Source organism: Eublepharis macularius, chromosome 6 (assembly GCF_028583425.1).
Source record: "Eublepharis macularius isolate TG4126 chromosome 6, MPM_Emac_v1.0, whole genome shotgun sequence".
NCBI classification, from domain to species: Eukaryota; Metazoa; Chordata; class Lepidosauria; order Squamata; family Eublepharidae; genus Eublepharis; species Eublepharis macularius.
Window position 1 is genome coordinate 14,279,787 of NC_072795.1, and position 288,358 is coordinate 14,568,144.

Here is a 288,358-nt window from a genome sequence, read left to right on the forward strand (position 1 = left end):
CAGACTAACACAGCTAACTCTTCTGGATCTATATTTTGCAAAGGTATTTAAATAAAGGAAGAGCTAGATTCGGGTCTAGCAACACCTTAAAGACCAACAACTAGATTTCCAGGGTGCGAGCTTTCGAGTCTGCGCTCCCTTCGCCAGCTATCCTGGAAATCCAGCTGGTCCTTAAGGTGTTACTGGCCCCGACTCTTGCTCTTCTACAGTCCAATACGCCTACCCAGCTGAAACCAAATAAAAACACCTAACAGTCGAGAAGTGTGGGGAAGCCCCTAAGAAGGTCTACTCGGAAGTAAGCCGCATGTTATTCAATGGAGCTTGCTCCCAGGAAAGTGCCTTCTCGCAACGCAGCCAGGGAGGGGAGAATAAACTCCGCGGCGTCCAGCGGGGTCCCCTCCCAGGCAAGCACGGACTGGCTTCCAGCGCCGCCGGGGCCTCCGCCTTCTCCTCAGCGGCCCAGCCTCTCCGTAGGCCCTCCTGATAGGCCCAGGCGCCGCGGCCCAGCCTCTCTCGCCGCCGCCTCCCAGCTCCAGCGCGGCTATGGCGGCCACGGGCTTCATCCGAGCGGCTGAGTGGCGGCGCCGGGCCCTGTGGGGACTGCAAGGCCCGTGAGTGCGGCTGGGCCGCGGACAGGGGAGGCGCTGAGGGGAGGCGCGGGGAGGCCTGAAGCCGCCTCAGAGTCCCGCTGGCGGGGAGGCCCGGCTGCGGCCCGCTCCCCTTTCTCTGCGGGAAAGGGGGGAGGAGGAGGAGGCTTCCCTCAGAGCCGCGGCCAAGCAGCCTCCGAGCAGGTCTCCGTCGCTTGGGGTGGGGGGCAGCCTAGCCTACCTCACAGGTTTGTTGTTAGAGGAGACGGAGAAGGAACAAAACTTGCCTGATCGTTCTCGGCCATCATATCGCTCATTATTTTCAGGTGGCCCCCACTTTACCTCCAAGATTTTTATCCGTTTTTTCTCTCAGAAGGGTGAGGATAGGTAATTAGCGTTGGTTGCCAACCTCCAGCTGGGGCCGGGATCCCCTGGAATTACAACCGGTTTCCAGTTCCCCTGGAGAAAACGACCCAGAGGAGTCAGCCATGTTCGTCTGTAGTTGCAAAATAGTAAAGAGTCCAGTAGCACCTTTAAGACTAACCAACTTATTTGGAGCATAAGCTTTTGAGAACCAGAGCTCTCTTCGTCAGATTGCATCTGAGGAAGAGAGCTGTACATAGAGCTGTAGTTCTCGAAAGCTATGCTCCAAATAAGTTGGTTAGTCTTAAAGGTGCTACTGGACTCTTTACTATCCTGGAGAAAGCGGCTGCTTTGGAAAATGAATTCTGTGGAATTATATTCTCCAGGGAAATGGATAGAGTGCAGGAGACAGTTATAGCGCATGAAGATAGTTTTAGGTAGGTAGCTGTGTCGGTCTGCAGTAGAACAGCAGGATTTGAGTCCGGTGGCATTTTAGAGATCAGCAAGATTTTCAGGATATAAGCTTGCCAGGTGACCTTGGGCCAGACACCAACTCAGCCTAACATACTTCACACACACTCAGCCTAATATACCTTACAGGGTTGTTGTGAGGATAAAATAGAGGAGAGGAGAACAGTTTACACTGCTGTGAATCCTTACAGGGAAGAAAGGTTGGGTATAGATGAAGTAAATAAACAAATCCAGTATAATAGTGTTTCAGGTTGGTGACCATGTCAGTCTGCAGTCAAACAACAGGATTCGAGTCCAGTGGCATCTTAAAGACCAATAAGATTTCCAGGGTGCAAGCTTTCAAAACTCAAAGCTCCCATCATCAGATAGTGGATGAAGTGCATCTTTTTCATGAAAATCTGGCAGTGGCTCCCATCTAGCTTGTTTTAGCTTGTCTGCCTCCCAGGAACGCAGGGTTGTGTTGCATTTCTTCCTTCCCTGTTTAGCCTTACAACAACCCTGTGAGGTTGGTAAGGCTAAGTGAGTGATAGTGGCTCAAGAGTATCCAGTGAGTTTCAGGTGGGTAGTTGTGGTCGGTCTGCAGTAGAACAACAGGATTTTAGTCCAGAGGCACCTTAGAGACGCAAGATTTTCAGGGTATAAGCTTTTGAGAGTCAAAGCTTCCTTCATCAGATACAAGTAGGAATGGAGATCCCTGACTCTTTATATCCCAGTCAGGAGGTGGGCAGGGTGAAGCAAAGAAGAGAGTCGGATCAGGCATCTGATGAAGAGAACTTGATTCTCGAAAGCTTATGCTACAATAAAATAAAATTGGTTAGTCTTAAAGGTGCTACTGGACTCTTTTTGATTTTGCTACTACAGACTAACACGGCTAACTCCTCAGGATGTAAATATGCAATGCATCTTGATTAGAGTCTCTGAGTTCTAGCACACATGTGGCTGAGTGGTTTCAGGTTTTGAGGGGCTCCTGTCTGCGCACCATTAATCCCTCCTCATGCCTTCCTTTTCACCCCCATCTGCTTGTTTATGCATCTTTCTCCTGCTCACAAGCCCTCCCACCTCTCATGCTCAGTTGCTTGTGCCACTTGGACATACTTTTCATGGCAGAACTGGATGGTGCATGCAGCTACGAGTGCTGCTGCCTCTGCCACCGCAGTGCATCGCTCGCGTGCCTTTCCCTAATGATGCTGGGTGGCTGGGAGCATGGGTAGCTGAGTGCTTCAAGCAAACTGTAAGCAGCCTTGAACCAAAAGGAAAGGTGGGCTAAAAACATTTTAGCAAGTAAATAAATAGAAGGAGAATGGGTGGCAGGAGAGAGGAATGGGTAGGGTCAGTGGCAGTAGGCCCCGCCACAAGCCCTACCTCAGTATGCTGATGCCAGCTGTGGTTGCTCTAACCACTAAACAACACTAGCTTATCATTGTGTGTGTGTGTGTGATAACACGTCTGGGGTCCACTTGTGGGGAGGGTGGGATAGAAGTCCAACAAACACAAACAAACAAACAAAAACAAACAAACAAACACAACGGGAAAAGGCCAAGGTAGCATGGCTGAAGCATATCTAATTTGCACATTAATGGTGCAGTCTTGTGCACATTGATTGATTGATTGATTGATAGTCTGCCTTTCTCACTGAGACTCAAGGCAAATAGTTAAGTCAATACAAACACTGGCTGGGACATTCAATAAACAATTCAATAGGAGGTTTCACCTCCTCTTCCCTTGGATCTAGGAAGCCTTTGAACAAAGGCAACATTGGTGCCTTCTTGCTGGGTTCGAGGGAAACAGCAAAGTAGAGCAGATGCCCAAAGCAAGAATTGGGCAATTGTTTTCTCACTGTTTTTTGGACTTATTTAAAACGCTTATATTTTGTCTCTCCATATCTTTGTGCCAGCTTACTATACAGAAACAGTAAAAACACCAATTCAACAAAACTATAGAAGAAAACTAGAAAATGGCCGCTGAGCAAGATAAAAATGACAGCATTAAAACCGTTAAACGATCTTGAAACTGCCTAAAAACAGCATCATATAGCCTCTCAGCCTAAAACAAAGGTTAATTTTGATCATCATCTGTAGCAGCTGCAACTATTTCAATAGCCTGGTGTAAAATTACTGCAGTTGTGTTACATCTAAATGCATCTCCAGTTTTAAAAAACATTTATTTCACCTTATAATGCATTACCTGGAATGCAGGAGGGACTGACTTTATTAGACATTGCATCAAACTCTGAGATTCCTTGATTTTTTTCTAGCCTTGCCTCCTTGATATTATTTCCAGTCTCTGTATAATTGAATAATTAATTAAATGTTATAAAACAATTAACAACTGCCAGTTTAGGAATGCAAAATCGCTTGGTGGCATCAGTTCTTAATGCTTCTGTGTATTTTGCTGTTTGTCTCCAACACAGAAAATGGATTTGGACACCAAGAGCTACGAAATTCACTTCTGCAACAGGTAATTTGTTTGAATTGTTTTCTTCCCAGGAAGCTTGTTTCCAACACTTTTAATATTTTTTAGAATACTGGCATGATATAGTGGTAGGACTAGGATCTAGGAAACCCAGTTTCGAATACCCACTCGCCCATGAAAGCTTGCTAGGTAACTGTGGGCCAGTCACACATTTTCAGCCTAACCTACTTCACAGAATTGGTGTGAGAATAAAATGGAAGAGAATGGCGTAAGCCAGTTTGAGTCTCCATTGGGGAGTCCCCATTGAATCCCCCTTTGGGGAGGTATAAATGAAGTTAATTAAATTAATCTTTAAAAGGGAAATGCACCTGTTTCTATATATATAAAGACAAGTTCCTGACTGACTCATCAACGCCCAGCCCGAATCCCTGGACCATGAAATTTAGGGAGAACATTCCTTTCATGAAGTAAACACCTACTAAGAAGGGATTTTAAGAAATTTGCCCCCCAGAAGGGGTAAAAAGGGGTCAAATGTGTTTTCCCAAAGGGATACAATTTCCCTGTGTGGCTGGAAGGCTGCTGCCTGCTTGTGCTCCGCCCACTGCCAGCTCAGCCACTCTTCCCTGATTGGGCCAACCTTTCAAGGTCATTTGCATATGTGGGCTGATTGGGGCTCACAGCATTCCACACCTCATCCCACCCAGAGAGAGTTGGAACACAGAGATCATTTGCATATGCAGCCTGATTGGTCCTTGCTCCCCCCCCCATTCTAAACAGTATGTAGTTGCTATTGGAAGTCATTGAATGTGTCCTGAGGTAGAATGCACCTCCCAGTCTTCCCCTAAAAGTTCACTAGGGTAACCAAAAAATGTTACATACCTGTAAGTATTATAACTGGACTTAAAGTCGTTAAATACTGTAGCGAAGCATGAGTATCAAGCTAGTTTTTTATAGAATGGCTATTAGCACTCAAATTGCCTGTGGCTAAGTAGAATCCCACATGCGAGAATCTTGCAGGATTAGGAAATACGAGAGAACTTCTTTTTAAAATTAAGTCATTTACTATCGAAATTCCCCCTCCCTAGAACTGGAAACAGAAAACTGTTGCAAATTTCCCAGGTATTCCCTAGAGTTTTCCAGCCCTTCTATGAAATACTTTTATGTTCAGGGTTCCTCAGTCCATTCCAGAGACCTGAAAGAGACATAAAAGCGAGGTGAAACGAACTGTCACATCAGTTCAGCATAACTGGGCATAGTTTTTGGACATATATTGGTGCCTTGCTGCTCTTTGCCATCACATTGCACTGAGTGGCGATTTCTCCCTGAGCACTAACAAGGCAGTAGCAACCATGCTGTGCCAGCCTGCTGCCAGCATTGCAGCCAGGCACGTGCCAGGCATTCAGCGGGAGTGGCTTAAAGCCTGTTCTTTCCCTCCCCGGCATTGAGCAGGAGGAACCCTGATGCTTCCTGCATTTGTTTCCCACCTCTGGTAGCCAGAGAGAAAGAGTGGAAGTTTCAGGATGGATATTAACATGGTTGAAAGGATTTGGGAGATGGTTTACAAACACATTTCTTATTTTCCACTACACTTCTGGTTGAACGAGTTTTGCAAGGATTTGAAAAATATAGAAACCAGTTCAGTAGTGGCAAAAAACCAGCGAGTGTAATTGCTTCAAGTAGTGATCTTTTCTAGCCTCCTTCAGCTCTCTTAAAAAAAAAACACCCTGCCAATCTACCCACAGTGATCAACAAACTTTCAAGCAAAAATAAGGCGCATGTGACACGGAAGTTCTGTGATTTAGACCGTGAAGCATGTCACTTGACCCTTAAAAAAGCAGCTGTGTGTGTGCTTGTAAACTCTTCCTACGTGTTGTTCCCCTGGTTAAAAATTGTTTTTAAAAAGGCGCTCAAGGGCAGCTCTATTGTGTATCGTGCCAATCTTTTTGCTCTATTGGAATTTAGTCCAGGGAATCAATTTTCAATAGGGAAAATGGTATATGTGTGCATGGGAGAGTTTATCCCCCCCTTCCCTCACAACATATTGTCCCCTCTTATAGGGGTCAAGTATAGGGTTGCCAACTCTGGGTTGAGAAATTCCTGGAGGTTTGGGAGCTGAGCCTGGAAAGGGCAGGTTTTGGACAAGGAAGGACCTCAGTGGGGTATAATGCCATGAAGTTCACCCTCAGACGCTGCCATTTCCCCCAGGGGAGCTGATCTCTGTTGTTTGGAGATCAGTTGTAATTCCAGGAGCTCTGCAGGCCCTACCTGGAGGTTGGCAACCCTAACTGAATAACATGACTGACGTTGTAATCAGAGAGCTCAAACATCACATGCCAATCCCTTTTGTTTGCTATTTGGAAGCCAGATTAGAATAATCTAATAACGTTCTGCCTTGACATTCTAATCTAGGAGATATTAGCAGGAAAAATAATGGCCTGTTTCTTTTCAAAGTTATGTTTCCTATCTTTTTTTTTTAAACCAGGACAAAGCACAATTGAGAAGATCCTTATTGCAAATCGTGGTGAAATTGCATGCAGGGTTATGCGGACTGCCAGGAAGCTGGGGGTGAAATCTGTGGCAGTTTACAGCGATGCAGACAGGAACGCGATGCATGTTGCAATGGTAAAACATCTCAGTCCAACCTTTTCATGGCTAGTTTTGAGAAACGGCTGTGAAACTAAACGAAACGGTGGCATTGCTGCACAGATTTAGATGGAGTTGTTCTTGGGTTAATTTTCTGTTTCACAGAAGTGGCAGGCTTAGTTTTGATTTTTTGTAAACGATGATGCATTTTAAGGAAGGAACAGTGGAACTGTGAAGAAACAGAGAAAAGGGTTGCAGCGACGGATGCAACTAAGATTTGTGTCTTGAAACGAATGTTTCAGTATTGCTCAGATTCTACAGTGCTTTGTTCCAGTACTTTGCAGATGTTGGGAAACCAATATGTAGATTTATTCTTAATTGTACAACTGATTTAGGTTTCTTTTTTTCTTGATCTGCGAAGTTTGCGCATTTTTGTGGAAGGCTTTAATCCTGCGCATGCGTCATTGGGACCCACTGAACTCAGTGAAATTGTGTCAAATTGTAAATTTTGGCCCTACCATGTTCTGCTGTGTTTATTTGGAAAGCTCTGTGCTACTCGTCTCCACAAAGGGACTCCCGAGTGGCTTACAGAAAATCCCAAAGTGCGTTAGCTTGGATCCTATGAATGAGTTCTGGGCTCACGGAATAATCTCTGCAGCGGAACTTCCTCTTCCACCAAAATGGCTGTTTGTGCGAGATCAGTGGTTTTCAGTGGGACCTTGTGCAAATGGAAGTGCTAGAGGAAGAGTGCTTCACAGCAGAGACCAGCCCGCATGGGTCTCATTCATAGGATCCAAGCCTATGAGTGCAACCAGTTTGACCCTTTTAGTAATTTTTGGATTGGATTTCTGCTGGTTTTAAATCTTGCAAGTTTTGCATTTATATACCCTGTTGCATTGTTTATTGAAATTCCCTTGAAACTGACTATACTAACTGTGAAGTCTGCCTTGGGTCTCAGTGAGAAAGGCAGACTATAAATGACGTAAATAAATAAATATTTTGCAATGAACAGTTAGTCTGTTCTTCATTTTGCATTGTTTCCCATGAAGCGTAAATATGCCTTTTTGTTTCACTGCAGGCAGATGAAGCACATGCCATTGGCCCTGCACCTTCTCAGCAGAGCTACTTGGCCATGGAGAAGATAATGCAGGTGGCCAAAAAGTCAGCTGCACAGGTACAGATGCTGATTCTGTTTCCTACCTACCCTTGGTATGCTTGTATACAGGGGTCATTTCCTAGAAAAAGAACTGCAGGAACTCATTAGCATAACTCATTAGCATATCCCATTAGCATATGCCACACCCCCTGACATCACCAGAAGTGTGTCAGAAGGCAACATCCACCCCTCAGGCCCCTTTCTGCAAAAATCTCCAGCTATTTCCTTAAAGCAGAATGAACTCAAAGCAGCTTACCCTCCTCTGGAGAGCCAGCCCTGCTTGCACCCACACACTCTCTCTCACAAGTCACAAATGAAAATAAAGCAGCATGGATTCCAAGCAGCTTGCATTCCTTTGGAGCCCAGCCCCACTTGGCTTGCACTCGGAGGAAAAGGAATCACGTGGGCGGGGCCAAAACCCACGTGACCTCTTTTCAGATCTACTGGAACACCGTTCCTGCGCTTTCCGCCTCCAAATGAGCCCTGCTTGTATATTTTTAAATAAATGTCAACTAGATGGAAAGCCTGAAGTTTCTGTTGACCAGCGAAGCCCTTCGTGCCTCAAAATAACCCCATGTGTTAGTGCCCTGTGACAAGTAGCCAGGAGTTGGAGGCAGGCATGCTGGACCAGGGCTTTCTCCGTCCTGGTACCAACCCAGTGGAGACTTGGGCTCAGCAGGATTTGTTACCTTTCCACCTGGCCTGTAAGACAGAGATGTTCTGCCTAGGCATATGGTGGTTGAAGCGGGCGAGCCATCCAACCAGCCTCCTGCCATGGGGGCGGGGTGTATGCCCCTCTGGTTCTGCTACTTATTATCAACTGGCCATCCTGCCCCACAGGTTTGTTGATGCTGGAGGATTGTGCAATATGTGTGCTGCTGTTTTTAACAAATTGTATATTGATGTTTTTATATTGTTTATGTTACCATGTTTTTATTTTTTGTTATGGTTGTAGTCTGCTCTGAGCCTGCTTGTGGGGCGAGTGGAATATAAGTCTAAGTAAATAAAAACAGCAACAACAACAACAATACCCATCATAGCTGGTTTTGCTCAGAGGTGTCATTTCCGTTTCTCGACTCCTCCCTTGTTCAGCGGAACTAACAGTGCAGTCCTAAACAGGATTGAAGTCAAGGGACTTAGAGGGGTGCAACTTTGTTTAGGATTGGACTGTAAATGTTCTTCGTGTCTGGGAGTTTTATGGGGAGTTTTCTTTTTCTTTTTTATTTCAGCTATTTATGGTCTGCCTTTCTCGCTGAGACTCATGCAGATTGCACAGTTTAAGTCAAATACAATCAAACAGGATTCGGCATCCAACAAACAGTACAGTACAGTACAGTAACAGTACAATAGGGCTTGGTTACAGAAATCTGAAAATGAGCAGAAATCTGAAATTAGAACTGAAACAAAGCTCAAGTATTAACTTGACCCACTAAATGATGTAGAAATTACATACTAGGATTATACTTACAGCAACCAATAATATACCCATTAGTATAATCCAGTAGTCTCTTACCAAAATCTCTACATTTACCAAAGCACCTTTCTGAAACACTTCGTTTTAAAGATTTTTTATGCTTTTTTCTGAGTGTTTAGAATTCCCTTTTTTCAGTCTGTTCACTCTGCCCACATCCCTTCCCACAGGTCCATTGATTTTTAATGGATTTTTTTTAAATTGAAAAGTATATATTTTTAAAAATTCTTATTAATGGCATATCATGCATTTTACAAATGAGACACAAATGGGACACAAATCAAATAAATACATAGGTTCAGGATGCTAGCAAATAAATCAGTAGATATTAGAGAAATTTGTGTGAGGCATCGTATGCTGCAAGCCCTTAACAAAACCATGTATTCCACATTCAAGTCCATAGTGGCTCTCTTAGAAGGCAGCAGGGATCCAGTGTAACGTGGTTCATTGAAAAGTTACTATATATGGATCAAGTCCTGCACGTGAACAGTCTCCGTTGGCAGCCCCATGTGGGGCGCCGTGCAATAGGCAAGTCTCATCCAATATGTCATTGGTACTTCCTGTTCCAGGCTATTCATCCGGGCTATGGCTTCCTGTCTGAAAACACAGAATTTGCAGAACTCTGCAGTCGAGAAGGAATCATCTTTATAGGCCCTCCTTCATCTGCCATTAGAGATATGGGCATTAAGAGGTACTGAGTTTTGCCTCATGGCTAAATCTCTTAATATGGGGCAGTTTACTGGGACTGTTAATATGTTTGTATCCAGGGCTTTTTTCTGGGAAAAGAGGTGGTGGAACTCAGTGGGTTGCCCTTGGAGAAAATGGTCACATGGCTGGTGTCCCCGCCCCTGATCTCCAGACAGCTGGTGGCCCCACCCCCTGAGTGGCGCGGAGGGCAATCTCAACTCCCCTCTGTCTGGAGATCAGGGGCGGGGCCACCAGCCATGTGACCATTTTCAAGAGGTTCCGGAACTCCGTTCCACCGGGTTCCTGCTGGAAAAAGCCCTGTTTGTATCTGAATGTGGCTTCGCGCTCCCCCCTTTTTATATGCATACATTTTATTTACTTAGAATTTTTTTGTGCTTCCTTGCAATAAGAGAATTCCTGAGTTGGGTTGAAATAACTGCACAAATGTGATGAAACAGTCAGTAAGATGCACTGCATAATATCAGTAAAATGACAACAAGCAACAATTGAAAAGCAATAAACCACCACAATCACTATCAGAAGGTGGGGGTGGGAGGAGAAGAACAGCGTATCATTCACCAAATCTCCCAAACAATAAAAAAATTTGAGCTGGTGGTTAGGATGTCTCACTAAGATCTGGGATAGCCAAGTTTGGATCACAGCTCTGCTGTGGAAGTTTTCTGGATGACCTTGGGCCAGTCACAGACTCTCAACCTACCTCTCAGAGTTGTTGTGAGGATAAAATGGTGCAGTGGAAACAATGTGAGCCACTTTGGGTCCCCATTAAGGAGAAAGACAGAGTATAAATGAAGTAAATAAGTTGATTACTCCAGTGGCTGAAGTTCAAAATAGAACGTGCCAGATCTACACACATGGCACCACAACAGACAATGTCCCACCCTTCACAACTAGCCCCCTTACCTCAGTAGGTGAGATCACAAAAAATGATGTCTTTGAATTTTTGCTGCAGATCTGTGGGAGATTCATATGGGAAAAGGTGGTTCTTCGACCAGCTACACCTGCACATATTTTGTAGGTCTGGAGGTAACATGCAGATGGGACCTTCTGAAGAGATGGGCACAGTCAGGAAGAAGCTGAACAGGATGCTATAGAGTGAGGCTTGAATCAGGGATGATAGGTTGAGGCTAATAGGGCAACAGAGTGAATTACTTTCCTGCTTTCTGAATTTGGGGTTGCAAGAATCCGTATGGGAGAGGCAAGAAAATCGAGCATCACAGTATTAATCTTTGTCAAATCATAAGGCACTTTAAAAGCTAGACTAGCTATGGGGGAAGAAAATTAAACTACAAAACCCATTCAGCTTTATGTTTTATGTTGCACATATTGGGGGGAGGGCTGTAGTTGGCCAATCAGAACTTCCCAGCCTGCGTCACATGGCATGGGGAAGTGGTTTCCACGGCAGTCCTCGATTGGGTGGGAATGAAGCAAATCTTCACAGAGCTTGAACTCCACGGTAAGAAGCGTCCACTCTGTCAGTGCCACTGAGCATCGTATCACCTTCTTTTGAAGCACTTCCAAGGCCATAATGTCTGCTGCTGGGGTCCCTGTTGTGGAAGGTTACCACGGGGAAGATCAGTCCGACGGTTGCTTGAAGGAGCATGCCAGAAGAATAGGGTATCCAGTCATGATCAAAGCCGTTCGCGGTGGTGGAGGAAAGGTAAGGGACACAGGAACACACTCCTCATTCTATGTTAAGCTTTCCTGTAGCGATAGAGCAACCAAAAGATCTGCTGCTCTAGGAAAGAGATGCTTAGAATGTCACATACCTATTGCTGTGCCAGCGTGACCTCTGGTACCATGGTTTCTTACTGTAGTTATTTTCAATAATATTTAAGTTTTCTGCAGATTTTCCCCATTTTCTAGGATCAGGACTGCAAAAGTGAAGTATGTCCTTTCACGAAGCTTTCACTTAGTTCGCCTCCCAAACTAATTGATAAGAGCATGACATCTAGTGGGGCAGCATGAGATTGCAGTGGCCACATTATTAATTTATTTATAGTCTGCCTTTCTCAATAAAACTCAAGGTGGCATTACATGGTTTAAGTCAATGCAACCAATTGGATAAAACATCTAATAAGCTGTGAGATAGGACCAGGATTACAAAAGTCTTAATACTTTTCACATTGTTTTGGACTATGGAGAACATGGAATTACACAACTAGAAAAGAACGCAGGAAAACACATACAACAAACAGATAATACGTACACACAGTCTTGTTCCTTTTATAAAGTGCCATTCGGTTATAATGCAGCCCTATTACGTTTATAGAAATGACCTTTCTTTCTTCGATGCAACCATGTCAAGTACTCAGGGATGCCTACCATACTTTCTATGTGGTTTGTACTTGCACAGTAGTGACTGATTTAAAGTTAGTAAAATGCTCAGGTGATCTATCCAGGTAACATGGACATTAAACTTTAAAAGGAGATTAGACAGGTTCATGGAGGATACGTCCAACAGTGGTGACTAGCCATGGTGACTAAAGGGAACTTTCACATTCAGAGGCAATTAACCTCTGAATACCAGTTCCAGGAGGCAACTTCAGTAGAAGGCCTCATCCTCTATGCCCTGTTGTTGGCCCTCCATGCCCACTGATAGGCCACTGCGTGAGACAGAATGCTGGACTTGATGAACCACTGGTCTAATCCAGAAGGTCTGTTCTTCATGCTGTTAACGGTACTGGATGTGAGTGATGCTATTGCTTTTTTTTTTCAGTAACACTTCCTTGTCTTTCTGACAATGTGTCTGTGTTCCTTCTTAGGGCATGAGAATCGCTTTCTCAGAAAAAGAGTTTCAGGAGCAATTAGAATCAGCCCGAAGAGAAGCAAAGAAGTCTTTCAATGATGATGCTGTGTTGATAGAGAAATTTGTTGATAATCCAAGGTGACAAAATGATCTTATCTGTGTGTAAGGAATGTATAGACATGGAGGGGCAGCAAATGGGCAGAAGTCTCAGGTTGTGGATTTCAGACTTAAGAGACAAGATAAAATATGCTAAACTGTGCTAGTTTATCAAGAAGAAGCATTCATCTAACATTGTACTATCTATGTCTTACTCTGTTGTATCATTAAAGATTTGCATTAATGGATATAGTTGTGACCGTCATGATCTATTATTGATTTTGTTGTTATTTCACCAGGCATGTAGAAGTTCAGGTGTTTGGAGATCAGCATGGCAATGCTGTCTACCTGTTTGAAAGAGACTGCAGTGTACAGAGAAGACATCAGAAAATCATAGAGGAAGCTCCAGGGGTAGGTGGTCATTTTAACAACAACAACATTATTTGATTTCTATACTGCCCTTCAGGACAACTTAATGCCCACTCAGAGCGGTTTACAAAGTATGTTATTATTATCCCCACAACAAACACCCTGTGAGGTGGGTGGGGCTGAGAGAGCTCCAGACTAGCCCAAGGTCACCCAGCTGGCTTCAAATGGAGGAGCGAGGAATCAAACCCGGCTCTGCAGATTAGAGTCCTGCGCTCTCAGCCACTACACCAAACTGGCTTTTTTCTGAAAAGATGACTGAAGGAGTTGCAAATACTTTTTTTCCCTTCTCATGCTGGAATAGTTTTTGGTTGCTTTTCCCATGCTCTGCTACTGGTATATATTTTTCTTACTGAAAGTAACGCCTCTTATAGAGACCCCAAAATATGCACGAGCATTTGAACATGAAATATTTTTCTAGTTGTATGAAATTTTAAAATTATATCCCTAACCCAGTATTCTGTTTCCAGGTAGTATGTAGCATGTTTCCCCAGAAGCAACAAGCAAATCTGCCTAGCATATTCTGGGAGTCTTGGCCATTTGAGGGGGCAGCTAGTTGTTTGGGGGAGATCTGTTATTAGAAAGCAGCAGTGAGGCTGCCTTGCTTGGACAGGAGCTGTGAGGTGAGGGGGGATTTCCCAATATAAATTCCCCAGCCCTGAGTTCTCATTAGGTCTGGTAGAAAACAAGGCATCCCTCCCTCCCCATACCATAGCTAAGAGTTCAGATTCCCTTATGTCTATAAATAAAAAGGGGTGGGATAGCACTTCTCACATGTTTCAGCCCTGAGCCACGACAGAGCCCCCCACTGTTGCCCTTTTAAAGGTTGAACTACATGTCTGGAGATCCGGTTACAGAACCTCAGTGTAATGAATAGCTCTTTATTAGGGCCAGCCAAAATAACAGTAAATAGCAAGCAAGCTTTAGAGTTCCCTAAAATATATCATCGGACTCCTGAGTACAAATTTTTCTGAGGACCAACACAATTACTTGCAATCTTTGTCGTTTTGGGGAAGTGCCTAATGTACAGTGCCATCTAAGTCATAGTTACTTGAGTCTAAGCCCTTTGAAATCAGAGGGCTTAAACTGGAGTAATTCTGCCCAAGATCGCACAGTTAATTTGTCAAAGGGAAGAATTCTTCAGGTGGGGGAAGATGATCCTCAAATGGGATTTTGCTTATGGAGATGTGTACCCCCCTGTCCTGAGGTAATATTACCCATTTTGATTGACTTGTATTGACTCTTTACTTAGTACATCACTAAAACAAATCTCCAGCTTTGTTAATAGAAGGGCTACTGTTTTCTTTTGCTTTTGTTTTTTAAGAAATGCATGCATTCCAGTTAGTACTAGGGAGGTTAATTGCTGGCCAAAGATGTGGAATAGAGATGGGCACGAACGGGGAAAAAACCAGAACCATGCGGTTCGTGGTTCATTGTATTTCATGAACCACGAACTTCCATGAACCTGCCCTGGTTTGCAAACTGGTTCGTTTGGTTTGTGAAAATGTCACCCAGGTCAGCAAATCATCAATTCCGGGTCAGCAGAAAGTCACTTCCGGGCCAGCAGAAGGCCACTTCTGGGTCAGCAGAAGGTCTGCTGGAAGTCCATCCCCTGTTGCCTAGGAAACTGATTGATTGGTGTCAGGCTGTCTGCAGCGACAAACCAAAAAACAAACCAAACTAACCAGCCTAAAGTCCGTGGCGGTTTGTCAGAAATGGGCTCTGATGAACCGCTGGTTCACAACCTACGAACCGGCCTGGTTCGTCACGAACTTTGGTTCATATTTCGGTTCGTGCCCATCTCTAATGTGGAATGGGGGAAAAAAATCACAGAAAATTCAGTTTACCAGTGGTTTATTTTTCCATGGAAACTTTATCGTTTCTAAACATCAACTGTTTCATAAAATTAACAGAAATGAATCGATGCCATTGCCAATGCAATATTAGACAAGCTTGCCAGTTTCAAAGTTGTAATTAATGTTTTCCAGGTGATTATCCCTAGGAATTGTGTGAGAAGGTAGACACGGGTCTTTTTTTTGTAGTGGTACTTACCAGTACTGAATACTGGCATCTTTGCAGGGGGGCTGTCCAAGTCCTGAAAGGGGAATAGGTAGAAATCAGCGCAACCTTATATATGTGTACCCGTCAGCACTTTTTTAAAACAAAAAAAGCTCTGGATAGATGTATGTTTTATTGATTTGTAAGGGGGAGGAGGGACAGAGACATACAATAATCCATTCAATTGGGGCCATGGCATATCATGCACCATTCTTTGTGGGTGCTAAAATGACACTGCGATTCTTTACTTAATAACAATGAAGGCTTCTCCATGGTTCTGATGATATAACTGTCCAGCAACTGTGGTCTGCAGGCATGTACAGATGACCTCTTGGCCTTCAACTTTTAATTATGTATGAAAATCTTTTGTTTGCATTACAAGTTTTATTTTATTTTGACAGGGTTTGGGAATGGCCAAGTCCAGTTAGGTGACCTGTCTTGGGTACACCTTCTCTACGAGCCTTGTTTTATGTAGATGGTCCTAGGTTGAACTGTCGCTTGTAGAACTGCCTTCAAAAACTAGACATTTTAGCATCGGTTTTTTTTTCCTCTAGGAGGATAATATTGCATCAACCAGCTTGAGCCAGTCACGTAACACTGCACTGTGTAATCAGAACACTGTCTCATTCATTCCTAGCCAGGAATTGAACTTGAAGTGAGAAGAAAACTTGGAGAGGCAGCTGTCAAAGCTGCCAAAGCTGTAAACTACTTTGGGGCAGGTATTGTAAGCTTCCCTGGATTCTAGTGCTGGGTTCGGGCTCACGCTGGGGTTAGATTTTGTAGATCTGTGCCACTAATGGCGATACTTGCCTCCAGCACCTTCCGTGGACACAAGAGATGTCCATAGAAGGTTCTTTGCGTTGGTGGAAAGTGCCTGCGTTCGTGGAATGGATCCGTAGGTTACAACCCATATATCATTATTTACAGGGCTTTTTTTCCTGGGGAAAGGTGGTGGAACTCAGTGGGTTCCCCTTGGAGAAAATGGTCACATGGCTGGTGGCCCCGCCCCCTGATCTCTAGACAGAGGGGAGTTTAGATTGTCCTCCGTGCCGCCGAGTGGTGCGGAGGGCAATCTAAACTCCCCTCTGTCTGGAGATCAGGGGATGGGGCCACCAGCCATGTGACCATTTTCAAGAGGTTCTGGAACTCTGTCCCACAGCGTTCCATCTGAAAAAAAGCCCTGGTTATTTAGAATATGAGATGTGGCTACTCAAGTCAGGCTGGGGAGAATCTCTCAAAGCCATGAGATGTTGAGCAAAGAATTATTATGAAAACCCTGGAGAAATTTGGAGTCTCAAAAGTTGATGAATCAGTTTTGTGGTTTGATGATTGAGCTTTAGTGAAACCAAAAGGTCACACACAGTGTGAAAGGAACTAGTTCTGGTTTCCTAGTATGGAAAAACAGTTTTAAGGGTCAAGTTCCAAGTCATGCTAAAAAAATACCCATCCCCGCCTCCTCTGTCATAACTTATTTTAACACTGGCTTCATTTGAAAGGTTTTATTTGAAAGAAAAATACGTCACTGAGACTTGGGGTTGTTCTTCATGAAGGGTTTCTAACGTTGTTGAGATTTTTGGAGCTTTATTTATTCCATTGAAGATTAGTTCTGTGCTAGGGACAATGCTGGGCTTTGTATTATTTTGGGACTTGCCTAGAGAAAGCATTCCCACCTTGACGAAATATCTCTACCTTAAATATTCCAGGAACAGTAGAATTTATAATGGATAGTGAACACAACTTCTATTTCATGGAGATGAATACTCGGCTGCAAGTAGAGCACCCGGTTACTGAAATGATCACGGGGACTGACTTGGTAGAGTGGCAACTGAGGGTAAGAACTTTCAGATATAAAGGCAGAAAGCATCACTACAAAGGTTATGTGCCGGCAGTCCTTGTTAATCTGTGAGTGATTCCACACACGTTGGATAATGTACTTCCAGTCGTCTTTATAGATCATTTGGAACGGATTTTTTTGTGTGTGGAACAAAAAATCCACCTCAAACGATTGATAAAGTGCATTGAAAGTGCATTATCCAACGTGTGCGGAATCAGCCTGTGTATGATATCGTCCTTGGATTATCAACTTGAATTCTCACTCCTCCTGGCTGAATTGATCCTGAATTGAGCAGCGAATAAAGAGGTGCGTTGGGTCTGTTCCAAGCTGTGCCAGGACAGCTTCTCCTTCCTTCTCCTCCCCTGCTTGCTGTCAACATAGAGTAAACCCTGATATTGATTGGAGTGGTGTGTGATAAAGGATTAACTGTTTGCAGACATGATGGAGTGTCCTCCTTTGCCTGGGATGGAGTGGGGGATTCAGTTAATTGCTGGAAGTACAAAATACAGGTTGAGATGGGGAGATCTGGACCCCAGTAATCTCTTAACTGTTGGAGATGATATTTAAGCTTTAAGATTCAATTGTGTTATTTATTCAGGAGGTATTCAGACATCATGTTAAATTCTGTGTTAAACCAACATGTGCATCAACCTGGCTTGCATGCAAACCTTGCCTGTCCCTGTCTCCTATATGGAGAATCCCAAGTAGAAATTTACTACAAGTAACCATGACATTCAGATGCCTTCATCTGGCTTAACCAGGGTTAGTCCCACCTCTTTCCCTGGATCAGGATTCTGTGGGGAATACTAACTCTGGTTAACCTGTGTACCTGCATTTGTCTGTCATGGGTAGCAGTAGTTAATTCCTAACCAGAATTCTTTGTGTGAGAAGGGAGGGGAAGAGGAGCACAGCATCTGCATGCACTCTGCAACAAACCACATTTGTGCACATGCTCATTTAATGTAGGGTTTAACATGTCCATGCCATGGTAAGCCTAAAATGTGGCTCATCTAGGATGAAAATCAGAGGTGGCCACAGTAGTCGTAATTTTTCAAATCGTGGTGTGTGGATTATCCTATCTCGTCAGGGACTTTGGTTCAGTACTTAAGTTTTTATCATATTATTTATCCAGAATTCTTTGATTCAACATCTCCTCCCGCTTCCCTTTACAGGTTGCTGCAGGAGAGAAGCTCCCTTTAACTCAGGAAGAGATCTCGCTCAAGGGACATGCATTTGAAGCTCGGATCTACGCTGAGGATCCCAACAACAACTTTATGCCAGGCGCTGGACCTTTATTGCATGTGTCTGTGCCGCCCGCCGACAACTGCACTCGGATTGAAACCGGGGTAAGACAAGGTAAAACTGAAAAACCCTTGCTGGAAAGCTGTGCCAGGAAGCCTTTTTGTGCTTAAATGTCTTCTTCAGCACTTCTATTAGCATTGTTTAAAAGCATTCTACTATGAAAATCCCAGCTTCTGCTTTTGTGTAGCTTTGGAACATTATTCCAAGTTTTTCCTTGTGGATTGCACTTTATCTCTAGTGGATCCCTCCCATCTCATCTGTTGTTTCTGCTGCTTGGCAGAAAGAACATTTCTGGCATAGGATTTAAAATCTAGGACTTGAAGGTTGTCTTACAGCAACAGTGAAACTGTGGACTAAGAGGGGATGGCCTTCTCTATCACACTTGGGGATATCTTTTGTTAAGAATATTGGCCTTGACAAATCTTTGCCTGAATCCAAGAAGTCCGTTCTTAAGTTCTTATTGGTTCCACCTACAGAAGAATCCACATCCTCTAAGTCTTAATTTTTATTTTCATTTATATCCTGCTTTTTCTCCTTCATTTTTTCCCCTCACAACAACACTGTGAGGTAGCTTAGGCGAAGAGTATGTGACTAGCCCAAGTTCATCCAGCTAGCTTCCATGGCGGAGCAGGGAATCAAACCGGGGTCTTCCAGACTGTAGTTCATCACTGGCTGCTACACCACACTGGCATTCAGGCATTGCCATCAAGAAAGTTTTATGTCATAAATGGTCTCTCACAGTATCTGCTCCGTCAGATTCCACAAACTGGTTGATGTGTCTGTATACTGTGAGAGACCATTTATGACATTATGCCCCTGAGGAAGTCTACGGTACGAAGCGGGAATTGAGAATCAGCTGGCAAAAGACCCGTAGGCTGTTCATCAAGAAAGTTTAGTCTGATGGGCACTAGCACACCTTGGACAGTGTAATGTGATGCTTAGAGTGTTGGGCTAGACTTTGGGAGTCTCAGGTTTGAATTCCCAGTCTCTTGTTGACGCTTCCTAGGTGACCTTGGGCCAGTCACACTCAGCCTAGCCTACCTCAAAAGGTGGTGATTAGGATAAAATAGGCATGGGGAGAATCATGTTGTAAGCCACTTCAGGTCTCCATTGTGAAGAAAAGTGGGGTATAAATATCTAATACTGATCCTGGGCAGTATAATCACTCACACTGGCAGTGGCTCTTAAAGGAACTGCTGCATCTGTGGGTCCCTTGTGCAGATCTTCACAGACAGCTGCAGCCTCATGTTGGTTTCACAGTTCTGCCCATTGTCTGCTACAATTTCCAAGCCACCAGATGTGATATACGATCACGTCAAATAAAATGTCGCTTGCTACTGAAAGGAGGCAAGGTTTTTAGGGTGGGCTTCCTAGTTCACCTCTTCCCAAGACCACGCCTGGACTAACAGACAGGATGGTGTATAAACAGGAAATTTTCTGTTCATATTCGCTGTTTGTATTCACTTCGTCTTGCAGGAGATGAGGTTTCCATACACTATGACCCAATGATTGCTAAATTAGTTGTTTGGGGAGAGGATCGTCAAGCGGCCTTAAGGAAATTAAGGTACTGCCTTCAGCAATATAATGTAAGTATGAGAAGTCCAGCAGGATTTTAAAAGGAATTGAGTCCATCTGATAGCATCATCGCAAATGCTGTTGAAAAATTGTAAAAGTGTCTCAAGTTGTTTGCATAATTCATGCTCTTTATATGTTGACAGCCATGTAAATCCATGTACTAAATTAAGATGGGAAAGTCTGGATGTGTCTTTTCTCTCATAAGCTAAAGGGACGTTTGTTTCTCCTATCAGTAGAGATTGAGAATGACAGCATTTTCTTACAATTTAAGTAAAATTCAATGTAGCTGCATCCAGAAGTCATGATTAACGTGATTAACTTCCCATGCTTAGTGCAGCAGATGAACAAAACTAACCAGTCTTCTTGAAAATTCTGATCTTTCGGCTGCTGTTGAGATCCAACTCTAGCAGGAGTGGCTAAGCGTCATTTTTATGCCACTCTGTGCCCTGAGAGCAGTGCTACCAAACAAGCTAGGATTAAACTAGGGTTCCTGCATTTGGATGAAATGACTAACCAAAGCTACTACAAACCATGATTCATATGCTAGGATTTACCTCTGGTTAAAAATCCCCATTTCTGGCCCTCTTAATAACTAGAATTTCTGAGCTGGCCAGCACACAGTCATTATGCTAAACCTATAAACCACATCTGAATGCAACCTATATTTCATTTCATGCTCAACATTTAGTGGAACAACCCACGTCTCCTTTTCAAGTGCTGGCAGAGATTCCCATACCAGGCTGGGATCAAGCAGAGAGAGGCCCTCAGCTTCCAAAAAGTGCAAAAAAATCCAACTAGTGCAAGATGTTTAAGAAACCTCAAAATGATATTCAGATGTGAACTTGCATCATTCCATATTAAAAGACACATTTGCCTGTAGAACATGTGAGTGAAACTCTGGGCCTGATTCTTTGTTCTCATCTGTTGCTCCCTCCCCAACAGATTGTAGGGCTAAGCACCAATGTTGATTTCTTATTGAGCCTCTCGGGCCACCCAGAGTTTGAGGCTGGAAACGTTCACACCAATTTCATCCCACAACACTACGATGAACTCTTCCCACCCAAGAAGGCCATACCTAAAGAGGCCTTGTGTCAGGCTGCTTTTGGGCTCCTGCTGAGAGAGAAAATGGCAACACAGGCTTTTAGAATGCAGTCTGGAGGTAAGGTTTAGTCCTTTCAGGGGATATCATTTCTTTTATCATTGCAAAGAAGGGACCTGATATATTGTCGGGGTGAGGGACAGAGGAACATTTGAATGCAACGATTGTTTATGGGTACTGAGATTGGTGATGTTCCCATGTACCCAAATCCTTTTGCTTGCAAGAGCTTTCCTGTCCATTTCAATAAAAGAACTCCATCTGAATGTGTGCACAAGAATTGGAGAGGAGAGGCTTTGCTTGAAAGAGCACCATGTGCACTTCACAATCTGCACAGAGCTGTTACCAAATACGGGAGAGTAGAAAATAGCACACACAGAGACAGTTGCATGCTTTTAAACTAAGATTTCCTGAAAAGGTATCAACAGGGCACATTCATCAGATTTGGACAAACCAGGTAGGTGAACACACAGGCTTTGCTAGCCAACTACTCATTCAACCTATGCAGCAGGAGGGGACATCAAGCCTCTTCCCCCAGCAAGAACAACTAACCAAATTATAAAGGAAGATTCGCAACCTATTGTCGAAGGCTTTCACGGCTGGAGAACGATGGTTGTTGTGGGTTCTCCGGGCTGTATTGCCGTGGTCTTGGCATTGTAGTTCCTGACGTTTCGCCAGCAGCTGTGGCTGGCATCTTCAGAGGTGTAGCACCAAAAGACTTTTCTTTCGGTGCTACACCGAAAGAACGTCAGGAACTACAATGCCAAGACCACGGCAATACAGCCCGGAAAACCCACAACAACCATTCGCAACCTAATTTGGGATAGAATGGTATGGAACACAGTGGGTTTGTCTTGGTAGCATCTATGCCTGGTAATGGCTTTCTCCCAGGAACCTTTTCTCTTATGTCTTAGAGATGTTCTACATTGTCTCACTGGTCTCATACAACAAAACACCAGCTCCTGCCATGTTCTTCCGTCTCTCTGAGTTGGAGCGCAGCTTTGTAAGAAGGCTCTTTTTGTACCACAGAGGTTGAGGCCTGGTACAGCTGCTGCTTGCAAGCAAGATTGGCCACGGGTGATGATAGAATGCTGGATCACGATGCATATATTTGGGTTGAATGTTGCTGGGGTTTTTTTTAAGTGTTTTGTGTGTAAAGTGTAAAATTGCATTTTTTGAAAACATATTCTAGATAAGTTCTCACCATTTGCATCCAGCAGTGGCAGAAGAATAAATATACCCTATGTTAGAAACCTGATTCTTCGAGATGGTGAAAATGGTAAGTGACCTATCTGTGAATAAATTTTGAATGATAGCTTTTGTTCTGGTTTGTGTATAGGAGAGGAGGACAGAGGGGTACAAATATTCAACATGATGTTGATAACAGTGTACATTGGAAGATCTTGCAAAGATCACTTGGCGTGTCTTGATTGATGTACTGTAGCATAACTGCAGACATCCCATGTTTTTTCACTTCCATAAAAGCTCCCCCATCTTCTCTTGCAGAGGCCAGCTCTGTTTATGCTGTTAGACCGTACGCTGCTACTACTATAGGTTTTCTGTGTTCCTTCCGTTTCTGTCCCGCTTCTTAGGGTTTTTTTTAAAGGCCATTGTGTGTAATAAAATGGACTAATAAAAGAACAAATGCAATGAAAGAATGAAGCGTAAAAACAATCAGCTTCAGTAAAACAATCAAGTTATAACAACTTTCTGCAAAAGGATGGCCTTAATCTGCCTCATACATGCTCATAGCCAAGCCCTACTTGGCATGGCATTCCAGTGAGGGGGCACCGCAGTAGGTGGCAATGGAATATAGTGTTTGCTTCGAGTCCTTTTCTTCTTGCTTGGCCTCTTGCTGAAATTCTTGGTTTTTGCCCTCAAAGTCCCTTAGCTGATCTTCTGATATTATCTTGTAAGCTTGATCTTTGTAACTAAACCAGATACCTTCCGGAAATAGCCATTTATACTTTATTCCACGTTCCCTCAGAAGAGCTGCAAACCTTTTATACTTAAATCTTCTTTTCCGAACTAAAAATGGAACGTCCTTCAGTATCTTGACCTTGTTCCCCAAAAAGTCCAGATCCGCATTGTATGAGTTATATAGGATAGTGTCCCGGATCCTCTTAGATGAAAAATCAATGATGATCTCGTGAGGCAGCTGACGCTTCGTTGCATATTTTGAAGAAGCCCTACGGACCTCCAAAATGGCACTTTTTACCTCTTCTTTAGTTGCCCTCGCGGGTGTCGCCAATAATTCTGAGGCAAGATCCTTTAAATCCTCATTTTCCTCCTCTTGAAAAAATGATTCTTGGAGTCATGGGACTTGTATGATTTGATGGGTGTTTGCACTGGGAAAGGGAAAGGAGTAATATCACCTTCTCCTCCCTCTTTTGCCCTCTCAGCTCCATTGACAGGAGAGGCAGGAAGGGTGATGTTCTTCCCCTCTGCACTGCAGCTGTCTGACCTGGTTAGACCGTAAGGGCCCCATGACCCTGGGAATTAATTTTTCCGTGGTCAGATGGGACTGCCAGGGGGGGGGGAGGGACGTAGGACTGATCTGTGACTGTCAGCTCCTTTTGTTGACCAATTGCTGGATCCATCCCGCTTACTGGTGGAGGAGGAGTGGTGGAGCAGCAGCAGAATAGCCAGTAAGGTGAAGGTAAAGTGGTTCAGGAAAGGCTAGACTTAGGGGTTGGAGACGTGGGGTTGGATCCAGACTAAATTGGCAGTTTCCACCAGTTCCCCCTTCCTGCTGCATATGCCCCCCCACGCGTCGTTCCTCAGGATCCCCTGCCCCCAGGAACAGCATTTTGTGGATATCTGTGGGAGGGGAGAGGCAGGGAAGTTCCATTCTGCTATTGGAAAATTTATTCCAGAGGGTTAGATCCAGCCAACTTTTTCATTCAGTTTTGCCCAAGTCTTCTCCTTACTGTAGCCCCTACCCCACATGACTATTGTGCATGCAGGCCCAGGGACCCCCCAAGCATAGCCTTTTCCTAATGTTCCTCCTTTATCACCAGCAGAAAAGCTGCGTTGGATCCAAAGTCCATCTTCTGTTGCAGAGCTGGGTTTTTGCTTGTTTTAGGCTCCCACTTTATATTGCACTGCGCCTTGCGATTCCCTTGATACCCCAGGGGCAGGATTCCCAGGGGAAAGGTGGGGCAGGGAGATGCTGCGAGAGAAGGGAGGCGGGAAAGTTCCATTCCACAAGCAGAGAGGACCATTTATGGTACTTTGAAACCAGCCCATAGTTTTTCCCCAGATTACTGAAGGCACTTAGAATCAGAATCGGTGCTCATGTTGTGCTCATTCCTTCTCTTTTGTTCCGAATGAATCGGTTTTGTGAGTTGTATTGTTTTGTTATCTGCCTCTATGGCTACTTCTGTGCCTTCAGCCACGCTTTGCCTTCTGCCAAGAACAGCTTCCCTATCCATCATCCTGCTTCTCCTTCTTCTCCCTTCCAGAAAAAAACCCAACTTGGAACACAAACCATGTTTTTCTAGAGTGCTGTTCATTCTTTTTTATCCTACTGTCACCCTGAATTATAACAGGACCATGACACTGCAGGAGGAGTTTCCTGATCAAAATCTCATACCGCTCTCCAAAGTTGCTGTTTACTCCACTGGGAAAAAGCATGTGTTTTCCCTAGTGAAGGAAATAACTGATAAATAAATCATTATGTTGGCCCTAGAAACCTAAAAGGATTCCATGTTTGGGCCATTAGCAGAGTCTATCGTTTGGCACAGGAAGCGTGATTATAGGTGGTTGTGAGCTGGTTCTGCAGCCTGGTGTGTGTGCAGGAATGAAAATAACAAAATCATACACTTGGTTTATATTTAGAAAAGAAATAAGAGTTCTTTATTGCAGGAACTCCATACTCTGATAGGAAAGGAAGAAAGATATATACTAACTACCTATCTAGTCTAAGGATGGACATGGATGGCAGAGCAAGGCCTGCATCCATGCTGCCAAGATGGAGGGAGGAGAAGGAGAGAGGTGTTACCTGGAACAAAGCCGGGAAGAGAAGGAGTGAGAGAGAGGAAGTCAGGAGGAGGAACTCCTGAGAATAGCAATCTGCGTATTAAAGGACAGTCAGAGCAGTAAATAGTAAACAGAGTACCCTGATCTCTCTATCTTTCTAACTCTGGTTTGTCCCCCTCTGAAACCTGAGGAGAGAGACAGCGCTGGATCCTCCTCTTCCAACAATAACAGCTTAAGCACAGATTTTAAGTAGAATTGATTGGGAAATCTGATCACAACTCTGCATCTTATCTGGTGGGAGGGGGGAAGATTTAAAAGAGCCACAATATGTGTTGCTTAGATTGTTACATATATTAGATTTGTTACATGTTTTGTTGATTGTTAGTTTGTTTTAGTGATTTTTAATTGAACGTCTCAATGTCTTTTTTAAAAAAACAGATGTGAACCTAAGTATAATCTACAATCATGATGGGTCGTACCACATGCAGGTAAAAGTCTCCAAAATAACAACAACAACATTCAATTTATATACCACCCTTCAGGATGACTTAACACCCACTCAGAGCTGTTTACAAAGTATGCCATTATTATCCCCACAACAAAACACCCTGTGAGGTGGGTGGGGCTGAGAGAGCTCTGAAAGAGCTGTGATTGGCCCAAGGTCACCCAGCTGGCTTCAAGTGGAGGAGTGGGGAATCAAACCAGGTTCTCCAGATTAGAGTCCCGCGCTCTTAACCACTACACCAAACTGGCTCAATGTAATGAGAATTTCTCCGGCGGGGTGTGGTCACCTTGAGGCTTCTTTGGAACCCCTTGAGGTCTTTCTTCCCCTGTGTTGCATCAACCCAGGTGAAGTAAGTTGACTTGGCTCAAGGGATTTTGGCTGAGAGGATGATGGTGGACCCAGCCACCAAAGCACTGAATTGGTTTCTGCTCCAGAGAGAAGTGCTGATGCCGCTCTTACTCTTAGTAATGTTTGGAGAACTTGCGCAAGTCATGTGTGTTTACTTATGTGCGTGTAAAATGCATCGGCCAGGCCCAGGGGTGTCCACTAGCATTTTTTCTTTGCTGGAACTGGAAAGAGAAGAATTCTAGATAGTATAACATTCCTATGCTATATGATGTGGCAGTGCTGAAATTCCCCAGAGTTTCAAGAGGAGTTTGCTTGGGCTCAAAGGGAAGAGTGGGAGCTGCTGTTTGGAGAAATGCAAGCTGTAGATATGCAGTTCTTTGGATTCTGGTGTGCACATGAGAACGAGTACATATTAGTGCCATCCTAAATAGAATGGCATCCTTCTAAGAGCCTTGCTACAAGTGACATTTTACACGTGAAGGATAAAGGATCATTTTCGCAAGTCTTTCTGGGAACTGAAGTTCCTCTCCCCTACCCCTTTTCCTTTTGTTCCTTCCCCTCGCTGCCTGAAGAGACAGAGAAAGCCTGCGGCAACAGCAACTTTTGCAAATCGTTTCTCCAGTCACAAGCCTGCTCTCAATGATCTCAATGCAGGCAGCTGCAACTTTCTCAGCTTTCTCCGGAGCATTCCCCGCCGCCGCCGCCCCCCAAACAAGACGATTTGCAAAAGCTGATGTTGCTGTAGGCTCTCTCTGTCTCTTCAGGCAGCGAGGGGAAGGAACAGAAGGAAAAGGGGTGGGGGAGAGGAACTTCAGTTCCCAGAAAGACTTGCAGAAATGATCCTTTATCCTTCACGTGTAAAATGTCACTTGTAGCAAAGCTCTAAGTCTATTGAAGTCAGTGGTTTTAAAATGGTGTGACTGCTTTGGATCACACTGTATGTGTGTGTATGCAAAGGATATACACACTTCTGCGTGTGGATATGTATTTGCCCATGGGGGTTGAGGGGGGTGCTTTTTGGTTAAATTTCTGGCAGAGGAAGAGATGTGTTTTCACCTGCAGATCCGCTCTCCGAATGCAGCACCTTGTTCGGCCCAAGCTTGCTTGGTCAGAAGTGGTAACAAGCTGTAAACGTGTAATGTATTTCAGATCCAGGACCAGTCTTTCCATGTTTGTGGAGGCCTTTCAAGCGAGGGCAACTCGGATTACATAAGATGTTCAGTAAATGGAAATGTTCATAAATCCAAGCTGGTTATTGTGGAGGATGCCATTTACCTCTTTACGCTGGTAACGTTTCCTACTTCATTTATCAAGGGGATAGAACTCCAAGCCATGGAAATGTAGCTAAATAAATAAAAGCAATGAGCAGTGATGGGTTTAAATAAATGTTTCAATTTTTCTATAAGTAGACCATAAGCTTTTTGTAGTCCTTGATAATTTATGGCTTCAGTTACAGCAAGCTGTTTAGCCAGTATCGAACCTTTCAGGGAATAAATTGGCCATGAGAAATTAAGTCCCACATAATCTCACTTGTGCAGAGGGGAGATGGAATTTAGAAGAATATTCTAAACTGCACTCCTAGAACATGGAGCGCAAGAACGCTGCAGCGCCCTCGGGAGGTATGAGCCTGCATGCCTGGTCTTCCCACTGTGGTGGTGCCCTTCGGAGGCCGTATTGGTGACAATTCAGTTTATATCCTGGTGCGCCTTTGCAGGTGCACCAGGATAAAAAGTGAGTCATTGCTAATACGGCTTGCCTTTTATACAGAAAGATGGTTAAATATTTATATGAACTTTCCAGAAATTCGGAAATATCAATACCAGGAATTTTTTTTACAGAGGAGGATAGATTTCTAATAAATCCTATCCCAGAAGACTTATGGCAGGTGATAACCATCATAAAATCGTAGCTAGCAGAATAGAAATTCCTTGCTAAACTCACATACTTCTTCTACATTAGAGAGAAGTTGGGCATCATTTCAAGATGATCTGTTGTTTTTCATACATCATATTTTGTTGTTGTTGTTGTTGTTGTTATTACCATTTCCATTACCACAACATGGAAGTAGGTCTTTATGTAAGGTTTGGGAAATAATTTCAAATTAATATAATAAATTACCTTAGCAATTTTCTGCACTGCTTTTGCAGACCTGTTTTTACAGTGGAACGTTACTAGTGGTATTCTCAGAAAACTGTTGGCAATTTGGTGGTTGTTATTCCAGTAAATGTGATTTAAAGGGAATTAAAGTGATTCTATGATTAATGTAAAAGCTGTGTCACTAAATCATGTATTTAATAACTGTTCCATTAGCAACTTTTATTACAGAATGTGGAAAATCTTGTGTGTTGTGTCAGTTGTAAAAGTTTTGTAATGTTTACCTACACAGGGTTGATTTTGTTTTCCCTAGGAAGGCAGCGAGCAGATTGGTCTCCCAGTACCAAAATACTTATCTGGAGTGAGTGCAGCTGGCGATCAGGGTGGAGCTGTTGCCCCTATGACGGGAACAATAGAAAAGGTAATTCTGGCATTGCTGCTAAGATGGGTAGTTGTTTTTCTGTTTGCTTTTGTGCCAGAAAGCAATGCATCAAAACACTTTCCAAGGACTCTAGACACACTGTATGCTTGTGACATTGACTTTTTGATCATTTTCCATCTGTCCCTTCTTAGGTTTGGATGACAAGGTTCTTCATGATGTTCTGATGGGTAAACTGGAGGACTGTGAGCTGGACTGTAGGATGGTTAGATGAATAGGGAACTGGCTAGATAACCACACCGAAGTGTAGTTGTCAATGGCATCATGTCTGATTGGAGGGAGGTGTCCAGTGGAGTGCCAGAGGTCCTGGGCCCAATGTTTTTTGATATTGTTATACCTGGACAAGGGTGTGAAGGGATTACTCATTAAATTTGCAGATGACACCAAACTGGGAAGAGTAGCAAACACCCTTGAAGACAGGGATAAAATTCAACAAGATCTGAACACAGTAGTAAAGTGGGCAGATTTAAATAAGATGCAATTTAACATGGATAAGTGCCAGGCGCTCTGATTGGGTAACAAAAATGCAAAGCATGCATACTGGATGAGGGATACACTTCTGGGTAACAGTGTGTGTGAACAGGACTTTGAGATATGGGTGGATAGGAAGCTAAATATGAGCAGTCAGTGTGATGCAGAAGCAAAAAAGGCAAACATAGTTTGGGAGTGTAATAACAAAGACATAACATCCAAATCACAGAATGTCATCATCCCACTATATTCCATGTTGGTCAGGCCCCCCCTGGAATATTGTGTGCAGTTCTGGAAGCCTTACTTCAAAAAGAATGTGGACAAATTGGAATGGGTGCAGAGAACAAACAGGATAATCGAGGGCCTGGAGACCAGCCCTACGAGGAAAGACTGAGGAACCTGGGAATGTTCAGTTTGGAGAAGAGGAGGTTGAGGGGAGACTTGATTATTCTCTTTAAGTATTTAAAAGGTTTTCACTTAGAGGAAGGAAGGGAGCTGTTCCTGTTGGCAACAGAGGGAGGACTCAAAACAAGGGTTTTACACTACAAGAGGGAAGGTACTGGCTGGACGTTAGGAAAAACTTCTTTATGTTAAGAGTAATCCAGCAGTGGAATCGGCTGCCGAGGGATGTGGTGGGTTCCCCCTCATCGGCAGTCTTCAGGGAGCAGCTGGACAAATACCTGTTGGGGATGTTTTAGGCTGGGGATTGGACTAGATGGTCTGTAAGACTCCTTCCAGCTCTATGATTCTGTGAAATTTCCCTGTGGTTTGCCTTTAGGAGATTCTCACTTAATTTGCAACAGGCCTCTGCTTTCTAACGCCTTCCCCCAGGAACTGGCCAAGGAACCCTCTTTCTTGTCTGTCCTCAGGAGATTCTGGGGCATGCCTTAGGGCAGTTCATTGTTTATACAGGACGCTGCCCAGGCCTATTGGGTCTCACTGCTGGCACACATGAACTGAGGAGGAGATCAGCAACACATCCATTGCTCTCCTAAGTAGAAATGTGAAATTTCCAGATTTTTAATTTTAAAAAAATACGTATTGAGAAAATATCAAAATTTATACATCTCACAATATATCATTAGTCCATCATTTTCAAAACTTATACATACGTATATCAAATCATCTTCAAACATGTATATAAGGCCTATCCGTTTCATTTCCCATGCCTTCTAAGTTAAGATAAAAATTTTTCTAGCGTCCTTCAAATTTGAGACGATTCTTCTGTTTTGACTCTGTTCCAGTAATTTATAAATGGACATCATCTTTGAACAAAGAGGTCCTGTGGATGTATTTTCCCTCTTTTCAGATGTTTACAGACTATTTTCTCCATAACGATAATTAGCCAGCATTTTCTAAGCGTTTCCAGAAATTTTGAAGCCACGCGGGCGGGGGAGCTTTTTATTTCTGGTAATAATGGAAATCGGGGGGGGGGGGAGAAAATATATGGGAAACTTACTTTCTTGTCAGGCTTAGACACACTTTGCTGCTTTAACAACATAAAATGTATCGTGTATTAACTTAGGATATCGAACTGTATTAATTGGCACATTTATGGATGTTAAAAGTATAAGTGCCTTAGAGTCTCTCTACTTGAGATCCTGGGGCACGTGTCTGTCAAGTGTTGGGAGATGCAGTGTTAGCCGGGAAACATAGTTTTGAAAGACAGAGCCTGCAGAGATTGCGCCGGAGGGGATGGATTCTCTCACAGCCCTCCACCGCCTTTAGCATGCCGGACTGTCTCCCCTTCTGGAGCTTTTACGCTGCCACCCTCGCTGCTTAAAACTTTGAATTAACTGAGTCTCAGCAGGGTAAAGGCTTTGGAAGGGGAGACGCCAAAGGCAGCAGAGGACTGTAAAAAAATTTGTCCCTTCTGGAGTGATCTCTGCCGGCTCTGTCATTTAAAACTATACTTCCTGGCTAACATTGTGTTTCCAAGCACGAGAAGCACACGTTTCAAAATTATTGTGTAGAGAGACTCTTAATTTTCTCCAAGCAATTTGAATCCCTACTCTGTCATGGAAGCTAATGATGTTGGGTCAGTTATGTATTCTCGACCAAACCTACATCACAGGGTTGTTGTGAGGATAAAATAGAGGAGAAGGGAACTATGTAAGATGCTTTGGGTCTCCAGTGGGGAGAAAGGTGAGGTATAAATGAAGTAAGTAAATATATATTTTAAGTGAATAAAACTTCGTCTTAAAAAGGATTAATTAAGAGTTTTTCCCAGTGATTCCCACATTTCCCAGCTTGTACTTTATCACGTGAGTAGGCCAGTTGACACAGTCCACGAAATCCCATGGAAAACCTTTCAAGCATTGCTCCCTTTTGAGCTACAGCTAAGAAGTTGTCACATTTGAATAACCCCATGAATAAACCCCCCTGAGGAGAAATGGAGAATGGTGGCGAGAAGACTAGGCAGGTACCTTGTCCCTCTTGTTCATTTTTTGTGTCTGTTCAGACTTGCAAGTCCCAGCAATACGAAGTCCAGAAAAGCTTTACCATGCAATTTGGCTGATTTCTGCAAACCGGGTTTGCGTTTTGTTTAGCTTTTCGAACTTTAGGTGTTTTAACTTGCCTTTGCCACTGAGAGGTAAACATAGCAGGTGGTTCCTGGAATAGCAACGAATGGGACAACTTCCAGCAGCTGAAACTTTTTGCACATTACAGGACTCCTGTTGCATGTCTGTAAAGAGAAGAATCACAGCCATTCCTGTCTCCCTGGTTCCTAAAAAACTGTGAAAAGGGTTTTTTTTTTGCAAGCACTTGTGACATTTTTAGGAGTGCATTCTTTTGGGCACACCTAAAATGGTGTTGCAGTAGGGAAACCAGTTCAAAGAAGCGAACTCCGAAGTTGTCTCTGATCACCTTTGCACAAGGAATCTTTTGTCTTCCTCCTTTCTGTCTGCAGAGAAACTCAGTCCTGTATAGTAGGAATGTAACACTTTGCTTCAGTTGTCTCACTTGCTTCTCAATTCATAGGTGTTTGTGAAAGCTGGGGATAAAGTCCACGCTGGAGACCCACTCATGGTTATGATAGCTATGAAAATGGAGGTGAGTCTCGTGATATCCCTTTAATTGTTAAAGAAGACTGAGAATCCTCCAGACTCTTTCTGGCAGTGACAGACCGCAGCAGGTTTTCACATCCCAACCATGCCCCTGAAAACGCTGTTGTGTTTTCTTCTTGGTAATGCTCTTTGCACATGGCACAGAACTTTTGCGGAGTCTAGATCTGCAAGTCTGAATTGGCTTTGAGGAGTGGTGATAACCTCAAATACCACTTGCTTAGTTGGACTTACAAATCAGCACTGAATTGTATGTGGCACATTGAACTGCTGCCAGCTAGTTGTATAAATAGCAGTTGCTTTGTGCCAGGCTATGTAGTCGTCCATCTTGGTGCTAATTGAGTCTTTTCTCCTAGTACGTTGTGCTAGCTTTTGATCCAGCCAGTGGATATTTATTTTTGCATGACTCATGTTTGGTTGAAATAATTAGCCTCAGAGCACTCAACCCACCCTCTAAGGGGAGGAGAAGTTTGGCAGTGGTGGAGACTGCTGATGAAAAGCATGGTGATTGATGCTTCTGCATCCACAAGGACTTTTGGCTTGTAGCGTCGGCCATTCCAGTTGAAGTAACTAAATCCAGAAGTACTTTATACATTATAATCCATCATATAGTTCTACAGCAGTAAAGCTGTGAAAGATTGTGGACCAGTCCTCAACACTCTGCTAGTGTTGCTCCAAAGTAGCTTTATCTTGGAACTGGTCTGTTGGGGTGTAGGAGACACCTTGAGTGTCAGTATCACTTCCTCCCCAGCAGATGATGCAATCATCTGAGAAGACGAGTGGGAGGAGTCATTCCCTCACTGCTGTACAACAGATAATCTGCATTCTGTTCTCCCCCCACCTCATCTTCTGCCAATGATCATTTGTCTAGAAGCAGAACCAAGTGGTTCTGACACTGTTCAGGGAAAGGGGAGAGGCCTCGGAATCGAACTAACCAACCGCTCCCCCCCCCAGCAGAATTGATCTTTTGATGTTTTAGAGATTTACTATATTTTTGTAACAATCACCTGTTTTCTACAGATTCAGATGTTTTCTTTTGATTTTTAAAGTGCTGTTAAGCGCCCTGCCATTGCATGCACCACTCAGGAATTCTGTATATAGGTATTCTGCATATTTGTAACCCTGATCTCATGTGATATTCATTTATACATGATGTTTTACCGGGCTGGAGTTACAAGTAGATAATTTATGATTGATTTAATAAACACACAAGTTTATTTACACTATACTTTTTCCTTTGCAGCATACTATACGGGCTTCAAAAGCTGGGATAATAAAGAAGGTTCATTTCCAGGAAGGATCACAGGCCAACAGGCACGCTCCGCTGGTTGAGTTAGTGGATGAAGACTCAGAATCAAAATAATCCCCCGTGAATCAAGGTGGTCCATGTTGATTTGATTTTCTCCCCTCATGAAATCATCTTCATATTTTTATATTTATTGAACTGATGCTATAAAAGCATTTTCCTGTGCACTCTTGGATACGTTACCATCATAGCTTTGGTGAACTGCCTCAAAGTATTGAGGTTTGCAGCTCTAGAATGAAAGATACGAACAATAAAGAAGGCATGGTTTGTACAACTGGTGTACATAGCTTGATTACTCAATAGTTGATGACTCAGCTAAAAGTATAAACTACCCACTGTAAAAGCTTTGTTTGAGTTGGCATTGGAGAACAGGAAAGGTTCTGTCTGTTACGATTAATCAAGGATGGCTCAGTCACACTGCAAGTTGTTACCCGAGGCTACATGCCCATGAATAATGAACACAGATGTGAGAACTAGCATTTATGTATTTAAACATTTCTATGCTGCCTTTCCACCCAAATAGGGTCCCCAGGAAGGTGAACATTAAGGCATTAAAACCACATTTAAAATATATTTTTAAAAACATACTATTTTTAAATGATTCTCGGAGACCAAAGAACAAAATACCTTGCTAAAGTACTGGTCCTTGAAGGCTTGTGTTCAAATGAACACAAGCTGGGCATGAATTTCATAAGGTTTTTGGGGCGCAGGCTGTGCTCCTAATCTTTTCTGGGCAAGTAACGGTCTGATTGAGAGCCAGTTTGGGGTAGTGGTTAAGAGTGTGGGATTCTAATCTGGAGAGCCGGGTTTGATTCCCCACTCCTCCACTTGAAGCCAGCTGGGTGACCTGGGGTCAGTCACAGCTCTCTCAGAGCTCTCTCAGCCCCACCCACCTCACAGGGTGTTTTGTTGTGAGGATAATAATGACATACTTTGTAAACCGCTCTGAGTGGGCATTAAGTTGTCCTGAAGGGCGGAATATAAATCGAATGTTGTTGTTATTCTTATTCTTGGCAGCACAGTGGTGAGAATAAAGTGGTAAGAGATTCTAACAGAAAAGATAGTTCTGGAGACCGAGAAGATAAAGCAAGTTGCCATTGCGAACGGTCTAATGAAAGGGTCCGTGCCTTCTTCAGTAACTGGTTATAAAATGACTTGTTGCCATGTCACTCCAAATGCACAGGTCAACAGCAAATACATTGTTCATAAAAGCACCATTTGATTAATTTTTTATAATTAAAATCCATTTTATTTATGCTAGGTAGTTTGTGAATCTGAATTGAGATCCTTCCTGATGAATTTTAGTAACATTTTAATTTACCTTACAGCCATCCAATCACCCTCACACACTGACCGTTCTGTCATACTATCATCTATAACTGAGCCTTTCTCTTAAGCAGAAGAGATCTAAGGCAGCAAAAACCATGGGGGAAGGGGGGGCAGCAATATATAGTTTACACAAAGGGGGCAAACACCACAGGTAGGGTTAGCAGCAAGATTCAAAACTCCCAAAGCCAAGATGTTCCTGAGGTAAAAAAACATCCTGAGTGAAGTAGAGAACACCTGGAGCTGTGTGTGTAGGGGGAAATAAAGGAATGTTGGTTAAGTCCAGAGCCCTCCTGAGGTAAAAGTTTAAGGTAACATAAGGGAGGAGCTATAATAAAGGTCCAAGGCAGGAACTGCAAAAAGTCCACAAGCATCATAAATGCAGGCTTCTTCTCTCACGTATTCAAGTTATGTTTATCCTTCAGAGTCACTTCCCAAAGATGTGCTACACCATTTGTTGTTGTTGTTTTGACAGAATCATTAACCAGCATACAACATTTCTTATTCTTATTTTAAATATGCCTGTTTTGTCTTACTAATGACTATTTTTAAAAATCTTATATTTTAAAATACAAGTATTTCTGTCGTGTACTGTTTTAAAATGCTTTTACGCCTACCGCGAGAGAGGGTAGCTAGAAACCCAAACAAAGACGGAACTGATGGAGAGGTGGTCCCCAATGACTACGGTGGGATCTGAATGATGGTTTCCTTGGACAGCGCCCCCATGTGTGTGCCTAGCACTATGCTTGCATTTGATAACAGTGGCTGGAGAGCTGGGCTTGGACATGGGCAAAACAAATGCTTAATTGCTTAGCTCCAAAGCTCATGGGAGAGCCTTCTCAACTCACTCTGTGAGGCAACAAGCATGAAGAAGGCTCTTTGTTGATGGATGGAGAGAGGGACCGAAAGAAGAAGGCAGCCAATGAACAATCTGCAAGCGGAGGGAAATCTGGCATGAAGCGGAAAAAACTGCCAACGCTGTGATTGAAAAGAACACTCCAAAAGTGCTATTCCACAGCAGACATTGTGACTAGGAGTGATTTGGGTTGGGGCTCATTTGTGTGTTTGTTCACTTTTATCCTTGACAGCTCCTTGGTTCTGTCGTCAGTTTTAATTCCAAAGCAAACAGTGCTATCGTATCATTCACACATTTAAAACTGGCTCCCAGTCTGCCTCTCCCAGTTTGGAATAAGGTAGTACCCTTAATTTGTTATAATTCTGATTAATGCATACGAACACTTGAAGCTGCCTTATACTGAATTAGACCATGGGTCCATCAAGGTCAGTATGGTCTACTCAGATTGGCAGCGGCTCTCCAGGGTCTCGGGGAGAGATCTTTCACATCACCTACCACCTAATCCTTTTAGGTGGAGATACCGTGGATTGAAATTGGGCCCTTCAGCATGCTGGGCAGATGCTCTCTCACTGAACCATGGCCTCTTCCCAAATTGACCTTGTTGTGGGATTGCATATGAAGCTAATGCACCCTGTGCGCTCCTTTGAGGAAGGGCAGGCTACAGTTGTAATGAATACATTATTAAAAAGGGAGGGGAAAACCAACCCTGCCACTCTAACCTGGTGTTATTCAGTGACTCCACTTTATGGAATCTGCCTTTAACAGCAGGGTAATTAGGTAATAATGCCTTGAAGCAATTTAGGAAGAACTGTGTCAGGAAGCCCTGATGAAACAGAGTGAACACCCTTCACTGTGACCTACGACATCACAAATCTGAAATGTGTCCTAAGCTAAAGCAGTCATACTCTTATGAGGAAAGAGGAAACAGCAAGAAAAGGCTTGTGCCTGTCTGTTTCTGTTGTTTTTAAAGTTGTGAGCTTTGCTTGATTTAATCTTAGATTTAATTTTGTCTTATTATTAATTGGGTGGGGGGTAAGAAGCAGACCACCATGCAACTCGTATAGGTGGATGGGCTGGTATCAAATATGAAGAAGAAATTGGAAGGTAGAGATAACTTTATATAGTAGGGTGAATCACTGTTACTTTCCTTTTCAAGCATTATGAACCACAGATGACAGTACTCTGATTTATCTTTTAAATCTGGCTCTTTCACAACTGTGATGGGTCCAAAATTTATTTGTGAAGTTCTGATTGCCAAATTTCTAGAAATGACATTTCCTCTTAATGAACAAACAAAGTACAAAGGAATCCCCCCTATATAAGACTAGCTTGATACCCTTGCTTCGCTACAGTATTTAACTACTTTAAATCCAGTTATGAGTATGTAACGTTTTTTTTGGGTGTGTGTGTGTGTGTGTGTGCGTGCGTGTTTATTGTTGGTTTTGTGGTATAATAGCCTAGTGCCTGAGCTTCACAAAGGTGTTTGAATAAAGTGAAGCATATTATCCCTATTGAGGAGTCTTGTAGTATATTTCTTCAACTGTCTGCGGTTTCCTTTACCTGATTTTTACCTCAGAACACAAGAGTTCCACAGCTGACCAATTGGGGGGAGGGGTCAAGGAGGCAGGAGCTTGCCAGCCACACAGGAAAGCCAGGCCCCATAGGGAGATTGGCAACCCTAGTGAACTTTTAGGGGAAGAATGGGAGGTGCATTTTACCTCAGGACACATTCAATGACTCCCAATAACAACTGCATACTGTTTAGAATGTGGGGGGCGAGAACCAGTCAGGCCGCACACGCAAATGACCTCTGTGTTCCAACTGTCTCTGGGGAGGGGATGAAATGTGGAATATCATGAGCCCCAATCAGTCCGCATAAGCAAATGACCTTGAAAGGCTGGCCCTATCAGGTGGTTGATAGTGGTTGAGCTGGCGGTGGGCTGGGGTGCAAGCAGGCAGCAGCCTGCCAGCTAAACAGGGAAGCTGTATCCCCTTGGGAAAACACATTTTACCCCTTTATACTCCCTTAGGGGCGAATTTCTTAAAATCTCTACTTAGTGGGTGTTTACATCATGAAAGGAATGTTCTCCCCAAAATTCATTTTTTCTAGGTCCGGGGGTTTGGGCTGGGCATTGATGAGTCAGTCAGGACACTTGTCTTTATATATATATATATATATATATAGTGTGTTGGTGTAAGAACTAGGAGACCGGGTTCAAATCCCTTCTCAGCGAAGAAGCTACCTATATTTTAAGCCTACCTGGCAGAAAAACAGGATATGTATTTTTGTAAATAAAACAAGTGGTTAGTTTAAAAAAATTCTGAATGCCAAAGCACTTTAGATTTATATTGTTAGTCTCATAATATCCTCTCTGCCATAATGAAGCTAGCTTGTGTGATTTTGGGCCACTCACACTCTCTCACCTGCCTAACCTACCTCACAGGGTTCGTGTTGTGGGTAAAACATAAGACAGGTGGCCCTGAGCTCTTTGCAGGGAGGATCAGATAAAAACACAATGAAAAAAATGATCTGTGGTGCCAGGTGTATTTGGAATATTGTTCTGGTTTTTGTATCTCAAAAAGAGCGGGCGGGGGGGGGGGGGACGTGCAGATAAGGGCAACCCAGATGGCTAAGGAGTTGGAGTACCTTTCCTATGAGGAAAGGCTGGAGAGTTTGGGACTTTTTATGTTAGAAAAAAATAAGGCTAAGGTGGGGACATAATAGAGGTATACAAAATTTTGGATGGGATGGAGAAAATAGAACTTTTTCTGCCATAATACTGAATCTCAAAGTTGCCCAAAGAAATTCAAGCAGGTTAGGATGGACAAAAGGAAGGGCATCTTAACAAATAATTAAATTGTGGAATTCGCAGGGCATCTCTTAAGTCCACATTTACTCAGGTGGCAGGATACCCAGCACTGTGGAAGGCAATGACAGAGACATGGTGCACATTATTGCAGAGGTAATAATCCTAAACTCCAGTCGAAGCCCATTTATTTCAGTGGGTATAGATTGGAATAACTTGTTTTAGGATTGTGTTGCCAGACTCATAATCCTAAACAGTTACTCCAGTCTAAGTCTGTTGATTTCAATGGGCTTAGACTGGAGTCTATGGAAATGAAGGATTTCTCTATGCAGTGGATGTTGGGTGAGGGTTGCTGAGGGACCCACCAGGAGGCAGTGATTCCTGCAGGGCCAGGATTTCAAACATATATAAAAAGGATAGTAGCAGAGACTGGGGGGAATGGTCACGCAGAGCAGAACCACAAGTGACAAAAGGCACAGATTGGACACTTGTCCGCTTCCCTCAAGTTTTGATGGGAAATGTAGGCATCCTGGTCTTGCAGCTTGGCTCTCCGACTGCTGTCCAATGGACTTTTCAACTGTCACTTGTCCAACATTCCGCCAAGCTGCCTACATTTCCCATCAAAACTTGAGGGAAGTGGACAAGTGTCCAATCTGTGCCTTTTGTCACTTGTGGTTCTGCTCAGAGTCTCATTGGTTTGGGGGAATTCTGATTCTGCTGGGAGTACTGAGAAATGGGAGCGCTCATTCAGTTTGGCTTCAAGGTCATCTTTGGAGAAGGCGTACCCTGGATAGAAGCTTCCTCTCACATGTATCCCAGTTTGGATGCCAGAGATGGGACCTTTATCATCCAAGAGTGTGATATAATAAGTAATGCTGGAATTGGACCTGTGTACAACTTTCTGTGCGGCCACAAAGCTAATGGGACAACTGTGGGCTACTGCACATTGCCCCTGACCTCCAGTACAGGGTTGTTGAGAAGATAAAATAGGAGCTGCCGCCATCATGGAGGAAGAGAGGGATAAAAATGTGACCAGATTGAATGAGGTTCACCCCCCCCCCTGCCAGTTGTACCATGCAGAGGAAAAGGAGAGAGGGATACCCCACTGGGGTGAGATTTTCCCCTTCTCTCCTGTCACCCCCATGACGTTCTGAAATTCTGATACTACTGAAGTTGCTGACTTCCACCCAGACTGACTAACTTTGATAAGCAAGAGGAGAATTATGAAACATGGGATGAAATCCAGATTTCAGTTAAAATAAGGACACAACCACCCATTTCTTGGCTATGGTGTATGAGGTGAGGAGTATCATGGGAAACAAGATAATCTCGCGGGGATAAATTGCAGAGAAGTTTACCATCCTGTACTCCCCAGCATTTACCAAGTGGCAGTAGTCTGAAATAGTTGGTCAACAGTTACTCCAGTCTAAGCCCATTGAAATCAATGGATTTAGACTGGAGTAACTCTGTTTAGGATTATGAGACTGGCAACACAATCCTAAAAAGAGTTACTCCAGTCTAAATCCACTGAAATCAATGGGCTTAGACTAGGGTACCTCTGTTTAGGATTATAAATCCAGCAACACAATACAATATCAACACAATATAAACATTCCAGTTTAAACCTACTGAAATCAATGGCCTTAGACTGGGTTAGCTCTGTTTAGGATTATGAGACCGGCAACACAACCTAAACAGAGTTACTCCAGTCCAAACCCACTGAAATAAATGGGCTTAAAGGGGTAATTCTGTTTAGGATTAACTGACTAGCCATGCAATCCGTAACCAATGGGTTTAGCCTGGAATAACTGTTTAGGATTGCATGCGAGTGTCCCAAACCCTAGTCCAGTCCTTTAATCCCTCCACCAAACTGCCTCTCTATTCAAGAGCATCACAACACGGAAAAAAATGCAGGCTTTTTTCTGTGTTCTTTCATTCCCCCAACCCCTTGCTCATCAAACCTCGATACGGAATTTGTCTTTTCCTCCCCAGCAGCAGGGGTGCAAAGACTCCCCCCCCTTCCTACTCCCCTAGGCTTTGCCAACTCCGCCCTGAGAAATTCCTGGAGATGGGGGGCGTTATCTTAGGGTTGCCAGCTTCCAGGTGGTGGCTGGAGATATCCTGGAATTACTTATCTCCAGGCCAGAGATCAGCTCCCCTGGAGAAAATGGCTGCCTTGAAGGGTGGACTCTGTGGCATTATACTCTGCTCAGATCCCCCCTCTTCTCCAACTCTACCCTCTTCAGGATCCACCCCCCAAATCTCCAGGAATTTCCCAACCTGGAGCTGGCAACCCTAGCTTGGCTGCCAATAGAAGTGGGGAGCTTGAGGAGCGATAGCACCCACAGTCTCTAGCCTGCCACCGCCCCCACCCTTTGAAGCTGCCAATTTTTGAAGGGGAACTGTCCCCCGTAGCCGGGATCTCCCGGGAGAACGCCAGCCCCCACCGGGAGGTTGGCGACCCTCCCACCCCGCTCCATTTCGCGCTCCCTCAGGGGGCAGAGAGGCCCCCACCCCGAAGACACCCCCGCTCTGCAGGCTGGAGGCGCGGCCGCTCGTCTTTCCCCTCAGGCTCCCTCAGGGCGCGAGGCAACGGCCGCCTCGCCGGGCGCGCTCGGCCGGGCCCTTCTCCTCAGCCCGGGGCGGCCCGGCCGCAGTGCGCATGAGCGGGTCGGCGGCGGAAGGCAGGGCCGCGAGGAGGAGCCCCGGGAGCCGCCGCCGCCGCCACCAGCGCCTGCCTCCCTCCCTCTCTCCCTCCCGCCTTCCCTCCCTCCTCAGCGTCCGCCCGAGCCGGCCCGGGAGGGAGAGAGGCCCGCGCAGCCCCCACCATGGTGAGCGCCCGGCCGGCGGGGAGGCCTCGGCGGGCGAGGGAGGGAGGGAAGCGCCGCCATCGCCTGGCAACGCGGGCCTAGCCGGGGTGGGGGACAGGCCTGGGCCCCCAGGGGGAGGAAGCCGGGACCCGTGGAGGGGGAAGGGGGCCGGGGGGTGAGTGTGGAAATCCGCGGCCCTCGTAGCTGCAGTGTGTGTGGTGGGGAGCCGAGGGGAGTTAATACGGCCTCTTCTTTGGGTTGTGTGCAGTGGCAGGGAGTTGCGCTCCAAAAATAGGGTTGCCAACCTCCAGAGGGGGCCTGGAGATCCCCCAGAAGGACAACTGATCTCCAGCCTATAGAGATCAGTTCCCCTGGAGAAAATGGCTCAGTTGCAGAGACATTCTTCCCCACCAAATCCGGCCCTCTTTAGGCTCCTCCAGGAATTTTGCAGCCTGGAGTTGGCAGCCATATTAGAGGAGGTTTTTTAAAAAAATACTAAGCTTTTTGGAATGGGGGGAATCCGTCCTTTGCTTAGGGGCACTTGTTGGGGCTTTTATTTTGTTCTGGTAGAAGCTTTTTTATGAACCTGTGTGTCCATCCTGTAGATCTATCTGTGGGTGTAAATGTATAACGTGTTTCAGGTAGGAAGAAGCTGTGTTGGTCTGCAGTAAAACAGCAGGATTTGAGTCCAGTGGCACTTTAGAGACCAACCAGATTTTCAGGGTATAAGCTTTTGAGAGTCAAAGCTCCCTTATTCAGATACCTGAGGAAGGGAGCTTTGATTATTGAAAAGTCATACCCTAGAAATCTAGTGGTCTCTAAGGTGCCACCGGACTCAAATCCTGCTTTGTCTTTGTGTCTTTATTCCAGATAGGTGGCTGAGTTGCTCCGTTGCAGCCAAAATAACACACACCTATGGAGTTTTCTTTAAAAGACCAGTGGTGGTATCATTGGTGTCAGAAGCTTTTGTGGCCCAGGGCTGTTTTTGATGGAGGCATGAACCTTCGGTTGGCAGAAAGAAGTAGTGTTATTGTCCTGTTCTTTTTCTGAACCTGACCCATAGTTGGCATCCTAAAAGCTGCGACGCTTGTGCTGTGCAGTGAAAAAACAGACTGGTACCCTGGAGGTGCCTATGATAGGGCAGACCAAGAAGATAAAGTCAAAGAGCACCACTTGTTGGCATTGCCCTTTAGTGTTAGTCTGTAGTTGCAAAATAGTAAAGAGTCCAGTAGCATCTTTAAGACTAATCAACAGTATTGTAGCATAAGCTTTCGAGAACCACAGCTCTCCTTGTCAGGTGCATCTAGATGGTAGGCCTTCCGTGCTTGCAGATAACCTTTGGGTTGGATCTGGTGGCCCATTGCCACTGATGGCAGGGATTTTTGCCAGTGGAGCAACACTTCCTTACATCTTTCCACCTGCTGCAGCCCAAAATGTCCCCCCAAAACTGAGCTCCGGGGAATATAGGGGACTTCCAGGAACAGCACATGCAGTGAGCTACAGGTCTGCAGTGGAACGAGAGAATTGGCAGAACTCATCATCTGATATTAGCAGAAATATTCTGCTGGATCCCAGCCCTTTAATCCAGAATGGCTGTTCATTAGCAACAACAGACCACCAGGATAAGGACTAAATTATGTGACAAACCCAGTAACCAGCTTCTCAGGCAAAACTATTGCAGATTAACAACTTCTGTCATAATCAGCGTCAAGGTAGGCTCAATCACATGTTCATCCTCCAGTGTCTTAATCAGGGCTTTTTTTCAGGGGCAACGTGGGGAAACGGAGTTCCGGAACCTCTTGAAAATGGTCACATGGCTGGTGGCCCCGCCCCCTGATCTCCAGACAGAGTGGAGTTTAGATTGCCCTCCGCGCCGCTCAGCAATCTGAGCGGCAATCTGAGGGCAATCTAAACTCCCCTCTGTCTGGAGATCAGGGGGCGGGGCCACCAGCCATGTGACCATTTTCTCCGAGGGCAACCCACTGAGTTCCACCACCTCTTTCCCCAGAAAAAAAGCCCTGGTATTAATTAACATTACCCATTGGTGCCCTTCCTTAGGGTGAAAAAAGTTGGTCTACATGCGGGTGAATAAGTGGACACAAAATCTGACATAAAAATGAAAATATGCCGAAATGAGTGGGAGACCATTTGAGTCTCCTAGGATAGTTTGTTGTGTGCCTCCAAGTCGCTAGCATCAGAAAGATTTCAGGGAAGCATGATATTACTGCTTTATAATTTATCAGTAAATTTGATTCTGTCAATCTGGATTTAATCTGGAGGTGGGTTTCTTTCCCTATATGTGCATTACATTAGCTTGGCATAAGAAGTATTGTCACCAACGACGACTGTTATGAATTGGTCTCTTTGTTCTTTTGCTATACTATATGTGTGTGTGTGTGTTACACGCCCACAACAATTCCCTTGTAGTTGATGGCCTTTTGGCTCTGTTGTTTACAGTTTTTTCTCTAAACTCAGATGCACATGTTTCTGTGTAAGGAAGACATAGTATGGGTGAATGGGAGTTAAATTCTGGCAACTGAAGATAATCCTTCTGCCACACAAGTTTTATGCCACAGTATGTTCACTACTCTTCAAATGCCACAAGATTCCTCACACTTTGTTTTGTCTGTTTGTTTGACGTTAGTGAACGAAAGTGAAGCTGAAAAGCACTTTTAATTCCCATTTATTTTTTTGCTTTTAGAAATCCTTAAAAAAAAGAGAGCGAAAAAGGAATAAATTCCTACAAGTTATTTTATAGGTTGGCATCCCTGTACTATTTTTGTGTAACCTCTTTCAAATTAATGGGACAGTGCTGTACCAAGGAGCTCGAAAATTGCAATCCCAGTAATTTATTCTCAACTGCATTTATTGTATTAATGGACTTCTGAGATTTCTTCAGGTTCCTTCTGCTTACGTGATCTTGTTACTTGTTGTCTCAGCTGCATAGAACAGGCTTTAAGACATCATATATGATTTTTCAGGAAGTACAGAGAGTGTAACAAGGTTCCCGTTCTACTTAAGGTGCACTTAACTTTGGACTTGGAGAACACACCCTGGAAGTTTTATCCTAATTTGTTGTCAACATACATATTAACATCCAGCTTCCTGGGCAGAGGCTAACACAGTGGAGCATTTATCCAGGGTGCATGTAATTGCTGAGAAGGTATGTTTCTACCATAGTAGGTGTCTCAAGTAGAGCGGGGCATCTTCCTTCCATCATCTAAAGGCAGTCTAGAAAAATAACTAGGGAACAATTGGATGGGTCTTTTTTCCCTAGGCTCAACTCTGGTTATACAGTAAGATTGTAATGGTTTTGTTCCTGCTGACAGAACTTGGAAGTTACAAGATGGTTGGCCGTGTTTGTCTGTCTGTCTGTAGCAGTAGAAAAGAGCAAGAGTCCAGTAGCACCTTTTAAGTGTTAGTCCAGTAGCACCCTTTAAGAGCACCTTTAGTAGCACCCTTTAAGAGCACCTTTAAGTAGCACCTTTAAGAGTCCAGTAGTACTGTTAAGTGTTAGTCCAGTAGCACCCTTTAGTGTTAGTCTGTAGTTGCAAAATAGTAGAGTCCAGTAGCATCTTTAAGACTAATCAATGGTACCTGGTAGGGTATGAGCTTTTGTGAGCCACAGTTCACTTCTTCAGATACCAGCTGCAGAAGTGAGCTGTGGCTCACGAAAGCTCGTACCCTGCCACAAATTTTGTTAGTCTTCTAGGTGCTACTGGACTCTTTCTCTTTTTTACTGCTTGAAGTTACAGTAAATGAAAGTCAATTTGATGTGGTCTTCCCTTACAAACAGATTGTCTTGGAATCATATGCCGCATAAGTCCACTGTTGTAAAATGAATGTGTGTTCTCCCCTGGTTCATCCCCACCTCCACTTCCTTCTGCTTTCTTGCTGTTTTAGACCGTTGTTTTAGACAGTGAGCTCCTCAGAGCAGGGTCAGGGGCTGTCAGCCTCTGCTATGCAGAATCTGTGTGAGTTGATGGTGCTGTATGAATAATAAATTTTCTGGATATTCTCTCAGGATGTAAAATCGTATGGTACATTTTATGGGAACAACTGTTGGCCCAATAACAGGTTGCCAGATTGTATCTCCAGGTAGTATGTGTGCGGCTTTAAATTTCCCAGTGTGAGCAGTGGTCCTGGCTTCTCCTGATCATTATTTTCCTGGCTTTGTGTGCTGCCTCTCCTCCCCCCACCTTCTTAGGTTAGACCTGGTGGTAAGTGATGAGGAAGTGGGCGGGAGAGCCACAGCCGCCGTGTCTGCCACTGACTTTGGGAATTCAAATATATTTGTATGCTTTCGGGCTGCAGTCTGGCGTCCCCGGTAGGGCAGGGTTATATACTTAAGAGTTGTTCAGATGTCTTCCCGAGGCTTTGAAAGAGTTCTCTATCACTCATAGGCTATCTTCTTTATTTTTACCATGAGTCAAATAAAGAGTCTCTTAAAAAATAGTTTCAGGTGGGTAGCTGTGTTGAAAAGTAAGATTCAGGTCCAGTAGCACTTTATTAAAAAAAATAATGAGGGAAGGTCAGCGTGTTCTCCTCAAACTGCTGCGGGTGTTAATCTGTCTGAGACAAAAGGAACTACCTGAATTGTCAGTAACAAGTTCTCTGAAATGGTTCTTGTGGCTGGACAGCTAGCAGTTGGAAAGGCAGGCTTTCAGCAGCGGGGGTCTGCATGTGTTTGAAATGCTCCGCGGCTTGGGTCCAACCTATGCTTGCACCAGTGGAAAGGCATTTCTGTGCTCCAAAAGGGAGGAGGGTGACCTTTCAATTACCGCTTCCTTTAGTAGCTCCCCTCATGCCACAGTGTTCCCAAGGGTCCCTTATTCCTCAGGACTTTTTACAGAAAGCATGGGGGTCTTCAGTAGGAAAGGCTAGGTGGAAATGTCACCAGTGGAGCTCCATATAAAGTTTGTTGAATCCATTCCAAACCAATGTTTTTATATCATAGTGTCAGATACTTGAGATTTATGACATCACTTCGTAAGATCTAATATGAATGCCCAACTGCTTACAGAGTTGCTGTGTTTTGATAGAGGTACATATTTATACTTTTAATAACACCAGTTTGGAGGTTGCCGTTTGTACTTCAGAAATTTAAAAAGTGTTAGCTTTCAAAAGGCAAATGTGTAAACTTCATTAGCAATAACGGGGCACTTTAGGTTTGTTTGTTTGTTTATTTATTTATTTATGCCATTTATATTCTGCCTTTCTCACTGAGACTCAAGGCGGATTACATAGTGTGAGATTAGTACAATCAGCAGCAAGGACAAGGGCAGGCATTTCCATACAGTGTCAAGAACATTTCCATAAACAATGTCATAGTGTGGAATGAGTATTTTCTTACATATATCTGTCTCCATTATGGCCACCTAATGATAGTGGGGACTTATGGGATACATTGCTGACGTAGAATGTTCCAATAAGCATTTCAATAACCTTAGCTAACTTCACTTAGCATACTGGCATATTATTCATGCTTGCATATTAGAGATGGGCATGAAACGAACTATGGAACAAAACTCCGAATGGAACGGCTGGTTCGTTTTCAAAGAAATGTGTTCCGTGGGTCTGCGTTTTTACAGAACAAACGACTTTCCCTACCGTTCCATTCCATTTCTGGTTCGGGAAGCCAGACACTTTGCGCCATTCAATCCATCACCCAGGCAACGGTGGCAGTCTTTTGGTTACCTCCAATCTGAGGCCTCCACACTTGATTGGCAGCTGTCCCTACGAACTAGAGAGCTCCCACTGTGGCCCATCGAGCCAGGAAAAGGGCCAGCCCCTCAAAGTAGCTGCAAGCAGACACTCCAGTTTTTGCCACTGTGAAGAGAAAATGACAGCAAAGGGGGGGACCCATGGATCATGCCTTTCCCGGGGTTCAATTTCTCTGAAACTTGGGTCTTTAGAGGACAGTGAGGACTAGGTTACCTGCAAATTTGGTGAGTATTGGACATTGGGAAAGTCTTGTTTTGTTTGGCTGTGAGCGTGAAGGTGCCTATTCTGGGCTCCCTCGAACTGGTTCAGAACTGGCTTAAGTTTGGCTAATTCGTGGTTCATGTTCCATGAAAATGAACGAACCACGTGGTTCATTCCCCCCCCATTCCGTGCCCATGTCTATTGCATATTAATCATATGTGTGCTGACTTTTACAATAAGCATATATGCACCTATATCAAGTAGAGCCAAAGTGTATAAGCATCTGATTCTAGTTTTAAGCATGCACATTCGTATGGATCAGTCTCTCTACCCCTCACTCATACAAAGGGGTTGCTGTCAGAGACCCTTTCCAACATTGCTTTAGAACTGTTGATCTGACATTAGAAAGTCAAAGGGCTTTTGCAGTTTGGATTATAGCTATAGTTAACTGATAAAGGGGAGCTAGAAGGAGAGAGTTGCAACTTCATTTTTTTTTTAATACCTGTTCCTTTTATTTTAACACAAATTTTTACAAAGTAAACTTCCTGGTATTGTTATACAGGTTTCGGTGGCAACTTCATATTAGCAAAGCCAGCAATAGATTAGGAAAACGCTTGTTAAACCAAAACATCCTCAGTAATTCAAAATCAATTTATGGCCATGGAAGAAGACTCCCTTTTCACGCAAACAGGTTTATGATGGGTAAGCAAGTTTAATTGTTTTGAGAAGCAGATCCTCTGCCCTTGAGAAACTGACAGTCTCCCAGAGAACAGATATCAGAGGTGCCCGTAATGAGGGGAACGTTCTTTGAAACTGTAAATAATTACTACGGTGTGAAGGAACAACCCAAAGGGTTAATTGACCAATGGAATTCTGCTAGCTTATCGATACATTTAAACTTTTCAACCAATTATGTATCTTTCATTAAGAAAATTGCCAGTGAACCCAAAGGTATAAAATTTCATGCATTTGCTTCAGAAGGCAAGACGAATGGGTCTCTGGGTACCTTTTCCCCCTTGCCTGAATTCTTCTTCTGTTGCTTGTACGAACAATATACTATCTCCTTTATTAGACTTCATTCTCTGTGTGTGTATTCATTTCTTTTAATTGGCTAAGATAACCTAACACACACATTTTGGGTACAACAACAGGGTAAATGAATACAAGTTTACAAAGACAATATTAGCAAGGATCCAATATGGGGTTGAAGAATTGCTGGAACAGAACATAATCAATTCTGGGACTTACATTAAACAACTTGAAGCACAGGTAGTATATAGGAGTACATATTTAAAGCAACAGATAATATGTAAGGCAACGTAGTGGTGAAGTCTATGGTTCCTAACTCATTAGCGAAACATCTGGGACACCTTATCAATAAAAAGAGGAGGACTGTTCTTGACATAATGTGTTTCTCTGGACTTTACAATTTGTAAACTCTCAGGACCCAGAGGTGAGGACATGTTGTTCAAGAACAGGACTGTCACTAACTCCTAGTTGTGGTGTAGCTCTTGATTTCCTTGTGTTTCCTTTTCTGCATATGTATCATAAGCCCTCTGCAGAGCCAAAAGGAGGCTGGATAACCCAGCACACTGGATACTTTTCTAGGTGGACATCCTGTGCTCTTTTTTTCCTTTTGTAGAATTTCTTTAAATCAGTGTTTCTCAAACTGCAGCTCAGAGATTTGGGGGCGGGGGGGGGGGCGTTCTGTGTGAAAGCTCCATTGGTTCTATGAACTCTCACATTATGGAACAGTTGTTGTATGTTAGGAAGTCCCCCATATTTCTGTCGGTTCACAAAATGTGTAAAGCAGAATTATTCAGGAAGGCATTCTTGTACCATGTATAGAGCTGGGTCAGCTCAAGAGGTGAGCTCTATTAGAGATAATGTGTGTGTGTGGGGGGGGGTTTCTTCCAGTTTTTCAATCCAGGCCCCACAGCTTTATGTTGTTTTACTAGGAATCTCTGCTGTTAGACTCAAATGTTGTTGTATTTGTAATCCACTTGCTGATTCACTGAGTAGCTTTGTTTCAGTAAGAATCTTCGCTGTTTGATTCCAGCGTTATCACTCAAATGTTATATTTTGTAATCTGTTTACTGATTGAACTGTTCAATCATACTTGTAATCTGCTTAGAGTCCTTGTGAGAAAGGTGGATTATAAATGCAGAATAGATACAATAAATATAAGGAGAGAGGGCGAGTCCCTCTCACACGCATCTGGCTAATACAAAAATGGAGGCCACTCAGTTTTCTAGGAATGGGGAAAGGGATGGAATTGGCCTCCCTTCTTTTGAAGGGTGGGTGGGTGGGTGCTCATAGGAGCATTCTTACTTAACTTCCAGATCACCTCAGAGCACTAACCGTGCTGATTAGTTACTAGATAACAACGGCTCCTTCATAAGAAATTGAATTGTCCAAGTGACATCAAGGAACGCCAGTCTTCGTAAAGTCGTCATAGTCACTTCAGATAGAAAGTTGAATTTGTTTTCATACTGTCTTCCAGTGGCAAGGATTTCCCCATAGAGAGAACTGCTGTTCTATGTTCATAGACAATAATAGCCAATGGCTGTTTTCAACTAAATGCTGGACCTTTCAGGTTTTGTGTGATGTTCATTTTCTCTGTTTCTATGGGCTGCTTTCAGGTTTTTTCCAGGCTCCTTTCTACCCCGGTTCACCCTCTGGCTAAAAGTTATTAACCCATGACAACATTTCTTGCTGCCTCCTGCATAAAACCTCTTCCAGGAAAGGGGTTGAGTAGAACTTTGGACAGGGCCTTTTGTGTTCGGGTTCTATAGGCTCAGCTACCCTCTGAGACCTGACTTGATAGGCCCATCTAAAGACAATAGAAACATTTTTCAGAAACCTTTTTAAAAGTATAGCTGCTATGCATCTCAGTGTGTTGTTTTGAGGATATCAGAAGATGGAGGCCTCTGTGTGTATGCATGCCTTGCTATGTGCTTTAAAGGAGGAGCACGGTGAGGAGGGCTCTGAAAAAAAATTAAATCAAAATAGAGATCCTCAGGTTGCTAACGTCTGAGAACCAGTGCCTATGGCCCCTTCAGAAACTGTGACCTTTTGGCTGTTTTGCAATGAGTGTTGAAAATCTGTTTCAGCTATATGCATCTTTCTCCATTTCCTTTGGTTTACAGCCATTTAGTGTAATATAGTGCAATTTTTGGCTCGTGTATTTTGTAGGTTGCATCTTAGAACTATGCAGATCTCACCTCTGACCCAACTAAGGCTAGTGCGCTTCCTGCTCCATCACAACTAGTCTCCTGGAGAGGGAATTGCAAAATGGTTCCCAGTGCATTAATCCATCACTGGATACAAACTTCTCTGTGTTCTGCAGCCTGCCTCCAGCACATCGGTGCAGAAACTGTTGTGATTGTATCGGGGCTATGATTTGTAAAATCATGTAGTGTGGTCCTCAGCTTCACCCGCCACTCCCTCATTGTGTTATACTTGGGAGGTGATTCACCGGTACTTACAGTGATGTGGTCCCAGTGAAATCAGTTTGCGTGCACTTAAGGGCGGAACTAGTGACATGGGGTTGCTGTCCAAAACATCCATGTTGTGAGAGCATCACATTGTGCGTTCCTCTGCCAGCCAGTGGCGTGGAGTCGGGGAAGAGAAATGTACAACATGATGATGTCACATCTAAGTTACGAGCAGGAGGGGAGAGCTTGACACGGGGCTGCCGTTTTTAGTAGCATCCCTGAGTCTCTAATACGTAGCTTCACCCTAAGAGGTTTGCGCATTGCTTCCTGAGAATTTGAGTTGTCTCTGCAGTCTTAGGATCAGGAACTGTGTGAAATTGACCCCAGTGCTTTGACACTGATTGATGTTTATTGTGAATTGACTGATATTTATTGCTTTGCACTTGAAAGAGGCTGGTGAAGAAGCAATGCGAAATGGGATGTTTTAAATGCTGGCGCACCCGTTGCCAGCTGTCCAGGAGCACTACTGCTCGTCGGTTGGGACCTCCTCATCCACGACGGCTCGGTGCCTGTAAAGAACAAAAAAGATGATTGGTGGATTACTATGGACTACTCTGTATAAAATGTAGTTTGTTGTGTGAAGCTTTGGTTATATTTAAGATATTGTAGATTGGTGGTTTGCAATTGATCACTTCTGTGATAAAAGCATTAATTTGTATGTATAATTGCACTAACCATTTTGGGAATTGATAAATGTTATTATTGGTGATGAAAGATTGGTCTATATAGTTTCCTTGGACTTATTTCCCCCTCTGTACTGTTGTATATTGGAGACTATTCCCCTCTTGTTGGTTTTTTGATTGTCTTAGGATCCCCACCTTGAAAGCTTTGGATGTAGTTGGAAGCTCAGTTGAAATTGGAGGCTTCGGTTGTCAGATGTTTAGGCCTTTACCCCACAGCAAACAAATAGTTAATGCTCATTCATCTTAAAATATGTTCTTCATACAGAATAATATAGTAATGCTCGTTTTTTTCCTCAAACTGTTGGAAATTTTAAATTTGTATTTATCAGGTTAAAGTATTGTAACTTTGTATGATTTTGTTTCTAATTTATTGCAAGTGCGATCCCAGGAATAACTTGAGTAGTTCTGTGCATTCAGATGGATTTGGCCTTATGGAAGAAGGTTGACTATTAATTTGTAGTATGATGTGGCGGGGAGAATCTGCTTTTCAAAGATAATTATTTATTTTTAATATATTTATTTTATGAAAATTATATCCCGCCTTTCTTCCCTCAAAAGGACTGCCAAGGGGGCTAACAGATTAAAACATGCATCATAAAATCACATTTTAAAACCATTAAAACCAACCAAAACCAACACATTGCAAAAGCAATTAAAACCAAAGTTAAAAAGCATACAAAGACATTTTTTGAAAAACCTGAAATGTTTGAAACAATTAAAATGTTAGGCAGAGAGGAGGGATCGCTGCGTGAATGCCAGATGAAACAAAAAAGTCTTCACCCGCTGGCAGGAGATGGCAACAAATAAATTGCTTTGAGCGCTCCTTGGCCCCTGGGTACGCCTAAAGTGGCTCTTTGGATTCCAGATGATAGACCTGTATCTTACGATAAGCATGTTATCACTCCTTTCCATGTGTGAGTTGGTTTAGTAATGTGTGCTTTAAAAAAAACCTCTGTAGCCTTCCACATTTTGGATTCTCTATGGTGTTTTAAGATGGTCATTGTTGTGTTTATATCATTTTGGTGATATTTTGTGTTTTTGTGCTTTATTTGTAAACTGTTTTCTCTTAAAATACACAAAGCAATCTATTCTTTAAAAAAAAGAGATAGAAGCACATCCATTGATATTAATACCAGGATCAGTTAAAAATGAGCACCCTTAACTAAACTTTGCCTTGTAATACATTTTTTTGCCATTATAAGTTAAAGGACACGAAGAGGAACACATTCAACCAAGGTTCTGTTTATCTCATGTGTGGGTTTGTTTATCTCATGTGTGGGTCTACACTTCCTTGCTTAAAGTAGGAAAAAACAGTAACCATATAGAGGAAGAGTTAAGTGATTTCCCACTTTTATAATGTATGACACCACATTTTATCATGTGAAGACTTGCAGTGTAGTCTTAAGCAGAGTTACTCCAATGTAAGCCCATTGATTTCAGTGGACCTAGACTGGAGTAACTCTTCTTAGGATTGTTTTCTGATTTATTTTTTCCTAGTAACTGTGAAAATACCCATTAACTAGAATGCAGAATACATTGTTAGTGTACTCCCCATACCCCAGAGTACGCAACACTGGAAAGCATGCTTTATCTACAATAAATAAGATTTCAGTTAAAGTACATGTCATGATCCGTAGGGACATGGGCATGTTTCCTGCACACTTTGGAGGGTTTTTTGTTTTGTTTTGTTTTGTTTTGTTGACACCTGGTGTGGCCCCAAATAGAACAGCTCTTTAAACTTTGCTTGGTGGTTTTTGCGATTTCATGCAAGAATAGTTTAAAGGCTGCACTTAGGTTTGTTTTGGGGGTGTGGTGGGGGGAAGTTTCTCTTGAACTGCTGAATTCTCAAGCCACCTTTTGAAAGTGGGGGCGCTCTGTAGTTTCTGCAAAGGAATCTCTGTGACAAATGGAGCTGCAGACATATCCCTTTGGGTCACCCTTGTGCTGTCCCCCTCAGGTCACCTGATGTTCTTTTTGTGGAAGTTCTTGAAGATGTGTGGTATAACTATTAATGTGGTTGCTTTCCTATTCCTGTCACAAGTGAGGATGTAAATCAAAGTGCTAGGGAAGAAGAAATGTTACCCACGACAACATAAAACAAGTTTTAAATGTTTTATCTTTATTTTGTGACATGAACTTGTGTGCAGCATTGTGCAACGTAATTTGAATTTAAATCCTTAAATAGACAGAGCCTGGTCAAGATAAGGAATCTAAATCGGCATTAATTTGCCGATAAGGAATCTATATCAGCATTAATTTTGGGGTTGGTGGGGGGGAAGTTAGATGCATCTCTTTAGGCAAGCATAGGGGGAAATTCTACTATCGTGCCTTCTCCTGCTTTTTTTAGAACAAGTTGAAGTCATCACAGAAAGATAAAGTTCGTCAGTTCATGATCTTCACGCAGTCCAGTGAAAAAACCGCTGTGAATTGCCTATCTCAAAATGACTGGAAGTTAGATGTTGCAACAGATAACTTTTTCCAAAATCCTGAACTGTACGTACGAGAAAACATAAAAGGGTCGTTGGACAGGAAGAAGTTAGAACAATTATATAACAGATACAAAGGTGAGTATATTGGCAGTTTCATTTTTTAAAAAAAATGTGCAGCACTTAGCTCTAGATGCTGCCCTATCTGGAAATCAGGCTGTGGCTGGGGCAGAGTGTTTTCAGAGCAGATCGAGGGGTGTGTGTGTGGTGCATACCCCATGAATGAAATCTGACAAAGTGACCTTTGGCTCACAAAAGCATATACCTTGGGGAAAATGTCTTGGTCTATAAGGTGCTGCTGGACTTGACTTCTATTCCCCACAAGCTATAAGCCATTTTTTCTCTTTACTTTGATGCTGTTAAAATCAGTCTCAGAATCCAGTTTCTTTCCTCAAATTTGCATGATCCAAAGTAGTTAAATAATTTATTTCTTGTCCCACCCTGTTTCAAAAAGTCCAGGTGAATACATACCCTTGTGCATAAGTCAAAACGATTGTTTTGTCCTTGAGAGTTGGGAAGATTGGTCTTTGTCCTTGAGATCTGTCTTTCTGCTTGTACATGATCGCTGTCCGGGGTCTGGGTCCCAGCCCCCAGACTTGGTAGGAGGGAACAGCAGGTCAGCCGGGCTGATGGGCAAACAGAGGGGGCAGCCAGCAGACAGGTCAACTGGTCAGCCAGCTGACAGCAGGTCAACTGGTCAGCCAGCTGACAGCAGGTCAACCGGTCTGACTGGCAGGCAGAGGGGGCAGCTGGGGGACAGCAGGTCAACCCCTCCCACAGGCAAATGGAGCCAGAACCTGCCGGTGCCAGGGGCAAGGGGCAAAAGCCCAGGGCCTCAGGAGGCAGGGGGAGACAGAGAGAGGCCAGCGAGTCCCACTCCCCTAGGGAGGGAAAGGGGGCTAGGCAAGGCGGAAGGGGGCAAGGGCAGAGGGATTGGAAGCTCAGCAGTCACCCACCCAAAGACCTTACCTGAGGAGGAGAAGCAGCAGCAGCCCCAACAACCCAAAGCCACGCCCCAGCTAGAAAATAGTAGCCTGGCCCAGGAGTTGCCAAAAGCCAAGCCACTCCAGGTGGGGCTATTGGAGGCGCTCTGCAGGAAGCCCTGGGCAACCAGCCAAGGAGCCACAGCTGGACCCACCTTCAGCCATCAGCTCAGCCAGGGAGGCTGGGCTGCTAGCCAGGGGACTGCAGCTGGACATGCCTTCAGCAATCAGCCAAGGCAGGGAGGCTGGGCAGCCAGAGAACAAGGCACAGCTGGTGCTGGTCAGTGGGGCCAGATCAGCTACCCCAGCTGCAACTGCTTGGTGCAGCCAAAGGCCAGGCTGGAAGAGGGGTGGGGCAGTAGGAGGAAGCCCTATAAAAGCTGGCTGGGAAGAGCCCTGTGGTGATGGGTGTGAGTGAGGAGTGATGATGTGGAGTGAGAGCAGTAAGATGCAAGGGTGGAGGCTTGGAGGAGAGTCCTGGAAGGGGAAGATGAAGGAGGGCGCAGAGGGTAAGCAGGCCAGGTTGAGCAGGCCAGCGAGTGGACTGAGAGGGAGTCTGGGTGAGGTATACCGCCCCTCCTTCCACAGAGCAGGGTCCTGCAGATTCCCTGGCCCCCCTGTGACGTCAGGAGCAGACCGCCCAGTGCCACGCCCAGCGGCAGCGGCGGCAAGCCCTGACAATCGCAGTTTCTTTGCCCACATGCCTGCTTTATAATCCAAGCCAAACTCATTCAGAGGGATGAGTGGGATCACAGTTGTCATTCACAGTGTCTGAATTTGGAAGAAATCAAAGGACTTGTCCGTGGCCAGTAACTAGCAGCCAGGCCCATACAGTTAAAGCAGCCAACTCCTTTCCCACTGCTCAGTTCCTCGGCTTCTTTGCCTTAACTTTGCAAAGAGATGTTCAGGGGGTGATTTCCTCTGGCTGTGGGTGCCCTTATCCTCGGCGTTTTCTGCCATCTCATCCAAGAGCAGCAGGTGCAACAGTTAGAATGAACCATAGTCTCCCTAACTTGAGAATGCAGCAGTTTCGAAATGTGGCTGCTCGGCTACATTTGAAATGTGCCCAGGTCAAGCGTGATGATTCATCATTGCTTGGAAGAGTGTCTACTGATTATAGATGATAAGGCGAGAGTTTCCATCAACAGGCCTATTGGTCTGTAGCTTCAAACGGCCCACTTTTTCCTGTTGCATCTCCCTACCCTTTTCCAGCCTCTCTTCCAGTTCTTTGCAAAATCATTTTCCGGTGCCTGGAACGCAGGAAGGGCTTCCTTCCTTTTCTCCCTAGAAATTGTATCCTAATTTCTACTTATAAGGAAGAAAATCCCATCCTTCCATGAAAAGGAGTTGACCAAGTTTGGTTCACAGTGATTAGTTTCTTAATCACGGTGTGGTGTCAGAGTCTCTCTACACGAGACATCTGACACGTGAAGAACACATGTTGGGAGATGCAGAGTTAGCCGGGAAGGGTAGTTTAAAAAGACAGAGCTGGCGGCAGGCCAAAGGCTTTGCTATACACTGGAGCTGTGTGAAGGGGCTGTGAAATGCCAGAAGGGAAACTTCAGCCCATTAAAACCTCTCCAGGTCCAAGCCCGGCTCTAGAAGGCAGCTCCAGCCCATTTCCATTCCTCTGGTTGCAATCCCATAAGGTTTTAGAGAGGTGAAATTGACAGAGCCTTTTGGGAGGCGAAGATGAAATTAACAAACCCTCAGGATCGATCTCCATCAGCTCTGTCTTTTTAAACTACACTTCCCAACTAACATTGTGTCTCCCTACACATGATGAACATGCTCCAAGGCATCACGTGTAGAGGGAGTCTAACATAAGAGCATTTCTAGAGCATTTCAGTGTGTGAAAGGATAAATAGTGGCTGCTGGCCCTGTATACTTCTGGGGTGAGAGTGACATTTCTTATGCCTGTATTTTGTCCTTGAAATGGTGCCCAGCTGCATTCCTCTTAGTAGAGAGACCTTCAGAATGCTGGCGATTCTCATTTATTTTATTTCCCTTCTAGATCCCCAGGATGAGAATAAAATTGGCATAGATGGTATACAGCAATTTTGCGATGACCTAGCGCTGGACCCCGCCAGTATTAGCGTATTGATCATTGCCTGGAAGTTTAGAGCTGCAACACAGTGCGAATTCTTAAAGATGGAATTCATGGATGGGATGACAGACCTGGGGTAAGTGCCCGAGCAGCATAGGAAACTCACCCAGCCCTGAACTGTTGCTGTGCAAGCCAATTGAAGCAGAATCTACTGATACCGAAAGCTTGCTGGGTGACCTTGGGCCAGTCTCACACTCGAAGCCTAACCTACTTCTGGGGCTAAAATGGAGGTGAGGGAAATGATGTAAGCTGCTTTGAGTCCCCATTGGAGAGAAGAGCAGGCTATGAAAGAAGTAAATAAACAAACAACAGACACAGGGAAGATTTGCCTGCTTGTGAGCACAAAGGAACAACTAATATGTGTACTGTTGATTTCCTAATGCTGAGGCCAGGCAGTGTTTTATATGTTGAGTCACAGCCACGAATTCTTCTGGACGCGTGCCATGCAAAGGACTTTGGCAGCTCCCTCCCCCCACCCCCTCCTCAAGGCTCATAGTTGGGACCCATAGTAAGTCCAGCGACGCCGAAGCTGGGAACCTTCTTCCAAACCTAGGTTCTCTTCAGAATATTCTTTTTAATATAGCTGCAAACTTCTTGGTATAATTGCACGTGAGCTTTGAGGCATGCTGAGGGCATATTTCTGCATGGCCATCATTACACCCCTGTTGATACGTTTCTTTAATTCTGTGTGTGTTCCTAGAACAGAGAAACAAACCATCCACTGACTGTGTCTGAAGAAGGGAGCTCTGAGTCACTCTCGGAAGCTTACGCTCTGAAAATCTTGTTGGTGTCTGAGGTGCCCGGGATTCAAATCCTGCAAACCGTGCACTAGATCATTTGAATTTAAACAGTCACGTTGCTAAGGGTTGTGCTTTAGGTATCGGCTTGACTGTTTTTTCCTACTGTGCACCTCTGCAACCATATTGACAGTTCTGAACATAGAAAGCGTTAAGAGTCAGAAGTGGTGGTTGGTGTTTTTATTTTTGTGGAAATGGTCTTAGCTTGCTCTTTGGAACCATCCAGTTTTGGGCCGTTGATGTACATTTGTGTTGTTTGCCACTGGTTATACAAAACAAAATTTCAAGGATTTTTAGATAAATAACATGCTGGAATGCAGGGACCCATTCTACTACTGATGGTGCCTTCCAGAGGAAGTTGGGTCCACAGGATCTAACTCAGTCTTACTCTGTCCTTTATTAAAGCAACTCTTCAGTCATGAATATCGTTTTTAAAAAGCGCTTTAAAAATATGTGGCATAACATCTAACATACAGGTTTTTTCCTCCCTAAACAAATAACAGCTGTGACAGCATAGAAAAACTGAAGGCTCAGCTTCCTAAAATGGAACAAGAATTAAAAGAGCCAGGAAGATTTAAGGATTTTTATCAGTTTACTTTCAACTTCGCGAAGAATCCAGGACAGAAGGGTTTAGGTATGTATGGTCAGTTGCTGACTTTTTCCTGTACAGAAATAGGTGAGCCAAGCCATAGAAAGAAAGACAGAATCCCTGCGGGGCTGCTGCTGAAGCTGATGAGAGGAAACTCCTTCTTGGCCCTGCATCTGGTGATCAGAGTGGCATTAGCCCTCTGAACTTCCTAAGCTAATCTTTCTTTGGCCTTCCTGGAAAAGCCCGTCTCCCCTGATGTGCTCCTGCCTCAGGTGCTGTCAGCGAGCTCTGTGTTTCCAGTGGCCCTTTCAGATTTTCTGTTTGCCAAAGCAGCTTCCTTTGCCTAGTGGAAAACTCCTCCCTCAGAATTCAGAAAGTTGTCTTTGAGGGAGACTACAAGTGACAGCTTCCCTGTGTTTTAAACCCGTGTCTGCTGACACCATGTGTAATTGATTTGTAGTTTTTAAACACAGATTTGCAAGGTCCCCGTCCAGAGCAGGGGTGCAGCGGGGCAGCCCTAGTTGTGCAGGCCTCCTTTCCTCCTGCTCTTGCTTCCTGGCTGGTGAGCCCGGCCACTGTCTCCCTGCCGTTAACTATGCCCACCAAACATGTTCAAGGAGCAAGAGACTGCCTGGCTGTCCACTGTGCCTGGGGGGTGTCACTTGGCAATCCTCACGGTATACAAAAATGAAAGGTTTTGTATTTCGAGTGGCTTTGTATTTCTTTTGAAAAGCAGGGTTGGAGTGTTCCTCAGGAATAGTGCAGAGTGACTCATGAGCACGTAACTATCCTGGGAGGGCGGGTGCATTGTGAAAGTGCCCACCTGAAAGCTCAGATTCTGCTCGGCTTACAGACCCTTGCACGTGGTCCTGTGAATGCTGACAGTGATGGATTCAGAGAACTTCCTAATCTGGAAGGAGCTGGGATGGAGGAGGGCCGAAACACCTCCAGTTCCTTGTGCCTGTCGAAGCTGAGCGCCGCCTGCCCTGCCCCCCCCCCCTCTCCCTGGCCCCTTTGCAAAGAAGCAGCGCTGAAGCTGAGCCTGAGCCTTCCCCTCCCCACTTGCAGGTTCATTGCTAAGCTGGGCATGGGGAGGCGGACCAGGCAGCACACAGGTGTCGAGAGGGGCAGCCGGGTCTCAGTCTTCCTCCTGCATCTTCTTGGGCGAGCTGACGGATCAGCAAGCCAGCTTGACTAGGGCTGTCCCACTGTGCGCCTTGGGGCTCTCTGTTGAAAAACGACATGTCAGTTTTAAAAAGTATCAGCAGACACAAGCTTAAAACCCAGGGAAGCCGTCACTTGCAGTTTCCCTCTTTGTCACTGCGTGGGGACGTGGAGTGAAGCCCCAGTGCAGTCTTTAAACACTCTGGTCCGCATTAGATGTTGTCTTCAGTTGTAGCTGTGGCAGAGGGAGCAGCTTTCCAAATCTTGCAGCCTTCCATGCCTCTTGTACTGAGTTTTCCTTAGTAAGCTCCAGTTTATTGTGCTTTCCCAGCACTGCTAATATGCCAGGTGAGGTGAAGGAGAGGGGAGAGCTCACCACTCACCTGTTACTGTGCTTTCAGAACGGATGGCTTAAAAATGTCCGGTTTTGTTTGGTGTTCAGTTATCGATGCATGTTTTTTATGTTGCAGATTTAGAAATGGCCATTGCCTACTGGAATTTAGTACTTCATGGAAGATTTAAATTCCTAGACTTGTGGAACAAATTTTTATTGGTAAGCAGAAATATTGTTAGGAGCGATCAGGTTTTGCCTGGCGTTATTGCCTGGCCGTTCCAGAAGAGACCCAGATCGACCTTTGCTGTCAGTTCCCTGTCTGTGGCTGATACCTGTAAGGTGGATCTGGCCCCAAAGCTGGCTGGCTGCTGTTCTTGCCACCAAACCGTTCTTTGATTTTAAACTTGGAAGAGGAAAAATGGATGTGGAGATTACGATGAGCCAGAAACCCCAAGCGGAACGTATCCCGTGTACGATGTAAGAAGTAAATAAACAACAGACACAGGGAAGATTTGCCGTGTTCGCCATTGACTGGGCTTGCAAAAACGGATGGAGAGATCAAGTGCCACCACCTGGCAGGTTGCAGTGCAGGGCTGGCACATGGGGTTATGGGGGGAGGAGGGGCGTTCTGTGTTGGGCCAGGCCATTGGCCCATCTAGCCCAGTATTGCCAGCATTGCAGTCTCCAGGGTCTTAAGCAGAAGCTTTTCCCAACCTCTAATTCTTGAGATTCTTTTAACTGCAGAGATACCTGTAGCCCTGTGGAGACAACCAGCCTGCCTGTTGACTCACTGCATGGGGAGGGACAGTGGTCATCCGCACGGTGCAAACATACAGAATAAGCACTCACATGCACGCTTCCTCCCTGTGATCACCAGCATTCAGGAAACAGCATCACTGATCACAGGAAGGGGGCCTTTGTGCGGGCACTTCCTTTGCATGTTTGCACCAGGCAGACAACTTGGTGATGGCACAGAGGCACAGATGGTGGGGTTGAGGCGGAGGTGAGGGACACAGGGTGTTCTCTGTAGAGCTGGTCCACCACCTGTCACTTTGGGTATCTTGCACTGAGCGGGTCTTTGTGGCTTATTAAAAGCCCCTTCCAGCTCTAGGGTTCTGTCTTTGAGCTGCGGCCTCTCCCATGGGCCTGCAGAAGACTTTGTGCCCAGATCCCCCTTCTGATGACAACAGTGTGGTTTTTCTCTCCCCCAGGAACATCATAAAAGATCTATACCGAAGGACACTTGGAACCTTCTTCTAGACTTCAGTACAATGATAGCAGATGATATGTCTAATTATGACGAGGAAGGTAATGTTGCAGCCTGGCCTTGTTTGGTATCTAGAATGCTTTTGTTTGCGTGCCCCCTCTGGCAGCCCAGTCCTTTAGTGCACACCTTCTCCTTCTCTGGGATTTCACCCTGCAGTCGTTTCTCGATGTGCTTAGTCTCTGCTTGCAGAGCCTTCGGCGGCCTCTTCATGGCTTTTGCTAGTGCTGTGAGATGCTGTGTTTTAATTGGGAGGAGAGCAGCCGATGAACAAAGAGCATTGTTTGTCCATCTTCTGGAATACAAGGCCAGATACTCTGCTTCAGCTAGACAGCTTCTTGTCCAAAAGGGTGCTCTCTGTGACTCTGTGCTCTGCGATTATTATTTTTTTAAAGTCTTGGTATGTTAAAAATGAGTATTTTACCATCACTTAATCCATTTTGCGTTATTTATTTTCTTTCTTTAGAATTTTTTTAAACCTGCCTTTTGACATTTCCAAAGTGAGAGGGGGGAATGGATTTGAGCACACAACAAAAATATTTTTATTCCAATAAATAACACAGACATATGGAGATATTTTAGAAAACTATGTATCAGAGAGACTGGTTGGAGGTAGCATTTATCAGGACTGGGAGATCCATGTTCGAATCTCCATTGAGTCATGAAACTCACTGGATGGCCATAGACAAGACACTCTCTCTCTCTCAGCATAGCCTACCTTGTAAAGTTGTTGTGAGGATCTATATAGGAGAAGGGGAGAAATGTGTATGCTGCCTAGAGCTCCTTGGAGTAAAGATGGGATTAAAAATGTGATAGAAAGGAACACTGAGTGACCGGGGTGGGGTGGGCGTCGGGTCCTTGTGGCTTTTAATAGGAATCATCTTAAATGTTGATGACTGATGATATATTCTGTGGTAATGAGCGAGTGTGAGTGAAAAACTTCTCGAGTACTCCCCTGCCCCAGGTTGGTTGCTAGCCTTAGGCCAGCTGCTGTACCCCTCTCCGCATATGTGGGTTGTCATTGTTAGGCAGGTTTTAAGTTCCACTGCCTTCTGCTTTTATTGGGGAATGTTTTACCCTTGCTGATGGTTTGCACTGGTCTCGCCAGCAAACCTGTTATGAAGATACTTGAGATGATGTGTCCACGAAGCACTTGGAGTGTACTGTGTGTCGTTCCTCTTTCCTGATACTTTCCTCCTGACCTGAAGGTTTCCAGTTCTCGGTTTTGTGAAACGTTTTTTGTGAGCCGTATTAATGCGTCTGCCTTTCTCCTTCCAGGGGCATGGCCAGTTCTTATCGACGACTTTGTGGAATTTGCACGCCCTCAAATTGCCGGGATAAAAAGTACGACAGTGTAGTGCTAAACGAACCTTCTTGAATGTACATAGTCTGTACAAATAAAAATAATGAGGAAAAATTGCACAGTCAATTTCTGCTGGCTGGACTGAACAGGACTGAAGACCAATCCTCAAGAAGCAACGACGGAGGGTTGAGGCAAACCTTTTAAGGATCTACCTTGGACCATATCAGACTGCGGCTGCCTTGGGCTTCTCTCGTAGCCTGGGCCAGTCTTTGCATATTTAAAAACTCCAGCAGTGTGGATTTTTTTTTTAAATGGCGCACCCTCATCATTTCCATAAACCTTAAATTGTGTTGGGTGGTCATTCTTTTGAAATTTCTGGTTCCACGTTAAGCACACCCTGTCTTCATCAAGCAAACACCTTTGGCATAAGATTTCCACAGATCCGTATCTCATCCCATTTGTTTTTGCTTTATTTTGCGCTGTTGTTTTAAAGAAAAAGCTCTTCTGACATAACGTGCTTCTGGGCTGGCTGCAAAGACTCTGCTGTTGGAGAACGCCTTCCGAGAGTGATGTGGTTGAGGATGTTGGAGCTGGTCTCTTAGAGCCAGTGCTGTCAAAGTGAACGGTGAGGGGTTTTTGTTGTTGTTGTTGTTTGTTTAACGCAAATGTAAGGATGTCCTGACAAAAGGCTGGCTTCTTCCTTCCCCCCTTCCTCTCCATATCAGGCTAAATAGGTGCTTGACTGAAGTTTAATTGTATCCATGAAAAACACTGTTGAAAACACAGCACAGATACTGTGCACGTAACAGTGCCCCTGTTTGAATACCATAGTCAGAAACACTGGGTGCCTAATATGACAAGCCGCATCGCCCTCTGGGGGCCCTGGCCTCCAATAGCTGGATCCTAAATAACTTGTTCAGTTTCTGCCTCTTATTGCTGGCCATTGCTGGCCGTTTCCTTTTCTGTGGTTCCCAGTGGCTGCCAGTCCCCCTGCTGCCGTTGTTCTTTATAATACTGCATTAACAGTACGAAAGGGAGGCTGGCTGGAACTGAGGGTGCCTGCGGCCATCAAGGTCAGTAGGCGTACAGGACCGGTGAGGTCTCCCGAAGCTTCCAGGAGGAGACTTTGGCTTGCTGTGCAATTCGATTGTCTTAGGTCAGAGGTTGGCAGCCTCTTCAGGGAATCAGGACTCCCCCCCCGCCCCCCCCCCCCCCCGTTGGCCCTCTTGAGATTGGTTGGTTTATCCACTTTCGTTTACCTAACTCTGCTGCGTCTGTCCTTTTTCAGTGGTTGCCTCAAAATAGGCAGAGCAGGCTATGGCCCGAGCTGAAATGTTGTTTGCGACTTCTAGCGAAGGCGGCGGCAGCCAAATGAGGACTAGCCAGTTTCATCTCAAGTGCAGGTCATAAGTTGCTCACCACTGGCTCTTAAGCGTTGCCCAATAAAACTCTGTGGTATCGTGAACCTCAGCTCTTTGTCTAGACCATCTTCTCTCCCTCTCCCCCCGCTTTAAGTTCTACTGAAATGTTAAAACTTGAATACAATACTAAATGCGTACTCGAATTCCCTGTTAAAGCCAGGGAAGGGTTTTGATTGTTGGATTGGAATAATGATGAGTGCGATACAAAGCTCTTCTACAGTTAATGGGCTGAGCCACATAATACCAGTGTTGGTGACGCTAGCGGTACTGCCGTAATGGACAATGCCATTTATCGGCATTTATCAAACAAAATGCAGATCACTGGCTGCCAGATGGAGGCATTGCTGCCCTGACCCAAAGCTCCGAGGGAGCTCTAGTGCACATGTGGATCCTTCCCGGCAAGAGCAGAGCTGTTCTGGTCACATCCCTGTTGGCAACAGAGGTGAATGCACATACAGTGTTCTTGCCAGCGTTGGAGTCCCTGTTTGTGATGGGTCAGAGTGGAAGGGTACATTTTTTCCAAGCGAGTATAAACTATGTCGAGCACAATCCAGCCAAAGCGCTGAGCACTTTGAAGAGTCCAGTTTATTTCAGTGGGAGAGAGTTAAAAATGGACCTGACAGTTTAGCCGAGCTATTCGTAACTTAAAAATGTGCTTAACTTTGGCTCGATCGTGCTCTGACTTGATGCAGAACATTTCTTGGGAACCATAAGTTACGTGGACTGCCCTGTGGGCTTCTGCATATATTCCTTCTTCTCTTTTCAGCATTATCACAAGTACCATTATGTCTACCCCAAGGAGAATCTTGATTCATCGCTAGCTTTCCATCAAAGATTGAAAGCAGAATTAAGCAGAATTCAATCCAAAGATTGAAGCAGATTGAAAGCAGAATTAAGTCAGAGCTGTCTGTAGTTTTAACCCTGGAATAGATGCAGTGCTGAGAAGAGGAGAGGAGAGGGAAGCCCCAGGGGTCTCTGTATGATTCAGAGTTCAAGGTCTGTTAGATCTCTACTGGGTCTGTATATGCCCAAGTACAAGCCTGTACTTGCTCATTTTGGGGGGTTTTATTAGATAGCACTTGAAAAATGCCTTCTGCTATAATGTCATGGAACTCCGTGAGCAAAGACAAATTTCCCTTTCGAGGCGTTGAAAAATCCATTCTAATAATTAAGAATGAGATGTTCAGGCTCTGCCTATTTCATGGTGTCTCAATGTCTGACGTCTCATTTATCCTTGAAATTAAAAACGCGCTTTAATACACATACTAGAATAACTTGGGGGGGGGGGAGTAGGTATTAACTGCTTAATACTTTTTAAAAAACCCTTCTGTAAATCAAAGTGGTCGGAACGACCCCTCCCCTCTTCCCAGCAGTGCCTTTTTGGCAAAACTTAGAATTGCGTAACATTGGGAATCTCTTCTGCTGCTGGGAGTGTCAGACAAATATATTTGCTTTCCTGCTTTCAGTGTTTTTTCTCTCTCTCTTGTGTAAATATCAGTGGAGACTTGAATTATGAAAACTTTACAAGGTGTGTGTGTGTGTGTGCGCTAGTTTCTGTCTTAAGGAAATTTGGGTACAGTTTTTCCAGACCGATTCATTGATGTATGCTGTGCTATTTTTTTGTGTTGGTGTTCTTAGTATTTTTTCCCCCTTTAAATGAAACGTACTTAACTCTGCCCCTGTGCAGAAGTCGTAGAGTTGGGGCATACACGCCGTGCTGTTTTTGTTTTTTTAAAATAGATTATTTCTTTTGCAACGTTGAGGCCTTTTCAACAAAATGGATTTTGCCATCAGTTTGGTACTACACAATTTATAATTACTGTGTAATTATAAAACAGCATTTACATAAAGCATTGCTGTCTTAAATAGCAGAGAAACGAAGGTTATTTTGTGTGATTGCATCTCCGGGGAGTAAAGGTTCAGCCTGTCAGGCGCAAGCTGGCCTGCCCCTTCCCTTCCGGGGGCTGAGCACACTTGAAGCAGCGCTTAGTTGGGTTGTGCCCAGTAGCAGAAACACTTGGTTTAACGATGGTTTGTTTCTGAACCTAAATGCCTGCTTGTGTGTGTGTGTGTGTGTGTGCGCGCGCGCACGTGTGCGTGTGCATGAGAGAGATTTTTTTGTTTAAAAGTTACAAATCGTTACCTATTTGATTTTACTATTCATGAAAACAACTCAAGGGCCGTTTTCACACGTCTTACCGGCCGCTAAGAAATCGTGCAAACCGCTGGGAACGACGGCGTCTTCCTGGCACCATTTCCTATCATGACTCTGATGGGAAATTGCGCCAGGAAGACACCATCGTTGTGGAAGTTTTGCGTGATTTTGCATGGCTGGTCAGACGTATGAAAACGGCCAAGGTTTGATCTAACAGTAACTTTCCTTACATAAATAATTTTCCTTTTGCCAAATATTAGGAAATAAAGATGAGTGGATGCTTTAAAAATAAAAAAATGAATATTTTTTTTATACTAAAATGTAGATTTAGAAATATCCAGGGCATTTGGGAATCATGGTTTTAATTTCTGCCACGTGATCCGCATCATTTTGTAGGTTGAACTGTAACTTTTTACAAAACTCCCTCTTATGAACCACAGGCAATAAAGTACAAGCCCAGTTGTCCTGGTCGAACCTTGTATTGAATTATTTCAGTTAAAAGTTTTTTTTTTTAAATTCATGGCAAGGAGGCATACACGAGAGTTGTAAACTGCTAACATCATCCTTTTTCACCATGAAACAGGAAGATTGCAGTTGGACCATGTAGATATTCTTATTTCCATCCATGGCCCATTGGTCTAAAATACCTTAATATTGGCGGGTGGGAGAGGAATGTGGCATCTCCATGTTTAATGCGGCTGGTCCAAAGCTGGAGCATTATGATTCTTTTGAACGACCTGTTAAATAAAGTAACTTATTTCTTCAAAACTGTCTTATTATCTGTCTGATGAATGTTTTAAAATTTAATATAACTTAAAAAAGCTTTTTAAAAAACAACTTTAGTCATTCATCTTTTGTTTTTAAAAGCAGAGTTTGACATTTCTGTAGACTCTCTCAAGAGATGTGCAGGTCAGTTTCGGATGACTTCACACATTGCACTGAAGCAGATCTGCATTCGTCACTGATGGGTGTTCAGCTACTCGCAGCTTCATAGCAAGTGTTCCTACACGGTGCATGCATTTACTACATTCATACGTTTCATTTAAGAAGTATACTTAAAATGCATACACCTAAAAATGGAATGTGGTAGTGGTCCTTAGATTCTTGATACATGGGAAGAATAGCCAGACTTCCAAGTGGAAAAAAATGGAAAAATGAAATTAGTAGTACTGTAGATGCTTAGGTCCTGATGAAGGGAGCTGTGACTCTTGAAAGCACACACCGTAGAAATCTAGTTGGTCTCTAAGATGCTACTGGACTCAAATCTTGTTCTGCTACAGACCAACACGGCTACCCACCTGAAACTTTATTTAGATATTTAACACCCCTTTTTTCCTCAATGGGAAACCCAAGTAGCTTACCATCACTGTTCTTTCATTTTATCCTCACGACCACCACCCTGTGAGCTATGTTAGGATGAGGGTCTGTGGCTGGTCCCGGTCACTCAGTGAACTTTTGTGGCGGAGTGGGGACTTAAATTAGGGTCTCCAAGATGCTTGTCTGATACTTTGATCACGCCGACACGCTGACTCTGGTTTCCATTTCCTAAACTGCAACTGCTGTCACTAAATAGGTGACTGAAACCAATCTTTAGCAGTCGCCAGAGACAATTCTCCAGATGCGAGGATATTCCGTGGAATAATGTCAGCTTCTTCTTGGCTCCCCATGTGGGCATATCCCCAAGGTAATATGAGTAATACAACATGTAACGAAATGGTTACCAAGGGTGAAATGAGTGCTGGTGGCAGTTAATCTGTCTTAAAGGGGAAAAAAATGTTCCCCATGAGGTTTAATGGGATGTAGTGCCAGGGAGGGGCCTGCAGGAGTCTTGGTATGAGACGCCCTTCTTCCTTGACTACAGCTTCCAGCTGCCCCGGGCCAAGAAAGTGCGGGAAAAATAAGAGGTAGAGCAGCCTCCACAGAAATACCCAGCCCATCCTGAGGGGGAGTCAGTCGCCTTGGTTGGAGAAGGAGAGGCTCCCACTGCTGGGTGAAACCCGGGTGCCTAGGCCCTAAATGTGGAGGGCCTGGGAGGCAGCAGAGAGGAAAGGGGGAACCTCCCCTGAGACCCCCCACCCCCTTAAGGCAGAGTAGGGAACAGTGTGGTAGGGAAAGCAGAGGGCGGTTCTCTTCTGTTTAATTTTCTGCCCTAGGGGTTCTGAAAAGGGGGGTCTACCCCTACGTGTTATGCCTTTACCTGCTTTGTGTGCAAGTGCTCTGTATATAGTTATTAAATTATACTTTTTGAATATAAAGAACCTTGTGGTGCTCTGTCTACATAACCTCTCCCACTTGGCACGCTACAAGAAAGGAGGGAGCACAGGAGAAACTGATAAGGCTAGATCTTGGTGGGTTGCCAATTCTCCAGGGCCCAACCGAAGATTGGGTAATTCACTTCCCAGTATGGAAATTTAGCCAGAGGGGTCTCTCTGCCCCTCAGTCAGGTGGTGTACAAATCACTGAGTGGTGGCAGCGACGGAGAGTGTGAGCCACGCCCACCAGGGACGGTGGGAGGTGGATAGCGGGGCTAGCAGGCCATTGATGGCGGCTCAGTTGCCCGGACTGAGAGCCAGCGCCTGTTCCACCACACAACACAACAGTGTAATTTGCTTAGCCTGCTATATCTGTATTCCCATCCTTCTGGTATTCTGCCCTCCTATTTTATCCAAATGGTGCAAGCTATGTTTGCTGATGAATGAAAAGCACTACATGAGCCACATTCATCTACCGGGGAGCGGAGCACTGCCAGGGATTTTGTTTATACAATGATTGTTTTCCAGTGATTTATGCTAAAGTGCACTGTACAGAGGGTTGCGCTTGGCTCGGTCACAGAATAAACTTGAATGGAGGGATGTGCCTACCTCCGTTATTTTATCCAGGCTGTGTCCCCAGGTCTCTTGATGCAAGTGGCACCTCAGCCCAGAAATTGCCTAGATTAGATCTCGTTTCAGTTTTTATCCTGTCATAGGTACTGTATTATTCAAGAGGTGTCACGCCCACTTGCAAATGCCAAAAAGCACAGCTCTCCTGGAGTTTTATTACCCACCATTTGCATATGGATTCTTACAGGAAACCATAGTGTACCAGCCATGTACTCATGCACAATGAAAATACCATTTTTCTTGCCATGGAAACTGAGCTCTGCTTGGCTTTCTGTCTTCTCTTTCCGACCTAGCAAAGCCTTGGACTGGTTTCACACAACCCAAAGCTTGGCCCTGCCTATGTGAAATAGAACAAAAGTCCAGCGGCACCTTAAAGACTTAACATTTATTCCAGCCATGAACTTTTCTGAGTTGGAACTCCCTTCTTCAGATGCCATGGAGAAATAATTTTAAGTCAGTGTTGGTGTGAATCCTGTAACAAATCTTTTGGGTGTGTATGGGGGTCAGTTTTATACATGGCAGCTAGTCTGTGACAAAGCACTCACTTCATCCTGGGGTGAACTGGAGGGTGGAGATAAACTACTTGGGAGCCTGAGCCCCTGCTTGCAAGAGGGTAGTTTTAGGCGGGTAGCCGGGATTTGAGTCCAGTGGCACCTTAAGAGACCAACAGGATTTTCAGGGTATATCTGAAGAAGGGAGCTGAGACTCTTGAAAGCTCATACCTGAAAATCTTGTTGGTCTCTGAGGTGCCGCTGGACTCAAATCCTGCTGTTTGGCTGCACAAGGACTCTTTGTACCTCTGAGCACGGCCAGCAGTAAAGGATGCTCTGATCTCACTAGGCTCAGGCCTTGCAGCCATGTTTATTATTTGCCTTTGCTTCAGCTTTGTGATTGTGATTAATACCTTTATCAGCTTTCCCTTTTTGGCAATGCTTTCAGCATTGAACTGTTTGTGTGTGATGTGTGTGTCGGGGGCGGGGGGGCTGGCTACCAGTCAAGATCTGTCTGAGGAATCCCAACTTTCCAGGAAGATGGTTAGAAGCATCCCTCGGCCAGGTGAACAAGATCTGGGCAGAGCTTCTTTGATACAGGGCATGGCCACAGGCAGGAACCAAAGGATGAAACCAAAGGGGCTCTTTGCTTTTGGCTGTCAGCCTGCACTCTTGATATGAGCTGGGCCAACGGATCCAGGATCAGCTCAAGGTCTGGAGTTTTGTGTCCCTCCCCTATTTGTTTGTTTAAATTGTTTTTGTATGCTGCTTTAAGTTTCCACTGGGGAGAAAAGCAATAGAGAATTAAACATGTACCTCTTTAGAAGGTGGTCAGTTTGCCCTAACTGGGATAGCCCGGGTGAGCCTGATCTTGTCAGATCTCAGAAGCTAAGCATGATCAACCTTGGTTAGTACTTGGATGGGATTCCTCCAATAGAAGGCCAGGGTTGCAGAGCCAGGCAACGGCACCTCTGTTAATCTGTTGCCATGAAAACCCCACCAGGGGGTCGCCATAAATCAGCTATGACTTGAGGGCACTCTCCACAGTTGGCTGTGCAGGTATGATTTACCCAGAATTATTGCAGGGGAGGAATTGAGATCCTCCAATTAGTCAGGGTGTTTCTGTGGATGAAGAAGCATAGCGAATGCATGAAGAAGACAGGTCATTTCTGCATTGATTTTAATGTCAAGGCATGCAGAGAGCTCAGAGGAACTGAGGCATTTGTTATGCCGATGAGCCCACAGTGTTCTTGACAGCAGAGATTCCCCAACCTGTTCTTGGCTAATCTGTGCTCTATTGCTATTTTGAGCTGAGCATACTTCCTTGGCAATGGCCTCAGTGTGGCAAGTGGCGAAGGGCTACAGGAGGTAAAAGGCCACTTACAGTATTAGTTATTCCTAAAGATTGATTAAGATGGGTAGCCGTGTTAGACTGTCTATAGCAGTGGAAAAGAGCAAGAGTCCAGTAGCACCTATAAGACTAACAAAATTAGTGGTAGGGTATGAGCTTTCGTGAGCCACAGCTCACTTCTTCAGATACCAAAGGACATGGTATCTGAAGAAGTGAGCTGTGGCTCACGAAAGCTCATACCCTACCGCTAATTTTGTTAGTCTTATAGGTGCTACTGGACTCTTGCCGTTTTTCCTAAATCATGCTAAACTCCAGGCAGATGTAGAAAATTGGTGCACCAAATCATTTTGACAGAGGTCACTGTTGTAACAATAACAACAACACAATACCATTCAATTTATATACCACCCTTCAGGAGAACTTAACACCCACTCAAAGCGGTTTACAAGTATGTCATAATTATCCCCACAACAATCACCCTGTGATGGTGGTACCATATGAAGTAATAGACCCGAGAGCTGTTTATAATGAACAACAATGTTTAACTTATAAAGAGATAACGTCGATGGAACATAGAATATTAAAAATAAAGACACAAGAAGAGTTATCTCCTCAATATGGATGGTTTCAATATAGGCAAATCAGGGATCTTTACAACTTGGACTGTTTAAGTGGAGGAATAAGACTGAAAAACTCGGAGCTAGAAGAAGTGATTTTACAAGAAGGTAAAAAAGACATTTCGAAAATATATAAAATACTTCTAAAATGGCATACGGAAGACGAGACAGTCAAAAGTCCAGATGGTGAAATGGGCAATAAATTTTCATAAAGAAATAACAATGGAATCATGGGAATATTTGTGGAAAAATACTTTGAAGACTTCAACTTGTACCAATATTAAAGAGAATGTTTATAAAATGATGTATAGGTGGTATTTAACGCCTAAGAAGATTACGCTTGGAAATGCAAATATGTCAGACAAATGCTGGAAATGTAAAAAACACAAAGGATCGTATCATATGTGGTGGACTTGTGAGGTAGCTAAGCAATACTGGGGAGATATAATTAAAATAATTAATGAGGTGTTGCAAACCCAAATAAATAAGAACCCAGAATTGCTGCTACTGAACTTGGGAATGGAAGATGTTCCAAAACAGCATAGAACATTGTTATTTTACATGATTACAGCAGCAAGACTTGTACGCGCAGAAATGGAAAGTGCAAGAAATACCAACTATAGAAGATTGGATTTATAAATTGTTGTATATGGCAGAAATGGACAAAATGACAAGAAAACTGAAAGATCTTGATCCAGGAGAATACATTGCAGACTGGGAGAAGCTGAAACAATATCTAGAAAAAAAATGGGATGCGAAAGGAGAACTGTGGCAGTTTGAGAATTATTAATATGTGACTTTACAAAGGGGAGAGAAAAGTAACTTTACCATTAATGGGGAAATTTAGTTATTAATTAATCTAATATTAGTAATAAAAATTGTATTAAAAATAGTTGAAACAGTGAAATGTAGATTGATATATTAGAAAATTGGAGATATAGAAGAATTTGAATATGCTTAGAATAAGTGATACAATATATATAAGATTTAGAAAAATTATAGTTAAGAGTAATTTAAATAATAAGATGGGTTAGGGGTTGGAAAGCTGTTGGAAGTCAATAAGGAGGGGGGGAAAGGGTGGGGGCTGATATAATTTAGATAAGATGGGGAATTTGTGTATTTAATAATACTCTATGTACTCACCAATAAAAATTTTTTAAAAAAAACAATCACCCTGTGAGGTGGTTGGGACAGAGAGCTCCGAGAAGATGTGACTGACCTGAGGTCACTCAGCTGGCTTCAAGCAGAGGAGTGGGGTCCTCCAGATTAGAGTCCCACTGCTCTTAACCGGCTCTTGTGAAGGGTGAGGTAGTATATGTTTGTGTGGGGAGCCTAAAGTGTCCTGCTACCAAATCCTCTTCGCCATAGAAGCAAGTCCACTGCATATACTTATGCTGTTGCTTAGGAACTTGTGGGCAGTGGTGTAGTCAGCACCACTTATCAAGCCAGATTTTGTCACACAATACTCATTCTTCTGACACTTTCATGGATGTGAAACGTCGTGTTTTGGCACGTAACCTTCAACTATATACTGTATGCTCAAAATGTGAATAAGTGTGTGAGATGCACATTATATGAGTATTGTAATTTTAATCAAGCTTCAAGCAAACAGGTCAGGACAATGGTGTGTGTTTGGAGGGGGTGAACAAGCCGAGAAGCTCCTCAAAGTCACACGCAACACATCAAAGGCACATTAGCTTTGTGTGCCAGTTCACATTAATTTTTCCACAGCATGACGGACTGCATCCATGATGGTGTGAGCGTTCTTGTATGAACTGCAGTCCAAGTGTTTTGGATTGGCTTTCATTTCATATGTCACTGGCTGTCCCATCTATGTATCTGCCCATTATTTGTGCCGCACAACAGGCCCCAGCCCCTGTGTGGCACTATTTATACAGTCATGTTGCACTGTTCAACATGTAACCTGTGAAAACAGGCTGCCTTTTACATGCTCAGAGGTGGAGGTTTATTTCTCTTACATGCATCGAGTGTGCCTTGCATATCTGAGCTTCTGTCACCCAGTAAAATACCTCCCAGTCCCCCAAAAGTAGGAAGGTTCACCCTTCCATTAGGTAAGGGGTGATTGTTCTACAGGTTGTGTGCATTTTGGCACTGCAGTCTGTTGTTATTGTACATGTAATTAGTGTAACACAGAGTGCCAGACTGCTTTTAATATGCCAAAAAATAACAGAAAGTGCTCCGTTTAACCCAGCCTGGATCCTATTCTAGGTAACTGCATGCAGAGAGATAATCAGAAGGGTGGATGGGACTCATCTCTACTCTCCAATGGCTAGGGAAGTGGCTGATTGTGACATGTCCCCAAATAATCACATGTCAACAGCATTTAATGAGTTTTGCAGAGCAGGGGGAGATTACTGTGAAGGCATCTCAAAAAAATGAGTGATCATTTCTCTCTTCCCTTTGGCTTGTCTAAGTATATTTCGTCTTGAATTAAAACCGACACCTCCCTCAGCTTTTCACCTTTGGAAGTGCAAAGGTAATTTATTTGTATACCTTGAATGCAGTGAAATCATTCACATTTGTTGCAGAGAGCTGCATGGCTGCCAAGCAGCTGCCTTGTCACAGAATCAGATCAGTTGCGTAGGGACTGGCACCTGTTTCTATCTGCTTTTCAGGCAGGTGGTGTGTGCCAAACCCTGCAACTCCACTGAATACGGCAGCTGTTGAAGCGAGGCTCGTGTAACTGCACAACACCTGCTTTGACTGCTAGTGCCCTCCTTGGTTGACTCTTCTGAAGAAAAATATCTTGCCCATCATTGCTACACTGTGCTCTTAAGAGAAAGTGGAGAAGGGCTGAGGATCAGAGCAACTGTTCCAGTTAACAGGATTGGGTAGGAGGTGATGTGAACAACCTCTGCTTGAGACACTGGAGAGCGGCTGCCAGTCTAAGTAGACAAGATTGACCTTGATAGACGAAGGGTCTGTTTCAGTACAAGGCATTTTCCTGTGAAACTGAAGAGCAGGGTTTGCAAGGCAGAAGTTTAAAAGCCCAAAGCCTTAGCTAAACCAGGAAGAGCCTCCTCCTGTAACCTAAGAAGGAAGTTCTCAACGTACTGAGGGCTTTTGCTTCACACACCTGTTTTATATGTTTCAAGTGGATGTAGTCAATTTCTTCCTTTAAGACCAGTTATAAACCCGTTGAAATGCAGAAACCTGTTTGCCCCAATCCAGCTAAGGAGATCTGCAGGCATTTTGCTTGCAAACTCAAGAACTGGGACAGAAACCAGATGGTGTCTCCCAAGTGGGGTGCTATCTAGGACACAGCATTACTTTCGGTGCATGTGCTTTTGATGGAAGTGTCAATCAACTGGACCTGGGCCATTTGGCCTGCTGCGCAGACACACACACGCCTGCAAGGGCTGAACTGGATGAAGCCGGCAGAGGCATTCTCGGCTCTGCAGAAAGCTCAGGGCATGCAAAGTAAATCAGTCGTACCATTCTTAGCCAAGAAAGAACTTAAGCCAGTTAAAAGTCAAAAGTTTTATTCAATAAATATAATTTCCATAAATGTTTGTAGACATCTTATTGACAGAGCTGTACAACAAGCACGCTGTATTAAACTTCCACAGAAGATCTAAAAAGGATGTCAGAGGCGGCCACAGTGCCCGCGGTCAAGAAGTTCTTGGTATCAATTATTGCTAAGGTTTCCACTTGGCAATGCTCCTACAACACCTAACTTGCAAAGTTCTGAATTAAAACAGCTCACACAAGTCGTGTTTGGTGTCTCCCCGCAACTGTGTCATTCAGGGCCTTTTTCAGAAGGTGACTGACTGCAGCACCTCGGCCCTGCTTGGCTTCAGAAGGGGAAGATCTCCATGCTGGCTCGTGGTTTCTTTACACCAATATATAAATCAAGCACATTTTTATGAAGCACACTCTTTGGCGCTGTACGAATAATGTCTCTCGTATATCTGAAGAAATCTTCATTTGAAAAATAAAAAGTTTTCTTGGCTGCTTGAAGAATGAAGGGTGTTCATCTTTCATTCCACTAAACAAGGTCCCTCTAAGATGACGATTCCTTTTGAAAGCAATGGGTGTAAACCGCTCATAGTCTAAGCGAGGCTGCTGATTCTCTGAGAACATATTTGGCCCAATCACAGACACTTAAGTTGGGTTTCACTGAAAGGAATGGGGCATGAGTTGTGACAAACTTGTCCCATTAATTTCAGGAGGATACATATGTCGGACTAATTTTCTGGGGATCGGGGCTACAAGGAATCTCAAAAGCAATCACATTTTACTTTGTTGAACATCAACACACACACCTGTGTGGTTTTTAACCACAGATGCCTTTCTGCTCCAATATTGGTTGAAGGTTATGACAGTTCAATGCATTTACAACACACATGGTCAAAATAAAATATAGAATTTAAAAAAGAGTAAGTACTGTAAATCTACAACACTGCTGCTGTTGTGACTCCAAGCAAACCTTTACGGGCACTCCTTTAGTATGAACATCTGCTCTCCCTCTTGAAGTGAAGTCCCATGTGAAGGACAGCCTCATGAACATGTTCCACCATGCTATGGGTTCCTTTAGTATCCCATACTGGACGAAGGGGGCTAACTATGCAAGCAGATCTATCCTAATCATTTCCCATCAAGATGCTGTATACATGTTTAGCAGTAAAGCCAATGGACACAACAAAGGGGGCCAGGGCAGCTGCCTACGTACCACTCCATATGAAACGACCCCAGCCGCCCTAGGGATGCAGCCGCTTGCAGGAAGTGGTCACACCTGACGTGTCCCTGGCTACAAACTGCCTTTCACATGGCAATTACTTCCAGGGTCGCAGTGCAACTGTATTCCAGAGGAAAGGCAGGTCTCTTTCTGCATAGAATACAAACAGGTTTTTGGGTCCTACTCAAAGAGTGATCTTTGGGGGGAATTTTAAGTCTAGTTTATTTCAGTGGGGCTTTAGTACACCAAAACTCACTCGGGATTGTGCCTTGAGCAGTCTTTATGAGCAACTGTATTCTACTGTTAGAAGAGGGGGGGGGAATGCCCCTTTCCTTGCAACTTGCATCACCTACAACAAGGTATATCTTACAGAACTTGCATTCTGCTTACAGAATCTGTGAAGCACAGCGTTTGCAGCAGCAGAAGGAAATCCAAGCATGTTAGTGAAAGATACAGTAGGATCAGAAGGCGCAAAAGCCAGTATCCATATGTGATGTTCAAAGCAGCTGCCACAACGTAAGTGTGGGGCTGCCACAACATTTTGCGCAGGGATGGACAGGAAGAGCAGATTTTACCATCCAGAAAAAAAACCCCATATCCAGCTATTCAGAGACAATAAAGCCAATCCATATCGGGGCCCATTTGGATAGAAAAGATGGAGCTATTTCTCATATTACTTTTTGCAGAGGTGGGGGGGGAGTTCCTGAGCCGCTTAAACTCCCTGCCACCCAATCGAGCAGTGCTGCAATCTGAACCATGCAAGCAGACCCAGTGGGTGGTTAGAGCATCCATCTAGGACTAGGGACATGTAGGTACATTTTACTGTGATGCTCACTGGATGAGACCTTGGGCCAGTCCCCTGCGCCAGTCATGACCAACCAAACATGGTTGTGAAGATAAAATGAGGCTGTGGTAACTATGTACACCACGATGAGCTCCTTGGAAGAATGGAGCTCTCTAGTCGGAACATGCGGCTTGAGGCAACCACAGGCTTTACCACTGACAAGTTCCTTGTGTGAAATGCGCCCACAGTGATCCTGCACATTGATGAAACATCATATGCACATTAGGCTCCCCTACAGCTTTGGGCCGGGAATCCTACAGAAACTTTTGAGTGCTGTACTGCCAAATGAAACCAGGCAACTTGCCACAACTTAAATTTCTAATCAGTGTAAAAATCTCTTAGGCTTGCCTTAAGAGTGACTTATGGAATCCATCCCATCTCTGAGAAAACAGTAATGCGGGAAGCAGCAGCCCACTTCTTTTTTCTTGGCTTGGCGCAAGAGTAACCACAACTGGGCCCACTATATTATAATTCATTAATTAGGCACTGAGTTCAATTATTCCTTTTGCTCTGCCCATAATGCTGCCTATGACTGAACCTAAAACAAAACAGAGTTACCAAAGAACACATCCTTTTTTTTTTTTTGGAAAAAAGAAGAAATTATGGAAGTATTAGTAGTCCGATACAAAATATATTTGCTCAGCTTCCATTTGACCTGTGCTCTGTTTATCATATAAAGATCAACGCTACAATGAAACAAACCCTTCCATTGTATTTGATTTCTCTCAGAAAGTGATACCTGCCTCAGACGGATTCTTATATTCCTCCTGACCGTGTTTAAATGCACGCGTCTTCTGTCCCCTTACATACACTAAGGAGGGGAGGAGAGAGGGGGAGAGAGATGGGAAGTTTAAAAAAAACCGAAAAGATCAATCACCTACCAATAAGAACTGTGCATCTCTAGCACACACAAAAATTCTACTTCCTGATTCTTTTAACAAACAGTGAACACCACACACATCCCCCGATTATAAGATGTGGATTTGAACAAATGCTTGGAGCTGGGTTATTTTCCAAGCCTGGTGCTTTTCCTTGCAAGTTTGCTTGAAAAAAAAATTGAAACAAACAAACATGGCAACAATATTGACGGATGAGCGATTGATGATATGGAGAAATGGGCTTTTAGGAAAAAAAATGACATTGGAGTGGGAGGGGAGAAGCCAAGTAAGTGATGCGATGCAGCTTATATCGGACCCCCAGGGACACAACTGAGTGGGAAGTTTTCTTATGAAGCCATGAAGAGGAGCTGCCCAAGAGAGTCTGAGCATGTGCAGGAGGAATGGAAGTATTGTGCAGGGCTCAGGGTTTAAGCGAACTGAATTATTCCTTCTCCTGAAGAAAAAAAAAAGCCCTGTGAAAAACTAACTCCTTCCCAAAAGTGGCAGACTTCGCACACATGACCCAGTCCTGGAGATTCTATGATGTGCAAGTGAGCCCAGTTTGGGAAGGAATTACATGCACTGTTAGAAAAGCTGCCCTCAGAATTGGAAGGAAGGACTCTCAAATAATAGCGCTATGAGGGATGCATGGCTGCTGGAGAACGTCCAATGAAAGAAGACATGGGAAGTGATGTCATCAGGCTCCAATTTCCCTGCCCCTCGCAAACGGCAGCCCATGAAGTGGTAGGGTGGGGGCAGCCGGGAAATGGGAGGCTAGGCTGTCATGTCACGCATCTTCTTTTAACAAGCATCATCAGAGAGAGATGGGTTAAAAATAGGGAACATTTAGTGCACGTCCACAGGCAATCAGTTTTGGGTGCCCGGAAAGAGACTCTCTTGCCTGAGGGCCATATTTTGTAATCTGAACTCTTAGGCAGCTCTGAGCCACGTGGGCTTAATTTGTACACAGTTTGTGATTCATTTTTGCAATCCTGGACAAAAAACAAGGAGAGTAGCATGAGAGCGCTCACCAAAAGTCCAGTCCAGTTAAATAAATATATTCAGAAAAATAAAAGATATACAAAGATCCTTCTCCCCAAAAAAGGCCAATGCAATTTTAAAATGACACAAGCTTGGAAAGCAGGATTAGAATTAATTCAACTTGGCTTCTTGGTATTTCACTCTGATCAAAACCTCTCAGTGAAGAATATTAATTTCCTAATTCAATTCCTAATTCCCCGCAGATTTTAAGAATCCTGGTATTAATTCATCGTGATCTCGATTATCTTCACATCAGCTACTGAATATTTGGACAGCAGTGCATCTCCCTCTCTTTTTTTGGAAATCTAATACACTGTTCTTGGTTGATTTGGCCCTGGAAAAGCAAGCGCGTCCGCAGGTCTCCTGGGCTACTTCAATAAATGGCTTTTCCAAAGTTGATTGTTATGAGCTGGGGACTTTCCAATCTGCAGTTTTTGAATGGGATGCCTTGGACCTTGCCTTACAGGGACATTTCAAACAAAATGTCAGTCATCCCATTCAGGCTGTTGGCACGGCAACCCTGAGAAAATAGGCATCTAAGCATCTTCCATCTCAATCTTCTCTAAACCCTTTTGGGGAAAATGGGTTGTTTCCATTGGTTACGGTGCCCTTCTCACGTTTGCTACATTTGCCAAAAAGGGGATGTGCCTCGGAGCCTGCTCGTGAGCAAGGCCAGAGGTGTGAGCAACATGTCGTTCCCACAAGACACTGAGAAAAGTCTCAACATGTGACCGAGTCCATTGTGGATAGAGTCAAGATGCTTCGGTCGGTGGTATAGAATGGTTCCGAAGAGCTCCATGATCTAAACAACAATAAGAGAGAAGTTTTGCTGACTAAAAGCCTGTATTTTGCTGTGATAAAAGTGTTAAGAAGATTAAAAGGGGGGGGAGGGAGGGTCTGATCAAGAGCCCTCTCCTTAGTTTGATGCCCTTGATATTCCAAACACAATTCAGTGGTCTGTGGAGTACATATGCACGCAAATGTAGAGAAGGGTGACTCCAATGTAGTTTTGGGGTGCATTCGGAGCATCCATACTGCATGATCATGGCTATGTAGGTGAGACTACTTTCAGAAGGAAATTACTCTGAGATTGTTGCCGTGATCTAGAGCTCTGTATGTGCACAAGTTTCCACACAGAGCATTTCCATGGTGCTCTGAACATTTTCTTCTCATGGAAGCGTGTGCAAAAAACTCTGCTTAATGGGTTAAACATGCATGTTGGATTGTGCCAGGGATGTTTTAGGAGCAGGTTGCAAACAAGTGCAACTGGAGAACTGAGGCGAAAGCAAACGTTTGGGACCAAAACAGAAAATAAAGAATCATGGAAGGAAAGTATCTCCCTCCTTGGTCCCACCTGCCTGAAATCTGCTGAGCGCATAACAATGGACATGTATCATTAATGAAAAAATGTGACCCGACAACAACATTCTAGTGACTGATGTAATGACAAACAGTTTGATGGAAGACAAGTGAGCAACATATTTTGGCAAGTTAGAAAAGCCATGCAAGGTCTTTGGCTTGGAAATCAGAAGAACAGCCTCCTGCAAAAAGCATTTTGAGAACATAAGCAAGATTTCAAGAAGCAAATCTATCGTCCCTCTGCTCCAAGCATTTACATACCTTTTGATAAAATCAGAGTTTCCATCCAGGCCACCCCCAAGTACTGATTTTGGATACCAGTCTGCATATCTGACAGAACATTAAGGGCAGGAAATACACAGGTAGTAATACGACTTCTTAGCCCATCGCAGATGTATGCTGAAGGACTGGGCCAGAGCACTTGGCTTGTTCGACCTCAGACCTGGGGCGACTGCACTGTAGCCTTCCCCTGATCCATGTCTGTTTATACTGCAGTTGAGGCTGGGACCATGGTGGAACCATGTGGTGGAAATCGGATGCTTTCCCTAGTCATGCTATCGAAGCAAAGACCTTTTCTTCCGCACTGTCAGCAGTGAAGAGTTGGAAAATGTATTCCATATGACAACAGACACAACTTTTGTGGAGGGGTAGGCTCTTAAGTTCTCAGCCCAAATCTAACGTAACTCAACCGGATTCAAACCCTGTTGCCCTGATCCAATGATGCAACAAGCTTCTCATCCAAAATAGTTTTCTCATTTGTTTCCATGAAAGGATCCAATGAGAGTATACGCATGAGGACCTAGCATGCGCTAGAAAGAATTCTGTATGCACACCTTTGACTCTGGGTACCTGTATGTAAGTTAAATCAAAAAGAGTCCAGTAGCACCTTTAAGACTAACCAACTTTATTGTAAAATCAAAAAGAGTCCAGTAGCACCTTTAAGACTAACCGATTTTATTGTAGCATAAGCTTTCGAGAATCAAGTTCTCTTCGTCAGATGCATGGTACAGAAACTGGTCAAATATAGAAGAGGAGGGGGGAGAAGGGGAGGAGAGAGAAGATGCAGTTAAGGGGGGAGAGAGAGGGATGTAACCAAAACATTCCTTTGCTAGTAAATGTAAACATCTCCTCTTGGTATGGAGATTAATTGGCTAGTGTGAGGCTTCGTCAAATGCATCTGACAAAGAGAACTGTGATTCTCGAAAGCTTATGCTACAATAAAGTTGGTTACTCTTAAAGGTGCTACTGGACTCTTTGATTTTGCTACTACAGACTAACATAGCTAACTCCTCTGCATCTATGTATGGAAGTTGCCAGTTAAGGCCAGGATTTTACTAAGAATGGCTGGACTTTGGTTCAGTGGTGTGTTTGCAAGCCCAGGTTCCGGCTGGCACTGGTGATTCAAACACCTGCAGGCCGAGATGGGTGACCATTCTGAAGAATTGAGCTGTAGCACATGAAAGCTCAAACCTTACCAAAATTTTGTTAGTCTTATAGGTGCTACTGGACTCTTGCTCTTTCCTTCGACCTGCAGGTCAGTCTGTTCCCTAGAGGTTCGACTTCGAGAGACTGGCTCTCAGAGCTTCTATCTCCACTCCCTAGTTTTCACATGGCTGAAAACGCAAATTAGACAGTTGGACCCTGATTGGCTCTTGGTTGGTAGGGTGACAGCTGGAGTCCTGACAAGATGGCTTCCCAGCGCACCCAGTTCCCTTCTCTAACTATCATTCCTTCACCATCATGTGAGAGAGAAGCTGCAGGCTCCACATTTCTCAGCACTTCAGCATGGCATGGGAGAGGGCGCCCTGCTATGGTTAACAGCCATGATGCCTGAATGGGACCCTTCGCATTCACAGGAAGTAGACCTCTGGATGCTAGTTGCTGGGGACAGCAACGAAGAGAAGCTTGGCCCACTATGCCCCTGCTGTAGGCCTTCAAAGGCACCTGGTTGTCCCATGGGAGAGAGGATGCTGAATTAGATAGACCACTGGTCTCATCTGGCAGGCACTCCTTATATTTTTAAAGACTGCTGTGCAACTCTAAACCTTGCACATCTTTTGACAAAACTAAAGCTGGCCCCAAACCATCAGTACTCTGTCTATACCGTTAGGACAACCTTTGCTAGGTTCAGTATATGGTTTCCCTTTTTAATGAAACAAGCAATTAAGACAATCAATAAGCCTGAAAATGTTCTGCCAAATATGAGACTTCAAAAGCACATCAGACTTAAAAACGCCTCACAAAGAAAAGCCAAAGCCATCAGAACTCCAGCCAAAACTGAACATTACACAGATTATTTTACTTACCTTTTGCTATGCATAGTAGAAAAAAAAAACAGTTGTAGTCTAATCTCTTGGGGAGGGGGGGAGGAAAACAGAGGACAGAGGAGAGGAAATTGACCTGATCAAGCATATTACAGTACATTTAGGGTTGCCAACTGCAGATTGGGAAATTCCTGGAGATTTGGAGGCTGCACTCTTGAGAGGGCAGGGTTTGGGGAGGGGCCTCAGCACGATCTAATGTCACAAAGTCCACCCTTCAAAGCAACCATTTTCTCCAAGGGAACTGACCTCTGTGGCCTGGAGACCAGCTGCAATTCTCAGCTACCACCTGCAGGTTGGCAACCCTAAGTATACTAGAAGGGAAGACAGTGTGTTTTTTCCCCAAAGTCCTGACTCTCTTCCTTTCATGATTCCTTGTGGGGACCCCCCCACCCGTTTACCAAAGTCGCTTCTCAACATTCTTCCATGCTCTATCATGATCAAGAAATGGAACCCGGGGCAGGCAGACGAGATCAGACTCGGCGGTCTGCCACTGGAGTCATTGGAGGCCGAAGAGGGCGTTGGCCCCCCACTCCAATGATTCTTCAAAATGTTGTTTCTTCGCTTTCTCACACACAAGTGAGCTGCTGGCATTTGCTGCTGTGGGTAAAAGAACAACACAGCACTCGGAGGCTTTATGGGGGAAAGATCCAAACTTACCCTCCACTCCTGACACTTGGTAGCTCAACTGATACTGACAACCAGCCTGCAACACGGTGTGCGTGTGACATGCATCTCTGAACACTGTACAAGATGAACCTCCCCCCTGCAAGTACCCCTGCACTCTACGTGCCCTCCTTCCACGTGTTCTCCGCTCGTCAAAATAGAAGGCCTTTTGCTGAAAATAACCAAGAGGTGAAAATATACTTGATCGTCAATTAGTACAGCAAGGTTAGTAGTGTCAGACCAACCAAAACCATCTTCTTCTTAAAAAAAAAAAAAAAGTCTAGGAAAACTTTTATTTTAGACATCCATGCCTGCTTTTCTTTTTAAAAGACAAAATAGGGAAAAGAACCACAGAGGACAAAGTCAGCACAGAAGAGTAAAATCAGGACAGACAAGTGTCGGCACAACGGACCCAATAATTGTTTTTGATCACATAATGGATGCTGCAGCCCTTAACCTTATAATGGACAGTCTTAATCGACTGGGTTTTCCAATCCTCTGCTGGAATCCCACTGGATCGGCATCTCAGAATGAACTTTAGAATAGCGGTGTGTGCAGATACCACACCCGGCTTTGGATTCAGACACATCTGAGCTTCAGTTAGTTGAAGGGGCTCTCTTTGTTGCCCTTGTATCAGCTGAACACTTGCCCTATCCACCTGTGCTTTCAGAGCGCTGGCACAAGATGGCCAAAAAGTGTTCTTGGCAGACCTCTTGAGAGCACCTCTCAGTCCTCTGAAGAGAACGAGAAATACACAGCGTGCAGCTGTCAATCAGAGTCATTTCAGGCATAAAATGCCAAAGGCAATTTGCTTAATCACTCAAATATTTTTGGGTTTTTTTTGGCTCTCTATCACTCCCGCACCAGTCCCAGCAAGTGCGAGTATTCAGCTCTGCAGATTGTAAAATTGCCCGGGGACAACTGTACTTGTCAGAGATATTTGTCAAAGCTTTTTCGGAAGGGAGGGTTCTTTATTTATCTTTAGTTGTCTACACATAGCACTTATTTAGGAATGGCACTCAGAAATTAGCAGAAGTACAAAAGCCCTGACTTATTTTTTTTGTCAAAACTTTGAGAGGCTTTGGCTCCGTCTAGGTTTTTTTATTATTTTAAGAAAGCATATAAAAGTACTATTCTATATTCTTTTAAAAATGTTTCACACTGCCAATGAATAACAAAAAAAATCCCTCAAAGCAAAAAACCCTAAAAACTTTCCTTTTGCCAAGGGAGTTATAGTTCGGGGGAGAAAACACAACCTTTTAATGTCAGGAGCAGAAGCTCCAGCGTGAATGATTACTGCATATATATGGATCAATCAATGGCCGGTCTGTGGATATTCTTCCGATTTGTGAAGCCCAGAGAGGTTAATCAGGAGAATAAAATAGGCAGTGGTCAAATTTTAAGGAAAAGGAGGAGCTGCAAAACAGATGGAGAGAAACTTCATTTGTGTATGCACACGCAAAAAGATGTGATGTGAAGCTCCACAGGGCTGCGGCACATGCATGAAGTTGTGCGCAAGCAGAAGCTACCCATTCCAATCGTTGGCACACACGGGCCACCGGCTGATGCTGGAGAGAACAAGGGAGCCTCTGCTTGCATGAAGCTTCATGCATATGTCAAAGTCACTACCGCTGGATTAGAGAGGAGACACCACAAGAAAGCAATTAATTCAACAAGCCTTTGGGAAAAAGAAAATGCAAAACAAAACAAAACGAAGACATCTCCCTTCTTTTCTCCCCAACAAAAGCACTCTCCCAAAGCATGCATACTGATTTTTTCTTTAAGATCCCAAAAGAGCGCTATGGGTGGCACGCCATTAATTAAGCAAGACTGGCCGCCGGTTTGCTAGACATCTATAGCTGCAGGCTCGTCATGTTCCAGTTTATAGGAGAATCGTCTGCAGCAAAGGCAATTGAGAGAAATTCCACACCTGTTGACCCGTGTCGGGCTGCATCTTCCCGTTACTCCTTCCAACATTCTTCTAAGAGATGCGCACGCTGTTTCCCCATCTGAGAAGCAACACATGGAGTCCAAGCAGCTGAGACCTGTGCCTGTCTCAGTAAGCTAAGGGTGGAGGGCAGGGAAGGAAAAGAGTATGTTAGCAGGAGGCACTGGCTTTTCTCCTTTCCCCCAACAGAGCTGATGTTTGGTTGAAAAAGCAACACAAATCGCAGGAGCACTGATGCAGGATCTCCCAGCCTACATGCATCCTCCTTGCCGACTGGGCATACCTGCTGCCTTGGCCAGTTCTATTTCGTAAAGCTTACAAACGATGCTGCAGCAATGGCGAGGGAGGGGGGGGGTCAGAATCCGGCCACCTCCCCATTCACTCAAGTACCCTCTTTGGCAAAGAAGCTGAGATGCAACAACGAAATGAATGTACTAGAGGGAGCCCGAGAGGTACCGCCTTGCACGCTTTGGGAGAACGGCAGCATAAAAATGGAATCGTTTTGGGATTCAGACACAAGCCTAACTATTTCTTAGCACTATGTTAACTAGATTTACCAAGCAATCTTATGCGGTGTTATTAACTGCATAGGACTACGTCCATCTTCTCATCTGCCTAGCACAAGCCGCTCATTCATCTGACGTGTTTTCTTTCCTCCGTTTCCAGTACTTGCTCTCCAAGTCAATTGTGGCCTTGTTTAGACCACTCAATGGGTTCTGACTCACTGCTATGGCAGCATCAACGAGGAGGAAAGGCAAACAGGAAGTACAGAAGAATGTACCTGGCATCAATCCTGCATGGCCTCTGTCCAACTTCTGATGCTGCCTGAACTGTGAGACACCAAATGCCATCCATTTTTTTAAATGTAGTGACAACGTAGCGGGAGATTTCTGGGCTGGAATAGGGGAGCCCTCTTGCACATATGTGCAGTCGCAGTCGCGCAGCAAGATGGCTGCTCATCAGCGAACACTTTCCATAAACAAATTGAGAGCAGCCATCTTGATATGGATGGAAGCATCTGTATGATGGGTTGTGGTGCCTGAGCCACCCAAGCTTTGCATAACCCAATGATAGTGTTGTTGACATGCCAAAAACATAGAAATGCTCATACACATCACTGCAGATTTGAAATCTTTCTCTGTATCCATATGTGTGAGAGACAGGCCTGGCCTGGGAGATGATAGCTGTTCACTGCACATTCCCCGAGTTAGCAGGAATGACTCAAAAGTAAGGTGCAACATGGCGCTCTTTCCAAACCTGAGTTCCCTTTAGAACAATGATTTTCAACCCATTGATTGGGACCATCAGGTTGGTTGCAATCAGGGCTTTTTTTCAGCTGGAATGCAGTGGAAGGGAGTTCCGGCACCTCTTAAAAATGGTCACATGGCTGGTGGCCCCGCCCCCTGATCTCCAAACAGAGGGGAGTTTAGATTGCCCTCCGCACTGCGGCGCGGAGGGCAATCTAAACTCCCCTCTGTCTGGAGATCAGGGGGCGGGGCCACCAGCCATGTGACCATTTTCTCCGAGGGCAACCCACTGAGTTCTACCACCTCTTTTCCCAGAAAAAAAGCCCTGGTTGCAATGAATGCTTCTACGGAGCTGTCATAATTTTTTCTGGCTACTTTATATAAGGATGTGCGATTAGTGGACATCTAAAGAGAGCAAGGGTGTCGTGCCTTCAGTCTCTCTTCACATGAATGCTGACAGATGCACGACATAGTCAGTAGTGGAGAGGATTCTTCATTCATAAAATAGTAAAAAGTCCAGTAGCACCTTTAAGACTAACCAACTTTACTGTAGCATAAGCTTTCAAGAACCACAGTTCTCTTCATCAGATGCATCCGACAAAGAGAGCCGTGGCTCTCCAAAGCTTATGCTACAGTAAAGTTGGATAGTCTTAAAGGTGCTATTGGACTCTTCGATTTTGCTACTACAGGCTAACACGGCTAACTCCTCTGGATCTATGACCATGGAAAGCACCACATTCATTCATAAAGGAAGTCTCCTCTGGTTCCTGTCACATGACTGTGATGTCATGTGTCTTCCTGCCGTGAGCTGATGAAGGTTGAAGACTACTGCTTTAGAATACTGGGTCTCTTCACCACTGAACACAGTATATTGAAAAACGGACAGATTAAAAAAAAACTTTTATCAGCACCAGTACGCTATGCTAGTTAAGCTCTCTGCAGTAAGCATATAGCACAAAAAGCAATACATAGTAACTACCGTTATATTTTGCATGGAATGGCCCTAATTCCAGTGGGGAGTTTAATTAACCAAAGGCAGAGCAAGGCAAGGAAGAAGCATGTTTCTCTCTGGAAATAAGGCAGGTAAAATTAACAATATCCAATAATACCCAGGGGAGACAAACAGCAGCGGAATATTCAAAGCTGTAGTGAAGGAAAAGGAAGGTGGCTTATCAGTTAGTATGAAACTGGCTAGTACAAAGGGAAACACTTAAGGATTTTTTGTTAAGTTAGTAAGGAATAAGCAACAATTACTTGCATGCTTGAATTAGTATCTGAATGTCCTTGCACGCCTCAAATACTTGTTAGGACAGCAATGAACGTCATCGCTCTAGTACTGGAGTGCTCTTTTTCTATTACGATAAGCACTGGAAGTGCCTTTTCCACTGCAGGGATTACATTTACCAAGCAGTAGTGTGTACCTTGGTTGGTTTTCAAGCTGGAATATCCAGCCATAGTCCCAGGTGTTAGGGGAGACACGGCATAGCTACATGGATAACTCTAGCTTGCAAATAACTACCTTGGTAGTCTCCTAGACCAATAGCTGGGCAGAGCAAAAACTCTAACTTCTTGGGAGAAGTCACTATATTGGGCTGGTAGAGAGACAAGATTCTCAGGCTCAAAAAGAGGTATGGAAGGTTCCACCTTACAGGGTGGTCTCAGATTCCTGTTCCAAATGGGTGCTGCTCAACTCAAGTTACTTAGCATGTTAGTAATACACAGATTTGGAGGCTGGGCCTATGACTTCCAATACACAGTGATTTTTCTCCAGGGAGAACCACCAAGACAGGTAGTACACCCTAACAAAAACTAATAGACCATTAACATGTTTCTGTGGGTAGCCGTGTTGGTCTACAGTAGAACGGCAAGATTCGAGTCCAGTTGCGCCTTAAAGATTTCCTGGGCATCCGCTTTTGAGAGTCAAGATCCTCTCCTCAAGTGGCAAAGGGAGCTCGACTCTCGAAAGCGCATGTTCTAGACGTCTCGTTGGTCTCTGACATGCTACTGGACTCAAACCTTATGCTGGTCATCTGGCTTTGTGCCGTCTTGTTCCGATTGCCTCTCTGGGATCCTGGGCAGAGGTGATTTTTTCCCCTCCCCCTTCAACACCAACTATCCAAGATTTTTAAAGTGGCACTGCCAAGGATCGAACTTGGGCACCTCTATATGAAAAAACATCAGAGTCTGGGCAATGCCGCATTGGGTAGGTGCTAGAACAGTTCTCTGCAGGTTACACGAGGAACCTCTTCATTTTTCTCCTCCAGTGCTGAAGCGCACTGTGCGAGACAGCTCCCTCGCCAGCAGAAGACACCTTCCGCATGAGGAATGACAGACTGGCTCCAAGCCATACCTGGCCAATACCCATGCCCCGCCCCACCAGGGGACAGTGGATTAGCAGCACCCCTTTGGGTGATTTGGATTAATCAAAAGTTAACAAGAAAAGAGACAAGTGAAACTTCAAATCCGAATTTGCTGCATCAGATCGGGGCTATTCCGCAGAAGGTATCAAGGCAGGTTGTGACAAAAGAGAAAGTGAGTTTAGTGTGGAGGATTAGGCACCTTGGATTAGGATTTGGGAGACCCAGATTAAAGGGGCCGCTCTCCTGTGATGCGTTCTGGGTGACTTTGGGCTAGTCTGTCATGCTGTAACTAACCTACCTTGCAGGGGAGTTGTAAAAATAAGTGAATTTTTACATGCCTCCCCGAGCTCCACAGGAGGGATTGAAAATGCATACATAACCCAACCTCTTTAGAAAAGGGAAATCTGTTTTCTTCTTTAGGTCAGTTCTGTCTACTCTGATTGGCAGCTGCTGTGCAGGATTCTCAGGCACGGAAAAATCTTCCTGGCTCTCAGTGCTCCTTGGAGATGACCTCCTATTTAAGATTAGCCACAGTTCCTCCCACACACCATGAGCGCATCAACTGCCTCTTAGCGTTGGGATTTTAAGAACAGACCTCCTGTTTAACATTGTTATATATCCAGGATGGAGCTCCTTCTGCCTAGCATGACACCTTTTCACTGAGAGACATCATTTATGTTGCACATATATGCCATCTATTGAACGTACATCTGGCAATGCCAAATGCCATCTCCAAGAAGTTCTGAGCTGCTTTTGAAAGGAGTTGAAAATGAATGACAGGCTTGCATATATAAGGCCCAGTTGTAAATTATCAGATACATTTATATGGTCTTCTGGGAAGAGGGAATCTCTACTGATTGTCGCCGGACTTGAAAATTCATTGTTCTCGCTCCTTAGAAGTTGGTTACTCTTGTCCTCAAGAGAAGAGTCAAGAAGCACCTTTAAGACTAACCAACTTTATTATAGCATAAGCTTTCGAGAACCACAGCTGTCTTTGTCAGATGCTTTGTCTCATCTGACGAAGAGATCTGTGGTTCTCAAAAGCTTATGCTACAATAAAGCTGGTTAGTCTTAAAGGTGCTACTGGACTCTTTACTTTTCTGTGACTACAGACTCACACAGCTAACTCCTCTGGGTCCTCAAGAGAGAAACTGCATGCCTCCTGATAATTACGATGGGAGTATTTCCCCACAAAACGAGCCCAGCTGTGCCTGATGTAGGAAAATGATTATACCATGTAGGAAGTGATTATACCATTCTCAAATCTAGAGTTACCAGGGAAAAAGCAAAAAAGTACGTACAAGAGCAATGCTTTCTCGAGCCCCGTGTCATGAGTGGGGATCCAAAAAGTTCCCCCTTTTCACCTCTCCCTAAAAGCACAGGACTGCCTGGGTAGCTGCTTGTAAGGAGGCCCAGAGAAGCAGCATCTTCTTCTTTTTTTAAAGTAAGAAAACACCTTTGAAAAATCAGATTTTATTTTGGCCATCCTCCCCGGTCACTTTAGCACCACCCCTAACAGTCATTATTGACAGCCAAGTACAGCGATGCCACTGGCTGGACCAACTCCTCTGGTTTCCAAAGTGCTATGCCGTAGAAAAGACCATCAGAGAGAAGAACTTTGTTTTCCCCATAGCCAGGGGAAATGTATTAAAAGTGGGAAATGCTTCCAGCAGCGAGGACGCACCTGCTGAATTAAGGGGTCTCTGAGCTTCTGAGCTCAAGGCCAGGTACTAGGTTTTAAACGTGCAAGGAGCCTTCCTGGCCTCAGTGCACTGCCTGATTTCATGTGCTTCTCATGCCTTTGGCTTTGTCTTTACCACCCAAGTCCCTGACTAAATATACCACATTTTGACTCGAGCACTGTAAGTATACAGAATTTAAGGCACTGCCGGAATAGGTATCTTCTGCAAAGAAGCAACGGGCATTAGGGTGCCAATTCAAAGTGCTGTGTGTGATGTTATGAGCCTGGGGGGCACATGCCCAGGCATTTCATTGCCACTGCCCAATTACTCTCTGTGGTTCCAGACCACCGGAAGAGAAGGGTCAGGGTAGAAAATAACAGGCTGCTCCCACAGGAGCGTTTCTCTTGGTGTACAGGGCCTTATTAGATCTCAGGCAAGGGGGTCTCATCTTCCCACCCCCATCTTTGGGCACCTGACAGCAGAAGAGAGTCTGTTGATATCACAGTCCCTAAAGTCTAGCACACTTATAGGATACTTTTGAGAAAACATCAAAAACATTTGGGTAGCAATATGAGATCTGATATGAGGCCTTCCATGTAATGGAACTGAAAAAATAAATAAACCCAACACGAAAGAGTTAGTGATCTCGCTTGTTAACAAAGCACAAAAAAGAGGAAGCATGCCAACACGTCAAAGTACACCACAAAGGAAGTGCAGGACAGAGGGGGACCAGAGATGGATCCGTGATGGTCTAGACAATCGAGAGAGCCAGAGTACTACCTAGGGCACAGAGGCACTCCCCGGCCCCGCCTAACAGCAGCAGTCAGCAGCGACCTACTGCCCTCCCCTCTGGGCCTGCCTTCAGCAAAACGCTATGCTGAGCTGACGGAGCCCTTTTCCTCTTCCTTCTAGGGGACAGAAAAAGCAAGAGATCTCAAAAAGCACCACAATCCGCTAACACGCGAGGCTGAATCCCACTTCCCTTGAGGCACGATGCACCCACACGTTTGCATACGGAGTAGTGAAATACCAGTTTCTGAGAAAGAACTTTAATAGAGATATTTAAGTGGTTTATTTGAGAATTGTGCTGAACCACTCTGGGCATGTCCTTGAGTTTCGGACCAATTGTGGTCCTCTAATCCACTTGAGACAGTTACCGGAGAAGTGAAGCAGTGCCAATCTTTGCTCAGCGCTAATGTCATTTTTTAAAATGTTTATTTTACTTCATTTATATCCTGCTTTCCTCCCCAATGGGGATGCCAAAGCAGCTTACATCATTCTCCTCTCCTACATTTTAACTAATTAATTAAATTAATTAATGGTAGCATTATTTGACAGGGGATAAGCACATTTGTCTTACAATTTCTACAGCAGAAGACCGAAAAGAGTCCAGTAGCACCTTTAAGACTAACCAACTTTACTGTAGCATAAGCTTTCGAGAATCGCAGTTCTCTTCGTCAGATGCGTCACACATCTGTAGCTTATGCTACAGTAAAGTTGGTTAGTCTTAAAGGTGCTACTGGACTCTCTTCAATTTTGCTACTACAGACTAACACGGCTAACTCCTCTGGATCTACAACAGAAGACTATGCACACAAGGATATCTGACTAACGATGTTTGAGAGAAGAGGGGGAGAACGGGGGCCGTTTCTGAATTTGTTCAGCAGATTTTGATTTTATTTCTCATTTATAGCCCACCTTTCCTCGCTGAGATTCAAGGCAGATTATTACACTGTGTGATTTAGTACGGTCAGTTTCAAAGATTTATGTTGGCCTTCTGTTTAACACACCTAAGGCAATTTACAAATAGTAATGACACAATTAAATACATTGCCAGAGTATAAATTAAGTTCCCTTGCAAATGAAAGAAACTATAGGTACAAGCATCAAGTCCCTCCAGCCCCCAACCCTTCCGGAATGGGTAAGACTTCAAAGAGCACCAGGAGGCCTGCAATGGAGGTGCCAGTCACAGCTCCTGTGGAATCTGTGGAAAGGATCTACCGGAGTCCAGATGGAACTGCTCAAAGGCTGTAGAAGCTTGGGACTGGGGGAGTAGTCAGCGCCACACCTTGACCACGGACACCCGTGTTCAAATCCCTGCTCTTCAGAGGTAGCTCTACGGCAGTTCACTCCTAAATTTGGGATGGTTGTTCTCTTATCTACTTTACAGGAATGTTGCAAGGATAAAATGATGGTGGAGAGAAAACGCTGACTGCTACCCCGCTGAGTTTAAAGGGCTCTGCTTCCAGCTCTGAAGAAGCCAGGATTGGCCCTGCCTAGCCATTTTTTTAAATGGATGGTCCTTTAACCAGAGGGCTCTCTGAAGTACAACTGCAGCAATACTGTCAGCTTAAACAGCTGAAGAAAGCAACATAACCAACCTTAAGGCTGTTCAATTAAAACATTTTCATATACTTGAGTCTTTTTAGAGCATCTTTCTATGTAAAAAAAAGCACAAGATGTATTTTTTTTTTGCAATAGTCTTTTTAATGAGTTTGGAAATCGGTAAGGAAGAGAGGTAGGAATTTCTGACCCTGGCTAATAATTCTGAAGAAGCACCAAGCATCTTTAGCTTCTGACTCCATCACCTCATTTTCAGTCAGAAATCTATTTGCCATGAGCAGATCAAAATATCTGCACAATAAGACCGCCTAGAGATAGGATGGAAAAGTCAGATTAAAAGAAGGCCAATATAACAGAAGTTTAGAAGTGATGATGAGAGCTCATAAAACTACCTTGCAAGGTCTCAGTGGTTCCATTTTAAAACTCAGGGTGGTGGGTGGGAGAGGGATAGAAACTTGGGGAAGAGGAAGGGAAGCTTCATGAAGGTGGGAAAAATGGGAGAAAAACAGGTGGACGAAGGGGCAGAAAAAAGTCTCCCATTTGTCTTTTACTGAGAGACTCTCTACATGAGACACCTTACACAGGGATGCTCAAGTGTAGGGAGACACAATGTTATCCAGGAAGTGTAGTTTAAAAAGACAAGAGCTGATGGAGATCGCTCCTTAGAGGGTTTGTTAATTTCATCTTTGCCTTAGGAAGGCTCTGTTAATTTCACCTCCCCTTCCTGGAGGTGAAGATGAAATTAACAAACCCTCTGAGGAGTGATCTCTGCCGGCTCTGTCTTTTTGAACAACGCTTCCTGGCTAACACTGTGTTTCCCTACAGTTGAGCATCTCTGTGTAAGACGTCTCGTGTAGAGAGACTCTGATTTACCATGGCAGGTTCACAATTATAAAGGAAGAAGCTTCTCTTCAGGCTTTTATAGTACTACTTAATTTCATTCAAAAATATTAAAATACACAATTGCCTTCAAAAGCCATTTGATCCAAGTATATATATACTTTAATGAAACATTTCCATCCACTCTGGCCTTCTCTATAGTCCGTCAATAGACAACACTACTCTAGACGGGCCAGCAATCTGAAACGCAAGTTTGTTATGAATGCTCCCTTAACAGAAAGGTTTCAGCCCGTACTAGCACCTGCTTAGAATGATGGAAACAGGGACCTCGCAAACAACTGCTGAGAAGAACAGCACACCAACATCCGGAAACCCACTGTTCTAGCTTGCCGATTAGACTTTTCTTCACTTCTTTGTTAACACATTGTTGATATATCGTGAAGATGTCCGCATCCTGGGTATTCCCTGAACACATGAGAAATCAGACCATCCGCTACTAAATGTCAAAGATGATCATGTATGTCACCGGGCCGATGACGTGGGCATTCATAAGCATACCTTAGTGAAGAAACATTTTAATGGGAGATAGAGGAAATGGAGCAAGAGCCGGCCGTTTGGTAAAGGCGCACGGTAGTTCTTGGCCGTTGCTGGTCTACACCAGTTGCCTGACTTTCCCCACAAGGCTGGGAAGAACCAGTAACTGCTGATATTCACTACGACGGGTTACTGACTCAGAAATCTTGAGACGGGGTAAAAAGAGATTTGGTGCTTCCAAGATCCTCAAGATCTCAAAAACAGGGTGCATGTTGAGCAAGGCAGCCTCGGAGCCAAAATCCACACTCTCTTTCCAAGCGTCATTTGAATGCCTTAAGTTCTGAAAGGTCGTGTTGACGCTTGCTTGGCTCTAAGTGGATAGTATTCAACAGGCCAGAGAGACAGGGGCATCTGAAAACCCAGATCTCACAGACTGGAAAGAGTATGTTTACCTACAGCAAAGCTGATGGTTTGTGCAGGTTGTCTGGACTGTATACCACTCCAAATCTTCTCCTATACTAGCTTAAAGTCATAAAACCTGCTTCAAGAACCCAGGATTGGCAGACAGCGAAGGATACAAGTGGTTCAATAACAATTCAGGATTATTGAAGGGTGTGGGGACCTGAAATTAGAACAGACGTGTAGGTTGGATGCCAGCCCCTCAATCCGGCTTTCTGCATTATGTAAAGATTACCCACACGTATTCTCATTTCCTTCTGGAATTTCACCTGTTGACTTCAAGCACATTAAGTAATATGTAGAAATAGGGGCCCTGATTACAATCCATAGTAACTGCCGTTGCACATACAAAACCGCACAAAGGTACGTAGAACATTAGCAGGCACAAGAAGGTTTGTTTCCCCTCCCCCACGTACAAGTCACAATCAAATTAGCAGAAAGCAAAGTAATCAACCCACAATGGCTTCCTTTGCTGGGGCTGCTGCTGTCCGACATGCAGAAAGCGCTGTCAATGCCATGGATGGTTAAGTTAAGCAGAAGCGCTGGGGGCATGCTTGCACGTTTTAGTGGTTTTGCCTAACAGGAGCAGGGAGCAAACGTGGATTCTGTCACACGGATCCCCATGCTGGGAATCTCTCTCCCTGCCCCACCCCATTAGAACTATCCAAAAATTAAGGACACATGCTACGTTGGGGTCTGCAAACACAGAACAAAACTGGAGAGGGTGGCAGGGTGGGGGAAGCTATCAGAAAAGTAACACATTGCACCGCTGTTACTGCCCTTAAGTCCACACTAGCGCACATGCCTTTTCCTCCTTTTCTCTCTCTCTCTTTCGGAGCCGGTTAGCTGACCTTGAGCATGCATAGAAGTTGAGGAGGAACTGCCCCCTCCTACTCTACCTAATTCTGCTCAGCTGACTCGTTGCCCTGGACAATGGCTGCAGTGCGATGCATTCGTCACTTAAAGCCACTCTGCTGGAGTACATCTATAAGTGGACAAAAGGGATGGAACACACACAGGTCAGTGAGAAGCTGTTACTTTTTTCTTTTAAAGCAAGACGCAGGACAGGATCATTATAGACAAACATTGTTTAAAAACACCGGGACAAAAAATCTCATAGGCAGCACATATGCACAGGGACACTGGTTTCTGAGCACACAAGGGCGGGGATTGGACATATGCATCTGACTCCCAAGTGGCTCTCGTTTGTAAAGAGAGAAAAGTTTCTAGCCCGTACGGTTGTGGGCGGGGAGAGGCTGGTAACACTCAGTAATAGAAGGAATCTAGATGGGACTTGCAGTAGCCAATGGGAGGCAGTGTGACACTGCACAGTTTTTTGATCCCTTTGCCCTTAGAGATCCGGGGCTTATAGCCCCTTCCAAGGCTCTTGAGCTCTTCTTTTTTCTACCTCCACGTTATAATTTGCAAGACAAACAGCATCTCTCCCAGCAGAGTAAGTAATGATTTGGTACAAGTTAAATACTTGTGTTTACAGTCTAACAAATAAAGAGTGCAATCCTGAGTACAGTTACGCCAGTCTAAGCCCACTGGAATCGATGGGCTTAGACTGGAGTAACTTTGCTTAGGGATTGCACTGTAAGTACCTGCATCTGTTGTGAGGAACATGGAGCGAATTTGCAGAATGTGGCCTCCTAAGTCACAATCGTAATCATTATTATTTTTGAAACTGTGTTGAAAACCAGCGCCCCTACACATAGGAGACTAAGCAAGTCAGTCCCTAACGCTATCCATGGCATTCAGTCTTCAGAGTCACATTTTAAACCATCTTTCACCTGGATATTTAGGAGGAAGGAAGGAGGGTGGGGGAAGAACAGAAGTACCAAAACTTAAGTTGCATCTCTTCTCCAACCCTACAGTATCGTGTTCTTAAATTTTCACTGAAACTAGCATTTTTATCATGTGATTACTGGTCATTTCTTCCCATGTGAGAGAGTGCGAATCAACAGCAAGATGTTCCATGGCAACAGTGAAATCCAATCAGAACTGAGGTTTTGCTGCCCACTGGAACAAAAAATGAACATTTCACGGATGCACAAAAATATGATGAGGAATTAGGGAAATGAGGCATTTCAGAAAACATCTGGAGCACAGACTTAAAGTGGAATCCCCAACCTCAAAAATCAAAAAGGTATTTCAGTGAGTGATGACATTACGGGGTGGATCCCACAGTTCTGTTCTGTAAACTGTTGCACCTTGCACTTCCATTTATAGAATGGTTTCATCTACGGGCTTTAGCATTTGGCCAATTTGCATTTATACCTGTATGACAAACCCTGGTTAAGTAAAATGACTTACCTCTAAAGAATAATATTTGATGAGAACTGCTATAACAAAGCTACTACATAATAAAAGGCTCTTTCACATGACCCAAGGCATTCAGATAGGATAGCACCTTGGTAGTTATAGGGAGTGTTTGTTCACGTGGCTGATTTAACATCACTCGGGGAACAAGAAGACTACGTGTTTCCTCTGACAAAATGCGCTCTGATTTAAGGAAAGTTTATGATTGTTTACGGTGCAGAAGACTGACACGGCAGCCCCCTGGGATCTGTTTGTCTCAAGAGCCAAATCTGCATGGAACTGACCCATGGCTGTTCTGTCAAAAGGGATACAATCACGGACTTCATTCTCTTGTCATTTAATTAGACTTTCAGTACTCCCTGCTAAAACGAAGCTTGATTTATTTAGTCAAATAATGGTGTATTAAAATGCAGTCTTCTCTAACTCAGCATTAAAACTATGTTGGATTTTTAAAAAGCCAAGGTCTGCAATTGAGGCAACAGCCTCTCTCTGCAGGAATTCCAAGTGAATATATTTGATTTTAAGTGCCTTAGAGAATCTGTTCTTAAAAATGCAGGCCTACTCAGATTATAAGATTATAAGAGCCAGTTTGGTGTAGGTAAGAGCGTGGGACTCTAATCTGGAGAACCGGGTTTGATTCCCTTCTCCTCCGCTTGAAGCCAGCTGGGTGACCTTGGGTCAGTCACAGCTTCTAGGAGCTCTCTCAGCCCCACCCACCTCACAGGGCGTTCTGTTGTGGGGATAATAATGACATACTTTATAAACCGCTCTGAGTGGGTGTTAAGTCATCCTGAAGGGCAGTATATAAATCGAATGTTATTATTATTATAAATAACTTGTATTTGGGCTGCTATAGTTCAGGTTACTGATGCGTGGTGGGAGCACAGCATGACAGAATGCTTCATGTACAAAAGATTCCCGCTATATGAACATACAGGTCAGGAAGAAGGGTGCTAAGCCTAGCCTTCCCTCGTACTGGCCAGTTCTCTACTTGGAAGGAACTATTTTGAGTGGAGAAACATACAGTCAAGGGAAGCTGCACAGCCTAGACTGCAGGTTCACCACCTCAATGGTAACTAGGCATTACACTGGTCGTTTTATTGTACATCGCCTTGCACTAAAAAGGTAGCATTTAAAAAGGTGACATTATAGATTATAAGGATGGAATGAGCCACCGGTATCATGGATGGGGGCCAAAAACACAGCGGCCACAGGGTCTTTCTGTTGGAAACAGCCCGAAGTGCAAGAAGCTGCCTTAGACTGCATTGGACCTGGCCCACCAAAGACAGTACTGTCTGCTCAGACTTGGCAGGGGCTCTCCAGAGTCTCAGGCTGAGGTCTTTCACATCACCTACTACCTGATCCTTTTAGCTGGAGATGCTGGGGATTGAACCGGGGACCTTCTGCATGCCAGGCACATGCTCTACCACTGAGCCATGGCCCCCTTTAAAAGGAAAGTCATTGACTTTTGTCTTATAAAAGCCAGTTATATTGGAGGTGTCTCTGCAACCATGCAGAAGTAACACTAGGGAATCCATTCAAGCCCACAGAATGTAGTTGACATCCTTGTGCAAAAACAATCCCCCAAGTTACTCCAACAAGGCGTTCTTGGATGAGACCTACAAGAGAGAAATGGATTTTAAGGTGATCCTATTTATCCCCAAAAGACATGACTGAAAACCACACCAGCAGCTTAAGTAAGATGCTCATTACCGACTGACATTGCTGTGGAGTTACTAGATGACCATGAAGGCCCCGAAAGAGACAACTAGTGCAATTTGCAACACCCCCTGCTGTTTCAGCAATCTTACTGCGAACAGTATTAGGGACTGGACACTTGCAGAAAGATCCAAAATGGCCCACAAAGGCTGGTTAGGCAGCTTACCATATAAAGGAGGAGAAAACACGCACCTACACACTCCCTGAACACCAAAAGCGCAGAAACCGCTAGTGACAATTTCTCGAGGTGCAAAAGGCATAACCCCTCCACATGACTCGTTCAAGACAAGCAATGCATGAATGACTGGGCTGACACTGAAACGCTGGATGAGGGTAGTTTTAGGTGGGCAGCCATGTTGGGCTGCAGTAGAACAGCAGGATTGGAGTCCAGTGGCACCTTAGAGGCCACCAAAATGCTCAGAGTGTAAGCTTTTGAGAGTCACAGCTCACTTCTTCTGACTCAAAGGTTACACCCCGAAAAGCTTGCTGGTCTGTAAGGTGCCACTGGTCGCAAATCGTACTAGATACTAGAGCTCCTTCAGTACATGAATCTGTAACTAAAAAGGAGCATTGCAAGTAATCAGGATCAGACAACAGAACATTCTCTCTACCATTAAAGCCTCCTGTTCATTAAAAAAAGAATGTGTAAAGAATGTTGCTGAGGAGGGAAAAGGATTAATGCAGATTCCAAACAGCCCCGGGGAGTACTTCAAGGCACTGCTGCATGCTGAACATGGACTGATTCCACCGCTGCTGGGGCCCTCATTGGCCAAAGACGGGCAACTTGGCAAAAGGTTCCTGATGCCATTCACTCCGCGGGAGAACAAACTACGAGAAGAGGAAATGGCTCCACCTCACCCTCTTGGGCTGCTTGCTTGCTTGGGGATAGGTTTCCACAACATCCATTGCAGCTGCTGTCTGCTGAGTGGGGGAAATTATGCTCCAGCGTACTGTCTGAAGGAGGATGTTCACATGTGTAAGCGTGCATCAGAGCATGCACGCCCCGGCGTGTGTATGCAGAAGAGGCCTAGCTGCAGGCCAGTTTTCAAACTGTTAACAGACTCTGATGAAAATGGTTCCCTGACCTCAAACTGGAACACAGAAGAAACACTTGGGGGTTTTGTGTTTTCAGAAATGTACTATGATGCTGATGCCCTGATCCTAGGACTCTCGGTGCCGGCTGGTTCCCCTCTGCTGCTGGAGTGTCACAATTCATGGCGCTGACTGGTGAAAGGAGCAAGCCCTGACGAGCACCAGTGGCCACCAGCACAACTTCAACAAAGCAAGCCCTGCTCCCCTCCAAGCCACTGGAATACAGATGTGAAAGACAAAGCCACCATTTTCAGCTGCCCAATAGCAATAGGAAAGCTGGCACAGTGAGAAATGATGCAGCACATCTGGAAACGCCAGGTAGGTGTCGCTCTCCCCTTAATTTCAGACAGACCCCAGCCTGTTTGGGGTGCGGCCTGATCCAAAATAGACCCAATCGCCTCATTTCCCGTCAAAGTGCTCCCCAAAGCTCTTCCCGCAACACACAATTTTGGAAAAAATTAACCGAGGAAGGGAAGGTGAACAGTGAGTGAATGGAATGGCCTCCAGGTGTCAAGCAGTGGAGTGGCATTTAGGGAAGAGCGAAGCCATCGAAAAGGAGCTTCTCTTGTTACTTTTCAGTACTCCCAGGTGCTCCGGTGATTATGCTCTACAGCTAGCATCCCCATTTACTCACCCAGGGTGGAGAATTAACCAGTCCCCGGCACCAATTTCCAACCTGCCCAACCCCAAGGAATTGAGGAGCAGGAGAAAAAAAATAGCCACAGAGCGACACACTAGGAATTCCTCTTCGTATCTGTGATAAGTCCACAGAGACTACAAGAGGCAGCTTAGAGCATCACGCCCTCCCTACACTGTTCTTTTCGGGCAACACCCCCTAGATCTCTCCGCATTCACCAACGCAGTGTTGGGAACCATCCAAGGCTTTCGTTACCAGACCGTTCCCAGAGAGGAGCTGGGCTGATCTGTTCGCCACTAACAGTAGGTGGTAGCGCGGCCAGAGTGTGCTCTATGCATTCAAGTCGTTTGTGCACGTTTCTATCCCCACTAAAATTCACAAGGTCTCAATAAGGAAAGATTTATTTTTGGCTCTGAAGCTTTCATCTTTGGCAACAAGAGTATCTTCCTGTACAATGTGGTCAGAGACAGAGAAATTGCCGTTTTATCATTTTTTAAAAAGCCTGCCCTGTAAAAATATAAAGCATTTCTATTTTTATACACATAACGCCATTCTAGAAGCTTAACAACATGATTTCTGATCAACACAGACAGGAAATCTAGCAAATTTCCAGAGAGCTCTTTACTGAACTCTCCTCGGTGTGCTAAAGGTAGCGCGTGTAAGAGCACATTACCTGGGCCTTTTCTGTACTTGTGGGCTGCAGGTGTCTGTGCAGCACTTTTTTCACAACATCGAGAAACAAACACGTGACAACTATGATGATTATGGCAAACCAAGCAGACCCACTGGACAGCAGCTGGACAAAGACGAAGTACATGTCTTGGGTGTGCAAAAATGGCCTGGAAGATAGAACAAGGAAAGAGGTTAATGAACAGTAATACCTTAAAAAAAAATTAAGCTCCAGCTCCTATATTTATCTTTTGGGGATAGCTTTTTAAAAGCCGTTAGTGCGCATGTGCTTGGGTTTCAGCCTTCTCATCTGCTTCTTTAGAAATTAAACCACAGTGATGTGTGTGGATATATAATTATAATATTTGATTTATACACCGCCCTTCAGGACAACGTAATGCCCACTCAGAGTGGTTTACAAAGTATGTTATTATTATTCCTACAACAAACACCACCCTGTGAGGTGGGTGGGGCTGAAAGAGCTAGAAGCTGTGACTGACCCAAGGCCAGCCAGCTGGCTGGCTTCAAGTAGAGGAACGGGGAATCAAACCCAGTTCTCCAGATTAGAGTCTCGTGCTCTTAACCACTACACCAAACTGGCTCTCATTACACAGGCTGACTCTATTACGTATGATGCACCCCAGGGGACAGCAGTCCTTTTTCTCCCCCTATCTCATCCCCACTGCCTGTCCAGACAGTAAATGTTAAGTCCGTTAATGCATTCAACCTCTGAAAGCATAAGCAGATCCACTGTAAGATTAAACATGTCATTAAACATCTCCTCCTTTGGAGGTTTTAAAGCAGAGGCTAGATGGCCATCTGACAGCAATGCTTAGTCTGTAAACCTGGGCTGATCAAAAGAGGGAGGACAGGAAGGGTTACATCAGTGCTTGGTTCTCAGAGCCCTTTCTTACACACCCAGGGTAATGCTGATCACCACTTTGGGGTCAGGAAGCAATTTTCTCCAGGCCAGTTTGACCAGGGATCCTGGAGGTTTTTAGCCATCTTCTGGGTATGTAGCAGAGGTCACTGGGGGTGTGTGTGTGGGGGGAGGTAGTTGTGAATTTCCTGCATTATGCAAGGGGTTGGACTAGATGACCCTGCAGGTCCCTTCCAGCCCTATGATTCTAAGCCTGTTTCAATTTAAAAAGTAAAACCAATAGGGTCAGGGTACTAAACACTCTGCTTAGGACACCAGGGCAAAACATGTTATTATTGATCTTTTCAGCTGTAAGTAATGACAGGAAGAGGGCCTCAGACAATGATCCAGGGAGTGGAAACTGGTTGCTGTAACTGGACAAGAGTGTCCTCATTTTTATCTCTAAAAAGGTAGCCTGTACAAGGGAAAAAAATGAATTTAATTTAATGGGTATGAAAAACCCAAAATGGTTCTGGCATCCCACTTAGGCTGTCTTAAAGGCTATGTCTGGCTGTCCAGTCAAGCTCTGGCAACGATCCTGCGGTCAGCTTTGCCTTCCCTTGTTTAAGGACTGGGGCTTCACTTATAGCACGAGACAGAAGCATCAGCAACAGCTGCCAGGTCAGAAGGTTAAAGTCGCCAGGACGGCTTTGAACGTAAGCGCATCCCTGCCACAACCACAATGCACCTACAAAATATGCTTTCCTCTGCCCATCGAATTACACAGATTTATGGGATTTGTTGTCATGGTCAGGTATTAGGAAACTTCATTACACTGTATAACGCATACAGAAGACATGCTTACCATATAATCCCCCCATAGAACAAGGAGAATACAAAGTAAAACACAATGGAGCCCCAGGTAACAAAATGATTAATCCAAGTCCAGAAGTGCGTCTCTAATGCCATCTAAACACATACATAAAAATGAGAAATTCCATTAGCACAGCAGAGATATTTAAGTAGCGTACGTTATTTTTGCAGTACTGGAGTCCACTATGAAAATATATTAAGTCAGAGGATGCTCAGAAATTTACACATTCAATTTAACACGCATCATTTTAACCATGCTGGATGCTGCCACTTGTATACGCACTGTGTGTTCAGAAACTATTTTGTGCGTTCTGAAGCGTCTCAGAAAACCTTGAAGACTATCAGGGCTGACATTTGACCAGTTTAAGCAAAACTTATAAGCCTGGATCAAACGACGGGCCACAGCTTGGTAAAATAATAATCTTCCAGAACAGGGACAGGGCCGAAAGCTGTATATAAGGAAGCAGCTCAGTTGGACTGCAGAGCTTTCTGAGTTACACTTCACAAGCTCTTATAGGGTTGGATCCAGACTCAGTGTTCCACTAACGGAAGGCATTTCCATCAGCTGCCTCCCCTTCCCACTGGAGCCCATTAAACTCCCCAAAATACTGATTGAGGAGAACAGGTGGAAATTACATCTCCCTCACAACTGGTGGAAAATTTCGTCTGAGGCTTGAGTAGGGGAATCTTTCCTGAACTAACCCCTTTGGAATTAGGCTGAAAAGCTTCTGCCAGTAATTGGGGTCTACAGTTCTTCTAATTAACATGTTCTTTATGGGCTCTCCTGAACTTCATGGCTCCAAGGTTGGAAAAAGCCTCAAAAATACCAGATTTTCATAGGGAAAAAATATACACCCTATGCAAAAGCAGTCACTTAAACAGGAGTTTTGAGCATAAAAAAAGAAACTGACAACAGTACAGCCCAGCTGTAATTTAAGTTTGAAAATCATTCTTTCACTTGAACTAAAGTCAGACTATCACTGGGACCATTACTCTTAAGATCTTACGTCAAGAGAGCTTATTAATAAAAGGAAAGACTGGAACCAGTCATGAAGGCTTCGTTTACTGTAATTTATGACAACGCAAAGCAATGATACATAGCACAGAAGGGAACAGTATGACTATACCTTTATCGTAACAGTTATCACCATAACTGTGAAGACCAGAGTACCAAATGTCCAATTTCCATACATCTAAGAGAGGTAAAAAAGCATTGATGAGTTTACACTGGAAAAGTTTAACTGTTTAATTGCTAAGGCAAGCTAAGCTAGCTAGTGCAGCTACACTAATGAAGCTAGTGCTACTGGAAGCTCAGGAATGCGGCAGGCTCCCATGTCTGTTTAGTACAGGTCATTAAAGCAAGACAGGAAAGCAGCCGGCAAAAGACGAAACGTGGCCGTCCAAATGAGAGTGACAAAACTGACATCCCGAATGGACCAAGCGATCTTCCTCTACAGTTGAATGCACAAAACCAGAAATGGAGAAGAAGAAGTTTTAAGACCCCAGCAAAAACAAGGTTCTAGGAAAACGTTACTCAACAGCTATTTATACATAAATAGGAAGCTAATGAAGTCTGCCATATATACTCTACTGCAGCAAGAAAGCGATTAGCCTCTAATTATGGGTTGCCGTATTTTTCTTTCAATGCAGCATCATGTGTGGGCTTGGATTTTGCAAGCCCTGGACTCCGAAATTCAAAAATAATGGTGGTTTTATTTTTTTTAGAACGTTTAAGACAACGCTATTTCAAGGCTCACGGAACTGGGGTGGTGATGGTGGTAAAACTGAAATTTTTTTTCTACGAAAAAACTCCAGAGTGTACTGAGTCCAGAGAACATCTGTTCTAGTGTGTTGCTCGGACACAGCTTGCCATCTTTATTCTGCACCAGATGTTTTAATTTTTGCAGAATTTGAGATATTTTCCCCAATGCACTGCCACCTGACTATGCCTCCTTTTTCCAGCAGTGATTTCCAGGTACATGGCAGTTAAAGTTCCCCTTTAGGTTTCGAAAGAACATTTTAAGTTCTTAGGAATTCAAATGCTGCATCAACCATGCATGACTCTATGCATGCAGATCTGCAGCCAATTTTAACCTCTTTTAACCTCCCTCTCCCTCTTTTAAAGCAGATGCTTTGCATGGATCAATTAACCCCATGCACAACAAGTGGGCAGGATGGAGGGCTGGTTCACACATGCAGGCTCATCACATAATGATGTGGGTGTGTGAAATGAGCCATCGCTTCCTTACATACCACCCAGGGTGAAATGCTTTCACTGGAGGCAGTTCCCACATTTAAGCTGCCAGTCCTGAAGAAATCATGCAATGTGTATACACATCTGAGCCAACTCCAAGGTCACTACTGAGGCCTTCAGCCATTTGCAACTGGAAAGGCAAGATGGACTTTAAGATCCATTTACAACTCTTGTTAAAATTCCTGATTATTAAGCAGCAAGGAGAATGGACTTGAATGCTAATCAGGTCCCCACATACGGGCCAGCTCTAGAAACCCTAAGGCCATCTGAACGCGCCTGGATGTATCTTCCACACCCAGGTTTGTATTCCTGTAAATACACTGCAAGCCTGCCTTCCAGAAGCCACTTTGGACTGCCTGTCCCCATCTCCCAATTGACTGTCAAGCAGGACAACTGAGGATCCCTAGGGTTGACAACTAGAATGTTTAGATTCCCAATAAAGGCCGGGCATTTGGGTCCCATCCATATAATGGATAATCGACAGCTTATCTAATGCTTCAACACAGAAAATCTTTCTCTAGTAAGCTAGGAGGCACCGTTTATTGCTGCTGGTTGCTATGGTGATATTATTCCAGTACTTTACGGTGGGAAGAATTCAGAATCAGCTACAACGGAAAGCGAATGCTGCTTCTCTTAAGCAGTTCAATTCACTGCTGTGTGCTCTGTATTTCTTAACTATAAAGGAGGACCTTCTTAGCCAGATAAACTGAAGGGCACTTTAAAAATAACCTGAATAGGCTTAAGAAAAAAACAGAGGCCTATTCCAGAAAAACGAATGATAAAAGGTTGAGGCGATATGAATTATTGCGAGAGCGCACACCCCACACACCTAAAGAAATTCATCCCATACGTAAGCTATGCCACCATTTATTTTTGGAAAAAAAAAACGTTGAAGGAAGAATGGATGCTGCATTCTTCAACAGATACAAAATACTGTATCTGGCATCTTCCATGTTTGTTATTTTCAGCACAGACTCTTACCATTTGCCTGTTAGGTTTCAATATCTGACGACATGAACGGCATGAAAAGAGGGGGGAAAATTAAGACTAGAAGATAAAGTTCCAAGTACACTTTTACAGCAGTCATTGCTGTAAAGATACATTTACACACACAGCTTGTTCCTTCTTTCTTTGAATACTCCACTGGGGTAAAAATTCATGGTTAAGTGATTGTATAACTTTCTAGCCAAAATGGAGTTAGGAAGATGGAGAACCAAATTTTCTTTTCATTGGAGCTTAGAGCAGAATTTTCATGCCACCCCAGATATTTTGGACATGTGTATGGGTGCAATACCACGTGCTTTAGGGCTGAGAGGGATAACCCTGAGTGGGAGGGGATCATACTACTGTGAGCTCCTTGGAGCAAAAATCTAATAAAATCTAACAATATTCTAGGATGCTCCCGCTCCAACTCATCTACTGCAACTCTATTTCCGCATGGACGAAAGAAACAGCAATGTAGGAACTCTTCTCTAGCAGAGATGTCTGTTTCGATCCTTGACTTTCATGAACCCACAAGGCAGCGTCGGGTGCCGCTCTCTCTCAAACATCCCTCTCACTACACTCCTTTGCACTGGGAGGGTAATACTGACCTTATAGAGTGTGTTGTAAGGATCACAAGCATGCTTTATGAAGCACTCTGGACACCTTCAAACCACTGTGCAAGTCTTATTAAGCATTAACATCAATGCCCCATCAAGGCAGACACGCATGGCCATGCTGCTTCGCAGGCTGGGAAAGCTACCTGTGCTTTAATACATTTCCTAACTACTGGAAGTATCAGATGAGAAAGCCTGCCGTGGCAAGACGGCAGCCCCCATGACTTGACACAGGAAGGGTGTTTGACACATTTTCCCCACCTAAGTATTCTCCTCATTTTTGCATGGCTCAAACCTGACACTTTTGGATACTAATCTAAGGTATGTAAGCCTCAACAGCTGTTGAAGATGTCAGTTCTACTTTAACTCTGCATAAAAATCAGGTTTAGTAACTCAAAGCATTTAGAGGTTTACAACACTTCTGTCAGCAATGTTTGTTGTCTACCATGCACTGAGCAGCACGACATAACATACCATCGTGAAATGGCTACAGATGATTTCAGCATCTGCAATCTACCTTACCTGGCCGTTTCCCAGCAAAGAAGTGTCTTCGCCCATCAGAAGGTACGAGCCATAGAAGAACACAAATGCATGAGCAAATCCCAAGAACGTCCAGTAAAGGAAAGGCTTATACCCCAAGTGGGCATTTTTACTAATGTCTCTGTAGAGAGAAAAAGATAGTACGAGGTCATGAACATTCCTACATCAGAACTGTTTCTTCTTCCTTAAGTAGTTTTGCCTAGTGGTTAAGAGTAGCAGGACTCTAATCCGGATAGAGAAGTTTGATTCCCCACCCCTCTGCATCAAGCCAGCTGGGTGATCTCAGGCCAGTCGCAGCTTCTTGGAGCTCTCTCAGCCCCACCCACCTCACAGGATGATTGTCATGAAGATAACAACACACTTTGTAAACCATTCTGAGTGGGCGTTATGTTGTCCTGAAGGGCGGTACATAAATCAAACATGGTTATTATTATTACTTGCAATCACCACTGCAGCTCACAGCATCTTTTGATAAGTTTATGTGCAACCGTGCAATCACTCGTTCACCCGGTCCCTTGCGTCAAGCAAGCATCTCTTTCAGGTGCTCAGTTAAGGGAAGTGTTTGCACGGTTCCCCCCACCAATGTGTCACAAATTACTATCATCGGATCATTTAGGCAAGCCAGCCAGCCAATTGCTTGCATCCACGGGTTCGTATGGAAATAAGCGCACAGAATGTACAGCCAAAAATCATTCCACTGTATACTAGTACGTATTCCAAGGAATATGTATTTATGAGATTCACGGTGCAATCCTACTCAGAAGTACTCCAAGCTAAGACCAACAACTGCGGTGGGCTCAGAAGGGAGTAGCTCTGCATTAGATTGCACTGTCAGAGTAACAGCAGTTTCTTAGCGGATGCAAAGTTACGGGTGCACCTCTCTCTCCCAGCATGTGGTGGTGACATCCTACTATATGGAAGGCAAACCGTATTCCTGACAACTCATCTCCTACCCTGGTGTGCCTCCAGAGGGCGCTGCCGTGGAGGGAAGCCCAGATGAAGCAGAGAGTGCACCACGATGGGAAGCCCAGGCCGGGATCAGGCACAGAGCAGGTGGCAATGCCTGCCCCCCCCCGCCTTCACCCAGCAGGGATCAGGACTGGAGCAAGCAGCAATGCCTGCTCCCCCCTTTCATTGAGCTGGTATCAGGAGCAGAGCAGGTGGCAATGCCCACCCCCCCGCCTTCAGTTGGCTGGGATCAGGCACGGAGCAGGAGGCAATGCCCACTCCCCCCTTCATCTAGCCTGGATCAAGAATGGAGCAGGTGGCAATGCCTGCCCCCCACTTCACTCAGCTGGGATCAGCAGAGCAGGAGGCAATGCCTGCCCCCCCTTCACCAGGCTGGGATCAGTCACAGAGAAGGAGGCAGCAATGCCCGCCTGCCTGCCCTCCCCTCTCTAGAGCCTGTTGTATTTTTTTCCACAACGGGCTTTGTTACTAGTTGGACATAAAACCTGGGTGCAAGAGGTGAATGTTTTCATTCAAACTTTTCATCATTCCAGAGGAATTACAACCTTTTCTGGTTTTCCATTAGTTCATCTATTCATTGTCAAAGCAGGCTCGGTTTGCTTGAAACATTTGCAGACGTTAAAAAAAAAAACTTCCAACAGAGCAAGTGGCATATTTCAAGTTCTGAAACTCCTTAACCACCACAGAGGGTTTTATTTCCTTTGTGGCCTCTGTTATATCAAATTCATCCGCTCCAAATGGCAACAAGTCAGTCCCCAAGGCCTTCTCTGGGCCATATCTTAAATTAACCTAACCTTACTTCAGTTTTCATCTGCCCCCCGTCTCCCCAGTTTTCAGAGCTTAAGTGGGAACAGCTGTAACTGATACCTCTCACCACACGAGACTACTGAGGCAGCCAGCTCAACAACACAAGGCAGCAACCAAAATCCATTTTAATCTTTCGCTGTGAATCAACCCCCAGGCCCGACTAAGACCATGCTGGGTTCCGAATATTATATTTTGCCTGTTCTGTGCCTCAGCCTATGGAAGAAAGATTGCTCTATGTTCTTGGGAAGAAAAAGAGGGCCAATTTCTAATGTTCTCCAGCATGGACGCTGTGCTTGAAGCGCCGCACAAAACCGATCTTCTGAACAAATGGCTGCCTTACACAGAGCTCGACCCTTGGGGCATTTATTTTAGTCTATTTTTGCGCTGGCTGGAACCCAACACAGGATCCCTGAGGCAACAAGTATCATGAAGCATAAAAATCATTACAAAAACCAAACACAGGATACTATGAAAGACAACACAGTGCCATCAAACAGTCAAACTGAAGGCCTTCTGGAACAAGTCTGGTATTGCTTACTGAGAGCTGCTGTAGCATAGCAGTTAAGTGGTTGGGCTGCGAATCAGCACTCCGCTAATTTGAATCCTGCTCCTGCCATGAGCTCAGCAGCTAGCTTCGGGTAAACCGCTCCTCACAGCCCTGCTCTACAGCTGTACTGGGGGGATAATAATGACACTGAGAGCGGGACCACAAGTGACGCCTGACACAGGTTGGACACTTGTCAGCTTCCCTCAAGTTTTGATGGGAAATGTAGGCGTCCTGGTCTTGCAGCTTCGCTCTCTGACTGCTGTCCAATGGACTTTTCAACTGTCACTTGTCCAACATTCTGCCAAGCTGCCTACATTTCCCATCAAAACTTGAGGGAAGCTGGCAAGTGTCCAAGCTGTGTCAGGCGTCACTTGTGGTCCCGCTCTAACTTTGTTCACCACTCTGAGTGGGGCACTAATCTGTTCAGAAGAGCGGTATATAAGCACAGTTATTGTTGCTATTATATTCTGACTGCCAGAACCTCTCCAAAAAGGACTTTCCTAGTCCTATCTGTGAGGGTACCGGGGTCTTTCTGCATGCAAATGGCTATAACACTTGGTCCACCCAACACTCTGTCCAACCTCAGATTTAAAAAAAGTAAGTCAAGTGCTTATGCAGAGACAGCCATGGCAGGATAACCCTAAGGAAAGTCAACAGCAGGGCGCTTCCGAAGAAGCTCTTTTTGGAAAAATGAACAGCTATCGTTTGAGGACAGCACACACACAAAAAGCACGCTTACCGGTAGAGCGCTGGCTTGCTCTGCAGTACATGAGGGTGCACATGCTGTTCAAAAAGACTGTACATGAGGACTGGCAGGGAAGTGAAACAAATGTTGTATAAAGTCAGGTATACACTGTCATACAGAGTCTGAAATGGGAAGAAGGAGGTACATTAATAGTGTTTAGATGCCTAAGTTGAAAGGAAGGACTTCTAGTCAAAACGGTTAGTTAAAAGCAGCAAATGCATGAGTGAAATTTCATTTGTTATGGCCAAAGACCTTTACTACGCGCCAAGATTCAATCCAATAAAGCTAACACAGAATATATGTTGTATGTGATCCGAGCAACGTCAATCCAAGTATACATATTCCTTATTTTTTGGAGGCATGGACTGTGGGGGGGATAAGTATTTTTCACTGCCCAAGATTTATGAATCAATGAGCTTCTAAGGGAATAAAAGGAAAAGATGCAACCCTATGTGTTTTGCAAGTACTGAAGCCATTACGGTACACGGAAATGCAAACTACATATCCACCCATTCTAGATTAAAACACCATTGACTTCGGATGTGACAATTTTTAATTCTATAGTTTTCTGAAGCCTGAGCTTAATTTTTATTTAAAAACTCATCTATTGTTAGTATTTTTTCTCATGCTGCTGTACTCTTGCCACGTCACTTCAGGATCAGATTTATCACAAAGACAGCAAAGCGAGCACACTGAGCTTAAGGTCCTGGGACTTCAGCTTGTGGGAAAAGGTGAGGAGGCCGTTTAAGGTTCCCTCTAGCTCTTTTTACATTATACCATTTCCATAATCATGTCAATTCAAGGAACTTGGTTTGTATATAGAAAATAAGGGCCGAGATCCTACTTAGCCATCCCACATTTGGCTACACCGCTCTCAGACGCCAGCCATACTTCCAGACAGCGTATAAACTGAAGTTTAGACGTTCTTCCATACCCAGCAGGAAACACCGTATGTATCTGTCCCTGCATGGCAAACACAGTCGCAGGAGGGTCGCCCTAACCTAACCCAGCACACAGGCTGTTTGGATGGAAGGAGTGATGGAATACAAATACTCTCACTACCCATGCTGCAAATGTACTAGGAAATACAACCGGCCAGTGCGGGCAAGTGCTTGAATGCAAGTAACCGCTGAGACGGCTCAGAGCAGGAAAACTCGTATCAAACAGCCTAAAGAGTTCCAGAGCTGTTAATACGATCCGGAAGAATATTCCTTTCTAAGCATAAATGTGGTATTGGGGCCCCAGAGAAAAAAAGATACACACGTCCCCTAGAAAATCTACCCCTTCTCTCATTTCTAACTGTGCCCAGTGCCTTGGAGGAAGGGAAAAACAGTGATGCCTAAACGAGTGGATCCAAAGATAGGTATCACTTTCGCCCACTCAGCAGGGCCAAGTCCTTAAATGACCTCTGAGGTTATTTTCACCTCCAATCCCATGAAAATGAAACGCTTTCCCATAAAAAACAGACTAGGTCTGTCAAACATAACAGCTTTAAAAGATAAATCATGGGGGGAGGAATCTATCACAATCTACTGGTCTTTAATATTTCAAAATAAAAAAGGGGGGAGGGGAAGGAAGTGACTTACTAAGAATATTACTGCTGCTGGAATACAGTATTTAATGGCAACCAATAGCTGCCATTAAATTTCAGTTACAATATATTCCAATAGCACGTCTTTTATTGTTTTTTTGTGGGTTGCACCTTCTCTAGGGAGTTCATTTATTTATTTTTTCCTTTCATAACCCACCTATAACTGTGTGGTAGGGGAGGGGGAAAAATAAGTCAACTAAATACGTACTTGTTGTGAAAACAAACAATAGAATTGATATAAAAATTGTGGTGTAATAAAGCACACATTCTGGAAAACAAAAAGGGAGAATGCAAGTTAGTGACAAAATACATTCAGTTCAGGAAAAAAAAGATCTCTACATTTACATTATTACAAACCAACACATAACCTGAAAAGAAATTACAGGGGGAAAAGCAATAATCCTTCACACACATATTTTGAGTGCTGTCACATCCAGAATGTGAGCAGTAAGATACAATGTATCTGTTAAAGAATATTTGCTGAATTTAAATTAAGATACACTTTGAAGGCTTGGGCGGTGATGTAAGATGCAGCAAAATAAAATGCTGCCATAACCAGTTGAAGAATTTTAGGTAACCGAAGCTTTTGTGTAGTGTACGAAACACAAATGCTTTGTGGAAACCACAATGCAGATCAGGAATATGTTCTTCTTCCCACCCCGCCTCTAGAACTTCATGTTACCCTTTGTGTTAACTATGTTTTCCGATCACGAGAACCAACCAACCCGCAGTTTTCACTTAAATCAGTGAGTGAAACTAGGGAGTCAAACAGGTATTTCAAATGGGTCTGCAAACCACGAGTCACGTAAGATCATGGTTTGCTCCAGTACACAACAGGGAAGGTAGTTGTCCCAGAGCAGAACAAGAGTATGAGAATTCCCTGCACTGCCCTGAACTCTCAGCCACCGAGAAGAGATATAGGAAGTTACATATAAGTCTTCCTGGGAAATGGGGTTGCTCCAGCTGGCAAAGACTCATGCTATGTTAAAAATTGCATATAACAGCGCTCAAATGCAGACACCATCTTGGACAGCCAGAGGCAACTTTGGAAGGGGAAAATCAGGAGTTTCATACCAGACCATGTGCTTCTTTCTATCATGTGGCAGTTCATTCTGAAGATTTAGTATTAAAGCCAAACACCAGGAGCTAAAAGGGGTCTCCCGGGACAATCCAAAGAAACTTACCTTATAAAAAAAGTACTGTACAAGGGTTGCTATTCTAATATAATAAAGATGGCCATGGGCAAAAAGTAGCTTGGAAAGGAATTTAAATCTTGCTATTGCATAGTCACTGTTTCTTACAGCTTGTCTTCCTTCTTTGCCCATGATTCCTGTAATATATATAGAAAGATAAAATAAGAATACTTTTAAATACTCCTGGTATGTCAAAGTTATTAACCCTGCATTCTTGAGAATGGAAAAAATGAACTCAGTCTGGAATGTATTTATTTGTTTAATTTATAACCCGACTTTCTTGCGGAGTCTCAAAGTGGCTCGTGCAATATAAACAAAGTAATTGGTTTATGTAATGGAATTACACAATGAAGGTTTCCAAATAGCCATTTGCCTGGTTAGCAGAGATAAGAAGGGGCGACCTTCCAAACTAGCTTTAAAAAAAAATTAAGGTCACAAATGATTACCAAGTAGGCCAACACTTACTGTGTTACTTTCATGGATTTCAATGCAGGTCAGAGGTGGTAATTTATCTTTGAAAAAAGTTCTACAGCCACTTTGTCCAAAGTTTATGCATGATACTACAGGTATTGCCATCCGACACAAAGTCCGATGGGGCTAGAACATGCCTGGGATTTCATCAAAATGCACGACAGTGCCTTATACTGAATCAGACCATTGGCCCATCAGGACAAGTATGGTCTACTGAGGCTGGCGATGGCTCTTCAGGGCCTTAGGTAAAGGTAAAGGTAGTCCCCTGTGCAAACACTGAGTCATTACTGACCCATGGGGGGACGTCGCATCATGACGTTTTCTGGGCAGACTTTTTGTTACGGGGTGGTTTGCCATTGCCTTCCCCAGTCATCTACACTTGACCCCCAGGAAACTGGGTACTCATTTTACCGACCTCAGAAGGATGGAAGGCTGAGTCACCCTTGAGCCGGCTACCTGAACCCAGCTTCCGCCAGGATTGAACTCAGGTCATGAGCAGAGCTTGGACTGCAGTACTGCAGCTTACCACTCTGCGCCAGGGTCTTAGGCAGAAGGATTTCACAGCATCAGCTGCCTGATCCTTTTAACTGGAGACATCGTGGTCTGAACCAGGACATCCTGCAAGCTAAGCAGATGCTCTATCACTGAGCGACGGCCTCTCCCCAAGAAGCCAACAATGCCCATTCTGGAACCCCACATACAATACAGCGCTCTATTTAACCTCTTCGGTGTGAAGGAAGTACTTTGCGTGCGCACGGTCATTTACCAACACTCATCCAATGACTTTCTTTGTTACTGTAACAGGGGGAAGCAGCTGCATACCAGTGCCTGGGGTTTCCCGCCCAAGCCTCTCCTAGATGCAACAGACACCCATCTGCTGGTCTGTTTAAAATTCAGCCAGAACTAGAAGCTCGCTATGCCATATCGATGCAGATGGCAAAGGCGACTTGAAGTCCCTCACCTATGCCCACGTGGGCTTCTTGTATCATGCTCACGTCATTAGCCCCGTCACCAACAGCTAATGTGATTGGTTTCTCTGGAGATGTTTTTAGTAGTCGCACGACCTGTAAAAGAAACACACTTTTTAAAATCAAATCAAAACAAACCCAACCCAAGAAGCCCGGTCACTTAAATTCTGAGCTACTCAAGCTTCTCTCTCCTTTTCAAATCCTAACCGTTATCCAAGTCGGCAGAGAAAATTAAGCTGGTGTTTCACATACCCTCTGGTGTCCTAAAATGCACCAAGATCAGCTCACCTAGCCAAGCTGCTGTTTCCCCCTAAAAAGAGAAGAGACTCCACAGAAGGGGGTGCAGCTGACTCCATGAAGCTCCCTTGGACTGATTCAGACCGCTGGTCTATCAAGTCGGTTCTATCTACTCCGATGGGCAGCCGCTCTCCAGGGTCCCAGGAGGAGGTCTTTCACATCACCTCTGAGCCGATTCTTTTAATGAGAGATGATGGGGATTGTTCTCTGGACCTGGTGCATGCAAGGCAGATGCTTGACCACTAAGTCCCACTCCCACCCAAGTTATCAAAGTGCTGCTTGCTTCAAGGCTCTTACATGTGTCTAGTCACCCCTTTATAGAATTCATGCTAGGTATAATTGCTCCGGAGAACTCTTGCCAGAAATTGATAAATAGTAAAGAGTCCAGTAGGACCTTTAAGACTAACCAACTTTATTGGAGCATAAGCTTTCGAGAGCCACAGCTCTCTTTGTCAGAAATTGATAGAATAATCTTTCTGGAAGATTAACTGCTTTGCAACCAGCTCCAACAGTTTTATTCCATTCCAGCCAAGGGCACTGGCTCAAAAGTCAGCACGACTTTTGCATTTATTTTTCATAAATGAACTTTGCGACTGCGTCCTAAGGAATTTAACTCTTCCCTAGCCCCATAGTCAGTAATACTAATTAGGATCTCATGAGGCACATGTTCTCCATTTACACTGGGTGGCTGAGTCCTCAAAGGCCTTAGTATTGTATCAGACCAGTGCACCTATTATGAAACACACCTGAGGGATTTCCCGGCACGCAAGTTGTAACGAAATGGTTGCCAAGGGTGAAATGAGTGCTGCTAGCAGTTAATCTGTCTTAAAAGGAAAAAAAAAGTTCCCCGTGAGGTTTAATGGGCTGTAGGGCCAGGGAGGGGCCTGCAGGAGTCTTGGTGTGGGACGCCCTTCTTCCTGGACTACAATCCAGACTTCCATCTCCCGAAAGTTGGGAACAGGCATATACCTGTGCTTCTGTATGCTGATGACGCAGTCATACTCTCCAGGACTCCTATAGGTCTGAGGAGAGCTTTGCGCTCATTTATGCAGTATTGCCGGGATAACACTCTAGAGCTCAACTATGCTAAAACAAAGATAATGGTCTTTGCCCAGAGACCCAGAACTTATTCATGGAACCTGAACTCAGTCCGCATAGAGCAAGTACGATGCTTTAAGTATTTGGGTGTGGTCTTCCAGGTGACTGGGTCGTGCAATGCAAATATTGCCCATGTTGCCTTGAGTGCTCAAAAGTCTGCTGGAGCAATTCAAACATTCTTTTGGACCAAGGGAGGTAGATGCCTGACAGCTGCGCTCAAGTTATTCTCTGCAAAATCATTAGCTCAATTAACGTATGGAGCTCTGCTTAGTATTAAATCCAACTGTACCCCGATGGAAATAACACAGTCAAAATTTCTGAGAGGTATTTTTCAGGTCCCCCCTTGTACTATAAATGCTGCAATCCGACTGGACACAGGCCTGATAACAGTAGAGGTCAGATTATGGATCGCAGCAATTCTTCACTGGTTAAAGTTAACCTTTTTCCCTACAGGACTTGTAAATCTAATGCTAACTGATCATTGTACACCATTGGACTAGCAAGATAGATAGTAAACTAGCCTCCTATGGCTTATCACAGCAATTATTGCTCAGTATGGGTTATAATCAAGCCAAAAAGGCCATTAAGCAGAGAATAACAGAGGTCGAGAGACAACACGACTTAAACAGATTCAAGGAGTTACTGTTGATCCTGACCCCATGGTTAGGCTAACCCCCATGCCTTATCTTTTCAATCTTGCCAGTCATGAACACAGGAGAACCTTTACGCTAATGCGTTGGGATGCTCTTCCATCAGCTGTACTGGAAGGCAGATACAAAAGAATGCCGCTGGAAGAACGCCTGTGTCCATGTGGTGATGGGAAAATAGAATCACTAGAACATGTCATATTTGACTGTAAAATACACATGCAAGTACGAGAAGTTTACATAAGGCCTATACTTTCTGCCCATCCAGGTAGACATAGAGCTTTTCTACTTTCAAAAATGCTCTCGGATAGAACCCAGGACATAACACATAAGGTTGCTAAGTTTGGCTGGATGGCAATAAAGGAGTTCGTTCACTACCCACTAAAGACAGTTTTGTCTTATGGCTTTATGGTACCTGGTTCTTATGCTGAAATTTAAATTTTAAGTATTTTAAAATTTTTTAATATTTTAAATATTTTAAGGCAATGCAAGGCAATGCAATCTATTATGTTACTGAGGTATCTTTTAATCTGTATTCTCTAGTTTATCTTTGTAACACTGATCGTTCCTGTAATTCTTTTGCTGGTCTAGGACCATAATAATAAATTTGATTTGATTCCTGGACTACAACTCCCAGCTGCCCCGGGGCCAAGAAAGTGCGGGAAAAATAAGGGGTGGAGCCTAAATAGCCGATCCTGAGGGGAAGTGAGTCACCTTCTTGGTTGAAGGAGGAGAGGCTCCCGCTGCTGGGTGAAACCCGGGTGCCTAGGCCCTAAATGTGGAGGGCCTGGAAGGCAGCAGAGAGGAAAGGAAGGGGGAACCTCCCCTGAGACCCCCCACCCCCTTAAGGCAGAGTAGGGAACAGTGTGGTAGGGAAAGCAGAGGGCGGTTCTCTTCTGTTTAATTTTCTGCCCCAGGGGTTCTGAAAAGGGGGGTCTACCCCTATGTGTTGTGCCTTTACCTGTTTTGTATATAGTGCTCTGAATATAGTTATTAAATTATACTTTTTTGGAATATAAAGGACCTTGTGGTGCTCTGACTACGTAAGCTCCCCCACTTGGCACGCTACAGGAAGGGAGGGAGCCCAGGAGAAGCTGATCAGGCCAGACCTTGGTGGGTTGCCAATTCTCCAGGGCTCACCCAAAGATTGGGGAATTCACTTCCCAGTAGGGAAATTCAGCCAGAGGGGTCTCACTGCCCCTCAGTCAGGCGGTGTACAAATCAGTGAGTGGTGGCAGCGACGAAGAGTGTGAGCCACGCCCACCAGGGACGGTGGGAGGCGGATAGCGGGGCTAGCAGCCCATTGACGGCGGCTCAGTTGCCCGGACTGAGAGCCAGCGCCCGTTCCGCCACACAAGTCAATGCTGAAAAAAATCCCCCCAAAGCAGGAAATGTAAAAGTCACGGGGGCAGATGACAGCAGCAAAATTCCCCCGTCGATATCACTGGAGAAACTCTAGAACAAGTTACCTTTGCCTTCTGCAGAGGTGCCATGCGGCAGCACAGCACTGCTGAGCATTTTCGACAGACCTCCATGAAGAGCTTCTCGTGTTGCCGGAGTGCAAGGGAGAGACTGGTCCCATCCACCACCAGCCCGTGCTGGATTACGTGGTCATCCTTTATTCTGGTAAGGAAGGGAAGAGGGGTCATTTCTGGGAATGAATTACAATTTTGGAAAGTCCATACAATACTTAACAAAAACAGAGCAGTCAAATGTTTTATTTACTTCATGCCCTTCTCCTCAATGGGGACTCAAAACAGCTTATATCAGTATCCTCTCCTCTATTTTATCCTCACAACAGCCCTGTGAGGTAGGTGAAGCAGAGAGTGTGTGACTGGCCCAAGGTCAGCTAGCAAGCTCCCAAGGCAGCGTGGGAATGTGAATCTGATCCTCCCAGAGCCTAGAAGAGCCCCGAACATCACATCACATCGGTTCTCAAACAGACGTGCAGACCAGAGGCATTCAATGGCCTCCCCTTGCTAAGCAACGAGTTTGGCAAATTAACTCAAGGGTTGTGTTCTTTAAAGGAATGTTACGAGCAGGTAAGTCAAGCTTGTTACCTCCTGGCTAGCTGCGTTAGCTGCTCTGCACAGCTACTGTCCGACTTGTGCTGCACAAGCTCCATGATGTTCATGGTTCTGTGGAAGTGCCCGCAGGATAAGCTGACGCTGACCGCCGTTTCGTGCTTGTCACCAGTGAGCACCCACACTTTTATACCTGCCAGCCTGAGGGCTTCGATGGTTTCTTGCACTTTATCTTGGAGTCTGCAGGGGAGCAAGACAACGTTACAAAGAACGTTAGCAAGACAACGTTGCCAGACAACGTTACGAGGAACTCGACTGATTTCCTCTCTCTTGATGCCGTGACTGACCTTTTAGCCAGTCAGGACTTATCTGATCTCCTGGCTAAGAGGCGACGGTCAACATTCATCCCAGTCTCTCAGCATGCACACAGACCTGCATGTTTGCACATGGATTCGTCATCTAGGGCCTCTGCATCAAAACATTCTCTGTATTCAGGTACATCTTGAAAAGTAACAACTTTTTTCCAGGAAAAAAAAAAGACTTGTGTGCAGTATCATACATGACCATCAAACCACTGGCAGAATGCTCACACCTGTTACTGCAGAGGGCAAACCCCCAAGGAGGATTCTGCCTGCTCATTTATCTAGGGCAGGGTCAGGTTGGCTGTCACTGGGCGGAGCCCTGGCAGGCCCCACCCCACAGCAACCTTTTCCTGGGCCCCCTGGCATGCATTCTGATGCAAAGCACAGATGTTAGCTTGTTTCATAAAGGCAGCAGCCTGCCAAACCCCTTTCTGTAATTTCAGGCATAGCAATGACTTGTACAGCTGGAGAGACCGGGGATCAAACCTGGGACATTCTGTGTGTAAGGCAGGAGCTCTGTCACTGAGCCACAGCCCTCTCCACAAAGCTCTCTTCCCTTTGTGCTAGAGGGATTGCACAATCATTCCCTCCCCTAAGGTCTGGAAACATGTGACACAGCAGCTTTAAGAACAGTGTGCTTTGCAGACCCAGCCAAAAAGGAAAAGGCCCGATTTGTGCTTTCCACCAGGAGAAATATCATTTCATTCGGGCTCTGTGCACAAAGCCAGTGTCATGTGATATTCAAGGCGTGTGGTGGTGGAGAAAGGGGAAAAGCAGCTGTTGTAAAACCCGGGGTTCTTTCTCCAGACTATTTTGTGTGAACAAGCACCTATCGGGCAGTGAAAGGAAACAAGTATATGTAGATATATTCCGCCCCGATATAAACAGCACCTACTTGTCTTCCACTCCTGTAGCTCCAAGTAATTCCAGGTCTTTCTCTATAAAGTTAAATGCCTCCGTCAACCGCTCTTCCCTTTGCTGCAAGGCAGTTTTTGCCTCATAAAGGCGCTGGTCTACCTCCTTGTACTCCTCGGGTGTGAATTTTCTGTAGGCTACACAGAGCGTCCTTAACCCTTTCTGTGAAGAGAGCAAAAAAAGACTAACCATTAGATGGGACATTGGCAGGAAATTTAGTCTGATGAAGGGACCCACTGCAGAGCTAAATGAAGACAATTAAGAAACCCTAACATCACTTCTAAGGCAGAATTCCAACATCAACATGGTCATTTTGACCGTTCTGTTCCTTCCACCTTGGGCCAAGGGCAGGAAGAGAGGAGGACAGATGCAGTACGCTGGGCACAATGACATGGTTCAGATGTAAAGTCAGCTCATGGATAACACCAAGAAACTTGATGGTGTGAGCTCTGCTTCCACAAGGAAGTCATTTCCACTTTGGTGTTCCAGTTTGGGCGCAAAAGACAAACAAGGGTTTGCATATTCCTGACAAAGCAGGACTTTAAGCAGTGGTTTAATCTTGATTCAGAATCCTGGTTAGCATGAGAGCCAGTCTGGTATAGTGGTTAAGAGCACGGGACTCTAATTTGGAGAGCCGGGTTTGATTCCCCACTCCTTCACTTGAAGCCAGCTGGGTGACCTTGGGTCAGTCACAGCTTTCTCAGAGCTCTCTCAGCCCCACCCACCTCACAGGGTGTTTTGTTGTGGGGATAATAATGACATACTTTGTAAACCACTCTGAGTGGGCATTAAGTTGTCCTGAAGGGCAGTCTATAAATTGAATGTTGTTGTTGTTGTAATTATAAATTCAAAACCACTGTTTGCCAGTCTGAACGCAAAAGCCTATTATGAGCTTGTCACAAAAGTGAAGGGACCAATTATTATGCTGCACAAAAGGGGAGAGTGTAGAAGAAAGAAGGGTCCATGCAGTCACTTTGGGTCCTCATTGGGGTGAAAAGTGGGGTATAAATGAATAAATAAAAAAGCAAGACTCACACCCTTTGAAGACTTATTCAAGTAACACCTGACTCACAATAGAGGAACTGGACGTGGCCGTTGCACAGAAAGGTGGACCATTCTGGTTTAATGTCCCAGAGGCGGGAGACAGGCAGTCTTAAGTAGTAATCAGATTGGGAAGAGAACTGTATTGTGCTACAGAAACCTTCCCCACCTGCTGAAAACAACAGGCTTGCAAAAATGTAGTCAGGAGGGCAACACAAGGTTGCGAAGTCTGCCATCTTAAGAGGGAGAAGAGTGAACTCTCAGCAAAATGGTCCCTGCACGTAATTCTGCGAGGTGACCTCCATCTTCACCTGCAAGTCCCAGAGGATCTACGACTGCTTCAGTAAGGAAGGAACCTTCGCATCTTATAGTTCCTTTTAAGGACTAATCGTGGCAATCTCTGGAGTACTTCAGTATGGTTCTAATCAAGTTTTAATTAGCAACAGATTGCGTTTACATATAAACATGGAAGATGTCAAAGCAAACTGAGCAAGCAATTTAAAAAAAAATCCCAACTGGCCCTCCGCCAGCAGTCACCATATATGACGACCAGAACAAAACAATGGAATGGTTTCAGGACGCAGGACGCAGGCTGAACTGGAGGGTGGGGGAAAGCAGCACCCTGTACAACCACTGGTGCCAGCCCTGTGTATTCTTGTTGATGGAATAAGGCAGCATTTCACATTACAAGGAACCACCTGGCTAGGGGTGGGTGCAGATTTTTCCCTAGGGTCCTTCTGCTCTTGATCCTGGACTGGCTTGGGAAACTCAGGGGGCAAGACAAGCAAGCGGTAACAGAAAAGTGAGTACACGATGAGGCTGGTGAAATGTCGCAACCCCGTAGGCTCTTGGAACAACGTAACACAATCCCAGCAAGCTTCCACGGCAAAGGGTGGATCTGAACGCACGTCTCTAGTCCGACACTCTTAACCGCTTAACTAGATTGCTTTTGAGAATCAAAGCTCCCTTCATCAGATACTTAAAAGCACATGCCCTGGAAATCTAGCTGGTCTTTAAGGTGCTACTGGACCTGAACCTTGCTCTTCTACTACAAGACCATCATGGCTACCCACCTGAAACTACCTCCATGAAATTACGTTCACATGACCTACAAACTCAGCTCCAAGACTAGGCTGCCATTCTGAAATGGTGGCACTGCATCAAGCTGCTGCCACCACGGAAGCCGAGATGGCCAAGGACACGCCAAGCATCAAGAAGATGTGGCTCACCCTGAAAGCATGTGTAATGCGCTTATTTCCTCAACTACATAACTCCAGCCACTTGTGAATCTATATGCTTCCAGAGGATCTTGCATGGATCTTCAGATTCCAGGTATGCATCAGCTCTTAACCCCAACATTCAACAAACCTGATCTCTCCCCCCCGCCCCCACTAATTGGTTCTCAGGCTTAAAAGCAGTAATGTTCACATACCAAAGCAAACTCATCCACGTGAATTCTTGTTTTTTCTATTTCTCCTCTTGTACTGTAAGGAAGAATGGCAGATTCTGCTCCTTTGGTGAATAGCAGCTTGTCACCTGTAGAGAAACAGTTTTAAAGGAAAAAAATATTACGATCTACAGCTAAAGACAAATTCACTCACTCTCAGTGGGAAAGGGGTGCATTTAAGGAAGCTGAGGCAGGATCCTTTTAGTGAAGAAGTGGGATAAAACTTTGTTTAAAAAACCCTCTATCAGCCCTTACCTGATGGGCTCTCTACGATGACACTCATTCTTCTGCGACAAGGATCAAACTCCAAGACATGTAGCAATTTGTACCTTTTTTTTGGAAAAAAAAATAAAGATTACGCTTTCTTCTGCTCCCCCAGTACATATGATAAAGATGCTGAATCACAAGTTAAACTGACAGAACTACGAGAGAAGACTTTGCAAGTTACCCACACCGAGCCCTGCGGTGCCAGACAGAAGCCCCTCCCAGCTCAGAGGCCGAAAGCTTGAAGAGCCGAGGCAGCACCTCACAGCATTCATCCCGCATGGGAGGGAGGGGTTTGCTGAGGATATTTAAGGACAGGCACCTGGGCAAACCAGTTTCTTAATGCAGCCCTTGCCCCCCTGCTCTCCCCTTCTATCTAGTCTTCACCTTTTCTTTTTCAAACCTGCCTAACATTTGGGTTAGAGAGCACACTCATCTCTTCAGCTTATCCTAACAATATATCCTATTGATATACATCTTTGAAAAATCAGAAGTGTCCTCCATGTTCTCCTAAGCAGGTAATTCATTCATGAGCTAGATTCTGGAAGCTGGAACCCCCGTAGCTATGACCAGTTCAAGTGACAGTTAATAAACCAAGTTCAGTTACTGTTGCCCGAAACTCTCCTGGAAGTGACAAGCCCGGAGAGATGTATCCAAGTTGGAAGTTTATGATGAATCAATGTGGTGGAGGACGAAGTATTAGGAAGGGCCCCTTCCCACCAATAGCGTTGAGCTCGGGGGCGGCAGCTTCCTCCTCTGCTTGGCCTGGACCTCAGCAATTTGACTCTATAGTGAAACTAGCCAGACTGCTGGAGATCAGGGCCTGGTGAGCAGAAAGCAGCTTGTCCGTTATTCAATCTGGGTTCATGGCTGTAGGTGGGGAGAGAGAGCAACTGGGGTGGGAAGCAGGCACCTGAAGGCCTGCATCTCCCATCACTCAGCTTAGCTTGTCTCACAGGGTTGGTAAGAGGCAGAATAGCTGTAACACCATATAAATCACCCATGGAGGAAGGGCAGAATGAGAGTGGGATAGGACAGTAAAAGTCAGGATATATAGAGAGCATAACAGCTCCAAGCCCATAGTCTAATCGGTCCTCATCTAACCTGGGCACTCGTTCGGTGTGACTTTAGGCAGAAGTCTTTCACACCCCTTGTATGCAAGGGATTGAAAACTGAGCTGTTACAAAACCAAAACACCTCTTTCTAAAGTTCAGCCCTTCACTGAAACATAGCATGAGTGGCTCAAAACTGCCTTTTGCTATGCTATGGACTTTTACTCATTTTGATACATCAAACAAGCCTCGCCCTTAACTCAGTAAGAAAAATCGTGCCAGTTTCATGAAACACAGAATGTTAACAGTATAAGGATTTTTTACCTTTCTGGATGTCCAAGGCTTTTGATCTCCATACTTTCCCCGTCTGTTCCAGTAAACACCACACCAATCCTACAAATTTGAAAAAGAAAAAAAACCCTTTCACACAAAGAATAAATGGGCCTTGGTGGTTCCAAGTGGACTCCTCCTCCAGCAACCAGGGGAATTGCGAACCAACCAACTTCTGAGCGAGGCTAACTTTCTCATCTCACCGCAGACGGGGTAATGTGTGTTATTAAATTTTATGTAGTAATACTGCAGAGATCTTGGTGGGGGTGGGGCTTGTATGCCTGGATGCAATCCACTCGGCACAACGGCTGCTCAACCTGTCAACGGGACTTCAGTTACAACCGCGCCTCTTGTGCCAATGAGCCATACCCCAATTGTATTGTAAGATGATTACACAGAAATCTAGCAGGGGTGAAACAGCCCAGGATTTTCATGCATGATTAACTCCTGGCTCCCAGATTCCTAGAGCATCTCTAAACTCCGAGACTAAGATGCAAAGCCTCTACCCACCCTGGTTGCCATTTCTGCCTACAGAACAATGCGCAGACCCCAAGTGTTAATTCTCACCTGCAGGCCGCTTCGACTAAAGCTTTTTCATCTGGGGAAGAGGCATAGTACTCCAGCTGAGAAGATATGCTGTTGGTATGCCAAGGATTGTCGCAGATGCCATCAGCTTGGTCATTATTGATCTGCACTGTATGACAGAGAGAAACAGCTTTCAGGAAGAGTCCCTCCTCTTGTGCCTGTTTTTTAAAAACAAAGTTAAAGGGAACTATTACTAAGATTAACAAAATCGGTCAAGCAATATTTGTTTCTCACTAAGGAAACAGGCTGCTTTAAAATGTAGGTATGCTCATTGTTAAATTATTTTATTTTTTATTTATTTACTTTCTATTTCTATTCCGCCCTCCCCAAACTGGCGGGCTCAGGGCGGAAGGCGTGAGAAAAAAAATGGGTAGGAGAAATGGCAGGAGAAAAAAATGGGGTAGGCAGTTTCCTAGCAAGTGGCAGAATGACTTCCATTCTTATTTTACATCTTTTTTTTTTTGCTATCAAGTTGCAAGCAGTTTACAGCAATCCATGGGGTTCTCAAGGCAAAAGATGTTGAGTGGTGGTCTGCCATTCCCTGCCTCTGCCACCCTAGGCTTCCTTGGTGGTTTCTTGTCCAAGTACCAACTAGGGCCAACCCAGCTTAGTTTCTGAGATCAGGCTAACCTGGGCCATCTAATTCACAGCATTGTGTATCTTAAGACCAGGGTATTTGTTTGCTGCCAATTTTTCAAAAACTACACAATAAAATATCCCGCCACTCAAACGGTGCAGTTACAGCAAACTGAGTGCTACTAGCCTCTGTAAAGATGCATACCTTAGTCTTATATATGGCAACTTTTCATAAAATCAAGTGGTCAGCAAGACACATGCCTTGTCTGTTTTATTTATAGGCCGCTTCTCTCACTGAGACTTAAGGTGGACTACACAGTATAAAACAATGCAATCAAAAGCATGAGATCTAATAAGCAAAGCAACAGAACCAGGATAACAAAAATAAGAGAGAGTGCAAAGAAGTTCAGATGTGATTATGTCAAGCAGTGCAAAAAATGGAATTACAAAAGCAGAAGACAATGTAATCAGAGCAGGGCAACACTCACAAAGGTTGAAATGGTATGCTCAGTTTTTAAAAAAATTGTGCTGATATTAGGTAAGACTCACTTCTAGACAAACAGAGAATTGAGCTATCCAACCGCAACCCAATGCAATACCTATTTGGGAATAAGCACCATGGAATTGGGCAGAATTTTACTTCTCAGTTTTCTACACAAGCTCGTTGGTTGCAGGTCTACTATCCACACTTGAGTTTATCGGCAATTAATTCAGGATTTTCTCTATTATACCTCTATAAGGACTTCTATAATACTTGAAGTACATTAAGTCATTCAAACTAAAGGTTCCACAAACCTTTAATTAACCTAGCTGAGTAGAAAAATGGGGGAGGGGGAGAACCTTACCAGACCAGGTCTTATTCCATCTGGAATGTCCTCAATCAGTCCTTCCGGAACCAGTTTGCCATTGATCTCACGGTACTTGACACCGTTAATGGAACACTGCTGAAATTGCATCTCGTTTTCCGTTAATGTCCCGGTTTTGTCTGTAAACACGTACTCCACCTGGCAAGTGAGAGAAGTTAAAAAAACGATGTGAGCCACAGTGGATTTTAAATAGTTTTCAAAAGCAGCACAACTAATAATGGTCTTTCCCACTAAAAATTCATTTCTAGATCTCTTGCGGTCATGTCTTAGCTTGGTGCTCTACACTTCATCTATAAGCCCAGAGAAACAAATTACATTGCTGTACGTCTGCAGATGCCATGAATGAAAACAAAAAGTCAATTTTGAATAATTAACTACTGCTCTTCTGGACAGATTAATGCGATGCTAACAGCAGTTAACAAAGTCATCATTATCCTCACGCTACACCTGGGGAGCTGGGGCTAAGAGGAGCAGCTTGCCCAAGGCCACCTGCAGAACTCATGGTAATAGTCAGAGTTGAACCAGCAGAGTCCAGACTTACAACCCAAGCAGCAATTCTAGACAGATTAGTGCCCCACTCAGAGCGGTGAGCAAAGTCGGTGTTATTATTATCCCCACAATATAGCTGGGGAGCTGGGGCTGAGAACAGTGGCTTACCCAAGGCCATCTGCAAAGTTCATGGCAGTAGCGGGAGTCGAACCAGCAGAGTCCTGGCTTGGAGCCCAGCCACTTAACCATCATGCTACAGCAGCAAGTATCACAAAGTCAATACCACAGAAGTCCGGAAAGTGATCGCCTCCTCTAGAAATTCTACGGTGCCTTCTCAGGCTTCAAAGATGACAAGCCATCTTCACAACTCAAAGGACTAGAAAGTGGCTTGCGCTTTTGCTTTGTTTAAATGAATGGAGATTTTCCAAACGTGGAATCATGGGCTGTCCCGACATGCATACCTTTTCTGTGTTTGCATGGTCTGCACATTGGCCTGGATTCTCTGGAGCTTTTCGGGGGAGAGAAAGATTTCTGACCATGCAGCATGGCTTTCTCCCCTTCCCCTCCCACTGCAGTCTCAAATGCCCCTCAAAAATGCTGCTCTCGGGAACAGCTGGAGGGGGAGGTAAGAAAGTCATATTCAGTGGGAAGAAATCCTTCCAGCCACAAACAAGCTCTGATGAATCCAAGCCATTGACTTGCTCATACGCACTGCCTCAGTCACATAATGCTGACTAAACAGCCCTTTTCTTGTTAACAAGTACACACTGGGAGCCAGTGTGGTGTAGTGGTTAAGAGTGTGGGACTCTAATCTGAGAACCGGGTTTGAATCCCCACTCCTCTGCTTGAAGCCAGCTGGGTGACCCTGGATCAGTCACAACTCTTTCAGGGCTCTCTCAGCCCCACCCACCTCAGGGGGTTTTGTTGTGGGGATAATAACATACTTTGTAAACTGCTCTGAGTGGGTGTTAAGTTATCCTGAAGGGCAGTATATAAATTGAATGCTATATTATTATTTTGCCATGAAAACTTGCTGAGGAACTTCGGGCCAGTCACACTCTCAACCTAGCCTACTTCACAGGGTTGTTTTAAAGAGAAAGAAAATGAGAAAAGAGGAAGAATGATGTGAGTCACTCTAGGGAGGAAGGCAAGAGTGTAAATGCAGTAAATAAAATAAATCTTGCAGATACTGGAAAGCCTTCAACTAATCTCTCTTTCTCCTAATTAGCTATAAAAGGTTTTCTGAGAGCATGTTCAAAATGAGAATGAGGAGAATTTAGCAAGCCACCAGTTAAAAGCCATTTTTTGTACCTGTCCTAGTTCTTCATTGAGGTCTGAAGTATTCACTTGGGCCTTCTGTTTTGTTTCTTCATGATAGAGGTCCAGATCCCAACCGATAAAGAAAGAACCGAGAAATTTCTGCATCTCAACCGTCACATAAAGCGAAATGGGTATGATAAAGTTGTACAGCACCATGAAAGCCAGGAAATCTGAAATAAATCTCAAAATCTGAAAGAGAGAAAGGAAGGGACAGAACCGATATTAGCAAACCAGCTGGAGCTTGCATATGTACATGTAACAGGTGTTCGCTCGTGCACGGCAAATTATGCAGAATGTTGGCCATTAGCTTTGGGCAGCTATAAAAACAAACTGAAGCAGCAGCGGCTTCTTCCAATCATTTTGAAGAAAACTTCAGAACTGTCATTCTTATAAGAAATGCTCAATCAAAACCAAAAGCAGGGCAACGACTTCTCGCTATGGGCTGACTTGTAAACAGCAGGATTCAAATGAGAAGGGGCCGTTTTAATCACATCATTTGCTCAAGGGCTAGAGCACGGCAGAAGTCAAAATCGAGCGTGCCGTACATTGTTCTACAAGGGATCAGAAACTCAGTAAGCCAAAATGAGTCTGTGACCTCATCGAAGGTACAGATGCCCAAGACAGCCTTGATGCACACAAGAACTCGAGAAACTTTCCATCGACTCGAGAAACTTTCCATCTAAGCCACTGGCACTACTCCCTTGCTGCTAAAAGCAGGAACTGCTTCTGCAAAGACATTACTGCCCACCACTTCTCCCTACTTTAGTACCAAGGTAAAGAAGAACAAAGCAGCTAAAGAGATTCTCTTTTGGACCAGGAGAAGCAATTATAGGACTGCAACAGTTAATGTAGGTAATTTATCTCCCGTTTTTCACAGGAAGTCCAAAGTGGCATACAATCACACAACACATAAATTATTATAAGAACTACAGTAGGCAAAACACAACACACGGGCAGAACTCTAGCAGAGACGCCCTTGAAATGGCCTTCCACCGAGATGGCTCTGAACTTTGTAAAGGGCCATCTCGCCTCTAAGTTGTTGCCTTCAGCGGGCCTCCTTGGTTGGTTTTAAATTCCAGGGAGAATCACATGGTAACGGTGTTCCGAGACAAAGCAGACTGTAGACTCAGGCCTCGAGGCATGCTGGATAACTACTGCAGTTGTTTCAGGATAGGCTTGATAGGTTTATGCCAACTTGACACCAGTTCAGCTGCAGTATTTGTCACCAGCTGCAGTTTCTGAAGCAGCACACAGTGCATTACACCACAGCCTAACCCAAAGGTGACATGGGGAGGAATGACAGGGGGCAAGTTCCCATCTCCCGAGAGTGGGCAGCAGCTACCAAAAAGCTGGCCATCCAGGGCAAGACATGATCGAGAAGCCCCTCTAACCTACAAACCAAATCTGAACAAAGTGTGAGCAGAGAGCAAGAACCAGGAAAGGGGATTCTATGCAGAGGAGCAACAAGAGGAATACATTGTTGAAGAGGGAGAAGCTAAAACTACATCATGTTGTTTGAAGAATAACAAGGAGGACAGAAGCTGACAGCTGCTGCTCAGATTAAAAAAAAAGTGTCAACTGCTTTGCTCACTTTGATATATCTTTCCTGTTCATCCTTATTAGCTATAACCAATGGCTGACAGAAACAAGCTTACACATCAACAAAAATGTATCAGGCGAATACAATGAAATGTTACCTTCAACATCAGAACCCGCCTTATACCATCAAGTCATTGGTTCTCCTAACTCAATCTTGTTTACACCAAATGGCAGGAGCGTCCCAAAGTCTTGGAAAGAGGAAGGTCTTGTCCAACAATGGTTATCTCTGGTTCTTAACTTGAAGATACCAGGGATAGAACCCAGGGCCTCCTGCATGCAAAGCAGGTACTCTACTATTAAGGTATAGTCTTTCCTTGCAAAGGAGAATCGCCACCATTAAAATAAAAAAGGCAACACTCTTACCTTACTGCTGTTTCTTTCATGTTCGGTTTTCTCATTATACCATGGCTCATCCCATTTTTCTTCAGACTGCCAGGTGTATTTCAATATTGTACTTAGGATGGCTTCAAAAAGGAGGATTATTAGATAGATGATCAAAAAGGAATTCATAGACCTGTAAGACACAAAATTGGGGGATGCTGATTTAATGCACTTATTAAAAGTGCTCAGCTAAAAGATTATGTACACAATGCGATGTCTCTGGCAGCTGCACCACCCCATCCTACGGGATCTTTGATGTTGAGGGATCTGTGCAATATGTGCGCTGCTGTGTTTTATGGAATTGTACTGCTGTAGGTTTTATTGTTATGCTACCTGTTTTTACCTTTTATATTGTATTTACTGGTAGGATCTTCTCTGAGCCAGTTTGTGGGGAGAGCAGAATATAAATATAATTAAATAAATAAATAAGCAAGGGTATCTCACCCCCCTTAAGAAAGCAAATGCCGGCTGTTTCTAAAAATTAGTCAAGGCATTCAATACTCAGCATGAACAGAGACTTCCACACTGAGCAGTTTAGGTCTGACACCTGATATATCTCCAAGTGGTCTCCAGACTGAAGGAAGCTCTCAAGGATTATAGAGCTCAATTGAAGGATCTTACTGATTTTGAGAAGATAATCTCGCAGAAAAAGAAACGCTTTCTGGGACACATTTACAAACTTTTACTTCAATACGATACCGAAACAGAACAAGATAAAACTTGTATGATAAAATGGATGCAAAATTTTGGAGAAGAAATAACATTTCAGCAATTGGAAAGTTTATGGATCAAGGGCACAAAATTTACGGCAAGCTAAACACTCAGAGAAAATTGGTATAAGATGTTTTTTAGATGGTACATTACACCACAAGATATTTTTAAAATGGACAAGAAATATGTAGTGTTATGCTGGAAATGTAAGGACGCAGATGGTTCTCTTTCATATGTGGTGGACGTGTAAAAAAAGTAAACAAATTTGGAAAGATATACATGCTGAGATTCAGAAGATTTTAAAAATTAACTTTGCTATGAAACCCCAGACCATGCTGCTGGGAATTATACCAGACGATGTGGACAGAACATTACATGAATTATTTCAGTATTTGCTGACGGCGGCAAGAGTGGTAATGGCAAGCAAATGGAAAGAAGGAGAATGCCAACCAGGGAAATTTAGAAGGACAAAATGTCGGTGATGGCAAAATTGACAAATTACAAAAATAGGTCATTTAAAGAAATTGAAGAGAAATGGGGAAAATACTTTGCCTATAACAGATAAAATTTATAAGATGCTTTAGTTTTGCAGATTTGAAAATGACTGCATCATGATATATTTGATCACATGGTTGTAAGATAATTAGTTATATAAAGATAATAGATTTTATAATATTGAAACATTGGCAAAAAGTCAACATTGTTACAGTTACGTAAAGTATAAGTAAAAGGTAATGAACATATGGAGTAGAAATAGGTTAGAATTCTTAATAGTACTTTATTTTAAGGCTCTCAAAGGTTGTGATAATCAGTTATCTTAAGTAATATGCAATGTTAGTGTTAACAATTTTTTTCTCTTTATTATTACTAGAATAACAAGTAGAAATAGGTTTGAACTTTGCATGTGTTTCTTATTCTGGAAAAATATTCAACAGCTATTTTAATATCCATAAAGGTTATGACACTGGTAATTTTTATTTTAATAATCCTTGTAGCACACAGTTTCACATGTGCTTGTCCCCTTTTTCTGTACCCCCTTTTTGCTTAAATAATAATAGTAATAGTAATGATGATGATGATGATGATGATGATGATGATGATGATGTCTGACACCAAATACCTCCCCTCCCCCCGCCCACCAATCTGCTTCTGGTTATCCCCAGCTTGCAGAATAGCAAAACTGCCCTTTCCGTTGAAAGACTGCAGAGGTAGAGGCAGGAGAAGGGACCTTGTGCTTCTAGATCTGGTGAGAAGGGAAGGAAGATATGTCGTACCACTTTACTGGGCATGAATGATGTGGGTACAAGAGGACTTGGGGGGCATGAAGGTGTTATTTGAACTATGGTGTACCAGGGCTCAATATACATTCACGAAGCTGCCATACTGAATTCAACCACTTGTCTATCAAGGTCAGTTTTATCTACTCCGACTGGCAGCACCTCTCCAAGGTATCAGGCGGATGTCTTCCGTATCACCTACTACCTGATCCTTTGAACTTGGGATGCCGGGGATTGAACCTGGGACCTTCCACACACACAAAACCGATGCTCTGCCACTGAGCTGCAACCCCTCCATGAAAGTAATTCACAGATTACTTTCTGCTGCAACCAAGGAATTTGGCCCCATCAAATTTCATTCAGTGCCTGAATTCAAAGGTGCACCCCCACCCCAGCAAATGAAGGCATTTATCATAGAGCACCACACCCAAACACACTTGCTAAAAGATAACATGGAAAGTATTATGAGAGCCAACGAAGGAGGCCTGGTTATAAACACACCTCAAAGAGTTTAACAGAAACCAAAAATCAGATTTTCCAGTGTTACCGAAGGCTAGCACATTAGGAAAAAGTAAAAGAAAGAAAATTCAGTCCTGCTCCAAAATTTTAACGGGGAAAAAGACAAAACGCATTCCCCCTGTTTCCAGAAAATCTTTCTTACCCGAGTACCTCAAGTTTTGAAGTTCACCACACAGACTTACTGGGTTTTTAATACATGAGTGCAGGCTATAATTAAATGAAATGCTGCCCCACACGTACTTTTCCACAGCAGATCGCTTCTGTGATTTGCTCTTGTAATTTAATGCCATCTTGGTCTCCATTCCTGTGTACACAGCAACACCTACAAAAAAAAACCCACCCCCACAAAAGCAAATTTTCAGGAGCTGAGAGAAGACAACAGCAGCAACAAAGCACCTGAATTTTAGCAACGTTCTGTTGTGACCAACTGAGAGAGTATTTTTCCTGCTATCCGAGTTGGTCCTCAATGCTAAGTCTGTGCTTCAATTCAATATTCAACAAAAGGTGATCGGGGAAATCCCTTCCAAATCATCTTAAATTCTATCTAATGTTCTCTCGCTGCATTATTCTGTAGTCATCTTGAAAGATGGACATTCCTATTGGATGGCAACAGTTCATCGCAAAAGCTGCATCAACCTCTGCTGTTACAATCAGTTACATTAAAGCAACGGCCACCTCAGCTACTCATCATGTAGGAAGCAGTCAAAAGCCACACTGGCCGTGTTTTATGGGTGACTGAGCTATAGGGAAGGTGGCCCATTTAATGTCCAGAATCTCCAGCCTTTCCTACTCCTACCATATACAACCAGCTGCCCCTAAGCATCAACAGGCTCCAAATGCCCAAGTCTGTTGTCTTCCCTGACGTAGGACCAAAGGGGAGCTACAACGGAGCCTGGCATGACTGCTGGAGTTCACAGGGCCTGAAGTCACCATGGTTAACTACTGCCAAGGCTGCTTCCTAGGTTATGATGGGCAACAGCACCTCTGCAGGCCAAGTCAAGGAAGGCCCCAAACTGCTGCTCCAAGCCCCTCCCCAATACTGGACTCAGACTGATCAGTGCTCACTAATGCAAGAACCTTTGAGCAAATATTTTTTTGACTACAAACCAAAGATTTCTTTAGTGTTTTTTAATCTTGCTCCTCGAAGTAAGAGACTTTCGGGCCCAAGAGGTCTGGAAGGAAGGAAAGAAAGATCAATGCCATGGTTACAGCCGAAAACACTGCAGCAGACGGTCTCCTTAATTGCCCGGGCTGCCAGATGCTATAAATTCTAAACAGATTGCTTTAATGAATTTGAAGCAGCTGCAAACAGCGCCACAGAAACAAAACTGGGTTCTTTTAATACTGAGAGATGCATGCGCCATTTGCAGCAGCTCTTTCATTTTTGGGAACTATCGAAATATTAAAGTCAAGCATGAAAGTAAACAACCTTATTTTACCTAGAGTTACTCAAAACAGAATCTGAAATGGAGAGTGGAGCACTCAGCAGCTTAAAGAAAGAGGAACACAAAAGAAGCAACACAAAGGCAGGAATGCCTTGATTCTTTGTTTTCAGTCTAGTTTCTGGCACTTAGGGATGCACAGCTCACAGCCAACTGAACTACTGCTGTTGACTTGCAGCTTCACAGTAAGCAGGAAAAAAACCTGAGGGTTTCCCCAATTCCACCTGCACATGTTAAGATCATTCCTGTTTGGAAGGTCAAACGTGATGAGTCCAGCTTCCCTCCAAAACTGCCTGCACTGGCCTTTGACAACAAATACTACTGGGGTGCTGTGTACTATTGCTCCTCCAGGGCTTGAGATACCATTATTTAAAAACACGTCTTAAGAGTTTAACTCACTGGCAACTAAGTGCCAGGTTCAGTCCGCTAAGGCCTCCACCCCAAAAAATACTCCCAACCTCCTCCCACTCAAGGTTTCTTGGTTTTTGCCAGCTGTTCTTGCATGGCTAACCTGGTTACTTTTGTCTTTGCTGCTAAACTGGAAATTTCAGATCCAGTGAAAATTTCCATTTCTAGAAGCGGAAAAGGACCTTCTTGCTTTCCCCATTTATGGAAGCAGAAAAGGGCCTTCTTGCTTTCCCCATCTCACTGCAGCCTAAAATAGGGACTACAAAGGAACAGCATGAGGAGATAACAGGGAGTTTGCAGTCAATGGGGAGAACAGGCAGAAGGTGCATTAGAAGGGGACTCCATCTGTGGGCTGAACCCACAATGAGCAGAAATGACAGCTTGGAGCAACCTCCTTTCAGTTATAAAACATTTGTTGCCGTGTAATCTACTGAAACTCACAGAGATTAACAGCAGAACATTCGTAAGCAACCCGGGAGTTAAATAAAACAGAGGAAGAATTTTATAGTCATTGGCGTATGGAAAGAAAGATGTGAGCCACTGTTATTTTTATGTTTCTGTCCCACCAATGCCCAGCAATAAGTCTCTGGGAGAGGCTCCCAAGACTAATGTAAAGCAATTTAAATAATGATGGACCAGATCTGCAGCGCGGTAAGCCAAGCCACGTGATCCAAACACCAAAGATAATAAACTAACCTGGCAAACTGTACACCTTCCTGAAAAGCAAGGCTTTGGTCCGCCTCCTGAAACCAAGAAGGGAGTCAGCCCAGCAGGCTTTCTGGGATGGGAGCTCTAAATAGAGGGTGCCACCCCAGAAAAAAGCCTGATTCGTACCCACTCACATTCCATTAATTAGAGAAGCCTCAGTACGATTCACCCTGACCTAGATGGCCCAAATTCCCCCAATCTCGTAAGCTCAGCAGGGTCAGCCCTAGTCACTACTTGGAATGGAGACCAACAATGAAGCCCAAGGTTGCTATGAAGAGGCAGGTCTAGGGATAGGGCATACTATCTCTGCTCATCTCTTGCCTTGGAAACTTATGGTTTGCCGTAAGTTGGCTGCAACTCGATGGCACTTACACACAGTACGGTTTCCTCTGATTAGCAAGGTGAGGGAACATGTGGATGGGAAGATAGCCAGAGTCAGAAATTGTACAGTGCAGCTACAGATGTGAAGGCCTACGGAAGGCGGGAAAAGGGGAAAATTCACTCCCCTCCCCCATGGTTTTTATGCCCAGATTTTTCAAATGGAAAAATTGGGATATTTTGTTGAATACTAAAAAACTCCTATGCAATATTTTCTCTTTGGGAATAAGTGAAATGCTTTTTAGACAACTGTCTAAAGCAAGGGATTTAAACCAGACTGCAGTGAACTGCCGTAAGGTAACTGGTGGGCTGTGCCTGGTTGCCAGTTCGCCCTGCTCTGAGAATTGCAGTTATATGCAAACTCTGCCTTAGAGCTCCGAACTTACCGTACTACTTCCTCAATTTGTTGGCTTATAGTTATTCTTCCGACAAATCTGTGGAAGAAAGTCATATATCATAAGAGGACACTTCTGAAAACAAAGATCATTACTTCAGCTAGACAGGTTATGACACAGGAACCGAGCGTAACAGAAGGAAGATCTTGTCTGCAGACTGCCATTAATCCTTGGCCATGACATACTGGTGCATGATTTCATCAAGGCCTATTAAGAAATTGTACAAAGCAACAAATCATTTGCCTCTCAAGAGTATTAACCTATTAGGGAACATAAGGTGACCCCTACAAAACTTCTAAGAGGCACACAAGAAAAATGTGTTTTAAAAAACACTAATCAAAGTTACATTTTTAATAGAAATATAATTCCTTGAAAACTGGTAAATTTGAGTTTTGCTGCCACATGAATCTGCCTATACTGAATTAGACCACTGGTCTATCTAGGTCAGTAATGCCTACTCTGATGGGCAAGGGGCCTCCAAGGGTTTGAAGCAGTGGTCTTTCTCCTCCCCTACTACCCACTTCTTCTAATTGGAGCTGCCGGAGATTGAACCTGGGATCTACTGCGTGCAAAGCAGATGCTCTGCCACTGAGCCACGCCCCTCTCCCTAAAGTTCACTGCAAGGAAACAAAATTTCCCCATGTCCAATACTCGTTACGATGTGTAAGCAATGGTTATGCTTGCAGTTTTCCACCCAGAAGCTACCTCTAGTATTTCTCCAAGCTGTTTTTCTCTGAAGGGAGATCCTCAGGCTAACAAAAAAATTCCTGAGATGAAAAGCAGCACAGACAGTTGAGATTTGGTTCTGCAAAAATCTCAGCATAGGACAGTGTAAAAGCTACTGAGTGACAAGGGAAGATGACATATCATTCTACCCCATTCATTTGTGAAAGGGAGGAGGAATTAAGTCCTACTCTGCAATTCAATTCTAGAAGTGGCTGAAAGACACATCAAACACTTTGGGTTTTGCCATGCTCTATATTGCACCAATTTTTTGTTGTTAAAAAAATCCCTCACTGATTAAAAGAGCTCGTACTATTATTAGAGAATTCTCTGCTCAAAGTTTATAGCTTTAAGTAGCCCATATAATACAAACCCTTCTAAATAAGTGATTTCATTCTAAAGTAAGCTGATCTGTAATAGACATAAATGTTTGCTTTGGAAGTCCTCTTAAAAGTCAAGCATAAAAAAACAACACCTGTAGAGATCGGCTTCTGGCTGCTGGCATTCTATAACTGCATCAAGTTTGTCCAGGTTGGCAACTGACTGCAATACTGCTGTTTGTGAGACTGCAACATGTGTCTGGAAAAGAGAAAGACAGCCACACACAAAATATTTTCCATTGGGCAACAATGAGCGGGAAAGTTTTAATGGCATGCTTTTGCAAAGGAGCTGTGGAATCTGAGAGTGCGGCAAGGGCTGCAATATGATGCCCATTCGCTTAGGAGTAAGGCCACTGATTTCAGCAAGGCTTACCTAGGAAACTTACAAGGATTTAGGCTGCCCAGGAGCTGAGCAGGCAACAGTCTACCAGAACAGATGTCTAATTCATGCCAGCTGTTTACATCAAATAAGATTGCAAGTGCAGCTGCCGTCCCCCTGTTATTTGCCACTTGACTCCATAACACAAAAATCAAAGAAGCAAGGGGAAGAAGGTTAAAAGTCTTCGGGGCAGCTGTATGAGACCGGGGCTGAAATTCTGTTCCTCTTCCGGTGTAGGTATTTAACATGGACGAGGCCAGAGGCATGGGCCACACGGCTCCTAGCCTCTAGGGAGCCAATCCAGTGGACCCAGGAGCAGCCTGAAAACGGGAGTGGCGTTTTTTTCTTTGTTTAAATTATACTTTCCCTGGTTTTTGTAAGCTGCTTTAAGTCCCCAGTAGGGTGAAAGTTGGGATTATAAATATCTAAATGAATAAATAAAATCATGAAGAAATAATAGTGGTGAGAAGTTCACTTTCTCCAATTCTCTTGATTGCCAAGTACAGCTGCAGACTTCCTTTCAAGGCCTCTAGTTCACAACAGCTTCTCGCACATTAAATACATTAGCCCTGAAGGTGCCACAGAACTTTTATATTCAAGGGCTACTTAAATGTGGTAGTAACAACTTCAGAAAAATACAAACATGCGACCCCACTGCATAACATTCATTCCTCTCCAATTCATGCAGCTCTTCAGGGGAGAAGCACAACTTGCTTTAAGGCACACTGCTACTTTCAGTATTTTGAAGTACTTCTGGAGACACTGCACATGATCCATACCCCTTCCCATACACCCGTAAAAGGAACTAAAAATACCACCACCAGTTTTCCCACTACAGAAACTCTTTGAGGAAGTGGCCTTAAATCGCGTTTCTGAATTCTGTTTCGAAAGCTGTGATACGCTAAGGGTGACAAGACAGACCTTAAGATTCGTTTCTCCATCCAAGCTTGCAGTTGTGACGTGACAAGAGCCGTTCGCTCTATCGGATGACAGAAGCACAAGATCAGCCGGGAAAGTTTCATCTTTGGCTACTCTGACAATATCCCCTACCTGAGAAGACATACAAAACAATCTTATGCAAATACATTTGAAAAAAAAAACCTGCTAGACCAAACCATTTAAATTAATACTGTCTCCAGTTCTAATTTGATTGACTGGCATAACATTACATTAACTCTCTCTGAGGAGAAGAGCAGGGTGGAAGCACTTTAAATAAATAATACACATAAGCAATGAACGTTTTACTTAGAAACCGAAGTTGATGGGATGAGTGAAATCGCTTTCCACAAATGAGGCACGTACCCGAATGTTCTTTGATCTAGTTTTTACAAGGCCACCACTGCGAACGACGTAAACTGGAGCTCCGTTCACCTCATTGTCTGATTTATGCCGTAACCAGTCTTCATAACCCTGGAGAGGCACAAAGATGCGTAGCATTACAGAAAAGCCTGCAAAACATGTATCTGCTCCCAAACTACGAGTATGCAAAACTCGTGTCTGAAAAAGGGAGTGCCGCTGACTCTAAGGCTCCTACTCTGAAGATCTTGTTGGTCTCTAAGATGCCACTGGACTCAAATCCTGCAGTATGCAAAACTGCAACCTGTGTGTTGAGATCCATGACAAATCGCTACTTAGCCAAGACTACAACCCAGCAACAGGCCAGAAGGCAGCCTGCTGGCCCCCAACCGGGCGTTCCTGCCACCTTAAGTAACGGCAGGAGGGCCAACACCACTTTCCAGCCCATCTGATGCCAAATGGGTTGAGGAAGAGTTAATTCGGACAGGACAGGGAGATGGAAAAAAAAGCAGAATTGCATGTGCTGTTTGTGGCTCACTCAAACTCAATCAGCAAGAGGCACAGCCTCAGAACTCGACTGGCATTTCCGTTAAAGCACCCAAATTCCTACATGTCTTCTCCAGCATGGCCACATCTAGTTCACAAGCAGGACAACTTGTAGGGGTGCTTCAGATCAGTTTGTGCGGAAAGGCCACTATTGCCTTTTTCCATATTCACTTGTTTTTCTTGAACACAATATCCTTTAAGGGGGGGGGATTAAAACAATACAGATTTGCTGTTTGTTTGCTTTTAAAAAACTTTGCCAAGGTATCACCTTCCCTAGCTCTGGGCTTTCCCCCGGAGCTAAAATGTAACATCCAGCCACATTTAGGGTCAGCACTTGTATTATAAAATGGTTACTTCACTTTTTAAAAGAATTTTTGCACTGCATTCGTATTTGGCTCCCAAAACTGTTACCAAAAAACTATATATGAATCACACCATACAAACTGCTAGATTAAACACAACCAAACAGAATTAAAATCAGCAGATAAAAAACCAAGTATTCAGGGCAGCAACAACCAGTTCAGCAGGGTATAGGGAGATAGAGAGAACGTGACGGAAGCCTGAGTAATCATGCTATGCAGACACGGAGAAGAGCTGTAGAAAACTGGAAGAAATGGCCTCCGTATCTAGCCTTCCCTCAGCATGAATTTGGTTGAGCCAAGCAGAGGCCCAGGTTGCAACCGAGGCCAGAGGAAGCATCCAGCTCAAACAGGAGGAAGGGAAACAGGTTGGGTGGCCAGTTACTGCCCTCCACTTTGGGCAGAAGAGGCTAGAGCTCAAACAAGCTCTCAGCCTCCAGGCAAGAAAAATGGTTTGGGCAAAATAGCTTCAAGCAGCTCAGCTCCAACGGAAGAAAGTATCATATTTAAGGCTATGTTTGTGCAACTTTCACATATGATGTGGTCCTCTACAGTCCATAAGCGATTTTACCAAACTTTTCCTACTGAAAGAAGTCACTCCTAAGTATGAAACAATGGGGGGAGGAGGCACTGATAATAAAAACATAAAGAGTCCCCCAGCACAAAAACTTGTGTGCCGGTCTGTCACCATCCACTTAAGGATGTCACTCGGAGTCAATGAGTGCATGGCAGTTAGACAAAAAGTCGTGGCCATAACCTTGCAACATTAAATGCATGTTTTCAGTTACAAGCTCAAGTTCAGAGGAATGCAGTTGTAATTCATGAAGATCTGAACAGCTGTAACAGCAGCTGTGGAGAAGACCAGGACTTCTCTGTGCTCCTGAACAAGCTGAGCACACTCCATTACAATCACAGCTGGAAGGACATAGCATAAAATATATCTGGAACAGGAAGCTGGACTAGGTGAATTCACTGGTCTGATCAAAAGGGCATCGCTGCACTGGAAGTTCATGACCTGGAAGTTTGACTCTCACGTGTGCATTTCTTCTCTAGCCTCTCTCCTCACTATTTTGTGAGTAGAGACTGAGAAATTAAATAACATATTATGGCAAAACTGCACAGGGGTGCTGCTGAAAAGGACAGCTTCAGGGCAAGTTTTTGACATCCTTCCTGTAGTGTGTCAGGGTTATATACCTTACATGGTGGCATTATGTTGTGCATTTAAATGAATGGTGGGGGGGAAAGACCTAATATGGAGTTAGTAATCCTGTACATAGGGGACATGCAGAGAATTTTTCAGCAGCAAGTCTGATCTCACACGTACAAGCTTAGATCCCACACACATTTCAACTGATGGAACCAGTTTTCATCACAGCATTTTTTTTGCACCACTTCCTTTTCTGCCGCAGCCCAATATGCTCCCCAAGATGCTGCTCCTGGGGGACCCCCAGGAACAGCACGAGGGAAGAACCACCAGAAACGGCCACCCTGCTCCCATCTGTAGAAACGCTCTGCTGGATCCAACCCGCTGTGCAGTTCTGTCCCACCAACAAGTTTTCCACATCTCCTTACCTGCTTTATGGCTGTCACAGTGATGACAAAAAACAATGGCAATCCACTTGTCACGGGACTTGTGGGTGTATCTATCATAAGCTAGATGGGAAAGAAGAATGAAGACAGGGTCCACATTGAGCCCGATTTTTAAAAAAACAACACATTCTTAAAAACAAACATTGTATAGCATATGAGAACAGCTTCACAAACATTTGGAAAGACACAGCCCTCCCACATTGTGGGCACGAAGGAAGGGTGTGTGCCACATCTTCCTCTACTCGGTGTTCTTTGTAGGAGGGAGTGAATGGGTACTCCCTCCCATCCAGCAGCAGATCCAGGGACTGGCCCCTTAAGCTTCCTCTCCCATCACAGAGAGAATGGCCCAGGGAACTGCCTCTGCAAAATGGAATTTCGCCATGATCCAAGCGACTGAAGCTCCACAAAGCTTACGTGAAATCATTTAATCCCTCACCAACAGGTCTTTTCTGCTCACAACATGACTGCTTGTTTTGCAACCTGCACGTTACTGTTGTAGTGCTACCTGCAGCAGGAAAATATCAACAAGCTCTATTCTTCTCGTTTTCCCTGCCACTGGAGGAAGAACGTGGTCTTGCAGAATAAACCACGTCGATTCCGGAAAGACTCTGGAACAGTCATTATCCAGAAATTCTAACATTAATCTAAGAGATTTATTACTTTTAAGGATGATTTAAAGCATTCGTTAGAAAGCCAGAATAAAAGCTTTTATGCAAATTATGTGGGGAAAGAGAGGTTTCTAATGATAAGCATCTATTCCCATAAAAGAGTAGAGTTTAGGACGAAGCAGCAAAGTGTTTTCTGATCTAGATGACATCGTGGAGTCTCACTGATTGAGGAATTCAGCTGTGTTATTTTGTACAAGATCAGGCTGCCCTGTTTGCTACTTTGGCACGGAACAAGTTTGAAGCTTGTTTACACACGAGACTTCCCATTTGCAGCTAGGTATTCATTTGTTTGCAAGTTCAAGTCCCATGCAGCACCATCTGGGTTTTCCAGATTCTTTAGAAGTATGAGAATGAAGCAACTGCAGGGGCAGGGCCACAGTTGCCTAAGTTTCATTAACCTGTTGGCCATCCTCCTTCCTGGGCAGCTGATGATTAAGGAAGACAGACTCGTGCCAATGGCCCCACCTGTACTGTTGCTGCAATCCCACTACCCCATGGGGAAGGAGCTTACAAAAGACAGAGTTACCAAGTTCACACAATATAGCCATAGCCAAGTATCTTTTTGTCCTGAATTCCAACACTTATTGTGTACCCAGCATAACACCAACAGAAAATAGACACGCTTTGAAGCTGATTATATGATAGTCTTGTCTTTTAAGAGCTAGACAAATTAAACTGTATACCACAACCACTGATCACTCTCTGAAACTTTGTCCTTAGATGAGACCAGACCCCAGCTGGGGGAGAGGCTGTAGCTCAGTGGAAGAGCCTCTACCTTGCATACAGAAGGTCCCAGGTTCAATCTGGGCATCTCCAGTTAAAGGTTCAGGGCGCAGGTCAAGTGAAAGACCTCTACCTGAGACCCTGGGTGGGCTGCTGCCAGACTGAGTAGACAATACAGACCTCGATGGACCAATGGTCTGGTCGAGTAAGGCAGCTTCATGCATGCTACTTGTCAAACTATGACCAAAGGTTTACAAGATGCATCAACAGGAGCTAGAAACTTAAGTGAAATCATGGACCAATTCCTACGGACCACATTCCAAGAACTGTAGATTCCACACTCACATGAGCAGCCAAAGTGGCTGTTGTCAACACAATCCTGAACCTATTTCACTCTACAAAGAACATAATGTGTGATTAAATCTCCAGTCCAGGGTGCTGGTGATGAAAAGAATGCCAGTGAAACAACCGATATGTCTGTTTCTTATCAGTTTCTCCCCTGCTTTGGGGAGAAAAGTTAAGTGATAGTTAAGGAACACGAGAAGAAGGAAGATGTCAGCTTGTGATGCAATTCTACTGCTGAAGTTAAGCAGGTTTGACCCTATGAGCCGGCTAGTTGGGAGGAGACTATTCTGATGATTACATGTTGAGCTCCTGGGCAACAGTGGACTATGAGAAACAAATACCATAATATAATTTAATATGAAAAATATTAAGCTCCATTACCATTCTACCAGTACTGATCCTAACCTTATCTGCAAGCAGAATCTACATTTCTGAATTTCAGAATCTACATTTCTGAATTTCTGGTCTATATCAGCAAGGGCACTGACAAACTAGAGGAAGAAAACAAGCCAAGCTAGCGCATTATTGACGCTGCTGTTAAATAGTGCTCGAATAATGACATTTGCACGCCGCTTTCCAGCAGGTGTCTGCTGTGTGTTAGGAATCCCTTCCTACCAAGTTCTATTTATAGAGTGGAAAAGGCTTCAAAAGAAGCTGTGAAGCTCACAATGACAAGTTGAGGGGAAAGCCAGGCAAAATGACTCATCTAGTTCTCGACAGCATTACTGTATACTAACCTGTACAGACAGGCTGAATGACTACACCTCAAACGAGGGCGGAGGGAGAAGGGCCTTTAAACACATTTATTGAGAACTTGATTTTCCAGGTGCGGTTAGAGGTGTCACAGTTCGTTTCCTTTTCCTCTCTTCTCCATTTCCCCCCCTAAAATTCCTAGGAAATGGATTTCTAGGGCATCTCTTACGTAAAAATCCCAGCAGGTCATATGGAGGCCCCTGATACAGACGTGACCAGTGTTTGGAAGAGATACAAATGTAGCGTGAGAAGTAAATAAAACTTTTTCAACAACCAGTTTGCAAAGAAAGGTTTGGGCAAGCACAGATGTATTCCAATATCATCATCCACCACCAGCCACTTGTAAGAGGTCTCTGAACAGCCAAGGAAAAGAAAAATACTGAAAAGTTGACAATTTGAGGAAATGCTAAAAAAAAATCCTTTGAATTATTTTCTCTTTTAGTAGGAATGAAAAGTTTTAAACTAGGATTTTATTCATTCAAAATGTCTTCTAGGAACAGAGCAGCGTGGAGATTGAATGCAGGACAACATACAGCATTAGATCATTTCTGTATACTGCAGACAAATAAAACGCTCAAATCCAAAATACATTTCTGCTAACCATATTCAAGAGAGGGGCATGCAGATCCTTTTTTATGAGGACACTATCGCTTGCTTTCCTCTGGTGACCCTTCAGCAAGTTTGGCTGAGATACTGAAAGCCAGAACTCCAGATCTGCTGCCCTTCAGACCTGAGCCATATGGTTATGCCTTCAACCTCTCCTCAAAGAACTGCAGTCCTAGATTCCCTACTCCAGGAAAACAGCTTACAGCCCTGCTGGAGTATAAAAGAATCAAGAGGAGGAGAAGGCAGAAGACCAGCCACCGGGGAAGATGGGGTAGCAACGCTTCTGAAGATAGCGCCTATTATAGCAAAAACTAAGATCTATGTTGCACACAGTGCATTAGTTTAACTCTAGCAATCCATCCTTGGGGTCCATGAAGGCTGTTGGGCAGCAAGGTCTATCTAGTACTTCCCAGCCACCCTCTTATCAGAGGTTACTTCTGACTGGAGTACTAAGGGTACCAAGCTGAAGCTGACAGCCAGGGGCAAGTACTGTTTGCAGAACTCAGCTGCACAGCAAATGCTATCAGCCATTCCTACTCCTTTGCCATTAGTCCAAGAATGATTTTAAGTGCCAAGAAACACACACGCATCCCTGTCCAGGAAGTATTTAAAAGGCTGTCACTTAGGGGAAGAAAGGGAGCTGCTCCTGTTGGCAACAAAAGACAGAACTTGAAACACTGGGTTTAAACTACAGGAGGGAAGGTACTGGCTGGATGTTAGGAAAAACCTTCTTCATGTCAAGAATACTCCAGTAAGGGAATTGGCTGCCTGGGGCTGTGGTGGGTTCCCCCTCATTGGCAGTCTTCAAGGAGCGGCGGGACGAATACTTGTCAGGGATGCTTTAAGCTGTTCCTGCAATGGGCAGAGTTGGACTAGATGGTCTGTAAGGCCCCTTCCAACTCTATGCTTCTAATGAAATGCTGAACTGTGTTCCTGTATTATAAATTGCACAAAGCTAAATGGGACTGAAAATGGAAGAAACAAGTTCAGGACTAGTTGTCAGACGGTGTCCATTTCTTAAATGTTAACAATGAAGATCTCCAGATGCCAAATTGAAACACTTTAGAAATCATAGATCCAGAGGAGTTAGCCGTGTTAGTCTGTAGTAGCAAAATCAGGAACTCTTCTAAACACTTCCAGATAGTGGCATTAAAAACTCTAGCAGGTTAACCAGGTTATCAGGAAACTAACAAGCACACACAAAAGAGCCCTCAGACTAGTTAATACATTGCTAAGAGAGGTAACCTGCCTAGACTCACAGGACCTCCTTCATGTTTCAGTAGTGGCAGCTCTTATTGATGGGAACTCCCGATTAGATTATTAAAGCAAGCTAAGAAAATACCCTTTCCTGCTTCAACATTGACACTAATTCATGTCTTCTTGCATTTATGTCCTGAAGCCAAATCCTTGCCATGTTAGTTTTTACACTTGCAAAGTTCTATTCTATACAGGCCCATTCATTAGTTACAATATAGAGTGCGTAAATTTTTAAAAACAAGATTTTTAGCACTAAGCGGACAACATGGTCCATGCTGAACCAAAACAATACTTTCCACACAGAGTGCTTTACAATTCTTGAGACAACCTTTCGAGAAACAGATTTACCTAGAGAGAGTAGTATTGGGTCAGACTGAATGTGGGACCTTCTGCATGCCAAGCGATACCACTGAACCACAGCTCCTGAGCTAAGCCCCTGGCTTAGTAAGAATTGAGCATGCATTTATCTACCCCCTCTACAAACAATATGAGCCCAACAATATTCACTGTTTCACACTGGCCAGTAATTGCTGCCGGGAAGTCTCATGCAGTTTTCTTCATTGCTCATATGGAATGGGTGCAAAAGTCAGTAAAGCCAAGCCACAACCTCCTAATACCGTGACATTTAAAGGGGGAGGGGAGCCCCAACCCATCATCTTATTTCCATGTTGCAGTCCTCATATTTCAATTAAAGATTCTTAAGAGTCACTTGAGTTTGTTCAACTTACCTGAACCAAAAATATAATAAGAAAATAAAAGTTGGCTACCCTTCTGAACTGCTCAAATAAGTTTTTGGGAACAAAATTCCACACAGTATACTGCAAGAGGGGGAAAAAAAGAGAAGTTAGTGTAACAGTTGCAAGGTAAATTCCATGGCATAGTATACAAGAAGACATCGGAAACCTTTTACATGTAATAAATAGGCTTATTCAGCTGGTTTACCCATTATGAAATGAACTTCTCATCTCAGTATCATTTGTGCATGATAAGCCCCACCAGGCTCAGACACCAGGACTTTCAAGACCCTCCGCCCCTTCAGTTCTTAAGATCTGGTGCTAACCAGATGCCACAGGAGATGTGCTTCTTTTTCTAACATTAGCCAGGACTTGTCGGAAGATGATCAATAATGTTCGCATTCTGTCTATTCCCCTTTACCACTCACTTATGACATCTAAACACAGTTAAGTGCCAAACAACTTCTTTTTTAAACAAGAGTCAGCACAGTAACACAGAAATGCAACTTGGATAAGATTGTGCATTCTCAGGATTTCTGTTACATGGATGAACTTCAAATGGGAATCATAGTCTGTAGTTAAACCACTTAATTTTATTGCCACAGCGTAAACTCACCGGCACATATTAAGCCATTGCTCAGACCTCAGAATTAGGATGAACTATGAAATACTCTGCAATATTGATTTACACAAACTGTTGCATAAAGCCAAAATGAAATGCTTCACACCAATGTTCGGGCATTATGAAAAAAGCTTAGAAAAGAGTCCCTTTCAGATGTTACAATGGCTGATTCCGCACATTTGGATAATGCACTTTCAATGCACTTTATCAATAGTTTGAGGTGGATTTTTTTGTTCCGCACACAAAAAAATCCATTCCAAATGATCTATAAAGAGGATTGGAAATGCATTATCCAACGTGTGCGGAATCACTCACCCATGCATTCCAGGAACTCCTGTATAATGGGAACACACATGCTACCTGCAACCTTCTTGATATGTGGTTGCCAGGCTGTATGAACAGCGACAACTGGTATATTTTCTATGAGTATAAAACTTCAGTATATAACTTGACTTGAAGACCAATGAGTTTAGAAGCACACAGCTGGCATATGGACTCTTTTTTTAATGATTTGCTAGTGCTGTAATAAAATGTGTAGAAGATTTCACTGAAAAAACAAAGCTCTTGAAAACTGACGCATTGGAATTTTTTATGGTCTCTTGAAAAAAAGTATGTGTGTGACTAGTATAGCAGTAGGGATAGCACGAATTCTGAGTTTTTCAAATGTGCTAGGTTACCTAGCTCTGGCATGACTAACCTGTATAAAGTCACAATGTACTCTGATGAGGGACGCCTGACTAAGTACTCATGCAGGTAAGTTAGGGTTCCCTTACCTTGGAGGAGATGATTCTGTTATCTGCAAACTTCTGGGGGACATAATGGCCATGCTGGGGGAAACGATTTGCAATATAAATAGTCCGGGTATCACTTTGATGTGGTGGGTCAAAACCCTGCAAAGAAGAGACAAAGGTGTCACAGGGCCTCTAATTTTGCCCAGCAATCGTAACTGGAAATAATTTCTTCTCCATTTAACAAGCATGTTGCTTTCTAAATCTTACTTCAATCTCATGAGAAATTAGACCGAAAAATCTTGATTAATGCCCAAGGGCAGCCAATGAATCTCACTGCTGAGCACAAATCTGAACCCCGGCTTTTCAAGCATAACCACCAAAGTTCTTTTCGCTGCTCTACGAAGGTTGACTGCACTTTTAATAATTAATTCCCAAATCCTAATCTAACACTCACTGCTGAATGGATATACAAAGCGGAAGACTAGAAAGCAGAAATATCCACCGGTCACTCATGCCGGAATTGCTCTTCAGGGTAATTTCAATACACTGATGAATTATATTCTTTTAACCTCTGTGTCCTGTGAATTTTGGGCTACAGTAGCGTAACCGCATCTGGGTGTGTCAGAAGATACTCAAGTTAAAGAAGAAAGTAACACCTGCAAGTGATGCAACTCAAGGGGAAAATTACGGCTTTTCTGCCACAGCCCAGAAGAAGCAGGAACTGGGGAAATGGTACAGGAAGGGCGTAGTGAAAACTGTGGTTGTTACTGTCTTAGCACAGAATATGAAGGAGGAATCAGAAACTGTGGAGATCACACTCTTATCTAAATTTCCACCTATCAAATACCAGTTTATCTACCCCTTCCTTCAAGGGGTTCAAGGCGGGGTACATGGTTTTTTCTTCCTCATGCCGCCCAGTCTATAACTACTAACAAGTTCTGCCTCCCCCACTTGCCAGAATCCACCATTTCTGGCTGCAGGTCATGTGAAAGAGTGAGGAAGGAAATGGCCAAGATGAGGAGTCCCCCCCCCCCTCCATGCCTGTCTCTGCTGTCCACATGCAGCAATCCGTACACATTTTCCCACCTCACCCTGAGCAGAAAGGAACAAAGTGCAGACGGCTTGCCATCTCCCACTAATGCTGCAAAGTGAACTTATGGTAAAATTAGCTGCTGATCAAGGATGAGAAGACACCAACATGACCCAGAATGACACATCCACATGGCAAAGCCCAGGTGGGTGAGACACCGGACCAATCTAAAGAGACTAGTTCAACTGCTTCCTCAAGTATTTCAAAAGGCCTTATACCATTAGCACAAAACAAAGAGACTTTCATCAACAGGTCTGATACTGCTGCCTATTTCGTATGCACATTGAAGCCTCCACATGCAGACTGAACCTCCTCTATAGTTTAAAACTTCCACTGCCACATCATCATTAAATGTCTAGGAATTGATGGAAAGCGTGCTGGCAATATTCTCTCATTATTTAACAATAAGGGCATCCCATGAGCAGGTGTACACAAGTTCTTTGGACAAATAGGACTCTATAAAAGTAGCTCTGCAGACAGGGTTCGACAAACGGCTAGCTGACTACTACTGGTGGTTTCTCCCAACTTCTCTCCCCCAAGTCCCCTGGATCATGCAGAAACTTGGGGCATGAGAGGGTCTGCTTTTTGCTGGGCTAGGGGATACTCCAAAGGAACATTAATTAATTTGAGGACAATGGTGGAGACGGTCATCCCACTTTGTGCTGGAATATGGACCCTCTTGCTGCTTCTGATTTCATCTCCAAAGCTCAACACCGCATGAGAATATTTATTTTATTTACTTTCCTTATGCCCCACCTTCCTCCCCAATGGAGGTCCAAAGTGGCTTAAGGATAAAAGTGGCTTAGGATAAAAGGAAGAAGGGACAAAACAATCTCCACTGGCCCAAGGTCACCCCGCAAACATCCACAGTTAGAGCAGAAATTCAAACATGGCCCTCCTAGTCCAACACTAACCATTGCACCATACCAGCTCTCTCTGGTCACCCAATATGCAACTGAAGAACTGGCTACATCCCAGGCAGAGACCAGGGCTACTATCGCCAATATGCCCACTGTGGTGCCTCTGGTTCACTCTGCCGCCTCTGGTTCACTCTGCCAATTCAATCCGGCAACGCCTTTCCAACAGATGCCATTGACAGTTGGCAGCAACAGTTCTGCTGCTAGAAGGAAAACTACCTTTGCAGAGCGAGGGAACCAGTGGATCAGGTTTGCTGCCACATATCATAAAAATCCCATTTTAACCAGCAGCTGCTGGGGGAAGGCAGAATGGCGTCAACACAATTTTTTACAAGGCTAAGGAAAAGTAGGCAAGAGGAGGTTCCAGAATTGCTACAGGGACTTGCTGAAAATCAGCAATCTGCCTCCAGCAGCCATTTTTAGCAGCGTTTTATTGTTTTAGTCTTTTACAAAATTTATACTCTGCCTTTCTCCCTGCATAAGAACCACCAAAGTGGTTAACAAATTGAAAACGAAACCAAAACTTTAAAAGCAACAAAAACACATGAAAACCATGAAAACCAGAGCTAAGATACACTACAAAAACATAAAACAATTAAAACATTGGGCAGGAATGTGGGATCACTGAGGGACTGCCAAACAGAACAAAGAAGTCTTTCCCCATTGTCATAGGATGGCAACAGAAAGGGACAGATGGGCCTCCCTGGGGAAGGAGTTCCAGAGGAGTTTTGACAGACACAGCCAAGGCAGCTCTCTCTTGGGTTGCCCCCCAGCTAACCTCAGAAGGTGGGGACACCAGAAGCAGGACCTCAGAAGATGACCCCTGTGGTTGGACAGCTTCATAAGTCAGTAGCTAGTCCTTCTGATACGTTGGTCCCAAATCATACACAGCTTCTTGAATTGTACTGAGAAACATATTGGGAGCAAGTGTAGAAAGGCCAAGACTGCACTGATATGGTCCCTGTAGCCCGCTCCAGGCAACATCTTGGCTGTAAGATTCTGTACCAACTGAAGTTTCCAAGCACTCTTTGAGGGCAGCCCCGAACAGAGTGCACTGTGGTTATCCAATCTAGATGTAACGAGAGCATGCGCCATACTCAGCCAAGGAAAGGCCACAGCTGGCTAACCAGACAAAGCTGGTAAAAGGCACTTCTGGCCACAGCCGTCACCTGCTTATTCAGGAGCACCCCTGGACTACAGACCTGTTCCTTCAAGGGGAGTGCAACCCAATCAAGAACAGGTTGACAGCAGTCCCCTCTAGCCTTACGATATGGAGTATCATAAGTCTCCCTCCTCGTGCATTTTAAACACAACAAAACAGCCTGGCTGGGTAGGAAGCAGTTGCCAGATCCTCGATGGGAAATGGAGAAATACTGGAATGCAAGGCTTGAGGTGAGACTGGCTTTTCAGCCCTCCACACTGCAGAGAAGTGCAGAGATCCAGACAATAGAGGCACTTGAGAAACCCCGCCCGTGATTCAATCGTAGCACACCCTTCCAATCTCCCTTCCTTCTCTTTCCAATTCCAGACTAATCAGGGCTCTGACAGCTGCTCCCATCCAGCCATCACGCCTCCTCAGTCATCACAGGTAACTGCAGTTCCTCTGTTCGTCTTTTTTTTTTAATTTTATAAATCATTTCATTTGAAACACCCGACTCGTCATTTCGAGAGTCCTCTGGTATACACTGGAGGAGGATCCTGCTGTTACCTGCCTCTCGCTGCCTCTCCTTGCGTGCTAATTCCCCAAACTCGCAAGGAGACCATCCATACTGGGTAGCAGTGTCAAACCGGCCACTCCCCAATAGCACTGCCATCGTGTTGGGATTAAACTTCAATTTATTAGCCTGCATCTGCTTCAACGGTTGGTTTTGAATGGTTGTAGCAAACACTGATCAACAAGAAAGCTCAACGGACAAGATCCAACTCTTTGCTAAGAGCCTGGAAGTTTATTATCATTTTCATGTGGTGCTGGGACACACGGGACATTAAGTTGAATGAAAATGCAAGTTTGTTATAAAAATGAAACACCAGCAAGCCAGGGGAAAAGAACATTTAGGATAAGCAAATCTCAGACAATTAAAGATGGACACCGTGTCAGACAGTCTGTTATTAAAGAGCAGTGAATAGAATTGGTACAGCCCTCTTAACTGATATGAACGGTTCCTCGCCCACACAACGCTGGAGCCAGAGAGCAGTTGTCAGAGGGAAAAAAGTGTGTGTAGTAGCAATCACCACCATCAACCACAACTGACAGGAAGAGCAGGCATCTTGCACGGATAGCGAGTTTGCATTAAGAGAAAAACATAGAAGCACAAAAAGACAAACTGCAGAGGAAGAGAGGCTGCTGGTAATACAGAACACAGGGGGTAGTTCCAGGCTAAGAGGTTGAAATGGTAACTCAGGCCCAGAATCCAAGTTTGTCTTAGAAAAGAGTTGGGTGTAAGACTGGAGCAAGACTCTTGAGAGGTCATAGCCTGGAAACGTGCTTTGTCTTTCAGGTACTACTGGACCTGAATCTTGCTCTTCTACTACATACCAACAGGGCTGCCCACTTGAAACTACCCGATAAAGAAGTTACTCTACAACACAGATCATCTTTATATTTGGGTTCAGTGTTTCCACCCTAGGGAAGGCCTAGGCTCACCTCAAAGCAGATACAAAGGGAAGTTATATCTTTTGCACGTGGACATGAAAGCAAGTATGCCGCTGTGACATTTAATACTACAGCATTCTACCATTTTGTTCTACTAAACAGACTGACTCCCTTCTATGGTCTGCAGAAGCAGAAACAGAAGATATGTGCAACTCAGACACAAAACTCAGCTTAGCCACTGCCAAATGCCAGTGCTGCAGATAAACTGAAGTACCAAAGCATTCAGCAGTTTCCTCAAAAGCTTTCACTACCAAAAAACTGTGAATCATGAATGCCAAAATGCAAAAGCAGAAGACATTTGGAACGGCTTCTGACATACACAGGAAACTCCATGCTGCACCACAGACTGCATTTTGAAGCAAAGAGGTTTGCCGTGTCTTACAGAGAACTGAACATCAGCCCAAAGCCCCATCAAGCTCACAGAACTAGCTGCAATAATTTTATGAACCTTGCAGGCTACTGTGCAGTGGTGTGATGCTGTCATCCGAAAAGCTAAAGAAAATAGATACCATATTTTCAGTTAAATTAATCTGAGGTGCAAAATTCTTTGCCAATATACTAAGCAGCATTGGGAAAGCACCATTTTTAAACTCTAGTATTTTTTTATTATTCTAAATATTACCAAAAAAATCGAAGAACGTGCAGTTTAAAAAGTAGTGGTATTAAGAAACTTGTTTGCCATAATACTAAATAATTTGATTAAGTGCCATGCTGTCTTAACCACCTTTATTTTATTCTATTTCTGTTGAGCAAATAAAGTCAAGAGTTTGGATTTTGTTGGTCAAAGCTTTTAGTTACACAATTCCGCAAAGTTAGTTGCTACCTGGCTTAGAATATAAATCTGTCCTATTCACAATGCTTGGATATATGAGAACTGAGCATGTGCATCTCAGAAGCTCTTCTCTAATCAGATTGCAAAATGTCACCACATAATAGCCAGCATTTAGACCAACCAGGATACTTTGTACTTCCAAAGCACTCAGAGGATGATTTTTAAGGATCTAGGAAATTGTGCACTGTGTGAGCTAATTATTAACCTGTAGGGCAAAGCTTAAAGAAGCTCCCAAGCTCTGGAAGCAAAGGAGCACTGCGATCCCTGAACTTATCTGGACGAACTCTAAAGTAGGAAGCTCCATCCAAACATGCAGAACCTCAGGTAGGTTTTTGTGACATATACAAAGGCTCTTCCATGACCCACACAGCTGTGGCCACAGTTGGGAACAAAGCTAGGTCAAGCTCCCACACAGACAGATGACAGCTTTCAGAGAATACACGAAGAATTTGTTTAAGGTTACGCCCATTCCAGTCTGGAAGCTTCCTGAAGTTTCATCAGATAGGGTGGTCCAGTGTTAGAACATGGCTGATATGTTGTCCACACTGACCTGTGAGAGGCAGTGTTGTGTAGTGGTCAAGGTATCAGACTAGGATCTGGGATACCCCAGATTCAAATCCCTGCTTAGCCATGGCAACCTGCTAGATGACTTTGGACCACTCTCAGCCTGTAGTCCACTCTCAGCCTAGGCTATCTTCACAGTAGGAAAGGGAAACATAAGCGACTTTGAGTCCCCTGCTGGGGAGGAAGGCAGGGTTGAAAGAAAGGAAATTAATAAATATGCAACACTGACAGATTGGTCATTGTAAGCTTTGTTAACAGGATGTTTGGGCTCCATGGTGATTATTTCACATAATCAAACGAGAGGAAAAACTGAAATCTTATTTAATACAGATCAAAATTGAGGGTTTCCTTGCTTCTGGCTGCATAATGAAGATATATACCCTCTGGCCATGGTTCTGCATAAGAACTGCAGTGTTTAATATTTCTGATTCTAAGCTATAAAGAAAAATTAGAACCTTTCCAGCTTCCTTAGCAAAGTAGTTTCATATGCAAATGTTGCCCACTGAAGGCACATAAATTCTCTTGTTAGTCCCCAGTTCTATTACTGTATTCATAAAGAAAATGTCAAAAGTCAAGCGAACAAGACACTAACTAAAATCCAAGAAAGCTCTTATTGAATTACTGCCTCAAAAAGTTTGGGGATGAGAGGGGAAATGCTGAAACCCCGTTTTCCAGCAAAAAATGTCTCTTGCTGGCTAAACATCTGTCCCCACCTCCAACTTTTATTTGTTAGCGGAAGAGAATTTTTTAATTAAAATACAGCTTAGCAGCAATTATGTCACCTGCAGTTTTGCCAGGCAAAGATGACCTTGGGTTTCCAGAAGTGCTCTGTCAGATCAATTCAGCTCTTGTTATCTGTTGGCTCTCAAACCCTCCATGCAAGCAATTAGAAAAATCCACTTTTTCTGAAAGGTATTGCTATGTAAGGTGGGTTTAGAGTCGTTTTAAATGCAGGACTATGGCTATGGGGGACAATGGTTCAGTGGAGAAATCACGTTACTGAGAAAACCCTACTGAAAGCTACATAAAAGATGCTATAATTCTGCAGTTTTAAAAGTTTTTAGGCTCACTCTTCATCCAAAAAAGCAAAAAATGTTAACAAGCAATAAGCACCAATGACAAGATTTTATAGTGAGCCCAAGATAACTCCCCTTAATGCTCTTCTGGGCAACTTTCAGCCTCCTGTTAAAGAGTTCCCTGGTTTCACGTTAATTAAATTGGTTCATCTCATGTTTGAAGAGCTGTATTTTAATCACTATGGTAACCTGCAGACGAGCTAACAAAAATTAAACTTGGCTTTCTTCAACCCATTGCAGCCAACGGCTGAGCCAAGATTTCTGCATGGTGTTGAGCTGTTTGACAAATACAGTAACATGTGAAATAGCCTCGAGATTTCCGTCATGAGCAATTAAAACGTACAGCTGTGTCTTGGGCATTTTGTATGTGGTTTTTTCCCCCTATGCCAGTTATGTTACTAGCTAGCATTTAATCTATTGTAGTGGCTACGGATCAGTAGCAGAGTACATGCTGTATAACCAGATCCCGGGTTTTTCCCCTGGCATCTTCAGTTAAAGAATCCCAGGTAGCAGGTGCTGGGAAAAGACCTTTCTGTATCTCATGCCTTCTTAACATTTTAACATAACAATAAGATACACACATAATAAGATGACAGAGTTTACACTGGAGAGTAAAGGGAAAGCAAAGTGGAGCTATTATCCAAGGCCAGAGTCAGGGCAAGCACTAGCAACAAAACTATAACACAATTGTTACATTTACCTAGTGCCAGAACCTCATGGGATGTTGAATTGACTGAATTGGCTGCAACCTACAGATTAGATGCCAGTAGCCACACAATCAACAGGGGCTTGCAGCACAGCTGGGTATCAACAAGAGGGGTTAGAGCAAGATGGGTAGCTGTGTTTGTCTGCCTGGAGCAGTAGACAAGAGCAAGAGTCCAGAAGCACCTATAAGGCTGGACTCCATGTCCTTCCACCCTCTACGTCGGACAAACTGGCCAGTCCCTTTGAGAAAGAATTAATGGACATAAGTCTGACATCAAAAACCACAACATTCAAAAACCAGTGGGGGGACATTTTAACCTTCCAGGACATTCAGTTGCTATTATCTTGCAAAGGAATTTCAAAGGGAGATTAGAGAGACTGCTGAATTGCAACAGATAGTGAAGCTCAAGACAACGCATCCACCTGGATTGAATCGAGACCTAAGCTTCCTGTCTCGTTACCAATGCTGATTTCTCCACACTTACTACCATTCTGCATATCCCACCTAATCCAATTACACCTACTATTGTGTCATGTATGACTGTACCCATTCACCCATGCCAATGTTAGTTCTGATGCTTATATGCCAGTTATAATTCAATTAGGTTCTACTGCCAGTTATTGTAATCATAATCCTGGCGTAACTCAATTTCCTGTTCCTGTTGTTAGGATTTCCTGTTATTAGGATACTAGTGGATTCTCAGACTGTTTATGGAGTTAACTCAGTATTGTCAATACTGATCTAATGTGGTAACTGATAGGTACATTTCAGGTTGGGTCCATAGCTTTGGGATTCACTTTCGTTTTCTCCCTCTCACAGCATAACCCTGCAGCATAACCCTGCTGTGACTGGCATCTTCAGAGGTGTAGCACCAAAAGACAGATCTCTCAGTGTCTTTCATGTTCTTTTATTCTTGTCTGGATGCTACGCTGTGTGGTCCCGATGTAAACTTGTCCACAGCTGCAGGGTATGTGGTATACTCCTGCAGAGGTGAGGGGGTCCACATAAAAGACATTGCAGACTTGGCCATCCGGAAAAATAAGCAGTGGCTGAACATAGCCTAACTCAAACGGGACACAGTATCCTATTCCAGGACACTAAAATGCTGGACAACACTTCCAAATACTTCGGCATATTGCACAGGGAAGCCATTGAAATTCATAAGCATAAGCACAATTTCAACAGGAAAGAAGAGACCTTAAGAATGAACAGAGCATGGTTTCCAGTCCTGAAAAACACCAGGCTAACAAAATACTCTATACCCGACAATAGCCCCGCAGAGAAGATTAGCATATCAAGCACCAATCCATATGCAAAACAACCTCCTCAGGATACAGTGAAGCCTCCCTCCCATTAGCATTCCACACTCTGGGAAACTCTTACAGGATGACTCAGCCCAACCCTACCTTCCTGAGTAGATATAAATTACCTGCCAACTTCTTTTCCACACTGTGACACTGCGAGATCTCTGTCTTTTGGTGTTACACCTCTGAAGATGCCAGTCACAGCTGCTGGCGAAACGTCAGGAACTACAATGCCAAGACCATGGCTATACAGCCCGGAAAATCCACAACAACCATCAATAGGAGAGATTGTCCGGCTGTGAAAGCCTTCGACAATACATCTCCTATTGATGTTCTTTGAACTGACCTTGGGTGTCTGAAATGTTGCAGTTCTCAGTATCTTGTCTGCCTAGTGTATGAATTCCGAAGATGTTTCCCAGGCTGCTTCTGGGCTTGTGGTTTAGAAGGGAGGTGGTTGTGTGAGTATATAGTTCAGTAACTGCTTTGAAACTTATTCCTTTCAATGAGAAGTTGTCATGCTCATATGCCTTTTACTTCCATGTACTCCTATGGACCTATGTATGTGGGAAAAGGCTGATTTTCTGAATAAAAGTCATTTAACCAAGGACCTGCGTCTTGCTGAAATGATCCAGGAGTCTACCTGCCATATCCTGTCATCCACAGTCTGACATATTGTCATTCACTGGCTGTTGTCATTTACCTGCTATTATTACTATCAAAAAGAAAAAAACCCACCAGAGGAAAAACACAAATTATCTAAAAAATCTAAATTATCTACCTGCTATTTGGCATCTGAAATCACTCCACTCTCCAAGATATAAGGACAGATGGACTCATATTCTAGCTGTATCTGAAGAAGTGAGCTGTGGCTCATGAAAGCTCATACCCTACCACTAATTTTGTTAGTCTTATAGGTGCTACTGGACTCTTGCTCTTTTCTGCTGCAACACGAGTGGTTGAGAGACTAAAGCAGGGTTAGGTCTGTGCTCCTGCCTGCCTCTCCAGCTTGGCTCTGCAACCTATTCCATAGTTCCGTAGAGCAGAAGCAAAACCATCCCACAACATTTATCTATTTAAGACACTGGCATGCTGCCTCTCGACCCAATTCAGGGTCTCCAAGCAGGGCCTCTGAAGATGACCAGAGTAGTCAGGCAGTATGGCAAACTGCACATTTATTCTCATGCACCGCATACAGGTTTTACTTTGGCAACCACTAGGTGCTATATAAGCCATAAAGTGAGGGAACCTACAGCATAAGGGGATTTCCTACAGTGGAGGTACTTCAGGAAATCATCTTTTTAGCACTCCTCACATAAACTACGTACACTGCACCCTACAAAGAGGATCATCAGTTTCCTTGTGCCAACACAGCCTATAATATAAATATCAAGTCTGGCAATATTGAAAATTGGCACTGAAAAGAGGTTCAGAAGCAAAAAAGGCAGACTGAAAAATATGCTTAGAAGTTTCTCAGTTGCATCCAGACAACTCGCAAAGGCACCTGAAGAGATTTTTATTGACAGCTAACTGCATTTTTCAAGGTTATACCCCAGGAAGAGGGGAAAATCTTTCCCACTGTTTGTTTTGCTTGTCAAGCAGCGTTTCCACACAAAGCAGACAGCTGAAGACAAACTGAATGTTTCTAGAACAGACAGTTGGGGGGGGGGGAGAGAATGACGACATCAGAAGCGGAGCTCGACAACAAAAGGGCAACTAAAACGAGAAGCGAGTTCGTGAATCAAACATTTATAACGTGGCAAAAACAAAGGCAATGTTCCCATGCAACATCAAACAGCAAAGCATCTCTATCACCATCCCCCTCTTTGCACCCACCCCCACTACACACACACACACACACCAGAATAAACTGAGTAAGAAGAGTGAAGGGAGGCATATCTTTCAGCAGCTTTTATGAGCCAATCTCATCCACAAATGCCTCTAACTTCTGATAGCATTACTGGGCAGCTCAAGCGACCTCTGGGAACGGGCCGAGCCGAGCACAAGGATATCCTCTATTCAGCATCTGTAGCCAGAACCCGCGCCATCTGTCCACATAAATGATGCAACAAATGCCAGAATCCCCAACTGACGGGCAGGCAGCAAGAACTCCGACAGGGCCACTTTCCACAATATTGGTCGGCTTTATTGCACTGCACCATTTTTATTTCTGTGATATCAATACCAGCTGAAATTTGAACTCTGAAGGAACCTCAGTGATGGTTTATGTTCAAATTTCAGCTGGTATTGATATCACAGAAATAAAAATGGTGCAGTGCAATAAAGCCGACCAATATAGTGGAAAGTCACCATGTCGGAGTTTTGCTGCCCAATATCCAGGTAGCTAGATACACTAACATTTTATGGAGCAGTGATGGCACACTTCACCAAGCAACACAGTCAATTTTAAAATCTGGCTACGCAACCATAAACAAACGGCCATGGACTTGCATCTCTGACATTACTGGAGAGGCCAAGTCCCCTCCCCAATACGTTTTGCACTGCTTGAAGTTTTGGATTATCTGTTCGGGTCACCAGCTAAGAGTTCTCCACACCGTTTGCAAAGTGTTCAGTTTATTGTTGAAGGCTTTCATGGCTAGAGAACGATGGTTGTTGTGGGTTTTCCGGGCTGTATTGCCGTGGTCTTGGCATTGTCGTTCCTGACGTTTCGCCAGCAGCTGTGGCTGGCATCTTCAGAGGTGTAGCACCAAAAGTCTTTTGGTGCTACACCTCTGAAGATGCCAGCCACAGCTGCTGGCGAAACGTCAGGAACGACAATGCCAAGACCACGGCAATACAGTCCGGAAAACCCACAACAACCATTGTTCAGTTTATTCATATGTTGCAGGCTATCCACTAATATGTCTTCAAAGGCATGTTTCTCTTACAGGGCTACTGCATTCCCCAGCACTCCAACCGCACTATTGCGTGGCTGGGAAAAATTTCTTGTTGAAGTGGTGGCTTGTCAGCCAAGGCTTTCAAAGTCGTTCACAAAAAAAGCAACGAGATCAAACTCAGTGATAAAAAAGCAATAAGAAACAGTAAACAAATTACAACACTGCAGTTCAAAAACCCATTAAAACTAGATGTAAAAGCTAGCAGGAACACTAGCAAGCACTAAGGGTAAATAAGTACTAATTATTACTAAATGCCTAAGAACAAAAAGAGTCTCAAACTGTCACCTAAAACTTAAAGCAAGTGTTGCAGCAGGGAAGGTGCTCCAAAGGAAAGGTACCCTAACATCCATTTCAGTTAAGAAGGCGGTACACACAGTCTGATAATCTGTCTGATAATCACTCTGTTAAGATATGAGCAAATTCTTGTAGGTGGAGGTTCTCTGGATACTCCAATTAAGTGTGTCGAGAGTTTTAAAAGGTACAAACCAGCACTTTGAATTATGTTTAGCTTACAGATGTGGTGGCCCAGAGAAAACTGGATATTTTTTTTCTTCACCACCCCAATCCCCCTCCTTCTAATGGGAAAAAATGGGAAATTTAAAAAAAACAGTGCAAAATTCATTTTCAACCTTCAACTTTTTTCAGCCTCACTCTTCAGATACATGTGCTAAGGCAGCTCAGGGTGGAGTAGTCTTCAGGTCTCTCTCTCAAGTACAGGGATGTTTTACAATTTTGCTTGCAGAAAAATAAGGTTTTAATACCTTTAAACTCTATAATGTAATTATATTTACTAGATAAGTTAACTGATGCTCATCATGATCTTAAAGCAGCAAAAGGAGTTTAGATCAGTTTCTTATCAAAGACCTGCAAGCTTTCCCCCCAAAGCTTTATGAGTCAGAGCTCACTTTAGGAAAGGCATAGCATGAACATCCTATGGGAACAGAGTATACATTCTCCGCTGCAACAGGCTAACATAGCTACCCTCTGGATTTACTGCTTCATAAGACTGCTTAAAAAAAAGGAGGACTCGGGTCTTAACAAAATGACAGATATCCTCCTAAACCTTTATATTGCCTCCTTCCAGAGTTCCATGCAGATGTTAGGTAGCAGGGAAAACAAAATAGAGAGCCACAAGCGCCTTATAGTGCAACTTTGTTTATTTCTACCTTTCCTTTTTCCCTAAGGGGAACCCAAAGCAGCTTATATTATCCTCTCCTCCTTTTTATCTTTGCAACAACCCTGCTGAGCTTCCATAGCAGACTGCAGATTCAAACCTGGGCTTCCAGATGCCAGACTCTAACCACTACACGACACAGGCTTCTATGCCATGGACTGAGCACTAAGACCTCTCATACCACATCCTGGCAAGCAGCTGGGAAAGAATCTCCTGTAATACTCATCTCTGCCAGCAGGATGTCACAGTGGGTATTGCAAAGCCACTGAAACATGACAGTCCTTGTCTATTTCCTGGCAAAGATCAATCACAGCAACCAAGGCACTTTCAGTTCTACAATGAGGTCTTAACAGGCTGAAACGGGTCTAGATAATCCTTTTCCTCCATGAAAACATGGAGGTGTTTGGCCATTACACAGCCTAGGCCATGTCGGGCCTCAGTTGTTTTGCAACCAACCCACCACCTGTAAAGGTCAGCACTTCTTTATCTGATTTGATGCAGATCAAAGATGTAGGCCACCCTTTAAGATCAAAGTATAGAGAATTTCTTTTTACATGGAGTTCCAACCCTTATTCAGTCATGATCTCTCACACAGAGCTGGGGAGGCAGTAAAATAACCCAAAATACATTACAAGAAGCTGGAAGAAAGTTACCTTTAGTGGAATTGGAGGCTGGGATTTCTTACCACCGCTTATACTAATCAAACAATAAGAAAACAACAAAGAAATTGTGTCTGCAAATCCCTGCTCTTGTACTGATGTGCCCCATATGAAAGCAAGCTTACACATGTACAGTATGGATGCAAATTCCAGTTTGGTGTAGTTGTTAAGAGCAGCAGGACTTTAGTCTAGAAAAACAGGTTTGATTCCCCACTCTTCAACTTGAAGCCAGCTGGGTGACTTGGGGCCAGTCACAGCTTCTCAGAGCTCTCTCAACCCCACCCACCTCACAGGGTGATTGCTGGAAGGATAATAATTACACACTTTGTAAATCGCTCTGAGTGGGCACTAAGTTGTCCTGAAGGGCAGTATATAAATCAAATATTATTATTAACTGGTCATCTACACACTGATCTCAGTCCTAAGAGACCTGGCTGGCTCCACTCATGACCATGGAGATTTACAGTCACCATCTAGGGCCACCACTTGTCACGGACAGCTAGCAGCACAAGAGTAATGATGAATCAGGGCCCTTCTGTGTGCATTCCATGCACAGAATAACTTACTCAAAAAGGGAAATCAAGCTCTATGTAAAACAAGCACTTTAAAAGATATTTGGAATCTACACTTCTGGAGTAGCGTAAAGCAGGAATTTACAAAACTTGTAAGCTTTGAGGGCCTTCCGATTCATGACAGGAGATAACAAAGTGCTGTCCCAACTTCCTCACTACTGCAGTATCGAGCCTGGTATTTGCATTTGATGAGCTCATTTCCTCTGTTTCAAACGCCACGTGTGAACTTCGTAACTGACTCTTCTGTGAACATAATCTGTATTAGTGAGCCAGGGCTTGCCTACAGCTTCTTTCCTACTTGGCTGGATTTCTTCTGCACAAACAGCTGCTCCTAGCCTGTTATGCAACACTAAACACATTCGCTCTGGCAAGAACTAGATAGAAGCACACAAACTCCTTCGCTGGTTATAAGCAACACTCAGTTTCATTTACACAGCACTTCTTATCTCATCTATGCAATGACCAAGCCAGGTCAGTAAGGAGAGAAGGTGAACAGTGCCTGAGAGATTTTCAGTCTAAGGCTGCAAGCAAAACTGTTGAACCATGCAACTGTTGAACCAAGCAAAACTGTTCACAGTTCACACAATCAGCTCTCAGGTGACACCAAGGAAGGCTTCTCCTCAACAGCAGTGACTCTCAAAATACTTCTACCACAAAAATTATTCCGTCTAGAAGACTACAGCCTACAACTTCGCAGTTGTTCCAACCAGGGGTCATTTAGTAGAAAAAGAGCTGGAGGAACTCATTAGCATAACTGATTTGCATATGCCACACCCCCTGACATCACCTATCCCGGCTGTTTTGGACCCAATCCTGGCCATTCAGTACCGAAATTGGGCCCAAAATGGCAAAAAGGGGCTGAAAATGGCCAAAAAGGGGCCCAAAATGGTCAGGATCAGGCCACTGCTGAGCGAGAGAGTGATCCACCACCTGTAATCCAGGCTGAAAAGGACCCAAAATGGCTGAGAGTCAGGTGGGCGGGGCCACCTGACATGTGACCTCTTTGGGGAACTGCCGGAACTGCGTTCCTGTGCGTTCCCCCTCGAAATGAACTCTGGTTCCAACAATGCTTCAGATCGTTATGTGTGTGTGAGAGAGAAAGTTTAATCACAATATTGTAAAGTCTAAAACCTCTGGAATACATTGTTGTTCGTTTCACCCTTTTCTTACTGTAGTGCCAGCTCTCTTAACCACAGCAAATCAAAAATCCTTATAGATGGGGAAAGCCTTCTACTTGTGGCATTCACATGATTAAAGAAAATAGCTATTATTCTCACTTCGACACCTAAGAAGAGTTTTCAGTTCTCACAGTGGCAAATTCATGGATTTACTCAATGCATAACTACATTACAGGATTTGTGGCATTTTTACTGCTATGTACAAACAGCAACATGTGTTTGTCTAGGTACCATTTAATGGACTTTTGGGTTGTAAATTATCACCCTCTATCAAGTGCCAAGATTTCAGAAAATAAAAGCCATCACTGAAAAAGGCAACACTTGCTCCCTAATGAGGTTACAGATTAGAGGTGGGCACGAATCGAAATACAAACTGAAGTTCATCATGAACCGAGCCAGTTTGTGGTTCACGAACCAGTGGTTCGTGGGAGCTCATTTCTCACGAATTCTAGCCCCGGTTCATTTGGTCCGTCACTGCAGACAGCCTGGCGCCGATCAATCAGTTCCCTAGGCAACATGGGGGGGGGGATGGGCTCCCTGCAGACCTTCTGCTGACCCGGAAGGGATGTTTTCACGAACTGAACGAACCAGTTCACGAACCGGGGCAAGTTCATGAAAGTTCGTGGTTCATGACACGCGACAAACCACGAACTGCACGGTTTAGAATTTTCCCAGTTCATGCCCATCTCTATTACAAATTCCTTCAGCAAATAGTCTGCTCATCTTGCTGCCTATTCAGTGTGTTTCTCATTCTGTTTGGACCTACTGAGAGCGGCTTCTGGTTGGTTTGTGCTCTGTACCCAAAGTAAAGAGTTATTCCTTTTATTCTTTCAAAGAGCAGCACAACATGTGGAATCAGATTCTTTTCAAGGCACTGAGTCCTAATAAGGTAGCTGTGCACATTTTATAGTGCTGTGGCAAAATCAGCCTCTCCCCTCAGTAAAACAATGTTGACTCTGCACCCCTTCAGGATGCCCTGAACACCACTACAACATACCCTTGCCTCATCCCTCTCCAAACATGTATAGTGCACACAACACAAGCAAGACAGGGACTAAGCGTTCTCCACAGTTGTCACAAGTCAGTATCATGGTTAAAGGCAGAAAGAGATCCATCACTACAGCAATGCTAAAATTATTGCATGCTATACCCATCACTCCCTAATGAAGGATCACTCATGTTACTCTGTCATTATATTGCAAAAAATCCATATGCCAATTCTCAGAAAAATGTGAACGTGCTCTCCGAATTGTATAAATAATCCAGCTTTTAAAACATGAAACTTATTAGATGAGCAACTCTGCCGGCTAATTTTGCTTAAAATGTTCACAATCAGTAAATATGACCTCACTTGCACACTCTTGGATTTAGCTTTAAAAAAAACTGGGCACAATCCAGAAAGCCAGGCAATGTCCCCACCCCTCATCAATAGAAGCAGCCAATCCTTGGTAGGCTCACTCACACCTAGGCTGTGAGACACAGTCTTAAAGGCCATGCTGCATCTGCTGCTAGCACTGATTGGATGGTCAGGGCTGTTGGCATGGCCTCCAGCTTAACCAAGGCACTACTGATTGCCAGCTCCTGGATCTATGGTGTGGTTGATCCATCTTACCAATTATTACATCTATGAACCCCCTGCCTAGCTGTGTTGCAACGCTTCTGCCAACATTAACACATCCTCTTCTTGCATCATCACTGCTTCAAATTATCCACTGACTGTTTTCCAACCTGTACTGGTTATATCTTTCAAATCCAAACCAACAGAGATAATACAGGAAGAACGTCTTAAGCAAGCCGAATTGGTCATCTACGCTTAGTCTCAACTGACGGTTTCTCTTTTTTAAAAAGCTCCAGTGCCATACCCTTAAAAAAGTACGGTGATTCTCTACTATCACGAGCCTGAACAGCCTTTGCTACTCTGAATGCAGATTTCCTGACTAGCATGCTTTAACTCAAGACACTTGTCAGAGAAAGAGCACTCTTGTGATTCTAAATGGCAAGAGAGGCAAGGCTTTTTAGCACGACATGCGCACTAGCCTTACTGAAGCAATACAGTGTGATATTCTAGGTGTACCTTCTGGCAGGAAGGACCCCTGGCTCTGAGGGGAGCAGCGGTGAGCTTTTCTCTGCTTTGGAAAAAAAAATCAGGGGAGATGTGCCCTCCAGAGTTGGAGTGAGGGAGCACACGGCCAAAGAGCTAAATATGCAGCAGCAGCAGGTCCACAGTGTGGGAGGGAACTGCAGTGGGGAAATGGTCGCTTTGCCAGTGTTTATGGCTTTAAAAGCGCAAATGAGCACTTTGGTGCTGGAGTGACTCAGATGAGCACTTCTAAAGAGATTTAATATAGTGAACCTTGGTTTCTGGGACACTAACACAACGGCATCCCACACATCAAGGGAGTGCCAGATGGGGACAGCAGAAAGACATCTCTGGCAGACCAATTTAATTGTCTGTACGAACCCTGCCTTTGCTCTTCCTGAGGCCCAAGTTTACCGTGGCACACTATCAGTTTAGATCTAAATAAATTTAAATTTAATTTTATTTATTTGCTTCATTTATACCCCGTTTTTCTCCCCAAGGGTAACCAAAGTGGCTTACATCATTCTTCTCTCCAGCATTTTATCCTCACAACAACACAGCAAGGTAGATTAGGCTAAGTGTGTGTCTGGCCCATTTAGAGCACCCAACAAAGATCTATTGAAGACGGAGATTTTGAACCTGGGTCCCACAGCTCCTAGTCCAGCACTCTAACCACTACACCACGCTGGCGCTTTTAAGTTGATTACAAATTACTTTAATGTTATGAGAATGAGATCACTGCTTCATCACCTGTGAGTAACCAGAATACAAAACTGACTGAACACTCAACACTGGCCATAACTAGAACAAAGCACAATAAAATACATGTGCTGTAACTCAAGACAACACATTTGTGCCCCTCAAAGAGCAAAGCTATTTAAAAAACCCTCTATAGCTTCCAATGGGATACCCAACCTCAGATACAACAATGCATTTGTACAAGTCAATGTTCTGAACATGATCATAGACAGGAAGAAGCCTGGAAAGTGGACAAGATCATACAGAGATGCAGCAACTCAATCTCCTCCGAAGACGGTGCTTTCGACTCCCGCAAGCCATTAAATTATTTCTCACAGGAGATTCGCTGTTGTTTCCTTAGGCAGCTTTGAGGATTACTCCAATAAAGAGCTACCAACTGGTTAAATCAGGCTATCATGGTAGCTAGTAAATGGGCATGCATGCATTAATGATTCCTGATGGAGTAATAATAAAGCAGTCAAGACAAACAACTGCTACAATACATTGGTCAGACTCCATCTTGCAAGACAAAACAAGCCGGGAAGGGGGGGGGGGGGAGATTCTCTAGAGAAGACATAAAAGCTGTTTACTTTTGGTACAATATGACTACAGCATTAAATCCAAACAATAAGCAGCGTAATCTACAATCAATATTAAGTTGCAGCTCTGTGCTTCCAATAGTTTAATTAGGCTAGCCTTTTTGTCTCTAAGTTAAAAGGTGAGTCTCCTTTTTAAAAATTATATAATCATTCTAGTAGTATTGAAATAAATCACTGCATGTTACTTTAGCTTTTCAGTTAAAGCTAAAAGCCATCCAGATATAATCAATCACAAAACAAGTTAATTGTAAAAGCATAATGGAAGCATCTCTATAAAGTGCTTAAAGAATTCTTTTATTCAGCTCGGAACGTTCAATAAATTATAGAAACGCTATTAAGTGCTACCGCAGTTTAAATTATACACAGTTCATAAAGAGGCAGTCGATACCTGGATGTTTACTTCTGTGAATGAGCTATAGACTTTTTATCTCAGTTACTGTATTTTATTACACTATTGTGTTGTAAATGTGCAACTTGTGAGGGAAAAAGCTACCCTCCAGTTGCTCTTTCTAACTAAGCCTTTTGTTATAAAACATCAGAAGACTCTGATCTGGTTTAAAATCACATGCTACTCATTTTATTGTAACTGTTGAAGAGCTGCATTGAGAAATGAGGTGGCAACTACAAGAGGTACTTTTTCAAAGGGGAAAGAGTAGGCACAAGGGATCCATCAAGGTGCACCATTCATATTAAACAGGTTACCAAACCAAACTGCAAGACAGTAACAGTACTTCAAGATAGTAAACAGTCCAGTAGCACCTTTAAGACTAACCAACTTTATTGTAGCATAAACTTTCGAGAGCTACAGCTCTCTTCGTCAGATTCTGATGAAGATGCTGTGGCTCTTGAAAGCTTATGCTACAATAAAGTTGGTTAGTCTTAAAGGCGCTACTGGATTCTTTACTATTTTGCTACTACAGACTAACACGGCTAACTCCTCTAGTACTTAAAGTAGAAACAGCTGAAGAAATCTAATCCAAATCTTTATAAACCTCCCACTAGACAACTTTTACTACAAAACTAGACTGCAGATTTCCCTTTTCAACAAAGCGTAAAGCCCTTCTCTCAGTGAATAATCGAAGAATGTTACATTTGAGGAGATTCACTGTAAAAAGAACTGTTATTGGTGACACTGAAATCTCACTACAATAAGTTTTTGAAGTCCGTTTAAAAAGCCTGGGCTTGATTTCAAGGACAAGCTGATTGTGCCAGTCGAAAAACTGCCAAATTGATTCCAAGCTCAACAGAAGAAACAAACAGAATTTTTCAAATGTACTGACACCTCCAGGAGGAGGAGCACATCTATGTTGTAATGCTGCTTTCAAAATTCAGTCTTGTAATCCAGTGGTTCTTTCCGTAACTATCCCTGAGTTGAAAAGGTCTCCATCTGTGATTAGCTAGGAAACTTTATTTTTTCTTTCAACTCCACTTCCTGATAATGATTAGTTCACCCGCCACCACTAAGCTTAGTTCAGGAACTTGAGAGGCAGGGGAGGGTGTACAAGCATGTACAAGCAGTAGAACAAGGAGGTGCAGGGAGCCACAGAATACACAAGGGGAAGGGCAGGTTCATATATTACACAGAGTAAACTCTCGAAAGGCAGCTGCAGCCAATCACTGCTCTCCAACTAGTGTACCTATACTTGCAGATACATTTTAACATGTTAAACTCAACAATCAAGAAGCAAAGAAGAGAGCAGACTGGGAGAGGGGGAAGGAAGCCACATCTAGGCAGCACAACCTAAGCGGGGCAAAAAATGGTCTTTGTGACAGGCATTAGGCCTAAAAGCAGGATTTTATGAACAGACTTTGGGACCCCAAGGGACTCAGGACTCAATAATCAAGCTGACTGGGGAGGGACATGGACTCACTGGTGCTTGGCATGTAAGAAGATCCCCACTTCCACTCCTGGCATCTCCAGCTAAAAGGATCAGGTAGAAGAAGAATGTGAGCCCTGCAGAGATGCTTTCACCAGCATCAGCTTTGCTACATGGCATGAGGCAACTTTGTGCTTAAGGAGACAGCCGCGTTCTTCTATCATTTAAAATCCTAGACTCTTGTGGGGTTTAAGGAATAGCAGGAAAGGTCGATAGTTCTAGGTAGGTGGCCAGCCATGTTAGTCTGCAGTAGAACAGCAGGATTTGAGTCCAATAGAACCTCAGAGACCAATCAGATTTTCAAGGTTTAAGTTTTGGAGGGTCAAAGTCCCCTTCTTCAGGTATCTGTAAAGCTGTATCTGAAGGGAGCTTTGAGTCTCGAAAGCTTATACCCTGAAAATCTGGTTGGTCTCTGAGGTGCCACTGGACTCAAACCCAAGAAAGGCAGAGAATGGGAGGGAAAGGAGCAGGGAAGAATTGCAGTTCGGGGAGGAAGAGCAAAAGCTTAAGAAGGCAAGTTTTGCTTTATTGAAAAAACATTTATATCCCCTGCCTCTCAAAGGGCCCCAGAAACCCAGAGGGCTTACAGGCAACAAGTGTTAGAGATACAAGCTACCTCCAATCTAAGCCTTAGACTGAGGGAGTGGGGAACCACAAGAATAAGAAATGGGCAGACTCGGGGGGAGAGGAGTTGAAGAGGCATTTCTCCTTTAGAGGAGTTCTTGCCTACTCTGGAGATTTGGAGGGTGCAGCCTGGGGAGGGGAAGAATCTCTGCGGGGTATAATGTCACAGAATCAGCCCCTCAAAGCAGCCCCTTTCTCCAGGGAAACTGATCTCTATGGCCTAGAGAACAGCTGTAATTGCGGGATATGTCCAGCCGCCACCGGGAGGTTGGCAACTCCACGAAAGCAGCTCCACTCTCCCCATATGGGATGGGGGGAAGAGTCGCAACATGGAAGCCAGCCCAGCCCAGCCCAGCCCACTTGGTTCCTTCCCCGCTTACCAGCTGCTGGCGGATCCACCGCCACATCCCCCCGACGAGCGACCGGCTTGACGGTGGGTCCCAGCTCCCTGCAAGCGAAGCGAGGCTCGGCTCGGCTCTCGGTCAAAAGCGCCGCTGCTGTCGCTGCCGCCCTCGCCCGCCGCTCGCCATCAGCACAGAGGCCGGCCGCTTCCCTCAGGAGCAACGCGGAAGTCCCGCCGCCGCCGTCGCGCAGGGCCCCGAAATCGTCGCGGCTGCAGCCCGGCCGCCATCATGGAGCCGCTCGCGCCGCCCTCTCTCGTCACCAGGGGGCTTCCCCGCGGTCCGGAACGCCTCCAGGAAGTGACGGAAGCAGAGGGGTGTGGCTTGAAAGGGCGGGGCCCGAAGGTGAAGGGACCTGTTGCGAATGAGGAGGGGGCGTTGCCTAGGCAACCGGTGTGGGACTCAAGACAAAGGTGAGAGGAAACCTGCCCGCGAAAAGCATGCTGGGTTACCAAGGCCATAAAAGGGGGGGGGAATCCAAGGAGGACTATACCACTTTATGCTGATTTTTTAAAGAATGATTCCTTTTGTTTAAAAGGGTGTTTTTGCTAATAATAGTACATCAGGAAGAAAAGTTCTGAAAGCAGCACTGGGCTAATTTTTTAATTGGGGAATGGGTTATGTTTTATTTTAGGTAGGGAGAGTGCAGCCAAGAAATCAGAAGGCATTTGATGGTACAGCCCTAAACAGTGCAAGCCTAAGCAGAGCCCATTGGGCTTAGATTTGAGTAACACTTTTTAGGATTACACTGTGAAACTTGGAAGGGCAGCTCTGAGGGAACTAGAAAAGATCCTTAAGGATAAGGATTTGTTGACAAGATTGAAGTACTTCATACCATGGTATAGCAGTTGCCAGCCAGGTGGGCAATCTCCTAGGGTTTTGCCCGGTGAGGTGGCAACCCCTCCCCCCACGATTGCCCGCCACTGGCAGACAATCTGGGAAAGTGAGTACTGGGTGCACTTCTGGTGGGGTGAAACCATGTCCCTTCCGGAAGTGACTTGGTCGCATTGGCTGCAGGCGTGCTCACGTGCTTTGCAGGGCAAATTTTGTCCCCAAATGGGCCTGAATTAGCCCCACACAAAGCACTGGCGCACACCCATGGCTGGCATGATGATGATGTCACTTCCTGGAGACTTTTAAAGGTAAGTCCCAGGTTCCCCCTCCCATTGAGAGGGTATGGGGATCTGGGAACCCTATCTATTCTATGCAGGGAAGTGAAAGTTGTACAATGAAGAAAGCTGACAGGAAGAAAATTGATTCATTTGAAATGTGGTGCTGGAGGAGAGTTTGTGGATACTACGGATGGCCAAAAATACCAATGAGTTCCAGATCAAATCAAGCCTGAACTCTCCCTGGAAGTTAAAATGATGAAACTGAGACTGATCTGGGTCCAATAGGACCTTAAAGACAAACTTGATTTCCAAGAAATGACTTCCCAGTCTCCAGGTGGTGGCTGGAGGTTTCTTGGAATTCCAACTGTTCTCCAGGCCACAGAGATCAGTTCTCTCAGTGAAAATGGCTGCTTTGGAGGGTGGACTCTGTGGACTTAGACCTGCTGAGGTCTTTCCCGTCCCCAAACTCCATCTTTTCCAGACTCCACTCCTAAAATCTCCAGGAATTTCCCAACTTGGAGCTGGGAACCTGATTTCCAAGATGTGAGCTTTCGAGAGTCAAAGCTCCCTTCATCAGAGCTTTGACTCTTAAAAGCTATTCCTTGGAAATCTAGTTGGTCTTTTAAGGTGCTATTAGACCTGGATCTTACTGTTCAACTGCAGACCAACCCAGCTATCCACCAGAACTCAGACAATTTTACTTTGGTCACATAACGAGGAGCAAGACTCACTGGAAAAGACAATAATACTAGGAAAGATAGAAGGTAGAAAAGACAAAGACCCAAAATGAGATGGCTTGACTCAAACAATGAAGCCACATGCTCAAGTTTGCAGAATCTGAGCAAGTCCTGTTAATGACAGGACATTTAGGAGGTCTTTCATTCATAGGGTCGTCATAAGTCAGAAGTGACTTGACAGCACATAATGGAAGCATTTGGCAGTGAGATCCCCCCCCCCCCGGTGCTTGAGGACTTTTCAGCACGTAGTCAGAGGCAGACTATACCGCTTCTTGCTACAGTGGAGAGGAGTGCTAATGTGGATTAGTTACATGCAAAATGGATGTTTTGCAAATGATGACGATATTCTAGCAAAGTAGTGAGAAAAGACTGAAATTCAGCGTTGCGCTAGTTTTCTGCTTACAAGGGAAATTGTTTTAAATGGGGAACATTTAGCAATGAGATTCACCACCTGCTTTACAACTCTATTAGCTCATTCCACTGAATGCCTAGTCCAGAAGTTGGTGGAGACGATTCAATCATTGCGTCCTACATAGCGCTGAAGTGCACAGCCACAGGGTGGAAAGTCTTGCTGAGCGTTCCCAGGCCATGAGGAATGGCAGTGAGGGTCAGAAAGCCTGCTTAGCATTCTCTGTTAATAGAACAACAACAACAACATTCGGTTTATATACCGTCCTTCAGGATAACTTAACACCCACTCAGAGCAGTTTACAAAGTGTAGGAAAGAAGCTGTTAGTAAGCCCTGGCTCACTAATACAGATTGTGTTCACAGAAGAGTCAGTTACGAAGCTCACACATGGCATTTGAAACAGAGGAAATTATCTCATCAAATGCAAATACCAGGCTCGATACTGCAGTAGTGAGGAAGTTGGGACAGCACTTTGATATCTCCTGTCATGAATTGGAAGGCCCTCAAAGCTTACAAGTTTTGTAAATTCCTGCTTTATGCTACTCCAAAAGTGTAGATACCAAATATCTTTTAAAGTGCTTGTTTTACGTAGCATTTGATTTCCCTTTTTGAGTAAGTCGTTCTATACATGGAATGCACACAGAAGGGCCCTGATTCAGCATCAATCTAGTGCTGCTAGCTATCCATGACAACTGGGGGGCCCAGATGGTGACTGTAAATCTCCATGGTCATGAGTGGAGCCAGCCAGGTCACTTAGGACTGAGATCAGTGTGTAGATGACCAGTTAATAATAACATTTGATTTATATACTGCCCTTCAGGACAACTTAATGCCCACTCAGAGCGGTTTACAAAGTGTGTCGTTATTATCCTCATGACAATCACCCTGTGTGGTGGGTGAGGCTGAGGGAGCTCCGAGAAGCTGTGACTGACCCAAGTTAACCCAGCTGGTTTCAAGTGGAAAAGTGGGAATTCAAACCCTGTTCCCCAGATTAGAGTCCCGCCACTCTTAACCACTACACCAAACTAGCGGTGGCCTATAACACCCCACCCCAATTGCCAAAGTCCTCTGCAACACATGCAGTAAAATCCTAAGAAGAGTTACTCCAGTATAAACAGGCTTGAAGTAAACAGGCTTAGACTGGTGTAACTCTGTTTAGGATTGTGCTGATGGTGTATCCAGGTGTGGAGGAAAAAGAAAAATAGCATATACTTCAATAAAACTCTTAAACTTTAAGGTGCCACAAATCTGATGTTTGTTTTTGCTGCAGGCGGCTAGCACAGCCAGCCCTCTGGACTTATTACACTGGGGACAGCCAAAGATGCAGGGAAGACCTGGGAAATGGCCGAGATTATAAAGCCCACCCCATCCCAAGACCTCAGGGTGGTTAACAATAGGTTAACATGATTTTTAAAAACACACCGTTAGATCGCAGCTATCTCACCCTATCCCTTCTTATTTATAGCTTCAAGAATGTGTGGTTAGTTTAATAAAAGTTTTACAATGCTTCTGAATGATGCTTGGGTTTTGACAAGTCTCCAGGGGAAGAACGTTCCAAAATTGCCTCTCTCTGCATGCTCTGGCAGTTCTTCTAGTGTTGCTTCCTGGTGTCTTCACTGTGACTTTGCATTATAAGCTTCAGGCATCATGTTGTAGGTTAATACTGCAACGTTGCTTGTGTGTGTGTGTGTGTGTGTGCGCGTATAATTAACCCTCACTTTGTACTGTTTTTACATGTGCGGCTGTTACTCGTTTAATTCATTGAATCTGTTCCTTTGGCTATTGGTTTTAATTTTATGCTGCTCTATAAATAAAGTAAATAAAAATAAAATAAAAATTATAAAAATGATTGCTTGCGATGTTGTTATAATTATCAGATAAACACAGCTAGCAAATAGTGACAGGTCAGTCTGGCAAAGGAGAAACTTAGTAGCAATGAGAACGCTGGTAGGTAAAGAGGCGATTATTTCATTCGATCTAGTGATACGAAACTAGACCTTTCAACACTTTGCTGGAACAGCTTTTTCAGATAAGGCAGGCATTAAGAACATTGTTTGACACTCAAGGACCCTTAAGAGAGCCTTTGAAGAAGCACTGGCTGAGAATAGAAGGAAGGTTTGAGTAGCCAGGGTCCAACAAGTATTATTGGAATAAGATAAGAATGTACTTTTTTTTTTAGTGATCAAAAAACTAGAACATGGTGATTTCAGGTCATAAATAGGACTTGTCCTGGAATAACTTTAAGTCCTCTGTAACTTGCACCATGGAAAGATATCTTCTTTAAAAAGTTTCCTATAAGCCCACTGTAGGGTTGCCAGCTCTGGACTGGGAAATACCTGAAGGTTTGGGGGTGGAGCTTAAAGAGGGTGGCATTTGGAAAAAGGAGGGAGTTCAGGAATGTGATGCCGTAGAGAACCCCCCCCCCCTTCCAAAGTTGCCATTTTTTCCAAGGGAGGTGGTAGTGATTCTGGGAGAACTCCAGGCACCACCTGGAGGTTGGCAGCTACCCACACAGCTTGGGCCATTTGTACTTTGAACTGTATTCATTGTCGGATGCAATGCAGTTCTCCGTTCCTCTCTTCTAACTCCACTGAAGGCATAGGAGGAGGAGATGCAAAACTGAATTATTCAAGAGGGCTTTTTGCTCAGATGGGAGGGCTGTACTGTAAGGAAGTGGTCTCAAGAGATCCATCAGTAAAGACGTAAAGAAGCCATCAGTTAATGGAAAGGGAGAGACCACAAACTTTACTACTATTGCTGTAAATATTGAGGGACCACAGACGCCGCTACTATTACTATAAATATGATCCTACTGGGTAGTTCCTACTATGTTGTTTAATATGTTAATATGTTAGCTGTAGAATTGCTTGTGTTTCAGCATTTCTTCAGTTCTGTATTGCATTTCTGCTAGTTTGTAAACCTTTGCAAGTTTGAGTATATACATACTCATTACATGTTTTTCGAAATCTTTAATATTGCCTGTACTGACTCACACTGTGTAATCTGCCTTGAGTCACAGTGAGAAAGGTGAACTACAAAGAACATAAATAAATAAAATTAAAAACTCTGTTTGGGACTACACTACAGGTCACATAAGACAGATTTTGTGTAAATATTTTGCAGTGGTGATTAGATGAAGGTGTTCTGGAGGCTAGTATGAGACAGAAGAAATGACAAACATAAAAATCTCAACAGAGCCTTACACATTTTATTAATTTTGAAAATTGTGGATAAAAAGACCCGGAATTAATCTTCTAACAGCGGCTAAAATAATAAATGTCTTTTTATCAGAAGAAAATTCGTCCACTTTGGCTTTATAGGAACTTTGCTATTTCAGTGAAACTGACTTTCTATTTGAGGGTTCGGAAGTGCAGAACAGTTGTAACTGGCCTTGTACAATACTAGTTATTTATGTTTTGGAACAATCGGTTTTATGATCTTATAAGATCTGCTTTATTTTCTCTCTCGAAGCATAATAAAAAGTGTTCGCCATAAAACTTGGGTCCAAATTATTTCCTCAGACCAAGCTGCTTTTAAACTTTCAAGAGAAAGGAGGATTCTTGCTGTTCCCTCTACTAGATGAAAAATCTACTGGGCAGACAGTTTTAAGCAGAAAGGTGAAAGAACTGAGGAGCCTCTTCCTAGAGAGGTAGTGTTGTGTAGTGGGTAGAGTATCAGACTAGGATCTGGGAGACCCAAGTTTGAATCCCCACTCTGCCCTGGATGCTTGCTGTGTGACTTTGGACCAGTTACAAACTCTCAACCTAACCAACTTCACAGGGTTGTTGTGCGGACGGAATGGAAGAGAGGAGAAAGATCTAAGCTGTTTTGGGGCTCCCTTTGGAGAGAAAGGTGGTGTCTAAATGATGCAAATAAGTGAATAAATATGTAGATTCTTCCAGCCAGTTCCCCACTCAAGAGTGCCTCCTCCATAGCAGCTTTGGGAAAGAAAAAAACTGGAGGGGGGGGGGAGGAGACATGCGCAGCCGAGCGCTGTTGTATGTAGGGTGGGCAAAATCTCACTTGAGTACTAGGGAATGCTTTGTACTTAATACTTTGCAAATGTTCTGAAATCAATTACTCCAATGTGCTAAATTTGGCTGAACTGTGCCCAATCCTCCAAACGTATGTGTAAAATTGTTCATCTGTTATGTTCGAGCATTATTTGACGTATTACAGAAATACGAGCCAAGTCATTTCTTAATCTCATCTCAAATTCGCTTGGTCATACTCAAATAAACAAATGATTTAAAAGGATGGGAGTTCTTCTCTAAATTCCCATTCTAATCTCCTATTCCAGCACCGTCCTGATTCCAATTTAAAACCTTCTTTCCAGGGGCCAGTTTGGAACCTACAGTTGAAGTCACGGGGATTGTTGTTAATGCATACTTGGAGTTAAGGCACTAACTGTGCCCTCGAAATAGAGATGTAAAAACACGTTCATTTTAAATGCGCGGAAAACGAATTCAGAAAGTATGTGGATCATATGAGAAAGAGGGAAGAGGTAACTCCAGAAAATTCTTTATTAAAATTTGCATTCCAGTCCAGTGCACCTGTCCACAGAGTTAATGTTGTTATTCCAAAGGGCTTTTTTACTCAGGAGGGCTGTATTGTAGGGAGGGGGTCTCAAAGAGGTGTTTCATTAATAAGTTAAGTACCGTAGCGGTGGTGGAGGGTGCACTCAAGTCATAGCTGACTTATGGCGACCCCTGGTGGAGTTTTCATGGCAAGAGACTAACAGAGGTAGCTTGCATTTCTTCAACCACAAGATTGGAGAAGAGCGAATGTTATCCCAATCTTTAAGAAAGGGAAGAAGGATGACCCGGGAAACTACAGGCTGGTCAGTCTGACTTCTGTTGCTGGGAAGATATTAGAACATATTTTAAAGGGATCAATCTGTAAGCATCTGAAGGAACGCTCAGTGATCCGGGGAAGTCAACGTGGCTTTGTTCCTAACAGATCTTGCCAGACCAACGTGGTTTCCTTCTTTGATAGAGTGACCAGCTTACTGGATCGGGGGAACTCTGTTGACGTGATTTATCTGGATTTCAGTAAAGCCTTTGATAAGGTCCCCCATGACATTCTGATGGGCAAACTGGAAGACTGTGGAGTGGACTATAGGACAGTTCGGTGGATAGGGAACTGGTTAGAGGACCGCACTCAAAGAGTGATGGTCAATGGCATTTCATCAGATTGGAGGGAGGTGTCCAATGGGGTGCCACAGGGCTCGTTTTTGGCCCGGTACTTTTCAATATTTTTATCAGTGATCTGAATGAAGGAGTGGAAGGGCTGCTCATTAAATTTGCTGATGATACCAAATTGGGAGGGGTAGCAAACACCCAAGAAGATAGAATTAAATTTCAACAAGACCTGAATACTCTGGAGAAGTGGGCAGCTGTGAATAGGATGCAATTCAACAAAGTGAAGTGCACAGTATTACATCTGGGCCACAAAAATGGGAAGCACAAATACTGGGTGGGGGATACACTTCTGAGCAGTAGTATATGTGAAAGGGATCTTGGGGTAAGAGTGGACTGTAAACTAAATATGAGCAGTCAGTGTGATGCGGTGGCAAAAAAGGCTAATTCAATCTTGGGTTGTATCAAAGGGGCCATAGCGTCAAAATCGCAGGAGGTCATAGCCCCTCTCTATACTGCCTTGGTCAGGCCACACTTGGAGTATTATGTGCAGTTCTGGAGGCCTCACTTCAAAAAGGATGTGGCCAAAATCAAGAGGGTGCAGAGGAGAGCGATGAGGATGATGAAGGGTCTGGAGACTGAGCCCTATGAGGTAAGGCTGAGGGCCTTGGGAATGTTTAGTTTGGAGAAGAGGAGGTTGAGGGGGGACATGATTGCTCTCTTTAAATATTTGAAAGGTTGTCATTTGGAGGAGGGCAAGGAGCTGTTCCAGTTGGCAGCAGAGGGTAGGACCTGAAGCAATGGGCTTAAATTACATGCACAAAGGTACTGGCTGGATATTAGGAAAAACTTTTTCACGGTCAGAGTAGTTCGAAAGTGGAATCAGCTGCCTAGGGAGGTGGTGAGCTCCCCCTCACTGGCAGTTTTCAAGAAGAGGCTGGATGAATACTTGTCAGAGATGCTTTAGGCTGATCCTGCACTGGGCAGGGGGTTGGACTAGATGGTCTGTATGGCCCCTTCCAACTCTTTGATTCTGTGTGTCTGAGGAAGGGAGCTCTGACTCTCAAAAGCTTACACTCTGAAAATCTTGTCAGTCTCTAAGGTGTCGCTGGACTCAAAATCCTGCTGTATGGGGACAGGGCATCATGTGATTTGATTGAGGATATGTAGTTAGGGTTACCAGAAAGCTTGGAGGAAAATATCCTGTTCCTTTAAATAGAAGTTTAATGTGTGGAAACGGACAGTTGAAGCTTTTCTCAGCAGGGAGGTAAATAACATCACTTGGTAAATAACATCCCATTAAGCCTCTATTAAAGGGACAGATTTTTTTTCAACTCGGGAGTTGGCAACCCTATATTGTAATGTATTGTGCAGAATTACAGCTGATTGTACAATCCTTCAGTTGTGCAAAAAGGCCCTTGTGTGGAAGCAAAGGTCCATGTTGACTGCAAATTGAACCTGCAAAGAGATCCTAAGCATTGGGTTGTATCCTCAATATACTAGAGTAGTAAACCACGTTGTATGTAGGGGATTTGTCATCTAAGCGAGTAAGCCTGTTCAGGCTGGCACTGTGAATTGCAGTCTGACATGCATTTGTTTGGAAAAACACAAATGCAACCAGAGGCCAAGTATTAGGGCAAACTGCAGCATCACAAAAAAAGTGAACATGCCGGTTTGGTTGGTCCTTTTAAAAGGTTTTGTGTTACTGTTGCTCTTGTCTAGCACGGCAATTTTTATCTGTGTTTACTAAGCTTGCGAAAAGCCTAGAGAGAAAAAAAGTTCTGCCTTTTAATTGAAGCATAATGTTATTTTCCAGGTGATGTTATTTAGGTCCATGCCATGAAAAGGTTTCACTGCCCATTTCTACGCATCAAGCCTCTATTAAAAGGGCAGGTTATTTTTTTTTCCTCCGGGCTTTTGGCAACCTTAATATTTACTTGTAAATAAGCCTGCATGGAATGCAATGGACTTCACACCTGAGTAAACATGCAATATCATGCTGCGCAGCACGCTTATGACGTAAGACTCACTGATCTCTGCGGGACTTCTTTCAGAGCAAGCCTGTTTAGGGTTGCCCCATTACTCCCTAGTGAATTACTTAGGTGCGCAATCTCAAGTCCAAATTCATTTATGCTGGATTGTGTCCAGCACTGTGCAAAAAAGTGTCAAACTATTTTTCCTGATACACCCACATCCTAAAAAGTTCTTAAGGATTTCCTTTGCAGAAGAAGAGAACTGTGTTCTTACACTCTGAGAGAGAGACGCATAAAGGAAATTTACACAACATGATTTTCTTGTTCATGCAAAGAGTCACATTATTACATTACCCAGAATTGTTGCCTTCTGTTTCCTTATTGCCAAAGTTTAAGAGCATTTCCTAGACTGGATCAGACCTGTGGCCCATCTAGTCTAGGATCTTGGTTCTCACAGTTGCTCTGGAGGGCCAATAAACAAGGCCGGTCTGTATTCACAGACCGACTGCCTCTGTATATGGAGGTTCCCTTTATTCATCCTGGCTAGTAGCCATTGATAGAACACTCCTCCATGACTCTATTTCATTCATTCATTCATTCATTCATTCATTCATTCATTCATTCATTTATTTATTTATTTATTTATTTATTGTCATTTATAGTCCGCCCTTCTCACTGAGACTCAAGGCGGATTACGCAGTGTGAGATTAGTGCAGTCGATATCAAGGACATTTCCATAAACAATCCCATGGGATAAATAAACCCAATTTTACAAAGACAGAGCATTAGTAAGAATCCAATACAGAGTTGAAGAAATGCTGAAACAGAACATGAGCGATTCTAGGGCTGACATTAGACTGCATGAAGCACAAAAGAGCTCATAGGAGCACGTATTTAAGACAACAGGCAGTACGTAAGGCAACATAGCGGTGAAGTCTATGGTCCTTAACTAATTAGCGAAGCTTCTGAGAGCCCCTCCCTACAATAAAAAAGCCTTTTTGAATAATTCGGTTTTGCGTTATTTGCAGAAAGCCAGGAGAGGGGGGGGCTCTCCTGACCTCCTCAGGCAGGTCATTCCACAGGGTAGGGGCCACCACAGAGAAAGCCCTGTATGGGCTGCTGTTGATTTCACCCATGTGCAGGGTGGCACCTGCAGGAGACCCTGTTCAGAGGAGCGAAGCTGCTGTGGAGGAACATAGGGAGGGAGGTGGTCCTGTGCCATCACCACATCACTAATTAGGGTTGCCAGCTCCAGGCTGTGAAATTCCTGGAGACTGGGGGGGGGGGGTTTGAGGAATCTAAGTGGGGCAGAATACCATAGAGTTCAGCCTCCAAAGCAGCCATTTTTTCAAGGGGAATTAATCTCTGTCACTTGGCAATCAGTTGTAATGCTGGGAGAACCCTCCATCATTTCTTTCCCTTCTCCCTCAAATTGCAGCGCAACCACGACCCTGAAAAGCTGCCTCGAGCAGGTCATGGGGCCTTCAGGAACAGCGCTGATTGCAATACGAGCATCTGCAACAGGTAGCAAAATCTGCACCTCCTTCTCCTTAAAAAGCAGCCTTCAGCAAGTGAGAAACAAGCTTTGGATCCCATCTCGGTCATTATCTTGTAATACTTGCAGCCAGGGCTTTTTATCTGGGAAAGGAGGTGGAACTCAGAGGGTCGCCCTCGGAGAAAATGGTCACATGGCTGGTGCCCCCCCCCCCAATCTCCAGACAGAAGGGAGTTTAGATTGCCCTTGCAGAGGGCAATCTAAACTCCCCTCTGTCTGGAGATCAGGGGGCGGGGCCACCAGCCATGTGACCATTTTCAAGGGGTTCCAGAACTCCGTTCCACCGCGTTCCAGCTGAAAAAAAGCCCTGCTTGCAGCAGTGCAGTAAGTAGGCCTGTATTAATTTTACCCCAAATTACCAACGGAGAGAAGAGCACCTACATTTGCCTAGATCAAGCTAGCACTCATGAGACCAACCCACGAATATCAGAAGGGGAAACAGACAGTTCCATTGTCATGCATTCAAGAAATATACCAAACATACACAAAGCCTTGGCCACTATGCTCCGTTGTTGGTCCTCCAGAGTAACTGCTTGGCCGCTGTGTGAAACAGGATGCTGGACTAGATAAACCAGTGGTCTGAAACAGCAGAGCTCTTCTTATGTTCTTTTATTGTTAATTCGCTTAGCCATTGTAACACACCAGCTCCTCATTTACCAGTCAGCAAGCTAATTACAGATTATTAAAGCGCTGTGTAAAGCGCTTCCTTGCAAGGATATCCGGTGCAGAAAAAATCCACTAGCCATGGGAGATTTGTTTCCTGAGAAGTGAAAGTAATGAATTAGAATGGGTGCCCAGCAGGACATGGTACATTTAAAAAGAACTGAGCCACAAATAAAAAGCTGAAGTGTGAGGCAATTCTCATATTTTCCTTTGCTTATTGCAACAGAGCAAACATTCTTACTCATATATTACTGCATGAAAAAAGCCAATGACGGGGGTATTGAAGAGACCTTTTCCTACAGGCCTGTTGGTAATCTTTGTACTGATGTTAGGGATATTTGGAGTGCTCAAAAAAAAAAAAAAAACCACACTTTTTTTGAGCGTCCAAGGATTCTACTTATGATTTACCATCAAGTATCTATTCAAACAACAGAGAGTTTGACACATCACCAGATATAGGAAGATTTAAACATTTTATTTTTTAAGATAAAATCTTATCCTGAAGCAAGTAATACTTGTAATTGTCATATTAATACTTGTTGAAGGCAAAGTTAACCTTTGTTTCCAAAATGTAGCCTTGCTGAATTTCAAGCAGCATTGGAAACAAAACAATCAATAAGGGAATCAATCAAGTTCTGGAACACCAGAGTGGCTTCACAGGGATGGCAGGTTGCCGACTTCTGGAAAAAGTTCTAGCCAAAAACTTATACAGCATTATCATCCTTGCCATTCAGAAATAATGGAATGCAAGACTTCTTTTCTCTCAAAAGGACAGCTGTTGTTTTCTGTACCTTGGCCAGAATGTGCATTATGCCTGTGAGGATAAAGATAATTTTCTTCATTGATATTTGCTGTAATGCTCTGGGAATGCAAGCTTCTTATAAAAATTAACTGGTACATTTACAAGACAACTCTATGTTCTTCTGCTAATGAAATGGCTAATAGAATTGGCAGCTACTGCGATGATGAAACCAATTTAATTCCTACCAGGTTTGGGACATTCTTGTTTTACAACAAACAACATTCTTACAAAACACTCTAGCTGCGACTAAGGTGGTAAACTGACTTGCCAACTTCTGGTTGGGAAAATCCTGGAAATTTGGGGGGTGGAGCCTGGGGAGGGCAGGGTTTGAGGAGGAGTGGGACCTCAACAGGGTATAATGCCATAGACCCCACCCTCCTAAGCTGCCATTTCCTCCAGGAAACTGATCTCTGTAGCCTGGAGATCAGCTGTAATTCCAGGAGATCTTTAGCCACCACCTGGAGGTTGCAAAACAACAAGGCAGCCCCCATACAAATTGAGTTATACTCCCCATCCTATCCACCCATTGAACGTTTGCCCTGTTCCTGGAACAATTGGAGTGGGACATTGAGTCCCCTGCTTGGACTGACTAAAAGGATTTTGGATATATTAGGAATGTTATAATGAATGTATGAATGCACTTTTGCACATTGTATTATTGTTGGAAACATTACATTGCTATTGTCCTGTAATATAGATATATTTTCTCATTCCTCGGGTGGTTTTCCACTTTTTTTACCACCTGGAGGTTGGCAACCCTAGTGGTAAATCTAGTTCTTGACTAAGGTAGTTCAGATTAGAGGTGGGGGATTGAGTGATCGAATGAAATATTCCCTGCACTTAAAAAATGAGATTTCATGATGAAGTCTAGGCTAGGGTTGCCAGCTCTGAGTTGGGAAATTCCTGGTGAATTGGGGGGGGTGCCTGGAGAGGGGGAGGTTTGGAGAGGGGAGGGACCTCGGCAGGCCTTAATGCCACAGAGTCCACCCTGCAAAGCAGCCATTTTCTCCAGGGGAACAGTTGTTTGAAGACCGATTGTAATCTCCAGAGATCTCCAGGCCCCACCTGGGGGTTGGCAACCCAAACTAGAATACTGCTTCCTAACACTTGTCTTTGTGTAACTGGAGGATCATTCAGTCCTGTAATTCCTGCACTGGCAGACTGAAGTGATGCCAACTAGAAACAGATGGATATCCCCATCTGAGCCTTCTGTGTTTGGGGTTTTGGCCTTTCTTCTTACTGCTTTAATTATAATGACCTCAAATATGACATTCATGAGGCCAGAGGCATGGCATATAAAATGTAGCTTGTCCCTGTAAATATAATTTAATTTACATTTTTTAAAAAAAACCCTGCTTCCAAGAATTGCTCAAATGCTGACACACAGCACAATGAGTTAGGCATATATTATAGATCCAGAGGAGTTAGCCGTGTTAGCCTGTAGTTGCAAAACAGTAAAGAGTCCCGTAGCACCTTTAAGACTAACTAACTTTATTGTAGCATAAGCTTTCGAGAACCACTGCTCTCTTCGTCAGATGCATCTGACTAAGAGAGCTGTGGTTCTCAAAAGCTTATGCTACAATAAAATTGGTTAGTTTTAAAGGTGCTACGGGACTCTTTACTATTGTGCATATATTCTATATGGTCTTCTGCAGGATCTTGCAGCCAACAGAAGAATAATGGTGATTTCACTCATAATGTCTTCAAGCCTGCCGGTACATTTGCAGTGCAATCCTAATAAGAGTTACTCAAGTCTAACCCCATTGAGTTCAATGGGGTTAGACTGGAGTAACTCTGCTTAGGATTGCACTGTAAGCCACTCATCTTTATATGATAAGATTTGGGTCCAGTAGCACCTTAGAGACCCACTGGATTTCGAGGGTGTGAGTTTTCAAGAGTCAAAGCTCCCTTCTTTATACAGTGTTCTCATTCATCTGATCAGCCAGGAAGCTCACAGGATAGTCTTGGTTTAGTCTGTCTATCTGCTATATTTTTATCCTGTACGTCATGCTTGGAGCTCACAGCAGCATGAAAATCTGATTTCAGTGATTTAATGAGCAGTTTCAAGCCTTCCCAGATTTAACATGAGCAGTAGCCCCTGTAATTGCCAAGTACAGCCAGATAGTTATTGTTTTTGATGTATAAACCTAGCAAGATAGTGTTCTTCTTCCAGGAATGCCATGAAAAAGAAGGCATCATCTTATATTTGCATACAAGTTACCGTTATGTCTGATATTTCAAAACTCTTTTCTGTATTACACTTTTATGGAGGTCATCTTACATTTAGGGTCATCTTCTCGAGTTTATACAGGACATTTTAAAACCCTTATTTTAATGTTTTCACATTGTTTTCCTAAGGTGCCCTGCAGATCTTTAGAAAGGCTGGATAGCCTTGTTTGAAATGTATAAATAATATTTGATAGTACCAGTCAACAGGCAATCCTTTCATTTAGATTTTTTTAACAAGGCTCTCCTTCTCTGCACGTTTTTAAGCAGAGGCTATGATGGCCGTCTGACAGCACTCCTGATTCCGTGAACCTGGGCAGATCACGAAAGAAAGGGCAGGAAGGGTTACATCAGTGCTTAGTTTTCATGGCCCCTTCTTACATGCCCAGGGTAATGCCGGTCGCCACTTGTGACCAGGGAGCAATTTCTTGTATGCCGTTTTAGCCAGGGATCCTGGAGGTTTTTTACCATCCTCTGGGCATGAAGCAGGGGGTCACTGGGGGTGTGGCGGGGGGAGGTAGTTGTGAATTTCCTGCGTTGTGCAGGGGATTGGACTAGAAGGCCTTGGCCTGGAGGTCTCTTCTAACCTATGATTCTATGAAGAGTTTGCTTATGAAATGCTTGTGGCTTTCAATATTTTCGGGGTGAGGGGACACACAATCAAAGACAGCCTTGCAAAATCCAAAATTTCAAAGTCAAAATCTGGAATGCGAAAATTTGATGGATTCGTGAGGAATTCTTCAGTATCTAAATTTGATGCTTGTGTGATGTTTGCTTGCAATTTATCAGTCCCAAGCGCTTGTTGTCAGAGTTCAACGGCACATGTCTGAAAAAATGGGAAATACATACCTATTTTTGGACATTCACATAATTCAGGAGGCAGGAGGGAGCCACTGCCACGGAACCACATGCCCAAGTCCCAGACCGGTGGGCAAGCTTTTGTAGTGGCAGCGGCAGCCGCCTGCTCTTCTTTGCCCCCTCCATGTGGTTGGGTGGGAACTTAAGTAGCTGCCTGTTAGCTAAGACCACCCATATTCAAAGCATAGTATGGGAAACGTCCCCGCAAACCACTTTAGATTAGCTCCTGGTGTGTCTGTGTGCTGGCATGGCCTGTGCTCTTTCTTTGCCTCAGTAGACCCCTGCTGATTGGAGCCTAATGTTCTGTCCATTTAATCAGCTCTTATTTATTGCAAGCCGCATTCAACTCGGCAGACAATTTTCTTTTTAAAACGCTCCGCTCATTATTCCATCATTTAATTTTCCCTCGCCCCACCCCTGAAGACTGATTGCTCCGGGTCATGGTCCAACTGTATATTTAGATCCAGGGCCTTGTGATGGGAAATCAGCTGCTTATTTTCTATGTCACTGGTGCTCACATACCCAGTAATTGAAGTCTGGGGAATATACAGTGTCTTAAAGTAACTCTTGGTGTATGAACAAACGTTTACACTGGATTCCAGCATGCAAGCCAACTGCTGCGAGTGAATGGAGACGACTGGCTCCTTTTTTTGGATTCCTCCTTACCAGAAAGGGGTCTGAAAATGCAGAAGAGAAGGGAGGCCTGGGGGGCGGGGGCGGGCGAGCCTCCTTCTCAAGGCAAGACTCCAACTGGAGGAAATCCATTGGACAAAAATAAGCCTCTATGGCAGGGATCCATTCCTTTGTCTGCAACTCTGATGGCTCTTGGGAAAGTTTCACCATCCAGGAAGGGTCTTCTCTACTCCCCCAGGAGACCCAAAGCAGCAGAGACCATCTCAGCTCCATCAGAGCAAAACTGAACATGACTCCTTTAATTCCTAGCAATTGTCTAGAGAGAGTCAGGGAATGAAGATACACATGTCTTTGCAGGACCACATGAGATACTGGCAGGGCTTTTTTTCAGCAGGAACGCGGTGGGACGGAGTTCCGGAACCTCTTAAAAATGGTCACATGGCTGGTGGCCCCACCCCCTGATCTCCAGACAGAGGGGAGTTTAGATTGCCCTCCGCGCCACTCAGCAGAGATCAGGGGGCGGGGCCACCAGCCATGTGACCATTTTCCCCGAGGGCAACCCACTGAGTTCCACCACCTCTTTTCCCAGAAAAAAAGCCCTGGATACTGGGAGTATGTAAAAGGAACTCCTGGGGAGGCGTTGTGGGGCAGAAGGAGGGCTTCAAACCCACCCCCCATCAATTTTCCCGAACTTGTAAAATTGCTATTTGCCATACAAAATAAACATACACATACTGATGTGTCTATATGTGCCTTCAAGTCATAATTGACCTACGGCAACCCCGGCAAAGGGCTATCGAGGCAAATGAGAAGCAGAGGTGGTTCACCATTGCCTTCATCTGCAGAGTCCTCCTGGGTGGTCACCCATCCAAATTCCAGCTCTGCTTAGCTTCTGAGATCTGATGAGATTGGGATATATCATGCCGCCTTCCCTCCCACAAGTATTGTTACAGGTTTATTTACCCCATCAGGGCAAACAGCAGCTCTCTGGGGGAAATCAGCCCGTGGAGAAATGTTAAGCCCCACGCCCCTTGCACTGTCGTCCTGATCTGAATCAGGTCTCCATGCTCATGTTTATGACACTTGCCTACAATACACAAATCTCAGGCATGCATTCCGTGAGCCCCTGGTGCCTGATGGCCATCAGTCAGCTTCATCTTAGGTTTGACTCCTATTTGCAGTGCCGTTTTTAAAATTATTACTTAAGAGCTGTGATTTTTATCCAAATCCCCCAGAAAAGTTTTTAATGTCCCCCAAGATCACCTGTGGGGAGTGGGGGGGGGGGACAGGTTCAGAATCCTGTCCTACACATCTAGAAAATGGGATCTATCTATACATTTTTCTCTCACCCTTCTTCCAAGAACCAGTACAAGTTTCTCCCTCCCCCCTGCTTTTTGGGAGGGGGAGATAAAGATTGCCTGCCCACAAACAAATAGTTCCTTCAGAGACATAAAACATAAAATATTATGGTCAGACGGAGAACAACCCATTCCTAGAAATGACAGTATTAAGGCTTACTGGATTCATTGCTTGATGATAGCTTTGTGCGTCGCTTGATTAAAAGATGTGGCATTTGTAGCGTCTGTAATTGATTTCCTATACTGGGATTACAACTGCATTGTACCTGTAAACCAAGAGGGCTTTAATTTTTTTTAAAAAGAATCCTCCCATCCAAATGTATTTCTGTTAATGTGTTGTCCTGTTTCATCCAGCGTCATTAATTTTCTGAGGTTTCGAAGTCAATGAAGAAAGATCTACCGATTCAAGGGCCTGGAATCTGAGAGTAATTATAACGGGTTATTAAAGAACAGAAGAATTGATTTACTGAATGAAGCCAAGATCCATCTAATCCGGTATTCTCCATCCAATACTGGCCTGCCACATTCTTCTGGGAACTCATAAGAACCTGAGATGAGGCCTGGTGGATTTGCCAAAGCAACCGTGTAGACCAATACCCCACTTCCAACAGTGGACGACCAACATAGGGTCCTCAGGAAAAGGCAGTTGACCTATCCTCCATGAACGTGTCTAATCTCCTATCAAAGCCATTTAAGCAGCTGCATGTCACTACAGTTTGTGGCGGTGAAACCCACGAGTTAATTATGGATAGCGCACAGAGAGATTTGCTTGGCTTGATTATGTCGCCCCTCCATTTCATTGGGTGACGCCCCAACTTCTAGTATTACTGGAGAGGGAGAAATGTTCTTCCTGTCCACTTTTTCGACAACATGCACATTTTATGTTCCCTTTAATCTATCTAAATGGAAAAGCCCAAGACGTTTTAGTGTGTGTGTTTTTCTTTTCTTGAAGGAAAGGTGCTCTGGTTCCTTCTTAATCATCTTGGTTGCCCTCTTCTGCACTTTTTCCAGCTTTGCAAAATCTTTTTTTTAAAGATACAGTCACCCAAACTGAACACGGTATTCCAAATGCAGCTGCAACATAGAGCCAATTGAGGGCATTACTATACTGGCTGTTTCATTTTCAGTCCCTTTGCTAATAATTCCTAGCAGAGATTTGCTTCCCCCCCACCCACCCCGCCCACTGCTGCCTCACATTTAATCGATCTCGCCAGCTCTCTTTCCTGGTCAACTTCTGCCGTTTCAGACCTCATCAATGCATATGTGAAGTTAGGATTTTTGCCCTGCTGGGTTCCAACTCACGCTTGATTACACTGTACTTTATCTGCCATATTGCAGCTTATTCAGCAGAGTTGGAGAAATGCTTTTTGAGTTTTTTTGCAACTCACCTCGGCTGCTTTCATACAGGGATTTTCCCTCATGGAACCAGGCTAGATATTTCTGCAGGAGCAAGGACTTCCTCTCGGCGAGCATGGTTTCTCTGCAGTCTCCTTCCTGCGGCAGCCAGAAATGTCCAATGGAAGAGGAGCCGCTGGAACAGGATTTTAGAAGGAATTTGGGGCTGCCATAGGAGAGTGAAGGGGGGGAAATCATGTTCCATGGGTGGAAGTCCATGCACCAGTGTAAGTGTTAGTCTGGATCTAAGAGCAAAACAGAGCATCTAGACAATGGCCGTTTTCACACTGCTTACCAGCCACGGAACATCGCGCCAAGCTCCTGGAACGACAGCGTCTTCCTGGTGCGTTTTCGCGCGAGAACTACTGTTCTCGCGCGAAACCGCACCAGGAAGACGCTGTCGTTCCAGGAGCTTGGCGCGATGTTCCGGGGCTGATAAGCAGTGTGAAAACGGCCAACAACATGTCTGATCTGGGCTTGACTTGTCTGGCTCCAGCTTTCCCCCACTGGAGCTGGAGAAAATATGAACATCATTTTCTCTGGTTCAAAGGGGATGACCATTCTGCCCATGGCTGTGGGCAGACTGGCCATATGGATAAGCTCTGTTGGCACGGGGGCAGCTCACTGCAGGGCACCATTTGCCTTCTTCTTAACCATTTACAGTCCCCCCCCTTCCTTGCCAAGTTGCAGTTTAGTGTTACAGTGTGTCTTGGAAGGGAGAGGGAGATGGCGAGGTGTGGTAGCGGCCAGAGCCTGTGGCTTCTGGCGAGGCCCACTGCTGCTGACTCCCGATTCCTGCATCTCCTCCGATGCCTGCACTCGCAACTCTTCTACTGCCTGCTTCTGCCCACTTTGTCCCCTCTGCCCCCAGCTGCATAGGCTGCCTAGCGCTGCTGGAGAAGGGCATGTGGCCACGATTGGATGGAGAATACGGGATTAGATGGCTCTTGGCTCAGTGATTAATTGGTTGGGTTGCAAATGCTGGAGAAGGGCACCAGCATTTCTGGTGGCCATGGCAGTGGCACCCCTAGCTGCAGATGGTGGGAAAGCTTGCAAGTGGGTAAAGGAAGGCAGCAAAGGAAGGATGCACTGATAGGTGGGGGTATATGGGTGGGAGGGCAAGAAGTGGAGCATATTAGTGGCATGGGGGGTGTCTCTGAACACTCTCTGCCTGGGACCCCCAAAACCTGGAACTTGCCCAGCCTGCTGATATCGCTGTCACATCTGTGCATTTTTGCAGGCACAACAGAGAACAGGAGAAAGGTTGGGCTGGCTGTAGCAGTGAGCAGAGGAGAAACGGGTATAGGACAATGTTCCCACCCTACTGGCTGCTGCTGTACTGGGAGCATGTTTTCACGCCCTTGTGCAGATGTGGCTCTTGTGCTTCACTGTTCTGAATCTTTTGCGAGTCTGGCATTAAGGCTATGGCTTTCCCCTCCGGGTTCATCGCCACACAAGCTACTCAAGCTGCCGTTTGGATTGCCACAATGGGAGGAGAGTGGAAGCTTGGAAGGAAGGGACAGGCATGCACCTCCTTGTGATTGGCTTGGGGCAGCCAAATACATTGAACAATCCATGCTTTTCCACGCTTGTCTGAAATTCATGGGCATCCTGCCGCTGAACACGGAGGTTGAGTCTTTTGACAAACCAGATCAGCTTACATGAGTAAAGCACAATATTCGAGAGAACTTGCTTCTGATATCATATGACAATCTCTGTGAGGATAGGTCCAGGATGTGATTGAAGCTTAATCAGAGATTGATAGACGTTCATATCATGGGAGGAAATCAGGGGGAAGTTGCGCATTGGATTTGCGGCTCCCCGTATGATTTCCTGTTAAGCATTGCTGAAATATCTGGAGCAGAAGTATTTCTGTGTGCTGTGAGTGGTTTGGGAGAGCGAGGAAACCTGGCCAGGCTTAAAATGATAAACTAGCTGTGAAAGCATTCGTTGGTGCAATGAACTGCTTTTAGTTTCTGAACGACAGTGTTAAAAACAGAAGTCTAGTTCATCTTAGCCATCCATCTATACTGTACAGATCCCTAATCACCTTTGGACATTTGAGAATCTGGAGCAGGTTCCACTATAAAATGGCCACACAAGGGTACTTGGTACAGCCACAAAATGTTGTGAGGTTGCAAGCCAAGCATGTCTTCATGATGGAAGCAGCAGGTTTTGAATGAGTACTCCCTGAAGATGCAAAGATGATATCTCTTGCGTTTAACCATCTTCTGGTGAAAGAAAGCCAGGATTAACTCTTTGCTCTGGGGAAGAAATGCTTCCCCATCCTGGGCATCACTGCTCTACTGTCATTATGCAAGTCCGATCTTTCTTCTGCCTGCTTGTAGTCCCTGCAGTCTCTTGGGTCTTCTAAACTCATTAGGATTATCTTCTGGGGAACAAGAGCTTGCATTTCAGTTCTTGTGGGTGATGCCATAAGCACTATCCAATAGGTGCCTATCACAGTAACATATCCATGCTCACACATGGATAAGCAGTGCGGTGTTGATCTTCCCCAAAAGATAGACACACAAGATCTAAATAAGAAAGGAAACCTTGGCTCACAACGAGCACCAAAATAATTACTTGCTAGCTTTGGAATAAGACTGTTGATGTGTGCTGTTGTGAATGCTGTCATGACCCCATTGTTCACGGTTGTTGCTATGGCCATACCGGGTGAATAATGAATTAGAGTGTTCTGCTGTCAAATTCAGGCCAAACATTACATAAGTGTATCAGCAATGCTAATCTTAATCCTTTCCATAGGCCTCTCCCTTTCCCGCTCTTGTCCTGTTGCAGCTCTTCAGCTAAAAAGCTCTCATATTTGTGCATTTGTAATCAGGGGGTAGGCAGAAGCCGCCAATCTGTTATTAAAGACGAAACTGGCATTCATTTAATGCTAGAGAAATACGCACCATGGATAAGGTTGTTAACCTTCGGATGGGGCTAGGGATTGGAGTTCTCCTGGAATTATAACTGATCTCCAGACTACAGAGATCAGCTCCCCTGGAGAAAATGGCAGCTTTGGAGGGTGGGCTCTATGGCATCACATCCCTGCTTAGCTCCCTCCCCTCCCCAGACTTCACTCTTCTTAGGCTCTGCACTCATATCTCCACGAATTTCCATCCCCAGAGTTGGCAACCATATGGATGATGTACCGAACGTGTGTGGAAAGAGGGTCTTTCTTGGAGCTAAACTACACAAGACGCCCAACATGTGTTGGGTTCTTGCAAGTTTACCTGGGAAGTGTAGTTGGGCCCGCCCCCAAGCTCCCCGAAGAAAACCTGAGCGGTGTGGATTTTTGCAAGAGACACTCTTGCAAAAATCCTCTCTCCTCGGGTTTTCCTATGGGAACTTGGGAGGGGGGCATGTCAGAGCAGCTGCAGCCATAGAGCCAGAAGGATGGGATGTAAAGAGTCAGCAAGGGGAGCCCAAAGAGAGCTGAGCCCAAAGCTGACAGGCAGCTAGCAGCGGCAGAAGGCTCTCTTGGAAAAATCCCCTCCGCTCGGGTTTTCCTCTGAGAGCTCGGGAGCGGGCCTGACTACATTTCCCAGGTAAACCTGAAGGAACCCAACACATGTTGGGTGTCTCGTGTAGTTTTGCTCTCAGCTACAAGGGTGTTTTAAGCACAGAGGCACACTGCACTCACCCAAGAGAGAGAGAGCCTTTTTAATATATGGCAGACAGCAAATAATATACGAAAAGAAGAGGTAAAGGACCCACGTGGACACCACTGCATACAGTTAAACTATGAATTAAATTTATTGAGAGTTCCAGAAGTAAAAATTCTGGCAATTAAAGCAGTAAATAGAGTCTTCCCCAAGGTCCCTCTTCTCCATCAATAAACAGGGGAGAGGAAGGAACAAGTTTTGAGGTCCTAATGGCTCCCAAACATGGACAAGGTGTATGAATACAGAAGCTTGCTAGCCTAATGTCTACACTTATAATCTACCTGGAAGAAGGAGAAAAGAGCAAGAGTTCATGGATCTGCCGGTATCTTGTCTAGTTTGGCCCTGAGAAAGTCATAACAAGAGGTGGAAATGATGTCAAGACTTCTAACCCACAAAGCTATATAACATCCTACTGGGAACTTAAATTAAATAGGATATTAAACCTTTTTTGGTTTGGTAAGTAGCTGGAGGAAAGTCCTTGGGGTTGGTGACCCTTCTTCCAGAGATATAGATCAAGATGGGTAGCTGCCTCTCCAGTCTTATAGGTGCTGCTGGACTCTTGCTATTTTCTTGTGCTTCAGAGAATCAGTTGTAGAGTTGCAAATACACTTCATCATCTGCCTAACCTTCCGGGAGTGGTAAAAAGCTCCCACGGAACATAAACACCTGCCAACCTACTTTCATCATTATGCGATAAAGTAGCCTATGTCAGCAAGGTATAAGAGATCAAAGCAGCTTGTAGTATCTCCCAGTGCCTCTCCACAGCCTTTCTACATCATTGCTGGTACAGAAGATAGAGACACTATATGACTTCACGGGTTGCTCTGATTTCTGATCTCTTTGTGAACTATTCTTAGTGAATCTTGCTGTTGGCTTAACATTACATAACTGTGTCTACTTGGAGATCATTTCAGGTTGGTAGCCATGTTGGCCTGTAGTAGAAGAGCAAGATTTGGGTCCATTCACACCTTAAAGACCAACTAGATTTCCAGGGTATGAGTTTTTGAGAATCAAGGAACTCTGACTCTTGAAAACTCATACCCTACAAATCTAGTTGATCTTTACGGTGCTACTGGACTCGAATCTTGAATCTCCACTTTGGCAAAAGGTGATTGTCAAAGCCCAAAGCTTTCCCAAGCTTGCCAAGTTGATTGGGGCCATATCATGGGGCCGACATCGTGGGGGAGAAGTTGGTCCCTGACTAACTCCATCCCTAATTCAAGAATTAAATCGGATTTTGTTTAATTTTTCAGCACTCCCATGTTGACTGAATTCAATGAGACACACGCCCATGTAAACATGCTTTGGACTGTGAGTCTAACTTTGTCTGTTTAACCTGCTTGAACTTTCAGGACCCCTTCACTGAAAATAAGGATTATTACAATGAAAATAACTAGGAACTTAAATATTATCACCTGTTGCTATGCTGTGTCAGCCCTACTGAGTAAGACTGGAAAGGCTCCATTTGCAATGGACGGAACTTGAAACTGCTACAGTCAAATGCATTCTTTAACCTGCATATATTTTTAATGAGTTCTTTTCAGTTATATGGATCTAGTAGAGGCAGTCTGTATACAGATATCCTCCCCTATACACAACATACCTTTGGCTCATGTGCAATAACTTATGCTTATTTTCAACAGAAGCTAGTTGAAAGGCTGTATTAATAGTAGCAGAGCTTTGAATGAATACAGTTAAATTTGCATGTTCTCTTAATAGATCTCCAGTTCTGTCTTGTCTGGCTTAACTTCTTAATTACTGTACAGAATACATTGATATGGAAACTGAAAAGAGTTCGAAAGAAAAATCCAAGGGAGTTCTAGCTCCAGCCCAGAACAGGAGATCCTAAATTTAACTCTTTAGTGAAGTGATCCCCAATGTGGTGCCCAGGGATACCATGGGGCCCGGCAATGTGTTTCTGGGTGCCCACTTCCTTTTTCCTTAAAGCATTGATTCCTGAAAGCAAAGAGCCAATCCAGACTTTTCTCATGTTAATGGGAGCAGGACATGCTTTCGAAGAGTATGGTTGATATCACATTTGGGTCTGCATTCGAAAACAGCTGTCTCCATCATACAACCATGCTTGGCTTGGACCTCCCAATGTTTTCCGATAGGCCCCAGAGCTCCTGGCAGAGCTCCTGTTACGTTTTCACAATTTGTAAAGTGCCACAGGCTGCTTGAGTTTGTTACCGTGCCTTGAATAGCACATCCAACAATAGTTTCTTTCAAAAATTAGGGGTGCACAGGCGCCTGTTTGCTGTCAGAATCATGGTAAAAGCCAAGGAAATTGGGAGGTTATTGATGCAAAACATATTCTGGGGCTGTTTCAGGTCAGGAAAAGAGCGAGGAAAGAAAGCCTTAAATCCCACCTCCTCTTATACCGTGGTTCTGATTGTATCTGCAAGTCTCTCTACATGAGACACTTTGGCGCATGTTCATCAAGTATAGGGAGACACAATCTTAGCTGGGAAGTGTAGCTTAAAAAGACAGCGCAGGCAGAGATCGCTCCTCAGACAGTTTGTTAATTTCATCTTTGACTCCCTGAAGGTTCTGTCAATTTCACCTCTCCAGTCTAGAACTGTTTGGGATGGGAACCAGAGGACAGCCAGGAATGGAAATGGGCTGGAGCTGCCTTCCAGAGTCAGGCTTGGACCTGGAGAGGTTATAATAGACTGAAGTTTCCCTTCTGGCATTTCACAGCCCCTTCACACAGCTCCAGTGTACAGCAAAGCCTTTGTCCTGCTGCTGGCTCTGTCTTTTTAAACTACCCTTCCCAGCTAATATTGCATCTCCTGACACGTGATCTTCACGTGTCAGAGGTCTCATGTAGTGAGACTGTGTTCTTAATTTTTAGAGGGAAAAAGGCCCTGGGAGATTTGTTCTCAGAACTCCAAGTTCCAGTGCAGTGGAAACCTTTGCATTTGGCTCTTATATTCACCACTTCTGTCCTGCACTGCCAAAATATATTACATTTCAGAGTTTCGCGTGTTGACTAGCAGCCCTATTTAAATATTCACCAGGAGCCCATTGCCAAGACAGATTAATTCATGGCACCGTGTCCTAGGCAAGCTGTCAAATTGTCAGAATTATTTGGATTGTCAGTGCCCTTTGTGACAATGTCGTACAGGAAGAAACAAAAACTCCTTTCAGGTCCGTTTCTCTCCAGGAATATTATTTTCTCCTCTCAGTTCCCCCCCTCCCCAACTTAGAGAAAGCTGAAGGTGGCTGGGTAAAGCCAAAAGGAGGCAGCATATACTTGAAGAAACCAGTTTAAAAATATCTCTGTGACTCTTCAGAGATGGTGCTGGACAAGCACCTGAATGAGCGCCATTGCCAAGGTGGTGGCAGCAAGCGGCATGGGAGCAGGTGAGAACGGCATCCTCACAGCCTTGACCCCACTTTTCTCACTACCCTGTCCCTGCCCTTCCTCCCTTTCCCCATTCCACTTGTGCAACACCAGAGGCATAGGGGCAATCACACCAGGGCCCTTTGCAGCTCTGAAACTCCCTCCTTCCACTCTGTTTCCTTACTGAGGTAACACTACAGTAAGGCCCAGCAGGTAAAAAGCCCTTTAAAGGGCTAGAAAGAGGAAGTGGAAATAGGGTACAGCAGAGGGCTGCCATGTGCTGCTGAAAGCGGAGTTAAGCCCCATGATCCCATTTCCTGTAGTGACAATGCTCCACCCACGGTCACCCTGCAGATTTCCCTTTCAAACAGAGAAAAATAGGTTACAGTTAGATTTTGCCTTTAACACTTTTATTCTTGCCCCCTCTGGGCAGATTGCTGCCACCAGGAATTATATTCCAGAGTAACTTAAATTTCCCCTTTAATAACGTGCCTAAGCTTCAGGTTCCTTCGTGGGACTATGTGGCCCTGAGGATAGGAATGGGATATAGGAATAACATATACCCTGGGATAAACAAAAAAACAAAAAAAATGTTTATTTTTACAAGAAGCATATCGGTTTCATATAATTAAGCTTGATGATTTCAAAAAGTGTTATCTATTCTTAAAGTTACTTTACTTAGGCACAGTCACTCATAACTTCATAAACTCTCTCTCAGGCTGCACACACAGTTTGCGTGCTTCAGAAATCAATTTCTCACTTGAATACACCATAGACTTTCTGTCAGGTGCACACACAGTTTGCCTGCTTTAGACAGAATGAATGGGTTCCTCTGAGGGCTAAACTACAAGTGACGCCTGACACAGGTTGGACACTTGTCAGCTTCCCTCAAGTTTTGATGGGAAATGTAGGCAGCTTGGTGGAATCTTGGACAAGTGACAGTTGGAAAGTCCATTGGACAGCAGTTGGAGAGCCAAGCTGCAAGACCAGGACGCCTACATTTCCCATCAAAACTTGAGGGAAGCTGACAAGTGTCCAACCTGTGTCATTTGTCACTTGTAGCTTGGCCCTCAGACACACAGAGTTCAGATTTCCACACAGGTTATATTTCTCTCAGAAATGCTTAGACTCGCTCAGGCTGCACACAGCTTGCCTGCTTTCCCCAGACTGAATCTTTTTTCTCTCAGTCTAAAAACTGCATTTTCTCTGCCCACACTTTCAGCCATCAACCAATCATCTTACTCTCTCATCCCTCTCTTTCACTCCCACTCTTCATCTGTACCACACCGAGCATTTAAAGACACACACACACTCTTAAAATCATTACAAGGAGTTTCCTGCTTTATCTATGGGGCAAAAATCCCCAAATGCAGTCAGTGGAAGCCCCATATAATTGGAGGGGACAGGTGAGGTAAGAGTTCAGTATCCAGGTTAATATCCATCAGAGCCACATGCTGAGGGCTAGACTGTGGAGCTATACCTAAACCCAGACCTGGAGCAGAAATTCTTCAATAAAGGAAGCCAAAAGTCAAGCTGTGACTTGAAATCCAACAATCTTCTACATTGACCAATTAAGGCCAAATCTTGCCAAATCAGAAGCTTCATTTATTATTAGGGTTACCAACAAACTGGAGTAAAAAATGTATTGTGGATTGTGTGGAAATTAGAGTTACCAGGCTTGGCTTAGCAACCAGCAGGAATAAAGAGAGAGTGGGATCATGAGGGATGGGGATATGAAGCAGTGCCATCACACTCCTCTAGGAATCACTGGAAACTCTATGGTAAAGTAATAACTCTATGGTAAAACCATATGGTAAAAAGGCATCCTGTTAAGAAGAACTTCTGCCTGGAATGTTGAAAAGTTACTATTAGAGTTATGCCTGATATCACACGACATTTTGTGGTTGGCTCCGCCTCCTGTGGCAGCCATTTTGTGTTTGTGCCCACCACCCAGTGTCAGAATTCCATAGGTGGCCCACAGGCACGAAAATGTTGGGAATCCTGTGTGTAGGCCTTCAGCCATTTTTCTGTCCATTAAAAAAAAAAAGTTGTATTCTCTCTGACAACCCGTTAGGTTCCAGTCTTAAAGGTGACATGCTGAGTTTTCTAGAATTTGTTCAAATGAATTTATAAACAGGCAAGCTGATAACTGTGGAAACATTAGAGCGCTCTTCGAAACACAGATTAGGTTTCAACGCTTGCTTTTGCTTTCTGTAAACAAAACAATAGCATTTGCATTTTATTTCTTATCTTACAAAGCATTTCCGTTGATGCATCTTGTTTATGCTCTCATGTTACACACCTGGTGATGCAACTGGGTTCTCCTTTCTCTGAATTTGCATTAACACAAAAATTAAGCTGCCTGTCATGTAGTCTCTTCAGCATCATTAGAGTTAATTGCTTCAAATCTTCAAGCAATAAGCATTTGCTTGGGAGGTTACATTGACCGAGGGATCCTATTCCTCCAGTGGGGGCAGGGGATACCCCACTCCCAGCATCCACCCCCTGCAACCTCTCACCTGGATGGCAGGGGGGAAAGTTGTGGGGAACAGGCCTGGAAGCCCTTGCAGTGCACTCCCACAGGCTCCGGTGCACTTCCTTGTCGAGACGGGAATGATCCCATTCCCAGAATGACAAGGAAGTGAAGTAGGGTTCCAAACTCCTGGGGATTTGCCTCGTCATCTACTGATCACCCAGCTCCTGGAGGTTGCCCACCACCAGCAGGCACCTCAGGAGTGCATGCCATGTGCGTGCTCCCAACCAGCACGGTTGCGACACTTCCGGAAGTGACATCATCGCGCCGCCCATGGAAGTGTTTCTGTGCTTCATTTGGGACTGATTTGGGCCCCAAATGGGACAAATCGGCCCAGTGCAGAGCGAGGGAGAGCTCATGCGGCTGGCGTGGTGATGGCACTCTTTTGCACACGCGAAAGAAGACCTCATGCTCCACACAAGGTGAGTGCCAGGTACTCCATCCTCCCGATGGGAGGTGAGGGGTACCTGGCAACCCTAAAGTGAAGGCCCCGTGCAGGGCTGAGTTGATAAAAATGTACTCCCAGTCTAGGGCTAGGGGCTGATTTTTACCAAATCAGCCCTGTGCAGGGGTGTTCATGTCCTTGTAGAGCAGGGAATGACATCATTCCTGGCGTGACAAGGAAGTGCTCTGGAGTGCGATCTTGCTAAGCCCGTTCCTATACCTTTCTCCCCTGCCAGTCAGGTGAGAGGTGGTGGGGTGGAGGCTGGGAGTGGGGGATCCCTTGCCCTCACTGCGGGGGCTGGCAACCCTGCACGGCAATGTCAGCAATGTGGTTATTTTTCAGCTTATTTTTGTCCCGCTGCCACTTGGAGCAGCGGTAGGCAACAGGGCTTGCCATCAAGAGGCCTCCTGTCATAGTGCCGTAGCAGGAGGCCTAGAAAGCCTAGGGCGACTTGATTGTTGCTTTCTTTTAGGAGGCTGCCAAACTCCAGGCGGGGGGGGGGGGGCTGGAAATCTCCTGGAATTACAACTGATCCCCAGACAATAGAGATCAGTGCCCCTGGTGAAAATGGCAGTGTTGGAGGGTGGACTTCACGGCATTATACCATTTAAAGTCTCTCCCTCCCCACACCCCATCCTCCCCTGGCTTCACCTAGGGATCCTATTCACCAGGTGGGGGCAGAGGATCCCCCACTTTCACCCTCCGCCCCCTGCCTCCTCTTAACCTGACCAACAGGGGAGTTAGGCACGGGAATGGGCCTCCCAGGCACGCTCCCAGGGCAGTGCAACAACGTCACTGACATAATTGCGCTGCCCCAGGAGCACTCCTGCACTTTGCCACAGGCCAAATTGGGCCCCAAATGGACTGAATTGGACCCATTTGAGGCCCAAATCAGCCTGCTGTGAAGCGAGCGTGCCCTCTGCACTGCGTAGTGATGTGGCAGTTATTTCATTGAGCTTTTCACTGATTTGGCGTTTCTTACGATCATTCAAGAATGCGTCTGAGTATAATTCATTTTTATGGCATTTATATTTAACATTCTTGGAAACTGCTTTCAGCCACAAAGGAAAGGTGGAAGGTAAGCACCTTTAATAAATAAATAAGTACAGAAATGAAATATTCAAACTACTTTTAAAAAAAAAAAAAAGATTTTAAAAAACAGTATACAGAAGTAAAAGAGAACAACAACAAATTCTTAATTAACTATATACAATTATGCGCATAGATGTGAAATTTGTGATTTGCCGTAGTTTTTATACAGGAGTAAGGAAATTAGATAGTGAACGACAGGTTTAAACAAAGACAACTAGCGTTTTTTTCAGTTATTTGATAATCATTGCTTCAATTCTGAGTAACAAAAAGTAAGTGCTTAGGTGGATAATGATTTGTATTGGAAATGAATTCAATGAACGGTAACCATTTTGCAATAAAATCAGTTTCCTATAGATAATGATCATTCTGGTATAATTCGTCATGTATTTTTTCTTGTATACAAACTACTTTTGATATTCTTTCCTCCTTCAAGAACAAAGAGAACGGACATGGTAATAATGGAGGAAGGGTGGAGAAAATCTGTAAAATTCACAAAGAGCCCCCTGGCCACATAACGAATCTTTGTCCTGTTTGTGTCATGAATTGTACCCAATTAGGGGTATAATCTGTCATTCCCATTGCTTTGTCCCAGTTTTATCTGCTGACATTTTATTCCTAGTTGCTTTTCTCACAGGTGAATTCTGAAAGTCTCAGACAACTGTGTCCCCCCCGCCTGCCCTCCTGTATATTAATCCCATTTTACATTCAAGAACTGCCTTGGCTTGATAACCTTTGGCATATGTATTCCTTTAGAAATAGGCAGGGCTTTTTTCCAGCTGGAACGCAGTGGAACGGAGTTCCGGAACCTCTTGAAAATGGTCACACGGCTTGTGGCCCCGCCCCCTGATCTCCAGACAGAGGGGAGTTTAGATTGCCCCCCTCTGTCTGGAGATCAGGGGGCGGGGCCACCAGCCGTGTGACCATTTTCTCCGAGGGCAACCCACTGAGTTCCATCACCTCTTTTCCCGGAAAAAAAGCCCTGGAAATAGGGTTTCCTACTTCCAGGAGGTCCAAAATTACAATTGATCAACAGACCAGACTACAGAAATCAGTTTCCCTGGAGAAAATGGCTGCTTTGGAGGGTAGACTGTGTGGCATTAAACCCTGCGAAGATCCTTCCCTTCCTCAAAAACTTCTATCGCCAGGCTCCGCTCCCAAATCTTCAGGAATTTCTCAGCCTGCAGTTGGCAACACTGTTTAGAAACAGAGCCTAAACCTCATTCCTTTTTTTAAAAAAACCGTACTGAGAGTATTTTTAATTGTTTTATTTTCATTCCCCTCTTCCTCAGAGCAGTTTATATAAAATTCCTGGGCAATCTAAGCAACTTTTTAGGGCTAGATACTTAGTTTATTCACATTTAAACCAGGGCCGTCGTCACACGGGCATCTCTTCTGTTAAATTTACAGCATATAGCGTCCTACCTCTTATCGGCACAGTAACGTTTCTTTGGGTCGCCTAACGGCTCTTCGCGCCATCAGCTGTCCACACCGAAGCACTCTGTTCTGTTCTCTCTAACCGCGCAGAAGCAGCTCCCCCCCCCTTTTTTTTATTATTCTGGCATTTAATTCTGCTATAACGGATTAACAGCATATAAACATCACGACCCTTTTGTTTTTCCAACTTTGAAATTATATAAATAGCCCTTTGCCCGCAGAAAACTCCCTGTCTGACGTGATCCCCATCGCTGAAGACTCTGCCATGGCAATTGAGTCATTTTTACTTCAGCAGAAAGTTTTCATTGTGTTATGTCGTTATGGCGTTATAAGGACATAATAAAATAAAAAAAAGGGGAGTCGCAGGAAGAAATGGATTCTGGGATTGAAGGGAGGGCATAGGAAGTTGCGAGGCAAAATACATCGATGTGAGGCATTCACACTGAGGCGCAAAATATCGCAACTATCAAGCAAAAAACAGCAATGAGGAAATTGCATCAGTGTTGGAATAAGGTGGGTGTTTGCCGGGAAATAGCGCCATTTTAGCGCTTAAAAAAAGCCCGTGTGACGACGGCCCAGATTTGGTCCTTGTGATATACAATTTAAAGTGCAGGCAATGTTCTCACCAAAACAACTAGGGTTTGGGTAGTAGTTGACAACCATGCCTCTTAGGCTGGCTTTGGCCTCCTAGGAGGATGTGGGGGGAGGGTTCCCAATTATCTATCCAGATGATTCAAGAGTGTGAAGCTCTGGCTCAGCAATACCGTGCCTGTTTTGCATCCAGAAATTCCCAAGTTCAGTCCCTGCCATCTCCATTTGAAAGGAGACAGGGAGCTTAGGGGGCGGGGACATGGGGAACCCACACTGCATCATGTGTGCCATGATGTCACTTCTTGGAAAATCCAGAAGTGCATCAGGCAGCTTTAGGAATGGCTGGAAACTCTATGGTAAAACTGTAGAGTTTCTGCTGATTCCTAGAGCTACTCAACATCACTTCTGCCTTTTGTCCAGAAGTGACATCGCGATGTATGTGATGCCAACGGCGGTTTCCCCACCACCAATCAGATCAGCAGTGGACAACATGTGGACCAGCAGGAGGCAACATGGCAACCTTACAAAGGAAAGGTGTTGGGGAAGACTTTTTTCTGTCTGAGATCCTGGGGGCTGATGCCAACCAAATCAGGCAATAATTAGCTAGATGGACCCGTGGAACGGGGAAACAGCTCTGTCTCAGCCATAGACCATTTGCTTTGCATAGAAGGTCCCAGGTTCAGCCCTCTGATTCACCAGTTAAAGGATCAGGTTGCAGATCTTTGCCTGCGCCTCTTGAAACGTGCTGCCCATCAGCATAAATACTGGCTGAGAGGGATCAGCAGACTGACTTGATGCAAGGCAGTTTTACGTGAGGAGACCTCCCTCCTCCTCTCATCTTACAGTTTCCAGCCCTCTCTCCTCTGGGTTTGCGCTCTCATCTATGCCCTCCCTCTCTTCCAACAAGCCAAGAAACAGGAGTGGAGGCTTGTACCAAATTGCTTTTTACAAAGGGGATCCGATGCGAACCAGAAAGGGGGAGTGGAGTCAGGGGCATAACCTATGATCCCCCTTGAGCATCGATCATCTTGTCTCAGGAACAAATCACAGAATTTCTTTTCTTTACATAGTGAAGTCACCACAAGATGACCTTCATGGGAGATTCAGCTGTGTTGTTCGTCGCCTCCTGGCTGTTGTAGTGCAGCTCTAGTCCCAAACAGCTACTCCAGAGGATGTAAGAGGGGCTACTTGGAACTTTTTCCACACTGGAGAGAATGTTAGAGAGTCCAACTTGGGTGGGTCAGGCTAAGTCCTTCTATTAAAGGGCTGGGGGGGGGGGGAGAAAAAGGCCATTGGCCTACTGGGTGGCATCCTGCTTCCTTTAAAGTCCAATCCACCATGTTTGTGAGATAAGTTAGGCAGAGAATGTGCAACTGGCCCAAGGTCACCCAGTGAGTTTCTGTGACAGAATGGGGATTCTAGTCTGAAACTCTAACCACTACTCCATACTGGCAACTGAGAAGCTCTAGGATTCACCTGAAACTCTATGGTTTTTACTATAGCATTTTGGGTGAATCCTAGAGCATCCAGAGAGGCAATGACATCTCTTCCAGTTATGCAGTTGGAACTGATCCTGCAGCATTACCAGATGCTCTTTCAACCCACCCATGTCCCTCTGCCATCCTTAGGAGGGAGCCTAAGTTGGGGGTCAAGTGGTTGCTCACCAAAGCTGGCAACCTGGGCTCGCTATTATGAGATTTTCGCTTCTTCTTCCAAGCAAGCCAAGAGTGCAGCTTGTACCAGCTAGCCACACCCTGTGCCTGTTGAAATGAAGAAAACATCCTCTACAATGTGCCTGTCCATGCCCTTTTCTTGCTTTTTAACATATAGTCTGGTGAAGTTTTCTCCAGAAGCTTGCTCAAATGTATTGCTCAATGTGTTGGGTGATTTTGGTGGCTCATTGCACACGTTCTGTTCCTGGGTAAAACCAGTTGTTGTCCATTTCCATGTTCCTGTCTTGAGCCCTAGCTGACCCCCTCCTCCAAATTAAAATGGTTGGTTCTGCACCTGAACCTTGTTTCAAAGGAAGCCCTGTGAGACGAAATCCAGACTGAATTCTTGATAATCTACCACAATGCATCCTGCTATCTGGGAGTAGGGTTTCCAGGTGCCCGCCGGTGAAAGGCAAACTCCTGGAGGGTTTGTCCCCTTGCCCACCAATCTGCCAGCGATCTGCAGCAGGTGGCAAGCCTCTGGAGGTTGCCCGCCACCAGCAGGCATCCAAGGAACATGCACGGCACGCACATTCCCAGGAGGCGCAACAACGTCACTTCTGGATGGGCTGAATTGGCCCTGCACGGACATGGCTGGCAGGATGACATCACTACTGGAAGTGAGGCCATTGTGCAGGTACCAAAGAGAAAACACACCGCTGCACGAGGTAAGCGCTAGTCCCCCCCGTCCCCCCGCCTCCTGCCAGGAGGGTATAGGGACCTGGCAATCCTATCCGTGAGATGGCAAGAAGCATTTCGGAGGGCGAGGCTGAACCTAAGACAGGCGGCATCTCTTCCTCCTAGAGCTAGGCTGGGTCTGCAATGCCTAAAATAGCAAACTTGCTTTTGTCAGCAGTGGCAAATGGATAGGACACTTGGAGATCAGATCTGTTAACTAAGGAGGAATTATTTTTGCACGGGCACCGTTCTCATCTGGCAGGCGCTTCCTCCCTTCCCTCCTCCATCTCTGTCCCGGTTCTGCATTTCCATAATGCGGGAAACAGCCCAGAGTGACAAGGAAGCTGGCCGCTGGTCTTCAAGACTATCCTCGGTGCAAGGAATATATTCGAAACTGCCTGCAACGATTTTAGAGAGATGAAGGCGCTCGCTTCCAAAGAGCAGAGCCGTCCAGACAAGCTGCTTTGCTGCTATTTCATACAACGTTGCTTGATAGAACTCAGGGCGTAGCTGTGCTTCTGATTGAATTACATTTCTCAAAGCAATCTGCACCAGACAACAATACATCTGAGTTTGGGGGAAGGTAAAAATAGATTGGGACAACATAAAATTAATTAGATCTGACGGGCGGGGAAAGAAGGGCGCTAACCCTGCCATCTTTGCATGCCTGAAAACTCAATAAATCTCCATTTCGAGATCTGGAGCACTGTTTGTTCCTTCCATTTTCTGTAAATCTGCCAGGCCTGTGGCAGATTTTTTAAAAATAAAGGTAAAGGTAGTCCCCTGTGCAAGCACCGAGTCATTACTGACCCATGGGGGGGACCACCTATTGCAGAGTAAGGTGTTCTTTGGGATACATGTTGGTTTCCTTAATGGGCTAGATTGTGCACCCCTGCACTATTTCAAGTTGGGGAAAAGGCATCGTGTGAAGGCTGACGTGCCTTCTCCGTGTGTGTGATGGTCTGATCCAAACTGGGTACTGCATAGGAATTGAGGAGAACCTGCGACTTATGTCTGACTGTGGGGCTTCAGAGCCAAGCTGCGGACTCCGTAATGTGTGAATAGCACGCCTTGAACTTATGCATGCCATTTGCCCACTTAGAGCAGGCAAATTCCTAGTGATGCTTCCCATCCCCCACCCACCCTCTCAGGAGCAGTGGGGGAAATGGGGGGGGGAATATTGCTTGATGCAGGAATGTCTTTTCCGAGTGAAGACCTGGAAGTGACGTCATTGAGCGATGGTCTGGGAATTCCCCAGTTCAGAACATTCCCAGTGCATCAATGCACTGATTTCATGTCTGAGAGTCGAACCACACGATACGAATTACACGAGACGGAACGAGTGTCAGGAGTCCTGTCTTACCCCAAATGCCCGTGTCCAGCATTCTATCGATAAGCATGTGTCCTGGTCCAGGCACGCATTCAAAATTTTCTGCTCCAGTGTAGCTACGATGGCACATGTACGCGGTCACGATCAGTAAGTAGGCAATGCAGAGCATCCTTATTTCCTATATCTTCCACTTCCTATCTGTGCAAAGTGGAGATGCATGATGGGATATCTTGGAGGTACGTGGAGAAAACCTGTGCTACCACGAACACGGGTGGTGCGTGTAGTTGAAAACAAGGTTGGAACATGTATACGTTTGTTTTCGTGTCATTCACGTGTAATTCATATCGTGTGGTCTGGCTCTGAGTCTTCAGTTTAGTGTAGTGGTGAAGAGTGGCAGGATGCTAATCTGGAGAATTGGGTGTGATTCCCCACTACTCCACTTGAAGTCAGATGGGTGACCTTGGGTCAGTCACAGCTTCTAGAAGCTCTCTCAGCCCCACTCATCTCACAGGTGATTGTCGTGGGGATAATAATAACACACTTTGTAAACCGCTCTGAGTGGATGTTAAGTCATCCTGAAGGGCGGTATATAAATCAAATGTTGTTGTTGTTATTCTTCGAGCAATGTCTTTCTCACCTGCTACTCCCCTAAAAATCTCGGGGTGCCATGTGTGCCCTATGACCTTGGAGTGTATGAAGCTGAGAGAAAAAACTGGTTATCTTGAGCTTATTAAATTCATGGGTGTCTTTTTGTAGGAGAAAAAGAAGTTTATTTCACATATCTGGAGACAACAACAATATTTTACTATCTGAGAAGAAGGTTCTACAAAACATGCTTTGCTAGCAGCCGTAATATGTTTGAATATATGATTAATTTTCTACGATGTTTATCTGGTCTCAGGTATTTTCTCATACGCTTTGTAATGTGGAATTTTTTAAAATGTCTTTTATATATTTTTTGCCATTCACAGTTTCTTGCATATAGTCATTGGATTTAGTTATATTTTGATGTATATCTGGTGCATAAGTTTGTATGTTAACTACTAATAGATTTTTCACTCATTTTTCATTGTTTGTGGGTGTAGGGTTTTGTTTCCCTTTGTGTGGTCACACACCCTTTGAAAGGTCCTTGAAAGGACACCATTTGTTTTATGCCACCCTTATTAGGACACTTACGGATCTGCTCCAAAGCTAACCCTCAGGGTGGTGTCAAAGCAGATGACAAGTAGCACCAAACACCCTAGAGACTCCTTGAACCTTTGATTAGTGATAATGACTATGGATATGTTGATCTATAATCCATTTCTACTCATAAAAAGAACAGCATTTATCAGTTAGGTTTGCCATGTGCCTCCTGGAGGCAGGAGTCCTCCTGCCCACAGTAGGCTTTGCCTGCCAGCACTCCAGCAGCCAGCAGGAGAAAGAAAAATAATTTTACATAGCCATTGGTGACAGCATGGCATCGCTTCCAGGAAAACCCAGAACAGATGCCATGCCTCTCTAGGAATTCCTGGAAACTCTATGGTATTACCACAGACTTTTCAGTGGTTCCGAGACGGGCATGACATCACTTCCTGGTTTTCTCTGAAAGTGATATCACGCCATCACTGATGGCTACCCTCTTCCCATGTTCAGGTTTTGCTGGTCTATGCCGATGATCCCCCCACCATCTCCCACCATTTCCCCCTTGCTTAGCCAATTCAGTGGCATCAGAAAGTATCTGTTGGTGGTAGGGGATCCTCAGCCACCATCAGGGGAATGGTAAACCTAACCTGAAGCTATCTGGCAGGGAGATAGCCCCTTTACACCGTGTACCTGCTTCTCCCCTCTCATTAACACCACCTTTAGATGTTATTACACCCTATACCATTTTGAGTCCCTTTCATCAGCAAAAGCTGCCTATATGTTTTAGAAAGTTAATTAACTTAAGTAAACCTTTTGTAGAAAATTTGGCATCCAGTGGCTTGAATCCTGGTGAAAATTTATGCTGATGGAAGGATTTCCATCGGCGGAACATGACTTATCCACCTCTTCCTTCCGCTGTAGACCAAACGCCCCCCTTGAAATACTGCAGCATGGCAGGGAACGGAAAGCTGTAGAGGGGGATTGCTTCCTTTTCATGCCAAGGTACTCAGTTACTAAAATTGGTACATTTTAATCCTGAAATAATTGATTAAACCACTTCTGAAAAGGCCTTATTTTTAAAAGAGGTCTTTTTGACCCTCAGTTTAGAAGCATCACAAAAATTGGATGGTTTTAGGCGTTTGGTACTGAGTAGGCAAACGTATTGTTTCATCACAGCGCTCTGCCTCTCCCATTTGATCTTCATTATTGTACTTTGAAGTTGTGTTGAATTAGTGTCTTTAGTTTCTCCTTTTGTGCTGGTAAGAATGAAACGCTGTGATACTTCTTTTTTTCTTTTGTAAATGTATGAGGGGTTTTTTTTGTCAAAGGCTAGCTTTTAAGATCTCTTAACTGCTCATATTTCTCAGCCATATTGTCAACTCTTTCTTTTTTTCTCCTTACACCTGAAAAATGCTGTTACTTCACTATTTCACATCCGTATTTTCAACCTGGGAATTCAGCAGCTTAAACTTCTGATGTCTTCTATTGATCTGTTCGTCTTTCAGGTGACCCAAGCCTCCTTTTTTTTTGTCTAGAGCAGCATAAGCAGAGCTCTGTTAGATCAGGCCAAGAATTCCTTTCCTCTGGCATTTCCAAAAGCAGCCACCTCAAGCCCTCCAGGAAGCCCAGAAGCAGGGCAGATAATCTCAAGATGAAAGATACTGGATAGCAGCATTAGATACTGCAACTCAATCAAGAGAGGAATAAGCAGAAAGGGGATATGATGATAGAAAAGCACATCTTTTTAGGATGAAATTCAGGGGCTCTGAAAGAACTCTCCCAAAATGTTTGAGGTCTTGCTCGAACCACTGTGACAGCATTTCCCCGTTTCTGCTGCCACACGTGCACAAAAATACTTCCACATGGAGCAGATGAAATGGGAAACTCTCCCTCCTCCCCGCACTGTTTTTTGCATGGGGAAGAAAGCTTGGAAGAAAGGCAGGTGCTTTCCCTCCCCTGATGGCAGCTTTCTAAACCCATTTGGGCTCTCCTTTTTAATATAAACCATTCCCCAAAGCTGCTGTGTGACTGTGCTGAGCACAGGTTGGCCCCTTAGAGAACCCATGAAGGAAGTGAGTGATCCTAAGTACCTGTAGAACAGTTTGCTGAGAATATCAGCAATCACAAGAACATCATAAAGAGAGCAGGGGAGAAAGTACTTGTACAGACACACCTGGACAGAGCAGCATTTCTGACTCTGAGCTGCTCCTGGCATCGTCATCAGGCATATATTCTACCCCCACCACACACACACACACACTGAGTTTTTCTAACCTTTTCAAGGACTGAGATTAGAGCTCCACCTTGTGGAAGTCAGTGCAAAGCACTTGCAACTTTCTGGGCTTTTATGCAAAACTCTTAACGCCATGGTAAGTAACTCCTATTATGCCTGCCAAACAGGGGCATGCCAGACCATTTTGCAGGGGCATGTGGCATGACAGATCAGAAAATTTTGGGCATGCAGAACTGGTTCTCTGTCATTGGCAGAGCCTCTGATCTTACCTTATGCCCAGTATAAAATTCTAGAGGCTTTTTTCTGCCAGCTATGGATGGGGTAAGTCCTATCACAGTCAGATACCTGGTGTGTGTGTGTGTGTGTGTGTTGGAATCAACTCTGCTGCTAGTGAGGTAGATCAGTGTTGCGGTCAAAAGTGTCCTTTATCAGTTACATCTGGCACATGAAACTAGGGTTCCCAGGAGCCCGCTAGTGGTGGGCAAACTCCCAGGGATTTCCCCCCTTATCCGCTGATTGCCCAGCGATCGGCGGGAGGGGGCAAGCTTCTGGAGGTTGCCTGCCACCAGCAGGCACCTCAGGAGCATGCGCTGCATGTGCGCTCCCAACCAGCGTGGCAATGTCTCTTCTGGAAGTGATGCCGTTGCACCTCCCACGGGAGCATTCCTGTGCTTTGTTTGGGGCTGATTTGAGCCCCAAATGGGCCAAATCAGCCCTGTGTGGAGCGTGGGAGTGCTCATGCAGCCAGCATGGTGACCTCACTTACGGAAGTGACATCATCACGCCAGCTTCAGGGCGCATGTGCGAAAGAGGACCTCATGCAGCGCACAGCATAAGTGCCAAGGACTCCACCCTCCCAATGGGAGGTAAGGGGTACCTGGCAACCCTACATGAAACATATCACTCATTCTAAAAACAAAAGCGAGAGCACCTTAAAGACCAACTAGATTCCCAGGATATGAGCTTTTGAAAGTCAGACTATCAAAGTCAGACTATCAAAAATTCATACCCTGGAAAACTAGATGGTGTTTAAGGTCCTACAGGTCCTGAATCTTGCTCTTCTACTACAAACCAACATGGCTACTCACCTGAAACAATTTAAAAAGAAAATATCTCATTGGAGTTTTTGTTCAGTACACCCCCAAATCTCTAATTTGTTAGAAAAATTGAGAAAAATGGTGGTGGTGGGACTAGAAAAACCCATTCCCCTCTTAATATTTCTGGGTTTTGTTTTAGACTGTCACATCTCTAGTTTAGACTTGCCCTATCTGGCCATCCTGGCCCATGCTTCTATAACCTCAAGGTTAGATTACTTCAACGGACTCTGCTTGGGACAGCCCTTGAAGGCTACTTGGAAACGTCACTCAGTTCAAAATGCTGCAGCTTATCTTTTGGCCAAGACACAGTATCCTCAGCTTGTAACATCAGCTTTAGAATGTCAGCCAACATGTTTCAGTGTTCGATTCCAGGTACTGCCTTACAGCCTGGGACCTCCAAATATGAAGGCCGGGTTCTTGCTCTATGAGCCTCCGTTCTTTGAGCTACATTCCCTTCTCTGTTCCCTCTCACAAGAAGGTGAGGATGGTTACAGTTCATTCTTGAGCTTTTTTGGTAAGGAAAGTATGCCAGAGCTCTGGAACAGGTTGCCTTTAGAAGCCTAAGCCACACTGTTCCATCCCATTTTCTGCACATAGTGGCTATTTCTACACAGGCTATCTGCCCTGAATTCGATGCATCAGGCAGCAGGGCGCATTTGTGCACCTCCTGAGGTTTCCCTAGCTTTTCTCCAATCTTTCTCAAACTTGCTTTGTTGTGAAGTTTTGGGGAAAGGTCACAGTAAAGCCTGGATGGCTGCTGCATTGGTGGGGAGCAGGGGTTTTTTTCTGGGAAAAGAGGTGGTGGAACTCAGTAGGTTGCCCTCGGAGAAAATGGTCACATGGCTGGTGGCCTCGCCCCCTGATCTCCAGACAGAGGGGAGTAGAGATTGCCTTCTGCGCCACTTGGCAGCGCAGAGGGCAATCTAAACTCCCCTCTGTCTGGAGATCAGGGGGCGGGGCCACCAGCCATGTGACCATTTTCAAGAGGTTCTGGAACTCCGTTTCCCCACATTCCCACTGAAAAAAAGCCCTGGTGGGGAGGTTGAGATTTTTGCCACCCAGGTGGCATCTGTTGTTCTTGACCCTTTTCTCTCAGTGGCCATTTCCTTTCTAGCCATCATGGGAGGGTCTGTTTCTTTTATGTGGCAGCTGATATCAATATATCAATTATATCAATATAACATAACAACGTGTGCACCAGGATTCTTGAATTTCCAGCGTTCATTTTAAAAACCCAACCTCTCTAGCCCCTTTCCTTATGGAAATATAAGGGGAAAGTCATATCTCTGCCACTATACGGGCTAGATACTTTTTAAAAATATGAAAGCTGGGAATTCAGGGAACCTGGTACATAGATTAAGATAATGTTATATTGCTATAATGATATTTAATTCTCATTTTTTAAAAAAATGAATAAAACCCTGGTGGCCCATGGGAGAGAGGATGGCTGCTGCAGGGACTAGGACATGGAAACTGTGGGCAAATCTGCTTTGTGGAAGCCCTGTTGCCCCTGGGCTGTATTGGCAGCCATACCAGCAACAAGGAAACATGCAAAGGCTGTTCTCATGTGGCAACTACCAATCTTAGCCCATTTTATTGCAGAACACTTTTAGCTGAAATTAGCTGATCACTAAAAGTATTTGGCTGCAGACATAAGAACATAAGAACATAAGCAAAGCCATGTTGGATCAGGCCAGTGGCCCATCCAGTCCAACATTCTGTCACACACAGTGGCTAGAAATCCAGTGCCATCTAAAGGACTGTCAGTGAGGCCAGGACACCAGATGCCCTCCCACTGCCTTCCTTCCAGCACCAAGACAACAGAGCACCACCTCCCCACAAAGAGAATACCATCTATCTCCTGTGGCTAATAGCCACTGATGGACCTCTGCTCCATATATTTGTCCAGTCCCCTCTTGAAGCTGGCAATGCTTGTAGCTGCCACCACCTCCTGTGGCAACGAATTCCATGTGTTTATCACCCTTTGTGTAAAGTAGTATGTAGCTCTTCAGCATGGGCCATCTTGAAATCTTCCCTCTGTGTTGCATTTCTACTGCTGAATATATTCCAACTCTCTCTGCATGACCGGGGAAGTCTTCATTGGAGGGTACTTGTTCTTCATACATCATTCTCCCTGTTCTGTATTTTTGAAAGGATGCTTTTTTGTGTTGGTGGTACGTACCAACCCCTGCTCTTGAGCTGTCAGTCTTGAGAATATCTCTAGAATTTAGATCTCTGAGTGGATGAAAGGCAAGTGGACATATTCAAATGGCCATTAAGTCACCACTGTATGCACAGTTTGCCACTATATGCTGTGCCATATAAAACTTCCTTTGAGCTTTTAATTAGAGCTGTGCCCTTGCCAATTCATTAATCAAGATATGATTCGAGCCACGCACAGTCATAAATAATCTAGAATAATTTTTGACCTTTGGGAGCTGTCAGATTCTATTCTGACAAATATTCTGGTACCTTGCTGTCTGCTTTTCTTTATATCAGAAATGGGTGAGGGCAGCAAATGGAGGGAGAGGGTCAGCCAGCAGATATGTACCTAGTAGGAACGTTGTCCAACCATATCAATTAGCCTATCTTCCTGCCAAACATGGTTTTTTTTGCATATCCTTACTGTTAACAACATATTATAAGTCAATTATATTTTACTAATGCATCTTTATCCAAAGGAATATACACTCTTTGTTTTTTAACCCCACGACTAGGCCAGCCAGTGGCTATACTGATTCTTTTGTGGTTGTCTGAATACAAAATGTCAGTGTACGACCTCTGTTCTAACCTCGTGATATTGCCTATTTAGAAAGGAAACATTACTTAATGTGTCAAGAGTTGCAATGATTCTAAGGGTAATCAAACCCACTGTGAGATGAAGCTGCAATTCTCAATATATTCCCCAGGGAGAAAGGCCCATTGGTCTCTGAGTCAATATGCTTGGGGACATGATGCCCACATTCTATTAAAAATTTAGTGCCATCAAGTCACAATGGGTGTACGGCAATCCCTCAAAGGATATACAAGGCAAGCGATGAGCAGAGGTGGTTTACCATTGCATAGCAATCCTGGTCTCTCTTGGTGGTCTCTCAACAAAATACTAATCATGGCCAACCCTACTTAGCTTCTGAGCTTGGGCTACTCTGGACTTGCTTGGGCTAGCCTGGACTATCCAAACATTCTATTACATATATATTATATTCATATTTATTTATTGTACAAATCTTTATGGCCCATCTCTTAGAATAAGGCTCTCAAGGCAGCTTCCAACAAGAAATATCAAATAATGACAAACAGACACAATAAAAACAACATATTAGCTTTATGTGAATTAGACACCATGTTGAGATTATAATTGTGTTTTTATATGATTTTTTTGATATATATTATGTATTGTTTGTTTTGGTTGTTACCAGCCTTCAGCCTGCTTGCAGGGAGGATGGGCTAAATATCCAAATATCTAAATAAACAAATAAACATATCAACATGCAACCAATGAAAAAACCTGCAATAATATGGCAGTAAAACCAGCAGTACATCTTAAAATCCTCAATAAAAACCCAATAATAAAATCTGAAACAAGTTCTAAAAACCAGCATGGGCAAGGAAGAAGGAACAGTACAAAAACTGGCCACAGCTGACATACATGTGGAAATCTTCCCCATCAACAAAATCAAAAAGATCCTGCGAAGAAAATAAATGATTTGGATCCAATCAGGGCTTTTTTTCAGCAGGAATGCGGGGGAACGGATTTCCGGAACCTCTTGAAAATGGTCACATGGCTGGTAGCCCCACCCCCTGATCTCCAGACAGAGGGGAGTTGAGATTGCCCTCCGCGCCACTGGAGCGGTGCGGAGGGCAATCTAAACCCCCCTCTGTCTGGAGATCAGGGGGCGGGGCCACCAGCCATATGACCATTTTCTCCGAGGGCAACCCACTGAGTTCCACCACCTCTTTTCCCAGAAAAAAAGCCCTGGATCCAATGAAGTATTTCTGCATTTAGAAGAACAGGATTCAAGTCCAGCGCCACTCAAATATTGAAGGATTTCCTCCTGGATATAGAATTTCTACCTGTGGAGAGTGGTGTTTTTGGCTCCTCCCTTGCTGAACCCCAAATGCCCCCCCCCCCAAAGCTACTCCTGAGGAACAGAGCTTGGAAGAACATTTGGAGGTCATTTTGTGTTTCATTGGAGGGAAGAAGTGTGAAAGCCACACTCCTCAAGTGGAAATCCTTCCATCCATTGAAATGCTCCTATGGATACAACATAATGTTTGTGCTTGGCAGGGATCACTAAACATGCTTGGCACTCAGCACACTGGCGTGGTGAGGGAATTGCATCATATCAGTGCCACAAGAGAAAAGGCACCATCTTATTTCACCGGGGGGGGGGGGGATGGGGGGAATCTGCAGAATCTGGATGGCTGATGTTCGCTGAGGGGCATGTTTGTCACGATGTCAAACAGGAAACTGGCTGGCCCATATGTGGTTGACAAAAAGCAACACAATTGGACCACTCTCAGAAACGGTAGGACTCTTGAACTATTTGGAGGATTCAATATACAATACTGTAAATTAAGTAAACGAAAAAGAAAACACAAAAAACCAACTGGGTGAGGATTGAAAATTCTTCAGAAAGGATAGAATTTTGAGGGTTACCTAACGAGGAAAAGAGGAGAGGAGAATTCATCCTGGTCTGGAGGTCTTAAGAATCCTAGAGGAGAAAATTTGGGGCAGCGGTAGGATTTCCAAATTCTACCCTCCTCCCACAATTCCAGCTTTTATTTTACATAAAGGTAAACTAAAGGAAGTCAACACTGTGGAGAAGGAACAGCAGCCCAAAGAACGTAACGTTCTCTCAGATTGGACTTTATGTGTTTTTTTTCCCCTTGGGATGCTCAGGGGAAAGCAGAGATCTTGTTTGGAGCTGCGCTTCTTGTCCAATATTTTATCATGAGTTACGGGTTTTTTTTGGTAATGAAGTAAGTTTGGATCAACAACAGCCCCTACATCTGTCTAATTCCCAGACTGATGGAAATGTGCCCTGAAAGAATGAGTATTCAGAATTTATAGGCTTTTGCAGCGCAAGACGCTTCTTGCCAAAATGATGCAATCCTGCAGCAATCCCAAAACATCTATTAGACAGCCATTAGTACTAGAACTGACAGAGAGCAACCCCCCCGCCCCCGTCCACCTAGGGAATTGCCAGCACAGTGACGAAGGGCTTTTTATTACAATTAAAAAATCCTCACCGTCAGCCCATTCTCCTGTTTCAAGCTGAGTTGTTTTGCCTTTTCAATTGAAATCTCACAGGATCCCCTTAGAATCATCTCCTCTACCCCCAATTCCTGAAGGGAATCCAGCTAGTCCTCAAGAAACCCAAGGTCACCAATCTCCAAGTGGGCCCTGGATAACTTCCAGAATAACAACTGATCTCCAGACTCTAGAGATCTGTTCCTCTGGAGAAAGTGGCTGCTTTGGAAGGAGACTGTATGGTATCATACCCAGCTGAGGTCCTTCCCCTTCCCAAAAATATGTCCTCCCTTGGATTCCCCCCCCCCTACATTTCCAGGAATTCCCTAACCCAGAATTGGCAACCCTAAACCCCACTAACAGCAAAAAAGAAAGTAACTATCTTGGATGTAGAATGGTAGGAATGTGGGGCTGCAATGCTAAGGAAACACAAAAAGCTTTCAGTAGTTGGTTCAAGAATTTTCCACACCGAGACCTTTCCCCCAGATTCTCTTGGAATACCAAGTGGGTCAAGCAATCCTGCTCCTTCTCCTCCTGCTTTGTGTAGTGGTTAAGAGTGCGGGACTCTAATCTGGAGAGCCGGGTTTGATTCCCCACTGCTCCGCTTGAAGCCAGCTGGGTGACCTTCAGCCAATCACAGCCCTCTAGAGCTCTCTCAGCCCCACCCACCTCACAGGGTATTTTATTGTGGGGATAATAATAACATACTCAGTAAACCGCTCTGAGTGGGTGTTAAGTCATCCTGAAGGGTGGTATATAAATCGAACGTTGTTGTTGTTATTTTCAAATGGCTCTCTAGGAACTACAGTCTCTCCAAATATAGTCAGAGCAGAGAGAAACTCCCGACAAGAGATCCAGCTTATAGAACCACTTCTTAATGAACTAGTGGCCACATTTCTTCTTTAGGGGTTCAGTTCTGCTTCAGGCGCAAGGCAACCAAGACACTTTAGGTTCTAATTCTGATTCACCGAAACCACCACTCTCAGCTGTTTTGGGGGTTCAGGTTTGGTTTGACTTCCCCTTTTTAGCATCCAGCCATCTTCAGTCTCGCCAGCAAAATACACATGCGCGAGAATGGCACACTGTTTGTATATAATTAAAGCTTCAAAATCTACAATGGAAAATAAGATCCTTAATTAGTATTGTTTGCATATTCTTCATTCCCTGTTATCACTTACTGTGCATTTAGCAGCCAGACCATCCTCAGAGATACAAAAATGGGGCAATTCCCGGTATAATGCAACAACCAAAAGTGGAAAACCACCCAGGAATGAAGAGGAAAAAGATAGTACTTCAAACTTTTACCATGTCAGTATTCGAAAGTCTTATACACTTCTCATAAAGTTCATGCACACTTATCATAAAGCTGATGCAAAATATTTACAAGAGTTACAACATAACAATATTCCTATTGCAAAGGACAACACTTTCCCATTCCGTGTGTTCAAAGGAAACAGGATACACTCTACGAGACAATTAGTCAGGTAAGTCCAATACGAATTCTTTTTACAATATATCACTTCTCATATCCTTTTCTTCTTTTTATATCCACAGGTTGTACCAACCGGGGATCCTGCAAGGATGATAGCCCAAGCTGGGGGCCGGCTGCAATGCCAGATTTCGTCTTCTGACTTCCTCAGGGGCAAGCGAAGGATTACCGTCTTAAGACCTGTTTCTTCCCATTTTTATTCCTCAACAAACTTGGAGGTTGGCGCAGATCAATGAAATCTTGCGCCATCCTCAGAGGCACCCTTATCCACACACTCCATGATCTTCAAAAGAGTTCTCAGGACCAAAAGTTCTAATTTTAGTGGTTAGTGTGTTGGACTGGGATCTGAGAGGTCCAGTATTGAATCTCCTCTCTACTGTGGAAGCTTACCAGATGACCTTGGACCAGTCACATTCTCAGCTTAACCTATCCCCACACTAGGAATTCCCAGGAGCACTGAGGGGAGCAGAGACTTCTTAGAAATTCTAGGACATTCTAGGAATTTCAAAAATCTCTATAGTGACTTCCTGTCGTGCCCCTTCATTTTCCTCCCATTGCTCTATTGAGTGAGGGTGGGGGACAGGAAGCAGTGCCAGGAGGTTCCCTGCCATTACTGGGCATGTTGCAATTCTACGCACAGAGTTGTTGTGAGGATAAAATGGAGGAGAGAAGTAAAGTGCTTTGTGTCCCCTTTGGGAAGAAAGGCAAAGTATAAATGAAGTAAAATAAAAAATAATCCACAGCGTGTGTGTTATGTGCCGTCAAGTCATCTCCGATCTATGGCAACCCTATGAATGCAGTACACATCGTTTTAAAAATTAAAATATTTTAACTCTACATTTCCAAAATTGCTCAAGGTAGTTAACAAAAATTTCTAAATAAAATCTACATCTCAAAATGCAATAGAGGTTTTCTACTATTTCAGCCACAAATGGACAAATATATAAAAAGTACCCCACCCCCATGAACCTCAGTAGCTTACAGTGCAATTCTAAGCAAAGTCACTCCAGTCTAAGCCCATTGAAATCTATGGGCTTAGACTGGAGTAACACTGCTTGGATTGTACTGTCAGACACTTACAAGCTGGCAAGGTTGCCAACTCCAGCTAGGGGAATTCCTGGAGATTTGGGGGTGGTCTCTCCGGAGAGGGGAGTTTGGAGAAGGGAGGGAGCTCAACAGAGAGGTGATATAGGGATGCCTCTTGGGTACCCCCTCCTTCTCCCTGCCAACATCTCAAAGTCCAATGGTGGACTATGGGATGGGTGTTCTGTCACTTCTGGCAAAAAAACAAAAGTAATGCTAGGGTTTCAAGGGTGATGCTCTAGGATTAGTCAAAAACCCTATTGTTTAACATGACTATCATGACATCACTTCCAGTTTTTCACCAGAAATGAAATTGCACACCAGTATTATGTCCTTGCCACCTCAGTCTTTCCAGAAATATTGTCACTGCATCACAGGGCATTCTAGGATGTGTCCTATGTTTTTATCATTGAATTTAAAACATGTCTATAATTTTACCATAGAGTTTTGGGTGAATCCTAGAGCGTCCTGCGATGTGGTGATGTTTCCTTCTGTTATGTAGCCAGAAATAATGTTGTGGCATCAGACAATCGACATTAGGGTAAGTTCTGCCCCTTCCAATCTCCTGCAAACAACGAATGGCTGCTTCCTTAGAAATTGGCAAGAATGTTGGGACTAACCCACGGGAAGCATTCAACAATATCAATCATCCACTTAAATAAATTTTTATAAATTTTCCGTTTTTAAAGTGCAAGTGCTATAAACAAGGTTAGTGCAATACATTAAGTGTAATAAATATAATAAGTAGCTAACTCTTCATAAAAGCAATATAGCAGCAACGATTCATGTACAATTTAAATACATTCTACTGGAACAACCGGGAACAATAAGGTTAATGTCCATGTCCTGTCTCCGTTGTCGTTTCTTCCAACAATTATCTTAAGATGTCTCCTCCAGATGGTAGAAAAGCCGCAAGGTTGAGACTGGCAAGGCGAACCTTTTCACCCTATCTGGGGCCGGCTGAAGCACAGATTTCACAAAAGCTTCCTCAGGAGTAACTGCTACGGCAAAACCACGGGGAAAACATTGGTTCGGAGACCCGGTCTGGGCGGCAGTAAATTCTGGATTTACTGCCTCCCAGACCGGGTCTCCGAACCAATGTTTTCCCCGTGGTTTTGCCGTAGCAGTTACTCCTGAGGAAGCTTTTGTGAAATCTGTGCTTCAGCCGGCCCCAGATAGGGTGAAAAGGTTCGCCTTGCCAGTCTCAACCTTGCGGCTTTTCTACCATCTGGAGGAGACATCTTAAGATAATTGTTGGAAGAAACGACAACGGAGACAGGACATGGACATTAACCTTATTGTTCCCGGTTGTTCCAGTAGAATGTATTTAAATTGTACATGAATCGTTGCTGCTATATTGCTTTTATGAAGAGTTAGCTACTTATTATATTTATTACACTTAATGTATTGCACTAACCTTGTTTACAGCACTTTCCCTTCCAATCTCCTGGCGGGCAACTCTACTCCCAGGGGACTTTTGTAACATTTAAGATGAAGCCTGCTTCAGAAAACCCACAATGGCCATATAGCATAAAGTGATGACTGAGTCACGTCTTGAAAACTGATGTCCTCAGTTTATTTCTGGGTTCATACCTCTGTTCCCTTTCCTCTGTTGCGAAATTCACCAGGGAAGGTGGGCTATAAATGAAGTAAGTAGGTAGATTGACAGACAGACGGACAGAGGGACAGACAAGTAGGTAGAGAGATAGGTAGAGAACTAGGTAGAGAGACAGACAGATCCTAGACAACGAGCAAACTTGTCTTCTGCAGAAAATGTAAAGCAAACCAATGCTCTGGCTTGCCTCCGATTTTCATGTCTCATCGCTGCTGCTGTTATAAACATAATCATGATTGAGGCTCTTCAAAATGCTTTCCCAGCACTTTTATTTGTTATTCTGTAATGTGGCTGGTACAGTAGCTAAATATGTAGATTTGGAAATAAAAATTTTCAAAGCATCGGCCGCGCTCAGGAGGTATGCTTGCTAATCCCATTATCTGATAACAGGATTTGTGCGCACCCCTCCCACATCCTGCATTAATCACACACCCCCTTTGCATTGCTGTGACAAAATGCAATTTAAATGCTCACGAAGAGTTGATAAAACATGTGTTCAGACTGTGGAATTAAATAAAACAAGTTTATCGAAAGTAGCAATACAGCTGAGATTGTATCTTTCCTCCCCACACATCAGCTCCCCCCTCTACCTTCAAATGTTGTTCGTCATTCACTTTGTGGCTATTTCTGAGTTATGTATCTTTTCTTCTACTTGTTCCTGTGGCATTTGCCTATGCAGAAACAGATTATAAACTGATCTCTTATGGTTCTTGGACTCTGAAAACTGTATCAGCATCAGGGGTTACTAAAAGCACTTTATTTGGATTTGCTGTAAAATCCTGAAGCCTCCCTACCTCTGCATTTAACATCCTCCCTAATGAAAAATACTGAAGAGCTGCAAAGCTCGCACATCATTTTGTGCTGAAGCCAAGCCAAACCCTTGCTCTATCGATCTCAATGTCATAATAGAATAACATTCGATTTATATACTGCCCTTCAGGACAACCTAACGCCCACTCAGAGTGGTTTACAAAGTGTGTTATTAGTATCTTCATGACAATCACGCTGTGAGGTGGGTGAGGCTGAGAGAGCTTTCAGAAGCTGTGACTGACCCAAGGTCAACCAGTTGGCTTCAAGCGAAGGACTGGGGAATCAAACCCGGTTGTCCAGATTCGAGTCCTGCTGCTCTTAACCACTACACCAAACTGGATCTCCTCAGACTGGCAGGGTCTCTGGTTGACATTTTTCACAATATGTTTGATATGATCCTTTTAACTGTAGATTGATCCTGGAACTTCCGCTTTCCCAAACAGATGTTGTTCCACTGAGTGGTGGCCCTACCCAATTTTAGTTGGTATTAAAGCACTATATGTCTTGGGACCTGCATACCTTAAGGTCCACTTTCTCCCCAATGAAACTACCCATTAATCTTCAGAGGTCCTTCTTTGGGTGCCATCTGGGTCTGTACAGGAGGCAACCTCAGAAAGGGCCTTTTCAGTCATGGCACCAAAATTTGGAACTCTCTCCTCAGGGAGATTTGTCTGTCCCCATTTATTGCTGTCTTCTGCCAGTAGGTGAAGTTTTTTGTTTTGTCTGGCAAACCCTTAATAAATGTTACTGGCTTCCTCTCTGTTTTTTGTGTTGCATATTTGTATATGTATTGAACTGTATTTTACACTAATATAAATAGTTTTTTTTTTAAATTGAAGTGTTTTTAACTGTTGTTTAAATTGTTTTAAAGTTTACCTCCTCGGAGACCCTATTTTGGGAGCAAAAGGGGCATACAAATATTTTAAATAAATAAATAAAGGCATTGTACAACTGTTGCTTTTGCTTCCGACCAACATGAGTAACTGCAGCCTCTTCATATTTGAATGCAGAGGAATTAGCCGCGTTAGTTAGTCTGTAGTTGCAAAATAGGAAAGAGTCCAGTAGCACCTTTAAGACTAACCAACTTTATTGTAGCATAAGCTTTTGAGAACCACAGCTCTCTTCTTCATCTGACGAAGAGAGCTGTGGTTCTCGAAAGTTTATGCTACAATAAAGATGGTTAGTCTTAAAGGTGCTACTGGACTCTTTACTATTTCATATTTGAATGGGTTGCTAATAATACTTTCCATATTTGGATACTCTAATACAATGGTTCCCAAACTTTTTCGGGCTACTGCCCTCTTGGTTCCATAAACTCATCCCCAAAACCCCTGACCCTACCCTATAAAAAGCATTATTCAGAACAGCGGTTTGCACAACCCACTAAGAAAAATAAGAACGATGAAATTCAACAATAACAATAAAATTCAACACATATAGTGATGACAGTTTCTCAAATCATGGTATAATGGTCTGACTAGAGCTCTGGCAGCATGTTTACAAAAAATTCTGATAGTTTCCACCAATTGCATCTAATACATTTCACATATACTAACATAAATCACATTACAACAACTCTGAACGACAGGTCAGTATTACCTCCTGTATTCCGTTCAATGGCTTTGCCAAAGCTCCCTAGTGAATTCATGATAAAGATAAGAATGGAAACATGGGACTCCAGATTCTTTGCTTCATCATACACACGGCTTGTAATCTTGGTATGCCAAGACAGTGTCAGGAGAATTTACAGATGTGAATGAATTTGTGGATGGTGGAACAGTTGGAGGGCCCTTGATAAAGCTTACTGAAACAAGTTGAAAGTTAGCCGGCCTCTTGTTGGGTCGTGAACGGATTTTTCCCATATGAGCTGGGTCCACCTGTAGAGAAAAGAAGAATACACATTAATAACTTTGTTCCAGATACTTACATACATGTCTCATACGGATTGATCGGGAGCACTTTCTCCCATGCACCTATAAGAGATAAGAGAGTTGATTTTATTGGGACTGATATTACCTGTATGGTGCTATTGGACTTTGATATTGTATATTGGCTGTCGCCTGCTTGTACATTAGAGATTCTGTATTTTGATTATCTATTCAGAGATATTGTTAGGGATGGATATTTGTAATATATATTATGTACTGTATTTTTTAGACTATTGATATTTATACTTAAAACACTTAAGCACCTTGCACTTTAAATATTTATACAGTATTCTTATTATACTATTTACTTCTGAGACTTGATTTTTCCCAAGGTGTGCGTTCCCACTTTTGATTTCATCACCACCTGGAGGTTGGAAACTGGAAGTTCAAGGCACACCGATTGGCTTCTGCTGGGCTGGTCCAGGCTGCATTTCCCAAAGTGGCCACTTGGAGGATGGCGCTGTAGGTTATTTCGAAGGTGAGTTGGTCAGTTTACTTGTTGTTGCTTCAGTAGCAGAAGCATTCTGTTTGAGAATCCTGGTGCCTTATAGGTGCTAGAACAGACCTGTACAACTTGCAGCCCTAAGAAGAGCCCTGAAGGATTAGACCAAAGACCCTTCCCCTCGTTTCTCATGGGGGAACAATCAGACGCTTCTGAGAAATCCACAAAGAGGGCATTGAAAGAAAGAGAGGCTCAGTAACATTTGCTGGTTTTGCTGTCTTGCTGTGAGAAAACAAAGGAGAGTTATTAGGCGGCGAACAAAATATATGGATATTGGTGTGCTACATTTCATCAGGCTGACTATGCATTTTTAGTTCTCCGGAAAAGTGGCACAGTATAGCCCAATCTCATCAGATCTTGGAAGCTAAACAGGGTCAGTACTTGGATGGGCAACATCCCAGGAAGACTCTGCAGAGGAAGGCACTGGCAAACCACCTCTGCTTCTCAGAGCAGAACCACAAGTGACAAAAGGCACAGATTGGACACTTGTCAGCTTCCCTCAAGTTTTGATGGGAAATGTAGGCATCCTGGTCTCGCAGCTTCGCTCTCCGACTGCTGTCCAATGGACTTTTCAACTGTCACTTCTCCAACATTCCGCCAAGCTGCCTACATTTCCCATCAAAACTTGAGGGAAGCTGACCAGTGTCCAATCTGTGCCTTTTGTCACTTGTGGTTCTGCTCTCAGTTGCCTTGAAAGCTCCTTGCTGGGTTTGCCAATTAAGTCTATTGCAACTTGACAGTGTGTGTGAGCGCACACGCATGCACGCACGCACACACACACACACACACACTCTTGTAAGGAGACCATGGTGCACATATGGTCCTCCCTTCTCCATTTTAACGAAACATCAACCTTGTGTGGAAGGTTAGGCCAAGACAGGGGGAGGAGGACCAGTCCCAGGTCAGCAAGCTTCATAGAAGAGTTGAGTTTTGAACCTATGCCTCTCAGATCTTAGTTCAACAGCTAGTTGAGGGGCCCCCAATGTGGTGCACATGGACTCCATAGCACCCACTAATGTTTTTCTTGGTGCCTGCCAAGTGTTTTAAGTAGTGGGTAGGACCTGATGGGGCTTTTGCCCATGAGGGCTTCTGCTTGGCCATTGGAGATTTGATTTGCCATACAGATTCAAAACAACATTGTTTTGGCAACAGCTGCCACCACAACACAAAGATCTTCACTTCATGACTGAAGGTAAGCTGTGTGGATTCAAGAAAATATTTTTAAATAATATGTTCATTTGAAAGGGCATCCTCTTTTGCAGAGCTTCTGCCTGAAATTTTGAAGTATCGCTATGAGAGTTACGCACAATCTTGTTCCCTGACATTTTGTGGATGGCTCCACCTTCCATGGCAGCCATTTTGTGGCTGGCTCCACCTCCTATGGCAGCCATTTTGAAGTTTCACCTACCACCCTGAGTTAGAATTCCATAGGTGTTCGCAGGCCGAAACAATCTGGATGCCCCTGACTTAGTCCAACACTAGATCATGCCGGCTCTCACAATAGGTGTACAGGTTTGAGCTAAACAGTTCTCTAACCTGGACGAAACTTCACTATGGTAAATATCAGTTTTGCTCCCTGTGCAAAACTAACTTAAAGAGCGACTTGTCAAATGATGAAGAACTCTTCAATGTTCTATGCTGAGATTTCTGAGCTATGTCCACTAGGAGGAGCTCCTGCTCCAAACTCCACACTGGCACAAAAGCAAAAGGTGGTCAGGATGGAGGAAAAGCCTTCTTTTATTTTGTGTCTGTAACATAAATAGAATTAATGAGTTGTTTGCAAGTGGAAATAATTTTGCATGCTATCTGTTGACGGGGGCTCGGGACAGGCCAAGAAAGAATGCCTGAAGCTTTGAGGTGGGAGATAGTGAAGAAAATGAAGAAAATACCAGCTTTGGTATGAAGCAAAGTTTTATTTTCAAGATTGCTCCTTTCTGTGCTCAACCAAACCCAACCGCAACCCAAACCTTAGAAAAGAAAAAATAAATAAGAAGAAAAAAACCTCCAATGAATATACTGAACGGGGGTTGCTAATCAAGTTCAGCTAGAATATGAACATAAGTGCCTCCGTTTTATTAAAAGATGCTTCAAATAAAATCTCAATAACAGAATGCAAGAATGTAAGTGGAAATATAATAGAGTTATGGTACCTTCCATCATCCGTCAGATGGAAATGAATCCCAAGTATGGCCATCTCAATAATTCTGCAGTTTATATTATTTGGCTTTTTTCTCCATCCCTAGAATATCCCTTCCACGTTGGTGGGGGGTGGGGGGTTGAGACAAAAAAGACTGTTTACACTCTACTGAAAAGAACTTTCAAAAATGTTTCCTCCATTAACAGGGGACCCTGAATTGCTGCCTTCAGGGTAAGCTCGGCATTTCCCCAGTGGAGGTGGGGACCCCCCCCCGACTCCAGCTGTTGTTTACCACGTCTGTTCTTGCAGCCAGGGAGAGAAAAATAACAGGAAAAAAATTGCTGCCTGCGGCCAGTGGAAGAAAAATATTGGAAAAAAATTGCTGCTCGCTCTAGGAATTGCCGGAAACTCTATGGTTTTGCTATAGAGTTTCTGGCAATTTCTAGAGAGGTGTGATGTCACTTCTGGATTTTCTCTAGAAGCGACATCATGCCATTGCCCAATGGATTCCCTTCATGTCCCTGCCCCCCAGATTCCTGCCAATTATCAGTCACTAGCTGGCAACTCTATATCTGGGTACAGGGACAAGGGGAAAACTGTCCCATGGTACCATGAAGCAGAGGGCCCCCAACGTATTGGTTCATATTGCCTAAGGATAGAGGACAAACAAGGTTACACCAGTTCCACCTTTCAACTTTGACCTTCAGGGTGGTGGTCAACAGAGCCAAATAGCCTGTTTGTCTGTCTAGTGAATCAGCTTTCATGAAAATTAATCCATTTGTCCTCACTCCATACTATATACTGAACTACTAAATACATTGATATTATGTTAATATTGTATTTATTTAAATATGCTGTGTTATCTACTGACAGCATTTGGGGAAGTGTAGGATTCCTCCCAGATACTCAGAGAGCTTGAAAAGTGAGGACTAGAACCTTGATTTAAACAAAAAAACTAAGAAGGCTTAATGTGATACATTCTCATTATGCTTAGGAAACGGAATATAACCTTAGTTTCAAATGGGTAGCCATGCTGGTCTGCAGTAGAACAGCAGGATTTGAGTCCAGTAGCACCTTAAAGACAAACAAGATTTCCAGGGTCAAAGCTCCCTTCATCAGGTATCTGACGAAGGGTGTTTTGGCTGTCAAAAGTTTATACCCTCAAAAACCTGTTGGTCTTTAAGCTGCCATTGGACTTGAGTATTACTGAATATAACCTTGTAGATAGTGCTGGAATTAGGGGGCAGTCAAAGCTCTCACTGTTTAATTGTGAGAAATCCCTTACAGTATCCATTTCTCATTTGTATTTGTAAATAAAAATAACCTTTTAAAAAATTCTAGAAGTCACACAGAACATCCTGGCCGTTTCCACATGTCTTACCTGCCTGCGGAACATTGCATGAAAGACCCGGAAGACACCGTCTTCTCGCTCAAAATCGCGCCAGGAAGACGCTGTTATCTGGGAGTTTCGCGCGAAATCGCGCGAAACTCCCAGATAACAGCATCTTCCTGGCGCGATTTCGTGCGAGAAGACGGCGTCTTCCGGGTCTTTCATGCAATGTTCCGCAGGCAGGTAAGACGTGTGGAAACGGCCCCTGTGTCGTGGGAATTGAACTATCTCGGATCGGTTCTTCTACAGTGCCTTCAGTACTGTAGAAGAACCACTAGATGCCAGGATTTCATTGAGATGGGGAAAGTAGGAAAGCAGCCTATCAAGTCTTAAAATCTTGCTTGACCAGGAAAGCACAAAGGAAAGCTCTGTTTGATTTGCCACATGAAGCAGCTCTGGGCACCACAAGCCAAGCCAAGCCCATGTGTGGCAGAGTCCATGAAGAGAAATAGAGAGGTGCTTGCGAACCAATGAAGTTCCTGCTTACATTACCACAGAAATGCAGAGATCTCTTTGGACGATGAGATGTCATGGAAGCAAAGAGCTTATTTGCTGATTTAAGCTTGATTCTGGGTGACAGCACAGCACGGCACATTTTGTGTTGTGAACTGAATTATTTCTATAGCCCAAATGGGCGGAATGTTTTTTTCATTTGGTTGTAGAAATCCAGTTTTCAGAAAGAATTTCATACTTGAAATGCTGCTCAGATACTGAAATGTGGATCTGGGAATGTTTTTTATATGTTTGGGTGTGCAAAGATGGTGAAATGCTGGTGACCTGAATTACCAACTTGAAAAAAAATATCGATTTTGACTTGTTTAATGAAATGACATCTGATGGGACCAAATTTTATGAAACTTTTACTGCAGCCTTTCTCACAAGTATGATCAGATTGCCTTCACGTGGTTTGAACTGGAGTGACTTGGATTGAATTAGATCCCACAACAAATTGCCTAACACCAAGTGCATTCAAAATACCAGTGTCAATTCTGACCTTTAAAAACCTGTAGTGATTTGGGATGGGTATCAAAAAGTCTTCTCCAGCATGAATAAAGTTGACTATTAAGATTATCTGAAGAAGCCCTAATCGCCTTCTGAATTTTGGTGGGGAGATGCATAAAACAGGGCCTTCTCTGTGGTGGCACCAAGCCAATAGCAGTTTCTTCCCTGAAAGGCTGATATTGTACCATCTTATAATAATAATAACATTCAATTTATATACCACCCTTCAGGACAACATAACACCCACTCAGAGTGGTTTACAAAGTATGTTATTATTATCCCCACAACAATCACCCTGTGAGGTGAGTGGGGCTGAGAGAGCTCCGGAGAGCTGTGAGGTCACCAAGATCACCCAGCTGGCTTCAAGTGGAGGAGCAGGGAATCAAACCCGGCTCTCCACCACCACTCTTAACCATTACACCAAACTGGTGCAGTGGTTAAGACCTGGTTTAGTTGTTTCTTCATTTAAAGTAAGTTAATCTCTTTCTGAGTCTTTGTCTTCCTGCCAATTTTCAGCTGTATTTTTATCTGTTCTTGATTTGTACTGACATTTTTGTTTGTATACATTATCTTATCCCGTCGTTTCTCCCAAGAACTTAGGATGGCTTTGGGGGCTCTCTTCTTCTCCATTTAATCTGAGCAACAACCCAGTGAAGTAGATGGAATAGTCAAAGGGACTTGCCCAAGGTGTCTGATTGACAAACTCCATGGCTAACTGAGGCTGTGAATTGTGGAAATGCCCTGCTTTCCCACATCTCTCCTCTGTGTGTGTGTGTGTGTGGGGGGGTATTACTTTTTTTTTATGCTCTGATGCATTTAAATTGATTTATGGATGTAAACTGCTTTGGAACCCAAAAGCAGGTCATAGTGTTTGATTACTAAATATATTAATAATAACTATTGCAGCTCTCTTTGCCTGTACAACTTTGCAAACATGTTAGATAAACCATCTTACTTTAATTCAGGTGGGGCTTCCTTCCAAATAAATGTGCACAGGATTGTGGCCTTCCAGCCTAATTCTATACCTGCTTGCTCAGAAGTGGAGTCCGATTTACAAGTTTGGAAGCCTTAATCTCTTCTCTCTCTCTCTTCCTCTCTGAGTATCCTCTAGAATGTCCTTCACTGAGTTAACTTGATACTTCTGTTTGCTCAGCAAGGTACAGAATAGGGAAGTTTAAAAAACAAACCTTTGTTTCCTAAATCTTCTAGTGCTAGGGTGAGAAATATAATTCGGTCAGGCCAAGATGAATGGATTGATCACAGAGTGGTACAGCTGTCCCATATTTCCTGCAAGGAGTGGTTCCAGACCACCCGAAGGTGACTGGCAAGCTGTATACATTAGAGTCTCCTCTCTGTCAAGAAAAGGACACAGTCACAGTAAACAGCAGTGTCGAAAGTATAACAGCAGTTTTTTCTCTCTCTCTCTCACACACACACAAAGTGCACAAAGCACACGGACACCCAGGCTTACTGATTCTGGCCAAAACCCGAAAGCAACCGATCCCAGAATTAATCATTTATGAAATTCACTGCTGTAAGGTGTTAAGATGACTTCTAGTTTTGGCTGCTTCCATTTTACAAACTTTTTGCTCCACTCTTATCGTTGTCCCTTTTCCACATCTGGTTGTGAGAGGAATTAAAACCAGGGCCGTTTCCACACTACTCACCTTCATCCGGAACGCTGCGGAACGTCGCAAAAAACCACGGAAGAGAGCGTCTTCTCGCGCGAGTTTTGTGCAACATTGTGCAAAACTCACATGAGAAGACGCTCTCTTCCGTGTTTTTTTCACGACATTCCGCAGCGTTCCGGATGAAGGTGAGTAGTGTGGAAACGGCCCAGGTTTCACCAAGGACTTCATAAAATGCTATATTCCACATTAAAATCCATCCCTAGAGAGCCAAAATCATACGGTATGTCTACGAAGAAAATCCTCTTCAGCAAAAGTCTTCCTTCTCCTTGCTGTCTTCCCTTTGTTCCATTATTTTGTGGCTATTTATCTATTTAGGGGAATTCGTTTAGGGGATTACTTCCAGTTGTCTCAGAGCTTGCGGGTTCCCTTCCCCCCAACTCACAACCAGTGTTTGATCATCAGCCCTTGTTGTGGGGCGGGGGGAGGTTTGAGTACTTTTTCACTTGTAGCAAACCAAAGTTACTGCTCATATTTTATTATGTTTTTTAAAATGATTTTATTATTATTGTATTACTATAAAATCATTTTTTAAAAATAAGTCAGTGACTGGACAGTTAAAAACAATCCCCTCATTGCCCTGAGATCGTAAAGAGAAAAAGAGAGGGGTTTTTTTGAAGGATCCCTCAAAAGCAGCTCGACTGTCCACACAGAATAGCCTGGTGTTGCATTTGGGTTTGTGTTTAATTTGCCACAAATTAGGTCTTTACACTTCACCACTATGTTGCCTTATATACTAATGTTATGTCTTTGTAAACTTGTATTTATTTGCCCTATGGCATTGTTTATGGAAATATCCTTGATAGTGATTTACTAATCTCATACTGTGTAATCTGGCGGACAATGAATGAATGAATGAATGAAAAGGCAGAACACAAGAACTACTGGAAAGCTATAGGTTGACCGCAATATGGTGCATAAAAATGGTCCAATAGAACAAATCGTAATAAGTGCATACTCAGTGCTTAGTATGGAAACAGCCTTGGATGACGTTCAAAGGGAACTAGACAAATTCATGGAAGGACTGGCTCTTAGACGTCTGTCTATAAACATTTATCCCACCTTTCAGCCAAAGGAGCTTATGGTGGTGGATATGGCTGCTCCCTTATGTGAGGTGGGTTAGCTCGAGGCGCTCAAGGTCCCCTCAAGGAGGCAGTGGGTTCTTCTTCTTGGGAGGTTTTAAAGCAGAGGCTAGATGGCCATCTGACAGCAATGCTGATTCTGTGAACCTAGGCAGAGCATGAGAGAGAGGGCAGGAAGGGTTGCATCAGTGCTTAGTTCTTGTGGCCCTTTCTTACACGCCTAGGGTAATGCTGGTCACCACTTTGGGATCAGGAAGCAAGTTTCTCCAAGCCAGTTTGGCCAGGGATCCTGGAGGTTTTTTGCTATCTTTTGGGCGTGGGGCAGGAGTCACTGGAATTATGCGGGGGAGCTAGTTGTGAATTTCCTGCATTGGGCAGGGCGTTGGACTAGATGACTCTAGAGGTCCCTTCCAACTCTATGATTCTATGATTCTAAGGTCACCTAGCAAGCTTCATGGCTGAGTGTGGATTTGAACCTGGGTCTCCCAGATCCTAGCTTGACACTTAAACTGCTGCGGCTGTCCTCACCAGCTAATGACAGCCTCCATCACAGAGAGATGATGTCCTACTAAATACTAGTTGTTGGGGAGTTTCTCATCTGGTTGGCGGCTGTGGTAGCCAGGATGATGGACTAGATGGAAGCAGGGCTCTTCTGATGTGTATTTGTACGTAGGTGCAGAGTCTCAGCTGGCCCTTAGGAACTGTGTAAGGCCAGAGGGGGGAAAGATGGTGTGAACCAACAAAGCACCAAACACAAGTGAGTTTATCTGCACCTCTGACACAACAGGCCAATGGGATTAAATTCTAAAACTACCATTCGGATTACATTTGTACTCACCTTAACAAATTCTTCTGCTGCTGTGGACACCTTCAGTCATGAACACACATGAAGCTGTTTTCTGTTCATTGGCCTATCAAGGCCACTCTTGTCTCCATTGACTGGCAGTGGTTCTTGTAATCTTAAGCAGAACTTTTGCAGCACCTACTTAACCGATCCTTTTAAAAAATGGAGATGAATTGAACCCGAGACCTTCATGGAAAGCAGGTGATCTACCCCCTGAATTCCATAAGAACTTTAACATTTCAAAAAGACGTGTGATGATGAAGCCAAAATGAGATTTTGGCTTCATCACACGTTTTTGCAGCAGGATGTTAGGGTCCGGCCTCGTATAGTTGTACATGGAATTCCTTGAGCACCCCAGTCTCTTCAAGCGGGTATATCTTTCCTCATTTCCACATATTGATTGCATGGCCTGAAGTCTTGCTGGCTGCTGATTTGTCCTGTATCTTTGCTCAGTTGCCTATAGTTCCCAGGCTTGCTTTGTTCGATGTGGCTGCGGCGAACCTTCTGTGCAACCTGAGAATGTTAGACTTCCGCATGGCAGTTGTGAATATAGTTTGGTTGTGTGCAAGTTGTGCACAGTTTGGTTGTGTGCAGGATCAGGTAGCAATTTCCCCCAGGCCAGTTTGGCTAGAGATACTGACAGTGTTTTGCCATATTTTGGGCATGGAGTAAGGGTCACTGGGTGTGTGCATGTGGTGGGAGGAGGTAGTTGTGTACTTCCTGCGTTGTGCAGGGGGTTGGACTTGATGATCCTAGAGGTCCCTTCCAACCCTATAATTCTATGATTTTATGAACAGCCTACTTCAGTTCCTTTTGACCACCATTTGTTGCTCACCTGTCTCTCCACCAGGGCTCATTTGGAGGGAGAACATGCTCTGCTGCCCAAGACTTTAGCAGCAGGTAGCAGCAGAGGCAGCAGCAGCTGCAGCACCACCACCACTACCCCATGCCACCTCCTGGATTCCCTGGTAGGAACCCGGGGGGGGGCAGCCGGGGGGGGGGCTGCGGCCACGTGGCCTGTCCTCCAGGCTTGCAAGTGGTGAGGGCTCTGCAGAGGGGGGTAAGCTGCTTTGAGTTCATTCTGCTTCATTCATGACTCGTGAGTGAGTGAGTGAGTGAGCGAGCGAGCGAGCGAGCAGCTTACCCTCCTCTGGCTCTCCAGAGGAGGGTAAGCTGTTTTGAGTTCATTCTGCTTTATTTTCATTTGTGACTTGTGAGTGTGAGAGACAGAGAGAGTGAGTGAGTGCAAGCAGGGCTGCTGGGGCTGGCTCTCCAGAGGAGGGTAAGCTGCTTTGAGTTCATTCTGCTTTATTTTTAGGAAATACCGGGAGATTTTTGGGGAATGGGGCCTGAGGGGTGGATGTTGCCTTCTGACACACTTCCAGTGATGTCAGGGGGTGTGGCATATGCTAATGAGATGTGCTAATGAGTTATGCTAATGAGTTCCTGCAGTTCTTTTTCTATGAAATGACCCCTGCTCTCCACCCTTGTATTGCCAGACCTAATTGAAATGTGAGCTGTGAGCAGACATCGGGGAGCCTGAGGAGAGAAACAGCAGTGTATCAGGGCCGGCTTGTGCTCTTTCGTCTCCTCAACCACTGAGAAAACAGCAAGGCAGTAGATAGCAGTAGCTGCTTCCTACGGTCAAAAACACCACACACCCTTGCTTATGATTGACTGCTTCTTTTAGAGATGTGTGAACAGGTAATGAATATACACATAAGGCCAAAAATGGAGGCTGGTGGCTGTCCACAGGCCACAGAAGTTCTGGTGTCTGCAGTCCATAGGCCACAATAGGTCCCTGAGTATGGAGGCCACCGGCCACTAGCACTATCCAAACATTTCAGTCTTTAAGCCAGATAGTTCAATACAGTATCTTCTGCATTTTTCTTGGGAAAGGGATTTGGGGAAGGCCAAGATGGGGATTCATTCTTTTTTTAAAAAAATATTTTTTTATTTTATTAGTAAGATTAAAAGTCCAATAAAGGAGCAGAGAAAAGAAAAAATTAACGAAAAGGAATAGAAAGAGAGAGAAAGGAGAGAGAAAGAAAGAAGACAGGGATTCATTCTTGACATGTAGAATTGTGTTGTAAGTAAGTACAAAATTTCTTGTAAGGTCTCGGTGTTAAAGAGGAATATCATGTCATGAACTCCCAGGAATAGGGGATGCCATTCTGCCATTAGACCTCCTTTACCTGGCCAAAGATCCTCCAGTCAACCAAAACACAGAGAACTGACTTCATTCAAGAGACAACCAAACCCCTCCAACCACAGCGTTTTTGGAGAAAAACCCTAGTGATCAAATAACAACAACATTCAATTTATATGCTGCCCTTCAGGACATCTTAATGCCCACTCAGAATGGTTTACAAATTATATTATTATTATATTGTTGAAGGCTTTCATGGCCGGAGAACGATGGTTGTTGTGGATTTTCCGGGCTGTATTGCCGTGGTCTTGGCATTGTAGTTCCTGACATTTTGCCAGCAGCTGTGACTGGCATCTTCAGAGGTGTAGCACCGAAAGACAGAGATCTCTCAGTGTCAAACAGTTTGAAACGTCAGGAACTACAATGCCAAGACCACGGCGATACAGCCTGGAAAATCCACAACAACTATATGTTGTTATTATCCCCACAACAATCACCCTGTGAGGGAGGTGGGGCTGAGAGAGCCCTGGGAAACTGTGATTGACCCAAAGTCACCTAGCTGGCTTCAAGCGGAGGAGTCCCAATTCTCCAGATTAGAGTCCTGCCGCTCTTAACCACTACACCAAATGGCACAGTTGCTGTCATCTTCTACACTGGAAACACTCTAGATACCGATTGGACAATGCTTAGAACCCCGATATTTATCCACCAACTTCTTGCTGCCAAGTTGTGGAAGGGCTTTGGAAAGCTCGCCATGAATGGTCCCAGCAGAAACAGTGAATGCTTTTAAATTACTGCCAGGTGAAAATGTCTCTATTTTCCTGGCCTTTTGTTGCTTTTGCTGAGTTGCTTGTGTCATTGTTCTGGGGTTTGTAACTGCTGATGAGCTGTGGATTATACCATTTTCTTCCTTTGATGCCAGCGTTACTGATTTTGCTCTGAGTTCTTTGAGTGATTTTCTTCATTGCTGTCAAATTCTTATCCTAGGGATATGATTGCTGTTAGCCCTTTTAAAAGTCTTCTTATTACTTTTATGTGGTTTTGGATTTTGTTACTGTTGGTTCCCTCCTCAGACATGTTTTAATTATTGTGGACTCAAAGTTAACTTGAGAACTTTTGGGCAACTGTACTATGTAGCCTATGTCTCAGCAAGGATTGCCATCTCTGGGCTGGGAAATTCCTGGAGATTTGGGGGCATTGCTTGTGGAGAGGGAAAATTGGGAAGGGGTTTCCCTTAGAATTAGACTTAATATTTGCCCACTTATGCTGGGCAAATGCCCAGGAATTCTCACCATTGCCTGCCACCAAGCAGTAGCAGGAGAAAAATAAAGAAAAAAAAGTTTGGCCTAGTAGCCAGCATATCATATTCGAGTACAATCTGGAAGTGACAATGGTAGCTCTAGGAATTGCTGGAAACTCTATGGTAAAACCATGAAGTCTTACCATAGAATTATGGTGATTCCTACAGCTGTCACTGTCACTTCTGGGTTGCACTTCGAAGTGATGTAGTAACATTGGTGACATCTCTGATGTCACACACCCACATGTCCTATAATGGCACCCACATGGCAACCCTATCTAAACTCTATGGTATACCATAGAGTCTGCTCTCTGAAACTGCTGTTTTCTCCAGGGGAACTGGTCACTGTACTCTAGTGGTAATTACAGACCCAACCTGGAGGTTGGCAACTTTACTCTTGGATGTTTCCCAATGTTCTGCAAATTATTGGCTGTGCCCTTAAAAAATATACCTGGCTCTAGTTTTACTTCTGCATGTAATTTCAGGCTTTACCCCTCCCTCCCATTAAGTCTGTGGTTGCATAAAAATTGCTGTTTCCTATGGGCTGAACAAGCAATGTCAATAACGCATTTCTCGCAGAGAGTGCGGGTTAATGAGTCAAGCCTTCAGGTTCAGCAAGAGCGACATTTTCTAAAGACTTAAATTAGCTGTCTTGGATTTTTCAAACCTTTGATAAATTTTGCTGTTCATGCAGGCAAAAGGGAGGGGGGAAATGTGAAATCTCCCTCCCCCAACGCTTTTGTAATACTGACATCTGTGTTGAGTGCCACATAATCTTTGGATTCATGTGTCGGACAATTACTGTCTAATTAATTAATCATCTGATAATTAAAATGACCTCCTTTTGGCTGATACCTGATCTGCGAGAGGTTCAAAGGAAACTTGACACATCGTGTTGTGCCCTGTTCCAGCATGACCTACAGGCATGTTACCGTGTTATGTCAAATCTGGTTTTCCACAAGGAAAGTGAGCCAAGGTACAAATTAAAGGAGAGGCGGGGGATGGGCACAGCTGCACAGGATTAGAAATTGTATAACTAGTCTCTCTACCTGGCTGAGTGCAAACAGAAGGCAACTCCCAGTAGCACCCCTCTGTGAGCCTAGGATGGCAAGGGCCAAGGAAGTTGGTTTACAGTCGGTAAAGTAGATTTTGCATGCCAATTAAATGAGCTAAGCCACCAATATGGACAGGAGCCACCGGAGGTGGAGTTTCAACAAGGAAAGGGGAAAGGAGGCAAGACAGCTGCAGATTAAGGGTGTTAACTTGTATTGCTCAAGCCTCAGAACCCACCTTGTACCTGACAACAGTGTGAGTATATGAGCCTCCTTCACAGACCTGGTCGAACCACTGGTACTTCTCATGTCTGCTCTGGCTAGCAGAAGCTCTCCAAGCAGAGAAAAGTCTTTCTCAGCATCTTCTAGCTCAGATCCTTTTGAGCTGGAGGCACTGGGGATAGAAAGTGGGACATTCTGTATACCAAGCAAGCACCCATCCCACCGTGACGTGAGCCAGGTTTTAATTTGTGTCCTACATGAATATCCATACCTCCCTTGTCTACTTCTCTTATTGAGAGCTGCTGTAGCATAGAGGTTAAGTGGTTCGGCTGTGAAGGAGCACTCCGCTGGTTCAAATCAAAGCTCAGCAGGTGGCCCTGGGCAAGCCACTCCTCTCAGCCCCAGCTTCCCAGCTGGATTGTGGGGAGGGGACTATGTCTCCTGCTTTGAGCGGGGCAATAATCTGTCCAGAAGGATGGTATGTAAGCACAGTTATCATCATCATCATTGTCGTTATCGTCGTCAGACACATCTGACAAAGAGAGCTGTGTTCTTGAAAGCTTATGCTACAATAAAGTTGGTTAGTCTTAAAGGTGCTACTGGACTCTACTATTTTGCAACTACAGACTAACACGGCTAACTCCTCCTCCTCCATCATCATCATCATCATCATCATCATCATCATCCTGTCATCTCTGACAGACGCAGCAACTGACCAAGGCTCAATATGGACATCATCCTCAATTTTGGTTTCTAAGGACTTTCGTGCAGATTGAGTCTAGGACCTTCCGTAGGTGGAGTGTGCTCCACCACCCATAATTCCCACTGCTGTTTTGAAGCATGCTATATCCGACCAAGTCCTTTGCGTTTGATATACTGACCCCACTGAGTAATGCATGAATGAGCGAACAGTAGCTGCCTGATCTAATTGCTGATTCACACATCATGGAGTATGCATGTTGGGTCTGGGGTCCTTGCCCTGTGTTCAACACAGCAGTCGTATGGGAGTTGAGGGTTCTCTTCAATCCCTTTGTGTGCAGTGTGCAACTCAGATCAGGACTTTGTCTCTGTACTTTGCAATGTGTGAATCAACACAACTCAATTAATTGACAATCTTTACCAGACCTGCCCTTGATTGTACAAATAATAGAGGGTCTTGTGTATACTGCTGGTAAGTAACACAGTATCAGTACTGAGCGTGCAGTGAAGTCGTTGAAAGTCCATGCCTCCCTGACAGAGGGAGCCCCCTGCTTGTGTATTCAGTGACTAATCTAGTTAAAGTCAGTGCGAGGGGAGGGGCTGTGGCTTAGTGGAAAAGCCTGTGCTTTGCATGCAGAAATTCCCAGGTTCAATCCCCGACATCTCCAGCTGAAAGGATTAGGTGGTAGGTGATGTGAAAGAAGGCTGCCTGAGACCCTGGAGAGCCCCTGCCAGTCTGAATGGACAACTGTGACCTTGAAAGACTGACGACGCATTTCAGAATAATGCAACTTCATGTGTGTGTTTAGTTGCCTAGTATCAGATTAAGAAATGGAATGAGCCAGTGGATTGTGGTAGATGTTGGATTAATGATGGAACTTTTGAACCTGGGTGCTAGTTTTGCCTCACCTCTGGGGGTCTCTTCTCATGTTACAGTTTTCCTACAAAGAAATCATTTGAAATGTAATTAACGCCCCCCCCCCATTACTATAAGTTGACTGCAAGTTGACTGCAAGTCAACTAGGAAAAAAACCCTTGGGTCATGCTTTACTTGGGATCAGATGCTGGTTGATGGAAAAATGAACTGGACAGTCCCCACTTCAAATCTTTCCTCTGCCACTGTCTTTTAACCTCAGTCCCGTGTTCTCCACTTGTATTATACAACAGTGCAAAGATTGCAGAGGTATGATACACGAAACACATTGAATGCCTGAAAGCCCTACATGACCGACAGTTTTATTAAAATGTATACTTTTTATTACGTTTTCCAGTGAGAAGGTTAGGGTTGCCAAGTCTGTATATCCTCCTGGTGTGTGTGGCGGGGACTTGGCACTTAACTTGTGCCTATGGTGCTTGCATGATGATGTCACTTCTGGGAAATGACATCATCACACCAGCCACAAGCATGCTCCTGCACTTCATGGGGGGCTAATTCTGGCCTATTTGGGGGAAAAATTGGCCCCAACTAAGCTTGAGAGCATGTTGTGGCCACGGCGACCATGTCACTTCAGGAAGTGACATCGTCGCGCCCCTGGGAACACGAGCACTGCACATGTTCCTGGAGTGCCTGCTCATGGCAGGAAATCTCCAAGCAGCCCAAAACCTCCCACTGGTCACCAGCGACTGGTGGGCACAAAGGTAAACCACTCGGAGATTGCTTGCCACCGGCAGTCACCTGGAATCCCTATAGAAGTTATAAAAATATGCAGTATGAAAAAAGGACAAACAAACTATTTGCACATAGAACATGCCTGGTTCAACACCTGTCATCTCCTTCTGAAGAATATAAGCATTAAAGAAAGTAGGATTGTCAACTTCCTGGAGGAAAACTTGTCCTGTCCCTTCAGCGGAGGCGTAATGGGATGTTATTTACCAGGTGATGTTATTTCCCTCCAAGCCCTGAAAAGTGTCAGCAGCCCATTTCCAGATATTAAGCCTCTATTAAAAGGACATGACATTTTTCTCCAGGATCCTCGGCAACCCCATTCTAGGCCTTTCATTTGATCCAAATGACAGGGCTGTTGGGACACTCTCTGTCTACCTTTCCCCCAGGGTTTATTTTCAGGGGGAACACGGGAGAACAGAGTTCCGGAACCTCTTGAAAATGGTCACATGGCTGGTGGCCCCGCCCCCTGATCTCCAGACAGAGGGGAGTTTAGATTGACCTCTACGCCGCTCAGCTCAGTTGTTGTGGAAATTGTCGCTTTGCACCCAGGGACCAGTCCACCAGCTGCTGTCGGTTCGTTGCTTGGGTTTGCCTCTTACCGTAGGCATGTAAAGAGTGCAACCTCACTTGATCTTTCCCTAGTACTAAACTGATGTCTCTGTTAAGAATAATGTGCCAGCCGCAAAACGGTCTTAAGCAAGACTGAAAGTTTTTATTTAAAAAGGCAAAATAGAATACAAGCAGAGAAACAAGGCACCAGTTCAGGGCCTCATTCTGCTGAGCACTAGAACACTACAAAGATAGATACAGCTCAGCGGCGCGGGGGGCAATCTAAACTCCCCTCTGTCTGGAGATCAGGGGGCAGGGCCACCAGCCATGTGACCATTTTCTCTGAGGGCAACGCACTGAGTTCCTCCACCTCTTTTCCCCAGAAAAAAGCCCTCCTTTCCCCTACTTCTGAATAGGAGCAGGGGTTAAAATAGTGCTGCTCCAAAGGAAGAATGCAGTCTTTCGTTTGCAAGATGACCACCCAAGCCCACTTTGGTTTTTAATTGAAAATACAAGAACAACACTGATAAAATCCCACTTTCGGGCAGCTAAATCCTTTACATCCAAGTCTTGGGCTTGAGAACTTGATTCCCCCCCGCCCCGTGCAAGTTTATAAGCCCTTGAAATATATACATACATAATCAAAATGCTGACAGACCCTTAAGTGCAGCCATGCTAGCGGTCAGCCCTCTAATAAAGATATTGCACATTATCGATAATCCTCTTTCTGGCCAAATCCCTGGTATTTCTCAGGAGAAAGAAGCTTCCTGAGGGGGCGAGATTATTTATAAACTTATTCCTTGCCAAAGAAAGAAAGAAAATGATATTGTCAGTGTAACATAGATCTGGGAAGCCTTCCTGACAGCCCGATAACAGGACGCCGTGTGTCAAAGCAGGCTGTTATATTTTATCTGGCTTTCCTCTCTTCCCTCCCCTCTTAAGTTGTTCTAAATATTATTACTTTGAGCAGAACAAGGTCAGAGTTACAGAATGACTGCATAAACTCTGCCACACCAGCGCTGGTATCCAAACCAGGGCAGACTGCTCAAGAAAGGAAAGGGGGCAATGCTGCCTTCCCTCTTCTCCCCACACACCGGGCCTTCACTTCTGCCTCCTTGTGGCAAATCTACCAAACTGTAAGTCTCGAGAATTGTGTTGACTCGGACAAAAATGGAGATTTGTGGGAAACCAGCAGAAGTAAGAAGTGGAAGGGTATAACTTCCACTTCCATAACTTCTAGACCATGATCTAGAAGATTCAGTCCCCTCTCGGTCATGAAATTTGCAGGGTCACCCTGGCTTAATTACTCCCTCAGTTGGCCCAGCCTACTTTACAGGGTTGTTATGAGGATACAATGGGGAAGCTGTCTGGGAAAGAAATAGGATAAAAATGTATTGTTTCTTTACAAAAGTTGTATGCAGGGCTTTTTATCAGGGGGAACGCGGGGGAACGGAGTTCCGGAACCTCTTGAAAATGGTCACATGGCTGGTGGCCCCGCCCCCTGATCTCCAGGCAGAGGGGAGTTGAGATGGCCCTCCGCGCCGCTGAGTGGCGCGGAGGGCCATCTCAACTCCCCTCTGTCTGGAGATCAGGGGGCGGGGCCACCAGCCATGTGACCATTTTCTCTGAGGGCAACCCACTGAGTTCCGCCCCCTCTTTTCCCAGAAAAAAAGCCCTGGTTGTATGCCACCTTTTTTCTCAATCAAGGCCACTGAGGCTGCTAACAAGATATAATTTTAAAAAACTTTTAAAAGAATTAAAACACACATTTAAATACACTTATATTTTATTTGTTTGTTTGTTTATATTCCACCTTTCTCACTGAGACTCAAGGCAGATTACACAGTGTGAGATTAGGACAATTAGTGGCAAGGACAAGGGCAGGCATTTCCATACAGTGTCAAGAACATTTCCATAACCAATGTCATGGGGTAAAAGAATGTAAGTTTACAAAGATATAGTATTAGCAAGGATCCAGGATGGGGTTGAGGAATTGCTGAAACAGAACATAAACAATAGTTAACATATAGGGCAGGAAGAAGGGATGAAATAAAACAGTCTTCACCTGCTGGCAGAAAATGATATCAAAAGGGGAGAAATGAATCTCCTCAGAGAGAGCGTTCCAGAGTTCAGGCGCCTTGACTAAGAAGGCCCTTCCTCAGGCCGCCACCTGCCTAATCTCAGAAGGTGGGGGAACCTGAAGCAGGGCCTCAGAAGATCACCTTAGTCATCAGATAGGTTTGTATGCAAACAGGTAGATCTTCAGGTATTAGACAGAAGAATATGATCGTTCTTCTATTACTAGTGCAGATTCAAGAACTCACAGAATGAAAAAAAATCGAGTATTTCAATGGGACTACAGGAAACAGAGGAAATGCTGAGGAAGCCATGGACCCTGCACGCAGGTTGATGATCTAAATAAGACACAGCACAAAAGGTAAGACAAGAAAGGGATAATGTGTACTTTCTGTTTGATGCCACGGTGATTAATATGAAACAGCAAGGGAGAAATGGCCCAGGGGAATGAAGGAGGACACCAGAGGAACGCAGAGAGTGGAAAAGAAGCATGGAGAAACAGAAGACTGGACAGATCTGTAAGATAGCCACAGCTGAATAGGAATATGAGAAGAAAGAGAGAGCCAGTGCAGAGAGCAGAAAAGAGGAGTAACATGATCAGAGGAACCAGCAGAAGAGAGAGGCAAGAATTCTAGTCCAAGGGCAGAAGTTTGAGAGAAGAGGCAGGAAAGCGAAGCAAAAGACAGCTGCAAAGGTCAACCTGTGAGCGAAGAGTTGTGGGTACATTAGTCAATATTACAAAGACGAAAGGGTTCAGATTTGATTAGATGCATGGGAAGAGAGACGATTCCCCAACAGGGTTACGGCCATTGAGGCGGGACATTCAGTAGCATTGCCCTAGTAGAAGAGAAACTAGAAGCAGATGACATGATAGAAGGGAAGCAGAATCTCTAGTTATGAACTCTGATAAAACTGGAGAATGTTCAAATGTTGATCCTAGCAAGGAAGGAAGGAAGGAAGGAAGGAAGGAAGGAAGGAAGGAAGGAAGGAAGGAAGGAAGGAAGGAAGGAAGGAAGGAAGGAAGGAAGGAAGGAAGGAAGGAAGTACCAGACAAAAAAGATTGACAGTTGTTACCAAAAAAATGGCTCTAGAAATTAACAGACGGAATAATAGAAACGAGAAGTTTGAAGTGGTACAGCTCATTCCACCATCTCCATGGGTAGATGTGGACTCTCTGTCAAGTCAACATACAACCAAAAGATTGCTGAGAAAATGGGATCTAGCTAAGAACATAAGAAGAGCCCTGTTGGAACGGACCACGCAACTTTCCAATTTAGAATCCTTTTTTCTACAGTGTACAACCGGATTCCACCCCTAATGTCTCTGAGGTATTCAAAGGTATACTATTCCTGTACAAGAAAGCTCCATTTAGCCACCAGAGCTAATAGCTGTTGATGCACCTAGCCTCTGTGAATGTGTTAAATAAATTCCTTTTTAAAGCTATGGGCCTCAGTGGCTGTCAGACTAACCTGTGGCTGTGAGTCCCATAGTGCCTTGTGTGAAGAATTCCTTCCTTTTGGTTTTCTTGAATCTATCGAAATCTGCTGATCGTCAGCCGGATTCAAACTTGGGGACAGTAAGTTGTGCCCGCATTTGCTATGAGAATCTTTTGAAAGGAGATAAAGAAAGAACAATGAGATATACAACCGGATGGATGTTGTGGAGGCCACGACAGTGATCTACCCCAAAGCCCAGGAACAGGCAGAAAAGAAATCTAAGTAATACATTGTAGTGAAAGCCAAGAATGTTGGTGGGAAGCAAATTCAACAAAATGCATAATGCAGAAAAGAGAATCACGTCGGGATAATGAGTCTGACAACTTGATGAGAGCTCAGCGTTTCATGCTGGAAGGAGGTTTGCCCCTTTTGCGCCACTCTTCCTCCTCCTCTAAGGGCTAAAAGACTCAGGGAGTAATAAAATATTCATCAGTGACAGTTTTAAGAAGGTGGAGGCATGTCCCAGGGGGGCATCTTGCGGTGCTTAGAACCTCACCTTCTGTCCGTCCGGGTCCCCTACCTCTCACTTCCTTCCTCATTAGGTTGGCGTTGGGATGAAAGAGCAGAATGGGTCAGAAGGTCCCATTCCAAGTAATTAGAGAGTCGCCTTCTTTTATCTAAGTGTACCTTGTTAAAGTATATCAGTATCAGCCAGGTTAATTGGAACTTTAATACATAATTGATGTTAATTTATGGCCCTTTTTGTTCCAGGATGCTCATGCAGGCCCTCAAGTCAGGATACAGTTTTCTTGTTATTAATTATATACAGAAAGCCAATATCCCCCGGAGAAGAAGCCAGCATCGCCCACAACTGGTGTAAGAGTCAGCATGTCTTGTATAGCTGGGCAAATTGGCTGAACTTGGAATGGCAGGGCTTCTTGGGAACCCATGTGTTTGAGCAAACTGGAAGATCAGGAGTGGACTATACCCAACCCCAAATAGGAACTGTGTCTGTTAAATCTAGCTCACAGCATTTATAGGATCCAGTAAAATGAGAACAGAATATAGCAATGGAAAGGAAACTCTTGCTGTCGTGCTATTTACATGTATCTGTTCCATTTCCCCCCCAGAATGGTTCGGGATGGCATTCATGATTCTCTCCCCTCCAGTTTATATGCAGAATAATTCTTTGAGGTAGGGTAGCAGATAGAAAGCGATCATCTAAAGCAGGGGTGTCGAACCCATTTGTTACAAGGGCCAGATCGGACGTAAATGTCACTTTTTCAGGCCAGGCCATGTGTACCATAAAATGTAATGCCAGGTACCGGAGATATAAACTTTATAAAAGACACAGACAAACCCAATTAATGATATTATTTTTTACTCGAAATACAAATATGTTTAAAACATTAACACGCTTACAGTATTTCTTTTATTTTAACACCTTGATAACTGACGCCTCTTGCTCTAAACTATTGCACCAACATTTGGAGTTAAAGCTATTACATATTTCCATGCCATGCAGTTAAGATTTCAGTTTCACCCATAAATGCCACTCTTCCTGTAACATTTACCAATTCATTCACATTCTCACGCATATATTTGTGTACCAGTCGCCTCTAGCTTGGAAATCCCCGTGGTTGCCTACGCTCCCATTGCTTCAGCAGCCTTCTTGCAACCTAGCCGCAGTTGTCATCTTAAGCAACTTGCATCTTCCCCTCCAAGATTCAGGAATAGTGAAAATTTACAATCCTAGACAAAATTATTTCCAACTAAACATGCACTAATTATGCTTGCTGCCACCTCCAGCTCCGTCTGGCACCCAGCCAGCTCCCTATGCATGTCACTGCTATGACATCTTGAACTAGCCACCTGCCACTGGCAGCGAGTGGCCTCACTGGCCCCAGGGCCCCCAGGGCACAGCATCATGGGAGTCGAAGTTTGCAGCCCAGACTGCCTCAGCTGGCGAGCTCCGAGTTGGTGCACCTTCACTGCGCACACCTTGCGCATACCCAGGAGCAGCTTCCAGTCTCCTGCCTTTTCTCCCAGTTGCTCGTGGGCTGGATACAAGCCCTGGAAGGGCCAGATGCAGCCCACAGGCCATGTGCTTGACACCTCTGATCTTCCTCTATCTTTCATTGTTTTTCACATCAATTTTATCCAGTCTAGTTAGCAACCCTATCTTAGAACAGTCCAGGGGCTGCATTATTTCCAGCGCAATCCTAAGCAGAGGTCTACTCTTTGAAGCCAGTGGGCTCAGTGAGACTGGGGGTGGAGTGTGGACAGCACTGTTTGAGAAGGCCACCTCTTCCACGTGGGCATTGTTGCAGGTTCTTTGTCCTCAGTAGGCTTGCAAAGGTATTAACTGCTTTACTTCAGAAAAGGGTGATTCTTTGGCCTAGCTGGCAACTAGCATGAGACTAGGGGTGGGATGGGGACATGAGGGGTGGCTGACAGTGACAGGTCACTTCCTGGAAGTGACATCACGCCTCTCTAGGAATTACTGAAAACTCTATGGAGGCAGGAGATGAGATGTGGGGTGGGAGGTTCCCCTCCTCTGCTGGTGGGGTGGCATAGGGTTGCCAGTAGTCCCAGGGGCGCAAGCAGGGGTGCGGGGGACAGCTGGGCACTTACCTCCCTTGTGCGCATGTAGTGCATATGTGCACGCTCTCACTCCCCTTCCACAGAGCGGATATTAAAAAGGTAATGGAAAAGAAGGGGAGGTGCACCAAGGCAAAACGAAGAAAAAAAGGCAAATGGTGCAAAGGGAAGAGTCCGTAATAATTATATCATCCCTATGTGTTTTGAAACAGATTTGTTCGGGGGATCTTCCAAATTCCTTTTAGTATCATTTCCATGTATGCACTTCAGCACAGTAAACTGGTATGAATGCTACTAAAAGGAATGATACTGAAGGGTGCCAAATTCCGGGGGCCAATCCAGCAGCCCCAGCTTCTGACACTGGGAGAAGCTGGACTTCAGTTTTGCTCTGCTGTGTGCCCAGGAAGAGGTTGAGCAACCCTTTACTGTTCTTTAATGAGGTAACTCCACAGTTTTGCCAGGGGCTCAATTGGTACTTCCTTTGGCGAGGTGTGCCAAAAATGGACCACGTGAGTGGGAAGTGCTATTGGGCCTCAGGTGGCTGAGCGGGACCCACAACTTCTAGCAGTGTTCTCTTTATAATGTCCTCTGCCACTGGAGCTGTGTTTTCCTTCCCCTTCATTGGAGGAACATCAGAAACTGTGATGGGAGAAGAAGAAGGCTATCTCACGGCCGATGTTTTGGAACAGAGGGCAAAGAGAAGCTATGGATGATGCAGCCACAGTGGTGTCATGTCTGTACCCCATCCATGCCATTATTTGATGCGGACCTGTTATTCTGAACCAGTGTTTGATGCTGAACCTTGATGTCATATTGCCAGTGACATAACTGCTTTGCTTTCACAGGCTTACTGAAGCTGCAGGCTTCTGACCTTGTACACTGCTTGCTCCCATGAATTACTGTGTTTCAGTTTTAATCTCCTGCTTTCTCAGTGTCTATGTGAGAAATTCTCAGGACGGGGTTGTGCCAAAAGTTATGTTTTACTGATGGGAGGGGGGAAAGGAGTAATTGTGTTCTTTAAGAAAAATGGTTTTCCCACATGTTGCCATTCCTGTCAACCTGTTCTTACTGCTTAGTTGCTTACCTCGCTTCTGAGTAATCCTATGGACATATCTGTGGAAATGATCTGATTCCTGAATAAAACCTTTAAACCAAGAGCCTGGATTCTTGCTGTAATAATGGTACAGGGGTCTATCTGCCATAGCCTGTCATCCATAGCCAGACAGGTAGTGGCGGAGAGTGCCTTAAAGTCATAGCTGATGTATCGAGACCCCTGGTGGTGTTTTCATGGCAAGAGACCAACAGAGGTGGCTTGCTATGGCTTGCCTCTGCAACCCTGGTCTTTGTTGGAGGTCTCCCATCCAATTACTAACCAAAGCTGACTCTGCTTAGCTTCTGAGATCTGACAAGATCAGGCTTACTTGAGCTATGCAGGTCAGTCAAGGTATGGCTACAGATATGCTGTTGACTGAGAATATTGTTCTGGAGTGGAGGAACACCCTTGACCTACCAGATTTTGCCACCTTTTCCCTATAACCCACCCCAGGAGCAGCCACTGCTGCTGAAGCCAGCTGCCTGAGAGCCAAGCTACAAGTGACGCCTGACACAGGTTGGACACTTGTCAGCTTCCCTCAAGTTTTGATGGGAAATGTAGGCATCCTGGTCTTGCAGCTGTAATGGAGAGCCAAGCTGTAAAACCAGGATGCCTACATTTCCCATCAAAACTTGAGGGAAGCTGTCAAGTGTCCAACCTGTGTCAGGCATCACTTGTAGCAGTTCTCTGAGACTCAAACGCAGTGGGAGCACATGGAAACAGGAGTCTGCTCTTCTTATTGTCCCCCCACCCTTGGAGGGCATGCTGTTAGTGTTACAGGCTCCTACCAGCATGAGTCGCAGGGCAGCTTCCCCCTGTTGCTCATTGGCTAAGGATGCTCCTGCAACTGCTCTGCAATGATCAACTAGAGATGTGAAATGAGATGTTAAGAAGTAAGAGCCCAAGCAACCCTCTGGGTTCGTGAGCCAGTCCAGATACAGGGATTTTTCAATATGTCTTTGAAATGCCTTTCTCTCTGAGGCTCTCCTGGTGCCGGCCCAGCACTCCTTTAGGCTCCAGGCCAAAACATTCAATTTTACCCAAGCTTTTAACTGCGGGATTTCCACATTTTTAATTGTTTTTACTGTGTGCATCTAGCCTATGAATTTAATTCTAGGATGCTGAGTGTTGTTTTATGCCCCTTCTTGTTTTTTTTAACTGTTTGCTTTATTATTGATCATTCTTATGTTGTTGTTTTTATGATTTTATTGTACTCAGAGAGCTACTTTGAGCAGATCTTTAGAGAGACAGCGTATAAATTTTTAAAATAGATAAATGCTTAAAATGATTTCCCTTGGTTGTATTTGATTTTCTTTGCCATTTGGATCCAAGGGGGTATTTTTGTGTTTGCTTGCTGTTCTCATACTACCATAACTGCACACATGTGCCCCAATCTTTGGGCAACATTGCCAAAAAACTTGTTTTCCTCTTGAAGGCTTGAGTCCAAACCCTTATCGTGTTAACCAAACATATAGATTTTTTCTCTCTGAGCCTTAAGCAAAGTTAAGTTATTTAAAGTCCTTTCTTCACACTGCACAATTTATTCTTCCCTTCATGTCTCTTGGCATTTCCTATTTGTGGTCAGCGGAATTGTGTCTTTCCTGTTCCGAATCGTACACAAAGGATAATACTGTTGTGTTTTGTCTGTTGACAAGATCTTCAAATCCTACTGCCCCACAGACACATAATCGAAATTTTAAAAAGAATGTTTCTGTCTATTTTTTTAAAAAAATATATGTATGTAGGGATTTAGCTAAGTCTTTGACACCATGGAAACTAGCCCTGGGCGATGATCCCGTTCCATCGAAATATTATCCCCTGACGTTCCATTTTTTCTTGACATATTCACCCTCCCCGTATGAAACTGCTCTTTCGTTTTGGCCTTTAAGATCAACTTACATTCCTCTCTAACTTCAGTCTTTGGAGTGGATGGGGTGTCTTGGAGACTGCAATACAATATTTAAGCAAACACACATGAACACATACGAAGCTGGTTTTTACTAAATTAGACCATCGGTCCATCAACGTCAGAATAGACCGGCAGTGGCTCTCTAGGGTCTCAGGTGAAGGTCTTTCATATCACCTACCTGCCCGGGACTGAATCTGGAACCTTCTGCATGCAAAGCAGATCCTCTTCCACTGACCCATGCCCTCCCCCCCACCTAAGAAAGGAGGCGTTAATATAATGCACAAACAAAATAATAATAACAATAACATTTGATTTATAGGCCGCCCTTCAGGGCAACTTAACACCCACACAGAAAGTATGTTACAAAGTATGTTGTTATTATCCCCACAACAATCACCCTGTGAAGTGGGTGGGGCTCAGAGAGCTCCGGAGAGCTGTGGCTGACCCATGATGGAGTGGAGGAGGAACAGGGCTGGTGCATCCATGGAGGCAGGTATGGCAGCTGCCTTGAGCGCTGAGGTGCCAGAGGGGGTGCCGGGGGCAGGGGCACGTGTCGTGGAGCTGGCGGCGGCAGCGCTAGCAGTGGAGCAGGAGGGCTGGGAAGCCGCCTGCGCACCGCCCCGGCCGCTTGCCGCGCCTGGCTCACAACTGCTGTGCTCGGCCAGGAGTGTGTGCTGGCAGCGGCAGTGCAGGGCAGTCTGAGCAGGCAGCCTCCAAGCCCTCCCGCTCAGTTGCCCAGTGCTGCCGCTGCCTGCACACAGCTGCGGGCCAGGTGTGGCAGGCAGCTGGGGTGGCGTGGGGCAACTGAGCGGGAGGGCTTGGAGGCCACCTGCGTGCCGTCCCAGCTGCCTGCCGCGCCAATGGGGCTGGCTTGCAGTGGCATGCTGCGTGATTACATCACACACAGTGACATCATCACAGAGTCCGGGTACGTGTGCACGCGGCTCACGGCAACAACCCTGAAGCTGCCTCCAGCCTCAGGCGCCAGAAACTCTGGCACTGGCCCTGTGGAGGAATCAAACCCGATTCTCCAGATTAGAGTCCTGGCACTCTTAACCACTACACCAAACTGGCTCTCAGTTTGTCCTTCATTTTGATAGGGGGTGTGGCGTTAGAAGGTTGGGACAAGGCAGGGTGGTCTGCTAGGTTTTCCGGGTGGATGGGACACTCTGTATGGACATGTGCACAGACACATGTGTACAGAGCACAAGCATGGGAAGAAAAATAGTTATATTCTACAAGGGTTTAGGAGTTTTGCGTGGGGTGGTAGTGGTGTCTGAGCTGCAGGCCTATTTCTATGATATGGGCTATTATTTATGTCATTTCAGAAATAAAATAGTAATTTTCTTTCATGACTCATGAGATTGTCAATGCAATCATGGGAGGCAGGGAGTATAGAGGAAGCTGACTAGATGTAATGCTGATACTTCTCTGAGATACACTGGCAGATCTCTGAGATGCTCCAACTGAGAGCCAAGCTACAAGTGACGCCTTACACAGGTTGGACACTTGTCGGCTTCCCTCAAGTTTTGATGGGAAATGTAGGCGTCCTGGTTTTACAGCTTGGCTCTCCATTACAGCTGCAAGACCAGGATGCCTACATTTCCCATCAAAACCTGAGGGAAGCTGACAAGTGTCCAACCTGTGTCAGGCGTCACTTGTAGCTTGGCTCTGAGAGCCCTGACACTCTGCACCCCAGCTGGGCACAAGCATGGCAATGCCACAGAGCCATGCTGGCATTACCCCCTGTGGTGGCAGTGAAAAGGGAGGCATTAGCTCCCTGAGATGCCTCAGCCAGGGAATGTTAAGTCATCAGAAATCATGAGGTAGCCCCTAGGATAGTTTAGGTGGGTAGCCATGCTGGTCCACGGTAGAACAGCAGGATTTCAATCCAGTGGCAGCGAGAGGCCAACAAGATTTTCAGGGTGTAAGCTTTCGAGAGTCAGAGCTCTCTCCTGAAGAAGGGAACATCTTTTTGGTCTCTAAGGTGTCACTGAACTCAAATCCTGGTGTAGCCTGTAGGTGCCCCTACAATGAGAGTGTCAAAATGCTTCCCCCAGGTGTGTCCTTGCTGCAAAGCCCTGGTGGAATGCAGGATGCCGACTACAACAACAACCGGTTACCCCTGTCCCCAGAGATGGCTAAACCCCCTCTCCCACACTTAATCACAGCCCACCCTTACTACATAAACCCCAGCCAGGATTCCCCACAGCTCAATAGGGAGGGCACACGGCACGGGCCCTGTCCCGGATATGAGCAAGCCTGTTAACGATAGGGCGGTTTGGAGGTCTTTCATTCATAGGGTCACCATAGGTTGGAGGCGACTGGATGGCACATAACGCTCACCCATGCATGCTGTTAGAGACAGCGCAGGGGAGCAGCTTGCAAAAGCACAGGCGCCACAATGGATACGTTCAGCTGGTTCTTCATGATTTGCTGCTCAGTAGAGTCTGGGCCATTCTACAACTCTGTCCCTGCTTATCTGTTTGTGTGCAGATGAGACCAGCTCCACGCCTCTCCCTGCCTCACCTCCTCCTCCTCCTCCTCTTAGGGTTGCCCCTTCACATGCTCGAGAGCGTGGGCCCTGGCTCAGGGATGCCCATGCTAGGATTACTGTCGCTGTTTTTTCTCATGCTAAAGGACTTCTGTTTTGTTCAGCTATGAAACATAGCTGAGGTTGTCTGAAGGGAGATGTTTGTCCAGCTCACCCCCCTGTAATGAAGTAAGGTGCCTGGCCTACATACCACCTAGATAGGGCATGAGTTTAGAGGAGGGGGAGAGATGAAGCATTTTTTGGTCAATGTTATTTTTATTTCTTCTGTTCACTTCTGATATGCCTGTGTATAGTTATGAGTTTTAAATAAATCCTTTGATTGTTGGAGTGAAGTTCCTTTGAGCCACATAGTTTCCCCAAACCACTTGGAAATGCTGGGGGGGGGGTAGAAATTCTTGGGGAAGGAGAAAGTGATAAAACATCTGGTTGCCAGTGCTCCAGGGGAGCCCCAAAGATTCCTGGGAAGCCCAGAGACAGGTTCCTAGTAACACTGGAGGGAGGTTAGGAGGCTGTCCCACCTAACAAGAGCACAAGACAGGGACAGTGGTGGCAGCCATACCCTGAGGCAGTGGAGTGAGACGGCCCCTTCAGGTGCCAGGATAAGCATAGGAGGGGTAGTCAGATCGGGGTCTGCCAGTTGACGGAGGCCCGATCCGCCACATATGCCAAAGGACTTCTGTTTTGTTCAGCTATGAAACACAGTAGAGGTCCAGTGGCACCTTTCAAGGTGCCCAGTTCCCGCCCCCCCCTCACTCTGCTGGCTGCTATATGCAACTTGCATGGAGAATGGGATGTAGGTTGTCCGGGGTGGGGTGGGGAGTGTAGCTGCTGTGGCATGGGGCAGGGGGTGGTCTCTGGGTCCCACACTCTCCCACAGCACATGCAGCTTGGCGGGGCAGGAGTAGGGTGGTCCCAGGGTGGATGTAAGAGAGCTGCTCCATCAGTACAGCACAGGTTGTGGAGCGTCATCCCTGCCAAAATGATGGATCACTAGGGTGGCCCATCAGTTTGCATGGGCAGGGCATCAGCTCTCAGGCTTTTGCCTGCCTCTTGCCTCTTCTCATGTGGGGCTCGAACTGGGAACTTATCCCAATGTCTTTTCACCAAGCCATGCATGTTTGTGCACGGGGCTCTGCCTGGCCTCATATGGTGATACTAGAAACAGACACCATTGTGAGAAAAAATCAAATGGGCTCTAGAAAACTGATTTAACCGGGCTCTGCTGTGAGGCCTTGGGAGGGCAGTGCTGCCATGCTGGGCCTCTCTGCTGCCTCCATGGCCCGCATTGGGCAGCTCCAGAAGCTGGAAGTACTGCCGGAGCGGCAAGGGCACTGGAGTGCTCCTGCAACCCACAGCCGCCGGATTCATCCCTGCAGCCGGCTGCAGAACTGCGGGGGGGGGGGGGGCATCAAGAGCCCTGGTGTGCTCCTGCACCTTGCAGCTGGCTACCGGCGGGGGATGGCAATGGCCCTGGTGCGCTCCTAGACCCTGCAGCTGCTTGGCAATGCTATGGGTGGTAGATCTGGCCTCTAGGAGTACAAAGGCCAGGTGTACCCAGCTGGTAGAACCATGCAGGTAGACCTGGCCTCTGTGGGTCCAGAGGCCAGGTCTACCAGTCTAGCCAAGGAAGGGGAAAGTAGATCTGGTATCTGAGGGAAAAAGCCAGGAGGGGGGAGGAAAAGGAGATGGCTGGCTGGGGCGCTTCAGCACCCCTCCGGCCTGTGGAAAAGCAGAGGAGGGGAGAGGAGGCCACCGCCCAGGGCGCTTCAGTGCCCATTGGGCTGGTGGAACGGTGGGGGAGAGGGAGAGGAGGCCGCTACCTGGGGCGCTTCAGTGCCCATCAGGCCAGTGGAAAGGCAGGGGAGGGGAGAGGAGGTGGCCAGCCAAGGCACTTCACGCCCATTGGGTCAGTGGAAAGGCCAGGAGTGTGGGGAGGGGAGGAGGCAGGCGCCACAGCAAGCTCATGAGCCCAGCATGGACCGTTCTGGCCTCCTTGGGTCCTTATCCATGGCAGCAGGCGGGAGTGACTCTCCGCTTACTCCCACTAGGGGTGCACTATCACGCCTGCACACTGGGATAACTGGTGAGTTGTCAGAAACCCGCATACTAAATTATGTTATAGGATTAGGACTGCAATTGAATGCCTACTGCTTGCTGGCTTGCCTTCTTTGAATCGACCTGCTTGGCCCAGTGGTTGGAATGCTGGTCTTGGGTGCGGAGGCTGTGGGTTCACACCTGGTCTTTCTCTTTTCTTGTCTTTGTTTTAACTTTTTCATGGGAAGGGTGTCTGGCTCGGAGCAGGGATGGCTGCATGTGTGAAGTGCTTCTGTCAGGCTCTTGCTTGGGGAAGGCATGTGTTTCCTGTCCACCCGATGGGTGCTTGACCCCTAGGGGATGGGGAGGGGTCACTCAGGCCATGAACCTCTGTTGGGGTTGCACTGTTTATGGCTCTTTCCTCCCTGTCTGCTGGCTCTCCATGGAGGAGTGGCATGGGAGGAGTGGCTGGATTGGCAGGTGGGATTGACTGTGCCTGGGTGCCACTCACAGAGCCATCGTTGGCTGCAGTTGGCTGGTTGTTGGGTATTCTTAGGTCTCCAGCGTGCTCGCTATGCAGTCTTTGCCTTACATGTGTTATTTCCCCCTGTGGACTGTACATAGGGAATGGACCAGCAGTTCTGCTGCTGCACCAACAGCTGGCCCATTTGGCTTCAGCGGCCCTCAGGATTGCACAGCCTGTGTATTGGATAGGGAGGGTGGCGTATTATACACCTGCGTTGGTCCCAGATAAATGGTGCAAATTATGCCTGGACCAGCTTTCTGTTTTTACCCAGTATATTCTTATTGACGAGTGCCAGTTGACATGTGTTATTCCCTTCCTGCTCAAAGATGATAGAGCTTCAAACTGCAGCGACGGGGTGGGTGGGTGGGGAGGCACAGAGGAGGGTCTGGGGCTAATGTCCTCTATTCTCTGAACCTGTCTGTTTTGCCAGTGATCCATAGACAGAGTCGCTGTGTCCGCTTATCAGTTACCCTGCCGTTGCTGACAGACAAATACCTTCGAGGGAGGTTTGACAAAACTGCCACTAAAATGCCAACTGTTTCACTGCCGGCAATTTCCCTTTATTTCTGAAAGCTTTCAGAATGTGGGTAGGAGTCGACTGCCCTTGTAATCATACGTATTGACAAAAGTCTTGGAATATATTTCTTAAAAGTCTTTTGGAGGGTGAGGAACATGGTTCACGTAGGGCTTTGCGTTATCTTAAATTTCATTTTGTCATGGTGCTGGTTTTAATAACTGTGAACTCAGAAAAAACAGAGCCATGTTTCCGAGGAGCAGGTAACAATAGCTGTTTCTTTCATTGCATTAATGATAATGATGAATAATTATATTCCCTTCCAAGTTTCAAAGAATATGAGACACGACACCCTCACCTGGACTGTCCTACATCAGAGTAAGGGATTTTCATGATAGAATGATCCTACTTACAGTAAAAAGGGAAGGTCAATATCTATTGGCGAGGGAGCTTTCCATCATGCGAGCCCCCAAGTGGTACAATTGAGGCAAAAGGGGCAACTACATAACCACATGACCACCATAGTACATGTTGTCCATGAGTTACCATTAGTTGGTATTATCCATTAGTTACCATCTCCCTGGTGGAGATAATCGTCACTTCAACAAATGATGAAATTGTCGTTGCACTATCAGAATCAGAGTTTTCTGTCCTACAAAACATGTTTGATTTGTGTGAATGATGTTGAAAATCAGTGGTTGTTTTCCAGTACCATGGAGACTTTGGTGCAGAGAGTCCCAGGGTAATCACTGCTGGTAATCACTGACCCTTCAATGATTACCTCTAAGCCTTCACAAGCTTCCCCTTGGCTGATCATTATAACCTTCTGAAGACAGAAGAACTGTGTCACATGGGAGAAAAGAAGCCAATGTCCCCCAAGCAAGAACATTATTATCTGTCACTAATGTGGGGTGTGGCATGGCAAATAATAAGCAAGGGTGGTGAAATACACAACAAACAATTGGAATACAGAATGAAGACGAGCATGTTCTAACATGGATTTGTGTATTCCCTACTCTCACAGATTTTACCCCGTCATCTGCACTAGATATTGTTCTGTGATTATTTCCCCTCAACTACTGTCTTTGAGCAGCTGCTTCAGGCTGAGTCTTAATGGAACTAACTACAGATGAAGCCTCTGAAGGGATGCAGTTACACCTCAGAATAAAAAAAAAGCTGTGTTGAGTTAAACTAAGGGTCAGCTTAGTTTACTGTAGTTGTTAAGAACGGGACAAACCTGGAGAACAAACTAGAGGTGAGCACAAACCAAAATACGAACTAAAGTTTGTCACGAACCGAGCTGGTTAGTGGTTCACAAACTGATGGTTAGTGGGAGCTAATTTCTCATGAACTGTGACAAATTTTAGCCCAGTTCGTTTGGTTCGTATTTTGGTTTGTCACTGCAGACAGTCCGGCACCAATCAATCAGTTTCCTAGGCAATGAGGGGGGATGGGCTCTCTGCAGATCTGCTGACTCAGAAGTGACATTTTCACAAACCAAACGAACCGGGGCAAGTTCATGAAAATTCGTGGTTTGTGAAACGCAACGAACCACAAACCTCATAATTTGGAATTTTCCTGGTTCATGCCCATCTCTTTTCCTCGTTCTTCTGCTTGAAGCCAGCTGGGTGACCTTGGGTCAGTCACAGCTCTCTCAGAGCTCTTTCAATTCTCTAAGCCCCTCCCACCTCACAGGGTGATTGTTGTGAGGATAATAATAACACACTTTGTAAACTGCTCTGAATGTAGCATTAAGTTGTCTTGAAGGGTGGTATATAAATCAAATGTTGTTGTTGTCATTATTATTATTTATTAATCTCCCACATTTTTATTCCACCTTCACCCAAGGAGATCAGGGCGGGGCACATTACTCTCTGCTACTCTATTTTATCCTCACAACTAATTGGTGATTTAAAATAGGTTGACAGACAGAGCCACTGGCCTGACCTGTGAACTTTATGAGCAAAATCTACAATGCATACATGGTCAGTTCTTCCCAGAATCTGGAACAATCAGCTCAGTTTAGTGCTATGTACACATAATCCAAACCTCACGGACCTTGCACATGTATACTTTCACACTGCTTTCCCCACCCCTCATCTGCCACCTTTATTATATGTTCAAAAATGAATGCAAGCCAACCTCTTTTGTCTGAGGAGCTGCTTGCAAGTTGGGAACAAATTGTGATTTGAACCGAGCAGTGATGAAGCATCTCTAATGCACAAACTTTGCACATGTGCATTCTCACACTGTTTTCTCAGTAGCTACCCCTCAGTGACTGCATAGCTGTCAATAAACTTTCATTTCAGATGATATTTACCGCAGGCTGCACTTTTTTTAAAAAAAAATAAAAGGATGTGTGAATCAGTTCTCTTTGCCTGTGTCTAGTTATCATCCCTTTTTCAGGCTGTAAAATTATTTATGGTTTTAAGAGGAAATGCAAAGATCCTGCACACATGCACACACACAAACACACACATACACACGCGAAGAATGCTCAAAGAAAGCTGATCTCATAGTTGGAAACGCCAGCAGTCTCTGAGTCCTGTAACCCAAATGCTTGTTGATTTTGGCTGAATGCAGCTGTTGACTGCCGAGTGACATTTACCTGTGCAGGCAGCATCTTGGATTTCAACACAAACCAATCTACCCCTCCTTTTGGCATCCATCATTTCCAGTGACCCAAACTAAAGAGCAGCACGCAACACCTTGTATGCTCTTGCATTCAGGTGGGGGTAGCAACTAGCAATTACGGCAAGCAAGTTGTCCAGGCTTATTTGAAGGAAAGGGGTGACCTGTGCGCTTTGCACATCTTGCCAAACAAAGAGGGACTTGGATCGCGACAAGAATGTCTTCACAGCCTCCCACCCAGCCAATAATCAAGTTCTATCTTGGAAAAAAAAATAACAGGGAGGGCAGAAAGCACAACATCTCCTCCCACTCCCCAGCCATCTCTCCATTTCGGCATCGCTTAAGAAAACACATTTGGAACACAGACAAGCTTCTTCTAGTGTCGAGCTGGCTTGTTTTTGTCATGGTAGCAGTCAGATGATAGCAATAAGCGTGGAGGCCTAATGACAGGAAAGAGACAGAGGGGAGGCAGGAACGAAGTCCATCTCCTGTTGGGTCTTTTGTTCCGCTACCCTTCTTGGTTCTATCGGCATGCAAGGAGACGTTAATATCGTTTCAAAAGTATTCTATGAACTTTAGGAATGGCACGGACCCTTCCAGAGGGATGGCGTGGAGTTATCACAAGCACACACACAAAGGGAGACGGCAACATGGAGAGGGGTAGGGCTGGAAAATAGAAGTGGAAAGTTTTTTTCTTGCAAAAAAGTCATAAGAAGCCCAATAAACAATCTCAGATTCCTAGGAAAAACAGATGCAGAGGAGTTAGCCGTGTTAGTCTGTGGTAGCAAAATCAAAAAGAGTCCAGTAGCACCTTTAAGACTAACCAATTTTATTGTAGCATAAGCTTTCGAGAATCAAGTTCTCTTGATTCTCGAAAGCTTATGCTACAATAAAATTGGTTAGTCTTAAAGGTGCTACTGGACTCTTTTTGATTTTGCTAGGAAAAACATTCACTGTGGTATTGTTCTGGGTTTCTCTAAAAGTGGCATAGCGGTGAAGATAAGGGCGCTTTAATTCCCCCCCCTCTTGCTGCCAGTCTGAGGCAACTGTGACTGCCAGCCAGAGGCCTCCTGCCATAGCAGCCCTCAATTTGATATATATATAACCTCAAACCAGACAGTTTTAACACTTTTTTGCCTTCAAAGAACTCTTTCCACATTGACCTGTCTTCTGTGGCACACACGTATATGGCAAAGGATCTAGTGATTTATTCCAGGACATGCAGTTATTTTATGAGGGTCACTGACCTGGCTTGTTGGCATCTTACCAGTACCTCATATGAAGCGAGAACCATTGTGAACGGTCTTAGAACACACGCCTAACCACATGGCTGATTTACGGCAGTGAAAGCTCACCCCTGGCAGGCAAACTGTCTTTAAGCTTCTCCCAGCCTTCCATGTCTTCTCACAGAGGAAAACCCTGATAGGCTTCCAAGGACCCATAGGGTCCCCCAGAAAACAGCTTTTAATAAAGCCCCTGCCTTCAAGGTTACACATGAACCAACCTAGAAAACTGTAATGGAGCAGAAATACCCAGAGATCACAGGGAAAGAAGCTTAGCAGCCAGGTGGCCTTACACTTGGGGTTCCCAGGTGCCCTCCAGCAGTGGGTAAACTGGGAATTTGCACCCTTGCCTGCCAATTTGCCAGTGATCAGCGGGAAGTGGCAAGCCCCTGGAGGTCGCCCGCCTGTGGCAGGCAAGCCAGGAGCACGCGTGGCATGCATGCTCTCAGGGGACATGATGACATCACTCTGTGGTCTGTGGCGGACTGTCCTCCCAGAAGTGACGTCATTATGCTGGCTGCAGGAGTGCTCCTGCGCTCTGTGCAGGGCCAATTTTGACCCCAAATGGACTGAATCAGCTCTGCACGGAGTGAAGAGCACTCTCGCGGCTGGCATGACGATGTCACTTCTACTTACACTTCCAGGTTTTGCCTTCTTGTGGTTATCTCCACAACTGAATCTAGGAGCTAAAAGGTCATACAGGAAAAGCACTAACTAAATGGGGCAAGTGAGGAAAGCAGCATATTGATTCAGGCCTCTCCTGTAAATTTATGAAGGTCTTAGATAAAAAGACATCTTGAAGTGAATAACAGTCCAGGACTGCAGGCCGAGAGCAGAAAATCGTGGAATTAAGGAATGTATGAATAGAGTATATTTTACGTTTGTTTCTTCTCTTGAATGATGCAGGCCTTAGGTAAATGAGGGAGTCTGGAAAAAAAAACCTCACACACATTTGTATGCTCTCTCACACACGCAAACACTTTGTTCAGGGCTAGACGTTTCTATAAATAACAATGTCCCACCCACCCTTCACAGAAATCTTTGGGAAATTTATAGCGAGCGTGTGTTTCTATAAGATATTTCTGTTCAATTAGGCCACATCGTACAGTGGTTTTATATGAAAGGCGGCCTAGAGAGGGAGCAAGCGGGAGCAGGAGAGCTGTGTGGAAGTGCGAGTAGGTTGTAACGATAACAACGCTGCTCTGGTTGGAAGTGTCATCACCCCATCTTCTTAATCAAAAGGCTTCCGATCCCTTCTCGAGGCACGTCCTCTGGAAATGAAGGGACAGCCGGAGAAATCATTTGAATGTGGCAGCCCTTGATAATGAGGAAATGAATAAAAGGTTCACTTTTTTGTTGTTTGGGTGAGGAGGAATTCAGCACATGGCTCATGAAAAGGCCGCGGTTTAATAGCACGGAAGGCGAGCCGCACGAGCTTCTAGTTATCTGCAGCGCAGCCTCCTTTGTGGAGATAATGGCTGCAATAAGGGCTTCCCCTTTGGATTGCTCTTAAGACCCAACAGAGCAGAGGAACCTGTCTGAGATTCCAGATTGAAGCCGGGAAGAACTGTGGGCCAGTTCACACAGGCTCCTTTGGAGCTCATTTGAAGGTGAGCCATACGGGTGCTGCTCTTGGGCTCCAAATTAGATGCATTTTAAAAGGGCATTTGTGGTAGACGGTGTTTGGGGAGGAACTTGTGTGCAATGTGTGTGTGTGTGTTTTTGCACAGCAGAAAAGGCCCAGAAAAATATTTTATCCATGGTGTTTGCAGGCAGAAGGTCACAGGTTCAATTCCTGACAATTAAAGGAACTCAGGTAGCATGTGATGGGAAAGTCCTTTCTCTGCCTGGAGATGTTTGCCCATGAGGCAATAAGCCGAGCAATGCTCTGACTGTATAAGATAGCTTCCTGTTCAATTTTATTCTTTATTTATGTTACTCATAGTCCATCTTTCTCACTGATACTCAAGACAGACTACACAATGTATGTTAATGCAATCAAAAGGATGAAACAACTAATAAGCAATGTAAAAGGACTAGGGTTACAGAATTCTGAAATGAGCCGTTAGTATTAAAGATGGTAAGTTAAGCAATGCAGAAAATGGTATTGCATAAGTATAAAACAATGTAGTGAGAGCAAGACTGATACATACAGCAACAGATAATATGTAGTATACACAATAGAATAGTTCACAGCCTCTTCAGTAAAGCACCTTTGTGAACCATACCCTTCCATGAGAAAGTGCGGTTCCAGAAAAGGCACCAAAAAAATGGAAGCCAAACAGCCAGCAACCGTTTTGAAAACGTAGACATCTGGAGGGGAGTGGAAAATTCACCTGCATTCGGTGAGTGGGCCGTCCCTTTAAGAACGTGCGGAAACAGCCTTTCTTAAGGGTTTCCTCCCTCCTCGGACCATCTGAAGGGCTTTGAGGACCATCTCTAGCTTCAATGTAGGTATCAGCTAGGTTTCTGGTAATACTTGTCAATTCTTTGGACTGACATCAGAGACGTCCTGTGTTCCCCAAAAGTTGTTTGCTCAAGTTACTTATTTATGATGTTTATACATTTGACTCTCTACCCAAAGCCCCCCAAAGTAACTTTAAAACCACCATTGAACTGCATAAAACAATGACTTCCCATCTTGTTGGCAAATGGAGGTCCGGAGGCTAATTCTGGCTCGGAACGGTTTCCAGCATGACTTCCCACCCAACATGATCTTGTTTAACATCTATCCCAGCCACTTCATAGAATCATAGAATTAGAAGGGGGCCGTTTCCACACTACTCACCTTCAATCGGAACGCCGCGGACTGTTGCGAACAAAACCCGGAAGATAGCATTTTCTCGCTATCTTCCACTTTTTTCCGCTTCGTTTCGCGGCATTCCAATTGAAAGTGAGTAGTGTGGAAATGGCCCCTGTCTTAAAGACAGTCTAGTCCAACCACCTGCCCAGTGCAAGAACAGCCTAAAGCATCCCTGACAAGTATTTGTCTAGCCACTCCTTGAAGACTGCCAATGAGGGGGAACCACCACATCTCTAGACAGCCAATTCCACTGCTGGATTACTCTTAATATGAAGAAATTTCCCCTAATATCCAGCCAGTACGTTCCCTCCTGTAGTTTAAACCCATTGTTTCAAGTTCTATCCTCTGCTGCCAACAGGAACGGTTCCCTTCCCTCCTCTAAGTGACAGGTTTTTAAATATTTAAAGAGAGCAATTCTGTCTCCCCTCAACTTCCTCTTCTCCAAACTGAACATTCCCAGGCCCCTCAGTCTTTCCTTGTAGGGCTTGGTCTCCAGGCCCCTGATCATCTGGTTGCCCTCCTCTGTATCAGTTCCAATTTGTCCACATCCTTTTTGAAACGGGGCCTTCGGAAGTGCACACAATACTCCAAGTGAGGCCTAACCAATGTGGTATATGCCAGCTGGGGTAAAGGAAACAGACTCTTCAAATCCTTCTCCCATTCCTGTATGTAGATGGCAACAGAATCTCTGACAAAATTTCAGGTGGGTGCCCATGTTGGTCTGCAGTAGAACAGCAAAATTTGAGTCCAGTGGCTATCAAGAGTCAAAGCACTCAAAAGGTATCTGAAGAGCATTGACTCTCAAAAGCTCTTATTGGTTTCTAAGGTGCCACTGGACGCAAACCCTGCTGTTTGACAAAGTTCTCCTCTTATGCTTCTCAAGCGCACTCTCTTATTTCCCTGTGTCATGGCTCACATGGGAATAAGGGCCTGAGATTCATAACAAGGGGATGAGCCTACCAAAGCTTGGGCTGCTTTCTTGTGTACTAGAGAAGATGCGATGAAAGTGGACTTTGATTATTCCTTGGCTTATGCACAAGTGAATCAATAGGTAGACCCAATTTTGTTGAGTCTTCAACTCTTGCTCAGTTCCAAGCACGATTATAGCTTTTAAACATGATTTTTTTAAAAAAACCTTTCTGTTTAAGTGAAAAAACATAATGCTAAACTGCTGTTGGCAGAGCACAAATATGTGGGTAGCCGCTGAACCCTACCAAAGTGTGGCTTCCTTGCCCTTACTTGTGGGAAGTCAATGCAACCACTGATTTTTTTGAAGAAGCTTAGATCGAAGCTTACTGTCATTCCAGTTAAACAAAGGTGGCTCAGTAAATTCTTTCAAGGTAATATGAGAAAAGCCCAGACTTGGATGGCCCAGCCATTTCTATAGCAAGATAACCAGAGTCACCATGGTGTCCTTGTGTGACTTTGTTCCTGTTTTTTGAGGGTGTGCCTCTCAAGCCCTCTGCTAGGGTGCTATGAGAGGAACCAGAGGACCTTGAGCAGTTTTCTTTGTAGACAAGGCTTTGGATGCAGGAAAAGTGTTACCAGACTCTACCTAAACACAGCATCAGCCCTGGAAGCAGTGTCAAGAATTGGGCTGACAGGCTGCTCCATTGTTGCTTTTCCATTCTCTTGCAGACTCCTTTCTTTCTGCTGCACGCCCCATTGGTTGGTTGAGTCTAACCATTTTGTCAGACCAAAAGAATGGAATGGGGAGGCGCCCATGTTGAGACTGCAAAGCAAAATGGTTGCCTGGGTTATGGCAGAAATGTAAAGAAAAGAAAGGCTGCTAAATATGGAAGCCATGATGGGGGCAGAGACTGGTGAGGAGAAGGAAAGGAGCAGTAGAAGATTAGGTGGTGCCTGATTGGTTGGTTTCTCATGGGGTCAAATACAGAAGCTGACAAAGAATGATCAGAATGCAGGCTGTGTGGGAGACAGCTAAGCAGACAAAGGTAGCCAAGACTTAGAGCCAAGCTACAAGTGACACCTGACACAGGTTGGACACTTGTCAGCTTCCCTCAAGTTTTGACGGGAAATGTAGGCAGCTTAGCGGAATGTTGAACAAGTGACAGTTGAAAAGTCCATTGGACAGCAGTCAGAGAGCAAAGCTGCGAGACCAGGATGCCTACATTTCCCATCAAAACTTGCGGGAAGCTGACAAGCGTGCAACCTGTGTCAGGCGTCACTTGTAACTTGGCTCTCAGATGGGAAGACAGGGGGGACTGGAGCAGAAGAAGATGGAATGAGGTCTGAAGGTAGATTTGTAAGGTTAGTTCAGGGCCAGAGGGAAGCAGATAATGCCACAAGCTTGCATTGGGCTCCATGGCCCATTCATACAGTTTGTTACCTACAGAGAGCTTTGCAGCCATGGAATTTGAAAACCATCTTTCTTCTCTAGTTTGTTTGGTTATTTATTTATTTTATGTCATTTAGAGTCCGCCTTTCTTACTGAAACTCAAGGTGGATTACATAGTATAAGAGGAGTACAATCAGTATCAAAGACATTTCAAAACAGTATCAAGGACATTTCCATAAACAATGCTATAGGGTAAATAGATACAAGTTTAAAAGACACAGCATTAACAAGAATCCAATACAGAGTAGAAAAAATACTGAAACAGAACATAATAAATTCTAAGACTGACATTAGAAAACATGGAGCACAGGTGGTACATAGGTGTATGTATTTAAAGCAACAGATAATATGTAAGGCAATATAGTGATGGAGTCTATGGTCCCTAACTCATTAGCGAAGCCTCTGAGACCCCTTCCCTACAATACAGCCCTCCCATTTGAGTAAAAAGTTTTTTTGAATAGTTTGGTTTTGCATCTTTTGCAGAAAGTCAGGAGAGTGGGGGCTCTCCAGACTTCATATAGTTACCTATATTAATAGATGTGACAATTTATTTACATACATTTATTATATTAATGCACCCTCACATGGCAAAACTATGAATAACCCGCACAATAAATGGGTAAAATAACTAAAATGTACAGATGTACCTCTCTTTCACCACTTGGGGGGGCACAAATACAGTTATTAAGTCTGGAAGAATGGAAGGATCTCGCAGTCAGAAAACCTGGACCAAGGGAGGAGGAGGAGGAAGAAGAAGGAGGAGGAGGAGGAACTGTAAATGCGGGCTTTTCTCACTCAGATTTCAAAGCCTTACTATTCAGTGAGCTACTGCAGAAGAAGTAAATTTAGCTGAGGACATAGTTTTTTGTCATGCTTACGCATAGCGCAATTAGCTTAATAAGAGTGGTTATTTATAAAATAAAGCCTCAGGCTTGGCTTCTCTCCACACGGCAAAAGGGAACCTGCCCAGAAGGTCTGGTTTGGCTTGCCTCAGAGACAGAACAAGGTTCCATAAGAGCTACTGGACTGTCACTCATTTTGATGCCTTAATTTGTCACACAGCACTGGATGCCACGGCAACAGGAAAATTTCAAATTAAGCAACACTTTACTGAACGTTAAAGGCACCACATTGGCTTGCTACCCACCCAGCAAAACAGAGCTCAGAGAAACTAAAAGTCCAAAAATGGCACCCCAGAATGTGAGTTTTGCAACCACCTTAGCGTTTTGGTACACATTTTTGATTTTGTGTTTTGCGAGGGGAGATGTTAGTTCCAAAACAACCAATGCCACTGTTTTGTTGTCAAGCTCTGATTTCCATGGAGATCCAAGTCCCTCAATTCTGTAAGTGCCAAGAAGCTCTGGGGGAAGCTTTTAGAGGGTCACCTTCCTTGTGAGAAGAGAGTTCTGGAGACTCTTGGTGTTTTTTTTGTGAACAGAAGTCAACAGGTAGGCAACATTAACACAGCACCCAGAGAGCAGCAGAGCTCACTGTCAGCTCCGAGGACTGTTTTTGATTAGACACTTTAAATAAACCCAGCCAGAAAAGAAGAAACAAAGAGCTCAAAGAAACTGTTTCTTTCCAAACTCTAAACCATGCAGGATTTTCAGTTCTCACAAGATGGTTTAACCTGTACTATATATCTTGGAACATCAACTGTCCCCCCCCCCCAAAAAGCCTAGAGGATAGTTATCTCGTTGTTTTCCAAGTCAGTACCGTCTTCTCAGGCTATCTGTGCCTACTATCTTAGGATTTTTGTTTATTTATTAATTAAAACATTTAACCCCACTTCTTTCCCAGTCTGTGGTCTCAAAGCCACGTAGCAAAACGAAGTAGCCAAAATGAAACACAATCTAAATAAGGACATACAACGCAACAGGCCGCCATGAAGCCTTGCAGTAAGTGGGAAGTAGGAGTGTGTGTAAACAAAACTCTGAACTGCAAAAATCACAACAAAAACTGGTTTCGAGTGACTCTCCGGAATGGAAACACTAGTTCTGGCTGCTTATAGTCATGGTAACCCCCCTCATCAAATCCGTGTTTTCCCCCAGGTTTCCAAGTTCCGGCATTTACCAGCATTTCACTTTGAATTCTGTGCCGAACATCTCCCTTCCAATCTGATTGTTACAAGCGAGGACCAAAAGGCACTCCAAGCCAATCCTAAAGCTAGCTGCCGTTCTCCTCCCCCCTCCTTCTCCCTTCACCCCTCCTTGTAGGCTGGAGGTACTTCTTGTCAACGCGAGAAGCCTAATGGTGGTGGGGGGCTTGCTCAGAGGCCCATAGAATTCAAATGCTTTGCCCAGTTTGCTTGAAACTTAGCAATCCTTTGAAGGACAAGTGGAAGACAATGTATGACAATTTTGGTTGCCTTTGGTTGAAAAACAACTCCAGCCCCTACCTCCCAAAATTCCCAACAGGAATCAATGGAAGTACAAAAGCTGAGGTGTGATGTGCTCAAGGGTCCCACAGAATTCAAACAATCTGCCCAGTGTTCTTGAAACCTGGGGGTTCTTAGAAGGACCATCAATTTTGGTGAAATTTGGTTGAAAAATAGCCCCTCCAGAAGTCCCACATAGAAAATAATGGAAATAGTGGGGAAAGGGGTGGTTGTAACAGAAGCCTTCTTCACTTTCTGAAAGGAAACAAACAACAAACCACAACAAGGAAGGATGTCAAATGCAGAGTTTTCAGTGGAAAGGTAACAAAAAAAATATTTTCAGTCACCACAAGAGTAGGGAAATGAAAGGATGCAGACAGGGCGTTGTTATTTTCAATGCTGGTGGCTGGATGAAGGTCTCATGCTGGCTGGCTGCTGCTTGGTGGCCATTTTAGAAATTAGCAGAGAGAACTTAGTGTGGCTGTGCTGTGGGAGTCCTATTTTGGAGGTCAGTAAAATCGCCCCCCCTTTCAATCTGCTTGTAACGTAAGGGTTCTTTAGATTAGAAGGAGAACTGCATGGTGCTGTTAAGTGTAAAAATAGTTGCCCCAGATCTTTCAGTTGGTCCCCCCTCCCCTTCCTCCTTGAAAAGTACGGCCACAAAAATCACAAGACCAAAAAAAAAATGATTTTCGAGTCTGTCCCGGCCATACCGCTGTGGAAAACGACCCAATCACAATAAACATTTCCCTCAGCAGCCACGGATTTGAAAACATCATAAAAATTTTCAAAATGCACACCCTAGTGAGAAGGCATAAGGTCAGCCGGGTTCCATCACCTCTGCACACACAGGGGCACAGCTACAAGACATAGGCTGAGTACCAAAGGGCCAAGGACCCTTGCCCATCGGTTCATACTGCCAATGCTCAACCCAAGTCTTATCCCCTTGCTTAGAAATTCCCAATTTCCTCCCCCTTCTCCTTCCCAAAGCCCTTCTTCTGCATGCCTTTCAGCAGCTCAGCCAATGAAAGGTGGAAACTGTTCTGTCTGCCTTTGTACGCTCTGATGTCACAGCAAGTCAGCCAGTCGTTGACAAAGACATCACCCTCAGCAAATTACAATATGGATGGAGCTAAGAGCCCACTAGGCAGCTCAACCCTTGGCTGGTATTCTAGCGACCATTCATACTGAAGGCTCCTCAGTGAAAACAGTGACCAGGCATCCATTCAAACGCCCTTCAATTCGATCTGCAAATCCATACTTTAAATTTCCATACTGGCAGCCAATGGACAGCCCCTTCTCCGTGTAAAAGTTACCAGGCGAGAGTGTTTTGCTGTCTAAATTCCTTCCCTCCTCTGTCTGCTTCAGAGGGCATTAGCAGCTTTGCAGTGTCTGCCGTGTTTATTCTGGCTACAGACCTTGATCGTATCTGTTAAAAGAGGGGGTGGGGGGTGGAAGCACTGGCTAATGCACATGAGGCCACAATATGTTCTCTGGTGTGCCTTTGGTGGTATTAGCAACCACAAGGGGTGTGTGAGGGGGGAAAAGCCTCCATGCAACTAAAAATCCTCCCCGCGGGATTTGTTTAGTGCGAGAGAATGATTAGCAATTGCGAGTGATTAGTAATTTTCTCCTACAGATGGCTTTCCTGAATTCCTGTAGTGTTCACGTATACAGTGGCTCTGCCAACGCTTTGCCGAGGCAGAAAACACCATGTGGCAGAAAGGCAGAAATATCTGGCAGGCTCCCCCAATCTCCTTTCGTGTTATTGTTATAAACAAGCAGTCTAATCGCAGCGATGAATAAACAACTCACATACACGCACCATCGGGCTTGGATCTGAATTATTTTGTACATATGTGGGCAAAAGCATTCCCTCTGCATCAAAGTTCAGAGAGAGAGCAGGGCTACATTGAAGAGGAGCTTCTGGTCAGCTTGCTGAGAGGGACGTATGTCCTTCCCATGAATTCGTAACACCCAGCATTTATACTCTGTGTTCAAAGGGTTTTACGTATATTATCTGGTAATACTGACAAACCTCTGTAAGCATGATTATCTTTCTCTGTATTGAAAATGGGGGCTGAAACTTCCTCCCCCAGTTTGTTCAAGACCCACGGTGACGCAGTAAATGTCTCGAGTCAGTGCCTGACTGCTGAGGTCAAACGGCTGAAAGCCAACAAATTGAAACTGAACCCAGACAAAAAGGAAGTGATGCTGGTTGGGAAGGTGGAGATTTTGAAGGACATTGTACTCCCCACTTTCGATGGGGCTTTGTTGACCCTTGCAGACATTGGCTGTTTCCATACTACTCACCTTCATCCGGAACACTGTGGAACGTTGTGAAAAAAATGTGGAAGATAGCGTCTTCTTGCACGAGTTTTGCGTGACATCATGCAAAACTCGCACGAGAAGATGCTATCTTCCGCGTATTTTCACGACGTTCCGCAGCGTTCCGGATGAAGACGAGTAGTGTGGAAATGGCCATTGTTAAGAGCTTGGCCGTTATACTGGATCCAGCACGGCTGCTAGAGAAGCAAGTTAATGCAGCTGGAAAAAAGGCCTTCTGCAAACTCAGTCTAGCCCAGAAGATGGCCCCTACCTTGACATGGCTAATTTGGCCACCTGGATCCATGCCACAGTAAGATTGAGACTAGACAGCTGCAATGCGCTTTGAATAGGTTCCCCCTCAAGTCAACACGGAGGCGCCAATTGGTGCAGAATGACTCAGGGCCAAGCTACACATGACGAATGACACTTGAACGGCAAGTGGATTGAGTGGAGGGCAAGTGAACAGGGAGAAATACACTTGCTGTTCAAGTGTCATTTGTCATGTGTAGCTTGGCCCACAGCTCAGTTATTATTAGAAGCTAGATCAGGGGTCCCCAATGTGGTGCCTGTAGGCACAATTGTGTCAACTGACACCTTTTCTGGTGCCTGCCAAGTGTTTTTAGAAAGTGGGTGGGGTCAGGTGGGACTTTTGTCCAGTAGGGCTTCCGATGGACCACTGGAGATTTGATTGGCTGTACAGATTTTAAAAAACAATTCTTTGGCAGAAGCTGCTTCCACATCACAAGGATCTTCTCTGTGTGACTGAAGGTAAGCCGTTTTGTGGCTGGTTCCATCCCCTGCAGCAGCCATTGGGGCAGCCATATTGTCGCTCCTCCCACCGCCCTGTGTCAGAATTCCAAATGTGCCTGCAGGCTCAAAAAGGTTGGGGGACACCTGAGCTAGATGGAACATGCATGTCACTCCTACTCTGTAGTCACTCCATGATTGGCTACCCATTAGTCACTGGGCTCAGCTCAAAGTATTGGCTATCACATACAAAGCCTTTCATGGCCTTGGTACCTCATACCTGCAGAACTGCTCTCCCTGCTCTGCCTTGGCAGCTTTGCTCATCTGAACAGGGTCTTCTGCAGGAGCCACTCTGCAAAATGAGCAGAATCAACAACTGTTCCCACGCATGTATTCTCTTTAGTGAATACTGCCTGATGAAGTTAGGAAGGCTTTGACTTTCCTGGCTTTCCACAAATGATGCAAGACTAAAATATTCCGGGGGCTTTTTTACACAGGTAGGAGTGCTGTACTGTTAGGAAATGCTTTAGAAAGATGTTTTGGTAAAGAGATAGGGACTAGAGATGGGCACGAACTAAATCAAAGAACCAAAGTTTGTCAAGAACCGGGCTGGTTTGCGGTTCATGAACTGGTTTGTGGGAGCTCATTTCTCATGAATGGAGACAAATTTTAGCCCTGTTTGTTTGTTTTGTATTTTGGTTCGTCACTGCAGACAGCCTGGCATCAGTCAATCAGTTTCCTAGGCAAAGGGGGGGGGAGGCTTTTTGAGAGACCTTCTGCTGACCCACAAGAGACGTTTTCACGAAATGAACAAACCAGTTCACAAACTGGGGCAAGTTCGTGAAAATTCGTGGTTCATGAAACCTGATGAACCACGAACTGCATGGTTGGGAATTTTCCCGGTTTGTGCCCATCTCTAATAGGGACTGTAGACTCTACTACTGTGTACTGCATGTTCCTGTAAGTATGCTCTTACAAGTCATTTTTGCATTGATTAACATGCCATGTTTAATGGCTTATGCTTTGTTTCAGTACTGTTTTAGCTCTGTATCAGATTTCTGCTTATTTTCAAAGTTTATCCTATCCAAACCCTATTGCATCATTTATTGAATGTCCCACTGAATTAAACTATGCAATCCACGTTGAGTCTCAGTGAGAAAGGTAGTCTGTGAATGAATGAATAAATAGAAATAGCTGAGGTCAGATTCAAACTAGCAATTCCCTGAGCAGTAATTTACAGTGCTGTCCTAAGCAGAGTTACTTAGAAGGAAGTATATTGAAGTAAATAGGTTTAGAGGATGTGACTTTGCTGAAGATTGCACTGTAAGGCTACAATTCTAAATGGACTTCCTAGGGAGTAAGTCCTATTGAAATCTGCGTATGACATGCCTAGGATTACACTGACTCAGCCTTTCAGCAATATTTGTGGTCAACAGAACTAGAAGAGTTAGAAGGGACCTGAAGATCAGCCTCTGCCCTAAGGATAGGACCATTCATCTACAGAAAATGAGACACCTTTGACATATTGCAGCACTCATGGCTGAGTTGAGCTGATGAGACTCTGAATGTTCACACAGTAATTCTGCTGCCTGATGGCAGTTGTCTTCCATGGAATTGTAGCATCACTCCACCTTTGTAAGTTGAAGTGAAAGATCCCTCACATAGAGTTCCTGGGTCAAATCCAGGCTGATCTGGTCTCTGAAGCACATGAGACTGGAACAGTGAGCAGTCAGAGTAATTTGGTGGTGAAACCACTGGCAGTGAGTGGCTGAGTTGTCCATGGGGAGGCTGAATTGGGAGCTGGCTTTCTGGCTGCTGTTGGCTGAGCTACTGCTATTCTTAGGGCTAAACCAGTCCTGATGACACCCTGATGACTTCCACAGGGATGGCATCATTTTGGTGTGGTGCCAGTTTGATGCAGTGGTTACAAGCGGCAGGACTCTAATCTGGAGAGCCAGGTTTGATTCCCCACTCCTCCACTTGAAGCCAGCTGGGTGACCTTGGGTCAGACACAGCTCTTTCAGAGCTCTCTCAGTCCCACCCACCTCACAGGGTGATTGTTGTGAGGATAATAATAGCACACTTTGTAAAAGTATATAAATTGAATGTTGTTGTTGTTGTTGTTGTTAAAATGATTTTAATGCTGTGAGGGCTGGATCCGGATTGTTTATTTTATTTTTATCATTTATAATCAGCCTTTCTTACTGAGACTCAAGACTGATTGCATAGAGTGAGATTAGTGCAGTCAATATCAAGGACATTTCCATAAACAACGCCATAGGGCAAATAAATACAAGTCTACAAAGACATAGCATCAGCAAAAATCTAGTACAGAGTTGAAGAAATGCTGATCACGCCCAGAGCACAGCGGGCTGACATGCTCTTGTCCCTGCTGCACCTGAAGTGACAAAATACACCCCCCCCTCCACCCATCCATTGTTGCCAAGTAGGCCCCCTCCCCTGCTTTAAGGCCTGCCATGAACTGTGTTAAAGTTTCCTGCGTTGCTGTTTTACTGCTGCACAAAGATTGCCTTACACGTGTGTGTGTGTGTTAATACACGTGTCAGTTTCCTGCCTGCGTGTCAATTACCTTGCTGCTGCAATAGACTGTGTAGTTTACTGACTCCATGTTTGGATAACTGCACAAAGGACTCTCTTTCTGGGCAGCCCTGCCCTGACCTGTATCTGGACTTCCCAGTGTGTGTTTGGACTGCGTTACAAGTGCACCCCGTGCCTGCATTGCCATCTGCCATGGACCGTGCCTGTTCCCTGCTTTGGACTGTGTTTTGAAGTGTTGTTCCCCCTGCCTCAATGGAAGCCTGCCTCATATGGGCCCAAGCCGCGGCTAGCAGCCGGGCGCCAGCCGGGGAAACCTCCAGCGAGCCTGGCTAGGCGCTCCCTGGTCAGTTCCCGCCTGGAGCCCCCCCGCGGGCCGGTCCCCGAGCTTGCCCTCGCTACCGGGCAGCCTGCTAACCAGCCCCAGCTATGCCCAGCCGGCATCCATGTTCTCAGGCACCCAGAAGACCCAGGGAAGAAGACTGCTGTGAGAAGCCATTTCGGCGAAGCGGGCACACCACGTCCATAGCGAGAGCCCCTCGCCCCGCTCTGCATATCTTAGGAGCCGCCCCGGAGAAGAACTAAGTGCCGACCATCCCAAGCACTTAGAGAATGCATCTCAAAGAAACCTCCGCATTCCAGAGCTGATGACATCAGGACAAGCCCTGTCCGCTGGAACATCCTTTCAGCCCAGTTGGATTTCCTCCTCCCTCTTTTGTCCCCTCTTCCTGAGGTGTCACTTATCACAATCTGATTACCAAAGTGGCCCATCCAAGCCATTCAGTAACCCATTAGACCCTTTGTTTTAATCTGTGAGAACCACCAAGTACAGCACCAGCCCCAGGGTACGTTTTGGGGTATTTAAGCCGGCCTCTCAGACCGCATGGTGCGCGTGCCATCCTATCCAGACTTCCTTGCTGTCCGTCTGTGGTTCCAGTGCTGGCATTGGACCACCCCCCCTCGCTGCGGTGTCTCTGCTTCGCTTCAGGATAAGTGAGTATTCCCCCTATCATCGTTGGGAACCAGCTAATGCGAACGTCTCTGTATTTCCTACTCTGTATTTCTTAGATCTTGTATGTTCTCTTGTATGCTTGTGCAAGTTTAGGCTTACGCCACACTGAATACACGTGTTTGGAACCTATTTGTTGTCTGCCTCTTTTTCACTAGAGTGTCTGGGATCGGGACCTCCGTATACATAGGTTATGATCCGCGCTTAATTTTAAGTTACAGACTGCTATAGCTAATTCCCCATTATAATAAAGAGCAGTTCTGGTAACACCATAGCTGTTTTGGCACTTGAAAAGGCGAGGGACGGGGAGAAGACCATGCAGTTGGGCTCAATCATGACTGGACCCTGGTGGCATTTTAAAATCACTTTAAAATGGGTTCAGCATCTTTGTGACGGCTACGAGCGTATTGTCACCATCTAGTTTAGAGAGAGGTATTGCAGGTAGAAAGGAAAAACTGGTGAAGCAGAGGTGCAGGAACGGGAAGAGAGATGGGTGGCTTGGAGAAATAAAAGAAGGAAGAGAATGCTGGAAGAAGGGATGCAAGAAGAGAAGGAAAACTGTGAAAGAAAATGGGCAAAAAGCCCTGCTTTCCATGGCCAGGAGCTGAAGAGAGGAAGAATGCTATCAAGGCTTTCCTCCTAATTTTTCACATCCCCCCGCCCATATCAGTTTTGTTAGAAATCCCAGTAATCTTTCCATTATTAAGAATCTGGAACACTCATTATTGAGAGCATGGAACTTAGGTAAAAAAAGTTGTGAATTAACTAGGACCAAACAGTCCACTCTGAACCAAGCTGGGATTCGAGCACTGGCCTTCAATGGCCCATCCTTGGAACCAGGCTACCTTACCCTATTTAGATGCTCTCGACTGTGTAGAATTGACGGGCAGAGGGAGAATTGGAATCAAACATATTGGCCCCACCCAGAGGTATTGATTGGCACACAGAGCCAATCAGCAGGCAGAAGTCAAGGGTGGGCCCAGTGGACCTGAATCTTCCTTCTATGCAGTGATTTTAAACCACGGGGGGGGGGGGGGAATCTGGAAAACCTACTCGCTGTTGCTTACTCACTTTTGGGCTCTGCACACAGCAAAGGTGAGCAAGACCCCCCTGAAGTAGGCCCGAGCAATTTCAGTTTCCCTCTTGTGGGTTCACATGCTATGGAAATTACACTGTGTTTCTTTCTGTGGTGGAATGGATCTGTTCCACTATATAAAGGATAAGAGACTTTGTAGCATAGCTTAGAAATGCAATTTATCTTCTAATAATTTGTGGTGCAAGGAGAATGTATTCCTCCCCTGCCCCAGAAGTGCACGACTTGACGGACATATTCATTGATCATTTAGTCTAATTAGGATAAATTGATTACCTGGGGAATTGCTGTTTTTTCTGTACTATGATTCTCTTTAAACCAACACACACACACACACAAACACACACACACGAAACCTCTCAGTCATGCTTCCCGTTTAGACTGGAGAACTGTCAACTTGTGTGGCCTTGCAGTCCGTTTTCTGAATCGTTCACTGTCTCCCACAAAGAAATCCAAGAGCATCCGAGCGTGACAGTTTTGGCTTGGTGACTTGGTGTCGGCTTTGCCTGCATCAGCAATCTGTAACCATCTCTTTTGTGCTGGCCTCGAAACATTTCGCTTACGGACTATCTTGCGAAGGAGGTCCAAGAAAAGTAACGAGGAAGACAGCAACCAGGATCTGGACTGACAGAGGGCCCGTTGTTCTCCACACAATGAATAATTACCCTGTGGAACTTTCTGCCACCAGATACGCTGATCGCCACTTGCTCAGGCCTGGTTTTAAAATAAGCGACAAGAGCATAAAGGAACCTTAGCCATGCAGGAATTCACATGCTTGGCATCACATTTAAATGAAGATGGTGGTTCTCTGCATGCAGCACAAGCAAACTGGGGATTTATGGCCCAGGAATATACTGCAGGGGCACATTAATTCTGCCGTGTGGGTACCATCAATCCAGTTTAAAACTGATGCTTGCCATGTAGACACCCAGACAGCTTTTAAAAAAAATGCTCAGTGTCATGTGTGAATGGGCTTAAAAAAGAATTAGACAAACATAAAGATGATAAATCCATCAACGAGGAAAGCCTCCATGTTCAGAGGCAGTTTACCTACGAATCTCAAAAAGAGTCTGCCTGTAAACAGGGGACTGTTGCTGCAAAGTTCCATTTTGGCTTGACTTGACTAGTTTGATGATCCCTCTGAGACCATCATAACTAGCCCTGAGATTCATTGCATGGCCTTCTCTTCTCGCTTTCTTAGGATATACGTCTCAGTCTCCACTTCAGTGCTGCACGAGGAGTTATAGTGTCAGCCTAGGACCTGGGGGACCCGGGATCGAGTCCCCATTCTGCCACAGAAGTTTGCAGGATGACTTTGGGCCAATCACACCCTCTCAGTCTAATCTACCTCACAGGGTTGTTGTGTGGATAAAATGGAAGAGTGGAAAATTATGAAAGATGCTTTGGGTTCCCACAGAGGAGAAGAGGGGTGTATAACTGAAGTAAAATAAAAATAAAATCTCTCTCTCTTTTTCTCTCCCTGGTTGTATTATTCTTCCTAATCCAAGATATGTAATAGCTGCAAGTCCTGGCACACATCTTGATAGTTCCACATCACAAGAAATGAAGAGAGGGAGAAATTAAATCCCTTCGCTGAATAATCCAGGAACACTTCTGTTTAGAAAATCAATTTATTTCATTTGTATCTCACTCCCCCCCCCCCAATGGCAACCCAAAATAGCTTACATTCTCCCCTTCTCCACTTACCTCACAACAACCCTGCGAGGTAGCTTAGGCCGAGAGTGTGTGACCGGCCCAAAGTCACCCAGCAACCTTCCATCTTGTTGTGGGTATTCGAACCTGGGTTTCTCAGATCCTAGTCCAATTGTCAGGTTCTGGCAATTAGATCCCCTAGTACTACTCTGCACACACTTCAATGTATGAGTTAAAGTTACTTTATTATAGATCCATCAGTATCAGTATACACAGACAAGGGTATTGGCAGAAGTGACGTGTGTAAGGTTGGAGGGGCTAGTTATCAGGAAAGTTCCCGTTTTTAGGATATGGATGGTTAGGATTCTGGTGCGAAGGAGCCAGAAGGAGGGGAGGGGGTTTGAGACAGGAGGAGAGAAGAACTGGAAGAGAGATGAAGTTATTTTCAGTTCCCAGGAAGAAGCCGGCACTCAAGGACACATTCTGAAGTGGCTATGAAAACGAAAGTAGACATCTTAGCAGGCACCTGTAAGATAAGCTACTCCCAGCTAAACAGGCCCCCAGTATGCAACTTCACATACTCTCAGAGGATCAGCACACAATACAGAGCACAGAGAATACTCATGGCAGATATGTAGACAGACATATATGACACCGATACCCTAACCACTACAGTACACACCCCATAACAGACTCAAATGGTGAAACTTTTCCTGGACTGTTCCATTGCAGGTTACGGGGACTTTATTTTGGAATGCTCTGCACGTGAGTATGCACATGCGCGCGCATACACACACACGGCTCTGAATTGTAGTGAACAAGAATGTCATGAGGAGTGATTCAGCTGAGCCTGACATATTATTTTCCATATTCAAGAAGATCTTTTTGTGAAGGGGGGGGGGGCACTGGAAAATACAACCCCTTACCAGCAATCCAAAGTGGTACACTCCAGGAAAACCATTACCACTTGATCCTGCCATCTGTGTAACCTGGGCCGATTCCAGACGGCCCTCCCCATCCCGAAACGTCGCGCGTCGTCGCGCGGAAAACGCGAAATATCGCGTTTTCTAACGCGAGTTTTGCGCGACATCGCGCAAAACTCGCGCGAGAAAACGCGATGTTTCGTGTTTTCCCGCGCGACAACGCGCGATGTTTCGGGATGGGGAGGGCCGTCTGGAATCGGCCCTGGCCTAGAGCGGCCCACCCTGACACGGTTTTGCTTTCCCCCGATTCTGGATATCTCAGGACTGGCATTTAATAGCAGAAGGAAACTATCTTCGGAATCATTCTCATTTTGGTGGCTTGAAGCGGGCCTCTGAAGAAAGCCTCCACAGCTTCAGGTTTCTCGAACAGGAAAACACATTTCAGAGCGTTTGCTGCCTGTCAGACCTTTCTGGTTTGAGGGCCCAACTGTTCACGTCAACAGAGCCGCATCTGGCTTGGAGACTTAAACTAAAGACCATCTGTGTTTGTTCTCCTTAATCCTCCATACAACTACAATCAGGCGCCAGGTGACTTGCCTCTCTCTCTCTTTCTCTGCTTTTTGCCAGGTCTTATTTCCGTATGCGTTTTGATATTTACCTCATACCCTCCCAAACCCCAAACAAAACCCTGTGCCATCAAGTTAGAGTTGCTAACTGTGGGTAGGGAAATTCCTGGAGGTTTAGGGGTGGAGTTTGGGGAAGGTAGGGTTTGAGGTAATCATTCGCTCAGCAGAGAATGATACCATAGAATCCACCTTCCAAAGCAGGAGATCTGATCTCTATTTTCTGGAGATCAGCTGTTAATCTGGGAGCTCTCCAGAGCCCACCTGGTGGTTGGCAACCCTGTGTCAAGTAGAGAGATCAGTAGACACGAAAATTCAGTTCAGTTTGGATCTTTGACCTGAAGAAAGATGTCAGGGCTACGTTTCATACAACAGCATGAAATAGAACCCTTGGGAGCTGGACTTTGCAGCATCACTAACAGGGTGAACTGTGGAATCACGGAGCTGCTGGTTCGAATCTCATCACAGCCACAAACTCGCTAGGTGGGCTTCATATGGGGGATTATAATACTGGCCTACCTTACAGGATTGTTGTGGAAGTACAGTGGTGATGTAGGCAAAACATGCCAAAAGCACAACAGAAATCTTAAGCTATTATTATTAGTTTTTAATTAAAGCAGGCTTAAATGTTTCTGAGTTGGATCCCACAAATCCGTTAACAACGCTGTGTTCCGTTAGCATAAGGACGAGATTTAATTTTTTTAAAAAGCCGGGTTTTGTTACACCCAGCTGCACATGGCAAGTAGCCAGAGCAGTAAGGAGCAGTTGGTTTATAAGAGTAGACAGCATAGATGTGCTAAATGGGTGCCAGTTTCAACTCCCTGAGCGAGATTCTAGTCCTTAAGACCAAGGGGAAATACTTCAGAAGTATGAAAACTCTCTGCTCCAATCACAAAATCCTCAGAGTTGAAAGTGGTTGGTGCTGTGCTACACTACATCCTCCCCAGAATAAATTATGTTCAAGTAAAACATGCAGAATACATTATGCAGAATAAGAAAACACACACATGCTCCATTCAACTGGGCTGGAGTTGCATAGCTCACTGAATTCCATCGTTCTTCAGGCAGCATTTAGATTGCCTAGAAACAGAAATTAAATTTGTCATAAGGGTATATTAAGGACCCTATTGTAAAATCAGTCCTGCAGCTAGAGTTTCCCTGTCTCCAGCATCCCAAATCCTCAGGTTCATGGGATAGGCCCCAATGACATTATCTGTCAGAGCTTGATGCCAAACACTGAATAATAACAACATTCTATTTATTTGATTTATATATCACCCTTCAGGACAACTTAACGTCCACTCAGAGCAGTTTACAAAGTGTGTTATTATTATCCTCACAATAATCATCCAAGAAACTGTGACTGACACAAAGTCACCCAGCTGGCTTCAAGTGGAGTAGTGGAGAATCAAACCTGGCTCTCCAGATTAGAGTCCTGCCACTCTTAACCATTACACCTAACTGGCTCTCAGTGCTAATAGTAGTACTTGTACAGCCCTTTAGGGATTGTAACAGATGGTACCTGTGAAGGGATGTGGGCACAATCATGTGACGTTGAAGAATTGGACAATTTGCCACACTATTTAAAAAACAAACTTGGAAATTGTGTGTTAAATGTCATGTTGCCTCCTCTCTTCAACTTCCTGTCCACAAGCAGGCAAGTAAAGAAGTCTGAATAGAAGTGGTGATAAAACACTCCTTTAAAAGCATCTGGATCCAGCTGTAGATGTCGTCTTATCACAATTGCCTTTTTGCAGTGTTCGATGCTCACTGGAAGTGGCAGCAAAACACACATGCCCAGCGTTCAGCATAAAATCCGGCACTTAAAAAGGGAATAAGGAAGAATTCCTAATGCAACGATTCCATTTCAGACCAGGCAGCTTGGATCACAATCTGGGGAGAAACTGGAATGAGCTGTATTTTGAAAGCTTCCCTAAGCCACGTGCTCTTTTCACTTTCCACCCTTTTAGTGACAGGCAGGCAGCTAAGCCAGTCCCTGCCAGAGATGCCCCCATTGCTGCAGCCCCCACAAAATCCCTTAGTGTTATTTATTTATTTTGCAAAAGGATTGGAGTCCAGTGGCACCTTTGAAAGCAACAAGGTTTTTCAAGGGTATAATCTTTTGAGAGCTAAAGTTCCCTTCTTCAGATACTCTTATACTCTTGAAAAGTCTGGTTGGTCTCCAAGGTGCCACTGGACTCAAATTCTGCTGTTCTTCAGCTACCTACCTGAAACTAACTTATATTTATTTGTATCCCGCTTTCTCCCCAACTGGGACCCAAGGCATATTACAATATTCTCTTCTCCTCTAGTTTATCTCTGCAACTGCACTGCGAGGTAGGTTAGGCTGACAAAGAGTGACTGGCCCAACGCCCCCCAGCCATGGCAGATTGGAGATTTGAACGCAAGTTTCCCAGATCTTAGTCCAAAACACTGATACACCATGTCAGATCATAAGAGGCTAGGTACTCTGATAATGTCTATACTGTGTTAGTATATACCTCCTAGAGGTTGTATTCACTTTGCCTTACTGGTATTATGAATGGCTGAACTGCCCATAATTTATCATTTTCAAAAGGTATAGGATCCAAGCAACTGAATGTATAGGAGCACTCTTGAAATTCAGTATTTGGCAACCATAATGTTAGTACCGAGAAAATATGGCTTGGGTTGCAATCTTTTTTTTTGGTGCCCTCATTTCCATGAAGATCAGGTACTGCTCTGCACGCCGTCTCTTGGGCATTTCTCAAAGACTTCTCATTTCTGCTCCCCTTTCAAACCTGGCCAGTGGCCACTGCAATTCAAAGAACACTCTCTGCTATTCAGGCCTGCTGTCATTAATCAGAGATGTGGCTATCTAAGGAACAGCATAAAACACTTCCAGAAAGTCCCTCCCCCCTTCTCCTGTTTGAACTTGTTTTTCTAGGGCACGGGGTAAAAAAAGTGCAAGATGTGGACAACGCTTGGACTGTGTCCTTCTCTTGCCCAGCTAGATCAGATGAAACATTAACCACCAGGTGTCGCTGTTTACTTATGTATTAGCTGTATTTGGGAGGTGGGGGGGCGTCCTTTCTTGCAAATTTTGAGTCCTTCTGTTTGGCTCCTCTAGCCAGAGAGAGATTGATGAGAAACATGCACTGAATTTCAAATTGGCAAAGCACTGAGGTTCTGTTAAGGACAAATTTGGCACTTAGGGCCTTTGGGGCAATTCTGATTTGGGGCAATATTATTAAGTTCTCATAGAGGAAGGTATTACTGCTATTTTGGGCATAGCGCGTTTTCAGAGCGTAAATCCTATTGCAATATTTGGTTGCTGAGAACAAGTGATTTTATTTACTTCATTTATTTGGTTTTATTTACTTGTTTTATACCCCTCCTTTCTCCTCAACGTGGACCCGAGGTGGCTTACATCAGTCTCCTCCCTTCCATTTTATCCTCACAACAACCCTTTGTTGCAGGTTAGGCAATTGGTTCAAGGTCACCCAGCAAGCTTCCACAGCAGAGTGAGGATTCGAATCTGGATCTCCCAGATTCTAGCCCAACGCTCTAACCACTACACCACACTGGCTGTCTTCTTCCAAGTAGCTTCTTCCATTGGCTAGTACATCGCCTCTAATGCTGTGCAATAAGGATTGCAGCAGGTACATGCAACACTGGTACATAGTGGATAGTGTGTGACATCACTGTGATAGGGGACAATTTCCCAATAGGGTTGTCAACTCTGGGTTGGGGAATTCCTGGAGATTTGGGGGTGGAGCCTGGGGAGGGTGGGGTTTGGGTAGGGGAGAGACCTCAGTGGGGTATAACACCATAGAGTCCATTATCCGAACCTGCCATATTCTCCAGGAGAACTGATCTCTTTAGTCTGGAGATGAGTTGTATTTCTGTGTGTGTGTGTGTAATGTGCCGTCAAGTTGTTTCTGACCTATGGCCACCCTATGAAGGAAAGACCTCCAAAAACATCTTATCATTAACAGACTTGCTTAGATCCTGCAAACTGGAGGATGTGGCTTCTTTTATTGAGTCAAGCCATCTCATTTTACGTCTTCCTCTTTTCCTACTGCCTTCCACTTTTCCTAGCATTATTGACTTTTCCAGAGAATTTTGTCGTCTGATGATGTGACCCAAGTCTGATAGCCTCAGTTATGTCATTTCAACTTCAGGCTTGATTTGATCTAGTACCCACTTCTTTGTCTTTTTGGCTGTCCATGGTATTCGCAAAACTCTCCTCCAGCACCACATTAAAAATGAATCAATTCTCTTTTCTGGAGATGAGTTGTATTTCTGGGTGATCTCCAAGCCTTACCTGGAGGTTGGCAAAACTATCTGAATACCAGGTTTTTGCCATTTTTTAACTTCTAAAGCTAGAGGTATTATTTATTTAAATTATTGATATGACCAACTTTGTCCTAAGCATATCAGGACCTTAGATAGTATTTGAAGAAGTGACTGTGACTCACGAAAGCTCATACCCTACCACAAATTTTGTTACTTTTATAGGTGCTACTAGACTCTTGCTCTTTTCTGCTGCTACAGACAGACTAACATGGCTACCCATCTTGATCTAGGACCTTAGATGGGTGACAATATCAAAATGATCAGGTGGTTTCATGCTGCATTTTAATGAAGAATTTTCAATGTTTTATGCTTTATTTAGAGAGGCAGCACAAAAAAAACCCTTAAAGAGATAAATAAATGAAACAAACATTAAAACAACAGATACACACACATAGGACCATTCTGAGAACACCCAATGCCACCAACTCTTTTGTTAGATTCAGGTTACCCTTTGAACTTTCAGGGATAACACTATTGAGTTCTATGTGACTTGCTTCTTAGTAAGTATGCCTAACGCTGCAGCTTTAATCAGCGGATTTTTAAAAAAAAGTTCTTTCTGGGTCACATATAGCCTGTAGCGAGATCTAGTGAGTATGGGATAAAGTTCTACTTTTTGTAGCTTTGCATCAGTAAAGGCGTCTTTTCGCTGGTCAATTGCCAAAAAAATCCTATTTGAAGCAGATCGGGAATGTTCCTTTTCAAGTGGAACATCTGAGGAACGTAGAAGGAAGCCCAAGATGTTCTGAGAAGCATAGTGAAATACTTAAGGTGCACATGTGTTTCTAGGTATCTGTAGGTGGTCACCAGTTCTTATTAAATTATAATCTTAAAATGAAATTTGAAGCAAATTTGGGGTTTCCTTCTGAAATGTAATTCTCATCCACTCTGAGGAGCGTCAGAGGTTTTCTGATACGCCTAGAGATAGTTCTTGCAGACTTCATTCCTAACATGGGAGCTCAAAGCTCAAGTCCCACTCCATAATTTTGTGCCTGAAGCAATCCTGTAAAATAATTAAACATGTCCCCTTTTTAACTATGAACAGTATATTGTATTAAATTAAAAGTTCCCTGCCACTCACTCCAGTATCTCAAAAAGAAGAAATGCTGATTTTAAAAAATATATAATATGCAGATTTATTTCAATATCATGAATTGGTTAAAAGTCAGGTTGATGGATCAAGTGAAACATCTTGGCCTGGTGGACAGCCCAGGGCCTATTTAATTAAATTTGGAGCATGATTTGACAAAGGGAGCTTTGACTCTCGGAAGATGATGCCCTGGAAATCTTGTTGGTTTTTAAGGTAGTGCTGGATTCGAATCTTGCTCTTCTGCTGCAGATCAACTTGGCTACCCACCCGAAACTGCTTTTAGTGGCTTAAAACTCTCCCTTCTACACTGCTTAACTACCAGCTATAAAAAAGTGACAATGAATCCCTCTCTCATTCCTTCATAGAATGCCCTGCCATTTGGGGAACATTATTCCCTTTTAAACCTTTAAAAATACTGCTTCCAAAACACCCTCCCCCTTCCCAACAACTGGATCAAGTCTCATAATATTTTCTAAAAAACTGTAAAGCTATGCCTAGTTTTCTTCCTGGCACAATAGATTTCAAAATGGCCTAGGAAACAGGGCACCAGAGCAGCATGAAAAATACCGGGCTTAGTTTTTTTTATCACAAACGGCCCTTGCCATTAGGTTTCCTCCAAGCGTGCACACAGCTACTTTCACTGGAAAACATGAAGAATCCCAAAGAACCTTAAAGGCGAACATCTTTCTTGCAGCTTTAGCTTTTGTAGACAAAAGCTTGCTTTGACAGATGCACAAAGTGGTCTAGAAAATTGCTACATAGATTTTTTTTAAAAAAAATAAAAATAAAATACATATATGTGGTGGAATCTAGAGACAAAGAAAACCCAAACAGTAGTAGGTGTGGACAAATCTAGACACAATGAGGGAGACCTGAGGTTTAATCTTCCCTTTTTCCTGGGGGGAAAAAAGAAACCTGAAATGCAGCTGCAAAAGGCTGTGAATCTGATCAGAACAGCAACATGTAGGTGCTTAAGAGAGATGGGCACGAACTGAAATACGAACCAAAGTTCATCATGAACTGGGCCATTTTTTGGTTCACAAACCAGCAGTTCGTCAGAGGGCATTTCTGACAACCCACTGCGAACCGCTATGATTTTTAGCCCAGTTTGTTTAGTTCATTTTTCAGTTCATCACTGCAGACAGCCGGGCGCTGATCAATCAGTTTCGGGATGGCCTTTCTGCAGACCTTCTGTTGCCCTGGAAGCGACATTTTCATGAACCAAACGAACCGGTTCATGAACCGGATAATTTCATGCCAGTTTGTGGTTCGTGAAGTGTGACGAACCATGAGCTGCAATGGACCACCATTTTCCCGGTTCGTGCCTATCTCTAGCGCTCAACTCTTTCTTACAGTTTTTTTTTTCTGATCAAAATTGCTGCCTCCCCATTATCCCACTAGTATGTGTGAGCAGGGAAAAGATTCAGGCTCCCTGGATCTTTCCCCCTCTTTAGAAAGCTATATCATGTATAATGAGGGCATGACTGGACTAAATACAAACATGGTTTAAGTCCTGCTGATTTCAGTGAGAAAGTTAAGCATGTGCTTAACTTTGGGTCATGAGTCAGCAGGCCATGTGCTTCTTCCCCCTGAAATCAGATGTATTAAGTACACACATGAGTTTGTAGAGCTAGTTTTTGAGAACGTTTAAATTAACTAAGGCTGAGCTGAAAGGTCTCCAAGTTCCCTCATTGGCTCTCAGGCAGTGATTTCCCTATATATAATCCCATAAAAATTGCTTAATTTTACCTTTTTGATTGTCTTTTTGGTACTGTTTTAGTGTTGATTAGAGGTGGGCACGAAACGGAGGAAAAAAATGAACCCTGAGTTTCATGGTTCATCGTGTTCCACGAACCACGGACCATGAACATTCATAAAATTGTCCTGTTTCATGAAACAATTTTTTAGGTTTGTGATTCACCAGATCCCGAGGCCCTACAATGGCCCTGTTCATACCCAGAGATGCCAAACACAGAGAGACTTCAAAGGCACCCTCACCCAACAACTTTCCCAGCAAGGACAATAGCAGAAAATTAAAGCCTTTTCAGTCTCTTTTGAAGCAGCAGTAAATCCAGCCAAAAGCTCCCAAATCCACTCTCTCTCACTCCAAATCCCAGCAACAGCTCCTCCCTCTGCCTCTGTCTACTGGAACTGAAAACGGGAGGCACAGAGCTATGCCTTATGTAAGAAATGCTCACATAGAGCAAAACAGGAGCTCTCTGGTTGGCAGACAGACCTGCCTAACAGGGTTTGGAGGGATGAGATTTGTATTCCCATGGCTACAGAAGGCCCATCTCCCCCTTGCTTGTTGATCTCATAGAACAGAATGGAAGCTCTCAGGTTGGCAGGGAGAGCTGCCTATCAAGGTTATGTGGGCTAAGATTGGGGTTTCCACAGCAACAAAAAGTCTTTGGACATTCTGGGCCTATGCTGCCTAGGGAATCAATGGATAGGCGCCAGCCTGTCTGGCACCATGGAGCATTCATGAATTGAATGAATCGGCTCCAAAAGTCATGGATTTCATGAAAAATGTGGCCCCATGAAATGTGTTTTCGCGATACATGAATTGGCCTGATTTGTCACAAAATTTGATTCATATTTCAATTTGTGCCCATGTCTGGTGTTTATAGATCTCTCTCCCAGCCCACTGAGGCTGTTTTGTCTGCTTCTTCCTTCCTCAAGTGGTCCTGTCCTGTTAGAGATCACATACTGGATGTAGATTGTCAACTTCCTGGAGAAAAAAATGTCCTGTCCCTTTAATAGAGGATTAATGAGATGCTATTTATCAGGTGATATTAGTTACCCCTATGCCATGAAAAGCATCTCCTGTCCATTTCCACACCTTAAGCCTTTATTAAAAGAACAGGGCATTTTTCTCTAGGCCAACTGGCATCCCTAACTGGATGTGATGATGTCATGTTATAGCTAATTCGATACAGCTGTTTGCTGATGTCACCAATGGCATGGAAAGTCCATTTAGAATGACGGTAGTGGTTCCCAGATAGACAAGCTTAGACAATCAGGGATCACAAAACGAGCATTTTCATAGTCCATCCACCACAATCTCTGAAAAATCACAAGAGGAGAGTATCTATTTCAATTCTGAAAAATTAGCAAGAGACCAGTAGCACCTATAAGACTAACAAAATTTGTGGTTGGGTATGAGCTTTCGTGAGTCACAGCTCACTTCTTCAGATATCAGAGAAGTGAGCTGTGGCTCACGAAAGCTCATACCTGACCACAAATTTTGTTAGTCTTATAGTTGCTACTGGACTCTTGATCTTTTCTACTGCTACAGACAGACTAACACAGCTACCCATCTTGATCTAGTTCTGAGAAAGAATGTCATGAAATGAATGGTGGTGGTAGAAACTGTTGTCAAGTTATAGCCAACTTATGGCAACCCTTGCTGGAGTTTTCAAAGAAAGGGACTAATGGAGGCGACATTGCTTGCCTCTGCATTGCGAACCTAGTCTTCTTTAAAGGTATCCCATGCGATTACTAACCATGGCCAACCCTGTTTAGTTTCCAGATCCTACAAGATCGGGCTTGCCTGGGCTATCCAGGTCAGGGACATGAAATAGGACCCCACCCTAAAATTCAATACAAATGAGGAAAGTTATGATTATTTCCACAGCAGTGTACACATCGAAACAGACCATGCAGCACTATGTATACTGCTCAACTGCATGGCAGACGGCTTCACACAATTTAATCAGTAGTAAGAGCCACAATAGAGAGTAAGCATTTTCTTAATGACTGCCCGCAAAATAGGAACAGTGACCTGTATAGTCGAGCCCTACTAATAAAAAGGGTTTTATTGGCTTTGTAGACTTCCATTCCTCCAAGGGTCTCAGATAGAGATTGGCACGAACAGCAATATGAATTTTAAAAAACCATGAACAGCCCAATCTGCTGTTCATGAACAAGCTGTTCGTGAGGCCCTATTCTAAATGAACAGGTGGTCGTTGCAAACCTCGTTCGTTGCTGTTCGTCAAGCCAGACCATCTGGCACCTGCAGTCAATTCCCATGGCAACGTAGGCAGGGATTGTCTGAACTCTGTCTGAACTCCTACTGTTGCCCTGGAAATCCCAATCTAAGCTCAATTTAGCTTGATAGGCAGGTCTTCCTTCCAAGTGTGGACTGAAGTTCCAAATTTGTTACAAGAGGAAAAGGCCAGGGGGGAGGGGGGCTCCCAGCTCTGGCTTTCAGGGAGAGACAGCTGCTGTTAGACAGACAGGGTGAGTGCATTGGAGCTTGAATTTTCTTTGTGTGTGGTGGAATAGGGATCTACCCCTTCAGGTTTCAGGGCGGCTGCCAGGCTCTGGGGCCAAGCTATTATTTATTATTGGTACATTTCCTGCTGCCTGCTCAGGTAGGGTTTCTGGGAGTGGTGCAGTAGGGATCTTGATGGCTGGAGGAGAGCCTGCTGGCCCCCACGAACAAGGAACATGTTCATGACAGGAACATGTTTGTCAGTGTTCGTTGTTCATTGCTCATGGATGGCAACGAACAACGAACACCATGTTCATTCTTTTTTCTGTTCGTCCCCATGTCTAGTCTCAGAGCAGCATTATAGCCTTACCGCAACCCTGTGTGGTAAGGCAAACGAATACCTTACAGCGGCAAATGTATTTCCTTAAATCCATGTTTGCCCATCTAATGCAAATCCACACATACAGGGGGTATTTGTATTAGAAAATTGGTGGAGGACAGCAGCGGTGGCAGAGGGAAACTCAACTCTTTCCATGGCAGCTGATTCTCACCTACAAAAAGAGTTGCCAACCTCCTGGAGAAAAAAAAATGCCCCTTCCCTTTAATAGAGGTTGAATGGAATGCTATTTACAGGTGATATTATTTACCCCCATGCCATGAAAAGCACCAGCTGTTCATTTCCACAACTTAATCCTCTATTAAAGGGACATTTTTCCCAGGCTAACTGGCAGCTCTATCTAGAAATGCTCTTCTGAGGCACCTTTTTCCCAAGGCCTGACTTACTGCAGGTGTCAGAACTTGTCCAAGGTTGGGGGGAAACAGCTAAAATAACTGGTGGACATGTACAGGGGGGAAACATGCTTGGCTCCTTGATCCCATGCTTGCCTCCTTGTTACATGTAGATCTGCCCTATAGCTAAGCCAGAACATCTCAGGGCCAAGCTACAAGTGACGCCTGACACAGGTTGGACACTTGTCAGCTTCCCTCAAGTTTTGATGGGAAATGTAGGCGTTCTGGTCTTGCAGCTTGGCTCTCCGACTGCTGTCCAATGGACTTTTCAACTGTCACTTGTCCAACATTCTGCCAAGCTGCCTACATTTCCCATCAAAACTTGAGGGAAGCTGACAAGTGTCTAACCTGTGTTATTTGTCACTTGTAGTTTGGCCCTCAGAGGGCTTGATAATGAAGTACCTGAACTCATTGTGTCCAATACTCTAGTCTCATCTTTTGTGACCCACCATATTGAAGCCCCATAACCCATGAAGGGGAACCTACAGGTTCCTCTTTGACTGTGGTTGCAAAGATGAGGAGTAGCCTGCCGGCAGGCTTTACATAGTTGACAATCTTCATTCAACCCAAGAGAGCCCCATCAGAGGCAATGTGGTTAGAGTGTCAGTCTAGAACCCACGCAGCCTGGGTTCAAATCCCCACTTAGCCATGAAGCCCACTGGATTACCTTGGGCCATCGTTCACTTTCAGCTTAACCTACCTTACAGGGTTGTTGTGAAGACAAATTGTGGGGGGGAAGAACATCATTCTGAGCTCCTTGGGGAAAAAGCAGGATAAAAATATAGAGAGAAACCGAAGCAGTGCTGGCTTGCTACAGTTCTTATGTTAGACAGGCTCTAGGAAAGCGAATCTGAAATGCTAATTTAAAAGTTGTCATCCTCATTGGAAACTCATTGCAATAGCAGCGTTTGATGGGTGTGTGGCTGTATTTCCAATGTTCCAGATGTTTCATTTGGAACTTTTTGAGTTAGGCATCAAACTGTGGGTTAGGGATCAAATGGTATTATTGGGGACAATCTAAAGTTTGGCAGGGAGATCAGCCAAGGTTTCTTTTCGTCTAGGTCAGACGTTCTAAAATCATTTAACAGCTGTCCTCTCCAATGTGGCATCATTTTTGAATCTGTACATTTTAAGCATTGCTGTTGAGCTTCACACACCAGACAGCGTTCTGTGTCTTACATAGCATAGGAACTATTAAAAATATCAGGGTTCAAGATTTTTTTTTAAAAAAAGAAAGTTTGGAGAGATGCCTGGTGGTGTATACTACAAGCTAAGCACAGGAATTTTGATCGCTTTCATTTTCCCAACCAACTAATAGGCTAGATTCCATAGTACAAATCCTATTGCTCTGCTCAACTAAGTGAGGGGCCCTCTTCCAGTAATAAGCCTTACTCTAGAGGAAAAGCTTCTGCCACTGGAGGAAGAGCCTGTTCCACTGGAGGTAGTTTCAGGTAGAGGTGGGCACGAACAGCAATACAAACAAAAAAATCCACGGACAGCCCAATCTGCTGTTCGTGAACAAGCTGTTCATGAGGCCCCATTCTAAACGAACAGGTGGTCATTGCAAGCCTTGTTCGTTGCTGTTCATCAAGCCAAACAGTCTGGCACCTGCAATCAATTCATTTGGCAACGTGGGCAGGGATTGTCTGAACTCTGTCTGAACTCCTGCTGTTGCCCTGGAAACCCCAATCTAAACTCAATTTAGCTTGATAGGCAGGTCTTCCTTCCAAGTGTGGAGCTCCAAATTTGTTACAAGAGAGCAAAGACCAGGGTGGAGGAGGAAGTCTCCCAGCTCTGGCTTTCAGTCTTTGCAGACAGTGGAGAGGGAGAGACAGCTGCTGTTGGCATTTTGATAGAGAGACAGGGAGAGTGCATCAGAGCTTGAATTTTCTTTGTGTGTGGTGGGATAGGGATCTACCCCTTCAGGTTCCAGGGCTGCTGCCAGGCTCTGGGGCCAAGCTATTATTTACTATTGGTACCTTTCCTGGTGACTGCTCAGGTCAGATTTCTGGGAGTAGTGCAGTAAGGATCTTGACCAAACTTGGATGATGGCTGGAGGAGAGCCTGCTGGCCCCCACAAACATTCAACCACGAACATGTTCGTGAACAGGTCATGTTCGTAAATGTTCGTGAGTCCCTGTTCGTGGATGGCAACGAACAACGAACATCATGTTCATTTTTTTTTCTGTTCGTGCCCATCTCTAGTTTCAGGTGCGTAGGTGTGTTGGTCTGCAGTAGAAGAGTAAGATTTGAGTCCAGTAACACCTTAAAGACCAACAAGATTTCTTGGGCATAAGCTTTCGAGAGTCAAAGCTTCCTTCATCAGATACTCTCGAAAGCTCATACTGTGGAAATCTTGTTGGTCTTTAAGGTGCTACTCGACTCAAATCTTGCTTTTCTGCTGGTAGAAGTCACCTTGGGATGCAGGAAAGCTCAGTACAATACCACCCATGATTCTTATTCAATATCGTTGTTTTTATTTACTGATTAGTGCTTTTTATTCAATTGGTGTTGGGTTTAATGAGTTCTGTTGGAGTTTTATTGGTTGCAATGGCCTATTTTTGTTTTTACATCTGACATGGATATTTTAACAAAACGTTTTCCAACGACGGTGGTTAAGTAGTTGGGTTGTGAATCAGCACTCCGCTGTTCAAATCCCACTACTACTATGAGCTCAGCCAGCAGCCTTGGGTAAGCCACTCCTCTCAGCTCCAGCTCCCCAGCCATATTGCGGGGACAATAATAATACTGAATTGTTCACTGCTCTGAGTGGGACAATCTATCTAGAAGAGCTGAATATATGTGCTGGATTTGGGTCCAATAGCACTTTAAAGACCAACTAGATTTTGACTCTCAAAAGCTCATACCCTGGAAATTTAATTGGTCTTTAAGGTACTACTGGACTGAATCTTGCTTTTCTACTGTAGACCAACATGACTACCTACGTGGAAGTATATAGGTGCAGTTGTTAGTATTGTTATTTGTTTTTTATTGAACCTGTATTTTTTTTTAAAGTTAAGTAGCTTTGACAACTTTGGTTGATATGTGAGATAGCAATTTAATGTTGAGATTACAGCAGTGATACTCAGTGACTCTTTGACATGCTACCTGTGGCTCTTCTGATCATCGTTCCCCCATGTGGCACCTGCCCCATGTTTCAGTGGGTAAGGTGGCGGCCCTTGCTCAGTGGGGCTTATTGTTCGCAGTGGGTTCCCACCTTGAAATAGCTGCCATTGGAGGAATGGATAAACTGTGAGCCTCCAGGAAGTGTAAAAATCAAGCCAAGGATGGAATTTGGCTATTTTGGATGATAATAATTGCAAATGTGGCTCTCCACGAGTCACAAAGTGAGTACCGTTGGATTAGAGGAATCCCACCCGGTTTATCTAACAAACC

General features: G+C 44.5%; 3 protein-coding genes and 1 non-coding gene across 10 annotated transcripts; 2 read left to right on the forward strand and 2 right to left on the reverse strand.

Moving 5' to 3' along the window:
- Positions 1–525: 525 nt before the first annotated feature.
- On the forward strand, positions 526–33,759 carry MCCC1 (methylcrotonyl-CoA carboxylase subunit 1). Its single transcript, XM_054982654.1, has 19 exons — positions 526–611; positions 3,832–3,878; positions 6,316–6,455; positions 7,495–7,590; positions 9,613–9,734; positions 11,261–11,408; positions 12,514–12,635; positions 12,893–13,004; positions 15,715–15,796; positions 16,781–16,908; positions 18,084–18,267; positions 19,690–19,799; positions 20,731–20,947; positions 22,077–22,163; positions 25,304–25,353; positions 26,868–27,005; positions 28,126–28,233; positions 31,705–31,776; positions 33,031–33,759. Exons 1-19 carry the CDS (start codon positions 544–546, stop codon positions 33,148–33,150), a joined length of 2,151 nt encoding a protein of 716 aa, XP_054838629.1. The 5' UTR covers positions 526–543; the 3' UTR covers positions 33,151–33,759.
- A 7,020-nt stretch (positions 33,760–40,779) lies between these two features.
- Positions 40,780–92,214, forward strand: DCUN1D1 (defective in cullin neddylation 1 domain containing 1). Of its 3 annotated transcripts, none has more exons than XR_008597299.1 (8): positions 40,780–40,913; positions 53,345–53,561; positions 56,481–56,649; positions 57,874–58,004; positions 59,594–59,676; positions 60,669–60,765; positions 62,000–62,649; positions 92,157–92,214. XR_008597299.1 is itself a non-coding variant. In XM_054982565.1 (7 exons), the coding sequence occupies exons 1-7, from the start codon at positions 40,911–40,913 to the stop codon at positions 62,077–62,079; spliced, it is 780 nt and encodes a 259-aa protein (XP_054838540.1). In that variant the 5' UTR covers positions 40,780–40,910; the 3' UTR covers positions 62,080–66,070. The 3 variants fall into 3 exon arrangements, 1 of the variants encoding a protein (XP_054838540.1); XR_008597298.1 differs by lacking the exon at positions 92,157–92,214 and adding an exon at positions 63,313–66,070; XM_054982565.1 differs by lacking the exon at positions 92,157–92,214 and having other exon boundaries at positions 62,000–66,070.
- Positions 48,734–169,042, reverse strand: ATP11B (ATPase phospholipid transporting 11B (putative)). Of its 5 annotated transcripts, none has more exons than XM_054982561.1 (31): positions 168,777–169,042; positions 146,902–147,018; positions 145,501–145,590; positions 140,403–140,483; positions 137,932–138,039; positions 137,551–137,679; positions 136,346–136,449; positions 135,139–135,186; positions 132,924–132,988; positions 132,057–132,138; positions 129,292–129,442; positions 127,321–127,518; positions 125,500–125,658; positions 124,061–124,236; positions 123,488–123,556; positions 122,103–122,176; positions 121,833–121,936; positions 119,340–119,521; positions 118,119–118,322; positions 117,528–117,681; positions 114,010–114,112; positions 112,569–112,714; positions 111,593–111,652; positions 109,788–109,915; positions 106,708–106,846; positions 103,461–103,526; positions 102,326–102,429; positions 100,606–100,771; positions 84,680–84,813; positions 80,024–80,092; positions 74,428–79,205 (listed from the first exon to the last, which is right to left on the reverse strand). In XM_054982561.1, exons 1-31 carry the CDS (start codon positions 168,801–168,803, stop codon positions 79,124–79,126), a joined length of 3,519 nt encoding a protein of 1,172 aa, XP_054838536.1. In that variant the 5' UTR covers positions 168,804–169,042; the 3' UTR covers positions 74,428–79,123. The 5 variants fall into 5 exon arrangements, with proteins under 5 accessions (XP_054838539.1, XP_054838536.1, XP_054838538.1 ...); XM_054982563.1 differs by lacking the exon at positions 80,024–80,092 and adding an exon at positions 95,062–95,147; XM_054982564.1 differs by lacking the exons at positions 74,428–79,205; positions 80,024–80,092 and adding an exon at positions 48,734–50,823.
- LOC129332974 (small Cajal body-specific RNA 16) lies at positions 118,622–118,803 on the reverse strand. The gene has a single exon (XR_008597373.1). It is a non-coding gene; the product is annotated as a small Cajal body-specific RNA 16 (non-coding RNA).
- Positions 169,043–288,358: the final 119,316 nt, after the last annotated feature.

What these genes read in the sequence shown, in the direction of transcription:
- MCCC1 (XM_054982654.1), top strand. Translation starts at nt 544, where the DNA reads ATGGCGGCCACGGGCTTCATCCGAGCGGCTGAGTGGCGGCGCCGGGCC. An exon ending in AGAGATATGGGCATTAAGAG is followed by an intron (nt 9,735 to 11,260) that starts GTACTGAGTTTT and finishes CTTCTTTTGAAG; the next exon opens with CACTTCCAAGGCCATAATGT. An exon ending in TGATAGCTATGAAAATGGAG is followed by an intron (nt 31,777 to 33,030) that starts GTGAGTCTCGTG and finishes TTTCCTTTGCAG; the next exon opens with CATACTATACGGGCTTCAAA.
- ATP11B (XM_054982560.1), bottom strand. Translation starts at nt 168,803, where the DNA reads ATGTGGCGGTGGATCCGCCAGCAGCTG. An exon ending in ACAGAATCATCTCCTCCAAG is followed by an intron (nt 145,591 to 146,901) that starts GTAAGGGAACCC and finishes CCCCTCTTGCAG; the next exon opens with TATACTGTGTGGAATTTTGT. An exon ending in CTAACGCAGCTAGCCAGGAG is followed by an intron (nt 117,682 to 118,118) that starts GTAACAAGCTTG and finishes CTTCCTTACCAG; the next exon opens with AATAAAGGATGACCACGTAA.
- DCUN1D1 (XM_054982565.1), top strand. An exon ending in TCCAGGACAGAAGGGTTTAG is followed by an intron (nt 58,005 to 59,593) that starts GTATGTATGGTC and finishes TTTATGTTGCAG; the next exon opens with ATTTAGAAATGGCCATTGCC. An exon ending in GTCTAATTATGACGAGGAAG is followed by an intron (nt 60,766 to 61,999) that starts GTAATGTTGCAG and finishes TTCTCCTTCCAG; the next exon opens with GGGCATGGCCAGTTCTTATC.